Source organism: Agelaius phoeniceus, chromosome 9 (assembly GCF_051311805.1).
Source record: "Agelaius phoeniceus isolate bAgePho1 chromosome 9, bAgePho1.hap1, whole genome shotgun sequence".
Lineage (NCBI taxonomy): Eukaryota > Metazoa > Chordata > Aves > Passeriformes > Icteridae > Agelaius > Agelaius phoeniceus.
This window is the reverse complement of record NC_135273.1, coordinates 254,173-540,431: the sequence shown is the minus strand read 5'-3', so window position 1 is coordinate 540,431 and position 286,259 is coordinate 254,173. Positions and strand designations below refer to the sequence as shown.

At 47.8% G+C, this 286,259-nt stretch overlaps 3 protein-coding genes across 5 annotated transcripts; 2 read left to right on the top strand and 1 right to left on the bottom strand.

Annotated features, from left to right (window-relative positions):
- Positions 1 to 72,611: 72,611 nt before the first annotated feature.
- Positions 72,612 to 258,754, top strand: INPP5A (inositol polyphosphate-5-phosphatase A). Of its 3 annotated transcripts, none has more exons than XM_054637446.2 (16): positions 72,612 to 73,074; positions 117,380 to 117,421; positions 126,586 to 126,686; positions 127,261 to 127,348; positions 169,871 to 169,934; positions 173,366 to 173,469; positions 179,858 to 179,910; positions 183,442 to 183,561; positions 198,873 to 198,957; positions 224,576 to 224,671; positions 225,004 to 225,078; positions 238,548 to 238,621; positions 251,464 to 251,575; positions 255,718 to 255,786; positions 256,982 to 257,018; positions 257,168 to 257,368. In XM_054637446.2, the coding sequence occupies exons 1-16, from the start codon at positions 73,000 to 73,002 to the stop codon at positions 257,215 to 257,217; spliced, it is 1,245 nt and encodes a 414-aa protein (XP_054493421.1). In that variant the 5' UTR covers positions 72,612 to 72,999; the 3' UTR covers positions 257,218 to 257,368. The 3 variants fall into 3 exon arrangements, with proteins under 3 accessions (XP_054493421.1, XP_077038869.1, XP_054493422.1); XM_054637447.2 differs by having other exon boundaries at positions 72,613 to 73,074; positions 256,982 to 257,069; positions 257,168 to 257,305; XM_077182754.1 differs by lacking the exon at positions 256,982 to 257,018 and having other exon boundaries at positions 257,168 to 258,754.
- A 1,888-nt stretch (positions 258,755 to 260,642) lies between these two features.
- NKX6-2 (NK6 homeobox 2) lies at positions 260,643 to 263,399 on the bottom strand. Its single transcript, XM_054637465.2, has 3 exons — positions 262,575 to 263,399; positions 262,137 to 262,309; positions 260,643 to 261,445 (listed from the first exon to the last, which is right to left on the bottom strand). The coding sequence occupies exons 1-3, from the start codon at positions 262,987 to 262,989 to the stop codon at positions 261,197 to 261,199; spliced, it is 837 nt and encodes a 278-aa protein (XP_054493440.1). The 5' UTR covers positions 262,990 to 263,399; the 3' UTR covers positions 260,643 to 261,196.
- Positions 263,400 to 276,539: 13,140 nt separating this feature from the next.
- LOC129123492 (vertebrate ancient opsin-like) lies at positions 276,540 to 284,131 on the top strand. Its single transcript, XM_054637866.2, has 5 exons — positions 276,540 to 276,900; positions 278,380 to 278,590; positions 279,203 to 279,320; positions 282,264 to 282,503; positions 283,567 to 284,131. The coding sequence occupies exons 1-5, from the start codon at positions 276,540 to 276,542 to the stop codon at positions 283,795 to 283,797; spliced, it is 1,161 nt and encodes a 386-aa protein (XP_054493841.2). The 3' UTR covers positions 283,798 to 284,131.
- The last annotated feature ends 2,128 nt before the right edge of the window (positions 284,132 to 286,259 follow it).

Sequence of the window (286,259 nt, the reverse complement as noted above, 5' to 3'; positions counted from 1 at the left end):
AGAGGAGATTTATGGCTGGGCTGGTTAAACCCTTGGCTGCTTGTGAGCACTGCCTGTATTGCAGTGCTGTAAAGCCACCCAGGAGGAGCTGAGGAGCTGCATTCTGTGCAGCTCCAGGGATGCAGTCCAGGGACAAACCATGCACTGACACTCGAGCTCGCTCCTTCTCCACCTGTGAAAGGTGGGGGCTGGCCACCATTCCCAGTACTCACACTCCAGAATCCAGAGGTCAAGAGCAGGCTTTGACATCTCTGTTTGGCCTGGTGGGGACAAGCTTTGTGCTTATCACACGTGTGCACTGCCTGCTGCACAGGCTGTGATTTGTTTCCCATGGAGAGGTGGCTGCTGGGGGGATCCATGGGATCCTCCTGGTGCCTGGCACAGCTCTTGGGGTTGGGGCCAAGGCCCTGCCCCCTGCTCTGCTCTTTGCCCATCTCTGTCCCTGCAGTGATGGGGAGCATGGCCAGGGTGCTCAGCCATGGCTCACCCTCCACTGCAGAACAGGGGCCCTGAAGTCTGAGTCATTCTCTCTGCAAATTCATCAGTTACACACAGAAATGTCTGTTTCAAAATAGGCTGTGGGCACTCAGAAAGGGAAGGGACTGTCTTTTATGTAGTTGTTTGTTTATTCATGCATGGGGTTTATTTGCTCCTGGGTTTATCCCAGGCCATAACCACCCTGTTTGTTGCCATTTGCCATCAGGTGTTATATTTAGCCACTCGTATGTGATGGCAAATACATGTGGCTACTGCTTCCAGCCGTGGCAAGTCCTGTTTCTAAATACCACAGGGCCTGGAGATGTACGAGGGTATTGGAAATGCTGTGGTTTGGGGGAGAGCTGCAGCACTGCCTTTCACTAGTGAGTTTCCATGTCTCCTGTTTGGGGCTCAGTGATCTGCCATAGCAATTCCTGAGCAGCCTGGAACTGGACCTGACGTCACTTGGCTGCTGGGGTTCAAAGGACACACTTTCAAAGGACATCAAAAGAGATATTTTTCTAGCAATAAAAACCAGAGTAACCATCCCTCTCCACAGTACCAGGAATGCGAGAGCGGAGTGTTTGCTTTCCTTGGGATTAGTTTTCCATACTGGTAGGATGTGTAAACAGACACACCAGGCACCTGGGCCAAGTGTGACCGTCCCACTGCTGAGCCCACGTGTGCTCTGCACACTCAGCTTGGCATCTGCTTCATGCCAAGCCACCAGCGTGCATGAAGTTATAGAATAACCCAAAAGGCATGGGAAGCTGGTATTTATGAGCCCTGAGGCTGCTCACCCACGTGTGACACTGGCTGTGCTGCAGAGCTGAGCACCAGACCCTCCTGCCTGGGCAGAGACTCAGGGCTGGGGACCCAGAGCTGGGGCAGAAGCAGCCTGTGCCAGCACAGCCTCCCCATGCTGCACCTCTGTGCTGGTGGGAATGATAATGATAATAATAATAATAATAATAATGATGATGATAATAATAATAATAGCACCCAGCAGTTTTTATTGAAAGGCCACATACAAATGCAAGTGTCAGTATGTTTAGAACTCGTAGAAGAAATGTTCTTCTCATAGAGTATTGTATCCCTTTGGAATTCACGTACGGAGAAGATTTAAGCACATAGCTTTGCTAGAATGAAAATAAAATCTTTGGCAGGATCACTGTGTGTCCATTTATAGCATCTGTGGCTGTGCAGGCTCTGGCCAGTTGTATCTGCATAACCAAAGAGTGCCCACCGGGGCGAACAGGATGGGCAGGGCATGGGAGCAGGGTGGGCAGGGAGCCAGGTCTGGCTGGGGCAGCTCAGGCCACAGGCTCGCTTGAAACACAGCCCATCCTCAGGCAAGCTGTAGGCTAAAGACCAGGGAAATCGTTGGGTCATGGCTTTTTGGTAAGGGTGAAAGGAGAAAAAGGAAAAAACCCAACTGCGTTATTTCCGGTCACTCACCTCCGTGGCATTTACAGCCTGGAAATGGCTGCACGGCCAAGCACACCCCAGAGCAGCCTCTGCCCCCGCCCCATCACCATCCTCATCCTCATCCTTATCATCATCCTCCTCTCCTCCTCCTCCTCTCCTCCTCCTCCTCTCCTCCTCCTCCTTCTCCTCCCCATGAGCCACTCCTGCTGGGCACACCGAGTGCTGTGGAGAAGGAGGGAGTCTGACTGCTCCTTCCCCAAGGAGGGTTGTACTTTCAGTGAAGTCATTGGTTTTGTTACAAAAAAAAAGGAATAATTCTGCTGTTCTGCTTTTGTCCACAGTCCATCCCATAAAAATATCCGACTGATATACAGGAGACTATGGCTAAACATGTCCAGAGTTGTGTGACACATCAAACCCCCCTTTGGGAAAGGACGGACGTTCCGAGGGCTCCCCACAGCCCTGTCAGCTCCTTGGCCTCTCAGGTTCCTTTAGCCCCGTTGTGAGGGGGGACAGACACCCACGAGGCACACAGGAGGCTCCAGCTCGTGTCAAGCTTCAAGAAATTTCAATAAATAAAAAGAAAAGTTTGGGAAATCCACAGGCTTCCCAGGATGTCTGGTGACCAGCTCAGCCCTGGCAAGAGCCCAGCTGAACCCACCAGGACAGGGCACAGTGCTGCCCCTACCCCAGTACATAGCCTGGCACTGGCACTGCTGCAGACTGGGGAGACTGGCATAACATTTCTGAAACTAAACACACTTTGGGCTTCAAACGGTGAAATGCTCCTTGTGCCTCCAGCTGGCAGCTCTGCAGCCCTGGGTGGTGGCAGAGGGGACAGAGCGGGGCCCCCGGTGCTGCCTGTGCCCCACAGCACAGACAGACCCACAGCACAGCCAGACCCACAGCACAGACAGACAGACCCACAGCACAGACAGACCCACAGCACAGACAGACCCACAGCACAGACAGACAGACAGACCCACAGCACAGGCCCACAGCACAGACAGACCGACCGACCCACAGCACAGACAGACCCACAGCACAGCACAGACCCACAGCACAGCACAGACAGACCCACAGCACAGACAGACCCGCAGCACAGCACAGACCCGCAGCACAGCACAGACCCGCAGCACAGACAGACCCACAGCACAGCACAGACAGACCCACGGCACAGCACAGACAGACCCACAGCACAGACAGACCCACAGCACAGACAGACAGACCCACAGCACAGCACAGACAGACCCACAGCACGGACAGACAGACCCACAGCACAGACCCACAGCACAGCACAGACAGACCCACAGCACGGACAGACAGACCCACAGCACAGACAGACAGACCCACAGCACAGACAGACAGACAGACCCACAGCACAGCACAGACCCACAGCACAGACATACAGACCCACAGCACAGACAGACCCACAGCACAGACAGACCGACCGACCCACAGCACAGACAGACCCACAGCACAGACAGACCGACCCGCAGCACAGACAGACAGACCCACAGCACAGACCCACAGCACAGACAGACCCACAGCACGGACAGACCCACAGCACAGACAGACCGACCCGCAGCACAGACAGACCCACAGCACAGACAGACAGACCCACAGCACAGCACAGACCCACAGCACAGCCAGACCCACAGCACAGACAGACCGACCCACAGCACAGACAGACCCACAGCCCTGCAGGAGCCCTGGGGGGCTGAGGTTGTGCTGGGCCTGGTGCTGCTTCCACTGTGCTGCATTTATTGTCCCAGCCGCCCCTTGCGTTCAGCTTGTCTCAGGAGCCATTAACAGAGTGTGATTGATACAGCTGTGCTTTGGGTGTGCAGTAAGCACCCAGCTGAAGGCCTAAACCGGGATTCCTGTGGAACCAGGGAGTCCAAAAACTGCTCACAGGCCACGTGGAAAGGCCAGGGTGGACCCAGAGCCCGGATCAGATTGAGGGGTTGGCTTTGCACTCTTCAGGAGCCCTTTATTTCCTCCTGGCCTCCTGCCTCCTCTTCCCATCCATAACATAAAATGTTTTGAAGAGGGAAAAGGTGATCCAGTTCACCTCATCTCAGTGAAGTTGTTGTTTACAAGTACAGAGACAAGACGGCTGCATGGAAGGGTCCCAAAACTCCAGTTCCTTGCAATAAAAATAGAATTTAGGGGACTTGCTGTGTAAAGTTGTTTTTGATAGCTATAAAAAGAAAATGGAAATGTTTCCCTTTGGTATATCTACATCCTTCCCACTAAATAAGTGATTTCCTTCTCTCCTTGCTGATTAGGAAGCTCTCCTCTGGAGGTTGGCTTTGATGTCTCAGGAAAAGAAAAATCAAATTAGCAAATCTACAGGAAAGAATTAGCATGGCCCCATTCCCTGGGCCTGGAATGAGGGATTAACCCTCTGACTGATTCCTGCTGGCTTCAAGCAGGCCAAGGAAACAGGAGTGCAGTTGGCTTAGAGCTGCCCAAGGCCAGAACACCTTGGGGCAGTCAGGGATACACCACTGCCCCAAGCCATGGCCCATGTGTGCATCCCCCTGCACACCCTGCACACCCTGCACACCTGCACATCCCCCTGCACATCCCCCTGCACATCCCCCTGCACACCTGCACACCTGCACATCCCCCTGCACATCCCCCTGCACACCTGCACACCTGCACATCCCCCTGCTCATCCCCCTGCACACCTGCACACCTGCACATCCCCCTGCACATCCCCCTGCACATCCCCCTGCACACCTGCACACCTGCACATCCCCCTGCTCATCCCCCTGCAGACCCTGCTGAGGGCAGCCCGAGAATCCCCCTGCACACCTGCACACCTGTACATCCCCCTGCACACCCTGTACATCCCCCTGCACACCCTGCACACCCTGCACACCTGCACACCCTGCACATCCCCCTGCACACCCTGCACACCCTGCACACCCTGCACATCCCCCTGCACACCCTGCACACCCTGCACACCTGCACACCCTGCACATCCCCCTGCACACCCTGCACACCCTGCACACCTGCACACCCTGCACATCCCCCTGCACATCCTGCACACCCTGCACACCCTGCACATCCCCCTGCACATCCCCCTGCACACCCTGCACACCCTGCACACCTGCACACCCTGCACATCCCCCTGCACATCCTGCACACCCTGCACACCCTGCACATCCCCCTGCACATCCCCCTGCACACCCTGCACACCCTGCACACCTGCACATCCCCCTGCTCATCCCCCTGCAGACCCTGCTGAGGGCAGCCCGAGAGTCCCCCTGCACACCTGCACATCCCCTGCACATCCCCCTGCACACCTGCACACCTGCACACCCTGCACACCCCCCACATCCCCCTGCACACCTGCACACCCTGCACACCCCCCTGCACATCCCCCTGCACACCCCCCTGCACATCCCCCTGCACACCCTGCACACCTGCACACCTGCACACCTGCACACCCCCCTGCACATCCCCCTGCACACCCTGCACACCTGCACACCCTGCACACCCTGCACACCTGCACACCTGCACACCCCCCTGCACACCTGCACACCCTGCACATCCCCCTGCACACCCTGCACACCCTGCACACCCTGCACACCCTGCACATCCCCCTGCACACCCCCCTGCACATCCCCCTGCACACCCTGCACACCTGCACACCCTGCACATCCCCCTGCACACCTGCACACCCTGCACATCCCCCTGCAGACCCTGCTGAGGGCATCCTGAGCCCCCTGCCCAGGGCACAGCACGCACCCTCTGTGGGCTGGCACAGGGCATCACTCCCCACTCCTGGCTGTGTTTTGGGTCAGAAACAGAATTCCCACTCAGATTTGTGTGAAACCAGGCCTGTCCTTGACAGCCAAGCCCTCACTGAGTGCCCGGGGGGTGGCTGCCCTGCATCCCCTTTGCAGCAGCGCTGCTGGGAGTGACCCCCAGCCCCTCGCCGTGGGCTGGCAGAGACAGCAGGAGCCCGTCAGCCCTCCCGAGCCAGGCAAGGGCAGCACATTCAAGGTCTGTGTGTGAGCACTGTTCTTCCATTCCCTCTCATTAAGCAAAGCCTCTGCCTTGTTTATCTGAGCTATAAATAGTTTTCCCGTGTCTGCATTTGCTCTCGCTGCGGTCACTGACAGGCGGAGTTGGGGTTTGGGGATGGGGTTTTAAACCTGATGGGGTTTTTGCCTATTGCTGGTGTCAGAAGGGAGCGTAAAACCAGATTAAATACACGGAGATTAAACAGAGAGATGCAGAAATGCATCTAAAAATAACTGCAGGGCTGCTCAGGGCAGCAGCAATGCACGGGGCAGAGCCGGGCCGTGACGGTGACGAGTCCGCGATTGCACCGGGGGCAGACGGGACCCGCCCGGTCCCTGCCCCTGGCAGCCCCTCCGGGCACACGGGCTGCTGGCTGGCAGCCCTGCAGTGCTGGGCCAAGCCTGCTCTGACCCCTGCAGCTGGGCGCTGCAAACCCCCCGAGCAGGGGCGCAGCTCGGGTGAGGGCAGGTGCTGTGGGGCTTTGGTGGGTGCGGGCCTGCATCCCCGGCCTTCCCGCCGGCTCTGCTGGGTGCGGGTCTGCATCCCCGGCCTTCCCGCCGGCTCTGCTGGGTGCGGGTCAGCATCCCCGGCCTTCCTGCTGGCTCTGCTGGGTGCGGGCCTGCATCCCCGGCCTTCCCACCGGCTCTGCTGGGTGCGGGTCAGCATCCCCGGCCTTCCCGCCGGCTCTGCTGTGGGGCTCTGCTGGGTGCGGGTCTGCATCCCCGGCCTTCCCGCTGGCTCTGCTGGGTGCGGGTCAGCATCCCCGGCCTTCCCGCTGGCTCTGCTGTGGGGCTCTGCTGGGTGCGGGTCAGCATCCCCGGCCTTCCCACCGGCTCTGCTGGGTGCGGGTCAGCATCCCCGGCCTTCCCGCTGGCTCTGCCCCCAGGCAGGGCTCGGACAGGGCAGAGCCGGCACACTGGGGCTCGCCGGGCAGGAGGTGCCACGAGGAAATGGAAGATCCCAGAGCCGAGGAGGCCGAGGCCGATTCCTGCACAGGGGCCATGCCTGAGTAGGGCAGAGGAATTTTGGCTGATGGCGCTGCTGGGCGGGGGAGCCGCTCGGACAGGCCCGGCACGGAATTAGCGTGTGGGTAATTCCCTGTCAGGGATTAGGAACACGTCAGGGTGGAGTCATGGAAAATGTGGAGAGCGGGCACGCTGCCTCCGAAACCTGCTTGACAAGAAATAACCTTGGGCTGCTGGAGGTGGATCCTTGGGAAGTGTCATTTATGGATGGGGCGGGGGGCACAGGCGGATTAGGGCTCCGTGAACAGAGCCCTTTGTCTGCAGAAATGCCTGTTGATAATGGAGATATTCCCCTCCCTCCTGGGTGTGTGTGTGTAAGCACCCCTGATGTGTTTGCACTGCCTGCTCCCTCCTGGAAACAGACCCACGTTGGGCGTGTGTGTCCTGGCACTGCCAGCCCTTGGGCTGCCTCCCCCCTGCACCTGCACCTGCCCCTGCACCTCCCCTGCACCTGCACCTGGCTGCCATCTCCTGCCATCTCCTGCCCCCTTCCTGCCACCTCCTGACACCTCCTGTCCCCTCCTGCCCCCTTCCTGCCACCTCCTGCCACCTCCTGCCCCTCCTGTCCCCTCCTGCCACCTCCCTGCCACCTCCTGCCCTCTCCCTGTCCCCTCCTGCCACCTCCTGCCCTCTCCCTGTCCCCTCCTGCCACTTCCTGCCACCTCCTGCCCCTCCTGCCACCTCGTGCCCTCTCCCTGTCCCCTCCTGCCACCTCCTGCCCTCTCCCTGTCCCCTCCTGCCACTTCCTGCCACCTCCTGCCCCTCCTGCCACCTCCTGCCCTCTCCCTGTCCCCTCCTGCCACTTCCTGCCACCTCCTGCCCCTCCTGCCACCTCGTGCCCTCTCCCTGTCCCCTCCTGCCACCTCCTGCCACCTCCCTGCCACCTCCCTGCCACCTCCTGCCCTCTCCCTGTCCCCTCCTGTCCCCTCCTGCCACCTCCTGCCACCTCCCTGCCTCTGTGACTCCCGAACCATTTTTGCAAATCGCAGCAGCATGAGGGAGGAGTAAACCCCAGGCCCCACGAGGGGCCCAGCTCTTCATTGCCACAGCTGTCCCTGGACAATCGGTGTCAAACACACCTGCCCAGAGTCACCCTGGAGAGCTTTCCATTCACATTTATTCACAGGAAGAAAGGTGATCAGTTTGGCTGCTCATAAATAAAGGCTTTGCCATTTACTAACATCCAGGAGTTCATTGAGGGACACTATGTGACACATGGGGAAATGGAAACTTTAAATGTCGTGAGTCTTAGGAAAACTAAGGAAGTGTTTCCCAGGGGAATTTCTAAGTTGTTCTGCTGGTCTCTTGGAACCCTTTTAAGCACTAGAAGGAGCTCTAAGGTCTCCCTGGAGCCTTCTCCTCTCCAGGCTGAATAGCCACAGCTCTCTCAGGCTGTCTGGGGTCTGCATTGTCTGGTGATGTCTTGAGTTTTTCTTTAATAATTTAATTTATCCCTTCAGATTTGCCCGGCCAACCCAGGTTTCTGAGGTACCCTGCCCTTGAGAGTGTGAGTTGTCCCTGCCATTGCTCCCTGTGCAGCCATGAGCAGATGAGCTCACACTGAGCACCCTGACTTCCCCTGGCAGCACTGACTCCTCAGAGCTCTGTCACATTTCCACACAGCACAGTGGCAAAATCCACGTTTCTATGCCATGGTTGTTTTTAGTGGCTTGTGATGATGTGAAATTTACCCTCAGAGCACAGCAGGCACTGGTGGAGAGGGGGGCAGCAGCCAGAGCTCCCGAGCCCTGGGGCCACCTGCTCAAATGCTGCTGGGGGCTGGTGGGCACCGGGCTGTCCTGATCCCGTCCTGATCCCATCCCATCCTGATCCCATCCCATCCCAATTCCATCCTGATCCCGTCCCGATCCCATCCCATCCCAATCCCATCCCCATCCCCATCCCCATCCCCATCCCCATCCCCATCCCATCCCAATCCCATCCTGATCCCGTCCTGATCCCATCCCATCCTGATCCCATCCCATCCCAATCCCATCCTGATCCCGTCCCGATCCCATCCCATCCCAATCCCATCCCCATCCCATCCCAATTCCATCCTGATCCCATCCTGATCCCGTCCCATCCTGATCCCATCCCAATTCTATCCTGATCCCGTCCCGATCCCATCCCATCCCAATCCCATCCTGATCCCATCCCAATTCTATCCCGATCCCATCCTGTTCCCATCCCATCCCAATCCCATCCCATCCCAATCCCATCCTCATCCCCATCCCATCCCGATCCCATCCCCATCCCATCCCCATCCCATCCCAATTCCATCCTGATCCCATCCCATCCCAATCCCATCCTCATCCCCCTCCCATCCTCATCCCCATCCCATCCCGATCCCATCCTGATCCCATCCCGATCCTATCCTGATCCCATCCTCATCCCCATCCCATCCCATCCCATCCCAATTCTATCCCGATCCCATCCTGATCCCGTCCCGATCCCATCCCAATTCTATCCCGATCCCATCCTGATCCCATCCCGATCCCATCCCAATTCTATCCCGATCCCATCCTGATCCCATCCCGATCCCATCCCAATCCCATCCTGATCCCATCCCAATTCCCAGTGTGCTGACTGAGGGTGTTGTGACCCACATGTGCAAATACTTACTGTTTAGTTTCAACCTCTTGGATGCATATTTCTTTAAATCTTTATATTCCATCAATCTAAGTCTGAGTGTTACTTTTCCTTGGGTTTAATTTAATTCCTGCTTTTAGCTTTGTGTTTTGTAGTTACTCACTTGCAGGGGAAAGGCTGCAGGAGGACAATGCCTGGAGGAAGCATCCAGCATCCAGCAGCAGGAGCCGCCTCTCTGCCCTGACACAGCACCCCTGCAAGGGCCACTGGCCACCTCCTGGGACAGAGGAGAAAGTCACAGCAAGGCTCAGACTCTTCTGCAAGCTAAAAGGAGACAGATTAACAACATCTTCAGAGAGGGAGGAAAAAAGGAGCTGCATGACGTATAATTCAGGGATGAAGTTCCAAAGTCTGGATGTGAAAAGGAGAGCTGAAGGCTCTGAGGGGCTCATCTGTCACTGAAACCCTGCCGGTGACTAAGGAAAATGTCCAACCCAGAAATGTAAGTCATGAATCATTCCTGAAAGTCAGAAAATGTTTCCTAACTTGCATGACTTCAGAGAGCCCTCAGCATCCTGTTTGCCACTGGCCTTTGTTCCAGGGCTGTGACTCAGGATCCATGGGGAGAGTCACCCCAAGAGTGTGGAGGCACAGAGCTTAGCTTTGAAAAGCTCTCTAGGGGGAGACAGGGTTTTTCCAGAGTGTGTGTGTGTGCTGCTGCTTGCCTGCCACTCGTCTGGGACAGGGAGGAATATCCAGCCCCCTGTTCCCAGGGCCTGGCACGTGGCTGCTGAGCTTGGCACAGCACCAGTGTGGAGCAGCAGGTACTCACTGGGCACTGCCACACCTCAGCATGGTCCCCACTGCCAGACATGGGGTTAGCCTGCTTGTACGTGTATTTTTGTGTGTGTACATACGTATACACACACAGACACAGCTGTGTTTGTGTGCGTGTGCACGCATATCTACATGTATATAGAGCTCACTGTGGTTTTACAGAAAAACTGTGAGAGCTCCTGGCCACAGTGACTTTGCAATTTCAAATATCCCTGTTCAGAGATGGAGGAAATAACTTATGGCTAATTTGATGGGAGCAGAATGGGACTTCAGTTTCCTGCAGGAGTTCTGGGAGTCAGGATTGGCTCAGTGGGTCTGTTCCTCCCCCTGCAATCCACACTGAGGTGGTTCAGACCTGGAAGGAGAAATCAGCAGTGGGAACCTGGGCACCAGCCCAGTGTCTCTGTCCTTCCCAAGGCCACGGGCTGCAGCATCAAATAACCCCTGAAGCAAAGGCACCTCTTCTACTGCTGGTTGTCAGTATTTCTTTCCTCATGCAGAGCCCTAGAAATTCTCCATTGGAGCCAAATGAATTCAGGCTGCCTAGAACACTCCTGCATTTTGTGGGAGCCTTGGACCCACAGGATCTGGGAATCCCAGGGCAAAACCCATGACTGCCCATCCATTGGGGAAAATCCTGTGTATCGTGATGACCCCAGCTGAGGGAACCTCAGGCTGTGCTGGGCTCCCTGTTTCTACACACCCTGACTTTATAAATGCCAAGAATTGATGTTAATTATGGAATTGTGCTTTATAAGAGATGCAAAAGGCGGTGATTCCTGCCTTGTCCTTCAGGTTGAGAAGTAATTGCTTCACATAACAGATCCTCCCCTGGGATTCACTTATGCATTTCCATTTGCTGCAGCTGCAGGAAAACCCAGCAGTTCCACAGCCTGATGGTGCTGCACAGCCCCAGAATCAGCACGTGGGGAATTCTCCCTCGTGGGGCTGGTGGCAGCCCCCAGCACAGCCCACCTGCTGATCCACCTTCTTGCCCTCAAAATGATCATTTTGCTCCTGCTCCCCACCCAGACCCCTGGTTTTGGCTAAGAAAGCCTTGCCCGGGTTCTTAGCTAAAATACTGCAGGGCCCCAGGGTGTTGGCAGGTGATGGACCTGCCAGACCAGGGTGAATGGACAGTAAAGTCCCTGTGTGCAAGGGGGAGCAGCAGGTGATGGACCTGCCAGGTCAGGGTGAGTGGACAGTAAAGGTCCCTGTGTGCAAGGGGGAGCAGCAGGTGATGGACCTGCCAGGCCAGGGTGAGCGGACAGTAAAGGTCCCTGTGTGCAAGGGGGAGCAGTGGGTGATGGACCTGCCAGGTCAGGGTGAGCGGACAGTAAAGGTCCCTGTGTGCAAGGGGGAGCAGGGGGTGATGGACCTGCCAGGCCAGGGTGAATGGAGAGTAAAGTCCCTGTGTGCAAGGGGGAGCAGCAGGTGATGGACCTGCCAGGTCAGGGTGAATGGAGAGTAAAGGTCCCTGTGTGCAAGGGGGAGCAGCAGCTGATGGACCTGCCAGGTCAGGGTGAGTGGACAGTAAAGGTCCCTGTGTGCAAGGGGGAGCAGTGGGTGATGGACCTGCCAGGTCAGGGTGAATGGACAGTAAAGGTCCCTGTGTGCAAGGGGGAGCAGCAGCTGATGGACCTGCCAGGTCAGGGTGAATGGACAGTAAAGGTCCCTGTGTGCAAGGGGGAGCAGTGGGTGATGGACCTGCCAGGTCAGGGTGAGCGGACAGTAAAGGTCCCTGTGTGCAAGGGGGAGCAGGGGGTGATGGACCTGCCAGGTCAGCATGAGCGGACAGTAAAGGTCCCTGTGTGCAAGGGGGAGCAGCACAGAGCCCCAGAGCAGGGCCAGTCGGGGGCTGAGAGGTGCCTGATCCCCCCATCGCCACCCCGGTCCCACAGCCTCGGGCTGGGATAAGCACCAGCAGCACTTGTCACAGGCAGCTGGCAGGGCGGAGTGTCCTCCTGGGGAATGAATTAGAGGGAACGCGGAGGCAGTGACCATGGCATGCAGATGAGGATGAATCAGAGCCGGGAGAGATGAGTTTTGTGCTGTGCAGCGCAGGGAGCAGGGAGCGGGGGCAGAGGCTGCTGGGGTCAGGGCCCAGGCGCTGCAGGGCTGGGCTGGCTGGGATGCACTGGGCCAGGGTCACCCCCAGTGTTCCTCATCCGCTCCATCCTTTGTGTGGGGACTGCGGGGGCTCTTGCCCCCCGCCGCCTTTTACCTGATGGGTTATTGTCATGCAAGGAGCCATTGCTCATTGTGGGTTTCTACATCGAGAAATGCAAATTTCATTTCTTGTGGGAGACAGTTAAAAAATGCTCCTCAACAGTTACCCTTGTTAATAGCTCTTTAATTCTCTAATGAATATTTATGAGTGGTTGCCTGAAAGCAATGAACCTTGGACTGTATAGACTGATATTGATTGTGTTTGAAATTAAAAGAACAGTGATTTTTTTCTCTTTTGGTGGAAAAGCTGAACAAGAGGAAGACAGCCCCATATTCAGAGTGGGGTTTTTAATTATGGCAGGTAATGAATTATTGAAACATCTCTTACCAGAGAAGTGCCTTAAGGACAGTGATTTGGTGGCATACCAGCAGCGTGTGCCCATTTCGGGGACCCAGTTGTGTCCCTGCATCCCCAGGCAGCCCCACTTTTCCCCCACAGAGACCCCTCCCTGTCAGAGCCCTGTCCTGCTGAGCTCCCAGTGCTGCTGCCACCAGGACCTGCAGGGCACCTTGTGACAGGCAATTAAACCTGAGGGTTCAGGCACTGGGGCCCTGCTTTGGCTCATGGGTTGTGACTTCTTACCCAGAGCCCAAGGTTCTCATGGCACTGTGCTCCCAGATGGATTGATTCTTGTCTGACTTCACATCCAGTGGACTGTGGAAATCTCCTTATTAGTGTGACAGGGGCACATCCCCGTGGCTCCTGCCTGCCCTGCCCTGTCCTGGGCTGAGGCTCAGCACCGAACACAGCCCCTGAGCCCAGAACAGTGACCCAGCCCCAGGATCACAGCACCTCAGGAGAGTGACCCAGCCCCAGGAGCACAGCCCCTGAGCTCAGAACAGTGACCCAGCCCCAGCCCCAGAGGCTCAGTGGAACAGGGTTTGTCCATCCCTGCAGAGAGCTCAGGGCTCTGGGCACTGCTGACACCGCGGTGCAGATGGCAGGGATTGGTTTGCCTGGGCACCCTTTTGCTTCAGTTCTCTTGTTTCTGCTGGGTTTGAGCATAAAGAAAGCACATAGCCGTTTTTTGGATGGACCTGAGGAGTGTGGATGTGAGGAGCAAGCATCAAGCACTGGCAGTGCTGTTTCCAGGGGATGCCAGATGAGCTCCTGGCAGGAGCACTCCCGCTCTCGCCCTGCAAACCAGCAGGGTTGGGTGGGAGAGCCAGGCCCCAGCTCGCCCGAGGGGGGCACAGAGCCCCGGGACAGCCTTCCCAAGGCAGGGTCCGTCCCCATGGGCTGGGTCAGCCCCTCAGCCCCACTGCCCCTCAGCCCCTGCACTGCCCCAGCCCCTGGACACCGCCCTGCTCACCCCAGCATGCTCCGGACATTCCCAGCTTCTGTCATGTCCTGGCCACCCTCCGGATGACATGGAGAAGATCCCAAGGCACAGTTTTGTCACCAGAACTTTTACAAAATGGTGGAGAAGCCGATGTGAGGAATTATTGGCTTCCACGCTGGATCAGCTTTAAAAGAACAGCAATTTAAATCACTAGGAAATGTGGGTTTGGTGCTCACTAAGAAACCAAGCCAAGAGGGATGCAGGGAGCCTGTTTGCTCCAGTATTCTATTCCAGAGTATTCTGGAGCATCCATAGATCAGAATTTATTCCCAGATTTTAATTTTTTTTTACCCTTGAGGACATGAAAATCCAGCAGTTTGTAAGTGCAAAGTGGCTGTTTGCAAACAGGAGCAGCACAGTGGGTCTGAAATCCATCTCCACATTCACGATCAATGCAAATTAGGTTGGAATGGGAGTTGATTAAAGGGACAAAGGCAGTGTCCATCTGAGTTTCAGACTGGGTTTCTCTGATAACATCCATCCATATAACCTTTAAATTTACTTTAATCTACATAGGACTTCATGGAAAAGAGATCAGAAATAGCTGCTCTCCCAGTGCAGAACAGCACACACGAGCACAGTCACATTGGTTGTTACATATTAAGCTCCTTCATGTTCAGCATTGAAGTCAGTGGAACATTCCTCCCTGGAATAGTTTCAGTGGGAGGGTGAATCTTTTGCTAAATTGTTCTTCTAAAACGGTAATTTGAAATGAAAGATTTTAAATCACATTTTCATGCTGAGATTTCCGACTGCTGGGACAGTTCTTTTAGCTGTTTTTGAGCTGAAGTCTTGTGAAACTGCTCCGTGTCTCCTCTTCCCACCCTCATTTTGGGTAAAACTGAGTGTCGGAATGGCAGCATTTCCCACAGGAGATTCCCCTCTGGCTGGGTTAATTCCTTGCCACACTGCTGAAGGCCGGTCACCACGTGCCAAAGGAGAAAATGACAGTGACCCTTCCAGCAGTGCAGCTGCAGAGGGAAACTGAGGCAGGAGCAGGGCCCTGGGCACCGTGCAGGCCAACAGCACCCACCTCCAGTCCATCCTCCAGTGCTTCCAGCCCCTCCAGCTGCTCCAGCCCTCCCAGCCCGCTCCCATCCCCAGCCCACGTCAGCGGACACTTGGGTGGCCCTGGGTGTCCCAGCAGGTGACACCTGCTGCCAGCACAGCGTGTAGGACAGCCACCCTCCCTGCCAGAGAGCACCAGGGCACGGCACACACTGACAGCTGCCTTTGCAGAGATAATCAGGAGGGGAAACAACCTCTCCAGGCTGCCTGACCCTGGGGGTGTGAGCACTGCTGAGCCCAATGCCCCTGGCCAGCCCCACGTGGGCCCTCTCCAGCGTGCTCAGGAGCCCATTGCAGCCCAGGGAGGCTGGGGCACGGCTGGGGCACGGCTGGGGCACGGCTGGGCATGGCTGGGGCATGGCTGGGGCATGGCTGGGGCATGGCTGGGGCACGGCTGGGCACGGCTGGGGCACAGTGGGGCATGGCTGGGGCATGGCTGGGGCATGGCTGGGCACGGCTGGGCACGGCTGGGCATGGCTGGGGCATGGCTGGGCACGACTGGGCATGGCTGGGGCATGGCTGGGCATGGTTGGGACACAGCTGGGCACGGCTGGGCATGGCTGGGCACGGCTGGGCACGGCTGGGGCACAGCTGGGCATGGCTGGGGCATGGCTGGGGCATGGCTGGGGCATGGTTGGGGCATGGCTGGGGCACGGCTGGGCACAGCTGGGCATGGCTGGGGCACGGCTGGGCATGGCTGGGGCATGGCTGGGCATGGCTGGGCACGGCTGGGCATGGCTGGGGCACGGCTGGGCATGGCTGGGGCATGGCTGGGGCACGGCTGGGCATGGCTGGGGCATGGCTGGGCATGGCTGGGGCACGGCTGGGGCACAGTGGGGCATGGCTGGGCATGGCTGGGCATGGCTGGGCATGGTTGGGGCACAGCTGGGGCATGGCTGGGCATGGCTGGGGCACAGCTGGGGCACAGCTGGGCACGGCTCACCCCATGGGACTGGCCCTGTGTCCCCAGCAGCCCCTTGGGCGACCTGAGGCCATCCCAAGCAGAGAAAGGTGTCAGGGGGACTGTCCCTCAGCCATGGCCAGTCCCTGTCACTGTGTGTGGGATGGATGGGATGGGAGAGGTGGGATGGATGGGATGGGATGGGATGGGATGGGATGGGATGGGATGGGATGGGATGGGATGGGGCAGTGGGATGAATGGGATGGGATGCAGCAGTGGGATGGGGCAGTGGGATGGATGGGATGGGATGCAGCAGTGGGATGGGGCAGTGGGATGGGGCAGTGGGATGGATGGGATAGGATGCAGCAGTGGGATGCAGCAGTGGGATGGAGCAGTGGGATGGGATGGGATGGGATGGGATGGGATGGGATGGGATGGGATGGGATGGGATGGGATGGGATGGGATGGGATGGGAGAGGATGCAGCAGTGGGATGCAGCAGTGGGATGGAGCAGTGGGATGGGATGGGATGGGATGGGATGGGATGGGATGGGATGGGATGGGATGGGATGGGATGGATGGGATGGGATGCAGCAGTGGGATGCAGCAGTGGGATGCAGCAGTGGGATGCAGCAGGGACAGCCCCTCCACGCCCCCAGCATGCCGGCGCTCCCTGCCCTGCGCACACACACAGCTGGTGCTGCAGCAGCGCTGTGCCTGAAGTGCTGCTGTCTGCATTTCCTTCCTGCCGGAGAATATTCCCAATGTGCTGACGAGCTGGAAAGTGCTGGATCAGGAGCCCTGGCCGTGTCCCAGCAAGAGGCCGTGTGTGACCCGAGGCAGGCAGCGTTCCCCTCAGCTCCCACCCCTGAGCCCTGTCTCCCCTCAACGGGGATGCCTGCTGCACTGTGAAACACTGACAGTGGCCACTGATGGATAAAACAGTCCCTGGACTGCAGGGGGACCTTTCTGAAGCAGAGATTACTGTTTTAAGCACCTGACAATGTTCTGACAATGAATGGAGCTGCTTTTTGGGGTGTTTCAGCTCTCAGGATGGGATGGAGACACATTGGAGGGAGGAAAATAAACAAAGAAACCAAAACACCCCAAAATTTCAGAGCTGCTGTTGGTAGCTTAGTGCTGGTATTTTAACTGCTGGATTCTGCAGAGGGTGCAAGGAAAGCACCCCTTTTTTATGGCATCATGAGGAACCTGTCTCTTCCTTGTGTTTTCTGTGGGTATTCAGCTTTTGCAGATGTCTGAAATCAAGGGACTGTGGCAAAAGCACACGGCTGGTTATTACAGGTTTTTATCACTACCAAAAAGATCTGTAGAGGGAGAACTTGTCTCACTAAATTCATGGTGCTCTTTGGCTGGGAAGGAAGGCCAGCCCTTGGGATTAAAGCCTGGATCAAACTGTGCTCTCTCTCCAATTTGGTACAGTGAAATGCTAAATATACTAAAAGGCTCTTTCTCATGGGATACATGGCAAACCCCTGTCATCCGCTCTGTCACTGTCATCCGCTCTGTCACTGTCACCGTTTCCCAGAGCTCATTTGGGTCAGTCAGAGGTTTCTGGTGCAGGAAAACATCCTGTTTTTCCTTCCAGCTGGATCACTGGAGGGTTTCCAGCCTGTCTGGGAGCTGGATGGGATGTGGTGGGTTTGTGCTGGGCTCTTCCTTGCTGCCGGAGGGACAGGAGGCTGCTCAGCTTCAGATTTGCTTTGGTGTGGCCTGAAGGCACAAATCAGAGTGCTCTGGGTGCCTGGCTGCCAGAGCAGCCCTGCCTGACCCTGCTTTCCCCAGCCCCAGCGAGGAGAGGTGCAAAGCTGCCATCAATGCATTGCAGATCTCACAGCGAGCCTTCAGTGCTCTCTGCAGTCTCAGCTTTGATTCCTTGGCAAGTGCATCCTGCTGGATTTGGGTGGCACCCCATAATGTCTGGGGAACACAGTTCTGCTCCAGTGGTTCATCAGAGGCAACCTGTGAGAGGCTGGTGGGCTGAAACTCTCCCTGTGCTCGGGAATGAGAGCTGGGGCTCCTCACAAAAAGCACTTCAGGCCCACACACCTGCCTGCTCTCAGCAGTGAGGGCAATGCCAAGGACGTTGTTAAAGAGCTGCTCCACCAAAGGTGATGGTTTAGTGCCAGTGCAGAGGGAAGGGATGGGAGAGCAGCACAGCCAGGACAGATTGTCCTGCGCTGCAGGGAGACTGGGATCCACGGAGCAGATCCTGGGATCCGTTCCTGCTGGGAGCTCTGGGATCCACAGAGCAGATCCTGGGGTCTGTTCCTCCTGCTGGGAGCTCTGGGATCCACGGAGCAGATCCTGGGATCCGTTCCTGCTGGGAGCTCTGGGATCCATGGAGCAGATCCTGGGGTCTGTTCCTGCTGGGAGCTCTGGGATCCACGGAGCAGTTCCTGGGGTCTGTTCCTGCTGGGAGCTCTGGGATCCATGGAGCAGATCCTGGGATCCATTCCTGCTGGGAGCTCTGGGATCCACGGAGCAGATCCTGGGATCCGTTCCTGCTGGGAGCTCTGGGATCCACGGAGCAGATCCTGGGATCCGTTCCTGCTGGGAGCTCTGGGATCCATGGAGCAGATCCTGGGATCTGTTCCTGCTGGGAGCTCTGGGATCCATGGAGCAGATCCTGGGGTCTGTTCCTGCTGGGAGCTCTGGGATCAGAGCTGTGTCAGGCAGGGCTTTGCAGTGATGTCAATGTGACCTTGTGTGACACAGCATGGCCTGGGCAGGGGATGGGCCAGAGGCAGAGCCCGGCCCAGCCCAGCCCAGCCTGGGAACACTCCAGGGATGCAGGAATGGGCTCTGCTGATGCTCCACCGGGGCCAGGTTCCCTTGCCCTGTCTTTACTGTGCCCGATGAGTCAGGCCCTTTGTGCTGCAGCACAATTCGGCTGTTCAAAGAACCTTTGTTTAACCCTGCCATTGCTGAGGGTGTTTTGCCTCGGTGCCTCGATCCACACCTCTCCAGCCTGCAGTGCTGCCCCAGCCCAGTGCCTGCAGCATCCCTGGCCATCCTGGGCTGAGAATGGAGCAGGGTGGCCAAGGCTCCCCAGGGTCACCCCTGGCACCCCCAGCACGAGGACATTCTCCCAGGACATCCCCCACAGCCCTGGGGCTTGGTTTGCTGCTGCTGAGTGCGCAGTGCTGAATCCAGCCCAGCAGACACAGCCTGCATTAATTTTGCTGCAGTCTGGTGCATTAATACAGTAATTATTAACCATTGTAAATCATTTTTATGAGATTTTGATCAATAACACCTTGTATCCTAAAAATAGACCAGGAAGATAAGAAGGAACAAAAACATGAGTGCCAAAGAAGCTACATTAATTTCCTAATATATTTCATGCTGTTAATTTACAAGAAAACTGTTGCTGTGGGGATTGAAGGATTAAATTGCAGCTGCAGGATGAAATTTCAAATGAGGTAATGTTTTTCTCCAAATTGTTTGGAGCAGAACCTGTGCTGGCTCTTCTGCAGAATGCATTTCACTTGTAAAATTCAAGTGTGCATGCAAAGGGCAGCACTTCAGTCCTGGCTGTGTCGTTCAGGCACTGAGAATCTGGTTTGTTTTCACTCATGGGCTGAGTGAGCGCAAGGCACAGTCTGGGCAGGGTCTGTGAGCCCTGCTGGGGCTGAGCAGGGATGGAGCAGTGACAGGGGCTCTGCAGCTCCTGGGAGCCACAGGACGAGTGCCTGCAGCACTGCCAAGCACTAACCCGTGTCCCCAGGTGCCACATCCACGTGGCTTTTTAATCCTTTCGGGGATAAGGACTCCACCACTGCCCTGGGCAGCTGTGCCACAGCCAGGCAGCCCTTTCCAAGAAGAAATTTCCCTTAATATCTAACCTAGACCTTCCCTGGCACAGCTTGGGCCATTTCCTCTTGTCCTGTTGCCTGTTCCTCGGTAGAAGAGACCCCAGATATTCCCATGAAATCCACAGCGACCCCAGTGAGCTCTTAAACCAGTGAGAAACCAGGCAGTGATGGAAGCTCAGAGGAGGCTTCTTAAAATCCCTGAACAGAGGTTTCAGGGCTGTTGGACAGGGTTGGTTAGAGCTGTTGGACAAAATCCTCGTTTTCTGCCCAATAATCAAACTTGACTGGGCAAAAGGCTCTTGGGAGCCCCGGGACTGCTGAGGGTGTGGGGCTGCACTCGGGTTGCAGCGGGTAAATCTCAGCAGCTGGAGCACATGCGGCCAGTCCCAGAAACGAGCCGGGAAGCGCTGCCCGTGGCTCGGCTGGAGGGGCGGCTCCGCGTCCCCGGGCTCACGGCTCCGCATCGCGGCCGCGTTCGCGCTGTGCCGAGCATCCCATCTCCTGGCCGCAGCTGGAACAGCAGCAGCGACAGCTCGGCAGGGCAGCGCAGCCTGCGGATGCCAAAGGAAAGCACCGCCACTCTTTTGTTTTATTTGCACAGAATGGTAATCCTTTGGAAAATGACGATTTTTTTTTTTTTGGTTGGTTGGTTGGTTGGTTGGTTAGTTAGTTTTTTGGTTGGGGATTTTTTTTTTTTTTTGGAAGGGTTTTTTTTTGTGTGTTTTGGTTTTTTGTTTGTTTGTGGTTGGTTTTTTGGGGTTTTTTTTGGTTTTTTGGGTTTTTTTGGTAGGGAAGGAAGAGTGGTTTGACTTCCTCCTCCGAGTCACAGATCCCGGAGAAGAGCTCGGGAGGTGTCAGGACGCGTCCCTCGGGCCGTGGGAGCTGCAGAGCTCGGGCAGGGCACGCACAGGGCTCCCTGCCCTGGGGAATTGCTCACAGCCGCAGAACTGCCGCTGGAGCCCGGGCTCTGCTCGTCCCGGCACGGCGGGGATGGGACCCAGACCCAGAACCAAGCATTTCCCACAGAGGTTCCTGAGCAGGACCTGGGCCCTCGGCCTGCTGGGGCTGCGGTGGTGCCAGGTGCCCCCGTGCCAAGTCCCTGCCAGGGTGCCAGGTGCCCCCGTGCTCTCCTTCCCTGCCAGGGTGCCAGGTGCCCCCGTGCTCTCCTTCCCTGCCAGCTCTGCACCCTCGCTGCGCTGATGCCGCAGCTGTGGCCCGGTGGGGACGCTGTCCGCTGGCCATGTGGTACCCGATGTGACACCACCCACCCGGCTGCCCCTGCTCCCACCCGCCCTCAGAAGGTGCCTGGTGGCTGCAGTGCCGCCCCCGTGAGTGGAGGCACATCCTGCTCAAGGAAAATGTTCTGTTTGGGCGAAATGCTGAAAGAACATCTTAACCTTTGGTGAGTTTCCAAGTAGGAAATACGAGCTGCATCTCATCTTGTCCTGAGAGGAAAGGTTCACAGAGCCCCTGCCCTCGTGGCTGTTGGATTTGCTATCCTTGAGTGTCACAGGGCACACTGGCTGTGTCCATGGAACAGTCTGAGACAAATGCTGGAGAGCTTGGGAAGGCCAGAAGAGCACGCACACAAAAGGAAATGGTGCTGTTGAGCTAAGCACACCTTGCCCTGCCGGCAAAGCCGCTGTGCCTGTGCCTGTGGCTGTGTCAGGCAGTGCCAAGGCCCCCAGCCTGGCAGCCCAGGAGCACCTGCCCTCACCATGGGCACAGCAGGGCTTGGGCAGCTGCTCCACAGCCTCCAGAACAGATGTGGCCTCAGGGGGCAGATGGAGCTTCACCCACACACCAGCTGCTTCTGCTAGGACACGGGTGTGAAGGATGGGGCTGGTGCCATGGCACGAGGTGCTGGGACAGAGCTGCTCTCATGGCTGAGCACATCTATCCAGCAGAGAAATGGAGAACACAAGGTATTCTTGGCTTTCAATATTTTAAGGTCTGGTTCCATAGCCCTAAAATAGCAGTTTTCCTTGAAATGAAACACCACAGTAGCTAGGGAGTGCCCAAAATAATCCATTTCCTACTGCACATCTTAGAACTGAGTAAGCAGATGAGCCCCAGAGGGATAAAGCCTGCCGTGAATGGGAGGGTGGGCTTGGGATATTTGGGGTCACCTGAACACTGGGGCACGTGTGCCCCCCTCTAATGAGGGAGGCCCTTGTGGCCTCCCCTGAGTGGCTGTTAAGTGCCTCCAGGGCTCTGCTTCCCAGATGACACCACACAAAAAACAGTTTTGTGAGCAGAAGTGGAGCTCTGGGTCACCCTCAGCAGGGATTGGGGTGGGATGAACTCACAGCATGTGGGAAGAGAAATGCTCAAGGGAGCAGGCCAAGGATAAGCCTGGAGCTGTGGCAGTGGCCCTGGTGGTGATGGCTCTGGTGGCAATGGCTCTGCTGGTGATGGCTCTGGTGGCAATGGCTCCAGGGAGGATGGCTCTGGTGGCAATGGCTCCAGGGAGGATGGCTCTGGTGGCAATGGCTCTGCTGGTGATGGCTCTCGTGCTCACCACCTTGTGGGAAGGGGGAGAGCACGGCACGGATGAGTTCAAGGCCAGGACTTGCCCAGAGCTGCTTTGCTCCACACTGCAGACTGCTCAGCAGCATTCAGGGCGTGCTGAGACTGAAGTGGTGCATCTGCCAAGGCAGCACTTGGTCCCTGCAGTCCCTCTTCTGTGCCTCTGCAGGCTGCAGCTCATCTGGAGCACCCACCCTGGGCTGGGGTAAAACTGGATTGTACGTGTGTGTCTGCGTAGCCACAGCTTTGCTCTGCCCTATGGAGTAGGAGCAGAAATAACTCCCTCAGGAGCCCCCCTTTTCTATTTTTCAGGCACGAGTCTCCAGCCACAGAGCAGAACAGACAGTTAAAAATGAGCTTTGCAGACAAATGAGGTACTGAAACCCACTAATTATGTGTCTCCACCCAGCCCCTCCTCGAGGTCCCGCAGCCAGGGTGCTCTGGGTGGCTCAGGACAGCCTGTGTGGCACCGAGCCCTCCCAGGCACACACCCACAGACAGGGTTACAGCTGCCCAGTCCTTCTGGGAAACCCAAAGAAACAAAGTCACACTTGGAAGCATTTGCAAGCGGAAATGGGGATGTTTGAATCCACAGCAGCCTGGAGAGACACTGGCAATGGCACAGGCACTACCCACACACAGCACTGCACATATTCCCTTGCTTTCTGATCCCAGGGCCTTTGCTGGTAAAAACGAGTGCTGTTCTATGTTCCTCTGACACACAGGACTGAAGAGCTTTAGTGAAATTCCATGTGGCATTTCAAATCAGAACAAGGAGTGCTGCCTTCTTGCACACAAGGTTTGGCAGTCAGCAGAGGACTCGTGGAGCTGTGATAGCAGCTCTGGGTTCACAGAGAGCTTGCTGACCACAGCAGAAGCACAGGCAGAGGCACCAGCAGCTCCCAGGGGCTGGAGATACCCACCCATGCAGCTGGCTGTGCCTCACCAGCCCGTGCAAGCAGGATTCCTGTGATGCCATTAACGTGGCAAAGGAGGGACCTGGGCAATCCTGGCAGCAGGCTGCACCGTGCCCATCAGGGCACAGCCTCCCAGGAAAGTCTCCTTGCACAAAAATGTACTTTATTAGCATGACTGCCCACAGAGACCAAAGCAGCCAGGGAAAATGCAGAGGCTGGCTGGCTCTGGTGCACGTGCTGCCTGCCCACAGGTGGGAACAGCCAACCTGTCCCTCAGTGCCTCTGCCCAACAAAGCCTTGGCCAGGCCAAGGAATGAAGCCCCTGCGGACAATATGAGGAGCTTGTTCCAAGGGCTGCACACACTGTAAGAGAAGCAACAGGAATAAGGGCTCACTTGCATGCCACGGTGCTATTTGCCCAGGGTTCAGGGGCCAGAGTGACTCTGACAATGACAACTTCCTTCCCTGGAGCAGTGCAGAGCTCTGCTCCCATTCCGTGCTCACGTCTCCCCTGGTGGTGCTCTTAGCAGCCACAGCACCGTGCCTGGAGCTAACAGGGCACTGAGGAGCTCTCCCTGCTCCTCTTAATTGTGAATATGGGAAAGGGCTTCTCCTGTGGTGAGACCCATCCTCACAGACATATCCCATCACCTGGGACAAAACTCTGGTTAGACCTCAGGCCGGGCACTCAAACACCTGGGTTTTGCCAAAACCCTTCCCTGTCATTTGCCATGACACTCTTCTGTAATTCCTTCGTTTCTCACATGAGTGGGAAGCAGACAATTTTACCGAAGGGTCAGTGGAGTTCCAGTCAGGAGCTTGGTGGGGCCAGGCCATATTGGCTACACCCTTGTGCAGCAGCCCCTGCCCTCTGGCAGCCCCTGCCCAGCTGGGAGAGCCCGGCCCACAGTGCCTGGGCTCACAGCTCCAGACTGCCCTGGGCACACAGCTCTGGATAGCCCCACAGTGCCTGGGCACACAGCTCTGGACAGCCCCGGGCACACGGCTCTGGACAGCCCTGGGCACACGGCTCTGGACAGCCCTGGGCACATGGCTCTGGTTAGCCCCGGGCACACGGCTCTGGACAGCCCTGGGCACACGGCTCTGGTTAGCCCCGGGCACACGGCTCTGGATAGCCCCAGGCACACGGCTCTGGACAGCCCTGGGCACACGGCTCTGGATAGCCCCAGGCACACAGCTCTGGACAGCCCTGGGCACACAGCTCTGGATAGCCCCACAGTGCCTGGGCACACAGCTCTGGATAGCCCCGGGCACACAGCTCTGGACAGCCCTGGGCACACAGCTCTGGAGAGCCCTGGGCACACAGCTCTGGACAGCCCCGGGCACACAGCTCTGGTTAGCCCCGGGCACACGGCTCTGGACAGCCCCAGGCACACGGCTCTGGACAGCCCTGGGCACACGGCTCTGGATAGCCCCACAGTGCCCGGGCACACAGCTCTGGACAGCCCTGGGCACACGGCTCTGGATAGCCCCAGGCACACAGCTCTGGACAGCCCTGGGCACACAGCTCTGGATAGCCCCACAGTGCCCGGGCACACAGCTCTGGACAGCCCTGGGCTCACAGCTCTGGACAGCCCCACAGTGCCCGGGCACACGGCTCTGGATAGCCCCAGGCACACGGCTCTGGACAGCCCCGGGCACACGGCTCTGGACAGCCCTGGGCACACAGCTCTGGACAGCCCTGGGCACACGGCTCTGGACAGCCCTGGGCACACAGCTCTGGACAGCCCTGGGCACACGGCTCTGGACAGCCCTGGGCACACAGCTCTGGACAGCCCTGGGCACACAGCTCTGGACAGCCCTGGGCACACAGCTCTGGATAGCCCCAGGCACACGGCTCTGGACAGCCCCGGGCACACAGCTCTGGACAGCCCTGGGCACACGGCTCTGGACAGCCCTGACCCTGCCCAGCACAGCGGCCCCTTCCTTGTGTGGCTGGCCTGGCAACTGCTTGCACATCAGAAAACAATTTTGGGATAGAGCTCTGTGCTTTTAAGCTATATTTGCTATAATCAGTGTGCACTTCCCTCTATTTTAGAACATAATTTGTCATGCTGTTGGGTTGACTTTTCCTTTAATGCCTTCCATACCCAGTCCAGTGGAGGGATGGATCTGATTTGAGAAACTGAACTGTCTGAGAAAAACCACCTCCAGCTCCTGTTAGATGTGATCTCTCCATCCGTTATGATGTTATTTCTCACTTACATTATCACATGCAGACGTTTATCAGTAGCACATGGTAAAGCAGATGTGAATCTAAATCTCTCTGTGAAATGTGATCCCACCCAGCCCCAGTTCCTGGGGGCAGAATGATGGCAGAAATGGGGAATGCTCACAAGCCTGTGGAGCACACACACCTCAGGGCCACTGCACTGCCCTGCAACTCCAGCGCACCATGTGCTGAAAGAGCTGGGAATACAGCTGGGAAAATGGGCTCAGCAAGCCAGGGAATAACCAGCAGGGTCAGGAGTGATGGAGCTGCTTCCCCAGCTGGGATGTGGCATCTGTACATTATTTATGTGCACAGTCATACACACAGCACTCAGAGCCCACCACGATTTATCAGCATAGACTAATTAACCCCATTCCTTCAGCCCTGGAGCACGCAGAGTGGTTGGGGCAGCTGTAAAAGGGGCTCCTGTGAAATGAGACCCCATAAAGAACATTTCCTGAGCCAGCACGGGGCCGCCTCCTGACGGAGCAGAGACAGAGAGCCCATGTGGTCACTCAGGCTGCTGTGGTCACTCAGGCTGCTGGACACACCTGGTCACTCAGGCTGCTGGACACGTGTGGTCACTCAGGCTGCTGGCCATGCATGGTCACTCAGGCTGCTGGCCATGTGTGGTCACTCAGGCTGCTGTGGTCACTCAGGCTGCTGGACATGTCTGGTCACTCAGGCTGCTGGCCACACGTGGTCACTCAGGCTGCTGGCCATGTGTGGTCACTCAGGCTGCTGTGGTCACTCAGGCTGCTGGACACATGTGGTCACTCAGGCTGCTGTGGTCACTCAGGCTGCTGTGGTCACTCAGGCTGCTGGCCACACGTGGTCACTCAGGATGCTGGCCATGTGTGTGGTCACTCAGGCTGCTGGCCACTCCGGAGGGTACCAGAGATGGGGTGGAGGAGCAGCCACAGGAGCATGCTCTGGGAAGGGGCAATGGGAGAAGCAGTAGTTCCCTTCTTAAGCACAGAAATAGCACCTTGGAAAACGCCTCTGTTTTGAGATGCAGCTCCAAATGGTGAACATTTAGAATTTTCTTTCCAAGTTTTCTCCTTAATAATGGTTTTCTAAAATCCGTGGGAACATGGGGCTGGTATTCCAGCAGAAACAGGCTCAAATGAATAAGCATTTTAATAAGAATTTTATCCTGTGTCATAAAAAGAATTACATGAAAACCCCACTGCTTTATGTGCAAGAACTGTATTTACTACAGGCAATTGAAGAAGAAATAAAATTCAACTTCAACCTCATTTCGATTTGCAAGTTATGAGAAATGTTTCTAGAAGGAGCTAATAAATGTGATGAATGCACCCAGCAGTAATTGATCATTTATATAAAAAATTCTGGCAAACATTTAATTCCACTATTCATTAAAATGTTGCCCTTGCATGACATAATCCATAAAAATGATCTATCTAATAACCAAGATGTCAGGGAGCTGAGATTGAGGGTGAAGGTAACCTGGGATTGCAGGAGGCAAATTCCAGATGCTGATTCTCGGGTGGGTGAATGTGAGTGGTGCTGTGTCTGCCCAGCCCAGTGTAACAGAGAGGAGCAGCCTCTCTCCCGGGCTCGAGTTCGTGATTTCTGAGCTCTCCTGTTCAACATAAGGTTTGTGGTGTTGGGAAGAGCAAACACAAGTGCTGTACACGTTTTTCCTGGTCAGCTGCTGGGCTGCATTGTGAGCAGTGGCTCATGCTGCTGCAGCCCTCGGCGTGTCCCCAAGCCCCCACTTCAACCCAGTGTCACCTGAGGTCCCCAAATCGCTTGGGTCTTGTCACATCCCCCAAAGGCACATTTGGCTTCCCAAGTGGTGCTTCAGGAGCCTGCCCGAGCTGTGGCTGAGGAGATCCTCCACCAAACCACTTCTGGGGCTTCAGGGCAGTCACAGGGGCACTAATGTGACAAATGGAGGTGTCCTGCAGGTGGGGAAGGAGGGAGGATAAGGTGTGGATGTGTGGATGCTGTGGGTGGGATGGGCAGTAGGGACGGGCTGGGCAGGAGGAGCAGGGTGGCTCTGGGGCATTGCTGGGCTCAGGGCACAGTGTTGGGGCAGCACCAGCTGATATTGGGGCAGAGCTTCTCATCTTGGGCTGTTCCCAGGGGCTCCAGGTGCCCCCAGTGCACCCAGGCCTGGGGGAGCCCCAGGTGTGTCAGACGTGCCCGCCGCCCTTCCCTAAACCAAAATCCTCTGTAAGGTGAGCCAGCACTGCCTGGCAATTCTAATTGGAATGGCAGGAAAAAAATAAAACCAATTAAGGACTAATTGCAGAGTTGCCCTAATTTAGGGAGTGATGATCTGTTTCTGAGCAGATAAACAAAGGCAAAGGGTTTGTCTTCGCTGGGAGCTGCAGTGCCTTGGGGAGGAACAGATCCCATGGCCGAATCGGAGAGGAAATTCAGCATTTCAATGTGAGGTTTTTGGCCTCCTGTTTGTCCTTTTTTCCCAGTTTCTCTTCCTAGTAACCATAAAAGCCATGTGGATGTGGCCTCTGGAGACATGGGTTGCTGGGTCCTTGGCAGTGCTGGGAGCATGGCTGGTCTGGATGGTCTGAGAGGCTTTTCCGACATAAGCCATTCCATTATTTCCTACAGCCAAATGTCATGCCAGGGCCGAATGGTGGGCTTCCCCCTCATGAGACCTGCCCAGGGATGTGTCTGCTCCCTGGCACAGGGCCTGTCTCACCAGGCTCCAGCACTGGCACTGCTGCTCCCTGCTCCAAGGCCCTGTCCCTGCAGGGCTGCCTGGCAGAGCAGGAAGGGTCAGCAGCCCAGGGACCTGGCCTGGGTGCCAGCATGATGCTGGTGCTTTAAACTCCTGTTTAATTGCCACTTAGAAACCACACTGAGAGGGGAGGGGAGCAGGAGCCCAGACACAGGGAGAGAGAGGGTGGTGATGGTAGCACAATTCCAGGCTGCACAGGAGAGGTCATACTGGCATGCAGAAATGTCCTCCAGAGAATGGATTTCAGCAGGCACCCCCCACCCAAAGTCAGAGATGCATCTGGGGCAATGAGCTGAGGAGGCTTGGGACAGATGGGTGGCAGGAGGGAGAGGAGCTCAGAGGCTCTCAGAGGAGCTCAGAGGCTCTCAGAGAAGCTCAGAGGTGCTCAGAGGCTCTCAGAGAAGCTCAGAGGTGCTCAGAGGTTCTCAGAGGTGCTCAGAAGTGCTCAGAGATTCTCAGAGGTTCTCAGAGGTGCTCAGAGGTGCTCAGAGGTTCTCAGAGGAGCTCAGAGGTGCTCAAAGGTTCTCAGAGGTGCTCAAAGGTTCTCAGAGGAGCTCAAAGGTTCTCAGAGGTTCTCAGAGGTGCTCAAAGGTTCTCAGAGGTGCTCAAAGGTTCTCAGAGGAGCTCAAAGGTTCTCAGAGGTTCTCAGAGGTGCTCAAAGGTTCTCAGAGGTTCTCAGAGGAGCTCAGAGGTTCTCAGAGGTTCTCAGAGGTGCTCAGAGGTGCTCAAAGGCTCTCAGCAACAGTAGGCAGAGGAGAGGACACTGCAGGTGTGATGGGACAGAGTCAGCAGGAGCTGCTGCACGGGGTCAGTGGGGATCAGAGAACATTCTGAGCAGGAAGGGGCCCCAGGGATCACTGAGTCCTGGCCCTGCACAGGACACTCTGTGCCCGAGAGCCTTGTCCCAGAACTCCGTGAGCTCTGGCCACATGGGCTCTGACCACGTCAGTCCTCATTTCTCATTAACAAGAGGGTAGGTTTATTTTAACAAAATTGCTTTTTTCTTAGTTAGTTCTGTCATTTCAGAGCTTTATGAAAAGCAAACATTACTGCCCTTTTGAAGCCACCATTTATATCACTATGCAGCCATACTGCAGAGCTCTCTTACAGAGATTTTATGGTTTTCAGGACAAATCCTTCCATACATAGAGACATGCATTCCCGAGAAATGTATTTGTTTGAAGTTAGTGTTTTCTGGAAAACATCAAGTCAGTTTGAGGATTAAGTGGATCATTATCATTTTGAAGTACTATGTGGGATCAAGGGGTGTAAAAGACATTCTCTGACGAGAGCTTATTGCTGGGGCATTTCAGGCCGAGGTTGCAATGAAAGTTGACCTAATTAGACAATTTATAGATATTCAGTTACCTAATTTAAATTGGCTGCAGTGTAAGTGCCAAAAAAATATTCCCTTTTTACCTCCCCTCTGCCAAGTCTTCTCTTTAGAAGTTTATAATGTTTTAAAACACCACTGGAGCAGCATTCCAGGGGGTTTTTTGAGGCTCCTTCATTTTAAAGCCATCACAGTGCACTTCAAACAAGGTGGAATTGCAGTCTCTCAGAGGCATTTCCAGGTAGCAGAGCAGGTCAGGAGATCAGCTGCCACAGCTCACCCTGTGTGCAGTGAAGCACAGCCAGGGGTCCCAGGGGATTCATTGTCTTCAACCTATTTCATTCAAGGATGCTGTGGAATTCCAGAATGGTTTGGGTTGGAAAGGACCTCAAAGACCACCTCGTTCCAAACCCCGGTTCCCTCACCTGCTCCTCATCAGACTCGTGCTCCAGGCCCTTGTGAGCTCTGTTGCCCTCCTTTGGACACAGGTTTGGGATCTGTCAGCCCTGGGCTCCTCCTCCAGCTCTGCAGCTGGTCCATTCAGTCCTTCAGTTCCCCTTTGCAGTGCCTCTTTGTTCATTTGGGTTTAGGGAAGTAGGCTTGTACGTCAGGCTGAAATGGGCATTAGATGTGGAGCAGTGCAATTTGGAGGCCTGACAGATACACTGGATCCTGTGAGCTCGCTGTGGTTTTACCAGCACTGGCACTGTGACTGCTGTAACCTCTTCAGGTAACGTGTGTGCAAAGGGAGCCACTGAGGAGGTGAAGCAGGTTGTGTCACTGGGGAGCAGCCTGCTGCAGATGTAAGTGATGTGCCTCCTTAGTCTGTTCAGTGACCCTGCTTAAAATCAGCCTTTTCTCAGCAGAAGGAGCTGGTGGGGCCATGCAGTCTCTGGCTGCAGGTGCTGTGGGAGCAGCTTCAGCCACAAACACTGCCAGAGACCTTTCTGATAAGCAGCTATTCTGTAACATGATCTCTAACATTTAAATGCTGCAAAAGCAGCAGCTGACAGCGTGGATTAACTCAGCACTGAGGAATGAGCATTATTTCCTCTGCGCTGCTCTGGGGAGAGCCAAGGCCAAGCCCTCCTGTGGGTGTAAGCCTGGGTGCTTGGATCCATGACCAGTTTGACTGGGGGAAGGGGGAGCCAAAAGAAACCCTGGCTGATGTTTTACTCCAGCTCTCCCAGAGTTAGGTGGCTGACAGGACCACAGTGAAAGAGCAAAGGGCAGCTGGGCTGAAATGGGATGGAAGAGCTGCAGCCTTGGAGCAGCAGGAGCCCCTGGCAGAGGCTCCTCTGCAGGAGAACAGGAAGAACAGGAGGAACAGCAGGAACAGGAGATGCCTGCAGTGCCTGGCAGGAGGCTCCAGGGGCTCCCAGCCCCTGCTCCGTGTGCCCAAGGGCTCAAGGCTGGGGCTCAGCAGCACCTTGTGGAGATGGGACTGGTGCTCTGCCTGCTCCCACACCCAGACATCTCAGGGCAGCGTTGGGACAGGGATGCACTGGAGGCAGGAGGATGCTGGCAGCAAGCAGCCAGGCCAGGAGCATTGATTTCCTGGAGCTGCCCAGCTTCCTATGGAATCTGCCTTGCTTGGAGGCATTCTGTAAACAGACAGCTGTAATTTTTCTGATTCTAGTATGACACTTTAAAATTAGATTTTGTATTTTACAGCTGTATGGGTAGTGCAATTTACAGTGGAAATATCTCTTTTGTTCTGGAAAGTGCCTTCCTAGCTTTCATTTGAGGGCTTGGTACACGGCAGCTGCTGTGGAAGACCTAGATTTAGAAAAGACCTGGAAATTTTGCTGTGTCCCTCAGCCCCGAAGGAGGCGCCTGTCTGAGGGAGCTGAGGCCAGTGGGACTGGTACCTGCCCGGCCAGAACCCCAGGACACAGAGAGAGGAAACCAAAAGCAGGCTTAATGCTGAAATACCCCACTGGTGTTTCTAATCTGCAGGGTATTACACTGATCCCCTGAGCAGCGTGTGTGGGGCTGTAATCCCTGTATGTAACCCTCGAGGAGGCAGCTCTTGCTCTTACCCCTGCATGGGGCTCTGCCCCCAGCCAGAGGAAAGGGCCTTATCAGACCCTGCCTGGGTGATGTGGTGGGAGAGAGGCAGAGGTGGCTGGGGAAGGAAACAATTCCCTGTGAGTTTATTGAGGTCCTGAAAGGGTCAGTGGGAGAGAGGGGACGCTGTGTTCGAGAACATGCACCTGCATTTCAAACAGCTTTCAGGGGTTCCAAAGCCTACAGTTGATGTCAGCTGCAGTTCCCAGTGGGAAGAGACAGTAGGTGTTAAAGGAAAAAAAGGCAAAACAAACAAATGAAACTAATCAAACCAAAACAAACTAAAAACCACCAACCTCCCAAAACAAAACGAAAAAAAAACCCCCACAAAAACTGTAGAAGAGTGGGAGTGAGGTGCCACTGCCTGCTGACCGTAACACACTCAATATGGGTACCCAAGCAAAAAAAAATACTGAGAAACTGCTCAAAGTGGGCAAAAAGAGGCAGAGTACAAGAAGATGAGAGAAGGTAGAGGCAGCAATGGGTTGTGGGGTGGCTGTGACCAGCTGTGGAACAGGTGAAAGCTGGTCAGACACCAGCACGATCCTGAGCCATCATTGCAAGGGCAGATGCCAGGGAAACGCTGACTGGGAGGGAGCTGGACTGCTCCTCTTCTGTGCTCCAGGACACCATAGGGTCACAAAGTCATGGTGTTCTAGCCTGGCCATCAAAATGCTGTATTTTATCCCAAGTACCAGGCCTGAGGGCACAGCTTTCTGTGCCCCAGCCAGGGGCTCTGTGCTGTGCACTGATGTTGTCACACGGTGCTGGCACTGAGACTGTCACATGTCCTTTTGTCTGCTGGCCTGGGCCATCTCTACCCCTGTGACTGTGCTGAGCATTTCTGGTAGAATCACTCACATATCCTGCTTGAACATTCGTTTTTGGGCCATTGTTAATAAGTTTGCTCCTCGTGTAATATGCCCCAAGTCTTTCTCTTCCCCAAAGCCTGGAGGACACTGACAATAATGTTGGTGTGATCCCAGCCAAGGCTCGGGCAGCCCGTGGTGCTTTGATTTCGGGAGGTCGCTCCTGGAACACTCTCCAGGGACATCAGTGTGGGTTCTGCAGGGGTCTGGTCCTGCAGCAGCGGGCAGAGCACAGGGAAAGGCTGCGGGGCCGGGATGAGCCTTGCACAGGATCGGGATGAGCCTTGCACAGGATCGGGATGAGCCTTGCACAGGGCCAGGATGAGCCTTGCACAGGGCTGGGATGAGCCTTGCACAGGATCGGGATGAGCCTTGCACAGGATCGGGATGAGCCTTGCACAGGATCGGGATGAGCCTTGCCAGGATCGGGATGAGCCTTGCACAGGGCTGGGATGAGCCTTGGACAGGGCCGGGATGAGCCTTGCACAGGGCTGGGATGAGCCTTGCACAGGGCTGGGATGAGCCTTGCACAGGATCGGGATGAGCCTTGCACAGGATCGGGATGAGCCTTGCCAGGATCGGGATGAGCCTTGCACAGGATCGGGATGAGCCTTGCCAGGATCGGGATGAGCCTTGCACAGGATCGGGATGAGCCTTGCACAGGGCCAGGATGAGCCTTGCACAGGATCGGGATGAGCCTTGCACAGGGCTGGGATGAGCCTTGCACAGGATCGGGATGAGCCTTGCACAGGATCGGGATGAGCCTTGCACAGGATCGGGATGAGCCTTGCACAGGGCCGGGATGAGCCTTGCACAGGGCCGGGATGAACCATCCACAGGGCCGGGATGAGCCTTGCACAGGATCGGGATGAGCCTTGCACAGGATCGGGATGAGCCTTGCACAGGATCGGGATGAACCCTGCACAGGGCCGGGATGAACCTTGCACAGGATCGGGATGAACCTTGCACCAGGATCGGGATGAGCCTTGCACAGGGCCGGGATGAACCTTGCACAGGATCGGGATGAACCTTCCACCAGGATCGGGATGAACCTTGCACAGGATCGGGATGAGCCTTGCACTGGATCGGGATGAGCCTTGCACAGGATCGGGATGAACCTTGCACAGGGCCGGGATGAGCCTTGCACAGGATCGGGATGAACCTTGCACAGGATCCGCTCTGTTTCCGCAGGCAGAGGGAGCCTGAGCCCCGATGGTCGCAGCCTGCTCTGCGCTCGCTCGCTTCGTTGTTCCGCCCCGATTTCCGAAGACCTCTGTAGGAGGAACAGGAGTTTAGGAACACAAACACAGCCGGGGAAAGCCGTGCTGTGCCCGCTGCCGGCGGAGCCCGTGCTGGTCCCGGCTGCGTGCCCTGTGCCAGCCGGGGCTGCCCAACTCCCCTGCCCACCGGGGCTGCCCACCTCCCCTGACCACCTCCCCTGCCCACCTCCCCTGCCCACCTCCCCTGCCCACCTCCCCTGACCACCGGGGCTGCCCAACTCCCCTGCCCACCTCTCTGCCCACCTCTCTGCCCACCTCCCCTGACCACCTCCCCTGACCACCGGGGCTGCCCATCTCCCCTGCCCACCTCCCCTGCCCATCTCCTCTCTGACCACTGCCCTGTCCCTACTTTCCCCTGTCCCCAAAGCCCAGCGGTCGCTGTATCTTTTAGCCTCTTTTGGTGCTGCTTCCTCCCGATGGGAAGGGGACTTGGTAAATCCCCCTGAACCGATGGAAGGTCTGGCTCCACAGCAAATCTCCCTGAACCGGTGGCAGGTCTGACTCCACCCTTCAGCAGAGAAGGAGTTGGGAGTCCTGTCATGTTTGTGGCCAGAGCTGCTGAGAGGATGCTGAGCGATGTCTTTGCAAACAGCACAACCCTTTGCCCTCCCCAGCTCACACCCCCATGGCCAGAGGGAAAACTGCATGCAGGTTTTGTCTCCAAGGATGCCCTCAGATGAAGAGCAGACGCTGCTGAGCTGCCAGGAGCAGGTTTGGGCAGTAAGTGTTGCAGCCTGCCAGGGTGACCTGCGCTGGGATGCTGTTCCCAGCCCTGCTCCAGGCACACACAGCCACGACAGCTGAGACAAACCATGAGGGGTTCATGTGCTACAAACAAGGAATGGGCAAGAAATTGCCAGTCTCAGCAGGCCAGCTGTCACAGCAAAACCTTCTATGACTAGGCTTTTCCTTTTTTTTTTTGAAAGTAACAGCAAATTTTATCTCCAAGGATTTACCTTCCATGCATTAGGGATGTGCAAATCATAAAGGGGAGAAGAGAGGGGGATCACTCAGTCCCACGCTGAGCTCAGTCCTGACCCCTCACACTGCCTGTGAGCTGGGAGTGAGTGCAGAGGGCAAAGAACAACTCCCAGATTTCTTCCCAAATCTGTGGCTGGGCCCAGGCCTTGTGCTCGTATCCTGCAATGTCCCAGCCACTCCAAGAAAGGTGTGACTGTTTTCCTTTCAAACACTTGATTTTTTTTTTTTGTAACTGTAAAATGTAGCAAAAAGCATAAATAACACCATAAACTCTAAGGGTGGGCCATTAGTCATCTGAAAAGTGTTCTCTTCCTTGAAACACAGTGGAGATTGTCTTAGCAGAACATTTTGAAGCAATACAAATAGTAATGCCAATTCTTAGGATACTAACATCAATAAAATACCATTTTTCTCTACATCAATATTGATAAACATGTCTTGAAAAGCTATAGCACTAAAGGTTAAAAAGTAAAATTAACTTGTGCCTATGAAATTCACTTGTTTTAATTTATGTTTATTCTTTAAAAACAGCCCTAAAAAGCTTCTTGCCATAATTTATTCTTGAAATGAGTATTCCTCTGAAGTTTCCATAGTTACAGATGTTTCTGGGTTTGTAATGTTTGCACAATTGACATTTACTGCACAGTGAAAACCCCTGATTGATTTTTCTACCTGGAGAGGAGAACACAAGTGCCCGAGATACACGAGGTGTCCAACTGCCACGTTCTGGGGGCCCGGTGCTGGAACAGCAAAGGGCACCGCACATAAACAACGCACCAGTCACAAGGTCAGAGTGCCAGCAGAGAGCAGCATGGAGGGGACAGCCCCACCCCTCCTGGGAGCCGCGGTGTGCCGGGATTGTCCCATGGCTGCGGCACTCCGGGCACTGCCAGGGGCGTGGCCCTGCACTGGCACCCAGCACTGCACTCTACACCCTGCACTGGCACTCTACACCCTGCACTGGCACCACACACCCAGCACTGGCACCCTGCACCCTGCACTGGCACTCTACACCCTGCACTGGCACCCAGCACTGCACTCTACACCCTGCACTGGCACTCTACACCCTGCACTGGCACCACACACCCAGCACTGGCACCCTGCACCCTGCACTGGCACTCTACACCCAGCACTGGCACTGCACACCCTGCACTGGCACCCCGCACTGGCATTCTACACCCTGCACTGGCACTCTACACCCTGCACTGGCACCCAGCACTGGCACTGCACACCCTGCACTGGCACTGCACACCCAGCACTGGCACCACACACCCAGCACTGGCACCCTGCACCCTGCACTGGCACCCAGCACTGGCACTCTACACCCTGCACTGGCACCCTGCATTGGCACCCTGGACTGGCACCCTGCACCCTGCACTGGCACCCTGCACTGGCACCCTGCACTGGCACTGCACACCCAGCACTGGCACCCTGCACTGGCACCCTGGACTGGCACCCTGCACCCTGCATTGGCACCCAGCACCCTGCATTGGCACCACACACCCTGCACTGGCACTCTACACCCTGCACTGGCACCCTGCATTGGCACCCTGGACTGGCACCCTGCACCCTGCACTGGCACCCTGCACTGGCACCCTGCATTGGCACCCAGCACCCTGCATTGGCACCACACACCCAGCACTGGCACCCTGCACCCTGCACTGGCACCACACACCCAGCACTGGCACCCTGCACCCTGCACTGGCACCCAGCACTAGCACCCTGCACCCTCTACCAGCTGCCATGCTCCAGACACCAGGGTGCCAAGTTTGACTCACATCAAGCATTCCCAAAGTAAGAATCCTCCACCTGAAATAAAGGAAATCGTGCAGGGAGAGAGGAAAGCACAGAGGAGGCACAAAGAAACCCTGGCAGGTGATGCCTGCAGTGATGGCACAATGCATTTAACTCAGCCACAGCTTGAGGGTTCTGGTTCCCCTCCTGCTCGTGCTGCAGACTGGCTGGGAGGGTGGAGAATCCTTTCCAGAGTTTATTCAGCATGGCTGGGTGTTTGTGAGGCTGGTGGGTGAATGGCAGCTCTAAACTAGGGATCCAAAAGCAGCTGGTGCAGCTCTCCTGACAGCCAGCACTGCCCCATCCCTGGCTGTCTCTGTGCTCTCTGTGCCCCACAGCCAAACAGCCATTGCTGCTCACCCTCAGGTGTGCCTTGGAGGGAGTTCAACTGACCAACAACACTAGCAAAGGAAAAACTATTTTCACTATTAATTTTTTAATGCCTTTTTTAAGTGCTGGCCCCAAGTTAGCTATATTGACAGCAATCTCTAAGTCCTAAAAGTGAAGATATGGATATATAGTGCATTAATTTTCTCAGTTGCCTTGTTCTATCTTCAAAATAACAGGAAATGATGACGCATGTTGGGGAGAAACAGCATCAATTTATACTGAGAAAAGTAAATCCATTCTCAGCTGCTGTAACTCATGGGACTTCCGTAAAACATGTGAAATCTTTTTTCAAACGTAATTCCATCTTCTTAAAACGCCTCCACTAGGATGTCCTTTTTCCTTCTTCCCTGGGTGTTTGATTATTTTCAATTACTTCTAATCAGGCAACAATGAGATCAGGAGAGAAGTATCTGAAAGGGAAAACAAGGTGGATTAAAGCATTAGGACTGTAGCAAACCAGAAAATATTAGGAATTCCACTTTATAGTCCCAGAGGCTAATGCTGCTGAGAACTGCAAGAACAGTTTAATGGGCTGATGTGAACACCATCAGGTTAAAGTTCTTGTCTCCCTAAACCCATTTTCCTCATCTCCTGTTGTTACCCAAATACAGCTTGTTTTTTGCTGTTTTGAGGAGATTCAGACCACGAGATAAAAGCATATTATGTAAGGAGACATATGGTGTGGTTTGGGGATAACTGCTGGTGAGAGGCTGCTCAGGGCTGTCCTGGGCTCCAGTGACCAGGGGCTGTCAGGGTTTCCTGTCTGCCAGGGGTGCAGCCCTAAAGGTATCTCAGCCAGCCTTTTCACAGACCTTATTCCTTGTAAAGCTTTCATGATAACAGAAATGCTTAAGAAAACTGAAATTACTTCTAAAAACTATTAAATATGGCTGAAAAGGTGCCCAAACCTGAGCTGGATTCGAGGGTACTTTAATAATTAAAAAACATTTTTCACGGAATGGTGACAGGATCTTTTTTCCTGCATGGAGAGTTTCCTGGCAGCCCACAGGGCTCATAAACTCACTGGGGTTGGATATTAACCATGACCACATAGCCTAACAGAAGGAATGGGGAACAGGAGCCACAGTAAAGGTGTTCCCATAGACAGCCCTGGTGAAAAATGAAAAAAAACCAACACAAAACACAAAAGGTGATGGGAACTGACTTTGTGTGTCAGGCAGTGTGAGAGTTCTGGACAGTGTCAGCAGAGTGAGCAGCACTCGAGTTTGATGTGGGAAAAGAGGGAGAGACACAAAGGGAGGGGCAGGAAACTGCTGTGGTGTGGGTGTCCTGGGAGGCTGCAGCAGGGCTTGGGCCAGGGCCTGGTGCTGGCATCACGCCATGGTTTAGACCCCTCCTCAATCTCCTCATTGTGTATCTCAGAATTCAAGCTCCAGAGTAATCAGCAGCAATATTCCCAATAACAGCGAAGGTTAATTAGGATTTTCCTTTTCCAATAATTTCTATTTTTCAGCTTCTACACTTTAATTATAGCTGGCAATTCCACAGACCAGGGGTCATTGTGTGGGCTGGGAACAAGCCCAGGTGAGCTGAGAGAAGCCACCTGGATGGAAATGGCAGCAGTGGCTGCTGGGGCCGTGCTGGCCCCGTGGCACTCCCTGCTCCAGCTGCTGTCCTCATCCCTCCTCACACAGGGCACGTGGCAAGGACTGTGCTCCAGGCAGGGCTCGGGGCCCCACCGCCCAGCTAACAACTCTGGAGCATCTCCAGGCCCACTTTCCCCACTGTTTCAAGCCTCAGATTTCAACCAGTGTTTATTTAAATTGGTTGGTCATGGCAGAGTTAATTTGTTTGAAGGCTGAGCCAGAAACTCTTGGCAGCTGGACAGGAAAATCTCAAACAAACAAACAAAATCTTAAACTATAGGTATTGCTTAATTCTTCAGTCTTAAGTACAAAACACCTTAGAGAAAGCATCAGTTCTGTAAGAGTAATGAGGCCAGTGCTGTTTCTTTCCAAGGTACAGCCTTTGGAGTTTGGGTGGTTGTTGCTGTGGGCACAGCACCGGGCTGGACCCACTGGCCCCGAGTGCCATAGAGCCTCGGGCACCTTCCCCTGGCACAGGCCACCAGCTGGGCAGCCCAGCAGAAGCACAGAACATCTTTTCTTCTGCATTTATAAGAAGAAAAGAAAATAAAAAGCATGACCAGCACTTTGCTGTCCGTTCTCCAGGGGCACAGCCTCATTTTGGTGATGGATGTTAGTGCATGCACACACAAAATCCAAATGGGAAACAAGCAAGTGAAATTGGCTAGAAGAAAACATTCAGTATTTCCCTTTGGAATGTTTTCTACTCAAATACCCAGCTTGTGGATTTCATGCTGGTTTGGTTGCTGGTGCAGACTGAGATTGGTACCCTCTGATCTTACACTGAGGTACTGAGGAAATGCTACCATAGCCAGTGAGGCAGGGGAGCTTTGCCAGGAATCCCTGCCCATCTCTGCCAGTGCTGGGATAACTCTGCGTGGCACTGGGCACTCTGGGGGGCTCCAGCTGCTGCTGCAGGGTTGGGCACTGCCTTGGTCTCCCAGACTGTGCTTCTGTCCCAGGCCAGGACCAGCTCTGAGGGTTTTACCTGGCATGTGCTAGTTGAATGTGCACCTGGGAATACCCAACAATACGGGCACAGCAGAGTCCCTAGAAAGCTGGTTCTGCCATCAGCTGAACTTACCACTGAGTTCCTCATGCCTAAACCCAACCTTTCCTGTGCCAGGTGAAGCACACAGGGTTTGTTCCCTTTGCTGCAGGAGGCAGCCTGGCCCCTGTCCCTTTCTGACATCTGTGGGAGTGCTCCAGGCTGGCTTTGTCTCCTGGGGTTGGCTCTTCAGCCTCAGCAACCAATTTCACCTCCTTGGTTTGAGGTTATCACCCACCCCTGGGCTGGGCCTTGGAGCCCGGCTGCCCTGCCCTTACCTGCCAGGCCAGTGGCCACCCTGGGCAAGGCCGGCCCTGCTGGACACTGGGCAGATCCCCTCCTGCCCCAGGGCTGGGGGAGCATGATCTGCTACAGGGGCCTGGGGCTTTGCTCTGGGGTGCTACGGCAGAGGGGACATGGGCTGGGAGGGAGAGTCTGGGAAGCACTGCGCAGTCACAGCCTGGTGACACCTGGGTGACAGCCTGGTGACACTGCAGTGAAACCTGGGTGACACCCCAGGGACACCCCAGTGACACCCTGGTGACACTCCAGTGAAACCTGGGTGACACCCCAGGGACACCCCAGGGACACCCTGGTGACACTCCAGTGACACCTGGGTGACACCCCAGGGACACCCCATGACACCCCGGTGACACCCTGGTGACACTCCAGCGACACCTGGGTGACACTCCAGGGAAACCCCGTGACACCCCGGTGACACCCTGGTGACACTCCAGTGACACCTGGGTGACACTCCAGGGACACCCCGTGACACCCCGGTGACACCCTGGTGACACTGCAGCCCTGGACTGCCCGGCCAAGGCCCAAGGCTGGGCAATGCCATCTGCAGGGTGGCAGCAGCCATGGCCACCACACGCTGCCCACGCAGCCCATGGCAGTGCTGCTCCGCAGACGCCTCAGGGGAAATCTGCTGGTGTTGAACAAACCCGGCAGAACTTGGTGATGCAGACAAACTTCTGTCGGGATCCAGACTGAGAATCCCAGTCTGGTTTTACCTCTGCCCCGAGACACTTGAACAAAGTTTTCAGAAGGAGAAGAGCAATAAATCAAGTCCGTAGCGCTGCAGGCCCTTCCCCAGGGAGCGGGTTAAAATTAGCACGGAATGCGGCCCGCGGGAGCCGGCCCTCAGCCGCCGAGGCCGCGGCGCCGCGCCCGGCCCGGCCCGGCCCGGCTCTTCCAAAAAAGGCCAGAACCGCTCTGGGCCCCGGGTCCCCGTGCCCTCCTGGGCCAGGGGCTGCCCTTCCACTGAGAAATGAGCTCCTGCCAGCGTGGGGAGAGCCTGACTCCAACCTAAATACTGGGAAAGGAGTGGGATGAGGCATCCCCGGGTCCTTGTGAGCTTCAGGGCTTTTTCTACACATCACGGAATATTAATGGATCGTTCAGCCCAAACAGTTGAAGGGAGACTGCTGAGATTCCCAGGAGCTCCCTCTGTCCCAGAGAGGAGGGTGACAGAAGGAGCACCTTGGCCATGACAGCAGCCACAGCACGCAGCGAGGTCAAGGAAGTGTCCTCTGGGTGTTCCAGAGCAAGGCCCTACAATCCCAAGCATGCAGTAAAAACCAGGGCAAAACACGTTATTGCAATCCTGATGGACCCAACAGTAGGTTTTGGGAAGGTGGGGACAGGCTAGGTGGCATGGTGCTCAGACAGCCCCAAACACCAGCTCCCAGCACAGGGAGGGCAGGAGGGCCCCAAAGGCCTCCCAGAATTTCCTACTTCTGGCTGTAGGGAACGGAGCATTAGAAAGGATGTCTGGCTGCTGCCTAACTTGCTCTGCAGGCAGCAGCAATGCCCTGGCTGGCACAGCCTCCTCAGCGCACAACAAAGCCACCCTGAGTGCCCATACCTTATGACACAGAAGATCATCTCTGCTGAGCAGATGCCCATTTCAAAACCTGCATGCCAGACTTTCCCGCTTGTTTCCAAGGAACAAATAATCTGTACTTTTAAAAAGAAGCTTTCATTTTTCTTAAGAAAAGACACTGATGGTGGCACATTCACCAGGAGCAGCCTCCAAAGGCAGGTTGGACAGGGCTTGAAGCAGCCTGGTCTTGTGGAAACTGTCCGTGCCCATGACAGCAGGTTGGAATGAGATGAGGTTCAAAGTCCCTTCCAACCCAAACCCATCTGCGATTCTCTGATTAATTCCATGCCAGCCGTCAGTGGCCAGGTGGCAGTGCCAGCTGCTCCCTGTCTGCTCACCACGTCACACAGCTCATGGGACAGGGAAGGAAATCTGGGGCTGACTGAGATCAGGGTCCGCTCCAGTCCTCCGCTGTCCTCTCTGCTGCTCATGCTGCCGGGTTGGGGTGAGCCGTGCAGGAGGTGGCACTGCCGTCCCCTGTCACACCAGTGCAGGAGGTGGCACTGTCCTCCCCTGTCACAGCAGTGCAGGAGGTGGCACTGTCCTTTCCCTGTCACACCATGCAGGAGGTGGCACTGTCCTTTCCCTGTCACAGCAATGCAGGAGGTGGCACTGCCCTGCCCTGTCACACCATGCAGGAGGTGGCACTGCCCTCCCCTGTCACAGCAGTGCAGGAGGTGGCACTGCCCTCCCCTGTCACAGCAGCGCAGGAGGTGGCACTGTCCTTTCCCTGTCACAGCAGTGCAGGAGGTGGCACTGCCCTCCCTGTCACAGCAGTGCAGGAGGTGGCACTGCCCTCCCCTGTCACACCAGTGCAGGAGGTGGCACTGCCCTCCCTGTCACAGCAGTGCAGGAGGTGGCACTGCCCTCCCCTGTCACACCAGTGCAGGAGGTGGCACTGTCCTTTCCCTGTCACAGCAATGCAGGAGGTGGCACTGTCCTTTCCCTGTCACACCATGCAGGAGGTGGCACTGTCCTTTCCCTGTCACAGCAGTGCAGGAGGTGGCACTGCCCTCCCCTGTCACACCATGCAGGAGGTGGCACTGCCCTGCCCTGTCACAGCAGTGCAGGAGGTGGCACTGCCCTGCCCTGTCACAGCAATGCAGGAGGTGGCACTGCTCTCCCCTGTCACACCAGTGCAGGAGGTGGCACTGCCCTCCCCTGTCACACCATGCAGGAGGTGGCACTGCCCTCCCCTGTCACCACAGCACAGCAGGGTGACGTGGCTGTCAGGACACCTCAGGAGCCCACAGGATCCTCTGCTGCCCTTGGGGTTTGCCACAGCCCACATTTGGGCAGGCACTGCCCAGCTGTGAGCAGAACCCAAGGGCTCCCTTCACTATTGCTGGTCTATTTTAAGAACAGCAGATTATTGTTAATGCATTTCTTGTGTTTGGTTTCTATCAGAGTCAGTTTGTTTAACTAGTAGGCAGATTTATTTACTGAAAGGAGGAGGGAAGCAGCAGTTAAAAGGATACAGCAAATCCAGCAAATATTAATCTTCTCCCCAGAAAAACCACTGGCAGCACCTTGGAATTTTTTCAATTTTTCCACGAGGTCTTTAGATTGTAGTCAAAATAATGCCTTAATCTGCACATTCCCAACTCCAAGGTCTGGAGCAGGAAGGGCTTGTGCTGAAGAACAGTCTTTGCTGTAAAATGCAATGGAATTCATTGAGCAACTGTGGAACAGATGCCAAAAACGTAATTCCCATTTATCTCAACAGGAGATTCCTTACTGCTGCTCAGGGCCTACAGTATAGGCACTTTTCCAATTTAAAAGAAAAAATCTCCTCTTTGGAAAAAATCTCCTGGAATTACTGTCCTCCTGCAAGAGACGACAATAATTCCAAATTAATTTTGTCTCCTCTTTTACCAAACAGAGTTCCATTCTGTTTCTTGGACACCATTAATATAATTGTTACTCTGAAGCTAAAATTGACACTGACAAACTTTGACCGTTTTGACAGTCCCACAAAAGTCAGACTGTTGATGTGATAATACACAATTACTGTAGTTTATTTGGGATTAATGATTTATATAAATCATACATTCTCAGAATTTGGGTTTGAAGGGCCTTTGACACATTCCACCCCCTGCCATGGGCAGGGACACCTTCCACAGCCCAGGTTGCTCAGAAGTAGCTGTACAGAGAACCACAGGATGGTTTTCTGCCTTCTGTGGAGCTGTGTGAAGGCAAAGGTTTGAGCACGACTAAAACATCCCTTCCCTCTGGGCTCACATATGGGGTGGGACGCTTTATTAACCATTTCCCTTCAGAGTGCCCCAGGACACAGCTTTGCGTCTGGGTCAGCATCCAAGCAAAGTGAAATTCATTTGTTCAGAACATAAAACAACCATTTCTTTGCTCACAGAATTTGTCAGAGAGCCGCCTTTTTCCTTCATTTGCTTTACAAAATGTTAATTTTGCTTAACCACCAACACACAGCATTTTATGAAAGAGAACCATTTTATTCCCATTACGATGTTTATGTTAAAAGGAAGAATGAGCAGCTTTGTGACAAGAAAACATCTGAGTTTTCCAAAGAAGTGTAGCAAGCTGGCTGTCACGTATTGTTTTGCCATTCTCCTATTTGCATGTCAGCGTGATCTTTGTTAAAGGTTTGCAAATGAAACACTTGAGATCCATTTTTAGGCCCCAGCTGAGGGCAAGAAGCCCTGGCCAGGGACACCACAGAGGCAGGGGGGCACGGTGCCACCCCTGCTCTGGTGCCATGGGCAGTGCCAGGGCTCACCCTGCAGCTGCCAGTGTGCTGCTGGGCTCTGAAGGAGCACGGATTTGCCCTCAGCCCTGTTTTAGATGTAGAGCTCAGCAGCTGTCTGGTGTCACCTGTCACAACCTGTCCCCAGCACCCCTGCTCTGTCTCACCTGAGGTTTTCTGGCTGCTGTGCTGTGGGAGCTGTTCTGCTCCCTCCACAGAGGGACAGTGTTTTCACAAGGTGAAGAGCTCCTCACACTGCTGGCCCCAGGTGTGGGACCATGGCTCAGGATGCAGAGAGCAGCCCGCCTCCTGTGCTGGCCCAGGCTTCACCATTGGGAAAGCAGATGGGAAACATTCCTGCCATCTGCCACCACCGTGGAGCTCAGGGGCTGACCCTGCCCTGCCAGTGGCACCCACCCAACAGAGCTCCAGCACAACACACCAGTGGGGATACTCCCCCTCCTCAGGCCTCAGTGGATTTTGAACATCCACCTCCCCCAGGAAGTCCAAGAACCAGCTTGGAGCTGAGTTCAGTTGAGGTTCAGGCTTTTACTTTTTCAGGGCAATAGTTCATATTTCTTTGGTGCTGCTCTGTGCTCATCTTTTGTATATTCATTTTACCCTCTTCCTGTTTTATATGTTCCCTAAAGCCACCAAATCAGAGACATGATGGATTTGGCTTGCTGAACCCCAGTCTTTCTGTCCATCAAACACTTGCTATCTTCAGAACCCAACTGTTTCTCACCAAAAAGCTGAAAAGATGCTTACACTCAGCCCTTACAGGTCACCCTGTGCTCCCCATCCTCCCAGGATCTCTGCTCCCAAAGGACAAGATTGATGCTTCCTCCTGTCACTTACATCAGGCCTCTCTTCCTATAGCTTCAGGCACACCAGGAAATGTAAAACCCTGGCTGATGAGCCAGGATTAGGCCTTGCTCTTTCTTGAACCAGCTGATCATTAAAGGAGACTTGGTAATCGAGACACGTTAGTGATTTAGAGAGGTGAATCATTTCCTCTTGTAAGTACAGAGCAGCACCTGGGATGACATCCATCTGAAAGATGCACTGATCTTCAGAAACCCAGTAAACTCTCCTGGTAATCCTGATTATGTGCTAATATGAGCTGCATTTTTTCTGCTCTCTTTCACCCTCATTATCTCCTTGCATCCTTTAGTTTCCCTCCCTTCACTGTGTTCCTCTCTCAAGAAGGCTGTGTTGGGAGAACAGATTAAACCTTTACACAGGTACTTGAGAAGAAACATCTTTGAGAATTTGCTACCTTCCAGCAGTTTTAGCACATCTCTTGGAAAGTGCCGTCTTTGTGTGAAATTCAGCAGGCACCATCCCAGCTGATCCAGCAAACTCCATCTATGGAGAAGTCACCTTCTTTTTGTAAGCATATTCAGTCCTCTTGATATTGGTTTTTGTTTGTTTCTTTCGTTATTTCCTGTTTGCACAGGCTGGTTACTCTGAAAACGAGTCCCTGAACTGTGTGGTTACTCTGAAATGAGTCCCTTCCATGGTGGGAAGGCTGGTTGTCTCAGATGGAGCCACAGCACCCAGACACCAACCATGGCTCCACCAGTCACCAGCACTTCTCTGGGGAAAGGCATCTGTCACTCCACTCTGTTTAGTGTCTCTTCCAGCAGAACTAATGCAGGCATGTCTGCAAAGTTTTTTTAGGCCTCTTTCCCAGCAGCTCTTTGAAGGAAAATACTCCAGCAGCTGAGCAGTGGCTGGATGCAGAGGCATGTAAACTAGCCCTGAGAGTGCCAAAACAAACGAGCTCCTACAGTGGGAAAGCTCAGGCTGCATCCCAGGGGTGAGTCCTTCCCTCACAAATCCCTGCCAACAGGCACATGTTTCCTGCAGCACAGTTTGGTTTGCATTCACTTCACTGGAAGCCCTGAAAAGCCAGATTCCCTGACACTCAGGTGCAGGTCACTCCCCTCTTGCTTGTCCCCACCTCCTGAGAGAACACAAAGCTGAACTGAAAGGAATGTGGTAAGGGTAGATATATGTTCATGCATTTAAAAAACACACAGGAAAATGAAACAACATGAGTCAATGGTAAATAGTTGCAGAAAAGAGCACAAAAATTATCTCCATGACAGCGCCAGCATCAAAGGCTGTATGTGACGGAGATGCACAGAGGGCACCATCAGACACAGGTGAAAGCATGCCTGGGAAGGGCACACCAGGGAAAGCAGCAGAGCTTGCTCACAGCAGGTGTGGAGGGGTCTCCTCAGGCACTGAAAAGCCTCATTGCTTGGAGAACAGTCACAAGAGGAGAACGAGCAAGGCTGAACTGCTGCCTCCCTCTGGGAAAGGGGCTGACCACTTGGCTGAGGAGCAAGGCACTCACTGTAAGGTTTTCTTCCCTGCCCCAGCCATGGATGAGCTTTTGGCTCTGGTGGTACATTTTGTGACCTGTCTCCTGTGGAAAACCCAAAGACACAAAGGCAGGAGCGCAGTGTGTGTCTCAGCAAGCCCGTGCTCTGAGGGCACCTCTCTGGGGCTTCCTTTGTCTGAAGCCAGGATTTCAAACCCCATACCTCGTGTACTACACAAGGTAGTGTTGGTGCTCACAGCAACACAGGTTTGGACAGAACAGAATTGTTCAAAGAATATCTGGTTTATATAATTCAGAGTTTAAAAAAAGAATTAAAAGTGCAGAAGTCTGGTTATATTTGTTAACATCAGCAGAGAGGTAATGGTGTATTGGAGGACCCAGGGGAAGGTGGGAGGGCACAACCTAGGAATACGTGGATCTTTTTGCCAGAACCGTGGGTTGAATGTTCCTATTTAAATATGTTGTTAACGTCTTTATATAATTAATTTCTAAGTTGGTCACCATGGCAGCAATGGCAGACTCGCATGAATGAAAATAGACTTCAGCACAGATGAGACCGCAGAATAGCTGGATGTTGTTTTTGCCATCTCTATTGGTCTTGGATCCACTAGTTCCCAAGGGAGTGAGTTTCCCCAGCAAGGGCTGATTCCTCTGCCAAGCTGCTGGGAGCTGGGCACCCTCTGCCTGCCTGGGATCACCTCCCAGGCATGGCACAGAGCTCTTTTTCATCACATTGAGCTTAGGACCCAGACTCAGCTTTATTGCCATCTTCCCAGGTTTCTTTCTGCTGCTAATCAGCAAAGACAAATTTGCTCCCATAGCAAAATACCTGCCTTGTTTGGTAGGCTCTGGAAGCAGAGGGCTGATGGTCCCCAGGGACATCACCCAGCACTCAAAACATCATTCCCAAACCTTCCTGCTAGAGGAGAACAAGGCAGGAAGAAGCTGATGGCAGCACAGGGCTGTGGTGTCAGCTTTGGCACTGGCCTCTGACCCCCTCACCATCCCTCCTCATCAGCTGTGTAAGTCCTGTTTTCAAGAATGGAATATTCACAGCTGGAGAGGGGAGAGCACAGACACCCTCTGGAACAGCTGAGTAGCTGGACATTAATTAAAACAAATCTAGGGATATCAAATTGTCTGTGACTGGTTAATTACCCTGCAGAAAGCTTGCCAGTGAGAGAACTTTAATGTTGCCATGGACTTGTGGCACTGTCAGGACAGCAAGAACAGACATGGATACCAGGATGTTTCTCACACAGAAAGAAAACCCCGAGCTGCTCCTGGAGTCCTGTAGGGAAGTGTCTGCCTGTGATGCTGGGCCCCCTCACAGGGCCAGGGAGGGGACAGCAGCAGCCTCTCTGCTGACACTATCCGAGTGCCTGGGGGGAACGGGGCTTCCTCTCACTCTCTGCCTTGGCTTTCTCCTTGAAGGAAATCTGGTGGAAGATTTACATATGTCCATGTTAACGTAAACAGAGAGTGGAAAAGGAAGTTTACACCAAATGCAAAGAGAAGCGGTTTCCCAAACAGGCTTTTTGCTAAGCCTCATCTAAAGGAACCAGCCATGCTTGGCTATTGGAAGGTCCAGGAGGGAGCTCTTTGCTGGGGGCACAGGATGCTGGGGATTTCAGTGCTGCATTCAGAAAAAGCAGATTGAGATCAGACTCATCAGGGATTAGGTAAATAAACAGCTTTCGTTTTCTGCAGAGAGAGGCTGGACATTTCAGTCATTAGGCAGAAGATAAAAAAACAGCTAAAAAGGAAGGTGGTGTCAGCCCTTCATCCATTCCTAAGCCACAGGTATCAAGTAGCAGCAGCAGCAGCAGTAGCAGCATTTCTGGACTGTCAGGGATGGGTTTTGGGAGAGAGATTGTCTCAGGACAGCTTCCTGCCAGTGTCAGGGCCTTGCTCCTCGGCCGGGTGGGCACCTGGGGATGGAGGAGCAGCTGGCCAATGGAGCACACTGCTGGTCTCAGCTCACGCTGCTGCTCACAGCAGAACCCGGGTGCTGCTGGGGAGGGCACTCAGCCGGGGGACACCAGGCTGTGTCCCCATCCCACCAGCCCACAGAGCCCCTCCTGTGCAGGCTCTGCTCCAGCTCTGGCCTTGTGCTGGTGCTTTCCTCCCTGCTCCGTGCCGTGGCAGTGGAGCACACACCAAGCCCCCGGACAGCCAGTTATGCAGCCAGGCGGGGGGGGGAAACCGATATTTGTTTATTTCCCATTTTATAACTTGTTCCTAGGAAATTAAACAGCTTTTATCAGAGGTATATTTGCTTCCAGGACCATGAAGGTTTCTGCCAGAGGCAAGTGCTGTCTCTCTAGGAAGGGAAGTTCAGCCAAAGGCTCTTCCTGCCTTGGTTTGTTTTCCAGACCCACTACACTAGTTTTTAGTCTTTTGACCAATTTCTGTGTAATTTGATAGGGACTGAAGCATATTAACCAGCCAGCCACAGGTTTCACTGAGGAGAGGAGGCAGGAGGTCTTGCAGAGATGAGCGCAGCCAGCAGGGACCCCAGGCACCCCCAGGTGGACACCGCTCCGAATGGACAGATGGACACTGCTCCAGACAGATGGACAGACAGTGCTCTCCAGCCCAGGCTCAGTCCCTGGGCAAAGCGGCTGCTGGGTTTAGAGCTGCTCTCATTTGGCTGAAGGGCTCGGGATTAACGAGGTGATAACTCGGGCTCCCCAGTACAGGGCTGGGCTGCAGCCCAACCCACTGAAAGTGAAGCACCAAACTATTTATGTTCCAGTTCCTACAGCTATTTTTAATAGAGCTTCAGAGACTTGCTGTATTATCCTGCCTTTTTAGCGTCTGCTTCTTTTCTTAATCTCATTTCCCCTGCCCTTTCTTTATCTTTGGATCAATTTATACCATCCTTTTTATCATGCTCTAATCAGAACACACTTTATGATTTCAGATAAATGTAGTCATGGTAATTTTCCACTCCATTTAGGTCAAGTGAGGATGAAACAATTTTTTAAAATCTTATCTAGTAACCACCAGAAATGGCTCCTTGTTAAACTGTCTGTCCCCTTGCTTTTCTAACTTCATTAGATTTTAATGTCAACTGTCAGTCTCTTTTTTTGGGTTCCTCAGGAGATTGGTCCTGCTCTGAAAGCCAGCCTGTCAACCCTGGAAGAAAGGCAGGGTGGCCCCTTTCCCAGCAGGGGTGCCTGGTGAAGCTCTTCCATCCCTTGGTGACGGGACTGCTGGCATGTCCCGTGACCTTGGCTGGGGCTCCGCTTGCTCTCTGCAGTCAGCTGAAATCTGCCTCACTCTCCTGAAGTATTTGGAGCAGGACTTCGTTGGCTTTGGGTGACACATGCTGTCTGAGCTTTAATAACATCACTGAGAATAATAATATCAGCTTTGCGCAAGCTCACAGAATGTTAACAATAATTTCATTTCATATTGCATGATTTCAGAAGTATTTATGTGCCAAAGTGTCACACAGCTCCTCTGTTCTGTCTGCTGAGGATGGCATTGGCTCCAGCTTTGAAGTGCAAATACCAGCCCCAGAGCTTCCACTTCCTTGCAAAGGTTAAGAACACATTTCTCTGCTGCTCCTGGCTGGCTGGAGAAGGGCAGGAGCTGGGGACTGGGATGGGGGCTCTGGCACAGCTCAGGCTCAGTTTGGCTACAGGGGCCTTTGAGCTCTGCTGATTATATTGTCCCCTCACATTCTGTTCATATTCTGTTTAGAATTGAGAGGCTGTTTAATTAAATATTGCAGCTATTGGCAAAGATAAATTCGAGACTTCTGAGGATGTGTGAAGTGAATACTTCTGAGGACAGAAGTATTTGGGATAAACATTATTTTAAAACCTCAGTGTAATTAGGGTAATTAAACAATTTGACTTTAAAATCACAATTGGACTGTTGGCCAGGGTGCTCTGAGGATGCACAGTGGAGCACGGGATCCTCTGCCGAGGAGGGCTTGGACAGAGTTTGGGGCACCAAGGGAGCTTTGGGCAAGGGACAGCTCCTGTTCCGGGGCACGGGGCAAACCTGGCAGGGGAAGGAGGCTCCGCTGTGCGGGCGGCGCCGAGCGTCCAGGGCGAGCCGGGAGGGTGCGCTGTCCCGGGCAGGATGTGCTGTCCCGGGCAGGATGTGCTGTCCCGGGCGGGATGCGCTGTCCCGGGCGGGATGCGCTGTCCCGGGCGGGATGCAGTGTCCCGGGCGGGATGCGCTGTCCCGGGCGGGATGCAGTGTCCTGGGTGGGATGCAGTGTCCCGGGTGGGATGCAGTGTCCCGGGCGGGATGCAGTGTCCCGGGCGGGATGCGCTACCTTCGCCAGCTACCCCTCCTGCTCTCGCGGCACGCTCAGCTCCTTCCCAGCCTGGCTTACGTGCCCTGCCCACAGCCCCGTGTCACCCTGGCAGCCCTGACTGTCACTGGGCACGGCGGGCACGGCGGGCACGGCGGGCACGGCGGTCCGGACAGCTCCGGGGGGACAGCGGGACACAGCCCGGGGACAGCGGGACACAGTCTGGGGACAGCGGTGCGCAGTGCGGGCCGGACGGGCAGAGCAGGGACAGGAGGGGCAGAGCAGGGACAGGAGGAGCAGAGCAGGGACAGGAGAAGCAGAGCAGGGACCAGAGGGGCAGAGCAGAGGCAGGAGGGGCAGAGCAGGGACAGGAGGGGCAGAGCAGGGACAGGAGGGGCAGAGCAGGGGCAGGAGGAGCAGAGCAGGGTCAGGAGGAGCAGAGCAGGGGCAGGAGGAGCAGAGCAGGGTCAGGAGGAGCAGAGCAGGGGCAGGAGGAGCAGAGCAGGGTCAGGAGGAGCAGAGCAGGGTCAGGAGGGGCAGAGCAGGGACAGGAGGGGCAGAGCAGGGACAGGAGGGGCAGAGCAGGGACAGGAGGGGCAGAGCAGGGACAGGAGGAGCAGAGCAGGGACAGGAGGGGCAGAGCAGAGCCGCACGGGCAGAGCAGGGACAGGAGGGGCAGAGCAGGGACAGGAGGGGCAGAGCAGGGGCAGGAGGAGCAGAGCAGGGTCAGGAGGAGCAGAGCAGGGGCAGGAGGAGCAGAGCAGGGTCAGGAGGAGCAGAGCAGGGGCAGGAGGAGCAGAGCAGGGTCAGGAGGAGCAGAGCAGGGTCAGGAGGGGCAGAGCAGGGACAGGAGGGGCAGAGCAGGGACAGGAGGGGCAGAGCAGGGACAGGAGGGGCAGAGCAGGGACAGGAGGAGCAGAGCAGGGACAGGAGGGGCAGAGCAGAGCCGCACGAGCAGAGCAGGGACAGGAGGGGCAGAGCAGGGACAGGAGGGGCAGAGCAGGGGCAGGAGGAGCAGAGCAGGGTCAGGAGGAGCAGAGCAGGGTCAGGAGGAGCAGAGCAGGGACAGGAGGAGCAGAGCAGGGACAGGAGGGGCAGAGAAGGGACAGGAGGGGCAGAGAAGGGACAGGAGGGGCAGAGCAGAGCCGCACGGGCAGAGCAGGGACAGGAGGGGCAGAGCAGGGACAGGAGGAGCAGAGCAGGGACAGGAGGAGCAGAGCAGGGACCAGAGGGGCAGAGCAGGGGCAGGAGGAGCAGAGCAGAGCCGCAGCGAGCCCGCCGGCCCGCGGTGCCAGAGCCCGGCACTGCCGCTCTCTCCCTGCCCCCGGAGGGACGGCAGCTGCCCCAGAGCTGCCCCGAATGCATCAGACACCAAAATGCTGAGATGGTGTCCAAAGGGCTCATCATATGCAGTGCCATCATCTCTGCTGCTCACATACATGAGCTCCTCTAGAATAAAATAAAATCCGTGCTCCCCAGTAGTTTGCAGAATTTAAATTCTGTGGGTTACGCCACAGATATTGCTGCCTCATAATAGAAAGTAGCAGCACTAGGCCCAAGAGTGCTAAAATCAAAGGGAAGCAAAAGGAAAATTACTTGGTAATGCTTTTATTGGGCTCTAACAGCTGTCAAACCACAGCATAAAAAGGCCTAAACTGTGTAATTTCTACTTTCAAAATGAAACTGGACTGGAAGAGAACAGTCTGCCTCAGCATTAATCTCTTGTCTCTCACTGAGCTACCTGAGGCATCCGGACTCAATGCCACAAACCGCTCTTTCAAGGAGCCACCAGCCCCTACATGACAAGCTCATGTGCCCCAGGAGGGTCCATGAGGTACACTGAGGTCATTCAATCTGAAAAAACTCTCTAAGATCATTGAGTCCAACTGTTCCAACCAGCACTGCCAGTGCCACCACTAAACCCTGTCCCCAGGTGCCACAATCACAGGGCTTTTAAATCCCCCCAGGAATGGTGACTCCACTGCTTCCCTGGGCAGCCTGTGCTCGGCCTTTCCAGATAGGAATTTTCCCTAATATCCAACTTAAAGCTGCCTGGTGCAACTTCAGGGGCTCCCTCTTGTTCTGCTGCTTGTTCCTTGGGTGAAGAGACCAAGCTACAACCAGGTCTTTGCCAACCTGGGGATGGGGGTAGGTTTTTAATTTACAAAGCATCTGTGACTTACCCAGGGAAGGCAGCTGACATAGAAGGGGACTTGATGCATCCAGCCCTTACCAAATTTCACATGTCCTGCTTTACAGAACGAAAAGATAATGTCACACGTCCTTATGGCTCTCAGCTCCTCTTGCCTCGAGGGTGCCACTGACACTTTAAGGTGGAAAAGCCCTGTGCTGAGCCCTCCTGCCCAGCTGTGGTTACAGCAGCAGCAGCTCTATGGAAACAGATCATGAAAACTGGTTTAATAGGTTCAGAGCAATTGGCTGTTTGTTTTGGTCTGTGCTGTGACAGGGGAGAGGTCAGCTCTTCGTTTTGGGGTTTTAAGATTTCTTCTAGGTACAAGTTAGGAAGTAAACAGCCTAAAAGACTTGAAGTGAATGTTATCAGGAGTATGGTGCTCTAATTATAATTGCATAACTCATATTTCAATTTTATGGGAATATTAAAAGGATTCCTGGGAGAATTTTGAACAGTCTAAAAGTGCAACAGCACAAAACCCAATAAACCTTGCCTTCTTTTGGAGGACATTTCCTTAAAGAGCCCAGCTCAGCTGCCAGAGCTGCAGTCTCTGCACAACTGAAATTTCCTCAAACTCGCTAAAAGACAAACTGCTTTCACACTAGAATTTTCTCCCCTCCACCCTATAGAGTAATGATAGCTTTTGCTGTTGTCAGGGCTGGAATCCAGAGGACTGTGTGAGTGGATGCAATGTATAAATATTTTCAGTGCATGCCTGATTTGTATAGAATGCAAGATGTATTTATAGCCCTCATGAACACAAGATGGATGTGAGCTGAGAGGGAGCCCTGTCTGTGTGGGCAGGAGCACTTGCTGACCTACACAGCTAGTTCAGGGGGGTTGAAGGGCAGCAACATCATTAAACTTCTCCCCCGTTGCAGTCCCAGAGCTGCTGGCAGGTCCAGCTACCACGGGCAAAGCCAGGCAGAGCCAGGACCATGAGAAATCATCCTGTGACACTGCCTCTCATTTGGGGTGAACATGGCCCCACTGGCTCACACCCAGCACACACCCCAAGCACTCTGCTGCCTCCTGCCCCAAGCACATGGCTGCTGAGGGCAGGAGGAGAGGGCTCTGAGCTCCTCTGAGGGCACACAGCGGGCTCGGGGCACAGCCCAGAGTGTGTCCTTGTCCGGGGCAGAGGAGCAGGGAAGCTCCTCCTGCACCTCTGTGCCCCATGGCAGCTGCCACAGGAGCTGGGGAGCAGAGCCCGGGCACAGGCGGTCACAGGGGCATGGCCCATGGTGGTGTGGGGGCAAGGGGAGTGTCCAGCAGCTCTGCCCACACCTGAGCCAGGCGAGGGGGCAGCTCTGGAGGAGGTGAGGGAGGGAAGGGAGTTCTAGACGAGGGTGAGGGTGGCCACGGTGGCCTGCAGGGTGGGAATGGGTCCCTGGAGCTCCATAGCTGCTGCAGCCCCTGCAGCACCAAACTCCCAGCACAAACAGGGGTGGGAACAGCCTGGAACGCCTGGCAGCACACCAGGTCTGAGTGCCTGGGCTGGGGTCAGCAGTGCCAGGGGCCAGGGCAGCCTGGGGGGCGCTGGGCTGGGGGTGCCCATGGCCGGGGGGTGCCCATGGCTGGGGGGTGCCCATGGCTGGGGGGTGCCCATGGCTGGGGGTGCCCATGGCTGGGGGGTGCCCATGGCTGGGGGTGCCATGGCTGGGGGGTGCCATGGCCGGGGGGTGCCCATGGCTGGGGGGTGCCCATGGCTGGGGGGTGCCATGGCTGGGGGGTGCCCATGGCTGGGGGGTGCCCATGGCTGGGGGTGCCCATGGCTGGGGGGTGCCCATGGCTGGGGGTGCCATGGCTGGGGGGTGCCATGGCCGGGGGGTGCCCATGGCTGGGGGGTGCCCATGGCTGGGGGGTGCCATGGCTGGGGGGTGCCCATGGCTGGGGGTGCCCATGGCCGGGGGGTGCCCATGGCCAGGGGGTGCTGGGAGCTCTGCTGCTGCCCTCGGGGACCAGAGGGTACAATGAGATTCAGAAGCCTTAAGCAGAGTTTCCCAGCCCTTGTCTCCTCTGGTACCCAAGCACAGCCTGTAGGAAATAGTGCCTGTGCTCCCCCGAGTGCAGAGAGGAATGGAGGGAAGGAGGGAGGGGGGATGAGTCCCAGCCCCTACACCCATGGCCTGGCAGCAAAGGAGCTGCAGCCCCTTGATCCTATCAGGACCCCAGGTCTCCTCAGCCCTAAGATTCCACAGGTGACCCACCCACACCCCTGACTTCTTCAGGCTTAGCAAAGTGAGAAAGACAAAATGTTGAAACTCTCATTCCCTCTAGGAAATAAAAAAATATCCTTAATATGTGGGCTGTCATCATCTTTTAGGTCTTCAGACACTGCCATTTCATGACTTGGGTATTTGTGCTTTAGCAGCTTCACACCCTGAAGCGCTTTCTGGAAGGAATTCATTTGGGAATCCTCCTTCTCACAAGTAGGGTCTGCTGGCATGAGTGTGGGAGGAGACCAAGAAACCTGAGAAAATGCCCTGGCTTTCTTCACAGCTTCCCTACTTTCAGTTTTCAGGGTTAAATGAATTTTCTGAATCTCCAGTTATTGGTCTAATGAAACTGCAACATACTTGCTGTGTTATTCATCTCATTCTCCACGTACCCTCAATCCTGACTCACAGTGACAGTTCCTGCATGGGAATATGAACTCAATCAAAAGTCATGCTCTGAGATTGTAAACCTTTCCAGGAAAGTATTAAGCCTTGCCTACAAGCAAAATTACATGTAATATTATCAGGTGTTCCTTTCATGATAAATTTTAGACAAAATAAAGCTCAATGAATCAATTTCTGTAATACAGTGCAATGCTCAGTTTTATATAGTGAGAGCCAGGGGATTGGCTGGGACCTGGGAACCAATCTGCAATGTGCACTTGTGTGTAAATGCACGCACTAAACATAGGCACAGATTTGGGCACATGAAAAAGTTCCAGTGACCTTTCCTGTTCGGCCAGACACATCCTCCCTGTGTGTGCAGGTGAAAGCACAGCTCAGGGCTGGGGATCCTGCAGGCAGGGGATGAATTTTGGGTGAAGTGGCACCAAGAGAGCTCTCCCTACCAAAATGCTGCTCTCTGGAAAACACGCTGGCCTCATAACAAAGGCCTGCTGGCTACAGAGCAAACGCTCCCACAACTTTCTGCAGCTGTGCCAAGACATCTATGCAAACCCTTTTGTGCAACTTTCCTCTGTTTCTTTCCAGAAATTTTCTGGGCTTGTTCAGCCTATGCTAAGCTCAAAAATGAGGATAAAAACTAACCCTAGAAGATGTTGTTACCCTCGTGAGGAACACAACTGCACTCACACTGGGCCAGAGGAGCTGCCCAGCCCGTGGCAGAGGGAGCACAGCCCTGTGCTGATGCTCACAGGGTGAGGGTGGTTCCTTCTCCCTGCAGGAATGGCCAGGACAGCCTGTGTGACTCAGGAGGTGCAGCAGCCTCAGGCTGAGCCCGTCCCTGCCCTGGCTGCAGCCGCTGCAGTCTGTGCCACGGGGGTCCCTGGGGGTCATACCCCACCCTGGGCCTGTCACAGCTTCAAGAACCAGCTGCCACCTCCCCCAGGTGACACACGGGGACAAAAGGGGGCTTCTCCAGGGCCTGGGTGCCTTCCCCCTACTCCTGCAGGACAGAGGGGCAAATCCTGAGAGCTGAAGAGCACTTCTGCCCGAGAGAATGTGATTTAGATTAACTATTTTTAGCTGGTTCTAGTGGGAGTTGAAGAAGGAGAGTGTCTTCCAGGAGATGCAGAATACCACGCTATATCAGGCGCCAAAATCGGAGCAGATGCTTCCAATTACACTTAATTCACCTCAATTATAGAAAAAGTAAAAAAAAAAAAAAAAAAAAAATTAAAAAAAAAAAATTACAGTTACACTAAGAATATCCTTCCTCTGAAGTTACAGCGTTTGGCACTGCAGACTGTCCGCATTGGAGAGCAGGGACAGTGTGACACAGCCAGCCTGGGAGCAGCTTGGGACCCTCTGCAGACCCCTGCTGCTGCTGCTGATGCTGCTCCTGCCCCTGCTGCTGCTGCTCCTGCTGTTGCTGCAGACCCCTGCTGCTCCTGCCCCTGCTGCTCCTGCCCCTGCTGCTGCCGCCGCCCCAGGGACACGGCACTGGCTGCAGTGGGGTTCACTTCACATTCCTCTTTGGGACAGTTTATCCAGTGGCTGTTTCCTGGCATCAACCAGCTTTGTGGTGTATTAGATGTATTAGTGCATATGGAAAAGGTATTTTGTTAGAGCTCACACAGTAACATGGTCTGGTCTCATGCAGAGCAGATTATGTGACCAGTGACCACACCGTGTCAGCCTGTTCAGGTGACAGAGGTGGGACTAATGGATCTGGAATCATAGCCCAGCTGGGCTCTCCACTGCCACAGCAAACAGGAACAGTCTGCAATTGCTTGAGACTGTGAGATGCTCCAGAGTGCCCATGTTTCACTCATTCATACCCTGCTTGGAGGACAAGAGCTCTCCCAGCTTCCTGGTGGCGCACCCGAGGTGGGCAGAGGAGCTCATGCTGGCACACTGTGCTTGGTCTTGGATGGCACTTCCTCAGGGCCAAGCCATGAGTCACTTTTTCCTCTGGCTTTTCTCTCTGACCAGCTGTTTGCTCCAGTCATGCTGCCCTATTTATCAGCTGGAGGCAGACACCAAAGCCTGGGGTTTGCCCCCGCTCCTCGCTCCTCAGGGAGGGCAGGCAGCTCCAGCCCAGGCACCAGGGTGCCCCCAGTCAGCTCTGGGCTCTGCTGCAGCCAGGGGCTGCCAGCCACAAAGGGTCCCTGGCCCAACCCCGTGTCCCAGCAGACCCCTGTCCCCTGGGCCAGAGTGCCCTGGGCCCCCATCCCTGTGCTGCAGCTGGACAGCTTCTTGACATTTTGTCAGACTTAAGGGGGAGAAAAAGTCATTCAGTCCGTGCTGATTTCCTAATTCAGTGTAACCTTTTCATATGCAGGCTAAGGACAGCTTGACATTTCCTCTGCATCCCAGGGAGAGGCTACAAAGCCTCTCAGCTCTGCTCCTGATGCTGCTGCCCATCTCTGCAACACATTGTGCATTGTCAAACATTTGGGAAATATTAAACTAATTTTTACAGCCTTTGTTCACCCACCTGAGTCACTGTCATGGGAAACCTGCAGGGCATTCCACTCTGCTCTGCCCACTCCTCCCCAAAATCCTCCAATTTACAGCTTCCCTGGCAGGGTGGGCAGCCCTGGCACAGGTGCCCAGAGCAGCTGGGGCTGCCCCTGGATCCCTGGCAGTGCCCAAGGCCAGGCTGGACACTGGGGCTGGGAGCACCTGGGACAGTGGGAGGTGTCCCTGCCATGGCAGGGGTGGCACTGGGGGGGATTTGGGGTCCCTTCCAACCTAAACAGTTCTGGGTTTCTGTGATTTTCTCTAAAACACCAACATAACCAATTCAAGAGAGAAAGCAGGAAAGATATGTGTTACCCTTAGAGGAAGCACCAAAATGAGCTCAGGTCCACTTAGATATCATTGTGCAAGCTCTTCAGAAGGGGAAGGGAAAGCTGTCTTTCAATCATGGAAAAACACCAACCTTGGCTCCCTTTTCCCAGCTTCTCCTGCTGCCTGAGCACCCTCCAGCAGCTTTAACACATGGCCAGTGACTGCTTTGGCCTCACTCTGCTCAAAGGCAACTGTTATTTAACATGGCAGAGAAGCCTTTGAAAATAATAGCTTGGATGAATTAACATTTCATTTCTATGCTTGATTTGTTGTCCCTAGATAATGTAACAGGAACAAGCTTCTGCCAGGCTCCCCCATGTACCCTTTATGGGATTGTGGGAACTTTTAAAGCCTCCCTTCATCTGAATGTTCTGCAGGTGGTGTTGCTCCAAAAAGCAAAGGTATCTGTCATCTTGAACTAAATCACCATGTGGGAGATTAAAGAACTACTTTTTTCCATGTTTCTCACATCCCTTTTTGTTCCAGAATCAGGCTGTGTCCTGTTCCCAATTGAATAAGTAGATCTTTTTCCAAACCTTATAATTTGCAGAAACTTTGCAGGCTGATTGTCCCTCAAACTGGCTGGAGTTGTTTCTTTTTTAATAACCATTTTTCAAGCTGCCAGCAGCTCTTAAAAGTAGTTTTGGATTAAAAAGGAAGGAAGACATCCCAGGACTTCATGTTTCTAATTATGCTCCCAGAGAGCCTTGAAATGACTTTCATGAATCTATACCCAAAGCAGCCAAGTCTCTTGCTGCTCACCATGTTTCTGTCCTGATACAAATCTATTCCCTTTAATGGGACTATTACTGTTTTTAAAGGGCTTACATAAGTGTAAGCCAGTGGGTGGTCTCCAGCTCACACCTCTTCCCTGGTTTCAAACAGCTCCTGAAGAACAAAACCAAGTTAGTTAAAATAAAGCCAAAAACGTTTCTCCACAAGTAGAAAGGAGGGCAGCAGATTGTCCACCCTTGGTCCCCAAGATGAGATGAGCTCCAAAAGTGTTGAGAGCCCTGAGCTTTCCAAAGCCAAACACTCCTGGTGGGCCCAAGATTCCCATTCTCTGCAGGTCCTGAGTCCATCCACTGCCTGGAAAGGGAAGTGAAATCACAGTGGCCATGCCAGGCTGGAGCCCAGTGCTCCTGGGCAAACCCACAGGAGCCAGCTGAGTCAGTTTGGAGAAAAAGTCATTCCTAAATAATTGTCTCTTTACAATTAAGGGATTTGTGTCCTTACAACAACTTTTCTATTAAAGGCTGGATTTTAAAAAGGGCATTTTGCACTTAACCACATCCAGGTCTTGTCCATTCTTGTACTTCTCCATGGCCCTCACCAGTAACAGGGGAAGTACAGTTAGTCCATGTTGAAGACTGATGCCAACTCACCAGGCAGCCTACAAATATGATGTCTTGCAGAATTTTCACATGAAGGGAAGCACTGGATATTATTCTCAGATTCACTTTCCTCTACTAGGCTTCTTGTCAAAAGTAGAAACAGGATCATGAGAATATTTTTTATCTGGTTATCTGTCTCTTGACAGCTACTGAAAAAGAAAAATAAAGCTGTTTCTTTAAAATTGCAAACAATTTTGGCCATGAAAGGGGCATTAAACAATACAGGTTCATAAAGAAATTGAAATACAGCTCTGCAAATGAACTCATGGTGAGGTGTCTCTGTGGATGGCTTCTGGAGAGCGAGGAGGAGAAAGGAAGTGCTCACTGAAAATAACTTGAGTCCTGCCTTGGAGTTACTGCAGTTCCTGTTCCTGGCTTCCTGCTCTCGTGCTCTAGGGCAGAAGAAATGCACGGGTGGAGCCTGCATCCCTGCCCCTGCCCGTTCCTCTTCGGGCAGTCCCTGCACCCGAGCCCTGGGGGCTGCCAGAGCTGGAGCAGCCGTGGGCATCTTGTGAGCAGATGATGTGCTCTGTTCCTGCTTCAGGAGGTGAACCATCTTCCACAAGCATTTACAAGGGTTTGTGTGAGGCAGAGGGCCCTGCTGGCACGGAGCTGCTGCTGCAGCCCCTCAGCCCCGAGCTGTGCTCAGCACCCACTGCAGGGTGAGCAGGGCTGGCTCTGGAGCTGGGCTTTGCCTCAGGACCTGTCTGACAGCGGATCCCCAGTGACCATGCCTGCTCCTGGGGAAAAGCTCTCCTTAAACCTGCTCAGAGCAGGAGACACAGAGGAGGAAAGGTGACTCTTTAGAGGAGTTGGCACTCGTGTGAGATGCTTTTGTTTTGGCACATTCCCTTGCTCCCTATCAATACAACCATACGGAAGGTCCCAGCTGGAAGTGCTGTACCTGACCTGGACTGTGCACCTGGCCAGGAGCTGCCACAGCATGGCAATTCTCAGCTCTCATGCTTGCTTGCTGAAACACAAACCTGTTGCTGTGATGGTGGGGTTGGGCTCAGCTCGGCTTTGAAGAAGCCCAAAATCACAAAGGGAGATGCTGTGGCTGGCACCAGTGCTCCGGGTGCTGCCATCCCACCAGGGCCAGAGGCTCCCACATGGCAGGGACATGGCAGGGACATGGCAGGGACACAGGCACGGAGGAGTCGGTGCAGGTGGTGCCAAAGGAGCAGCCCTGGGGCACCAGTGCAGAGGGAGAGAGCAGAGACTGCCTGAGCAGGGCTGGGAGCCAGGGGCAGCTCTGGCCAGGGCTCTGAGCAGTCACTGCACTGCAGCAAATCCCACCTCTGGGTCAGCTCCAGAGCTCTCCCCAGTGAAGAGTGGCAGCCACTGAGATCCACTAGTGAGGTTTCTGCCCTCTGACGAGTTTCCCTTTGGCTGCAAAAATCTAAGCTATTAAATAGAAAATTTAATTGACACAGGGCTCCAGGATGTGCACAAACAATAACCTTGTGTATGTGTGCAGGTGTAGGGTGAATAAAACCCTCACCTGGTGCTCATGTTTGCACATAGGGAACTGTAAGGAAAACCCCACACTGACTAATGACACAGGGATTCAGGACTAGAGCAAATAGCTGTGCATGCTGACTGAAGCAATCCACTGTCTCCACCATAGGCTGAATAGAAGTTCATCTTTGGCTCACTGTGAACTTTGTACTTTAAATAAAGTGGCACAGTTGAACCCAAACAATTCATTGGCATTTGTTGTCAGGATCCCTGTAATTATCTTCTTTTTAATTTTTTGGGGGATCCTTGCTGTCCAGCTATGGTTCCCAGCACAAGCAAGGTCTGAAATCTGAGGTTTTGGGTCTAAGACAGCAGCTGCCATCTGGGGGTCTCCTCCAGGGCACGTTCTCACTCAGTGCCCTGGCTATGGGGGATCCTCCCATGGCCATTCACAGCTCCTTCCTGGTTCAACAGGTGAGTGTGGCCTCAGCATCATCCTCAGCTTCATCCTCGCCTTCATCCTTGGCTGTGCCTTCCACTCAGTCATCTCTGGAAGACCTGGTTCCTTGTGGCTGCCCAGCTCCCCTCTGTTAACAGGATTTAGCTAATTAGCTGTGAGCAGTGCTGTTCTCCCTCACCAATGTAAAGGGTTTACTATTTTTATCTGACTCTGGATGTTTTTGGTTTCTAGGGGATTAAGGTCACAGGGCACATATTTATTCAGATGCTGGAATTCTTACATCGTTTTTCCATTACTCAGTTGGGAAGGAGGAGCCTCAGCCTTCAACTCCCTCTTCCTCCCCTCTGGCTGCTCGCCCTCCCTGCCTCCCTCCCTGCTCCGCATGGGAAGCCATTTCCTCTGAAGCAGGAACGTTCTCTACTTTCACTAGTGGTGCAGAAACCAAACAGCTTATTTTTAAACACAAGTGGTGTCCAAGGGAGCGGCAGAGCCATGCAGCCACTCCATAAAGTGCCCTGTTGTTTATCTGCAGCAGGAGAGTTTATTCTAAGGCATTTTTGAAGCTATTGCTTCCATATGTTGCTGAAAACCAGGATTCTGCCTTGCAGGACAATGCTGTTTTCCTTCAGGAAAGCTCTCCCTGGGTACAGCCCCAGAAACCCTCCACACCCTGAACTCGCTCTGCTCACGGTATTTCAGCCATTCCAATGCTTCAAAGTACAGAAAACCTCCCTGATCCACACACACCTGGTTCGCTGGGTTCAGCTGCACTGCGGGAAAGGAACTTTCCATCAGCAGTTCCAGCACCAGCGCAATCAGAGCATCATTTCAGGAGCTGCCCCTGCGTGGCTTCAGCCATTCCAGGCTGGCTCCCTGCTGGTGCTTGGTGCAGCTCAGGAGGGGCTGAGTGCTCTGGAGCAGAAATCACACGTGCTCCGAGGCGTTTTCCTCCCGTGTGCAGTATTTAACCATCTGGGGGATAGGACAGTGCCCAGGTGAGGAAGGCTCAGCTTTAGAACTGCATCTACTGCAGAAACACTGGGATTCCTGCTGAGCCTCAGATCCTATAGGAATTTCTGCAGGAATCTCAAGCTGGTCCTCACAGTTTTGCTCTCTGCTCTTAAGTTAAAGCTTTACAGGTTGCCACCTATTTTCCAGATGAGCAAAGCTACTGATCATGACCTTCCCTGCCCATCACTGATCTGCTGCTGTGCAGTGGAGGACCCTGCAAGGAACATGGGGATCCTGGCTTGATAGAGGCTCCCCAAAACTCTGGTGGAGTGAGGGGGCCACGCTCCTGCACCCTGGTCAGACATGCCCTGGAACTCATCCTTAGGTAGAATTCCCCGCAGGCTGATGGCTGTGGGCTCAGGAAAGTTGTGTTGCTGTAGCTCAGGTGGGATGCATGTCTTTTGTAACACATCTCTGGCTGAGGATCCAAACCTCACCAGGTTATGGTTTAGTCCTGATTTTCTGTTCATGCTGAGCTCATCTTTTATGATAAAGTATTTTACAAATTATGGCCCATTTCCTCCCATCTTCCCACATGGTAAAGGCCAGGCTGGACAGGGCTTGGAGCAACCTGGCCTAGTGGAAGGCATCTCTGCCCATGGCAGGAGGACAGAATGAGATGAGCTTCAAGGTCCCTTCCAACTCAAACCATTCTGTGATTCTATGAAATAGAAATGGTTTTTTGAATGCACACAGGTTGTTGGTCTTTAAAGCCAGCATCAGATCTGAGTCTTCTTTCTATCTCCTTCACACTGTAAAATATGCTACAAGATGAAAATGACTGGAAAAAGAAGGCAGAGAAATATGGTACACATTAACAATAATATATCTATATAGAATTCCATAGTGTATTGAATCTATTTAATGAGTTTTCTAGATTAAGTAGAAGTCTGGGGAATTTTTATTATAATGCCATATCCCACAAAAATATCTATGGTCCTGGGAGAACAGACACCATGTTAATCTATTTCTTTAATGTTGGGTGATTAGGTAATAGCCTTTCTGCAGCAATGATATTGACACTGTTACTCCTTGTGTAATTTAGTTTGAAAGTTCTGTTCCTCCAGGCCCTCTCCATCCCAGCCTCAGGGCAGGGTAAAAAGGGTGAAAGTGCAGTGGCTCTGCAACCTACAGGCTATAGGCCAAATTCAGGCATTCCCCATTCCAAACTACACCTGGATATTTATGTTTTTGTGTATTTTGCGTGTGGGCAGCTCACAGAGGGGAGAAGAACCTTCATGGGGCGCAGCTCCTGCTCTGCCAGCGCGGTGCTGTGAGAGGCTGGGGGTCCCTGGCTCTGCCGGGGCTGTGGGCAGGGCACCCCGGGACCCAGCCTCGCTCCAGGGGCTCCCAGAGCCCAGCAGGACCCATCCTGCTGCCCTGCCTCTTCTCAGTGCCCCACCCCTGTGCTTACCCACACAGCCTGAGGCTTCTTAACGGGTTTCAGGAAAATCAAATTTCTAGAAAAAGTTGGGTGCAGAAAAAGAACTGGAGTCATTATGCTGGGTTGTGTCCCTATGGAGACAGCAGGTTTGGTCTAATCACACAGACAGACACCCAAATTATATCATAGCTCTTGCTCAAAAGAAACCAAATTCTGAGAAACTGTAAATGGCTTAAATTATAAATTAGTTGCATCTATGTGCGAAGGATTTGCTTATGAGATTGGGAATTTCCTTGTCATGACCTTGTGAAAGCCTTGGGAAGGAGCCGGGGCAGCTGCACAGATCCCTCAGCAACCACTGCTGCCACCAGCAGCCCCAAACCATGTCCTGGTGTCCCTGTGCAGCACCTGCAGGGACCAATCCCCTGTCCCTGCTCATTGCAATCCCCTGTCCCTGCTCATTGCAATCCCCTGTCCCTGCTCAGTGCAATCCCCTGTCCCTGCAGGTGCAATCCCCTGTCCCTGCTCAGTGCAATCCCCCTGTCCCTGCAGGTGCAATCCCCTGTCCCTGCTCATTGCAATCCCCTGGTCCCTGCAGGGTGCAATCCCCTGGTCCCTGCAGGGAGCAATCCCCTGTCCTTGCTCAGTGCAATCCCCTGTCCCTGCAGGGTGCAATCCCCTGTCCTTGCTCAGTGCAATCCCCTGTCCCTGCAGGGTGCAATCCCCTGTCCCTGCTCATTGCAATCCCCTGTCCCTGCAGGGTGCAATCCCCCTGTCCCTGCAGGTGCAATCCCCTGTCCCTGCAGGGTGCAATCCCCCTGTCCCTGCTCAGTGCAATCCCCCTGTCCCTGCTCAGTGCAATCCCCTGTCCCTGCTCATTGCAATCCCCTGTCCCTGCAGGTGCAATCCCCTGTCCCTGCAGGTGCAATCCCCTGTCCCTGCTCATTGCAATCCCCTGTCCCTGCTCAGTGCAATCCCCCTGTCCCTGCTCATTGCAATCCCCTGTCCCTGCTCAGCAATCCCCTGTCCCTGCTCAGTGCAATCCCCTGTCCCTGCTCAGTGCAATCCCCTGTCCCTACTCATTGCAATCCCCTGTCCCTGCTCAGTGCAATCCCCTGTCCCTGCAGGGTGCAATCCCCTGTCCCTGCAGGGTGCAATCCCCTGTCCCTGCTCATTGCAATCCCCTGTCCCTGCAGGGTGCAATCCCCTGTCCCTGCAGGTGCAATCCCCTGTCCCTGCTCATTGCAATCCCCTGTCCCTGCTCAGTGCAATCCCCCTGTCCCTGCTCATTGCAATCCCCTGTCCCTGCTCATTGCAATCCCCTGTCCCTGCTCAGTGCAATCCCCTGTCCCTGCTCATTGCAATCCCCTGTCCCTGCTCATTGCAATCCCCTGTCCCTGCTCATTGCAATCCCCTGTCCCTGCAGGGAGCAATCCCCTGTCCCTGCTCATAGCCCTGGCCGGACCCTCGGTGGCACCGGGACCCCTCGGTGGCACCGGGACCCCTCAGTGGCACCGGGACCCCTCGGTGGCACCGGGACCCCTCAGTGACACCGGGACCCCTCGGTGGCACCGGGACCCCTCGGTGGCACCGGGACCCCTCGGTGACACCGGGACCCCTCGGTGGCACCGGGACCCCTCAGTGACACTGGGACCCCTGGGTGGCACCGGGACCCCTCGGTGTCACCGTCCCCAGCAGCTCCTGCCCTGGCGCCTCCCTTTGGCACACAGCAGGGTCACTGAGTGGCCAGCCCTGCTGACAGCTGGGCACCAAGATGCCTGAGAGTCCTGCACAGACATCCAAAAACAACTCAGTAATTTAGGATGGCCAAAGGAGGGTTAATTCTTCTTATCACGAAAATCAACGACCTTCTGGGAAGAGGGTTTTAAATTTTTTCATGAGGAAATTGCTCGGCATAAGTCCTTAATTCCCTTAGTGTGCCACCATGCATCTCACAGGCCCCCATGGTTTTCTGGGCTTTTTCTTTATTTTTAGGGACTTGTTTGTTCTACCAGGTATAAATGGACAATATAACAAATCCAGACTTAAAAAAAAATAGTTTATAAATATTGTGATACCTGCTGAGTGAATATATTCATGCTTAATAAGCTCTGCTTTCTCCTGTGACTTTTTTCCACACTAATCCCATGACACTGTGGTCTTGGTGTTTTTTTCTTACTGCTTTATATGAAAGTGAGGAATTGAGCATTTCTTAACATTCCCTGAAGTCCCTCTTTGTTCACTTTCTGGTAGAATCAGCTGAAAGTCCTCAACTTTTCTTGTTACACTGTTTTCAGTCTTTACAAGAGATGGAGGCAATGGTGCAGCTCACACTGTGTCTCACAGGCTGTTACTGGGCTCTGGGAGATGGTTATGCAGGAGAATGACCAATGGTTTGCTATTTAGATATCCCACTTTCTCTAATATTTTCTATATATTTATAAAATTTTCCATTTCACACATTTCTATACATACAGCTTTTTTGCAGCAGAGACTAAACTTTAGCCAAGAGCAAACAGAGACAGCTCATCCCCAGCTGGCAGAGGCCCAAATCCATCTGTAATAAGTTTTGAATGCTCTCAGCAGAAAATCGGGGTCAGCACCTAGTGGCACTCCCCAGCTCAGTGCTGTCCCTGCTGTCACTAGGAAAGCTGAGCTTGAAGCACTCAGGGGAGCTGAAACCCACCATGGCAGCAGCACATTTATTGTTTTGGAATAAATACAATAAATAAACTCAATCCATATTTCCGTTGAACAAATAAATGGTGTTGCAGCTTCCCAGCAGCCCAGGCCCAACCCTTCCCAGTTGCTGCTGCTTGGAACGTGGCTTCCTGCTCCCGAGGGTGAGCAGGGCTGGGAATGGCACCCGTGATTTCCCAGGCACTCTCCTCCTACCTGACTCTGCTTCTGAAGGGTGGTGGCCTGGTGATGAGCTCCCCCAGGAGCAGCTGCACCTCATTCATCAAGGAAACACCCCAAAACAAAACCTATACAATGCTTTAGGATTTCTCAAGAGGTGTTTGCAAGGTGTGACTCTTTATGAGCTGTAAAAAGTAAATATTTGGATAGCATTTAGCAGACCAGACGGATCTATCTGAAGCTAAATCCTCGTAAGGGAAAGAACTGTAAGAAGAGAATAAATACAAGAAACACAAAGAGTTGGAAGAATGTACAAAAAATCTTTTATTCAGCAAAATGTTCAAAAACAGGAGCAGCAAACAGTTTGGGGGCAGGGCTGTTGCTTGGCTTCTGCTATAATACTTCTTCTGGCTGAAGTTTAAAAGCTCAAAACTCTCTGTTAATCTTTATTGGGCAAATGACAAACCCAGAAAGAACCATGTTAAACGTGTAGGTTTCGTTTTGCTGTTAGAGGAATTCCAGTAAGTTTCATTTGGATGTGTGTGCTACAACACTAATCCATCTCAAACGTGTGTAGGTTTTGTTTTGCTGTCAGAGGAATCCTGGAAAGTTTCATTTGTAAATGTGTGTGAGAACACTACAAAGGCAGCCGGAGATTAGGGATGCACCAGAGACTGATGAGAGCCCTGGGATGCTGTGGGAACAGCTGGGATGCCCGAGAGGGACCACAGCAGCACAAAGGCAGAGTTAAGCTCTGAGCAGACCTAAGCTCTCCTGGATGCCACACTTAGTCCAGGCTCAGAGGCCTTAGGGGGGGCTCCAGGAAATGCAGGAACAGCCACACCACTGCCTGTGCCCCAGTCTGGCTCCACTGCGGCCAACCCACTGCACCAGTAACCTCCCAGTGCTCATTGAGTGCCTGCTTGGCTGGAAATACGCTTTAAAGGATGAAAACCACTCACTTATTCACCTCATTGCCCTCCCTGCCCTTGGCTGCTTGCAGAGTCTGCAGAGCCCCCACGTGCCTCGGGGTGCCCGTGCCCAGGGACAGCAGCCAGGGCTGGGCAGGGAGCAATGCCTCACCAGGACAGAGACCTGCTCCACCGCTGGGAGAGCAGCTGGGGCACACAGTGAAATCATCCCTGACTGGCAACGGGCTGGTGGCAACTTCCCTGCAACTGCCCGGACTGAGAGCGAGGAACGTGTGCCATGGCTGCTGGGCAAACCCCACACAGCCCCAGGTACGAGGGGACGCGCCCGCGCTGGCTGCACCGGCGTTATCCCAAAACGCTTGCAAGGCAAGAATGGGGAAGGGTCATTGTCCCTATTGTGCACCAAATCTTTACTGGAAGCGTGGCTGGGCATCAGCAGGGGCTGCCCAGGGAGGGTTGCAGTGCCCATCCCTGCAGGTGTCCCCTGGAGGTGGCACTCAGAGCTCTGGGCTGGGGACAAGGTGGGGATTGGGCACAGCTGGGACTCGATCCTGGGGGGCTTTTCCAGCCTCAGTGATTCTGTTATTCTATGAATACAGCTGACATAGTTGAAGATGATCATCAGTGTGAACTTCTCTTATTGCTCAAGAGACTTTGGGCACAGGTCCTTCAGCAAGCTCTGTGCTGCTCAGAGAAGCCACCCCACTGAGCTGGTGCCAGCAGCACCTCCCTGAGAGCCCCTGGGTTATTGCTGGGTGTCTGGCTCGTCTCTTACATTATATAGAGGTGCCCACAAGCTGTCCAGGCACCACCTTCCTGGGGATTACATTCTGGTTCTCACAGAGTGCTCAGTGGACTGCTGAGATACTGTGGAGGTGCTGCAGAGGCAGGGCAGATTCCTGCTGTTACAGGAGGGGATTTGTGAGTCCTCAGTTTTATTCCTGTGTGTACCACTCCTTTTCCTTAGGATCCCTTTTCCCGTGTACTTTGTCACTGAGGGTGACAAACACTGACACAGCTGCCCAGGGCAGTGAAGGTGCACACTTCACCGTTTGCCCTTTCCCCACCTGCCCCAATGTTGTTTGCAGTGGGCTGAGAGCTGCTCCCCTGGCCTCACCTCACTGCAGGAGCTGCACAAGGCACCCACTGGGCTGCCCCTGCCAAAGAACAGCAGCAGCAGCAGCAGCAGCATCTCACTTCTTGAGTAGCTGGAAGAAATAGAGCCTCACTGAAGACACCAGCCTGTGATGTCCTTTCTGCCTTCATTTACTCCTGTATACTCAGCATAAAGTAAATCACATCCTACCCACTGCAAAAGTCACAGAATGGTCAGAAGGGACCAGCCCTTGCCATGGGCACCTTCACAAGACCAGGCTGTTCAGTGCTCCATCCAGCCTGGCCTTGAACATTTCCAGGGATGGGGCAGCCACAACCTCCTCTTGGGACAACCTATTCCAGTGCCTGACTGCCCTCAAAGTGTGCATCATCCCTCCTGTAAATCACCGTGGCTGTAAACACAGAACAAAACATCCAAATAGTTTCAAGCACACTGGGGAACATTGTGGTGCACCTGGAAATTGTTTTTGAATAACAAATTCAGTATTTTATTTATTTGTTTTAAAGCAGTGTTTTCAGTGCATAGCATGGACTGGTGCTCGTTGGGGTAAGGGACATTCACTCCAGGAAATACAAAGAATCTTCTCATTTGTGTCACAGACCTGATCAAATGCAGCATTTTAAAAAAGAGTTTTAAATAAAAGAAACTGCATTTGTAATGCTTATAGAGAACAGTCCATGTCTGTCAGAAGTTACATTTCCTTGTTGCCTCCCTCATGGCTTGGAGTGTGAGCAGGTCTCTGCCATCCTCCAGAGACAAAACAGGCAGCCTGTATGTGCTGGGCTGTGAACAGCTCCACTGTGCATCACCTCAATTTCCATGTTAAACTCATCAGTTGCAGCTGCCCAGAATCACAGCAAGAGGCTCTTAATACAAATGGCACTGCAGCTGTGGGACACTGAGATGGGAGTTTCACCCTGAGGGGAAATCGCGACAATTCACAGAACCAATCATTAGTGATGGTTAAAGATATTTGGGCTCCATATCTAAGCCAAACCTGCAGAACATTTCCCCCTCATTCTTGCAAAGCTCCTTAGTAAAAACCAACCTGATTCTTGAGCTCTCTTGTTGGATCTTAGCATTCAAGGCAGGCACCAAGACTGGAAACACTCAGACTACACTGTCTGGGTTTTAAGTACTGGGAAACGAGGGACGGGGAACTTGAGGCAGCCTTAGCTAGCAGTGGTGCTTTCCCTACAGCTCCCACCGGCCTTCCAGCCTGGGTGGGGAGGAAGGGAAATATCTGACCTGCATCTGACCCTTGAGCCCATGGGACTCAGTTCAGGGTCAGAGCTGGGAATGCTGGAGCTGGTGCAGCCACAGCCCCTGCTCACTGAGCAGATGCAAAGTGGCATTTTCATCCTACTCCCATTTCCCCACCATTATACTGTGCCATCCCCTCGGAGAGTTATCCTGTGCAGCAGATGAAAGAAAGCATCAACTCTGCAGCACCCACTGAGGTTTAACATTCACGTCAGGACACAGAACTCAGCCCCCACCTTTCATCAGTGCTTTACTCACTGCTCATTTCCCCATTGCCACGGGCAAACTTTCATGTTCAAGCAGATTTTCCCAGTTATTTTGTTCCCACATAGCGCAGGTATGGATCTTGTTCATCCAAATTTAACAAGCACCAAAGTATCAGCCCTGCACAATTTGCCTTGCAAACCACCTCACGTCCCTCTAGCCCTCCCCTGCATCTTCCATCATGTTTGTACTGGCGCCTGTAGCAGCCCAGGCCACACGTCTGGGCTGGTCCTGTCCCCTTGGCTCCTCCGTGGGCATGTGGGATGTTCTGTCTGCCCTGTGCTTCCCCACAGCTGCTGCTCTCAGGTACCACTGCACCTCACTCACTTTAGTGTTCCTTGACTTTGGAAACAGCTTCCATGACAATCCCTGACTGGCCAAAGCAGGCTCTTGGGAACTCATCTGAACATGCTTTGTGTGCGCTGTGATTCTTCATGTTCCTGTTTCTAAGGTTTTACCCACTCCTCTCTGTGCAGAAGGTGTGGGGCTCACAGCCTTCAGTCCGGGCAGGTGGGACACTGCTCTGCTGTGTGCAGCCGTGATGCTCTCACACTGCAGAGCTGCCTCTGCCACAGCAATTGGCAAAGTCCCTGCACATCGCAGCGGCGATTCCTCGCTGGGTTCTTCTCATTCTAGTTTCCTGTTCTGAGCCCTGCCAAACTTTTCACCTGGATGCCATAGGGCTTGGGATGCCTCTCCAGCTGGTGTAACCTGACACGGCTCCCTCCAGCGTAGCCTGGCTTTGATGTAATCGCTGTTGGCCAAACGCTGTAAGACTGTGCCAAAAACACAACAGCAGCAGCAAAAGTTCCTTCCCCGATTTATTTTCTTTTTCCCTGTCTGTGGATATATCAAAGTACACCAGGGTGGTGTATTGGATCAGCTCACTTTCGACAGCTGATAGCTGCATCCGCGTAAGCTCACTGCATCTACAGTGCAACTTTATGCAGCTGTCTCAGGAGCTGCGCGAAACCCTAGAGAAGACTTTCCAGAGAAGTCCAGCACTGTTCTCTGTTTCTGCATTGCATCTATCTGCGTGCATAGATCACTGGAGATCAGCAAGTATCCCATGGATAAAGCAGAATTTCAATATGCTTTTCATTTAATTATATATTTAATTTGCATCTTCTGACAAGGAAGGCCGGTGCTCCGGGTCTGGCAGGGCGTTTGCCATTCCAGCCGCATCCCTGCCTGGTGGTTTGCCACAGAGGAGACTGGGGAGGGTTGTCCCCTCAGCCCAGCGTCACTCGCGCCCTGCCCAGGCTCCCCAGCTCGGGCGCGGGGCTTCCGCGCCTCGTGTCCCTGTCCCCGAGCGGCGAGACACGGACCGCCACGGGGATGTTTCACGCACAGCAGCAGTGGCTGATCTGTCATTTCTCGGGTTTCTTTGGCGAAGTTACCGGGCAGGTTTGTTCCGCAGCGGGGGTTGCCGTGAGCTGCGGAAGACTTTGGGGCAGCCGCGGGCTCTGCACGGACCGCAGCCCTCGGCGGGGTGCTCGCTCCCGGGCCGAGCGCGGGATGCTCCTCCAGCATCACCAACCAGGTCGCCGTCCCCTCGCGACAGAGCCCTGTCGCGACATGCGCCGGGCCCCTCCGGTACCGGTACCGCTTCCCGCGAGCCGCGCTCGGGCGGTGGCACCGCCGGGGCCAACGGCGGCTCATCTCATTCCGTCCCCGGGGACAGACCCCCGTCGCCGAAGGGGCCGCCGGGCCCGGGGAGCCGCTCCCCGCTGGAGGCAGCGCCCGCCCCGCCTCGTTCCGAGCCCCGGTACCGGGCGGGCAGCGCCGTTGCGCGCAGGTGGGGCAGCCCCGGCCCCGCCCGGTCCCCGGGGAGCGGCCCCCGCCGAGCGGCGCCCCCGTGTCCCCCGGGCTGCGCTCCGCGCCGCGGGGACCGCCGGGCCGCGGGACGGCGCCGCCGGGCGTGCGCGCGCCCGCCGCGGGTGGCGTTGCCCTTTTAAGAGCGGCGCGAGGCGGCGGTGACGTCGCGCGCGCAGAGCGCTAGCCCGGCGCGCCCGCCCGCCCGCACAGCCGGGAGCGGCGGCGGCACCGCGGAGCGCCCGGACCCGCCCCGGCACCGGCCCCGCCGAGCCCTGCACGGCCCGCACCGCACCGCCCCGCCGGCACCGCCGCCCTGCCATGCGCCGCGGCCCGGCGCCAGCCTCCGCCGGCGGGAGCCGTCCCGGCAGCAGCAGCAGCAGCAGCAGCGCGGCGGCGGGCGAGCGCTGAGCCGCGGCCCCGCAGGGCGCGGATGTTCGCGGGCTGCCCGCGCCGGGAGCTCTCGCTGCGCTGACGGGGCGGGCCCGGCGCCCCGCTCGCCGCAGCGCCCCGCGCCCGCCCCCGGGCTCCCCGCAGCGCCGCCGCTCCCGGCCGCGCTTCCGCCCGCGCCATGGCGGGGAAGGCGGCCGCGGCCGGCGCCGGGGTGCTCCTGGTCACCGCCAACGTCGGGTCCCTCTTCGACGACGTAAGTACCGCGGGCACCGGGGCGAGCGGGGGTCCGCGGGCCGCCGGTCGCAGCGCCGCCCGCCCCCCGCGCTGCCGCTGCCGCCCCGACCGCGGGTGCCGGTGGCGCTGGGGGCCCGGCGGCCGTCCGGCCGAGCCCCGGCGCCTCCCGGGGGTGGGACGGCTCTGCCCGAGCGCGGGGCGGTGGCACGGCCGCGGCAGCGCCGGGGGAAGGGGGCGCCGCTGCCGCGTCCCGGTCCCCGGGGTGGTCGCCGGGCGGCACCGTCCGCAGCGCCCGGGCCCCTCCGCGGCGCCTTGCCCGCCTCCGGGCGCTCTTCTCCTGCCGCCGGGCACAGTGGGGCACCAAAATGCAGCGTAATTTCTGCTCGGCGTAGTGACAGGGCAGAGCTCCGGAACGCTTCTCGTCCCTGCAGATGAGGCGAGAGCCGCAGCTGGCACGGGCCAGCAGGGCGAGGAACGCTCGGTTCCGCTCGGCTCGGTGCGTGAGTGAAGGTAGATGCTGATGACCATCGCTAGGCTCCCCACCCCGGACGCTGCCCCGAGAGCCGCTGGAGCCGCTAGCAAAGCCTCCCTGTGGCCGAGCAGTGAGGACGCGTCCCACAGAGCGAGGGGAGCATTTCCAGGGCTTTGCTCGTTATAAAGTAGTGCACCTCTGGCAGAGAATTGGGTCCAGGCTTGTGCTGTGTGTTGTTCTTGCTGTGTGTTAGGAGGGGCTTTGCTCTAAGCCTGATGCACAGAGCCCCGAGGTGCACTAACCCAGGGAGTTTTTTTGTCTGGTCTTCAAAGTCCACTTAGCTTTTTCGTCACTTTAAAGCCTTTTCTGGTGTTCAGACTTTGATTGTAACTGCTGTAGACAAAGGATGCAGTTCACCTTCTCTTCAACTTAAATGGACTTTTACTGTTATCACCACAGTTAATTTTACACTTGGGCGTGCCGCTTGGTATTAAAATAACGTTGTGAAATGTTCGTGTCACGGGGATTGCCGTGGCTGTGGCCTTGGGCATACCCAGCCTCTGTGTGTGAGTGATGCTGGAGTGTTCAGCAGGTGGTTCCTGCCTTTTTCCTCCTCCGTGCTGGAGCCGCGGGGTGACAGCTCTGCGCACTATCCATGAGCCCCGTGACTCGCTGTGCTCCTCCTGTGCCTTGGCAGGGGCAGTGCCCCCGCAGGCTCCCCGGCCCTTTCCTGCCTGTTCCTGGTGGGTGTTGGGGCTCCTGAGCGCGCTGGCTGAGCCGCGTTCGCTGCTCCAGAGGGAATGCGCTTCAGCTCCAGCCAGCTGCTGCCTTGCCATCACAAACTGAGCTTTCTGCCATCAGAAACTGAGCTTTCTGCAGCAGCGACACCGGGGTTGTTTGGATCGGTTCCACTGCAGGGTGGGACATGGAAAGATGCTCTGAACGTCTGTGGTTGTGGTCCTGGTGTGTGGCTGTTGGAGTTAGGACTGGGGGCTGCCTGGCCGGGCTTCTGCAGTTACATTAGTGCAGGTTGGGTGCAGAGAAGGTGACATGAGCTGGGTTTGGGGACTTGGCTCTCGAGCTGTGTGTGGGAGCTGTCAGTGGCTGCTTCTGCTTGCTGGGCCCTTCCCGTGCAGTCGAGGAATATGTTTCTCTGCTGTGACCTGGAATGGTTTCAGTCCTGAACAAGGACTTGCTTTGATGAACTGGGCCAGAGCTGGGCTGGAAAACCACTTCCCATTCCTTTAACTCATGTTTTCTATTTCTGATTTCAGTGGGTGATATGTATTTTAGTTTAACGCTGCACTCTTAGTGAGATGTAGCCTGAGCTCCAGGCTGTGTAACAGCGTGTGCTGTCACAGGGCAGTGCAGGGGTGCTGGCAGATGGGGTGGCCAGGCCAGGCACCCTCACTCACACACTGCTGCTGGCCCTGTGCTGGGCTCCTCTCTGCAGTGGCCAGAGCCCCCTTTGGGGGAGCCTTCCCCTGAGCCCTCTGGGGAGCCTTCCCCTGAGCCCTCTGGGGGAGCCATTCCCCCCTCTGGGGGAGCCATTCCCCTCTGGGGAGCATTCCCTGTGGGAAGCGTTCCCTCCGCAGCTCCGGGGCAGGTGCCCGTGTGCGAGGCTGCGGGGCCAGGCTGGGTCTGGGCAGGGGGCTCTGGTGCTGGGGGGCTCCAGCCCCGTCCCACCCAGCAAACCCCTGATGGCTCTGGGCTGCCCTGTGTCCCTCTGTTCCTGAGCGGGGCCGTGTGGCAGCAGCATGGTTTGTGCTTCAGGTGTGTTTTGTGTGAGTGCTGTTTGCTTGTGTGTGCAAATGCTCTTGAGACCAGCATTTCATAGCTCAAAATACCTTTGGTAGGCAGGTTGGCCTGGGTGGACAGTCTTTCCTAGATCAGGAAAAGCCGACCTGCCCGTACTTTTGCAAAGAGGAGAAAGTTGCTTTTTTTGCTCTCCAGTTGCCAGAAGCAAGTCAGGATAACATATGAGTTTGCTCCTGCCAGCCATCCCCATCCACTAATTACCTGTTGCAGTGGTGACCTGGGAGCTCATGAATAAATATGTGAAAGTGAAGAGGGACTGAGCTGGGTTCATTTCATTCCTCTAGTAGCTTTGCTGCTTCATTAAGAATATTAGTGGAATATTAGATTTTCAAATATTCTTCCAAGTTACATGAACATGTGCATTTCATGAATATGAATGTGTATGATTTTTGGTACCTTTGTGTTTAATTAAGCATTTAATGCTTTTCTTGCTGTAGAATAATTTCCTGGTTTTATCACAGTATACACAGTAACAAAAGATGGAGTTCACCCTACCCATGAGTCACTCTTTCTCTTTTCCCCCTCCTCAGATGCCCCTGCCTATGGCAGGGGAATGCAGTTAGATGATCTTTAAAAGTCCCTTCCAACTCAAACCTGTTATCTATCCTCTCTCTCCCTCCCTGATTTCTTGCTTCCTTTGCTTCCTCTGTCTGCATTGACAAAATTTCACATGTACCTTGCAGTGAGCCGAGTGCTGTGGTGGGCACAGAATCCATTTGCCTGGCACTGCACTGCTTTTGCTGTACAGGGGTTTGTGTCCTGTGGTTTTTTCCAATCTGGTATATCCCCTTCACTCTGTTCAGGTGCTTTTAGACAGCTCAGTGCCGCCTTTGCTGCGGCAGACCCTGGAGAGGGCTGTGGGCAGCAGGTGAGTGGAGGAATTGCCCTCAGCACAGGAGCTGTGGCTGCTTCTGCTGCAGGGGCACCTCTGCAGCTGTGCTGTTGTGGCTGCCCCAGGAGTTTGCTTGCTGTGTGCTCTGTGTTTATCTGGTGCAGGCACAAACACTGGGAAACCACCTTGGTGCTCTCACCTGAGAATCATCTCTTGCTCCGGGTCAGTCTCAGGTGACTTTGACCATCTGGGCTGGTTTTCCAACACAGATTGTGTCCCCACACAATTAGACAGACGTTAAGTGTCTCCATGCAGGTCTTTAGGGAAAGGATTTCCAAGATGCCCAGCAGACTTAGCTGTACAGGTTCTGACATTTCTCCCCAGTTGGAAAATAGTTCATTTGTTCCAGTTGTCTTTGAAATTGCAGTGCATGAGCCTAAATCAGGTTGGAGCTTGCAAAACCCTTCCATCTTCATGCACTGGATGTATGTAATCCTTAAATTCTCAGGACAGGTTTAGTCAGAATAGATGTGCAATGATGACAAGGTAGGTAAAAATTAACCAGGACATGTTATTTTATTAGCTTAAAAGAGAAGGAGGGGAGAAGTGTGCCAGGGAATTGCTGTATGGTGCTGATACTCAGAATTCTGAATGACTGACAGCATCACTGCCCTACCTGAGCCCCTGTTTTCTTTGTCTCTGTGGAACACTGGCCTTCATGTGACAGTGCCATGGTAGGGCAGTGAGCTCTGACATTCCAAGGTGGCCTTCACCTAACCACATTTGGGTGAATGTGTCCCTTTCTCTTAAAGTACACAAAGAAAGGCAGGGATGGAACTTCCTGCTTCAAGCCCTTTTAGTAGTATTATTAAATAAACTTATTGTTTAATTCTGAGTATGAACTTGAAGTATTCTTTACTTCTGTTAGAAGCTGAAGTCAATCAATTGAATTTGAAGTAGAAATAGTTCCCATGATAATTTTTTAAAACAGCCTGGCCTTCTGATGGGTGGTGATCACAGTGTAGTCTCTCTTTATCATGTCTGATTCTAATTTTCTGATTCTGAAGCAGTGGGTGTAGGTTTGTTTTGGTATTGGACATCTGTGTATTTAGCTGGTATTAGCTGAAAACTATAAAAGGTTTTTTGGCTTTCATTTTGGTTTTCTTTTTCAATTTCTTTCCCCCATGAATAATTATTTCAATTTTGTGGAATGTTTCAAATTGTGGTAGGATGGGAAATGTATTCCTTTGGTTTTGATTTCTAAATAAGCATTAAGAGCAGCATGTTGCAATTCAAGGCACCCTCTCTTCAACCCACAGCCGTGAAATTGAGTGAAAGGTGGAGTTTGATTCATTGTGACTTTTTAGAAGAAACTCGTTATTCCAGCGCTGACCCTGAGGGCGAGGTCGGGCAGCGTTGGTGCGGGCTGCAGCGGAAGATCAGCCGAAGGCAGCAGGTGAGGGTGGTGTTCTCTGGGATGCCCAGGGTGGGAGCGTTCCCGCAGAGAGCCGGGCTGGCACGGAGGGGCTGGGAGGCTCTCTGCTCCTCCCGGCTCCACAGGGAGCCCGGGCTGCTGCCCTGGCCGGCCGAGGGCAAGAGCAGAGGGAGAGGCTGCTGGGGAGGGCCTGGCCCTGCATGGGTCCGTGCTCCTCGCTGTGCTGCCCCGCCGGGCGGAGCTGGGGCTGTGCCCGGCCGGCTCTGCAGGGCTGCAGCCTGGCTCTGAGCGCTCGGGCTGGCTCACAAGGGCCCCACACCGGGGGGTTCTTGTCTTGCTCTATTTGATGCTGCAAGATTGGGTGCTCACAGCTCAGACTTGCATTTGAGGGCCATGTACTTTCTGAGCAATAACACATAAGGCCAACAGAAAAGTATTGTTCAGTGTTCTCTGCGATGGGAACTGTAGAAATAAGTAATCTCCAGCTTCCCTTTCTCTGACTCTACACTCTGCTTTCTAGTTTCTGATTGTTTTGGTGTCTGCTTTCTGGGTTTTTTTTGTTGTGGGAGTGGCCCTGTTAATTTCTTAAATATTGTTGCTGCCTTCTGTTTGTTTGGTTTTCTGTGGCAGACTCTCAAGTGTTTTTCTTTCAGTTTCTGCCATACTCATGTTTATGTTGTATTTTAGGAGGCTATCTTGTTTCACTCTATTCTGAACTCCCTGTGCAGGAGGTGGAACTTTGAGGTAGACCTGGCTGCGGAACAGCCCTGGCTTTGGGTGCCCTTTAGATGCTGTAGAACGGGATTTTGGTTCGGAAATCCTTCTCTGCTGCTCGTGTTGTGCGCTGGGGCTGAGCTGAGGGTGTGTGGGCTGTAGGGTGCAGCAGCAGCAGTGCCCAGCTGCTGGGCTGTGCTGCACGGGTGCTGTTTCCAGTGTCTGGGCACACGGAGCAGCGGTGGGCTGGCCGGGGGTGGTGGTGTTAGGAACCCCTCCTTTGTGGGTCTTTGGAGGGTGATGCCCTTGCAGCTGTGCAGGGTCACTGTCAGTGCCCCGCTGCCTGCTCGGAGAGGAGCTGAATGCTTCTCCTGATTTCAGCTCCCTGAGTGAGTGCCAGCCCTTGGCATCCCGAGGGCAGGCCAAGGACTGCTGTCCGTGTGCTGGGGTCACTGGTCACCTCTCAGAGCATCCCCAGCTCGTGCCCTGCTCCAGGGCGCGTGTCCTGCTCTCCAGCAGCCCTGGGTGTACTCACAGTGACAGCTGAGCACGAGCTGCACAGAAAAGTCCTCTGTTTAGTAGAAATGAGGAGCAAGACCCAAAGCAGACGTGCAAGAAAGCAGTGACACGTTATCGTGCATCCACAACTTGTAAAATATAAAGCTCTAACTTGCTGAAGATAACTGGAGCAGTAACAGTACAGGCAGCACAGAGGGTGGAGGTTTCTTCCAAGGTGGTGTTTTTCTTTAGCAAAAATCCAGGGCTTTTTTCTTTTTAGCAGATAGTTTTACAATTTTCTGAGCAAAAGAGTTTCCATTAAGAGCTGGTACAGTGTCTAGCCTTCCTTAAGAAAGATGCTCAGAGGTTTATCTTCTAGACTATCTTTTTTTTTCCCTTTTGATTAAGTGTTATCACTGACAACAAGAGCACATGGAGCACCAGGAGGTAATAGTAGGAAAGCACATTATAATTACACCTTTCTCTCAATGTGGTTTTATAGCAGTAGAGTTGGCGTTTTGCAGCTTGTCAGGCTTCCACAAATCATCAGTGTATCAGTGTGAGGTTTTAAAAGGACTTAGTTCCTATTTTATTTCATATTTGAAAATGAAATTATGCAATGTGGGTAGGATACCATAGGAAGAAAGCTTTACACACAGGTCTCATAGTTTTTTAGCTTGGACAAGCACTAGGGCATATTTTAAGGGTTTTGTTCCTCTTTCAAAGTTCTCATCATCAATTTTTCTACCACAAAATTTGACTTCAAAGACACAGAATATGAGTCAAGCCCTCAGATTTTATGATTTACATAAAAAACTGATCTGGTTTTTACTTACTATTTCTCTCTTTCCCCTTTTCTATTATTTATTTAGTCATACTGTTTATATATTCTACCCCCATGAATGTGTTTCCTCTTTTTACCTCAGATGCTTTCTTTCCCTTTCTGGTACCACGTGTACTCACCTCCTTCTGAAAGCTCTTCCCTTACTCCTCGTTTATGATTTCAAGGGAGTCACTTGAAGGAGTGTTTCTGATTTGTAGTTTTGTGGGAAGGTGAGTGTGGCTGCCCTGGGCACACTCTTTTCTTTTCTTTTCTCTGCTGCACAGGGGATCCCACCAGGTTAAACCCAGTTTGCTCTCCACCATGGTCATGCTGTGCCCTGGCATCCCAGTGGGAAGAGGAAATCCAGGAAATCCTTCCTGCCTTGGAAGGCAAACTGGATTTAAGTGTGGCTCTGGGAGGTGTCTCTTCCACCACCCTGCAGAAGATCAGCCACTTTGGCTGCCACTTTGCCTTGTCCTCTGCTCCTAAACTCTTACCTTAAAATGGGAAAAAAAAAAAGGAAAAAGGCAGCCAGGTGTGACTGCAAGCCAGTTGTGTGCTTTTAGAATGTGAAGCTCCCAAAATACATCTGTGTTAGTGCAGGTTAATACTTCATTTGATATTCTCTAACCATCTTTCACTTTCTTTATGGAGAACAGGAGGTGGTCATGGGAAAACAGGGCCTTCTGACTTCAGTGGCTGCTTGAATGGCCTGTCAGAGTCCTTTAGCATCCTTTTGGTATCTTTATTACTGAAGTGGCATCTTCCCTTGCTGAAATTTCCATGGAAATATGCTATTTTTCATAACGTGGAGTAGGTCACATTAAGCACAATAATCATCATTCTGGGGAAGAGTGAGTATTAGAAGTAAAATGTTACTTTGGCCTCTTTTCTTCCAATGGTGTGTAGCAGTTACTCAACATTCTTAGCACTACTATCAGTATTAGTACATACATTTAAAATGTAAATATTTTATTTAATCACTCTAATTTCTAATGCTTTTCCTGTTATTGGCAAAACTTGAAGTTAAAGCATGTATTGAAGCAAACAAAAGTGTTCATTGTTCTTATGATATTTGAAGTCAGCTATAATTGATGGTTTTCATTAATGTCTTCAAGTTGTTAAGCACTCATCTTCATGAGTCAGTCAGCTGTTACAAATGATGTCCTTGAAAGCAGAAGATCAGAGCTAAGGCAAGCAATTAAGCTGTGGCGTTGTGGCGGGTGTTGTTCCCTGGCGGTGGCTTGGGGTGCGTTGCAGCAGCTCTCGGGGTGTGAGTGTCACTGACACCTGGGTGTTCATTACCTGCAGCGCGGCTGAGCCCTCTGGGCTGTGCTTCACGGGCCATGGCTCAGGGGTGTGGTTGCAAGGGCCAGGGTGCGGCATGGAGAGCTTTCCTTTCGCTTGTGGTTGTGACTGGAAGGATTTTCCCTTCAGGTTTTGGTATGTCTGCAGTAAAACAGCTTCTGATCTTTTCTTGTACTGTTTCCCAAGCTGGTGAAAAGCTCTCCCGCCTATATTTCTTGCCTGCTGTCCCTGCCTCTTTTATCTCTTCTTCTCTTCCCTGGTTTCACCTTGGTTTCCTTTCTAATACAGTTCACATCCAGAAGTTTTAGCTGGGAGAGGCTTTAATGTCACACAGAATTGCAGCAGAGCCAGAAAGAAGGTGATGGGTGATTTGGGGTGCCTGCCCTGGGCAGAGCCGGCCAGGGGCTCTGCTCAGCCAGAGCTTTTGGATAACGTGTGGGTAAAGGAGAAGAAATCCTGATCTCTCACACACAAGCTTTTTTCTAAGACAAACACATGTTTTTGCCTCTGCCTGCTCCCTGCATCCATGCTGGAGGCCGCAGTCAGCTGGGCAGCTCTGGGCCACGTGTGCCCTGGGCTTGCCTGCTCCTTGCAGGTCACTGGCAGCTCCAGAACCACTGGACATGTGGCATTTGCTCATATCCTGCTTGTGCTCAGTCTTTGAAAGCCAGAAGGAAAAAGTGTTGATTTGGGCTGATTTGCATCTGGAAGCCATGCACTGTTCCTCTTAGACATGCCCAGGGACAGTCTGGAATGGTGCTGGAATGAGGTGGTTTGGAGGTTTTCCCTTGCAACACAAAATGTCTCGTTAAATTAGGCTCAAATTTGGAACCCATGGCGTTGGACTGCAGCACCCAAGGCTGCAGATCACAGCATGGGAGACCAGTAGCCACCACAGTTCAGACAGTGACTGTGTGCCTGTGTTGTGCAGCAGCTGCCCTGGACTGTCTGACCCTCAAAACAGCCTGGAGAAAGAAATAGCTGCCTTCAGGGCAAAAGGGGTGTTCCAGGAGGAGTGTGGTTAATGGTGGGAATGCTGGGCTAGGCTCTGGAAATCTGGGCTCAGTTTGCATTCAGCCACGAGCATCCTCTGTGACCCAGAGCAGGTGGCAGCAGGTCCCCCGATGGAGGCGTTCCAATCCTGGGACAGGCTGCGGACACGGCGTCTTGGTTTTCCTGCCCAGGAGGGGAGGCTTTTGGAAGGATGCTTTGGAGGGTCTGATGTTGAGCTAGAGCAGTGGAGGGCTGTGATGGCAGTGAGCATGGCTCTGCAGCTGGAGCAGGTGTGCAAACAGGGAGCTGTCAGGGGAGCTGGAGTGTGTGGGCCATGGAGGAGAGCCACAGCAATGGCTTGTTCCTCCAGCTTCAGCTCAGGAAAGGCAGAGGAACACCTCATGTGGACTACAGCGCAGCCTGTGTGGGCATGCACCACCCTGGGTTGCTGGAGAAGCTCCTGGCCAAACAAAGGCTCAGATAATCTGAGCTGTGTGAGCCTTCTGCTTAACCAGAGGTTCTTGGCTTGCACAAGCTGAAAGCAAAACCAGCTCTCTTTAGTTATGGGAGTAAGTACAAGCAGGGAGAGCTGCTCCGTGTGAGTCTGTGCTTTGGTGAGGCTGACAGACACTGTTTACAGGATGTGGAGAACGTCACCTTCTCTAGAACATTCACCCTTGGTGCGAGGCCTCGCTCCGGCACAGGAGCGGCCGGTCACAGGCTCTGGGTACCATGGGAACACGCAGGATCCAAAACCTGTTTGTTGTACTTTGCCTGAGCTGGAGCTGCCTCTACATGTTCACTCCTCACTTCCCATTTTCCACTGCATTCTTGAAAAGAATTTTTTTTTAGTTGTCTTGGAATGCTTGAGTGTGTTGGCAAGGCTCTGCATATTAATGGCTGGGCTCTTTGGAGCACCTCTGTGCGGGGCTGGTGGCACTGCAGCGGGTGAACAGTAGAGCCACACAGGCATTGGGAGCATGACCTAATTCTGAATTCTTTCATTAAAGCTTTCAAAGTGATGTGCTGGGAGCTTGTTTTGAAGCTTTTTGTTTTCCTGGTGTGGCAAACTCTCTAAATTTAGAGGCTTTACTAATCCTTTTGGAAAAGCAAAACTAGTTTTCCTGTAGGAACGGCTCAAAACTGTGTGCTGAACTCTGTGTGTCAAGTGAATATGAAATGGTACAAAAATCACTTGAAAATCTGTACTCATCAAGTACCATCAGCCAGCATTGGCTCTGTTTTAATTACTTCAGAATTTTTATTTAAGGACAGAATTTGTGCTTTTCTCAGACTCTCTGGTCAGAGAAGACCTTTCCGTGCACTCTTGGGCTGACAGCTGTCATTTGGTCTAGCACTGCAGCAGATTTGCATGAAGAAGGTTCCCTTTGACAAAAGCATTGGCTCTCTGTGAGAGACCTGGCCATTCAAAATGTTTTTAAAAACTGTCTGTTCAAAGTGAAAGTTTTGATCTACAATTCCTATTGTGCTTTTTATTGGAGGAAGAAATTGAAAAACTGTTTGGGTATTTATTATATTTATTTTTAACTTCAAATGCTGCCAGGCACATGAAGAAGTCAAGAGCTGGGTGGGACTGTACAATAGGACCAACCCACACGCTTCAGCGAACTGGATGTGACCCAAAAGTCTTCTGCTGAAACAAGTTTATTTTCATGAACTGGCAGTGTTGTTTTTCTGGGCTGGGAGGACAGGCTTGATCCTGGCTCCACTGCTCACCAGACTCTGAAGCCAGTTCTCATTTGTCTTGTGGGACAGCCTTTTAGCAAAAAGGAAAAAAAAACCCTTTTCAGCTGTCCTTCCTAAATATTAAAGTATTTATTTATCACCATTGTGCACCTTTTACTTATCTCAGAAAAGAAAGATCTGTAGTTCCTTTCCCACTTTTTTGTAAATTATATGAATGTTGTATCTGCTTGTCTTTGTGGGCTGTTACTATCATTGTAGTGTCACTGAGGTACGTGAACAGAAAGTTGTCTCCCAGGGTGGAGGAAGACACAACTGTATCAGCCAGGTGAAGGGAGACATCCTTGATAAGTGGGTGAATTTCTGTGCAAGACTTGCTTGTGGCTCTTAAAAGTAATGAACTTCTGTGAACATTCAGTGTTGTATAATGAAAGTGCATATTAAACAGATAAGGGTAGGAACTGCTGCATTGGGAACAGTGCAGGAAAGGTCCATAAGGAAATGGCAGAGAGCTGTGGCACCTCCATCGCTGGAGGTACTTGGGAGCCATCTGGACAGGGCCCTGGGCCCCTGACTCTTGGGACACTGCTGGAGCAGGGAGCGCACCTCCAAAACTCCAGCACGTTCTGGGACTCTCTAGCCAGACATTTTACATTTTTTCCTTGGTTTTGTCTTTGTTGCTGATGCCATTGCCCATTGCCTTCCAGCATTTGCTAGGAGTGACAGCATACTTCTCTGTCCAACATCTTGTGGCAAATCCTCATTCCCTTTTTATCTGCATTTCTGTTATGGATGTAGACCATTTCCAGATGCTTTGTGGAGTGACTGGTCCAGGAACTGGAACGTGTGCATGCTTTCCTAAAAATTGGAGGAAAACCATGCATGTCTGTCAGCTTATAAAGCCTCTAAATATTGGGAAAGCTTCCTCATGCTCTCTTGGTGTGTGGGAACGGGAATCTCCAAGTCAGGCCTGCAGCTCTTGTTTTGTTTGTTTGCTTTTCTGTTGACATTTCAGTAGCAAAATAAATACGCTGTTCCCAGTTACTTCAGAAGTGGGAAAGAGCTGGCAGAAGGTTCCAAGTGCCTGGGACCATCAGGGCAGTGGATCCACAGGGTTTACTGGCAGCTAATGTGGTATTTACCCCAAAATGAAGCTGCAGCCAGCATGTGCTGAGAAGTGATTCAAAAGCAGAGAAACTGTTATGGTTGTATATTTCTTTTTTACCTACTCCTGCGCTTGCAGCATTGCTGGTTTTTACTTGAAGTATGATTGGTCCAAACAACTGTGCTGAGAGCCGGGAAAAGCCGTAATAGGACAGAAAGTAAAAAGAAAGCATTCCTTTCCATGGATTTACGTTTCTGTTGAATGCCCATGTCACGTACGGCACAGAGACCTGCCGTTCACTTTGGAGTGACTCACCTGGCGCGGCCCGAGCTTCTGCCAGCCCTGGGACGCCGTCCGTGGCCTGGCGGCGCGGGGGCTCGGCAGGGCCGGGCCGGAGCCTGCCCGTGCCCGGAGCGCCAGGCCTGGCCCACAGCGTGCTGCCTCCTGCTGGCTCGGCGCTCCTGCCCGAGCCGGCACCGTCCCCTCTGCCCGGGCCCGGGCTCTGCTCTCCCTGCCGGGCTGGCTCCCCCCGGGGCCGGCCAGCTCCGCTGGGCACCGGGCGGCGCGGCCGGGGCTCCGCGGGCAGCGAGCGGGGCACAGCCCGAGGGGACGGCCCCGGCCGAACGGGGACGGCGCACGGACATGGGGCAGGGTCACGGAAGCAGGCGGGGCTGGAGGCGGCTCTTGAGGCCGTGGTTATGGGTTATCGGCAGTGCTGTCTCTCCGTCTCCGCGTCCCCTCTCCGCCAACGCAAGGCAGCTTTGCAGCTGTGTGAGCTCTTTATGGGAGGAGTCTCTGTCTCACCTGCTGCTCCAGGTGGTGGGCATGGGTTTATCCTGAAAGCCTGTGCAGGGTCGTGTCCTGGAAGCGGAGAGCCCCATCTATCTGTGCCACGCACCATAAACACACTGCTGGGTTTTGAATGGTTTGTGACTTAGGTTCGCCTCTGCAGTGGGATCCAGAAACGGGAACAAGGACTGGAGCAGGAGAGGATGGACAGGACTCTTATCCAGAATCACAGCCATCTCCCTGGGATGTCACACAAATACTGAAATATCAATGTATATCCTGCATAAGAGACAGGTGTTTCAAAAAAGTTTTAAAAAACAGCAAACAAAAAAACCCAGCCAAGAAAAAACCCCAAGCACATCCCCAAACCCTCAGACAGTTAAAAGTGAATGTTATGTAGCCTCATACTCGGCAGGAAGGTTGTTACTGTTTTTTCTTTCAAGTACAAGAATAAGCCCATGGTGAATCTCAGCTTCAGTGAAAATCTGGCTTTGCTGAGGAACCTGGAAATGCTTGGGTCATGTTACCGTGTCCCTTAGAGCTCCTCAGAGCTCTCGCTGGGGATTGGAGAGTGTGTTAGACAGCACTTTACTATCTTTGCATGAAATGTGCATCACACTGTTCTAGAGGGACACGCTTGCAGCTGCTCAGCTTTTCCAGACGGTTCAGTAGTATTTTAATTAATTGAAAAATATGAGGTGTTTTCCTGAGATCTTGGCAGAACTGAAATTCTTACTTTGACTTCGCAGTGCTTCTTCCAAAACCTCTTAATTAAATCCATGAACCTAAAAGCTTTAAGAAAATTGAAGTTCTGATTAAATGGCCATATAAAAAAGTTGGGAAACTTACAAAGTTGTTTGTTAAAGTAGAAATTTCCAGTGTTTCTGAAATGTGACATTGACAAAGACCACTTATTAGACTATTTCATGTGTTCTGTTCTGTTTTTCATGCTTTTTCTTGCTTAAAATGGGTATTTTTCCTTTAAGTACATGTTTTAAGGTAAAGAATAGGAGGTGTATGGTGTCAGGGCTTGTAGAGGAAAGGTGCCCACAGCCTTCCAAGGCTGTTTGCCTGATGTTTCAGGGCAGTGTATCCCTTTCTGTTGTATGCCCAACCTGAGGTACATCACTGTAAGTATAATCCTATGTCCTATAAAATATCTGTGGGATTGTGCAAGTGTTTCTTCTGGAGAGCATAAGCAAATCATAATGTGAAAATACAGTCGGTGAATCTGCCAAAACCCCATCTGGAATTGGGGGATTTACTTAATTTGACTGTTCTGTGTGTCTCTAAGCACTAGCTGTGACTTGCCATGGGAGACAAATGGGTGCTTTTTCAAAATAATTTAAGTAACCATGAATTCAAATGGTATTCTTCAATGCATTTTGGAAATAGATGTTAGATCTTTGAGAAGAGAGAGTACAAGCTGCATTCTTCCCAAAGCACTAGTCCACTGTCTCAGGGAGATGCAGGTTTGAGTTCTGTGTGTGCAGTTCTGTGTGTCAGGGCAGATGCAGGTTTGAGTGTTGTGTGTGCAGTTCTGTGTCTCAGGGAGATGCTGTTTGAGTGTTGTGTCTGCAGTTCTCTGTGTGTCAGGGAGATGCAGGTTTGAGTGTTGTGTGTGCAGTTCTGTGTCTCAGGGAGATGCAGGTTTGAGTGTTGTGTGTGCAGTTCTGTGTGTCAGGGAGATGCTGTTTGAGTGTTGTGTGTGCAGTGCTGAGCCCTTTGGTCCAAAGCTCAGCCTGCTCTGGGGTTCCTGGCCTTTTTGTGGAGCAGTGGCCCTTGATGTTCCTGGGGGGTGCTGCCCTGCTGGGCTCACCCCAAAGGCCCAGGGGGAGCTGGCTGGATCTTTGCCCCACTTCTTGTCACATTTTCCCTCTGATCCCTGAACCAAGGACAGGCAAATTGGCCTTTGTAATAAAGTAAGGTTATTGTGAGTAATAAAAAATAGCTGGAAAGGCTGCTCACCTTGTAGCTTGAGGTGATTGACAGAGCTATGGAAACAGTCTGGCTGTTTACTCCAGCGGTCTCTGTTCAGCAAACCCTGGGTTGCAGGGTGTTTGGGGCTGGCACTGCTGTGGGGTGTGCTGCAGTGGCCTGAGGTGTGCAGGAGGAGCCCTGACCCAGCGCTGCTCTCTCCCTCCTCACACCTGTGTCTGTCCATCCGTGCTGTTTGCTAGCCCTGGTGTGCTCCAGCTGCACTGCTCTCCAGGCTTTAGAAATGCAGTTAGTTGGTTGTGTGATGGGCTTTTTTGTTTCTTTGTTTGCTCACTGTTTTTTTTGGAGTTTTTTTGTTTTGGGGTTTTTTTTTGTTTGTTTGTTTTTGTTTGTTTTTTTTTGTGGTGGTGTTTTAATTGTTTTGTTTTGGGGGTTTTGGTTGTGTGACTTTTTTTTTAATGTGTTTTGAAAGTAACTGATTTCTGACAATGAACTTGAAGATAAAGTGATGTGAACAGGTTGCAGTAAATACTGCCCCAATGAACTGTGCTTGAAATGAGTTATTAGAGAGGTAGTAAATCTCCTTGGTCCTTTTAATCCTCTCCTAGGTTTGGAAGGGTAACCCAGGCTCCATGGTAGTGAGTTTTCTTGGAGTTGTGTTCTCCCTTCTGTCTGTCTTGTACCTTTCTTCTCCTTTTGTCATTACCTGTGCCTCAAAGATGGATAAAAATTGAAGATTTTTGTCTAAAGCCATGTTGCATAAATACTTCTGTATGTATATACAGAAGTCTCGTATATAGCAAGATGTATTGGCTGTTTAGGGATCTCAAACAGGAGCAACAGGTGAACTGAGCTCTGGCCGTATTCATGATTAATGAATGTTATGGTGCCTGGAGAGCCCTAAGTACAATTGGCAGTATAAATGCATTGTAAATGATAGTGTGTACTGAGAAGACAAGGTCTCAATATGGGAAAACAAATTGGTTTTAAAACCTCCCTAAAATTCAGTGCCTGATACAGAACCTGGAGTATAGCAAGTATCTTACCTTGTGGAACAAGAGAAAGCAAATGCCAAAGGACATGGCATTAACAGAGATTATTTAAATGCCCGAGGTGCCTGACAAGCAGGGGCTGCTGTGTGAGCAGAGCTGGAGGTGCCTGTTGCTGGCAGTGTGGGCTGGGTTTAGACAGCCTGCTCTACAGCTTTGCTGCTCCCTCTCATCAGAGGCTGTGTTGGCTTAAATATTGTAAGTAGGAATAGAGGTGAGATTACTTCAGGGAATGCTGCACCATCAGCGAAGTGGCTGTGCTCCGCACGTTGTTTGTTTGGCACATTAATTGATTCGTTATTTAATTGGTTCCCCCTTTAGTTCCTGTGCTGTTGGGTAGCTCAGTACCAGAGAGGCTGCTCGGTGCTGGGCACACTCTGCAGAGGAGATCAGCACACAGCTGGGTTTGCTGTGGAAGTGAGGGATGGCAAGAACCATTCTGGAAAAGCCTGTGTTCCTCATGGCACTCTGGAAATGGCTGTGATGGGGGGTTGGCCCAGCAGTGTGCTGAAAATTGAGGGGCGCAGTTTTCTGAAGTGTCCACTCTCCAGACTGCCGGACATTTGCTCCTCTGATAAATTGCAGAGCACAAACCAAGGCAGGGAGCAAAACTGGCCTGCTTTCATTGAGCAGTGCTTCAGACCTTCGCTGGAATTTATCGCTGCATCTTGTTTACTTCTTTGAGTGTTCCTTGCAAACACAGCAGCGTCAGATTTAGCCTTAAAAAAAGGAGGCAATGTGCAATTTCTGTTGTACCTCATTTTGTTTAATTGAATATTTTTTGAAATGTGTCTGCCATCCTTGCTTGCCAAGGCCCCCTGAAATCTCTAGCCACAAGAAGCTCTGCTTGCCATCCATGAACTGGATTTTCTTTTAGTTTTCTTTCTCAAGTTGCTGTTCTTTTTTTAAACTCGGCACAGGCATTCCCAGCATTGGGTTTGTGAAAGCAGCCTCTGTGAGTGGCTGTGCCTGTGAGCAGAGTGTGAGCCCAGAGCTCTGCTGCTCCTTTGGAGCACTGCAGATAACAGGGAAATGAAAACATGCCAGTTCCTGGATTTTTACCAAGTAACTGTGAATTTTGGTAGTTCAACAATGTTTAGGACTAGCATGTCTAGAATAGACCTTTTTTAATTTGTTAAACAGAATATATTATTTTCATGATAAACCAAGTTTAATACTCTGCTAGTTTTTAAACCTGATGAATAGCTAAAAGTAAAAACCCCAAGCACAACTGCTGTATTCTTCCTTTAGAATGATTTTTATTAGTTGGTATGTTGCAGCAATGTGTTTCTCTTGTACTGATGTCAGTCCTTCCTACCTGTCAGGGAGAGGAACCTTCACATCTTTATGTATTAATGAGCAGAAAAGTTGAAGTACACTTCTGAATTGATGGATTTTCCTCATGTGTTGAACCTGGTCTTTGTTGTTTTAGAGCTGCTGAATGTGGCAGCTGAGCCTGAGCTGTGTGCCGGGGCTGGGCCAGAGGCAGGTGATGCAGTGCTCCGTGTTTCTGGCTGCGTTCCCAGCCGTGGGTGGGAGGAAGGAGGGGTGTGCTGCACCCCTGGCACAGCCCTGCCAGTGCCCGTGTGGCGCTGGTGTGCAGGGCTGTGTTTGAGGGGGCTGCCTCAGCTGAGCGTGTCTCCAGACACCGGCCCAGGCGCTCACCTGCTGACACCTGAGAGCACTGGGACTTGGTACTGGGAGTGCTAGACGTGAACTTGTGATGACAGTCCTAATGAAAATGATGTGAAATTATTTATCCGAGTTTTGACCTTGATGTGGCTGCTTCTATTTCTTGCATAAATTAGTGGGTTTTCATTAAATATCGCACAAAAACTGTGATTGTGTACAAGGGAAGACAGGAATGGAAAAATGATGGAACTAGTATCTGTAGTATCTGTTCTTACTGGTTTATCAGCTCTGTTAATTTTTTGGGGTTTTTTTGGATGGGAGATTTCATAGGGTTTATCTATGTAAGTAACTTCATCGACCCCACAAGCCTCTTGGTGCAAAGAAAACAAATAAGATTTTCCACAAATACAAGCAGTGAAGCCAAAATAGCTGTATTCAAAGTGAAACAACTGAGGACTGGGTGGGAGGATAAGGTGTGTATTATTCAGGAAGGAAGTAGGAAGCATTGGAGTGAAGCTGTGTGTGAATTCTCTCACTCTTCTGTATAAGGATAACCCACAAAGGTGATGTTTTCCTATATCTGCAAATATTTATTACATTAGATGGATTGGTGTTTTAAACAAAGTAAAGCTCTTGATGAAATTTAGTTTAAGTTTCCATATGGAAACTATGTCAAATATAATCAAAACAGATAGGCAAACTATTAATAACTGTGCTTAGGAAATCTTGTAAGGTTTTGATGAGACCTTTATGTGTTAGGGATTAATATGCTTTTTTTTTTTTCCAGATACTCACTGAAATTACTTTTTCTTCTTAAATTGTAGTAACTGCTGGAAGAGTGATTGTGTGAAAATGATGTTGCTGCGTCACTGGCTGTAAAGGACTGGCCATGTGTGTTTCAAACTCTGCCATTCCATTCCCACGCTCCTTGGGAGCCTCTCTCATGATGTTCTGTGTTACAGTGCAAATAATGTGGATTTCCAGCTGATCCTCAAGCACGAATGCTGTGACTGCAGTTAACAGCTGCCTGAAAGTGTTACTGGATTTAAATTTTTTTTTCCTGAGCCATGTCCTTGGATAGCTTTTTGAAAATTGATAAACCAAGTTTTACACTCCAGTGCAATATTTTTATTGTATTTTGTTTGCCTTCATCAAGTATTGTGCATGGATATATATAAACTGAGGGCACTGTATCTTCAGGTTAAGGCTGTAATGATAGAAACACATATGTGCCTCTTAGGTAAAACAGAGATGGAAAGAGTAACCAGAAGGCTGGGTTTTGAGTGACAGGGTGCAGTGTTTACTAACTCTTACAGTGGAGCTTTTTTTCCTTCTGTAATGTAATTCAAGAGTTTTCAGTGCAGGGAGATACCTAGCAGGATAAAAACAGCCATTTTGGTGTTTTTTTCATCTTTCATAAAGGTTCTTTTGTGCCAAAGGGCTGAAATTCTGGTAAATCCTTCTTTGGAAAATGGTTTCAGCATCAACATGTGGGACACGCTGCATCTTAAGAGGTGAATTCTGCAGTGAAATTATTCAGAGCCCAAGGTAAAGGCTTTGTGGCCAGGGGTGTATGTTTGGGGCGCACTTGGTGCAGTAGAGTTTTGTTGGGCAGGAGACAGCCTCCTTTGTTCAAAGTTGTCTTCATCCACTCAATTGGGACACCACCTGATTGCTGCTTTTTTCCTCTTCCAGCCTTCCTCTGGCTTCTCCCTTCTCCATGTAGCTTTGCAAACACAGATCAGGGCTGTGCTCTGCAAGTGGATCCTTTTATTTTCCCTTGGCATCACATGTGGTCAAGGCACAACAACCAAGGTGGCACAAACAAAATGGGTGCAGCTGTCTGGACCCATTGCCAAGCTCCGTCCTTAAGATGCAGATTTCCATGGCAGTGAGGGAGGGGATGGGACCAGAGCTTTTTCTGAGGCTCTGGTGAGGGTGTTGGACAGGTGACTGTGCTGTTCCTTTCAAGCACATAGCCCTGGGGAAGCTCCCACTGAGAAGCTTTCTCGTGCTGGTGAGGGGAAGAGCAGATTCCACCTGTCCTACAGGCTGTTCCCAGTGTTCCCGACATGCCTGTCTCTCAGATGCCTGGCCAGCATGTTTTATTCATGTGTTTGGGGGCTAAGCTGGATTTCAGGTGTGCCAGCAGACAGGCTTTGCTCTTCAGTGTTCCCTTGATTTGCAGCACAGCCTGTGGGTTGCTTCATGCATCATCTTCATTCTTATCTCACCTAATTAGCTCCCAGGCATTGCAGGAGCCCTTGGGGTTAATGATGCTTCCAGCTCTCCTGGCATCTGCTTTCTCTCACCAATCTAATCTGCTGAGAATAGAAATATTTAATTTAAAAGTTCTACAGACAGTGTATGGGAATGTAGGTGAAATTTATCAGAAGCCAGCTGTGATGTTGTGGTTCCTTTTGAACTCTGAAAGCTATTGCAGAATGTTTGTATGTACTGACAGGAATGCGAAATGGGCGGGGGGAGGACAGAAAGAGACACAGAGGGGGAGAGACTGCCTGTTTTAAATTATTCAAGAATGAGAACCTCGCAGAAACAGAGCTGCTGGATTTTTAGAATCTACAGAAAACTCCTGTTAGTTGGTATCATGTGTGAGATTAATTTGAAGATTAATTTGAAGATGCCCATTAAGTATGGATTTAATGACTGGTTCTGGCTGTTGAGTTTATGACAACCTTGGCTCTGTATCTGTTGGGAGTGTGGGAACCATTGGGAAACAAAGGGAAGAAATGATACTGGCAGGTGTGCCCTGTGTGAGGGTGTCACCTGTTCTCCTGTGCACAGGGGACAGATCCTGGGGAGCAGCAAGCGGCTGTGACCCTGCTTTACTGTGTCAGACTGACTTGCGCCCTTGTTATTCAGTCAGAGAGTCGCAGGGTGGCTTGGGATGGAAGTGACCTCAAAGCTCATATCCTTCCAGCCCTGCCATGGCAGGGACACCTTCCCCTGTCCCAGGTGCTCCCAGCCCCAGTGTCCAGCCTGGCCTTGGGCACTGCCAGGGATCTAGGGGCAGCCACAGCTGCTCTGGGCACCCTGTGCCGTGGCCTTTCCACTAATTTCTCCTAAATATCCAACCTAAATCTACCCTCTGACAGTGGGAAGCCATTCCCACTGTCCTGACATTCCAGGGCCCTGTCCCTCTCCAGCTCTCTTGGAGCCCCTTTGGTGCCTTTAAGCCCCAACTCTCCCAGTCTGGCTGCAGAGCAGAGGGGCTCCAGCCCTGTGCTCAGCAGAGGAGCCTCCTCTGTTGCTCCAGTGTTTGGCAATGCTGACTTACTAAAGGCAAGGGGAAAGCTACTTTTTTTCCTGTCCATGGAGTATCTCATGTATCTGGTCTTCTCAGAAATTCATAATGCGATTGATTGATTGATTGATTGATTATTTTCCCCCTTTTTCCTTTGGATGAGGAAATGTACAGTAAGCTTTTTAAGCTGGAGAACCTAATTGCAATTATTGCCACTCTTGCTACTGATGTACATCCTTAAAACTGGACTGATTAAGAGTCTTTTGAAATCAATGAGTTTATTGGAACCAGGTCCAGTAAATGGAGGTAATATTCTTTCTTCTCTAGAATTCAGGGCTTGGATGGAGGGTGTCTCTGTCACCAGCTGTGTGAGGACATGTAGAGGGATCTGACCTGGGATATCTAGCACTCAGCTGCTGAGGGCCGTGGGTTTGAGGCGGGTGGTTTCACTTTGTATTCATTTGCTTTTTATACTAAGGATGTTCTTGGGAAATTTGATGGTTTCTTATTTCAAAACCACCCTGTTGCCTGGTCTTTTAATATCTCTTACTGATTGTTGGAATAGCAAGCTTTCTGCAAGGTTGTGCAGAGAATGTATTAATCTGGGATGATTTTTTTGTTAAATCCTCTATGCAGGGATATTTTTTTCCTCTTTTTGTCTAGGTATCTTCTTTCGTACATGTCCTCATTTTTACACTGTACCATCCTTTCTCTTAGCATTCTTCCTGCTGATCACATATCAGTAGAGCAATAGAACTGTAATTTTTCAATGCCTTGTACTAAAAGAGGGTGAATCTTTCTGAAACATACCAATGACATTTTCTTCTTGGACTCTGAAAGATTCAAAGCAGGCTCAGCTTTGCATCTTCAGGAACACCATGGCTTGTTGGATTTGCTGGCAGTGTCAGGGGGGCTGTGTGCCTGCAGTGTTCCTGGCTTTGAAGAATTGCTGTTTGATGGTAAGACAGAAGATGGAACAAGTTCTTAATAGTTGTCCAATCCATCAGGATTAATTGTACATAAGCAAGGTCATGTGTGAATGATTTGGTGCTCAAATGATGCTTTATGGAATGCTGTGCAATGTAAGGCAGTGGTTTCTGTGGGTGTTTGCTCTAAAGAGAGGGAGTCTCCTCCCCTCTGGCTGATAGTCCTGGGTGAGGGTCACCAGCCCCTCTTGGGGCAGCTCTGCTGACCGTGGGGGTGAGCCTGGCTGCAGCGTGATCTCATCCTCATCAGGAGCTTATCTGGGAGCTCCGTGCAGCCACGGTGATGTGGAGTGATCTGTGGGGATTGCGTGGTGCCATCTCTGTGGTAACCACAGCTCCGCCTCACATGAGAAAGGGATTTTTAGAAAGTAAAGTATTTTTAGCTTCCCTGACTGAGCTGCAGCAGCTGGGAAGGTGGAGGGGCCAAACCAGCACAGGCAAAATCTTTTCAGGGTTTACCCACTCTCGATTTGAGCACACTGGATGCCAGCCCTGCCCGTGCCTTCCATCCCTCCCCAGCTCTGGGTGTGCTGGCTCCCAGCAGCACTGCAATGGCTCTGCCTCTGGCCAGTTGTGCAGGACATCAGCTTTGTGCTGGCTCTGGCTGTGGTGGAGCTCAGGTTTGTGTTTAGCAGGATCAGAAGCTGTTGGGACATGAGCTGCCTGCCTGGTGTTGACATCGGAAGGCTGGTTCTCTGCTGTTAATAAGGCTGAGGAGAAGATTTTAACCTTTAGCTCAGATTCTCAATGTAATAATAAACTCCAGATCTGCTTCTGTTACATTTATGTCTTCCTCTTGCTCTTGTACAGAAGATGAGTGAGGGAGATGCTGCTGCACGTACCAGGGAACAAATAAATCATCCTGCCGCGGGTGTAGAGCAGTGCCAGGGGCTGGGGCAGAGCTGAGGGCAGCGTGGGAGGGAATGGCCTCCTCCAGGAGGTGCCCGGGCTCACCTGGCAGCAGCTGGCATTTGGCTGTGCTTTGTGAGGGCTGTGCAGTGCCCGCCTGCAGTGCCAGGGCAGCTGTGTGCCCCTGGAGCCCAGGCCGGGCAGCTCTCGTGGGCCCCGGGCAGCAGCCCTGAGGGACAGCGGGGTGGCTCCGCTCAGCGTGCGGGTGGCCATCTGGTGAGCACCTGGACACACCTGTTCAAAAGTTTCCTGTTTTCACTGCAGGAAGCCCAGACAGATGCTCTCCTGTTTTCCCTGTAGAATTCCTTTAGATACAGTGCACAGGGCACAGGTGGGGATGAGCTGCCTGGTGCTAGCACAGAGAGTGGGATTTGGGACTTAGAGAAAATTTAAGCATTTCATGAGATATGAAGGAAGTGGGGAAGTGTTTGGGGGTTAATCCTCTCTAAGGGGAAACAGAAGCTGTATCTAGGGATGTTCCATGGCTTGCATTTCCCGGTTTTCCTGGATGGAGCAAGCTGGAATTCACTGCACTCTCTCCTGCTGGTCTGCAGCCTGACAGAGCTGTTTGCTTGGGAACAGCAAGCCTGACATTCAGCATCTGTTCCAGCTTTGCCTTGGGCACTGTTGAGGTCTGTGCTAAGTGCGTTCTGTCTCTGTGGGAGATAATGTATCTTGGATAATACAGGCTGAAGTGCAGGTTAAAATGCTTCAGAAGCTCCAAAGTGGACTTGGAGACCAAGTCCTGATTATTTTTATTGATATTTAAAAATTCTTTTAATTGGTATATTTCTTTTCTGTGGTGGAAATGTCTGTTTAATGCATTAAATCACACAAGATATGACACTTCAGTTAAAAACGCTATGTCTTTGCACTTTTATACCATTTGGTAGCAGTGAGAGAATCTGTTGATTTTGAACAGCAGTGTTCAGACTACCTCGAGTTTGATCTTGTGGGCTACATACCTGTCTTAAAAGCTGGAGTGCATCACTCCTGGTGGTTTCCTTCAGAGAAGATTCAGCAGGCTCACTCCGATCAACAGTTAGGGGAAGAAATCAGGATTTTTTTCTTGTTTTGTCAACAAGAAATTGACAGGAAGGAATATTTTGGGATGTGAGAGCCTTCTGAGAGGGAGGTAAAACCACAATGAGATGTTTGCATAGGTACAGAAGACACAAAGGCGTCCTGCTGTTAAGTGTTCTAATGTATTTACAGTAGATGCAAGATTTGGTCAGTGTGAGAACAATGATGCCTTTCTTTCTCGCTGTTCCTTTCTGTTAATAGTTGGTGTGTTCAACAGCCCCACTGAAGAGCTCTGAATAGCAGGCACTTGCCTTCAACAATACACTTCTGTTTTGGAAGCCTAGGTCTGCTTCCAGGATCACCTCTGATGGAATTAGAAGGTATTTCCTGAGTAACCTTGACTCTGAATTTTCAGGCTACTGAGTGAAGTGGTTTTGTCTCTAGTCTTGTGGTTGTGTTGGAACTGCAAATGAAGAACTAAAAAAAAAAGTAATCCAAAATTATCCAAGTTTTCTAGGGAACTCCTTAAAAATACTAATGAAGCTGGGGGTTTTGTAATTAAAAAATGAAAATATTTCCTTTTGTAAATATGGAATGATGCTCTTAGACCCTTCTTGCTCATACTTTAGCTGTATAATAATCCAACCTGAAAAGGCAGATAATTGGAAGTAAAATGGGTTTAATTAACTTTTGACCCTATCATCTTGTTTGGCTTTTAAAAGTCAGTGAAATCTTCCCCTCGATATTGGCAGTGCTAGTTTTAGTGCACACCTGTTTCTGCTGCTGTTCGCTGTAAACTGCACGGTTGTGCTGTCTCCCCACTGTGTAATTAACTCCCAGCACACCGTGGGTTGTCTGGCTGTTATAGCAAGAAGTGTCACTCACAGTTTGCACCTCAAGGACTTGAATTCCTCCTAGCAGAGAGATATATACAGGTGTATATAGGCACAGTGTTGCTTTGGGGTCAGTGAATTTGCAGCCTGTAGCTGGAATCCAGCCTGCTTAGAGCCAGTGGCTGCCCCGAGCACCATTTCTACCAGCCTGCAGCAAAGTACTCGTGGTTAATGTTAAGGGTGTGCTATGGCTCTGTCTGGGGTTTGGGAATCTGCCCATGTACACTCCTGTCATTGGGTTGTAAATGTAATTACAGCTTAAAAGTCACAGCTGACGTGGAGAGCCAAGCTGAGCATGTGCAATCTGGGTCACTTCATTAGCAGCCCATCTGTGTGGGATGGTGCCAGGGAGAAGCCCAGTCTGAGGGATGCTCAGGGAACCCCAGCTGGGGTTTGGCTGTGAATCTGTTGTTTTCATCCTGAGTGTTTTCTGGCTGCTAAGCTGCACAGAAGGGTGTGTGGCAAGATGCTGATGGGGAGCTGTGCTGTCCCCCTGCAAACGGGGCCCCTCAAAGGCCTGCCCTGGCTGCAGCCCCTCGGCCGTGGGCCAGGCCCAGCCCTGCTCTGGGATGAGGATGGCACCAACACACTGCCGTGAGGAAGAGGCTGCAAATGCCCAAGTTACTGCTCCCTGGGGAGAGGCCTTGCTCCACAAGGACCTCCTGGTCCCTTGTCACAGGCCCTAATTCCAGCTGGGGGCTGTGGCTGTGGCTCTGCAGCAGCCCCTGGCAGCTTCAGGCACCAGCCAGATGAGGAGACTCAAGGCCAAGGGAGGCTGCACCCTCAGAGCCCCTCTGAGCCTCAGGAGGGGTCACAGCTTCATCATTTACTGTGGCTTGCACTCTAATCTCCATGAGAACTGTGAAATGATCACCCTGGCTAATATCCTCTTGTTAATTAAAGACTGGAAATTGGAGAATGGGAGGAAAATTCTGGAGTTCTAACATGGTTCAGACATTTGGTGTGCCTTTAAGGATCTCTGACAGGCCAGTTATGGTTGCAAACAAAAGTAGGTCTATTTTGCATGTATTAAGCTGTGCCCTGTCACTTTGAACTATCTGTTCTCAAAATAGAATAAGTGGCAAAGCAGGTGAGCTGACACTGAGTGTACTTGTCACATGAGGACACCTGTGCTGGCAGCTCGGCTGGAAAACTGAGCTCCTGAGCCCCAGAAAAAGAAGTATAAAAAACCTGATGTTTTGCTGTGGAATTTGGGAGGAAGTTTCTGTTCTGATGTGACTCTGGCAACTTCTGAAGTTGGACAATGTACAGGGATGGATGGAGCCAATTCCAGTGTATCAAACCTTTTTAGTTTTGAGTAGAAATATAAACCAGGTATATGACAGCCTGTACATATCAGATACTAACTAAGAGTGCATTAATAAGTAATTCCAGTTAGTTTTATTAACCTGTAACTGCAGTTGAGTAAATTTTGTGTTACTATGGAAAATATCTGTGTGAAAACTTAAGAGTGAAACAAAATCCAGTTGGGCATGTAAGAATGCTATCAGCACAGGGCAGGAAGAGAATTTTCACTTGTGCAGTTGTTTTTTTAAAATACTGAGTGAAGTGCCCTCACTTCACTTCATGAATAAACAAAATATTCCAGCAGTAGAGTACAGGTCTTAGCTTTTCTGAGGGAGGAAATTCCATGTCTCCTGTGGATCTGAAGTCACCATTCAGGTCACCTATTAAAACTCCTCCTTTTGCCTCTGTGTGTCAGAGGGGCCTTTTGGACGCCACTGGGTGCGGCCAGGCTATGACCCGTGTGGTGGGACACTGGTGACCCAGGTGGGGTGACACTGGTGACCTGCAGTGGGGCCGCTGGGGTGGGTGGCTGTGGGTGTGTTGGCAAATAGCAACCCCTGTGCTCCTCCAGGAGGGCTGGAATTGGTGAGAGACCAAGCTTTTAGTGCTGAGCTGCTCTGAAAAATGAAATCCGTTTCAAGGATGGAAATAGTTGCTATTGTTTAAACTAAATTAATGTGATGAATTATTTGCTGTAGGTTTTGACAGTTTCCATAACTCTTTTCCTGTGGAATGGGCTGTAGATTGTGTTGGTGCCACGAGGTGGAGAACAGTTTGTCAATGTAGAAGTGTGGCACACAGAAAAAATCCCAATATAGGGAGTCTGATGCACAGGGTTGCTGGAGGGTTCCTGAGCTGCAGCCTCCCTCCTCCCTGTCGTGCTGCCTGTAGGCTCTCTCTGCTGGGAGGCAGCAGCTCCAGCCTGAGGGCTGTGGGGCAGCTTCCAGCCGAGGGGAATGGCTATTGTCTTGATAATCCCAGTTCTCAATCCTGAATTTAGGGACAGTTTTACCCTTGCTTTTTAAATAAAATTCACATATTTCGGCATAAATATATGTTTCCAGAGCTCTCCTAGAAAGCATGCAAAAACATGTGCAGCTGTCCTTGTGAGTGTGTCCCCAAATCTGCAGCATTGTCCTGAAACACATCCTTGTGCCCTGGTAGCCAGTGATGAGTCTGCAGTTCCATCTCTTTTAGGTGATCAGAGGAAAACTCAAGGTGGCTTTCCCCACTGTAACCCACAACTCATCTGGGATGTTTAAAATATGAAAAAAATTTCATGGAGAAAAAGTCAATAAAGTTATCCTCTCTTTTTGTCAGAGTTTAATTGAAGCCTGAAGCCCATTTTCCTAAACAGGAAAAGAGCCATTCCAGCACCATGAGGAATGTTGATACTAGGTGAAGTGCACTTCCTTGTGACAGAGAAAAATAGAGGTGTTACCTCACTGCAAACAGGATATCTCTGAATAGTTAGGTTTAAATATACAATATTTTCCATAGTGCCTTTGGATTTCTGGAGCCACGGACACAGAATGAGTTTTGGCTGCGGTGGTGGTGCTGCTGGCTGGGTGTTGGGGGGTTTCCACAGGTACTTCACGATGCCACACATTTGGTTTCAGTGTTTGATCAAGCCTGGTTGAATAAATGTGTCCACAACATGTTTGTGGAAATGGGTTTTTGTGCTTGGCTTTTTAATTTCTCATACATAGAATAGGGTTGTGTGACCATGCCAGCTGCAGGATGTGCCAGGGGAGTGCAGGCTGCCCACCAGCGTGGAGTCACCTCCCCTCCTGGGGCCCATCCTTGTGGCAGACTCACCCTTACTTCTAATTACTGAGGGGGTTGGAGATGGAAAGTAAGATTTTCAGTTGAGGATGTCTTCCCTCTGTTCCCTCCAAAGTCTGTCTTGTCAGCAGCAGTGGATGGTGAATGTTGTGTAGCAAAAGAGAGTGATTTTCTCTAAGACACTTTTCCTTCTGATAAGCAGGTCCCAGAGTGCATGCTCTTGTTGTGCTTCACTTGCATTTTAATTTTCAAGCAGGTGCTTATTCAAGTCCAGTGTGCCAGACTGTGTATATGTACAGTAGGTTGGGATGAGTTCAACAGTTCTGGGGAAATGTATGCATCAATTCTCTTGCTGCAGTCTTGTCTCTTATCTGAGCAAGATATGGTTACAAATGAGGAAAAACATTCTGGAGATGTAACTTCTAAATTAGAAGTCTCTATTCCTGGCTGTGCCTTGTGATTAATTTTGTAGAAGAGCAAAGTGCTATTTAATGAGTTGGGGGAAAACACTTCTAGGTGTTTTCCATGTGTATTTTTTTGTTACTTTACCTGTGGGTTTGTATATTGCTACTAAGCCTTGCCATATTGTTCTGCTCTTTTTGTCTGTGATGCTTTCTGCCAGCAGCAACTTCCCCATGAGCTTATTAAGAATCTCTTCAGGAGTCCCACAGGAGTGTTCATCCCAACCCCAGTGTAGACAATGTTTTTCTGGCTCCTCAGGTTCAGGCTCAGTCGTGACCTTGCTAATGCTCTGCCCAGGCCGATGGTCAGCCCTGCTGCCTGCCTTGCTCAGGTTCTTGATTTGCCCCTGGTTACTGTAAAAGGCTTTCCCCACTTTGTGTGTCGCATCTGTCTGGGCTGTGCTCACACACAGATCCTGTCTGGCCTGCCAGATTCAGTCTGTCACACATCCTTTGCTCCTTGTCATGTCTCTTGGTTTAGTTCACATTCCATTATTTTGAGGATAAGCTCCCTAACTTCATGTAAAGCCCTGTGGCTTGCTCAGCCTTGCCAAGACATTTTGTGTCAATAGTGGGAAGCTGACTTCTGGTTGCTTGGTTTGTTTATTTGTGTTTGGCCAAAGCGTCCTGTCTTGATTGCTCTCACACTGGATTTGCCGGGAGATGTTTTTGTTCTATTGCAGGACAAAACCCTGTGGAAATCTACAAAACCTTGAGGGGGACACTAAAAATTTGAGAGGTGTTGAACAGCCCGTGTGCTCGAACAACAGCCTTCGATGCTGGCTTCTAGCCTGCTGAGCTCCCTGTACTCTTACAGCCTTCACAGCTAATATCATTTTAACATATATTTGCATGTATAAAAACCACCTATATGTGTTTATAGTTAAAGAATAAATTGGGGCCTGGGCTGCAGTGCCTGGCACACTGGGTACCACTGTGGGGCTGGCACCCCTCCTTGCTGTAATTTGGGGTGTCACAGGGACGGGGGGCTGAGGTAGCTTGTGCTGCAGTGAAAGCTCTGATGGAAGATGCAAACAGGACGAGCTGCCCGGTGTTTACCTGTGAAATGCACCATGAGAACCTGAGTCACACTGAGGGGGGATGGAGGGTGCCATCAGATGGGGAGCAGATCCCAGCAGCCTTGGAGGAAAGGTGCCCTGGGCTCTAAGCTGGGTGGCAAAACTCGCTGCTCACCCTCTGCCTGAGCAGTGAAGCTTTGCTGAACCAGCCACGGTGGTGCTTCACATTTCTGCCATTATGTATGGAACTTCTGCAATTTATTCTGGTTTGTTCAGCTCACTGCCCTGCTTTACCCTTTGCTTGAGTAAAACTAGTGCTGCTGAATATCAAGCACAGATACAAAAGATGTTTTATAAGGCGTGGCAAATAAATTTGCTTTTGTTTTTTACAAAAAGGACACTTTGAAAAGCAATTTTTCAGCACCTGAGTCCTTTGGAGCTGGTTGCAGCTGTGCAGCCTGTCAGATCACTGCTCATGAAGTGAACAGAATTTTCTTCTCACACCTGGGGCTGGAGTTTGAGGTGTTTCTGCCCTTGACATGGGATGATCAGGGGCAGCATTGGGGGAGCTGCCAATCCCCAGCCTGGTACTAAAACTGTGGCAACAAACCTGAAATCAGGATATTTGAGGTCTTACTCCTTTGCTTCTGATTGTTATACTTTAAAAAATGCTTGATGTTTTCATGTTCATATAGCCACAGAGAGAAATTGTGAGAAGTCACATTTTTCATAGGAACGATATCTGAGGTACTCACCTGGCCATTGGAGTTTTCTTTAAAAATAATCTAAAAAGGTCTAAGTCACAAACACAAAGCACAAGTTTTGAGTGTTGAGGCAGTCGATGCAGCAGTAGGAGCTGACTACACACTGTTCTCCAGTAAATGCCTGGGAAGGGCTGCATGCAGGAGCCTCAGTTCCTGGGATGGTCTCCTGCTTGGCAGGTACTTGGTTACCTTCAGCAGGTGTCCTCTGAAAATGTGCTCTCATTTCTGCTCTTCACTTGCTGCCTGATGTGATCCTTCCCTTTCACCAGTGTTGGGTGAAAATCTGCAGAAAGGTGGTTTGGGCCCTAATTCTGCCACACCTAAGCTTGAGGTTTGCTGTAGGGCAGGAATGCCATTGTTGTTTTGCAGAGTTATACTGAAAATTGTGAAAATAACACAAATTGTCCTTTGTTAACATCTGTCCCTGTTTTCTGTTAGTTTCAAACAAAAAGCCTCTTGCCTGAGCCTGGAAAATTGTGCAGGAAATGCAGATAGGAAGTGATGGAAGCCCAGCCGCTCTTCCAAAGCTTGCTGTGACAGCTTTTCTCTTTGCAAAAGACTTGTAGTAACAACTACCACTTTGGTTTTCAGCAGCCCCTTTGCAGCCAGGAGGGTTTAGATATTAAATACCTTTTGCATCACTACCCACTGATCACAGTGGTTTGACAGTAATTTAATGAATCAATTAGTCTGTTCACAACTGTAAATGCAAATTACAAGTAATAAACCTTTATTCAGGTGGAACTGGGACTGTGTGTGCCTTGAGAGCCATGAGAGCTTTGGTGCTCCCCTCTGGGGGTGGTGACAGCCCCTCTGGCTGTCACATCCACAGTGATGCTGGGGGAAATGATCCTTGGGGAATGTGCTGTCCTGCTGAGTGTAACAGGCTTGGAGGAGCTTGACTGGGAACGAATGGAAATCTGAGAAATATGCATTGACACTTTATGTGACAAAAGGGATAAATGTAGAATAGCTGTCTGTAGGGGCAGGAACAGGTAGCACAGCGTTTGAGCTGTGCTGGGGGTGCTGCTTCTCACCTCAAACTGTCCATGTGTTCCAGAGCACAGGGGCTCCTTTGGCCATACACAACAGGACCAGGGAACAAAGTAAGCTTTGTCTTTTGACCTCTGGCTGTACTTGGATAACCCTTATTGCACTTCTTTTGGGCAAAAGCAAAGACTTTTGGACTGAGTCTTCGATTTGAGTTCGTTGCCGTTTGTTTTACACAAGAAATGTACTCTGTTAGTTTTGTTTTCCTTGTTCAGGGCTCTTGGCACGCACAGCTGAGGTGTGGGAGCTCAGAAGTTGTCTGTGCAGGAGGGGAGGCCGCTGCAGCCGGAGACAGGGTGGTCTGGAGGCAGCAGGGGGGATGGTGCCTGCAGTGGGAGCTGGAGGAGAGCCCAGGCTTGGTACCTGTGGGAAGTCCCAGTGTGGGAGCTGGTGCATTGGCAAGCTCCAGCATCCTCCTTTCCCAGCCAGATGTTTGAGTGGAAATGATCAAAGGGGTGCAGCAGCTCCCAGTCTGGGTTACACTGCTGCTCGCTGGTGCCTTGTGTCGTGGGAACAGCACGATGGTTTGAAGACAGAACTGGAATTAGATGTTCGTGTTGCAGGTTCTCACATGGGGCTGGGCTCACAACCTCCTGAGGTTGTTTGGGGTGTTAGGAATGAGGTTTCACTTTCCCAGGGCAAGCTGTGAGTGGCTGGGCTGAGGAGCTGTGGGGCTGGGGCGATCAGCACAGAAGGGGCACCAGGCAGGGTACGCTGGGTTCTGTGTAGTGTAGGACACCTCCCAAAGTAACACAACGTGTAGGCTTTCAGAGCTGAGCAAATTCCACCTGCTTAAAAGCATAATGGTTGCATTCACTTGAGCATTTTAACACGATGAGGAGCAGTCAGGATCCTGTGAGGCTGGAGTGCTGGCACAGTGTTTTTCTGATCTGTGCATGCTTTTGTTGCTTTAGATATTTTTAAATTTTATTTTCAGCAATGGTGGATGTTTTTTTTCCTCAAACTCAAGAGAAGCTGTGATCTCACTGTTGGTTATTCTGCAGGTTTTGTGTTGGCAGAGCGTGTTCATCCAACACAGCACGCTGACACTCCTCGCTGCAGTTGTCTGCCTGATGTTTCCTTCCTTCAGAGTCTATATTTAGCGTTGAACAGCATTCACTGTGGCACAGGGCTACAGGCAGTTTGCTTTCAAGCCAAAGGAAATGGTTCTCTTTAAGGATAAGAGTGAACAAGGGGCAGGATTTCCTGTGGAAACGCACCCACAGGAGAGTTGACTTTTACTTTGAAGTTAATGGCAAAAAAGGCAAAGTGAAACCCTGAAGAGTTTATATGCACAGAAACGATATTTTTTCTTGCCTGGTGAAGGAAGCCTGAGTGCAGGGAAGGGTCTGAGCAGGGGGCTGCAGGTCTGCATCCTCGGGGATGCTCCAGCCCCTGACACGTCCCTGAGAGCCTGCAGTGGGCACCTGCAGGGTGGGCAGAGACCCCAGCTGCTGCCAGCCTGTTCAGCCCCTTTCAGGTCACACAGAGCACCTGTGGCAGGTGTCACCGAGCCTGCTGGCCGCTGTGTTTGCAGCCCTCATCCTCATCCGGGGCTGGCTGGTGCTGCAGAGGGGCCACGGGGCCCTGCAGGGAGCAGAGCAGACCTGGAACAGGTCCTGGCAGGAGCTGCCCCTGCCCTGCGTGGGCACGGAGGGGCCAGGGCCTGCCTGCCTGGCTGAGGGGCAGAGCTGGGGCCATCACGCACCTGCCTGGACACACAGCTGGGCCCTTCTCCTGCTTTAGCTTTGGGGGCAGCTGGAATTCACAAAAGAAGTGGGGGAAGGAGGGTTGCTCGGGGACTGCAGCGAGTTTGGCTTCTGCCTGTCCCCACAGTGAGGGAAGCTCGGAGCACGCAGATCATTAGCTGGGGAGGCTGGGGATTGACAGCTGCTTGCTGGGGATGTCTCTTTGCAAGGTGAGGTAGGGGTGCTGCCCACCCTGCTCCCGGGCAGCTCTGGACAGGTGTCCTTCACAGGAGTGCTGAGCTGCTGCCCATCAGTGCTCAGTGCAGTGAAGGGTTTCTGGAATTCCAGAACTGCCACCAGTGCCGCCTTTTTGGCACTGTACTAACCTCATATGAATTAATATAATGTTGCACAAATCAGTTTGGAATGTATATTTTGTTTCATCTCATGTGTTTACTCTTTATTTTCTTCTTTCATGAAAGCTGCTAAAATTCCACTTTATACTATAGAATGTGTTTTTGTCTGAGGGGTGGGGAATAGGAAAACATTCTCTTTCAAAACATACTGTGTTTGGGATTTTTGCTTGTTTTCCCACTGTAACAAAAGGATTGAGCGCTGGTGTATTATTGTAATATGTATTCTGACTGAAATCCGAAATACTGACTGTACATCCAATTTTTATGTGACCTTACAACTGTGAATGGATCAATATAAGAACAGGCTCTTTTCTGTAACTGGGGCCCAAACACAACCCCTAAGATTTATATACTTGAATAAATATGTGGTGATGTCATCATTCCAGACATCTAAAAATCACCGTTTCAGTATTGCTTGTTAGTTAGGTTTCCAAATGAATATAATTGTCAGATTTAAAGTACATCTGTTTTAAAAGCAGTAGTAAAGTATCTGTGTATTTCATTTAAGATTTTGCTTCTGCTGAAGCTGGATGAAACACTTCACGAAGGGCTGCACACATCTCTGCCAATTTATTTCTTTCTAAGTTGGCCTCTCTGCCAGATCTCTGATGGCCTTTTGTGGAAACCTAAGGGAATACTGAGGATGGTTATTCCCAGTTGCATATATCAGTTCTGGTGCTTTGGCTTCTTTGAAACTGCATCAGCAATGTCTTGTTAACTGAGCAAAGCTGTTTTCCTTTCAGGACTTTCTCTAAATTGTTTCTTCTGAATTGTCCATGGTTTTGAAGATTCCTATTTCTCCTTGTATGCTTTATTTTTACTGTAAAGAGTGATCTACATAGTTTCTTCATAAATTTTTGCTCTTATAGCAATTGCATGTTAAGTGCAAATGTAGCACCTAAACCTTGTTCTGGGCTCTCCCAAGGGTGTAGGGGGGAAAAGGATTTGGCTCCTGAATAACCAAGATGTCAGTAATAATATATATGGGACCACGGAGGCTTCCTGTGTTCAGTTGGTTTGTTGGTGGGTGCTTTCCCCCATCCTTCCTGTGCAAAGCAAATCAGAAACCTTTCCTTTAGCTCGAGCACACCTGGTTGTGACACACAGCAGTGGAGGAAGCTGCTTCAGCGTCACCTGGCAGGAGAAGTCTTCAGGTCCCTTCACCTGAGCTGAGCAAGCTGGACCACAGTGCTCCTCTGCATGCTGCTGCCCTGGCATCGCGTGTGCAGCCTGCCCTCAGCTCCCCAGAGCTGTGTGCCACCAGCTCCTGCCGGGCAGCACTGGCAGAGACTCCCTGCCCTCTGCCAGGAGCAGTGCAGGGGCACAGCACGTAGTGCCCAGCACTGGGCTGCCATGGCATGGCCAGGTGTGTCCCTCAGGGCTGGGCACCCAGAGCCCTGTGCCATGGCATGGCCAGGTGTGTCCCTCAGGGCTGGGCACTCAGGGCCCTGTGCCATGGCATGGCCAGGTGTGTCCCTCAGGGCTGGGCACCCAGAGCCCTGTGCCATGGCATGGCCAGGTGTGCTCAGCAGGTGTGCTCCCTCAGGGCTGGGCACTCAGGGCCCTGTGCCATGGCATGGCCAGGTGTGTCCCTCAGGGCTGGGCACTCAGGGCCCTGTGCCATGGCATGGCCAGGTGTGTCCCTCAGGGCTGGGCACCCAGAGCCCTGTGCCATGGCATGGCCAGGTGTGTCCCTCAGGGCTGGGCACCCAGAGCCCTGTGCCATGGCATGGCCAGGTGTGTCCCTCAGGGCTGGGCACTCAGGGCCCTGTGCCATGGCATGGCCAGGTGTGTCCCTCAGGGCTGGGCACCCAGGGCCCTGTGCCATGGCATGGCCAGGTGTGCTCAGCAGGTGTGTCCCTCGGGGCTGGGCAGCCAGAGCCCTGTGCCATGGCATGGCCAGGTGTGTCCCTCAGGGCTGGGCACCCAGAGCCCCGTGCCATGGCATGGCCAGGTGTGTCCCTCAGGGCTGGGCACCCAGAGCCCTGTGCCATGGAGCCCCTGGCAGCCCCAGCTGTGCTCACCAGGTGTGTTCCTTGGGGCCTCAGCACCAGGAGCTCTGTGCCATGGAGCCCTTGGCCCTCCATCCTTGCTGGATGCACTGTGTGGCTCACAGACCCCTGACGGGCGGGTTTGGGGCTTTGAGCTCTGGCTGGAGGCTGTGGGACTCCAGGTCACTCCTGATGATTCCAGAGCTCCTTCCCAGCATGAGATGATTTGTCTCAGGGGAGCATTTTGCCGTGTGTTTGTGGGAGCCTTGTTGGCAGAGGATGTTATCCCATAGGAGAATGCCATCAGTTCCAAACCCCTCTGCTGGGCTCACCCTCAGCATCACCAAAACAAGGTTGGTGTTTTCATGTGGCAGCTCTGAATAAAGCTGAAAATAAGCTTTTGTGGACTATTGGGCTATTGGTCAAAGATGCATTTATTACAGAAATTTGCATAGCAGCAAGGAGGAGGAAGAAAACCCTAATCCTGAAAACCTACTCTCTAGATCAAATTGAAATAAATTTCCAAGTATCTCCCTTAGCCCTTTATTTTTTAAATAGCATGTAAACAACTGCATTGTCTGCTCTGCTATCAAATGCATGTATTAAATAGATCACTGTGTGTCCCGGGAGTGTGTTGAACTCCCCCGGGATTCACTTGCTGGTGAATTCACAGCTGTCTTGGGAGTGTGGTGTTTTGGTGTGAGGGCTCTTTTTTTCTAGTAGAATGTAGGGTGTGTTGGAGCTGCCTCACTACAGCTTGCACTCTCCTGGCATGTTCCTCCTGGCACTGATTCTGCAGCCATTCTGAAGGAGGCTAGGACTTTCATCCCTAGCAGAACAGTGCTCCATCACATGGCATTTGGCTCATAAATAAGGATATATATCTTCTTGAGGAAAGAGCATTTATTACTCAGAGGAATTGATAGACACAGCTTCACAGCAGGGCATGCAACTCATGACCTTTAGGTCTTGAGCTTTAGGTCACAGAAGTTACTGTCTACAAACATGAGCACTTAGATAAAATTACATTATTATTTTTATTTTTCTACAGAGCACATTGTACCTTATTGATTTAAGGCAATTTTTTCTACAGGTCTCTGCAGTTACTGCCTGAGCTGCTGGGCTCAGATGCCCAGAGCTGTCGGTGTGTCAGGCTAGGAGCACGCGTGTGTATGGAATGAGTGACTGTGGTGCTCTCACCAGTCTCTTTACTTGTTGTGGAGAAGGCTCTGCGAGTCTGGGGATGTTCTGCTTCATGGTGCCAGCACTGCAGGGCTGTGGAAAGGCCTGCAGCTGACACAGACCACTGGATCAATAAAATACGTGGAATGTTTTCAAGCCTTCATAAAACTCAGCCCACAGGAAGAACCGTTTGGATCACTGGCCTCCGGTTCCCAGGAGAGGCGAGTCCGGATGGTGCTGCTCCCCTGGGTGTGTTTCTGTACCATGCAGATTTAAAAGAACAGTTGTAGATACCCCCCTGTTCAGCCTGGGGGAGTTTTATTAAAGATTTCACTTCAAACAAATATAGAAAGAAACCCCACAAATAGACAGGACAGGCCATGGTGGTGGCTGCGGGTGTGAATTTTGCCAGAGATCTATTTTATCTATCCACATGCGAAAGCAGATTAATTTGATTGCACTCTTTCAGTTTTCCCTGTGTCATTCCAAAATCAGGATACAAACCAGTGGAAAACTTGAGTGTATTAATGTCTTTGATCTTGCTATTTGCTAACAATTAGAGTTTGTGTGGTGTTGGATTAACTCTTGTTAATGCTCTTAACACGTTGGTTATTCAAATATCCAGGAGCTTTTAAGCTTTCAGTAAGATGTCAGTAATAGAAGTTATTAAATTTGAAGTACATGGGCAGTTCACTGGGGTCAGGAGACCCAAGATTCTGGACCTCTCTTATTTCTGGCTTGTGCCTGTCGGGGTTTATCCTGAGTGTGGGCTGTGGAGAGCACTCAGCCCAGAGAGGCTGTGTCCTGGCCCTGCTCTGGTTTTATTGTGTGCCCAGGGACAAACCAGGCTGAGCTCGCCGATGCCCAAGGATAAACGGTGTCTGTGTGCTGCATACCTGCAGAAAACATGCTTAAACAGAGCTCAACTTCGTGTTTTAAGGGTGTGTCTGTGTGTGTTAGACCTGTGTAAGCCTGGTCACGTTGCTGTCAGATCTACTGAATTATTTTCTACACCAGCAATTCTGAAGATCTGGAGCTTCTGTATTGCTCTATCTCAGTATAATCTAATGTAATGCTTAAGAAAATTACCTGCTATGTAAACTCTACTAAAAATGTGTATCTTCAATGAACTGTTCTGTGGGGATGTTACAAGGGAAAATTGAGATCCATTTGTGCTGAGAGAAGTATTTTTCTTTTGTTCTGTGAGGCTGGATTAGCCAAGAAAGGAACAGACTTGGGACAGACATTAATACTTTGCTTGGAATATTGTAGAATCACAGATGGATTGGGTTGGAAGGGACCTTAAAGATAATTTCATTCCACCCATCTGCCATGGGCAGGGACATCTTCCACCAGACCAAGGTGCTCCAAGCCCTGTCCGACCTGGCCTTGGACTCCTGGTGCTGGCTCTAAAGCTCCATAGCCACAGGAGTGCAGTTTCCATCTTTCTACTTGGGAATTATAAATATTGTGTTACAAACTTGGGTATTGTATGTGATTGATGAACTTCCTGAGATTCAGTTGTTCTTATGAATGGCAAATTGCTTTTAGTCACTGCCCTGAATCATCATGTATTAGATGCAACCATTATTTGTGCTGAATTAGGTGACAGTTTCAGGTTTGCCATGTAAATTTCGCTTTTTCCATTGGTGATGAGTAGTTTTCTGTTTTTATTTTCTCCTTTCCTATTTTCTTTGAGGGATATTTTTGAGTTGACCTTGTTCCTTTGTCTGCAGAGTTTAGGTGGGGCTCCCAAATGTCTGCATTGAGAACCTGAGACACAGCAGCTCTTTGGGGCAGCAAAGAAATTGCACGCTCCTGTTGAACAAGCAGCATGTTTGTGGTGTTCCCTCCTCGCTGGCCTGTCCTGCCTGCAGGACTCACCCTCCTGGCACCCTCAGGTCACCCTCTCCTGGCACCTGCGCCCACCGGGCTCTCCACATCCCAGAGACTCTCTACATCCCAGCCACGAAATTAAACTAAATTGGCAATGCTTTTGCTGACACAGATGTTCTTTATTAAAAAGCATTTGTTGTTCTAACTCATTTTTTACTTAGGTGGCCAGAGGAGTTTGTTTTACATGGGTTCAGTAAATGGCCCTGGGCTCATGGGCTCCGTCCCATCCAGGGGCTGCTTTGAGTGCTGTTTCTGCATCGGCCTCATCAGCTGAAGAACTAGAGCTTGTTCCAGCTGCTGCTCATGAGCTGCTTGCTCCCAGCCTTGCTTTTGGGGCCATCTGTGTGATTCTTTGGTTGTTTTAGAGTCTTATAACCTGTAAGATTGGTCAGTGATGTTCTCAAGGGTTTGAAAGATCTTGTCCAGATGGGAGCACTGACAGGACATGCTACCATTATTATGTAGACGGTAAAGACAGGTGGCTCTTTCCCCCTCCCCTATCCTGTGTTGTTTGAGGAGCAACTAATTGCATGGTTGTGGTATGAACTATAATATATATATATGTTTCACACACACCTGCATCTATGTATGCCTTTACATCCAGATTTTTTGAAGAGGTAGGGACTTGCTTCCTCACCCTTGCTTCTGTTACATTATTCCTGACATTTCCCTCAGATGTGGCCGGAATAGTTAATTAACAGGTCACCGTTTGCTGTTCCTGTGTTAGGCTGCATTTCCTGTGCTTCTGTGCTCAGAATTCAGCATCCCTGGCTGGGCAGGGCTGTCTCTTGGTCCTTTACAGACTGGGACAGGTGGTTTCGGTTGTTTCAAGGGCTGCTGGTTTCTCCTGTACGCAGACACCAGTTCATACACAGCTTTGGCTGTTCGGAAGCACAGAGCCTTCGAAACAGGCAGCAGGTGCCGAGTCTGTTTCTCTCAGCGTGTGCTGTGTTGTGCCAGGGAGCTCAGGCCCCGCGGTTCCCCGTCCCTCTGTCCCCGCGGTTCCCCGTCCCTCTGTACCCGCGGTTCCCGTCCCTCTGTCCCCGCGGTTCCCCGTCCCTCTTTCCCCGCCGTTCCCCGTCGCTCTGTCCCCGCGGTTCCCGTCCCTCTGTCCCCGCTGTTCCCGTCGCTCCGTCCCCGCGGTTCCCCGTCCCCTCTGTCCCCGCGGTTCCCGTCCCTCTGTCCCCGCGGTTCCCGTCCCTCTGTCCCCGCGGTTCCCGTCGCTCTGTCCCCGCGGTTCCCCGTCCCTTTTTCCCCGCGGTTCCCGTCCCTCTGTCCCCGCGGTTCCCCGTCCCCTCTGTCCCCGCGGTTCCCCGTCCCCTCTGTCCCCGCGGTTCCCCGCCCCTCTGTCCCCGCTGCCGGCTGAGCCGCTCGGGCCGTGTTCGCTGCCGAACTGCGCCGGAGCCGGCTCCGCTTCGGCTGCTCTTTGTATTCCCAGCGAGCACTGTCTCGGCTGAGAGGCGCTCACGGGAAGGGAGATCAGCCGGCAAGGTCAGCAGCGAGGGTTTGGTGTTTGCGGCAGCTGCGGCCGTGCAGCGCAGGTCGGGGCAGGGGCAGGGGCAGGGAGCTCCTTCCCGGAGCCGCTCCGGACCGCGCCTCGCACGCCAGCAGCGGGCCCGGGCCCGCCCGGCTCTGCCCGAGCCTGTCCTGGTGCTGCCCTGGGCGCTGTCACCCTCCCCGGCAGGGGCTGTCCCTGCGGACACGGGCACTGTTCGGGCACTGTCCGTGCTCCTCCTGCTGTTCCTGGTGATGCCCTGGCGCTGTCACCCTCCCCGGCAGGGGCTGTCCCTGCGGACACGGGCACTGTCCGGCCTCCGGGCACTGTCCGTGCTCCTCCTGCCCGCCCTCGCGGCCGTGCCGGGCAGCTCCTGTCCCCTGTCCCCATCCCCTGTCCCCGTCCCCTGTCCCAGGAGTGGCGGCAGTGCCTTCCCCATCCTCTCCGCTCAGGCTCTGCTTTACCCCGGGTTACCTGCTGGCTTTTTTTCTCCCTTTCTCCTGGTTCGGCGTCCCGCGAGCCACGGCGTTGCTCAGCCTGGGAGTAAATTGGCCTCAGACTCCTGGATGACAGAGGCGCGTGTCCAACCCCTGCTTTTCAGCCTGTGTTAATTAGGCTGTGCTGTGTTTTTTCCCCGCACCTGTTCCTTGATCCTGGTGACTGTCACTGGGCTGTAACAGCACCAGGATGGGACTGTGCTTTTTCTGCTGCTCCTTGGGAAAGTTGCAGGCTTTCAGAAATGCAGAACTAAGGGACACCACTGTTGTGTTTGTAAGTTGTTTGTGCAAATGCATGGAATAAAAACACAGTGTTTAAGTAAAAGTTTGGATTGTGAAAAATCTGCATTTTTCTTTCAATGTTTTTTCTTAAACTCATAATTCTGGTTTTGCTGTTTGGTCCTGGTTGGTTTGCCGACATGGGCTTTGAAATGTTGTGAACTCATGATGTGAACAGAACATGCAGATTATCATCTTTTTGTTTGTCATTTAAGAGTGTAAAGTGGGTACAAAACACCACATTAATAGCACCCAGCTGATGGGGGGTTTTGCCAGTATCATCTGTGTAATCCAAGAGAGCATAGCAACAGCAGTGCTTACAAGTCTATTTGAAAATAAAAAATATTAAAATTCAGTGGATCTTTGAATATAAATGTCTAAAGGGTGCCAGTAAATTTACAAAGGCAATATAAGCGATCAAAAATACTGATCAGAAATTCACGATATAAATAATTCTGTTGGAACAACTGTGATTGTCAGCCACGTTGGTGGACTCCAAAGAAGTTTTTGAGTAAGCCTATTACTGGTCAAACAGAACTTGATCAGAGGTTTTGCTTTTCATTAAATAAGTAGAAAACCAATTATAGTCAAGGCAGGGAAAAATAGCCTGTATTTTATATTTTTCTTTATGTGTCTTGAAGTATAAGATGAACAGGCTCTGGGTCCTGCCTGGGACTGCACCCTTGGAGTCTTTGACTGCAGCAGGGCCCCTGTGGTGCTGTAGGATGCCAGGAGACTTCTGGAACTCAGGGTTCCAGTGACCCCTCAGCCCATGTGGGGCTCTTGGGGCTGTTTCAGTCAGGCATGTAGAAAAGGCGGCTGCTTGTGCCTTGTGTGTTCAGGCAGTGGGCAGAGTCCAAGTGGCCAGTTGTCCTCTGATTCATTTTGGAACCCAGTTTTCACAAAGCAAGTCAAGATTTTTTTTCCTTTTAGCTTAAAATATGAGCCTATTCTTTTCTAAAAATAAACTTCACAAAATAGAACCTGCTTTCTATAATTCATTGGCTTTCTTCCATTTCCCTCTGTACAAAGCTGAAAAGAAATTTTCCAAGCTGTTAATTTAGTTTCATTTAGTTCTTTTCCCTTTTTCCTTTTGAATGAAAGGCTCCTTATCCTGTCTAAATATATATTCTCTTTCTCATTTTTTTGAAAAGACTCCTTCCCCATATGAGTATATTTTTGCAATAGGCTTAAAGCTTTCCTGTTGGCTGTTGAGTGTAAATTTGTAGGAAATAGAAGTACTGGGGAGAAGAGAGACTACTTGTACATTGGATTTGAAAAGCCGCTTGTTTTTGGGCTGTTACCAGCTCATGTGGTGTTCATGTGTTCACAAGCTCACTGGTTTTTCTTATAAACCTCACCATTACAGTGACCAGTGTGACATAAATAGACTCCAAGTGGAAAGTCGTCGTGAAAAGAGATAGTTTGAGTGGGATTTGGAATTCCAGGAAAAGGTCAAAACTGCTTTTAATTGAAGGGAGCAGTGCATGTGGGACGCATGTCCTGGTTTTTTAATATGGCTCCCATGTGGTGTTGCTGTCTGGAAGCGGTGCTTGTTTGAGGGGAAGGGTTTCTATTTGTGGCTCAGTGGAGTCGAAATGTGTGCCTGAAGGGCGGGATGAGAGCAGAGCCGTGCTCCTCCAGGCACAGGGGCATTTGCTGGGCTCCGCCTGCAGAGTCCGGGTGTTTGAGGAGCAGCCTGCGGGGAAATGAGCAATGTGAGCAACCTGTGCTGGCCAGCCTGGTGCTCCTGGGCACAGGGTGGGCACAGGGCTGGGCTCCCTGGAGCCAGAGCTGCAGGGGCCGGGGAGGATGGAGGGACAGGAGAGCCCTGGGCGCTTGGGAGGCACACCTGGAGCACAGACTGCGGCTCCTTTGGGTGGCAGGAGAGCCGGAGAGGGGCTTTGGGCAGGGCATGGAGGGACAGGGCACAGGGAGTGCCTCCCACTGCCAGAGGGCAGAGGCTGATAAAATGGCCTTTGGATTAGTGACCCGGGAGAAATTGGTTCGTTGGTGAATGGGGATGAAGGGATTTAGCATCAAAGAGGACAGGGAAAAGATTAATTTCCATTATGTTACAGAAAGAATGAGATAATTTAATGAAGGACAGAGTGCAGAGAGAAGGGATAGGAAGAAGTCCAAAGTCTGTGGAAGACATGAAATATAATGTGCCTATTTTTAGACAGAAAAATAAGAGGAAGATAAATTGTCTTTCTACTTGATTGTTATCTCCAGTCCTTCAAAAGTTCAAATTGTTTCATTTATGTGAGGTGGCTGGAGAGGAGTCCGAGGTGAGGGCTGGCTTACAGAATTGTACCACAGAGTGGTGAAAGTGGAAAGAAAAGATGTGTTGGTGCCAGAGGAGGGACTGCTGGAGGAGGGCACAGCAGTGGGAGCCAGCAGGGCCCTTCCTGTGCTGCCCATGCCATGGGCACACGGCCAGGGTGAGCCATGGGCCAGAGACAGGGCTGGCACAGGCTGGGCACATAGCCAGGGTGAGGGAGCAGCCAGAGACAGGGCTGGCACAGGCTGGGCACACGGCCAGGGTGAGGGAGCAGCCAGAGACAGGGCTGGCACAGGCTGGGCACACAGCCAGGGTGAGCCATGAGCCAGAGACAGGGCTGGCACAGGCTGGGCACAGGAGTCCAGGGTGAGCCATGGGCCAGAGACAGGGCTGGCACAGGCTGGGCACACAGCCAGAGTGAGCCATGGGCCAGAGACAGGGCTGGCACAGGCTGGGCACACGGCCAGAGTGAGCCATGGGCCAGAGACAGGGCTAGCACAGGCTGGGCACACGGCCAGGGTGAGCCATGGGCCAGAGACAGGGCTGGCACAGGCTGGGCACACGGCCAGGGTGAGCCATGGGCCAGAGACAGGGCTGGCACAGGCTGGGCACACGGCCAGAGTGAGCCATGGGCCAGAGACAGGGCTGGCACAGGCTGGGCACACAGCCAGGGTGAGCCAACAGCCAGAGACAGGGCTGGCACAGGCTGGGCACACAGCCAGGGTGAGGGATGAGCCAGAGACAGGGCTGGCACAGGCTGGGCACACGGCCAGGGTGAGCCATGGGCCAGAGACAGGGCTGGCACAGGCTGGGCACACGGCCAGGGTGAGCCAACAGCCAGAGACAGGGCTGGCACAGGCTGGGCACACAGCCAGGGCAAGGCAGCAGCCAGAGACAGGGCTGGCACAGGCTGGGCACACGGCCAGGGTGAGCCATGAGCCAGAGACAGGGCTGGCACAGGCTGGGCACACGGCCAGGGTGAGCCATGGGCCAGAGACAGGGCTGGCACAGGCTGGGCACATGGCCAGGGTGAGCCATGAGCCAGAGACAGGGCTGGCATGGGCTGGGCACAGGAGTCTGTGCTGGCAGCCCCAGAGACCTCCTCAGCACCCTCTTTCTTGGAGCTGGTTATAAGAACTTAACTTTTGTTTGGAAGTTTTGTCCAGCTCTTTGAAAAGAGCAGAGCAGAAGGCTGGTGCCTGTGCTTGCCTCTGGGCAGTTGGTGTCAGGGCTCTTTGTCAGGGATGGATAAGCTGTCTCTCTGTTTCCACTTTGATACGTTTCTGCTGCTTCCCACCAATTCTGGACGTTCCTGCCACTGCTGTGACAAGGAAGTCTGATTTGTATTGTTATTCCCCATTAGGATGTAAAAATTATCCAGAAGTCTTGTTGTTGAAGATAAAGCTCAACAAATCAATTCTCTCCCTCTGAGATCCCTTCTCAGCCCTCTGAGGCTGGAATCTGTTCCTGAAAAGACAGAACTTAGCACTTAACTGCAGTTTTGCTGTATCAGTTTTTGAATTTCGGGAGCAATCTGAAAATGCCTCTCCCAGTTTGTCCTTGGCAGGAGGTCTGATGGGATGGAGCATCCCCAAAAGCGCTGTCATTCCTCTGAACCAGCTTGTGTGAAGTAGCTCTGGCTCATGGAAGCTCAGGTGGCAGCGGTGGTCTGGGTGTGGGCAGGCTGGTGGGGTTTCTGATCCCCAGGTGATCAATGTGCCCTTCCAACAGCACACAGTTCAGGTGTGCCACTGCCTGATAAACACGTGGGGACGAGTGCTGTGCGCTCACGCACAAAATGCACCAAGGCACCTTTCTGGAGAGAATCAGAGGGGGCTTGGGAATGAAGGGGTGAGGCCTGTCCAGTGGCATCGGGGAGGAGCATCCTCGTGTTTGTACTTTTTGCTTTAATTGTGAAAAAAGCTCCCTTCTTGAACGCACCGAGGAAACCAATAATATCACGGTATTGCTGTAAAAATAGATTTCTCTTACTTGTAATTAATTTTTGCCTTTTGTTTTTCAGCCAGAAAATTTACAGAAGAATTGGCTTCGGGAATTTTATCAGGTAAGGTAAAGTTTTTTTTCTCATGGAGTTTTATGCATCTTTGTTTATGACCTAATTAGTAATGTTGGGATCTTTTGCTCTGTGAAGTGAAATTGCTATTTTATAGTGATTTTATTTTATAGTAAAAGACGGCCCTGAAAATATGTGTCTTCCTGGATTTCTAAGTAATCATTATAAAAATTCAGCATATAAGCACAATTTGTTCTCGTCAACAATTCTCTGCCTAAAAAATAGATTCAGGTTTTATAAAATTGACTTCAGTTTGGCATGAAATGGTCTTTTTAAGTCTACTAAATAAGATATATATTTGAGTACTTAAAAAAATCTGTTGGGAAGTTTAGTTTACCTTAAAATTGAAATACAACAATTTTGTCCTGTCTGCTCTTTCTTAACAGTTTTCTTGTTTGGTAATGTGGAAGTATTGACACTAAACCCATATTATGAAATGTGCTGTAACCCTCTGGTGTGAGGGGGTTTTTAAAAAGCCCCTCTCACACACTGTGTTATTGTAGTAGAGACTTGACTTGCAGTCTTTGTGCGGAAATGTGGTGATAAGAAGCAGGGAATGAGCACTGCTGGGGCATGGAGGTGCCATCCCTGGGCAGCAGCAGCAGCAGCTGAGAGCTCTGTCACTGCTGACAGAGCTTGGGCAGTCTGGAGTCCCACCGTGGGCTGCACTGGGAGGGCCTCAAGGGACCTCAAAGTCCATCTGGATGTCCTGTGCCAGAGGCAGGGACACTTCTCACTAAAACAATCTGTTCCAAGCCCTGCCTGGAACATGGAAAAGCGCACCTGGTACTGAAGGGCCACAGCATTCCTTTATCCAGTCCTACCTCTCTTACAGAAAAATAGCTAAACAGCAGAATGGTGCTGTTCAAATTGTAAAGTGAAACTGTGTGCAGAAAATATGATTAGCAGAATTTCATATTTTCCTTTTGTAATTGAAAGCATCCCACAAGTCTCTACATTCTCAGGTTGCCAGTGCAGCCTGTGACCTTTATTACGTTGATGTAAAATACTGCAATTCACTTTTACTGGCAAATTACTTACTTTACTGGTAAGAGATTTGCAAAAATCCAAGGTGAAGTAACCACTCTTACATTCTTTAGTATCTGCCAACTTCAGATTCATCTCTTTATTTTTCTTCTTCCGCCTTGGTTGATCACTGCTGTATGTACATGGTGCTTGCACGATGCAAGTGTCTCAGCTAGTTCTGAGTCCAACCCTCCACAGCTTCAGGAAAAACTCTTCCTGTGCAGGAAATACAAATAAACATGGAGAACTCTTTATTTTTGGTTGGTTTTTTTTTTTGATGGCTACATACTTTTCATCACCACATGACTGATTTACGTATCTGTATCAAGGAAACTCCTTCTATGTTCATTTGTTTTCTGAAGTGGGATGAGCGCTGCAGAAGCACTTCTGAGCAGTTTGTGGAAAACAGGAAGAGGCGGGGAAGAGAGCGAGCTGCTGGTATCTCAGGGCAGGGACCACTGACACGTGACTGAGCGCAGTCTGTCTCTGGCCCAGTAAATGTTGTGTGTACAGAGCTCCAAAGAGGAGTACAGTTACCCATTAATGCTCCATGGTGCTAGTCTACTGCAGGGCCCAGAGCAGGGACAGTGTTGCTGAGGCCGACCCAAGCCCATCCCTCAGCTGGGGGGTTCTGTTCTGTTCCCTCTCCGTACCTCTGCCCTCTGTCCCTGCAATGTGAGAAGTGTATTTTTAAAAAGAAAAAGAAAGGAAGAATAGACAGAGTTAGCAGTGCTGCCCATGGCTGCTGCTGGCCTTGTCCTGCTTCCCCTCTGGGTCTCACAGCGGGCTGGCTGCTCACGCCACGCTCTCCAGTACAGTAGGAAGTGGAACAAAACCTGACAAAAAGCTCCTTAGGGAAGAGACAAACATGTACCTGCCAAAAGTCACTTAGCACCATTCTGGCTCTGGCTTCAGAGCCACCCAGCAAATGTGCAGCCTCAGAGGGATTATTGTGTTCAATTCCACACGCTCTGTGCGAAACCTCTGTGAACTGAGGTTCAGCAGCAGCACTGGAAAATGACTCTTCGTGCCTCTTTGTAAACTTGAAACCAGATAAACCGCAGACGGCAGTTTTTCCATTCTTCTGAGGAATTCAATTTGCATATGCAGTTGTGTCAGGGCGGTTTGCATAACTTCTGAGGATGAGGGCCTTGTGTAAGCAGTCAAAATGTTCTCCACAGGAAAGGAAGAACCATTACCTCTCTAAGTTTAAAATGTTTCTAGAAATTAAACCTGTAATGTCTTTGAACTGATGTCAAAGAGCATATTGGTTAAAGAGCATTTTGTGGACTTGTTTATAAATGCCAGTAAATTAAAGTAAGGGATTTTATTGACTGTCATGGGTGAATACAAGTCACTTATGTGTTACCATTGGCTTATATGCCATATGCATTTCCAAGGACATGGTAGCATACAGAGGCCTAAAATAAGATTCAAATGTCACGCGTTCAATTTTTGAAACTTCTGCCGTTGATCTACAAATATCCTATCCTACATCATTAACATGAAAAATGTGGCAGATCTAATGCTGGTGAGTGAAACAGTTTCTCCAAGAAATGCAAATGGGAAAGAAGATATCTTCAAAGACCCCTTCCAGGCTGGTTTTAGCAGCAGCTGCTGGCATAGCTCAGAGAGCAGCACGTTGGCACTGTGCTGTGTGACAGTGGGCTCGGGGTGACAGCACCAGGGTGTCCGTGTGCTCTGGCACGGCGCAGCACACGCTGTGCTCTGCTTGGCTTGTTGAGCTGGAGAGAGGGGTCCGGGTTCGGTCAAGGCCAGTGGGACGGTCAGTGACTTGGATGGTCAGTGGGACAGTCAGGGGGATGGGTCAGCAGGATCGGTCAGTGGGACAGGTCAGTGGGACGGTCAGTGGGATGGTCAGTCACTGGGATGGACAGTGGGACGGGTCAGTGGGACGGGTCACTGGGATGGACAGTGGGACGGGTCAGTGGGACGGGTCACTGGGATGGTCAGTGGGATGATCAGTGGGATCAGTCCCTGGGATGGTCACTGGGATGATCAGTCCCTGGGATGGTCAGTCAATGGGATGGTCAGTCACTGGGATGGTCAGTGGGACGGTCAGTGGGATGGTCAGTCAGTGGGATGATCAGTCCCTGGGATGGTCAGTGGGATGAGTCACTGGGATGGTCAGTCTCTGGGATGGTCAGTGGGATCAGTCAATGGGATGGTCAGTGGGATCAGTCCCTGGGATGGTCAGTGGGATCAGTCAGTGGGATCAGTCCCTGGGATGGTCAGTGGGATCAGTCAGTGGGATCAGTCCCTGGGATGGTCAGTGGGATCAGTCAGTGGGATCAGTCAGTGGGATCAGTCCCTGGGATGGTCAGTGGGATCAGTCAGTGGGATCAGTCCCTGGGATGGTGAGCGGTGTCGCGCAGTGGCTCTGGGAGGGCGCCCCGGGCCCTGCTGAGGGCTGCTCCAGGCCCAGAGCGTGCAGCAGCACCAGCCTGCGGGCAGGAGACACATCCACCCCCCGGGGCAGCCGTCTGCCTCGGCCCCGTGCTCAGGACTGCGCTGTCCTGGGCTCTGGGTCACCCTCCACGCCACACGGTGCCGCTTCAGCAGCAAACCTGTGTTCCTGTCAGGAGTGGAAGGGGGAAAGATGCTGTAAATATTAGGGTTTTCAGAGTTGGCTCTGGTTTCTAATGTTCAAAGCAGAAAATTGTGTTTGCAGTTGAAGACAATCTGCTGGAATCAAAACAAAAGAAAAAAGGCTTGTGAGCAGGTATGTCACACTGTGGCCCTGATCATCGGGAATTGCATCAAAGGGTGGAAAAGCCCCCTCGGGGGGAGGCAGGATCCAGTGAAGTCCTGGTGCTGGGGATTGTGCCCCTTCTCCTAACTGCAGATAGGTACTGGTAACTTGGATCTGAAAGAGCTGAATTTGGACTAGTCCTCTTCCCAGTAAAAATTCCCTTACCCCAAAAACCTACACTGGAAATGAGGGGGGAAAGGGGTTGTGGGGAGAGAGTGGAAACAGCCTGAGAGCAGCGTTTTGGAGTGTTTAATGTGTGATAGGGAAGACTTCAGTTCTTACCAAGAAATGGGATGACTGGTGATCGAGATGGTAGTGCTTAACAAGCAGTGGGGTGATTTGGTGAGCTCGCTGCTGTGCAAATGAGAATATGCACATGGGAGTTCTGTCCCACTTGTGCCAAGTGCCCATGCCTGGCTGGCAGCCTCCATGTCAGTCAGTGCACAGGACAAAGACAGCAGGGGAACAAGCTCCTGGAGCATGAATGAAGCTGCTGGCCAGCAAAGGTGTAGGAGCACAGAGGGAGAACTTTTATTGACTTATTTATTTACTTAGGACTCTTTTTCCTTTTCACTCCCTCCTTTCCCCATCCCTTGCCCTTTCTCCATTTGCACTGGGCCTCATGTTTGGGGCAGGAGGAGTTCAGGAGCTGGAGCTAGTGGAAATCTGCACTGATTTTAGTAACTGCCTTTTTGTGTCACATTCGTGGCACATGGTCATTTTAGATGCAAGCTTGGAGCCAGAGGGTTTTTTCCCCTAATGCCATTTTCCATGTTGCCTGATGTGTTTGAGAGTATTTTGAGCTTTTATTTGTAGTAATGCAGAAGTTAAAAGTTTACCTAATAGCTAAAGGTCATCTTGGTATAGCTGCATGGGAACTTCGTGTGTTACCCTTCAGAGAGAAGGAAGAAAAACAAACAAAAAAGGCCCAAACCAACCAAACAAAAATATCGCAAACCCCAAATCACAACAAAACCCCACCCAGCCACTCAAAGGTTGTTTAATTATTCTAGTGGACCTAATGCTGCTTTTTTAACTACAGGGGGTGATTAAGAGTTTTTTTTTTAAACTAGAGGGGGTGAAAAAGCTGTGTTGCAGCTCCTCCAAGCTGAGGTCCTGGCCCTTTCCCAGAGGGTTTTTTCCTCAGGTGGGGGCTGTTTGTGTTGGTTTGAATCCACAGGCTGTACAAGGGTAGGGGGATGTGGGCCTGGGCTGCTGCTGTGTGCAGCCTCAGGGCTCTCCGTGCCTGTCCCCAGCAGGAGCCTCTTCTTCAGGCTTACAGGAATTGAAAATACTTGAAGTGCTTTAGGACCACACATGCTAAATTGTATTTCACAGCTCGTATTTTGCTGTCTTTTTTTAAGCAATCCTATTTGCATGCCATCGAGGCTGGAGCTCCCGTTCAGCTTTGCTTGGGTTGAGGTCTGACCCTGGTGCCCTTGTCCCTGTGCCCCTCTCGGAGGGGCCTGGCCAGCAGCGTGGGGCTGTGTCTGTCTGTCTGTCCTGGCTGCTGCCCCCGTTCCAGCCTGGCTCCCCATCCCCATCCCCTGCCCAAACAGGCAAACACCTGCAGCACTGGGAAGATGTTGGCCTTGTACATTCACCAGTTCTGTGTTCATACTCAGCTGTGCTGCAGCATCTTGCTTTACTTACCCACATCCCCCAAAATAACTCCTGGTTGTGGCTTCCTTTACGCTGTTTTTGCATATCCCGAATTGAAAATAATGCCCAACTTTGTAAATACACTGTGCTGCCGTGGATGCAAATTCATTGTTTATATGGTCTCATGTATGATCTTTAACCTCTGGCAACTGGGAGTTTTCAGCTCTGAAGTATTCATTACTCATTATTATGTGCTGTTTGTTCTTCCATAAGAGTAGAAAACTAGTAAAAGGTAATGAAGCAGAGCCAATTTGCTTTTAGTTGGAGGGTACTTATTATATGAGAGGACATAACTAATATTCAGGTATGTTCTAGTGGTTTAACCTGCAAGAAATGCCACAAGAACCTCACTGTTATTAAGCCAATGCTGTTTCCCCATCAAAAATGACATAATTCTTTTTTTTTTTTAATACCCACTATGATTTCAAGTTCTCAAGGATTTGTATACAAACAAAAAAACCTGTGTCCTGCATCTTCAGAGCCTGGAAGTGTTTTCTGTTGCTGCTTCAGCACAATAGAGTTGTTCTCCAGTGTTGTCTCACTGCAGGACTCCCCATTCAGGGCTCCCTGTGACTGATGGTTCCTAAATCTTACTTGAAATAGTTTATTATGTTTTTGTCTTACCAGTTTATATTTTCATGGGCTGTGTAAGAAGAGCTCTTGCGGAAGCAAACTCTCAACAGTTAAAATGAGTGACACGATGCTCAGCAGGTTCCTGAAACAGTGACAGTGGGTGTGTTGGCTTTACAGGATTAAATAGTTACACTGCTTTCTGATCATGGTGTCTTCATAGGGCTCTCCAAGTAGGTAAGGTCAGGGCTTGGAATCCAGAACCGACTGGGAGCAATGAAGCACATGGAGAATTGGGATGGCCTGATGTTAGGGTCCGCAGATGAGCTCTGTTCAGAGCTCTGCTTCATGGGCTGTGTTTGGTGAGTATTGCTCTCCAGACAGCCAACAAAATGAACCAGCCAGGTAACCTTAGTGTTGATTGTCATTTGCTGCTGCTGGCTCTGATGGCAGCCTGCTACCAGTGGTGCCTTGGGCAGCGCCTTGGGGAGAGAGGAACATCTGTACAGGAACATCTTCTCAGCAACGGTGTCTCAGCTGTTTGTAAATCTATGATAGGAAATATGTATCTGAGGAAAAGCATGTCCCGGTTCAGTATAATTTCTTGCATTTCAGATATGGTTTTAGACATCTGGTCTGTCACCTGCTTTTTTTTTTTCTCCCAATTAAACTTAATATTGGGTCCTGCTCTGGCTCATTCTCCATCCCTACCGATGGTGGCATGCTTTAAAGCAAGTTGCCGATATCCCTGTTGACAGCAACCAGCATTAATAATCTAATGGAAGTGCTCAGTGATCATCAAACACCTAAGTGGGAGTATTTACATTTTCCCTTTATGCAGTAATGCTGCAGCAGCAGCTCCCCTCAGAATGCTTGCCCAAGCAGGTCAGTGCCAAGATGCTCCAATGCCCAGGAAGCTGAGGCACAGAGAAGTGGCTGTTGGAAGTGACTCAGAAGCGCACGGCAGGCAGGACGATCCCTTCCCTCTGCAGGGGTGACCTGGTGAGGGCTGGCAGTGCTGTCTGGAGCTCCCTGTGTGACCTGGCTGTGGCAGCACACCGGGTTCTCCTTGCCTCTGGCGGGGCTCCCAGTGCCCTCTGCTGCTGGGGCCCGCTGGCACGGAGGGGCTGTGCTGGGCACTGATGGAGGGGAGCGGTGTGCCAGGAGCGTCCCTGGGGAGGGAGGGCCGAGCTGCCCGTGCTGCTGAGCCCTGCTGGGCTGGCCCTGCCGTGCCCCAGGAGCCGGGGCAGGGTCCGGCACTGCCTCCTGCGGGCCCTCCCTGCTGCTGCTGCCCCCGAGCCGGGCAGCTCTGCCGCTTCAAAGCAGGGACCCGGGACTGCCTCTGGCTCAATGGAACCTGCTGCACTTCAGATTCTTTAATTCATTGTCTTTGAGCTGAATTGTCTAACGAGGTTATTTGTGCAATCAGGAATGAAGGATTTTGCACTCTGTCATCACATCAAATGGCAGTTTCTCTCCTCTGTTGTTTCAAAGACACATCCGCAACTGTTGTGGTGTCCCCTCCCTGGAAGTGTTCACGGCCAGGCTGGGCAGGGCGGGGAGCAGCCTGCCCGATGGAAGGTTTCCCTGCCGGTGGGGTGAAATGAGATAAGCTTTAAGGTCCCTTTCAACTCAAACCGTTCTGTGATTCCATGATTCCTAAAGACCTTTTAACAGTGATATTAGTCACTGTTGATTTAAGTAACTAAAAGCAGGAGTGCAAAAGTGTTCCATGTCTGTGCCTTTTGAGAGTTGCAGGGCAGAAAGGGGGAGCAGTCCCTTTTGTCTTCCCTCGCTGTGTGTGTTGAGGTTCGAGCCCTGCAGTGCCAGCGGGGCAGACGCTGTGACCCTGAGGGCAGAGCCCCCCCTGAGCCCTGCCCAGGAGCTGCTGCTGCTGCTGCCAGAGCCCCCCGAGCCCTGCCCGGGAGCTGCTGCTGCTGCTGCCAGAGCCCCCCGAGCCCTGCCCAGGAGCTGCTGCTGCTGCTGCCAGAGCCCCCCGAGCCCTGCCCTGCAGGGGTTGCCAGAGCCCCCCGAGCCCTGCCCTGCAGGGGCTGCCAGAGCCCCCCGAGCCCTGCCCTGCAGGGGCTGCCAGAGCCCCCGAGCCCTGCCCTGCAGGGGCTGCCAGAGCCCCCCACCCCTCCTGCCAGGGCTGCACGGGCAGCGTGGCCTCTGTGCCACCCACGAGCAACGAGGGGATCCCATTTGGAGTTTAACTGTTCGCTCCGTGTATACTTGCATGGACACGTTGTTGGTTGTTTTGGACTGTTCCCTTTTAAAATTGGTCTGGAGCTTGTGTCCATTAATTCACAGTAAGACATGGAATACAAGGTATAGACACTCAATATTAAAAGAGACATTTTGGATGTGCTGTTTGCAGTTCTGAATAGAGGCAGAGCAGAGAAAATTCCATAGGACAGAGTAACACTGAATGCTATAAACTATATTTGATTTGAGGTATGAGGAAAGGCAGACATTCTAGGGTTTTGGTATGGTAATTGCATCCTAGTGCTGACTATGTAGTATCTAAGATATTTGCAGTGTTCAAGACTTAACACCTGGAATAGCATGATGGATTTCCATGTCTCCAGTGTTAACAGGTGTGTATGTGCATCTGTTAATTAAATACTTTTGTAAATAAGATACTCCATAAATAAAAATACCAAACACAACTGCATAAGTGCTGCTAAACAGCGCTGAGAAGTTTTGTAAAAGTTGAAAAAAATCCACTCTAGCAAATGAATTGTTTGAACTCTTCTACCTCCCAGACAAGGAAAGGTTTGGCTCATCTTAATCATGTCAAGTCTTCTTTGAGGGGAGATGGAAAAATATATTTACATTTTAAATATAAATACTAAAATATATTTAAAATATATACACAGACCAGGAACTAAATCATAGTTTAAAAAAGGAAATATTAGTTAAGAATATTGGAGATCATAATTGTGTATTATGCATCTTTTATGTGGATAGCAGATGATGCTCCTTGCTGGTTGCTGTGCCCGTGACCTCTCAGGTAGCAGCTGCCAGTCCTCCCTGAGCACCCAGGTCCGTGTGGTTCTTGCTGTGTGCTGAGCTGTGACACAGCCGTGCTGAGCGTTAAAACTCGCTTTTCTCTCTGTTCCAGGTTGTCCATGCACACAAGCCCCATTTCATGGCTTTACACTGTCAAGAATTCGGAGGGAAAAACTATGAAGCTTCAATGTCTCATGTGGACAAGTTTGTGAAGTAAGTGGCGGGGGCTATAGCCTGACCCCCCGAGCCGGGGACAAGGGCAGGAGCGGTCAGTCAGCGGTGGAACGTGCCGGGATTATTTATCCCGGTTTAATTTAATTTATCGTGGTTTAATTGATGCCGGTTTAATTGGTCGGGCTGGGAGGGAACGCGGGCAGCGCCGCGAGCCGCGGCCGCGCGCGCCCTCTGCTGGCGGCGGCGGGAGCCGCGCGCTCGGGGTCGCGCTCGGGGTCGCGCTCGGGGTCGCGCTCGGGCTGCGGCAGCGGCAGCACAAATCCCCCAAATTCCCCCGGTGTTGGCGGCCCCACAGACCCGCGCCCTTCCCAGCCGTGTCCAAATGGCACTGGGAAGCTGACGATCCGCACCGAAGGTGCAGCTGATGAGGGCAGATCTGGAGTGTGCGGGCAGGTGTCGGGGACAGCTGTGTCCCTGAAATTCCCCCCAGAGGACAAGGGAGGCCCTGGGTTCCTTTGGGTGATGCTGGGGATGTCACAGCACAGAGCAGTGCTGAGGCAAGGCAGTACATTTGTCTGCCCTTTACATGCTCAGTCTTTTCTTTCTCTTTCAGAGAACTGTTATCAAGTGATGCAATGAAAGACTACAACAGAGCTCGAGTTTACCTGGATGAGAACTATAAATCACAGGAACATTTCACGGTAAATTTCTTTATTTCATGAGTGTAGTTTAACCGAAGGTGAATTTCTTCTGTTTGGGACTTTTGACCCATGTGGGACTGTGAGCTGTTTCCATCCTGATGATGATTATGTTTTTACTACTACTGCGTTTTACTACTAAGAGTGTTTATTCCGTGGCATGTGTACCTGCTGATTTCACAGAGGTCCATCCATGTGAAATGAGCAGAATATCAGTGTGCAGTGTCTTTTGTTCAGAAGGGTTGTCTGAGGTCTTTTTTCCTCCAACACTAACTTTGGCAGCTCAGAATCACCTTCCATTCCAGAGCCTGTCAGTGTCTGGCAGTGTGAGGTGGCGCCAGCACTGAGTGTGATGAGCTTGGCAAGGGTTCAGGGCTTGTGTACGGATCCCCAGAGCTGGCTCACAGCCTCCCTGGCCTGAGGCATGGTGGCAGCAGCCAGAGCACAAGTTTGCATTAGCACACGAGTGGTGTTCAGGTACATGTGTGCGGGGCTGCCTTTGCTGCAGAGCAGAAAGGCTTCTGTGCTTGCTGCCAGTGCTGTGCATTGTGCCAGCACGTCTGCTGTGTGTCCAAGTGATCACTGTGAGGTTGTACAGGAGAAAACAACCCTTTGGACATCTCCCTTCTTCCCAGGGCAGAAGCTTCCTTCTCCCCCAGTTGCAATGTCCCCAGTTCAAGAGCTAATGTGGTTTCTTGTTTCACATACCAGCATTATTTTCTAGGCACTGTGTTTCTTGCAATATTCCCCAACCACCTTTGTACTTTTCCTTTTCTTTTCATAAATATTACTTTGCATTTTTTTTCCTAATCCTTCATTTACTAAAGCTGGGCCTTCCAGGGGAAAAAAAAGTTCTGTCAACATATTGATTCAATAAAGGGGAAAAGAAAAAAAAGACAGCTAGTGCCAATGTTGTTTTCCATGGAAATTGTGTAACCAAAAACATGTTCTTACTGTTTGGTTAAATTACCCTCTGTTGAAGTGGTGACTGTAAAGATAAAAAATGGGTTTACAGAAGTGTTTGATGTGTACTCCACGTGATAGGCTGTTTGTGACTTTAAGAACCTTTTAGAGCTGAATCTGCTTAGTGTGGAAAAGGCAGAATGCAAAGGTAGAGCAATTATTCAATGATGTTTTGTGTTACTATCACTGGGAGGAAATGCTGCATGCTAGAGGAGTGTTTTATACCTTCATTGTTAGACTGTGGTAGTAGTGGCTTGCAACCAAAGCCCAAAACCCTAGAAAGGAGAGAGGGTGCACTTTCACGTTGAGCTCCTTAATCTTCTGACTTGTTAGAGTCTGTTTCTTGGCACTGAATGCTCCCAGTCTGCATTCACAGATCCTGGCACTGGTGTCAGGAATCAAAGATTCATAGAAATGGTTTTTCACACTTGATTTGAACTGGCAGAGCTCCAGCTCCTCTGCTCCATGTGTGTGTACGTGTGGCTGTGCAAGCAGGGGTTTCACATGTAGTGTGTCCATTTAGGGTAAAGTTTTGCTCTTATCTCCTGTGTGGTTTGCCTGGTACGATGTCACGTGTCTCTGTGTTTCTTGTCAGTTCTATTTGATTGCAAAGTTCTGTAACTTCTGTGGGCTTTTTTCCATCCCTTCTAAGGCACAGACTTGGCACAGATGGTAGCTTTGGCGTTATATTATTACCTCTCTGAAATAGAAATGTTTATCATATATTGCTGTATAATGCTATTTGCTTTAGAAAGGGAGAAGCCCAAGTAGTTACAGTTTGGCTAACCTTTATCCCTGCTGCTCTCACATCCCCTTTTTTACCAGTTTTGGCATCACTTCCTCTGTAAGGCTTTCCTTGGCTTGGCTCCTGCAGAACTAAACCAGATTTTGCTGCCCACAGTTACTCAGCTTGGCCGTGATAGGACTGGCAGCAAGATCTGAGACAGCACTATCAGTGGCCTCTGTCGCCAGCTCACAGCAGCACAGGTGCAAATTGCACATGAGAAATAAGAAACCAGTGTAATAATGAGGTGTCTGTAGTGGAGCCACTTGGTTTTAAAAACTAATAATCCACATTGTATGAAGGATCAAAATGGATGGTTTTGCATCATCCCAGACATAAATCTTAATACCAATTATGGTCACATATACCAAATCTGGTGTACAAGCAGCTGGTTTTAGGTCTGGGGAGTGGGGTAGGTGCTGTGATGAGGGAGAGAGCTGTGGTTCAGTGGATCGTGTTTGTTCTGCTAGCAATGATGGTAGGGTGAGACTGTGTGGGATTTTCTCACAGTCAAAACTTATTAACCACATGCACAGAATGAGCCCCAGAGCAGCGAGTGCAAGGCTGGGGAAGGTGCTGGGGCAGCAGGTCCCTGTCCCAGGGAGGGCTCAGCCCGCAGGGTCAGGCTGGGCGTGCAGCTTGGGGCAGTGACTGCTGGCCCAAGGCGTTCATTAGGGCCAGGCCTTGGGGGCAGCACGGGTGTCACAGGTGCACGGGGATGAAGTGTTCGTGTCACACCTGGGAGAGGCACAGCTCTCTCAGATTTAAAAATGATAAAATGACCTGAAGATGAATCTCTTGGCAGAGAGCTGCTGCATTAGAGCTGATGCCTGTCAGCGCTGGGAAGGGGGCAGTGCTGGAGCTCAGAGCTTCCAGCAGTTATGGATGAGGACGGTGGGTGACAGCCTCTGCAGGGCTGACAATGGCTTCCCAGAAATTTCAGATTAACTAAACTGGCAGCTGTGCTGCTGTCTCAGTTCTGACTGGAAATACCAATAGCAGTCAAGGGTGGATAAACTGGCTCATGTGCTAAATTTCAGAACTCAAATAACTTGGCAAATCCTTGTGAAACAAGGATTTGTAAATCCTGTAAATCCTGTTTGAAAGCATGGTGCTTTCTTTTGTTGTATAAAATGTTATATAGGGGGCAGATCTTGATTGCTGTTGAAGAGTGTACAATTAATGAAAAGACACATATAAGAAGACTGAGATAGGTAAAAATCTGAGAAGCTGAAAAATTCAGTACATTGTGGGTTTTTTTTGTGTCTATACTGAATGGACTTCACTTGTAGCAAAGTAGGTCTTTGCAGTTCCATTGATTTTACCAAACATCCCATTATTTACATTCTCTGTTAATTTTATTGTACTTGGTATATTTCATGTAAGGGGTAAATTATAAATCTTGTCATTTTTCTATGTGAAGAATTACTCAAAAATAGTTGGGTGCGTTGAACTTTTGCATGTCAATACTTCTTGAATAACCCAAGTTAATGGTAAATAAGGTGGTTTTTTTCTGGAATAAGAAAATGTACTAAAGGTAAATATCAGTCAGAAATACATTGATGTTTTCATCAAATCCATAACTATTTTTATATGAAAACACATCAGTATAATCAGTGACATTTTTATTGTAATGAGATCAAGTCTAGTTTTGTTTTGTGCCGTGTATTTATTGATTTCTGGAGTACTCAGTTAAGGTCTTGCATTGCTTAGCAAATCCTTGGCTTCCTTTTCATTGTTCAGAGAAGGCAGAGGAAACTCCTGTGTATCTTAAAGCCTTCTTGCTGCCTTGAACATGTGGTTTCTGTAGGTTGGGAGAGAATCTTTGCTGGAGTACATCAGGCAAACCAGACCTCCAAGGGTGAGCTGACCTGAGCTCTCCTGCCTGGAGTGTTCAGGGAGCATTTTGAGAGCTGTGTGGCTGGCACAGCCCTTAGCTGATGGGCAGAAGCATCTGCACAGTGGGGTAATTGCTCTACTCCCCAGTATAGGCTTATTTTTAAAAAATAAACAGAGTCTTCCATTGTCTGTGTGCCTGCCCAGGCCCACAGGTGACCTTGCAATGAACAAACAGAACAAATAACCACTGGGCTCTATGTGATGTGCTGAAGTTCCAGCCTCCTCCTCCTGGTAACAGCGCAGTGCACTGCAATTAGTTCATTGTATAGCAAGGTTTCATTCAAATTAAAAAAACAGAACAAAACCCATCCTTTCAAAACCAGTGTTTCTGACATTAGAGTGATGTGTTTAAACAACACTGGAGCCTCAAGCTGCAAGCAGAATTTTATTAATACCGATGGATTGAAGGGAGAGAGGATGCTGTGCTTGCACAGCTCCCCGTGTTTGTGAGATAATGGTTGAAATGAAACATCCCTGCAGTAACCTCCTGGGGGGTGGAAAGAGTGAGTTATAAGTGAAGAATCCAGTGGTAGCAGGCATTTTCCTGACCAGCTCTCCTCCCGCAGCCCTGCGGTTCCGTTACTGAGGCAGAGCGGTGTGGGGTGCCGGAGGTGGCAGAGGCAGCAGTCAGCCAGCACCCATGTGGTCTCTGGCCATCGCGCCCCTCTCCATGGGCATGGATCCTGGGGATGTGGGGAGCTGACTGTCCCTCTGGCTGTCCCTCTGGCTGCCCCTGCCATCTGCACTGGTGCTTGGTGGTGCCCCTGCACCCATGGGGCAGGACGGGCTCACTGGTGGCCCCAGGCCATGCAGCACCCGGTGCTCCTCGCCGGGGGTGGCTGGCACCAGACTGTGGGAACACTGCAGATAAAACAAGTCCAGGCATTGCTAGGGCGTGCAGGAAAAGGTTGTGCTTTCTTTTTTCCCCCCGGATTGTTTTTAGTTCACACACTCTGTACCAGTATTTTTTTTAATGTAAAATGGCTCCTACTGCAGGGTGGATAATGCACTGGTAGCCTGCAGCAGCATCCAGGGCAGACCTTTGCTCCAGTCACTATCCTTAAGAGCAATAACCTGAGCCAGCATGACAGGGGGCTCCAGTGGGGGAGCAGTGGTCTTGAGAATACAGATGGGCAACATGTTATTCAAGTGTGTTATTGTACCTTAAAATTATATCTGCTCGTTACTGAGAGAATAGTAAAGTTAATTTTTGTTAGATTAATGATACTTGAGTAATATTTTTGGTTGAGCTGAGTTCAAATAATTGGCCATTAATTGAAAAAGGAAATTGAAATTAATTTATTTTACACATAAATCCTGGCGTAGTTATTAATGCATCTTAGAAAATATCGTCCTGTTCCCAGAAATGGATGGTGTACACTGATTCTCCTGAGCTTATTAGCTCTGTCAATTTAGAGTTTGGTTAAGTAAAAAAGATGATTTAGGAAGAGAGCTGTAATTGAATTGAATATTGAGGGAATTCACATGGTGATGAGTTCTCAGCCCACTTCTTCATTAGCAGTATTACAGGAATGTTGAGGCTCGGCAGAAAGGCAGGATTTCCCCAGGAGATGGAGCTGGAGCTCCAGGCTGCAGTGCCCAGCTGCGGGCGCTGGACACCCTGCAGGAGCCCCGCACTGCGGCTGGGGACACGCTGGGGACACACTGGGGACATGCTGGGGACACACTGCCACCGGGTTGGGAGGGCACACTGGGGACACGCTGGGGACACACTGGGGACACGCTGCCACCGGGCTGGGAGGGCATGCTGGGGACACACTGGGGACACGCTGGGGACACACTGGGGACATGCTGGGGACACACGGCCACCGGGCTGGGAGGGCACACTGGGGACACGCTGGGGACACACTGGGGACACGCTGGGGACACTCTGGGGACACGCTGCCACCAGGCTGGGAGGGCACGCTGGGGACACGCTGGGGACACACTGGGGACACGCTGCCACCGGGCTGGGAGGGCACGCTGGGGACACGCTGGGGACACACTGGGGACACACTGGGGACACACTGCCACCGGGCTGGGAGGGCACGCTGGGGACACGCTGGGGACACGCTGGGGACACACTGGGGACACTCTGGGGACACGCTGCCACCAGGCTGGGAGGGCACGCTGGGGACACACTGGGGACACTCTGGGGACACGCTGCCACCAGGCTGGGAGGGCACACTGGGGACACGCTGGGGACACACTGGGGACATGCTGGGGACACGCTGGGGACACGCTGGGGACACGCTGGGGACACGCTGGGGACACGCTGCCACCGGGCTGGGAGGGCACACTGGGGACACGCTGGGGACACGCTGGGGACACACTGGGGACACACTGCCACCGGGCTGGGAGGGCACACTGGGCACGCACACAGAGGGCGTCTTTCAGGGCCAGTGCTCTGGCCCTGGGGAGGCTGGAGAAGGGGCTCTGCTGCTGCTGCTGCTGCTGCTGGGATGTCGGTCACAGTCCCAGATTTGTCACTGTAGCCCACTGCTGAACAGGAGACTTTAGAGTGTGTTTTCTTGCTTCTCAGTTACTGGAGTCTTGAAGTGAATTTTCTTTTACTATTCACATGAGCCTGTTTCCATCTTATCCTTTCTTCCTCCCTCTCCTTTCTGTAGAAAGATAATTTGTATACCAGTGTTTACTTTTATACTGGTATCTGTAAAAATTATGCCAACCCAGAGAAGTAGGAATTTGTCTGCATGGGTGGCAGCAGCACTGCTTGGCAAAATGTGATGATCTCTGGAGGGAGGGTTGGAGACTGGGCTATTCTGTAAGTGCAGGTGATGCCACAGGAGCCACAAGTGTCATTCAGACTCTCTTCTCAAATTAACTCCTATGAGGTTCATCTTCTGGGATGGAGAAGTCCAGACTTCTTTCTAAGAGGCACATATGAGAAACCTGCAAGTGTTCTGTCATCATCAGTTTTCCACATCACTCCTGAGCAAATGCTCCCCTCTGTCTCACTGTTGTTTTGTTTTCCTTAAGTGATAGGTTAGTATAAATATTTTTAAACAAATCTTACTCTGCCAGTCCTTTGGGATTTTTTTGTTGGTATTTAAGCCCAAGGAAGCAGTGTAAGGCTAGTGGCAGTGAGAGAGTGCCCAGGTGCAGGCTGTCTTGGGCAAGAGCTGGCAGCAGAGCACTGGTTGTGTGCGAATGCTGGCTACTTGGATACTTGTGTGATCTTTACTTTTTCCTAGCTCCACTTACTAGGCAGAATAAAGGGAATAAAACCATTTGAAAAACATGTTAGTATTCCTTATAAAGGGCCTAAAATGCCAGAAGCAAATCTCCAGCCATGTGCTTGCATGCACAGAAGTGCTTCTAGCGAGGTGTGTGTGGTAGAAAAATGGAAATGGAAAAATGAGAATTTAAACCGTCTGTAGGGAAAATGCAAAGCAGGATGGAGCCTCGTGGTGGCAGTGCCTGCCAGGGATCAGGGCTGGTACTGCGCTTGGTGGAGACTGGTTCTGCACATGTTCCAGCAGTTCTTACCTCACTGTATCCATCCTTATCCTGTTCATCGTTTTCATTGTAACTCAGAATCCTTTCCTTTTACAGCCTCCTGCTTTTTCAGGAGTTTTAGTGAAATACACGGTTGGGAGCTTCTTGAAATGTGCGTCACAAAGTTTGACCTCTTCATTAGCGTCTATCTTCTTGTAATTTAACAAAAATGGGTTTGTGAAGAAAGCTGGTGAATGTCAAAGTTAATCCTATAGCTTCTGACAAAATCCTAGAAGAATGGTTGTAGAAGTATTGTCATTCAGTGACGTGGACATTTACTTATTACAACCACCTGAAATGAAACTTCCCACTTAATTTCTTAGGGAACTAAGTTGCCTGTCAGGTAGTATCTTCCAATCTCTTCTGGGTGGGAAATGGAATTTGAAAGGTGTTGCCACAAGCAAGAACCTTCCTTTGGTTTTGAGTTGTCTTTTTTCCCGTGCATTTTTGAAATATATCTCTTAACCCATCCACAGAGTTCTTGTTGGGAGGGCATGGCTCATCTTCCACCTGTTTTCTGACACTTTTATATAATTGTGAGAGGAGGAATAATTATAAAACAGTGAGGGATTTCACAGATCAGTAGCCCAGTAATACAGCCATGTGTGCATCTCTGTTGCTTACAGATGTGCTAGTGCTGAGGAAATCGGTGATAAAGCGGCTTCTTTATCCACAAAATTGTTTTACTGTTTTGTATCAGCTATGGAATTCCTATATATAATTGAATTTTCTATGGCTGTGAATTTTATATTCATCCTGCAGTTGTGTAACAGACGACATGGTTAGGGGAAAAAATTATTTGTAAAGAATAATTGCAACCTGTATTTGTAAGAGTTCATCTATCTAAATAACAGCTGCAATACTTGAAATTAAATGGTAGACTATAGTCTCTGTACACGAGAAGAAATCAACTATTTTAAGCTTTTAAAGGTTAAAAAAGAGACTTTTCTAATTGCTGCTGCAGAGGTGAGGCTAAAGCAAAGCCTAGCTCTCCTTTCCGGCAGAGCCTGCTATGGCTGGCGGTCCTTGGCCGGCGTTCGCCGCACACGGGCAGCCCCGAGCCTGGTGTCCCCGCCGCCGTGTCCCTGCCGCCGTGTCCCCGCCGCGGGTCTGGGGGAGCTGTGCGGGGCTGGGCTGGGAGCGCCCGGCCGACGAGCAGCAGCTGCTGGGCAGCGGCTGAGGGCAGCGAGGCGGCCGCGGCCGCTGTCCCCGCTCCGGAGGGCCCTGTCCCGCTCCGGAGGGCCCTGTCCCCGCTCCGGCTGGGCCCTGTCCCCGCTCCGGAGGGCCCTGTCCCCGCTCCGGCTGGGCCCTGTCCCCGCTCCGGAGGGCCCTGTTCCCGCTCCGGCTGGGCCTGTCCCGCTCCGGCTGGGCCTGTCCCGCTCCGGCGGGCCGCTGTCCACGCTCCGGCGGGCCGCTGTCCACGCTCCGGCGGGCCGCTGTCCACGCTCCGGCTGGGCCTGTCCCCGCTCCGGCTGGGCCTGTCCCGCTCCGGCTGGGCCTGTCCCCGCTCCGGCTGCCCGCTGTCCCCGCTCCGGCGGGCCCTGTCCCCGCTCCGGCGGCCCTGTCCCCGCTCCGGCTGCCCGCTGTCCCCGCTCCGGCTGCCCGCTGTCCCGCTCCGGCTGCCCGCTGTCCCGCTCCGGATGGGCCTGTCCCCGTTTCGGCGGGCCCTGTCCCCGCTCCGGCGGGCCCTGTCCCGCTCCGGATGGGCCTGTCCCCGTTTCGGCGGGCCCTGTCCCCTCTCCGGCTGGCCGCTGTCTCCGCTCCTGCTGGGCCTGTCCCGCTCCGGAGGGCCCTGTCCCCTCTCCGGCGGGCTCTGTCCCGCTCCGGATGGGCCTGTCCCGCTCCGGCGGGCCCTGTCCCCTCTCCGGCTGGGCCTGTCCCCGCTCCGGAGGGCTCTGTCCCCTCTCCGGCGGGCCCTGTCCCCGCTCCGGCGGGCCCTGTCTCCGGCGGGCCCTCCCCGCGGCTGCTGGAGGGAGCCCACGGGCCGGCAGGGTGCCGCAGGCAGGACGGCACCGGGGATGTTTCGGGACGGACAGTGTTTGGGGTTTTGTTCTGCTTGTTTTGTTTGCTGTGTGTTGCGGTAGGAGCAGCAGAAAGCGCTGAGTGCCGGGGCCGTTCCTCGCTCGCCCCGGGCCGCCGGCAGTGGGTCACCTGTGGCACTGCCGTGGGGCCACCTGCTCTTGTTTCAGTGCACGAGCAGCTGGCATTTTTGTTTGCTTCTGCCTTGCTGCATATTTAATTACTGCATGTTCTTAAAGTAATTTGACCAAAGATTTATGGAAAGAGTTATTGGTTGGCTCAACACATACCTCAAACGGTAAATCTTCTCAATCATCTGCCATTTGTTTGACAACTCTGCTTTTGACAGTCCAGTGATATTGCTTACATATTTCCAAGGCTTTGGCTTGGAGTCCATGGCAGCTTAAGACTCGTTGCCTGCTTTTTGCATGAGAGTTCTCCATTTTTACTTAGCTTTTTCCCTTTTGTTGTAGTACATAGTACTTGAAGAACATAGAACTTAAGGAAGTACATGTCTCTTGAAGAATAATTCAGTTTGATAAATTTGTTCTATTCAAACAGTAAAGAATATTGAGCCAAAGCATGACTAGTAGAGATTCTCACTTACTGTGAATGGAATAAAAGTTTTGTTTTCTCGCCTGTTATTTTAATACAGTTTCTTTGCAAAAATACAGCAAATCTTCTGGAAGTGAAAGGAAGGAAATTTCCGCGGCAGGGGAGCCGGGACCAGGCTTTGCAGGGTTAAAGGCTGTCTTGGTACAGGCACAAGGCTCACGGCTTTGTGGCATCCATCCCCTCCCCAGTGCAGGGGCTGACACTGCTGTGCCCTGTGTGTCTCTGCCTGTCCGCAGGACCCTGCTGTGTGGCGCTGGGTGCAGCGGAGCAGCACCAGCCCGGAGACGCTGGAGCTGCCCCGCTCAGTGCAGGCCCGGTGCTCAGTGCAGGCCCGGTGCTCAGTGCGGGCGGGCTCAGTGCAGGCCCGGAGCTCAGTGCGGGCCCGGAGCTCAGTGCGGGCCCGGCTCAGTGCGGGCCCAGTGCTCAGTGCGGGCCCGGGGCTCAGTGCGGGCCCGGCTCAGTGCAGGCCCGGTGCTCAGTGCGGGCCCGGGGCTCAGTGCGGGCCCGGTGCTCAGTGCGGGCCCGGCTCAGTGCGGGCCTGGCTCAGTGCGGGCGGGCTCAGTGCGGGCGGGCTCAGTGCGGGCCCGGCTCAGTGCAGGCCCGGTGCTCAGTGCGGGCGGGCTCAGTGCAGGCCCGGTGCTCAGTGCGGGCGGGCTCAGTGCAGGCCCGGTGCTCAGTGCGGGCCCAGCTCAGTGCGGGCCCGGGGCTCAGTGCGGGCGGGCTCAGTGCGAGCCGGGCTCAGTGCGGGCCCGGTGCTCAGTGCGGGCCCGGTGCTCAGTGCGGGCCCGGTGCTCAGTGCGAGCCTGGCTCCCCAGCGGGCGCTGTGGGCACAGGAGCTGTGATTCCCCACCCGCGTGTTCACTGCGAACATCTCCGGGCCGGACTAGGCTGGGCCACGGGCAAGGGAGCTTCCCCGGAGCGGAGAGGAGAGCAGAGGGTTGCTCGGTGTCCGTGGTCAGCAGCTCATCCCTGAGCAGTCTCTTCCCCCAGCGCTGCCCTGTCGGCAGCGAGTGTTTCGGTTCCTGCTGGGTTCGGCACACTGGGGAGCACGTGTTGGACGCTGAAGTGTCGTGCAGTGTGTCCACTCGGACCTGACTCTTCCCTTCTGCCGCACAGGGATCCCTCCCCGCCTTCCGCTCGGGCTGTGGGGCAGTGCTCAGCAGCCCTGCCCTTGTCCCCGGCCCCTCGCTGCCCACTGCTCCCCTGCTGACCAGGCTCCTGACAAGGGCTGCGGCTTCGGGGGCATTTTCACTAAAGGCTTGGTAAGTGCTCAGGAGAGTGTGGTGTATTTAATAGAACAGAAGGAATGGTAATGGAAAACAGTGTTACCTGCTCAAGTAATTGAGGATCTAACACAAATAATACAGGAAATACTTTAAATTTTTGAAGCCCCACGTTGGGGGTCCTCCTTAGAAATTTGGGCAACTAGTTCCCAAGTTTTGTCTTTTTACAGAAAAAAAAGGCTAAGGTATGGAGCAGTCAGAAATCCTGTTTGCATTTGTGTGTGGTAAGGTGAAGGGCAGGGCCAGTTATACAGAGCCTTCATGTTATTAGCAGCTCTTTTCAGGTAATGCATCTGTGGAATTTGGTTTGTGTGACAAAATGTTTGATGTGGAACAGCTCTGGCTTTTAAGAAAAGATGTGAGATTGGAAAATATGAAAATAATTGCTTGAGAAATTATGAAATGCTGCTTAAGGCACTTGCTAATGTGTTTGTCTGAGGCACTAAATTAATACTTAAATAAGATCAGTGTGACTGTGGAAAAATCAGATGTGTGGTGTTTACTGACAGAAATTAATGGGTTTATTAGTGTTTGAAATAATGTTATAATGCAGCATTTGTAGCCAAAGAGAAAGCAATCCATGAGACTGCTCACACCCTGACTGTGGACATCCCACGGCAGTTGGGTTTCACTGCACTGCTCACCCACCATACCGTGCAGAAAGGCTGGGAACGCAGCTGTTGTTTCACAATGAAATAAAAACTAACGGGAGCAAAAAGATGGAGTTGTGTTATGTCACCAGATGGTATCTCAGGGCATGGCTGTTGCTGTGGAGGACACTGAACATCCAAGGGAAAGGCGGTACGGTTCTGCGCAGCTCTGGGGTGGTGCTGAGCTGAGGTGAAGCCTGCAGGCTGTGCTGGTAAAGGTCGGTGGGTTTCAGCAGTGGGGCCATTCCCAGGGACAGAAGCCAGTGACAAAGGCCCAGCTGACGGCGTGTCGTGCCTTCAGGAGCCTGAGTGCTCAGAGGTTTGGATGGGAGTGTTGAAATACCTCAGACACACTCTCACTGCTCCGTTACATTTAGCAATGTTTGCAGCATACAGACCCAGACCAGAACCCTCTGACACTGAGGAAGTGTTTCCACTTCGTTTTAGAGGGCTTTCCAAGTATCTATTGATCAGTGTTCCCTAACAGCACAGAAATAATGTGTCTAATTTAACTGGCCACATGGAAGAGTATAGAAAAAACATTAGTTATCCCTTGAAAGGCTTGGAACGTCGATAGGAGGACATAACATTAATGACTTTCCTATACACAAGCTTCAAAAATGGCTAAATGAGGAAGAAATTACAAATTTATTTTCCTATAATTTCAGCAGTTGTCTTGTTTTACTGCACCAGTAAAGCATTAAGCAATGAAATGTCAAACAAGGAGTATTTTCCTGATAATTTGTCTGACATGCAAAGTGTGTGAAACAAAAGAGGAAAAGGTAGAAATGTGGGGTTTAGTCATTTTGACAAATTTAGTGATTTTTGCTCATGAATTCTGGCTGAGACACTGCTGCCTCTGTCCAAACAGTTCCAAATATTGCTTTTTACTGAGTGGCTCACTGTACAGGAGTAGCTTTGCGTCTCAGTTCTGGCCTTTACGCTGAACACAGATTGCCATATTGGCAGTAATTTATTAGCATAAATAAATGTAGCAAAACAAAAGCAACTGATCATACTTTTTTTAATTTTTTTTTTTTAATAAAAAGGATAAATACTAGGTCTCCAGAGGTGGAGTTGTAGTTGGGAAGGGTTGTTATCTGTTCCCTTCTTTTAGTTGTGCATACCAAAAGTGTAAAGGAGTTGGGGATTGGTTCCATTCTGTTCCATCTTTTCCAGGCAAAAAATGATGTTGTTGGAGAAAAACATAAAATCTGATTTCTGAATGAAGTAAAGTCACTGTGAACATTGGTTCTGGGAGTGATGGGCATTACTCCTGGGCTACCCACAAAGCCTCCCCAGCTGGTGTGTCCTGTGCAGGGTCCCTCCCTGGCAGGGGTGACGGGGCCCGGTGCCCGTGGCTGGTGGGGAGGGCAGCTTTGCCCGGGGGGTTTGGGTGCGCTTGTGCCGCCCGTGGCTCGGCGTCCTTCCACTCGGACTGCTCAGGGTGTGCATCTTCCGTCTCTTCTTAGGCTTACTGGAGGAGCACTCATCCTAACATTTGGAAAAGGCTCCCATCTCTCACAAGGAGACATGTGTTTCTTTGCTGAACAAGTTGTTGCTGTACCAGGGTTCTGAGACATCCGTGTTATTTTTCCTCACACTAGAAGGTTTCTCTTACACCTGCTTTGTAATAAACATAGGAAAAATTGTGCTATAGACAGGAATTGGCAGCTGAAAAGTGGATTCCGTTTCTTCTAAATAAGAAGGTCAGTAAAAGAGCAGAGTTTTATTTGGAGCGGGAAGGGGAATCAGCCTGTCCAAGTGGGAACAGCAAATAATATAAATACCATGGAAGGTGGAAATCTATCTCGCGCAGTGTTAGAGCTGATCTTTAATGTCTGTGGAAGTCAGCAGATGTGCCAGGGATGAGCCAGTCCATGTCCCTGGAAGCAGGCTGGGACAGCACGTGCCTGTAGGTACAGCTCACGGTCATGGAAATTGTGGGAAATAGGGCTGCCCAGAAACTGGGCCAGAATTCGTGTGGCCCTCATATTAAAATTCATAGTTGATGGTTTGACCACTTAGAGTAGAGCAGTTTGGGGGGTTTGGACCATGGAGTAAGGAATCATGTAAGGAAGGGAAGTCTGCATGGGTGGGTAATGTGTGAGAATGTTGGGAACAAAGTCCTAATGATCATTAAATGCATGTACACTGGGGGGGTAGAAGAAGACAAAGTAAATAATAACTTTATTCTAAAAATCCCAATGAAACCAAAACACACACACACACACAAATACCAAAAACTCACAACAAAACACAAATCCTCTAACTCGTTTTGCAAGAATTTTTGTCTCTCTCAGCTAATTACAGTAATGGCTTACTAAACCTAGGCTTGGAAGGCTGCAGTCTTATATGCCTTGCATTCCTGAAAAGGTCTCCAAAAAAGATGGAGTATTTCTGTACTGCCTCATTTTTTTGTGAAACAAAGAGAGTGCAAATCTCTGCATTGGGACGCTTAGGCTGAACCAGAGCTTATCTGCTGCACACAGTATGGACCTTCACTCGTTGGGTGTGTCCTCTCTCCAGACTCACCCTCTAGGCAGGAGCAGGGACTCCTTTCTGGTGGTACCTCCATTTAGCTTTTGGGCAGCAGTGGGAGAACACTTGCCTGTGGGCCAGAGACACCAGAAGTAAATGGGGAAGGGGGGGATGAAAATATAATTTGGAAGTTGCTGTTTTCTGTGGATGTGCAAAACAGCTTCTTTGCTATAAATTTGTATTGACTGGTTCTCCATGTAGACAAGGGTTATTCTTTGGTATATGGAAATGATTTTTTTGATGGACAAAAAAAAAAGTATCTCCAGTGGTCCTGAAAGAGTGAGAAAAATCTGAGCTAAAAAAATTAGAACACTTGGAAAATACAAACTTAAAAAACTTAGATGAACCAATCCTAAACTAGGCTGTGAAACAAGACAGTAATTTCTTAGGATTTCCAGTGCACCACAGCTCTGCTTCATTTTTGTGCCTTAAATTATAAGCCAACAAAATACCACTTGCACAGAGTTTGTGAGTTTTCTCCAGACATGCAGCAATATTAACAGGCCAGTAAAATGCTGTGTGTCTATACTGGCTGAGCGGGAAGGATGTGTTCCTTAGCAAGGATGGTAGAGTGGACAGGTCTGGGGAGCATTATCCAAGGTATGTGTCTGCATCAAAGCACATCCAGTGATGGATGTTTTTCCAGGGGCCTTGGACATGTCCTCCATTCTCAGCCTTTCTCCCAGGTGAGAGATACAAACTTGTTCCCTGCGAGGCTTCCAAATAGCCCCTGGGAACACCAGGATCCTAGGGCTAGTGTCAGCCAGGTTTTAGTATTTGTTTTCTGATCTCCTACTATTAACATAAAAGTAAAAAATGTCATTTGTCAGCCTGGATTGCCTTGGTTTCTGACTGACAGAGATCAGCAAACCAAGAATTCTTACTGAGTTGCAAGATTTAATTGGGAAATTGGATGCTTTGCAGTGAAATCCAAGGACTGTTCCTTCTAAACAGTGTCACAAAAGCACAGGTGACCCTCCACATGTTTGGGTTATTTGTCAGTCACTGCGGTTCTCCACTTCTTGAATCTAGAAGGACTTATTGACTGGAATTTAGAAGTGGGAATCAGTCCTTCTCCATAGAGAAGAGGCGTATCAGGGACAGTGTGCTTGGGTGCTGTGCATGTCCCTGTGAGCCCGAGGAAGTCTCCTTACCCTGACTTTGCAGTGCTGCTGTCAGTAAGCCAGAAGCTGCTGGCTTTCAGTTAATGTCATTACATAAAGCTGCTCCTTTAATATGACCTTTACCTTGGATACATAATTTGGAGAAATAGTCCTGCATTTACTTTTCAGTTAGTATTCTGGAACACACCCCAGGAGGATGACTGTCATTTATCACTCTTCCAAGCACAGGACTTCATGAAGGCAATTTTTTAAAGAGTGTGAGTTATTAATTATGCCGAGAAAAGAATGTGTTCCTTGGAGCAGCCCATCTTGCAGAGACACATTTCTTCCTTGTCTCTGCTGCTTGTTTTCTAAGACACACTACGAAGAAAGTGTGAGATTTCCTCATAAATGCTTCTTACTGGTAGATGCTTTTCCCATTTTGGTATCCACCTGCTTTCAAGTGAGCTGTGCTTATAAGGAACTGATTACTGCACTAAATAACAAGTAACAGCTATGTTATTGTATCACCAATGACTTCTCAGGGCTGGACATCACCATTTTGTTACAAAATAACTTGGGGTGTCCAATTAGGTGCTTGGGTTTGAGTTGTGGTTCTGTGATCATGGAGACTACTTTGTCCACACAATATAGTCAGCCTGCAGCAGTTACCTGTGCAGTGCATGCATGCCCAGGTAAGCTTGAGTCTTGCAAGCTCTGCCAGCCACAGGTCCCACAGGCCTGTTCTCATGCCACACACATCCCATCCCTGACCTCCATGTCACTGACCTGTGTACAGAAAAACCTGCAGTTAGTGCTCTTCTCAGTATTTAGAAACACTTGTCCTTTTTCTGATGCGCTGTGTTGGTGTTTGTGCAGCATCTTAGTCTTCTAGCCTGGAAGGGTGATGCTGTTGTGGCAGGGAGGTTTGGAGCCCCGAGACCGTGTGTAAAAGGTGCCTCTGCAGCCGCTGTGTCCCAGTGGAGGGCAGGCAGAGCCAGGCCCAGGCCAGAGCGCTCAGGGCTGGCTGTGGCTCCTGGAGCAGGGCAGGAGATGTGGGCAGCGCCTGCTGGCTCTGTGGCTCTCCCCAGCCCTGCAGCACCGATCGATGGAGCCGCCAGAGCCCACGAGCAGCCCCTCGTGCCACAGGGATCCTCCCTCCTGCTTCCCCGGTGCGCTCCACTTCTTCCAGCCACCAGAACAATATTTTGAAATTTATGGAAAATTAATTATCGATTACAGATGTGCCCTGGTTCAAGGAAGGTAAAAACGAATGGATGCATTTACGATGAGGGACGTAATCCGCTTTGTGAAACTGATTGTCTTCAGCTCTGCTCCTGCCCTCCCTCTCTTTCCCTTCTCTCTCATCCTGCCCCCTCCCCCTTCCCGTACACCGGGTAAGAGACAGGCCTGATAAAGTAGGAGAAGCAAGATTGGTTTTCTAAGGGCACCAGGCCCTTCATGACCAGGTAAATCATGGGCTGTCTGGAGCTGGGGCTGGGTGATGACCTGCTCCCCGTGCCGCGGCACTGCACCCCCCTGCGGGACGTGATGATGTGCACCCATGCGGCTGCGGGGGGCTGCAGTGAAGGTGAAACTGTCATATCGATCTTTTTAGCACTAAAATATGAGCCACTTTACTCCACTCCCCGATGCTGTGATGTGAAAAATAATAACTCGGATCCAAATTAAAAATATTGATTTCTGGAAGGTGTTGAAAGTAAATAAACACCTTCCGAAGTTTTCGGGTCAGCCAAGAAATGGTATTCAGCAATAAATGTGTCGGCATGTCAGAATCCAGGGTTCTTGATCTGTTTTTCCTTTCAAATTGATTTTTCATTACTTACTTCCTAAAAGTGTTGGAATTTGGTCCTCTACCGTTAAATCTCAGTGTTTGGGCAAATTATTTCTTTGGGGCTTATGAGGTGCTCCTAATCCACTCGGTCATTGATTGATTGATTTTTGACTCAATAAACTTGCATTACCCTTGCTTTATTTAAGGCTTCCATCATAATTTTTTGTACATTTAGGCTTGACTTTTTTATTTCCTTCTAACAGATGAGCTGACATTGGTCTATCAAACATGTGGGAAAACAATTGCCACAAGGTTAATTTTATTGCTAGCTCCATGCATTTTAAGTAGGTGCCAGGTATTTTCCACTCCAGGCTGATAAATTGCAGTTGAACCACTAAAGCATAAGAATGAACAGAAGCACTGTAGCAACAACAATAGAAACCCCATAGAAATGCATCACAGAGCATAAGCATTAAATGGATTATTTTTGCTTCATTGGTTTAACTTCATTTTACATCCAACCAGCAATAGGTATGCGGCAGTGTAATGAGCTCTTTAAGTGGAACTTGCTCAGGCCCTGGCGCTGCAGCATTGTGTACTCTGGGGGTGGAGGTATTTAGGTCTTCCTGGTTAGTGGAAAGGATAAAATGCAGTCACCTGTATTTTCAAAAAGTCATTTTCTCTTAAAAAGCAGCCAGTTGAGTTTTAGATATCAGAATGTTCTTCTGAACAGGTTTATTGATGTTGCTGTTCGTTGCAGAAACGGCAGAGCACCGGCTCAGTGCTGAAACGTAGCAGGAAAGGAGAGCTGCAGTGGGCATGGGAGGGCCTCTTGCATGAACAGAGAGGAGTTTGGTCAGTGTTTAAAAACACCCTTAAACTGTTGGGTCTGTCCCGCGGAGCCTTCTCTGCACCCAGCAGTCCCCGAGTCACTGTTCACACCTTCATGTGTTTCCATAGGCGCGAGTTCCCATTTTGCAGCGTTCCTTTCCTGGACCCACATCCTGGGTCATGTGCTTATTCTGTTTAATTGAAGGCAACACCATCAACTAAGAGGAATAAAACTGGGTCTCTGTAAATTACTTGTTGGAGCTAATGGCAGTTTTGGTCATTGTCCACTTCCCTCCATAACTGTATTTCTTCAGCCAGGTTATTCATCAGACATTGTTCGTGTGCAGGAGTTCAATTAAAATTCCTGGGGTTCATCCTGTTTGGTTTTTTTTAAACCTGTATCTGTTTTTCTGGTATTCCTGTGACATGGCACATAAGTGTGCTCCCAGGGCTGTAAGGCTTACACACAGGAATCTGTAGGTACCACCAGCTCACAGGTGGGGTTCCCCATGTCCTGGGAAATCTGGCAGTATGTTTTATGTCCTTTCAGATCACTTGTGGTGAGGGCAAAAGGAAATAAAAGAAATTTGATTTTTTACTAATGTGAGTGTTGTAAATGCAGTTTATAAACCTGATACTCTTTTCTTTGTGCTAAATAGCAAAGATCCTGTGTTTATTTTCAGGGACATTTTTTGACTTCAGGTTAATGGATATTCTTAGAGTTTGTTCATAAAAAATCCAGTTCAGTAATCAAAAAAATGGGAAGGGAATAAGTCCTTAAGAGTGTAGGCCAAGCTACCAGTAAAAGAGCAAAAAACCACAGGTTTACATGCAGCAACATAAAGATGGAAAGAAAGAAAGAATTCCTAAGAGTATTTAAATGTTATCTCCCTCCTTCATAGCTTTGCAGTCATTTCCTGTGGGCATCTTTGACAGCTGGCTCTAACACAGCAGCACTAAAACTTTTCTCCTTTCCTGTTTAGGAATATTTCCACGTGGAAAAGCAATATTAGATTCTGTTTTACTTTGGAAATTAAAGAGAATACAGACCCACTATCTATTTGGGTATTTTTCTCTATTTTCAAAAATGTTTCTATTTCACTGGCAAAAAGGAGAACTTTGAACGTCGTTATTGTTCTGACACCTGGAAATACCAGTGCCAAGGTTAAGAGATCACATGGCAGGAGCACCCTCAGCTACTGCAGCACTGTGGCGTTACCCTGGTCATGCCATGTTGTCCTTAGCAACCTTCCCTTGGCTGTGATATAAAAAAAAAGAAGTTAGTAGCTTTAGTTTAGGTCTTGCTGGTTGTGTTTAGTTTGTTGGTTTATGATAAGATCAGTGTTATGCCCAGATTGTCTTTTAATTCAATCACTTGTCATTGGACTTTCCTAAAGAGTACGAAAAATTTGTAACTGACAGGCTGGCAAAGGTTTGACCAAGTGTACTGTGGTTGGACCATATATCAGGGCAAAAGACAAATGTGATTGAGTGCTGTGTCATGGCACCACGTGTGGGAAACAAATATTCCACATGAAATCTATAGGAGCAAACTGAGAATTTGTTAAGCTCTTGAAGAGCTTAAAGGCTTGTTAGCATTTCCTGACAGAAGCCCGCTGAAGCAGTGAACAGAAAGAGCAGAAAGAGTCACGATGGCTGATTCGGAGTTGAGATCTTCAGTTCCGTTCGAGATCCTGCTCCGTACAGGCACTCATGTCTTGTGCTGGGACTGGGACCAGGATGGCACCTGGGAGCATCTTCACTCCATGGTTTGAGACCCCCTAGACTGAACAACTGTCATCTGTGTTCAGGGAATTCATCAAGTTCCTTTTTGTCAAACTGTAGAAAAGTCCTAGTAATTTCTTATAAAATGCTGCTGTCCTTTGTGTGTTTGGATGGTTCTGCTGAAGTGGCTGAACTCACAGTGTTTGGATCTAACATGGCCATCTGCTGCCTCACCAAAAAGGCTTTATTTGGGTTTACTTTGCCCAAGATGGGTACCTGATGTGAATAGCTTCTTGTGGAGCTGCCAGCATACGACAAAGACCCTCCATCAGCCAGGTGGAGCCCCTCACTACTGCAGGTGCTAAATGAACCAAATATGCATAGGAGGAATGAAGATCAAGTTAGATTCGTAATCTGTTAAAGCACTTGGTTTTCCTTATCTTCTCACAGGTTAATAAAGGCCTAGTAGAAAAAAAATCAGCTCATACTAGATATAGTATTAAAAGAAAAGAGTTGTTTTCAAATAGAACAGTGATGAGGATAAGTAAATCTGATGGACTCCCAGTAATGTTTGGTTTGTTTCTACTGACCTGTGTTATTTCTTTAAAAGCCTGCCAGGGCAATTTGAAAAGCAAAGTGAGGTTGAACACTTGTTCTATCTTCAACACCAAAGATTTGTTCAATAATTCTGAATGAATCTGTCACTTGGGGAAAATTTTACCAATGCTTCCTTCATTCTTCAGGCACTGAGATCAGTGATGATTATTAAGCTTTGCAAAGCCAACATGGGTCAACATGTGCATGATAAATGGAGCTATTATTGTACATAGGGAAACAATTAATGTGTTGCTCCATACGGTGGGATGTCCATTAACACGCCCTACCAGTAATGCAAGCCAGAAAAGCTGCAGTAGCGTGTGCCAGGTTTCAGGTGAGGTACAAAGGGAAATATTCTAATCGTCTATTCAGGCACTAATTTGAAAGTTGTATTTTTCTTTTTTTCTTTCTTTCCTTCCAGCCAGCAGGCAATGAACTCTGCTCTGAACAGTGGGGTTAGGCAACTGTCCTCATCTGTACCCTTGGTGAGCCATGCTCCCTCCCTGCTTTGCCTTGTGGGAGCGAGCTGGATGCTTGAGGAGAAGTGCCTTGTTCAGTACTCTTAGCACATTACTCCTTTTTAATATATATTCTATGAATTCAACTAGCTAGTTGTGGAATCCTTATGTGGACTCATGTCTGGATTAATTTTTCCTATGGCATAACGGGAAATATCTCAAGCTGTCAGTGCAGATACTGCATAATATTGTTAGGGGTGATAATTTCACTGTGGTATGAAAACAGTGTTACTTCATATTTCCTAATTTAATTTAAAATCCCTCCAAAAGATGTATGTTTAATTTCCTCTTTTAAGTTTCCTGAAGAAGAGTAACCCCTGCCCAACACATGCATGCTTCCATACGCTATGGCAGCAGCCAGGTCTTTAGGCCTGTCACTGGTGTGAGAAGAGAGAGGGTAAAGCAGAGTTTGAAGGAACTGGGGAATCCCAGAACAATAATGGCCTCACTCATTTGGTGTGCTTTCTGGTCATTTTTTTAAAGATAGCAGTTTGTTCTGTTTTGCTGCAGAAGCTTTAGCATTTAAAGGTTTCATTATCAGAGCAAAATGTAATTAACTCACATTAGTAGCATTCCAGTAGCCTCCCAGATTTGAATCTGCAGCTCTTCCTGCAGGAGACAGATCTTTCTCATTACATCAAACAGCCCTCGGGGCTTGGGTTTGAGCTGTGCCACGGCAGCAGCTGCTGTGTGTAAGGAGCGAGCAAGGGAACACCGAGCCTACTGCAGCTCGACTTCATTGTCATTTCAGAACTCTGTGCTACAGTTAATGAATTTAATTTAAAAACTTAAGCTTGTTTTTAAAGCCCAGTTCTTTCTTTCCATTTTCTTCATCACTATGAAAAATTTTTAATAGCCTTTGGTTACTCTTTCAGGGTTCTTTGTTAGACAGTTCATCTAAGAAAATCTGCGGGTTGATAGATTTTCTGATTAAATACTTGAGACACAGTAGATGTTTTAATTGTCCTGAGATCCATTTTTCTTGAGAGTCTGTGGCAATGTGCAGTCCGCTTTTTAGAAACACTGATTGATGAATTCTGCTGTAATTTAAAGTAAAAGTTAATAAGACAGGCCTACATGGATCTGATGCAAGTTATTAGACCTGTAAGGCACTTTAATATATGCCATTTATTATTCAAAGAAGTGAAAGCCAAAAATGTTTCATGTGCACTAATAAAAATTCAATATAATTATTTCAGAGAACTTCGGGAAATGCAAACGGTCAGATAAACGGAATTTATTAAACAATATCCAGTGACAGGAATGCTGATAGACCTCTCAGGCTGGTGGCACCTTTGCAGTAGGAGTGTGATGCTGTTGAAACTTCCTTTGCATGAGAGGTTTTTGACTTTTCCTTACCAATGAGTTAAAACCATGACATTCAGTGTTTCACTTTTGCTCTCTGCTCCAAAATATAAAATGTTGATGGCCCTGTCCATTGTTTTGCCTAAATTGCTGTGGGTTTCTGTATCCCAAGGTTAAAGAAGAGCTCAGGTAACAATAGCTTGACTGCACTTTCCACTGGTCAGGCCTGAAATCCAAACCCACTCCTATGGCTGTCTCTTAAAGTTTAGGGTTTTCTACTATTAAAATCTTCCTTTGAAATAATAAATGACTACATGCTGTCAAGGTAGGGTCTGGAAAGGCCAGCACGTAGAATGGGCTGAGATTTCATCTGAGTGTAGTTGAGTTTTATAGATCTATTTATGAGATCCAATACTGTAATGATGTAATTTTACTTGTCTAATAAATGTAGCTGTACAACGAAGGATAGCAAACATTTCCATTGTGACCAAAATCCTTTAAACTGCAGCCACTTTGATCTTAGAGCTCATGCTATTTAATAAATGCTGGCCATTCTTCTAACAATCACAATTATTTAAAGGGTTTTCAAAAGGGATAGAGCAAATCAAATAAAACAATTACTGTTGTATCTCATTCTGAAGTTAAGTGTATTTTTTATGTGAGTCTTGTTTAGTGTCTCCTCCCAGTTTTCATCCATTATCACAATAATTGAGTTTGTAGCTGGAATTAAATTTATCAAATTGCGTTATCCTCTTTTGAAATTGGATAGGTATCCTGGCGGTGGGAGCTAGAAGTTAATCTGCTTTGCTAAAGCCTCCAGTGGCACAGCGGCAACAGGATTGAGAAGGCTCAAACATTTTCCTGTCACCCTGGACACGATGTAATTTCTCCTCAATCCCTTGTGCAAATAATGACATTTGAATCGAGCATTAACAGGCTTAATTACTTTAAAATTGTCATTTTAATTTACACTGATATAGTATTGATCATACAAGCAGAGATTAAGCTGTTCAGTGGAGCAGATGATGGGGAATTAAACATTAAAGGGTCCTCGTGGGGCTGAGAGGCCGCCCAGAGAGTGCCAGGAGAGGAATGATATTTCTCCATAATGAACTGGCGGCATGCAGGGACATGAATCTTTGGCCTACTGGAAAAAGGGAAATAATGGGGTTTGGGAAGCATTTGCAGGTTATTCATTCGCTGCCATGCACCAATTCTCCAGTGATTCATCCACCTCACCAACATTTATTTATCTAGCAAATTCAGGAGCTCTGACCTTTCTGCTAAGTACATTTAACATAAGACAGAGTGGAATATTTCAGGTGTAACTTTTTACAAATATTAGTTATTGTTTCTTATTTCTGACTAATATTAAACAGAGTTATTTAATCTGCCATCCATACTTGCACCCATTTGTGTGACTCATGATGAGCAGACAGACTTCATAAAGAGATCCAGGTATTGTGGGACTCGATGAGGTCCTCAAAGTCCTTGACCTCATTTAGTTACAGTCTGATTTTCTTCTTTGGCAAACCTGAATTAAAGTTAATTTAAGGCAAGCTGACATGAGTTTACGTGGGTGATTATACAGCATGTAATAGCAAAAATGATGACTAATCCTTGTAAAACCTCCAAACAAAATATGTCACCACTCTGGTAGGGAGCATGTTTTAAAAGACCAGGCAGGTATATACGCAGTATTTTAAGGCTAAAAACTTAATTTCAGTGATTTGGATTTGTCTAATAATTTATTGAAATGTTGCTAGGAAACGAGTATTTCTGTTTTGATAATTTACAGTTTAAAAATTCAAAACTAAATGTGGGTACTAAATTGCACAAAGTCGATTTTGTGTTTTTATACATGGAAGCAACGTTATTTTTTTCCCTGACCTGAGCTAGTCAGCTACTTTTCCTCATGCCTTACGTTTTATTTTTATCAGGGAAAAGCAGAACCAGTAGTGTAACTGCACAGGATACTGTATGAGTCACTTGCAGTCATTGCAATTCAAAATCAAGAGTCTTCTTTGTGAAAATGGACATTTTTCTTACTTAAGAGAACAGCAGGGCCAGATCACCCCCATTGAGTCCAGGCGGTTTTTTGGTGGTTTTTTTTTTAAATTTGGTAAATATGTAAATTCCCAAGGAAGCCCATTGAAGTCAATAGCATCCATGCAGTTGTTAGTGCAGCTTCCTTAGGAGGTCACTTCTCTTCCTGTAACCAAGGGACTGGTCCTTAAAAATGAGGAAGGTGATGCAATGTAGGAAGCTGAATTTTCTTATGGCTTATATTTTTTGCTTTCACTGGAAAATGCTTTGAATAAAACTGTAATCTGTTGCTATTCAGAAAAAGGGTTCTGAAACACAGCAATGATTTGTGCTTGTTTTTTTAAAATACAACTTCCTTTTGAAAACTAAGGAAATTTGTATTTACCTATTTTTTTATCGGAAAGGATGTTTTGATTGGGATTTGGGGGAAAATCTTTAGGTTTGGGTTTTTTTTTTAATCACAGACTTAGGAACATGCTTGGTTGCTGTCAGTTCTCTGTGGGTTTGGCTGATTTTGTAGGTTTAGTAGTTTTTGCTTTACGATGTTCCTGTTTTCCTTGAATCCCGCGCTGCAAGTGAGGGGAGATGTGCAGGCACAGAGCTGCCCCAGCAGGAGCGGCCACGCGCTCGCTCCCTCCAGGGTGCCTGGCACGAGCTCCCTGCCTGGCGTGTGTCCGTCTGTCTGCATGCCCAAGTGTCCCTGTGTCCGTCTGTCTGCATGCCCAAGTGTCCCTGTGTCTGTGTGTGCCTGTGTCTGAGTGTCCGTGGGTCTGACTGTCCTCATGTCTGTGTGTCCATGTGTCCTCGTGTCCATGCATCCTCGTGTCCATGTGTCCGTGTGTCCTGTGTCCTTGTGGCCTCATGTCCGTGTGTCCATATGTCTGTGTGTCCTCATGTCCGTGTGTCCTGTGTCCGTGTGTTCGCATGTCCCGGTGCCTGCGTGTCCCATGTCCATGTGTCCCGTGTCCTCATGTCCATGTGTCCTCATGTCCCGGTGTCTCGTGTCCCATGTCCGTGTGTCCTGTGTCTGAGTGTCCTGTGTCTGTGTGTCCTGTGTCCGAGTGTCCATGTGTCCTGTGTCCGCATGTCCCGTGTCCATGTGTCCCGTGTCCTGTGTCCCGTGTCCCATGTCCATGTGTACGCATGTCCCGTGTCCCGTGTCCGTGTGTCCCGTGTTCCATGTCCATGTGTACACATGTACGCGTGTCCCGTGTCCGTGTGTCCCGTGTCCCATGTCCATGTGTACGCATGTCTGCGTGTCCCGCGTCCGTGTGTCCCGTGTCCCGGGTCCGTGTGTCCTGTGTCTGTGTGTCTCGTGTCCCATGTCCTGTGTCCCATGTCCTGTGTCCGTGTGTCCCATGTCCGTGTGTCCCGTGTCCGTGTATCCGTGTGCCCCATGTCCGTGTGTCCCGTGTCTGTGTGTCCTGTGTCCCGTGTCCGTGTGTCCGTGTATCCGTGTGTCCCATGTCCGTGTGTCCCGTGTCCGTGTGTCTGTGTGTCCCGTGTCCCGTGTCCGTGTGTCCTGTGTCCCACGTCCCATGTCCGTGTGTCCCGTGTCCGTGTGTCCCATGTCTGTGTGTCCCGTGTCCGTGTGTCCCGTGTCCGTGTGTCCCATGTCCCGTGTCCGTGTGTCCCATGTCCGTGTGTCCCATGTCCTGTGTCCGTGTGTCCTGTGTCCCATGTCCCGTGTCCGTGTGTCCATGTGTCTGTGTGTCCCGTGTCTGTGTGTCCTGTGTCCCGTGTCCGTGTATCCGTGTGTCCCATGTCCGTGTGTCCCATGTCCTGTGTCCGTGTGTCCTGTGTCCCATGTCCTGTGTCCGTGTGTCCCATGTCCGTGTGTCCCGTGTCCGTGTGTCCTGTGTCCGTGTGTCCTGTGTCCCATGTCCCGTGTCCGTGTGTCCCATGTCCCGTGTCCGTGTGTCCCATGTCCGTGTGTCCCATGTCCCGTGTCCGTGTGTCCCGTGTCCGTGTGTCCCATGTCCCGTGTCCGTGTGTCCTGTGTCCCATGTCCCGTGTCCGCGTGTCCCGTGTCCGTGTGTCCCGTGTCCGTGTGTCAGTGTGTCCCGTGTCCGTGTGTCCTGTGTCCCATGTCCCGTGTCCGTGTCTCCCGTGTCCGTGTGTCCGGCGGCGCTGCCCGGGCGCGTGCCGGGGGCTCGGCGGATCTGTGCTGCCGCTGTGCTGCCGCTGTGCAGGGGCCAGTCCACGTGCAGCTGTGTGCAGGCTAACGTATCGCTGCAGACACTGGTATAGACATCTGAAATACAATTAAATGGCAGGAACGCTCTATTTGTCTAAACAAGACAAAGCATGGAATGGGTTCATTTGACTTGAAACATGTAATTAGCATAACCCTTCTGGATGCTTGTTTTATCATTTGCAATATAGTAAATGATTGATTATTGTACTGTACCTTTTGAATGTCATTAACAGAATTGTTTTGTCCACTTGATTAATATGTTGCCTCAACCTCAGAATAATCAGATTAAACTAGGTTGCCTTGTTCCTTCTGACTTGGAACATTCCTATTTCCACGCACCATCTTCTCACAAAGGTCCCATGTCGATTGGTGCATTTTGTTAATTCCAATGTTTCAGAATATATCCAGCTGGGAATTTCTCCTGATGTATGGAATGGGTGTTGCTATAAAAATGTACTTTATAAGTTAGCTAACTACTATCTTCTAAGTTCAGACAGTGGAGGGGGGCTGGAATTGGGTGTTTTCACTATAGTTCCTGTAACAAATCAAACATCTGGTGTCCATACATGTTTTTCACATCAAGGATCTCCAATTTTGAATGTGTGAGCCATAAGCCATTAATGGTTTGGTTTATTTTTTGTCAAATTTTGTAAACCAAACCAATTACACAAAAGCCTGAGCCTTGTTCTTTGCAAGAGTTAGTATTACAGGTTTTCAATTGTGTGATAAATCACATTTGTGATCTGTAAACTGTTGGCTGCATTAAATTGCTGACATCCCAGCAGCTGAACACCTTTTGCTGCAGTGATATTATCTGATCTCAGATTAAGGAATGTTTCTTTTCATTGAACACATGTATACTAACATATTTTTAGGCGTGAAGGTTGTTTATCAGATCTTAGTCCAGAAGACATGGAAATGTGTGAGGACAGGGCCAGTGGGTGCCCAGCAGAGGCCAGGCTGTGGCTGAGCCGTGTGCCCTGGTGCTTGTGCTGGGAGGGCTGCTGGGATCTCCTGAGCTGGCAGAGCCAGGGGGACCCTGACCCCAGGAGTGGCAGCCTCTCTGTGGGTGGAAGTGCTGTGCCCTGCAGGCACAGTTTGTGCACACACACGTGTGCATGAGCAGATGTAAAAACACAGGAAGATTCAAAATGCCTTGACAACAAAATGTGAATGAAGCATAAACTTATGCTCTGGGATTAAGATTTAAGTTTCTGTCTATCTGTGTCAATGTTTGAGGTTACTAAGTGTTTGAGTCATTGAACTTTAAGACTGCATTCATCACAGCTTCCTAGACTAATATAAATTTCTTCCCATTAAGTCAATAAGCGTGGTTACATCAGACAGCAGTTCTGTCTAGAAACTAAGATTAATGTCCATCATAAAAGTGACATGAAGAGACAACTTGCTTGATTTATACAGACTATTTTTATCTTCTCAGTTTTAAAATAAAATTCAAGTTATTACTTCTATTTATATAGAGGTTTTCTTTCTCACTCCCACTATTACTGAAACATTCCTTTCAGATGGTGGCTGATTCGTTATCCAGGTGTGAGCCAGTAGGACAAGAAGCCCTTCTTGTGGGTGTGCTAACAGCAAAACTGGCTGATACCTTGCACTCCTTCAAAAGAGCCATTTCTTTAGGCCTTTTAATTAATCTGTTTTCTGTAAGAAAGCATATTCCAGTTTAAAAGTAGAAATTTGTTTCCATTCAGTTGTGCTCAAATTGATGTGTAAAAGCACAGTAATCCTGGCAGTGCAGCAGCACAGGGTGGCTCCTGAGCCCAGCTGTAATTCCAGGCTGGCTGAGCAGGTGCCTCCCTCTTCAGGGTTGTCAGAGCTGTTGGCACCATCCTGAGCAGGAACAGATCTGCAGTTAGTGCCCTTGCAAACTGTAATAAAGTCAGGCCTCAGCTGCAGGTTTGGAGGCTCCCAGCCCGCATCACCAGAGCTCCCTTTTCTCAACTTCCATGTGATCAAGAAGCACGTTACTGTGAGCCTTATTTGTACAGTGAACTTCCTGTTATTGATGGATCAGCTTCACAAAGTATATTACAAAGCTCTGCTGTCCTTGAAATGCTTAAAATATATTTTCTTTACTGTTTTCTAGCTCAAAGCTAGAAAACAACGGTAATATGGTGATACTAGCAAGGCCAAAAACAGGCAAGTAAAAACCTTGAGCAGGGCAGTGGTGACAGGACTAGTAAATGAAGTAATCTTTACTCACTTTTCATATGGTCTTTAGAGCACTTTGGTTTTGTTTTTCTTTTTGAATTTATTTTTTAGAAGTCAGGAATGCACATTGAAATGCTGCCTTTGTAAGCTGGGCCCCCATCTGAAGCTGGTAAAGCCTTTGGGCACAGTTGTATTGTTTCTAGCTCAACACCTTGAATTCACTTGTTGCAGTTCAACAGCTGAAGTTCATCTGAGACTTCCAAAGGTAAAGCATTAATGGAAATGATGAATTACAAGCAAAACATGGCAAACATTTCTAGCAGGTTCTTCCTAAACTGTTAATGATGTTTGGTTTGTGAAATGAGCTTCTGCAGCAGGGAGAGTGGCATCCTTCCAAGTTCTCCACCTTGAAGCTGGATTTCTGCTTCAGGATAAATCTTAGCTGGCGTGCCTGGGCAGCTGGCAGATATGGGCAGTGCCCTGTTCATCTCCAGGCTCCCAGCAGGACAGGCAAATCAGGAAGAGTGAGCCAGCATTTGCTTTCTGCTCGCTGTTCATTGATGTCTGTTGTACAGGGGCAGCCTCACAGAATGAGTGCGTGCACATTACAAGTGTCCTACGTGCAGCCACAGAATCACTGGAGCTTCTTTTCCTAGCATGATGTAGGTTTTTTGGGGATTTCCAAAGTGAGAAGATGCCTTTGCTTGTTCCTGCTTCTCACAGCTGGTGCTCTGGGACTTGTCAGACCTTCCCACAGAGGAGCAAGGAGGAGGCAGTGGAAACAGGTCATAGCAAGCCTTTCATTCAGACTTTGTAGGATGCTGAGGCAAAAGAGCATTAAGGAGTCCTGTTTGATGTATTAGACGTGAGTCAGAGAGTGACACTTTGTTTGTTTTTGAGCAATTTGGTTGGATTGCCAGAATTTTCAGAGAATAATGTTCTTGTCTGCCATCAGAGCAGTGGAACCTACGTGTCTGTAACAAACTTCAAGGGAGTATGCTAAACGCCTTCTAATTGTAATTATTCAAGAGTGAGTTCCTTTAAAATATTACTATCTTAAAGCATTACACCACACAAACTGGGTGTTTGTTCAAGTTGAGATGCAGGCACGGCTGGTTTGGGGTGCACAAGGCATGTCAGCTTTGATTTGAGCTTTAAATCCGGGCTCTGCTCTGCCCAGGAGTTTGCAGTGTGGTCCCAGCAGTTCCTCTAATGCTAAAAATCACAGCTCAGGCAAAGTACTTATGAATGTACAAAATGCACGGTATTATTGAAATTTTAAAAATCAATTAAAGCTTTTTTGTAATTGCCCACAGATACTGCATGCTCTGGTTGAATGGCAGTGGGTAATTTGTAAACTGGTTAGGTTCATTGTTGGCCATCTCTTAGAATTGATTGTCCTTTAATTAACTTATCTCTATCATGCATGTAATGTGATTCCCAATAAAAATTACAGAATTTTAATTGAAATTGAAAAGTTCTGAAAGGTAGAAATATAAATAATATATATTATATATATACATACTCCAACTTGCATGGACGTTCTGAAGAGACTTTAATAACAAGGCAGGTTTTCCATGTGATTTAATTACCAATAGACTTAACTGAGTATTTAGATTAGAAGAGTATAATCTGGTATATTTAATAAAGAAAGGCTTTACATCTTTATGTCCTTATTGATTTGCCAATACCATTTAATGAGTGTCAGTTCACAAAAGTTACATTAGTTGAAATACATCTTTGGGTTTGTTCCATGTAGCTTTATTTTGGAAATGCAACCACTTGAAGAAAATGCTGAGCATAATTTAAAGTTAATTAGAATAAAATATTGCTCTGAAGTGTACATGAAGAAATGCAAAATGGCAGCATGCATTCAATTATCCTGCATAATCCAGTTATTCTGTATAATTCCAGGAAAATTAATTTCTTTTCAGTAATCCTGGTATTTTCTTATGTTTGCTAAACAAACGTGCTGCACGCGTTTATTTATGCTTTTATTTTTAGTTTACATACATTGAAATTTTTTTTCAGATTGTTCTTAACTCAGTTTTCAGTATTTTTATTGAACTGTGACAGAGTAAGCTTGAATTGTTCTGCTGTTGGTTCTTTGGTTTCTATTGCTATTCCTTTATGGAATCAGTGCAGTAACTGGTACAAAGGGCACAAGGGCTTAAAATATCTAATCACATAAATCACATTGCTCTTCATTTCAGTGAAGTGAAGCCTGTTAGGAAATACCAGGTTTGGCTCTTTGTTAGTAATAATAATAATAATAATAATAATAATAATAATAATAATAATAATATTTTTTGAAGCATATAATCTGCATCTTTGTCTCTAGCTGAACTGGCAGCGTACAGAGCAGGACAGTGCAGTCACTGGGTCAATTTTGTTTGCTCAGTCAGTCCAGTGACATGTACAAGGTTTAACACAAAGTCTCTGTATTAGCAGCATCAAGTAAAAGAAAAAGAAAAGCTGGGAGAGAGACTTTCTGATTTTTACTGTCAAATATTTTGTATTAAATTGGAAAAATTAGAGATTGCTTTTCAAATATGGGCAATTCTCGTTGTATTTGTCACTCAGTATGTAATGATGGTGACACGAGTAAGCACTGAAAGTCTGAGGTTTTGATAGTGTTGTGCAGTGTTTTAGTGGGGTTTGGTGGTGTTTTGGTGGTGTTTGGTAGTATTACATAGTGTTTTGGTGGGGTTTGGTAGTATTATGTGGTGTTTGGTAGTGTTTTGTAGTGTTTAGTTGTGTTTGGTGGTGTTTAGTAGTGTTTGGTGGTGTTTTGGTAGTGTTTTGGTGGTTGGTAGTGTTTTGGTGGTGTTTTGTAGTGTTTAGTAGTGTTTGGTGATGTTTTGGTGGTGTTTTCAGAGGTTTCACACTTCTGCACGCTGCACAGAAGGCTGAGGAGGCAGGTGTGGGGAGGGTGTTCCCAAGGGGTTACAAGCACACCCTCTGGCATGCCCTGTGCTGGGGCACTCCAGGCTTCCCCTGTGCCTGTCAGGTCCCTGGTGCTGCTGTCACCAGCTCAGGTCCCCAGGAGCTGGGGGTGCTGTTCACACCTGAGCCAGCACATCCTGAGCCTGGCTGGAGCTGGAGCTGGAGCTGGAGCTGGAGCTGGAGCTGGAGCTGGAGCTGGCCCTGAGGGGCTGTGCAGGGACAGCCTCTGGCATGGCTGTGCCACCAGGGACAGCCTCTGGCATGGCTGTGTCACCATGGACAGCCTCTGGCATGGCTGTGCCACCAGGGACAGCCTCTGGCATGGCTGTGTCACCATGGACAGCCACTGGCATGGCTGTGCCACCAGGGACAGCCTCTGGCATGGCTGTGCAGGGACAGCCTCTGGCATGGCTGTGCCACCAGGGACAGCCTCTGGCATGGCTGTGCCACCAGGGACAGCCTCTGGCATGGCTGTGCAGGGACAGCCTCTGGCGTGGCTGTGTCACCAGGGTCGCACAGCCAGACCCAGCTCGGGCTCAGCCCTGGAGCAGAGCCAGCCCTGTGCTGCTGGCAGGCGCTCCCAACTCCGGCTCTGGCACCTGGGCAGTGCCAGGTGGGATCACAGCATCCCACAACAGCATCCCACAACAGTCTGTGTTGGAAAGCACCGTCCTGTTCCTGGCCCCTAGCACAGGCAGGCTAGTGCAGGCTGCCCAGAGCAAGGACTGAGGTGAGAAAGACTGGGTCTCCAAGGACATCAGCCTTGGAAGGCACCTTCGTTCTGGATACAGAAAACAGTGTACTGAAACAGGACTTTGTGCAGGGCAGTGTGCTGAGGGGTTCTACTTGACCTCATGGTTGAGTAGAATAATAACCATTGTGGAATCCTAAACCACACACTGCTACAAACCATGTACAAAAATAGTAGAGAGAGTAGAAAAAATGGTAACCTTGTGATTATTTTTTCTCACGTGGCATGTAGGCTTTGTGCTGGTTTCTGGCTTTGGCTCCTGATGGTCAGTGCTGTCCCCAGCAGCATTCCTGGACAGCAGCCTTGCTGCTGTAGGCACTGGATTTGCAGCTGTGTTACACTCCTGGCTCTGTGGCTGCCCAGGACTGTTGCAGAAGTACCAGGGTAACTAAGCCAAAGGCACCAGAGGGGTACAGCTGAAATTATTAATATTCCCAGCTTCTCCAGCAGATTGCCATAGCATTGTGTTTTCCTTCTTCATCTGTGCACGAACGAGAAACGATGATTTCAGTGTCCTCAAGGTTGATGCCCTTGCAAGAAGCTCTTCTGTTACTCAAATCTGTGACCCTCTTTTGAGGCTGCCTTGTTCTTCTGCAGTTCATCTTTGTTATGGTAATTTAAAAATTTAACAGGTTTATTAATCCTGCAGAATTTATTATAGTCAAACATGAGATATTATTAAGTTGCTATTGTACAGAGCATTTACCTTTGCTGTTGGAATGACTTGTCCTCTGCATTGGCAGACACAGAAACATTCATTTTGTTTCCTAATTAGGAGAGCTGCAATCAGGAACCATGACAGGGTTCAGCTCCTCAGTGTACAGCATGCCAGGTTCCATAGTGCAGGCTTTATAAAATTCTCTTTAATTCAAGAACAGAATATCATTAACTTTGTAAGTGGATGAATACAATGGACAAGCAATTTAATTAACTTCTAACATTGGATGTTGGACAGGAGACAAAATGAAATTATGCACATATTTCTTATGCAGGCAGTCAACCTTGAAAGGGGCTTGATTGTGATGGGTCAGACAAGGGGACAGCTTTGTCCAATTATTTGATGTTTAGTCCTAGAATATGAAATTTGAAATTTGGTACTTTGTAAATCAATCATCTCTTATTTTGAAGCAGCTACAAAGGTTCTCTGAGATACAAAACAACCACCAGTGACTGTGACACGCTAAATACAACCTTTTACCACATGGTACTTTCCTATTTGTAGATGACCTGTATAATGCTAAATGAAATGGGCATTTATGCCTCCTCATCAAATTGAATTTGTCATCTTGAGTGTATTATGTAAGAACATATCAATGAAATACTGTATTGATTTAAAGTTCTCAAAATTAAAATTATTTAGCATCAACTCAATGTAGTAGGAGTCACACAGCTTACCAGTTTCCCCCAAAATAATGTGCCTTTTTTTTACTAGAAGAAGCCTGTGGTGAAGTGTTGAACATCCATCCGTGAGCCTTTCCCTGTGCTCAGACTCCGCGCAGGCTGGCTCCCAGCTGCCGCAGCACTGCTGAGGGCACACCCTGTCAGTGTGGCAGTGCCAGCACTGTCCCCTGCACAGCAGCATGGGCTTCTGCTGATGCTGCTCTTCCTGCCAGCTGGCCCTGGCTGCAAAAATAAATGGGAAACAGCACGTACAATACACATGAAAAATAGTATTCTGCACTTGCAGATTACCTTCTGCAACCGGAGATTCAGGCTCTGTTTCTTGAAATTCAAGAACTGTTGCCACTATCCACATGATAAATCTGGATCTTTGGATAATCTTTTGAGCTTGTCAAGAATTTTTAACTTCCTGGGGGACAGTTTTGGTTCTCCATAAGATTCAACACTGAAATAACTGTGAGCATTTACCTGGGTATCTTTTGAGGAGAACTTATGCTTATCCCCTGCTGTGCTCACAGTTAGAAATTAGACTTTCTTTCTGTCCCTTCCCATCCCGAGGAGCTGGTGAATATTCTGAGCATGGCAGGGCGCTTGGCACTGGCTCCGAGGCCCTCGGGGCATCCTCAGCAGAGGTTTTGTCTCTCTGAGCCCTCTCAGCCCCTGCGGATGGCTGGGGCATGCAGAGCACGGCTCTGATCCTGTATTCCGCAGCCTCCCTCCTGCACTGGGGCACCGCCAAGCTGGGAGCCTCTTATCCTGATTGGGGCCTCCAGAGTGCTTGAGTAATAGAAATATTAAATAACAACGTGATTAATGACTTTGTGAAGGCTCTACTTTGCCTTCAGGAATATTGATAAGTGGCGCTTTTTATAAGTGCTCAGCACACATACACTTCCTTTAGCTTGCGTTGGTTCCTTGGGCTGGCACTAATCTCGGTTCTCAGAAAAGAACCTCTGTCTGATTTTTTTTAATTTAATTGATTTGTAATTAAAATATTAAATCTTTTTGTGAAATATGTCAGTATCAAAAGTGACATTAAATAATCTTTGTCCATGCATTAGGTTGCATATAGGTTATTCATTTACTCACTGGACATGTTTATATAAAGCTCAGAGATTTTGTATGTTAATTTTTCTCTTCTTAAATTAACTGGTCCCAAATAATGTTTTTAAATTGAGTATGGCTTTTAATTTGCTGTAACAAAATTATTAAGAGAAGGTAATAGAGGTGGATTATGTTAGCTGAAGATCCCTCATTTTTCTGTTAGTCTTCAGAATAGGAAAATTAAAACTCCTTTGGCTAAGTTTTTGTTCAGAAAATGTGCCATGCTGATTGCTGTTAGCAGAGACCTCTCTGGTATCTGTAATGATCAGGACTGTAAGCAAGTTCTTTTTTATGTTGATCTCTTGATTAAGCATTTAAATGACTTGGGATTTAAATATCTTAGAATTATTAGAATAGTTACTCCAGTCTGTGGTTAGACAAGTCTCAACCTTGAATTATATCTAAATGGATAAACCCATCTGAATATCCCAAAATCTTTGAAAGAGACTAGAAATAAACAGTACAAGATATAAGGCTATGTATGAACATTTATGGATGAGTTCTTTCCTCAATTACATTTAATTTGACTATTATAAAACCAAAACAAAAAAATTAGAATTTTTTTTTCATTATTTGTATTTTTTTAGTGGTAAATTTGTAGTGATTATCCCTCTTGTTGGTTCCACTGTTATTGGCCTCACACTTGCAAGGGCTGCTGTGAAGAAAAGAAGGAAGAGTGAGGAAGCAGTGCTAGATGTTGCAGGTATGTCTGCTGGTGCTCAACGACTGCACAGCAAAGATCGTGGCATTCAAATGAGTCAAGGACATCTGGAAACCACAGCGAGTGTTCTGGCAGCTCACTGGAGCTGGGAGCACGGGCAGTGAGAGGTGATTCACCTGGCACAGAGCAGTCCAGGGTGGAACTTCCCAGCCTCCTGCAGATGTGCAGCTGGACGAGTCGGTCTCAAAAATGGGCAGATCCATTAAATAAATGGGTTACAAATAAATTGAAATTTTTTAAGGCACAAGAACTTCTAAAGACAAAACCAGTATGTGGAAATTATTTTAGAAATGCAGAAGGATATTTGGCAGTATGGATCTAGTACACTTATAGTCAAGAAATTCCCAGGATTTAGAGACTCCTAGAGCTGGACACCCTTTTTATCCCTACCAGCTGCATGTGCTGCTTCTAGAATCTAATACTCCAGCAAAATTGTCTTAACTGGGAAGTGGGCACTGGAGACACTGCTAAAATACAGCTGCAGGTGGCTTCTTCACAACATGGGCATTACAAATAAAATAAATGTATTATTTATTTATGGACATTGTATGTTTAGATTATGATGCATAATACTGGCTTAGGCTTTATGGGGTAAGAGAATCTGCAGTGCCAGTCCTGCCACTGGTTTTATTCCTTCTGAGTGGACAGTTCCATTTGGTTTAATGAAAATATCACATGTAACTGAACACATGAATACAGACCAAGGTCTGTTTCAAGAGAGTTTTTAAAGTTTGTCAGTGAGTGTTTGGAGCCCACTCACTCTGACACTTTATTAAAGGTGTAATTACTCAAAGGCTGTTGAAATGCAGCTGATAGCTGTGTTTGCAGTGCAGAGCTGCAGGAGTGGGGTGTAATTGTTTGGAATGGTCGGATCGGGCTCCGTCTGTCTGCGCTTCAGGTGGAGCAGGGCTGTTCAGGCAGCCTCAATGGCACTTTAATTGTATGTGCTTTAGCTGATAACTCTAATTCAGGAAATGATAAATTGCTGGACACCTAATTTGTTTGCAAATAAGAAGTGATAGAGTATTTTATAATGACTTGATCAGTGTACCCAGCCTGGTTTTTTAACCTTGAATGGGTATTAGACGGTTGGTGTTAATTTGGCTGTAAGTGGGTTGAGTGTGTACAGAACCACAGGCAAAAACTGCACCATCCCTCGTGTGTACTTTGTCATTCACTGTTCAGGTGTGCTGGATCCAGCCTGTACCGCAGCCTGCCCTTCCTTTGTTTTTGGGAAAGTGGCAGTTGTATCAAAACGACGTTTTATGGCAAACTAGGGGCAGGTGATTTTACAAAGTGTTTCCAAACTGCCACAAAAATCCAAGGCAGCCATGGCTCGTTTCCGAGCAGAATTTTGGAGCTGTTTTGCTGTGGCTGTACCCTGTCAGGGTGCCTGCAGACCAGGTGCCCCCTCAGCTGAGGCCATGCTCAGGTACCCCCCAGTCCCTGGGAAGCAGGGTCTGGTCTGGGGCAGGGGAGCACCCACAGCCCAGCCAGGGCAAGCAGCCCCCGGGCTGGCCCAGGCCCCGCTCTCCTTTCTCCCATTCCAGGGTTGTCTGTTTGAAGTCTCTGGAACATCACTGTGCCATGAGTGAGCCCCGACTGGGAGTCTCCGTGGCAGCTGCAGGGTGACACTGCTGTCAGCCTGTCTGGGGTGGCAGCCCCACCAGTGCTGGGCTGGCCCTGAGTGAGAGGTGGCCACTCACAGACTCCATCTCGCTAATGGGAAACCAATGCCTGCGCTTGATGTTCGGGTTTATAAACATGTGAAATACTTTTTTAATTGTTGGTAACAAAGCAGGCACACAATCAATAGAGTCAGGCGTGCCAAACTCACTGTTGACATTCAGCAGAGCCAAAAAGGCTGGTAGGAGATAAGGGCTTCCTGTCAGCAGTGCTCGTGCTAATTCATATTCAGACATTGTCATGTTCCATGATAAATGAATTCCTTGAACTATATTGATATAGGAGGTTAAACATTGAAAAAGTTGGGCTGAACTTTGACTTTAAATATTCATTAAAGCTAATTATGGATTTTATGACTACATGAATTACAGTTTCTGTGTCATCATTGGCAATTTATTTTAAATATATTTAAAGCAATCTTTATATATTAACTGTCACATTTAGTGAGGTAATGCAGTAAATGTTTACTCTGTACAGTAATTAAACTTTTATTCATCTATTTCCTTTTTGCATTAAATATCCACAGTTGAAATGGTCGACTTTAAAAAGAAATTATGCCAATTAACTGTTTAAAAAAACCCTATAGCTATTAAAACCTTCAAATTTTTGTGGCAAAATTACTGTATAATTAAAGGAATAGTGCTTTTAATAATGCTGGATATGGAATCCATCAGAACCAATTGTTTCCCTTGCCATCAGCACTAGTTTTCCCAGATGAGCCTTTCTGTATGGATTAATGAAAGAAATCTCTAATACCATAATGAGTATCATTCTAGAACCTAATTAAATGCAGTGAATGTTCAACTTCAGTGTGCTAACAGGGAGAAGATGCCTGTTTTTTTCTCCACAATACTTTTCTGGGGAGATGTGGAGCTCTTCTAATGAATGTGCTCAGCTTAGATTCAGTGTGCTCTCTGTGTCCCCCGCTGCAGTACAGGTGTGCACGCAGGTGTGGTAGGAATGCTCAGGCACTTCTGTCAGTCCGGAAAAAGCATTCTGTTAACAGCAGCATTGCCTGAGATAAAACGTCTGGCCTTTCCCTGCGTCCTGAGCATTTCCATAAGGGCCATTCTCACAAAAGCCAGGATGTGTTTGCCTGTGTACTCTGCAGTTAGTGACCGTGATATCGAAAGCGGTCCCGCGAGTTTACAAAGGAAATTTTCCCTGCCGTGCGTACAGGATCTTGGGTGCTGGTCTGACTGATTTGAGGGGTGTTAAAGCCAAGCTGTTGGTTGTAGTGAACAGGGGACAGCAGAAGAATCAGTTTTATTGTCTTGTGTGTTTCTTAAGAACTTGGCCAAGCTACAAAGGAGTATTCATGACTGTGCCACCTGACTCTGTTTTGGCACTGAGTTACTGGTGGTGAATGTGTGGTACTTGCTCATGGCCACGGGTATTGCTCTGCAGTGCCCATGTACTTCTGGGCATAACTGGGCACCTCAGACTGTGATGGAGTCCTTTCTGTCTTGTCAGCTCCTGACTTTAGTAGTAAGGTATAAATCAAGGATTCATACAATCATGGTTTGGGTTGGCAGGGACCCCAAACCCCCCCAGTGCCACCCCTGCCATGGCAGGGACACCTCCCACTGTCCCAGGTGCTCCCAGCCCCAGTGTCCAGCCTGGCCTTGGGCACTGCTAGGGATGCAGGGGCAGCCCCAGCTGCTCTGGGCACCTGTGCCAGGGCTGCCCACCCTGCCAGGGAACAATTCCTGCCCAGTGCAGCTGGCTGATCAGTCCTGGCAATAACATGTGCTGTCCCTGTATCCCTGAGGCCAGCAGGCTGGGCAGGTCTAGAAGCTTCTGGTGGTACTGAGTACCATGACCTTGATATGGTTACACCCATGGGCTGCCAGGTTGGCCTGATGAGTTGGGGACTTTCTGACCTGAGCCTAACTGTGAGCCATCCATTCATTGCTTTGCCCTAAGGCTGCTGAAGTAGAACTCACAACTGGTCTGTGTTTGCAGACTGCTTGGAAAATCAAGCAGAGAACCTGTGGCTGCTGCCTGCACTTGATTCCAGTGAGACGTGGTGAGCAGAGCGTGTGCCATCCCCTGGGCAGGCCTTGGAGCTGCAGTGTCACCTGTCCGTCCAGCTGAGAGGTGCTGGGCTGTGTCTGAGCCCTGGCTCAGGAACTGGGCTGCTCTGGGTGCTGGGCATGAGAGCCTGCAGGCTGAGCTGCTCAGGGGCACGGCTGCAGGCGGTGCTTCGTCCCTGACGCCTGGGGAAATCAGCCCCAGTGGCCCCGGGTGTAATGGTCCAGGTTTCTGCTCCAGAGAGGCTGTCCTGGAGAGGGCTGCAATACCCTGGGTCTGCTGTGTGCTGTGGTGCAGCCACTGATGTCCCTGAAAGTGAGGAAGGGAGGACAGTGCACAGCATGGCCGCTGAGCTTCCATTTCAGTACAGGCACCTAATGGCAGGTGCTGTGGAATTTCTGCTAACCGCAGAAGTCATCCATCTCAGCAACCTTTCAAATGGAACAAATAATAGCTTTCTTTCCTTATGTTTGAGATATTTAAAAGTTAGGATGTTTGGGTGGTTTATAATCTGTAATGTGTTCCTGTGTTGTATCACTTAGATATTTTATGTGCTGCTGCACATAAAGTATTTTATGCACCAGGTCTGCTTTTTCCAAAGGATACTGAAATTGTAAATAAGAAAATAAAGCAAAGCTCTTCAACTTTAAATTAATCTCATTTACCTTTATTGTTAAACTGACATTTATGAGGAACAAATTGAATTAACATAATTGCCTCAACAAAAGGGCCTAAGCAGTAGGCCCTGGAAAGTTTTTTTAATATATTTCATTGTGTTAGGGCACAGAATTATAAGTGCACTCCATCATTTTTGCAAGTTTACATTTATGTACCTAAGCCTGATTAAGTCTATAATAATGCAGAAAATGGTGATAGCTGTAATTTCCACTCCATTATAGGTTTGATTCTTTTTAGTGGGGTGTTTGGAATTGCACAGTCCAGGCCAGTCTGAATGTTAGTGGTATCAGCTCCTGAAACTTGACAGAGTTACTTCATCACTGTCACAGATTCATTGTGCACGAGTAGTTGATACTCAGTGCCACAAGTGTACACTATCAAACTAAACTTCTGCTGCATAAGTCTTAAAAATTAGTTTTTAAAAATGAGATTAAAACTGTACAAAGTCAAGCAATGAACAAATTGTGACACTCAGAAATGAAGTTGTGGCTTAAGCATGAATGGCAGTACTGTTTTTAATAGAGTTATGACACCCTGAGTGAAAGGGGGTTTAGAGCATCTGGTTTTTTCTTGGTTTACTTTTTGTTATGCGATGTAGAGAAGCTTTGGAGTTCACAATCCTGTCACCTAGATTTAAATGGTCACCTGTTTTTAGTATTATTCATACCTGAATTCGATCGGTCACTATTTCCAATTACTTTTTTTCACTCAGTCATAAATTTCCGTCTCAGCTGAGGCATGGGGAATTCCAATGAAAATGAAGGGAAAAGGTTTCCAAGAGGGTGGTCAGAGACAGGAGCAGTAGCTCAGAAGGGAAGGCAGGACCTCTCCACCTCAGGAGAGTTCTGAGTCTCCTGTCAGTGCCCTGAGCAACCACACTGACAGGGCTTGCCCTGCACACCTCAGAGGTCCCTTCTCACAGGGTTCTGCTCTCCTGCATTGTGGGGAAAAAGGAAAAGCTCACTTAAAAACATCCCTTAGATGTTACAGGTAGGCTGGATTGCCATGTGTTACTCACATAGCCTAGGATTTCCCATTCCAGGATCCCTTTTTCATTTGCTTTTAAAATTTTCAGACAGGATGCATTTGGGATTATACTTTCCAGATGCTTGCCAAGGCTCTTTTCTTTTTCTTTTGAAGGCCATGTAAGAAAAAAAGCTTTATCCGTATACTGAGTTCTTAAAGAGTATTATTATATAGTAAATGTTACCTTTATGTATGTCAGATTATGCCCTACGCATTGAAGAAAGAGATGGGCCAGAAGGGAATATCAGCTGGCAATGTTTTTGCCTTGTACGAGGATTTATTTTCACCTGGCAAGGTGTCCTTGTTGCAGCACACTTAACCTTGAGTCCTTCCCAGGGATGTCTCCTGCAGTTCCTTGTTCACCTCCTCTGTGTTATAAAATAGACACCCAAAGGCCTGAAGGAATGTGCCTGGGTCGCAGGGACATGTACTCATCAATTAAACATGTGGCACTGCTTTCTGTTGGATGGACTAATATGCCAAGGAGATGGGCAGGACCTCCTGTTTGTGCTTTAGACAAACCAGAGAATGTCTAATGTCTGGATGTGCAGCATCTCATAAATAATGCAGCAGTCACCAGACCAAGCGCTGCTGTGCTGGGAGGGGCTTTGTTGTTGGAGAGGAAAAGATGTAATGAAACCAAATCATCCTTTTTGGTTAATGTGTTGCTTCTTTTATTCTTCTTAGTAAGAGTTTATCCAGTAACAGGCTGGGGTTTTTTCAGTTTCTTTTGGGTGCATCAGATGTATCTAAATGCTCATCAAGTTGTCCTTTTAATTTTTGTTGTTGTTTTGGTTTTTTTTTAAATATTCCAGCATAAAATCTATTTGCTCTGGTTTGGTTTTTTTCTTACTTGATTTTCATTTGCTCTCTTCTAATATGTAATTTTCCTCTCATTAACTGGGCAAAAGCAGTAAATGGCCTGTCTGTGGAGAAGACACAGCAAGCAGCCAGCTCACAGTCTGTGTGTGTGTCCCATGGCAAAGCTCCCATGAGAGCAGGGGAGGGACTGTGAGCCCACGGGTGGAGAAGGGCACGGGAGAAGGGGCCTGGGGCAGGAAGGCAAAGGGGGGCTGTCCCTGTTGAGGAACTATTTAACTTTCAGGGTAGGGAAAAACCACATCAGGCTGCGCTGGGAGGTCGTGGAGCTTCTTCTGCACAGGCTTTAGGTGCAAGTTAGAAAACTTCAAAATTGCCCTCGTTTCCTGTACCACATGCTCTAAAAGCTTTGGTTTTGCTTTGAAAGTGAAGAAGAAATGGTGAGGTTTTTATAACAGAATTGAGGGTCTGTTCTGGGGGCTCAGAAAGGCATCTGTCTGTGTCACCTACCACATCCATCTGGTGCTTCAGTGTACACCTGGCAGTGCCTTACCACAGTCAGTCAGCTGCTAGAGGTCATCTTTATAATGACTCATGAAATCTCAGAGAAGCAACAAAAGAAATTAAAATTTTTATAGATCTTAGAAAATGTAAACATTGGTTTATTTATTAGTATTTAATTTCTTGAGTTTGGGTTTTTTTGTGGTTGTAAAGCCTGATGCTCTTTTGGGTTTTGTTAGCCAAAGTACATATTATTATAATTCCATGTTTTATTGGGTTTTTTTTTTTTACAGGCTCTAGGAAGTTTTTACTTTCTTCATGAATCTTTGAAAAACATCTACCAGTTTGATTTTAAAGGTAAGCAAAGGCATTAAATGTTTTAATGGTTAGTTGGCTTTATACATCAAGGCAGCTTTTCCATCCTCTTTTCTGGTGGTGGTACCTGGCAATGTTTTCGTGTTATGCAGGCTCCTGTAAAATGCAGGCAGGTCCCTTGGTGACAGGTGTTGTAAAATGCAGGCAGGTCCCTTGGTGACAGGTGTTGCTTTTCTTACCTTTTATAGACCTTTTAGAAGAAGTCAATGGACCAGCCACAGGCTGCAAGCCAGAGCATTAATCATTCCCATGCACCTTTAGGTCCATAGTGATCCCTGGGGATTTCAGAAGAACTGTGAATGGCCACAAGGTTCTTCCATGTAGATCAGATACAGGACCAAGACCTTAACTGTCCAGCAGTGATGGCCATTTTGCAAAGCAGCTGAGGTAGATTTATGGCTTAAATTACTTGGGAGCAGAGCAGGTCAGTAGGAGGGTGGCACTGTTTAACCCACAATGATCCCTCAGGTTGGAGGTCTTGCTGTGTCTCACAAGTTTGAAAGTATAGCTGGGCTATATACATTAAATATTAGAAATATCATAGAAAATTATTGAATGCTTCCTGAGGTGAATATAGAAAAGATTATATAGAATTTATGTTCTTTCAGTTGAGAACTGTATCTCTTTAATACAAAAATATCCTGAGCTTCATTTAGCTTACTGAGCTGACTCACATTAATACTATGTCTAGCATCCCATTAATGTGAGACACTGTTGAAATGGTAGTGACTATGGACTGAACTAATTGTCATCATTATATGGATTAATTATTTTTGTTCTCAGCAGATTCTCTCTGCTCACATAATTGAGGGTATAGGATCTTCCTGCCCTGAAATATTTGGACAGTAGTTCTGTGTGTACAATTCAAGACTTAGCCTCCATAAGTCCTCCTGTTAGCACTGGTTTCAGTGCTGAAGGAACATTTTTGCTGCAATATCACCAACAGAGTGATTTTATTTCTGACAAACCGTGTGGGAGCAGTGCACAGCGGAGCTGGCGCTCCTGAGAGCTCGCGCCTGGGCTCTGTCCCTGAGGAGAGCAGTTCTGCAGTGCTCAGGAATGGAGAGTGCACATGGGGGGGAGGCTGGGGGCAGCCCCCAGGCCCTGGGCGGGACCCTTTGCTGTCCTCTGCGAGGCTGTTTGTTCATTCTGCCCTGCAAATGGCTTTGTGTGCCAGTGATTTGGGAGCTGCCTCAGCACGCCTGAGCCCTCAGCTCCATCCCATCAGCCCCAGAGGAGCAGCAGCAGTTTCGCCCCAAGCTCCACCTGTAGGTCCCTCCCAGTGGTCACAGACGGGCGGTGTCCTGCTCCTGTGACAGGGAAATGACAGCTGCTTTAGCAAAAGAGGAGGTTTCTGCATTTATTAGTCCTTTGTTGGCACCTTATTTGCTACTGTACAGCTTTTAAAGAAAGTGTAAGAATTTTTAAAAAGTGAGAAAACAGAAGAAAAAACTATAGAGGAAAACAATTAATAGCAAAACAATAAACAGATGCTTGTTTCAGAAAAGAAATGCTTTAAATGGTTGCTGCTTTGTTTTGCATGGTAAAACCGTAGCAGAGCCAACTTACCAGTGTGAACCATGCTCATAAAGATGGGTGTGGCCCAAACATCATTTAGAAGGAAAAAACTCTTAATAAAAATCAAGGAAATGGGTGAATGAGTGTTGTAAGTCACACGCTGTTCTTGTCAGAGCAGAATCCATCTCCCAGCATAGGGTTTGTAAAGTATGACCCCAAAGGCTCCCATCTTTCAGGGGAAATGTAAAACTTGCCTCTTCTCTCATGACTACTGACGTTTTCACAGTGTATTAAGCTCTTAAATCAGAAGAAAAATCCAGATGGATACAAACATTCTCTGCACAAAAATCATTTTGAAATTCTGGTTCTACTCGAAAGTGTGCAAAAAATAGATGTTAATACACGATTCAGTATTCCTGGAACATCACTGTTGCTTTTCAAAATTCACTGCACAGTTGGATGTGACTGAATACAGACTGGAAAAAAAAGATTGTTGCTGTTTTTCAGATCTTAGGAAGACATATCTCCATTTTGAAAAAGGAATAGTTTTCTCTTGCAACCTCACATATTATATGCTATAGTGTAGGTCTGTTGAGCTGTTTTCACAGTGGTCAGAGGCCCAAAAATTTGCTTACAATTCAAACTAGTGCCAAGCTGACTGTTCTGAAGGGATGTCCTCTAAGAGAGGGGGTTTAGGCCAAGTTGACACTTGTATTTACAGAACGAATCTTGTTCGCAGTGGAGCGGGTGTTGGCTGCAGGCAGGCTGCGCTGCCCCGCACGCTCTGCTCGGCAGCGCTGTCACAGCGAGCCTCTGGCTCACGGGGGATGCAGAGCTGCCTCCTGTGCCAGCTGCTGCCTGTCCCTCAAGTTCTCCCAGCAGGTGCCTTCGGTCCTTGCACTTCTGCCAGGTCTTTTCTGTAACTCAGAAGGCATCAGGATCTCTTTGCTGACACTGTTAAACTTGCTGAAAGAGTCACATCCATCCACAGTTTACTTAGAATGATGCCAGTTTATCAGGATATTTGTTCAGTTGTCCCATGGGAGCCAGGCCTCAGAGGGGTTGGCACATAAAGAATGAAACTTTTTTTTTTCCCCAAAGACATTGGGCTGCATTACAGTAAATGCTTCCTCAGATATCCAGTAGGATTGAACAGTTTAGGAATCTTGATAATGCTTGGAGTTTTTCTCTTACACATTCCCAGCTGAAACTGACTCCAGCTGAGCAGGTCCAGGATAATGGCAGGGGAACATTAGCTGCCCGAGCTCCTGTGTCAGAGGAGTTAAACAAGTCAGGTTCTCACCCTAGATATGCCAGTACATTGTTCTCATCAGGTGAGAAACCAAGTATAAAGTGGATCAAGAAGGAGAACCTCTCATTCATGAGCTGAGTAGATCCATAGGAGCCATAGGAGTCTGTGTTGTTTCTGCCTATGATGAAATTGTTCATTAGAGACCTGGAAAGTGATGTGCATCACCACTGAATCTCTTGTACTAGTCCAACACCCATTCCAGGTGTAAAAATCCATGCCTCATGTGCTGATGGCCAGAAAGGGTTGTGATCAGATGGAGCCTGGGGGCTGCAGGGTCTCCGAGCAGCTGAGATGGGATTTGAGTGCAGGGGTGTACAGAGATCAGGCTCATGATTAGAGCTCCAACACTTCATGGGGCTCTGGGTCGTAGAAATGACAATATCATAACTGTGCAACTTCAAGGTGTCTGATATAAACAGGGTGTTTATTTTCCCCCAGAACAGTTCAGTGCTTGCACATTTTTTGTACGATCCTGTTGATTTACCAGCTGTTTTTCCAATGCTGCTGCTTTGCCAATAAGTGTGAGAAGATGCTCGTAATGTTGAAGTTATGTGTGCTAATTTTGGTTTATCTCTCTTCCTAGCTAAGAAGTATAAAAAGGTTACTGGGAAAGAAATCTACTCTGACACTTTAGAAAGCACACCCATGCTGGAAAAAGAGAAGTTTCCACAGGATTATTTCCCTGAGGTATGTACAGAACTGTGAAGCATTCCCAAATACCAGGTTTGATTCTGATTTCCTCTGACTACTCTTGGGCAGCTCCTCTCAGTGATAAGGGCGGAATGGAATCTTGGAATTTTGTCTGTTTCTTGACACCTGTAATCCATGTTTTAAGCCATGGCATGATGTACCAAAATCCAGTAAGAAATCCTCGTGAAGGGTGAGGACAGTGATGCAAAGACTGCTGTGTGCAGTGGAGCCCAGGCGCTGTGGCAGTGTGCCATGGCAGGGCTGTGGATCCTGCCAGCCCAGCCAGCACAGGGAGCCTGCCCTGCTGCAGGGACCCGAGCACACACTGACACTGTCCTCCAAGGCTGCCCTCACACCCCTTTGCACTTGCTCTCAGAAGAACTGGGGGTGCTCCACGTTTGAGATTGCTGGTCTTGTCAAAACAAGCAGAGCTGAGGGGTTTCTTGCACTGCACCTGAAAGTGCAGACTCTCTCTTCTTTGGTGTTTTCTTTAGTTTTCTCAATTTTAATTTCTTGAGAATATCTAGAACATGGGTGTTTAATGGTTAATGTTCTCCTCAAACCGAGTGAATAAATTGGTTGAACTGCTGTAACATTTGGGGATCAAACAGGCATGTCACTACTTCAATAAAAGGAAGAACTAAATAAACCCCTAAAATTAATTTAGAATTTGTAAATATACACACTTAGAGATATTTACACAGTGCTTGTGTGCTTGGCAGAGCATTGCATAAATAGTTATGGGATTGATAGGATGAAGGTTTTTCTTTTTCTTGACTTGGATACTAAATTATTTATTTTTATATCTCAGTACTGGAAGGAAAAGTGCCTTTGACATAATTTTGCAAAGCATTCAGTTCCTGTGAATAAACATGTCAGATAGTTTGAAGCTAAGTGTTAGATCACTCTGAGGGAGCTGGAGCCATTCCTCAGGTGTTTGTTTTCCCCTCTGTGGCAGTGAGCTGCAGCAGTGCTGTGCCAGGGCTGAGAGCTCTGCACAGCAGCTGAGTTCCTCACAGCCCCAGGACAAGCTGTGCCTTGCTCACTGACACCCGGGAGAACTATTTCCTCCTTTATTTACTTCACTGCTCTTGCTTCATTGTGATGCTGGCAAATCTGTAACTTGTTCAGCATTGTTTATTACCCCTCTTGCATCAATAATTCTTCACAGTCTCTTGGAGCAGCGGTCGAGTCTTAGGGCTCTCCCACACGGTTTTGTGGGGCAGGCATGGTGCTGAGGGATCAGGTGTTCTCCCTTCATTAGCAGCTGCAGCTCCTCCTCAATAACCCTCCTGTGCTGCTTTAGGGACAGGACCACGGGGGCTGCGGGGAACCCGAGGAGCTGCCTTTGGAGGCTGTGACACCCTCAAACTGCTCCCATGGGTTCCAGTGCCTTAAACAACTGTTCTGAGCAGAAACCTCTGTGGCTTGGTTGGCAGGGATAGTGTTTACCTGGAGGAGGAAAAGACAGGAAAAGAGAAAATCTGCAAATATATGCAATTAAGTAATGAACTAATCTCTGAAGCTCCTTGAAAGCTCAGTTCTGTTCCTGCCCCCAGCACAATTCCTGGGAATGCTGTTGCAGCCAGACCCATGGAGCAGGCTGGGGCCGTGCTGCTGCAGAGCTTTGCACAGAAGGAGAGGAAAGGGACACGGGCTCTGCAGGTCTGCAGGGACGTGAGGAACAGCAGCATCCTGAATTACTGCAGCTCTGGAGCCTCTCTGCTCCCCTGGCCTGCACCCTGGCATGTGCCAGCCCAGTATATTTTCATCTGACTTGAAAAGTTAGAAAGTAATTGCAATGGTTCTTAGACCATGCTGTTTTTCTGTGGAACTGGAGACCAAGAAGTGTCTGAAACACAGAGATGCAGCAAGAGCAAAAATCAACAGGGAGATATTTTGGTTCTCAGATGCATGTTTCTATATGTAAAGCTAAAATTAATTTGCTATCACGTTTTCTCTCTGGACAAATGTTAGTAATAGCAATTAAAAGGCCACAAAATAATATGTATTTTGGAAATTTGGGTTTACCCAGCAGAAAGCATGAGCAGCATATTTACCCAAACATTGCATTAACATGCTCTTGTGTGTTTTAGCCAGACCTTTCATATCACATCTGCAATTTTTTGTGTGGGAAATGGTTTAAGACTGATTTCTTTTATTGCAGCTGTTTAAGGATGATCTAAAAGTAATTACAGTGATTGAGGCATAATGCAATTCAAAATAATTACGGCCCACTGCATATAAAACTAACAAAACTTTCTGCTTTGATTTATGGGTCCTCTTGGCAAGGCATAAACCTCAAATGATGCCTCTGGGAGCAACACTCTAGATAATGTTAGGCCATTTTAAAAAAAGCAGATTTGTGTAGTCTATCAGGCCTGAGTAATTTTTTTTTCTCATAGTGAGAAATTGGTTGTTATCATAGATCACAGATACTGCTCAAAGCTCTTATGAAAGATGAATTAATTTCACTAATGCTTTAATGCAAACCTTTCATGGAGGAGGCTGTATGGTGATAACCTTACTGCGGTCTCTCCTTTCTCAATTATGATTTATGTTGTCTTTTAGTAGATGAAACTGCCTGTATTCACAATCCATCTGCTGGCTAAAGGAATCCTATTAACAGAGGATCTGAGAAGAGACTTAATAATATAAGGTGAAAGATGTGGTATCCCCTTTCTGGGACATGAAGTAGGATTTTTTTTTTCCTATTTTAAAATGTAGATCACTCTCTGAGAGCATAAGATGACCTATGTCATCTCCACCTGGTTTTATGTGGGCTTACAGATGGTATACCAGAGTGACTATTTGTTAAAGTAAAAATAAAGATTGTTGCTTTGGAATCTGCAATAAAAACAAATTTTTCTTTCCTCCTTCCCAAGCTATAACTCTTTTTTACATTCTGTTTCCAAACCTTTCTGCATTCCAAATACTTCATTTAGAAATACTAAAGCATATGCATGATCCAAAAGTACATGAGGCATGTTGTTCAGCTGCAGTGTGTACCCAAGGCTGAGGATGACTCTTCATGTCAGAGCTTTGAGCTCCAGCTCCTGGGCTGCACTAGGAGGCCTGAAGCCTGCTAACTTCTCTGTTCCTAATGTTAAATAGACAAGCTATTGATATGTGAATTATTTACTGAAGTGAAAGGAATTAAGTGTGTTCAAGTTATGAGTAGTTTGCAGGTTGGGATATATGCCAGTTGCACAATGAAACCAGTGTTATTTTACAGTTCAGAGTTCCTGCTTTATTCAGCCTCAGCTGTATGACCTTTTCCACTGTGGGCTTAAGCTCCTCCCTGGTCTCCTGGCTTCTCTCTGGGCCAGGTAAAAGGCCCAAACCCTCATGGCTCTGTCCACCAGTTGCTGCTTTTTGGCAGTGACTCAGTCTGGAGCGTCATGGAGCTGCTGACTTCAAGTAGTTGCTGAAGCAAGTGATCTAAGGGAAGAAAGGCAGTATTTTGAAGTAGGAACTACATTCTACATTGTTTTCATGGCAAGCTGCCATAATCCAGCTCTGTTTCCTGTGTAGAGAAACCCTGAGTGTGTCATGAGCAGGGGATGTGGAATCCTCTGTGAGGCTCTGAGGAGGAGGAGGAGGAGGAGGAGGAGTTCTCACCAGGGCAAGGAAGCCTTGTCAGTGCTGGGCATTGCTGCCAGTATTTGGCTGATTCCTGTTTCAGGTTTCCCTCTGAGCTGTGGTGTTCCTTTAAGGAGCTGCAATTACACTGCAGTCATCACCACTTTAATATGTCTTTCCTTCATGCCCTGCTTTGTATGGTTGAATAAACCCTTTCTGGGTCACTATTTAATTTGATATGGTCCCCCTCAGTAAAATGATGGAGAAAAGATGAATTAAGGCTCTGTGCTGGTCATTATCAATCATGGTTTGTGTGCATTACTTATTGCTCACAGTGCTTTTTGACATTAGCCCTCTCTAACCTCTCTCTTCATGTTAATGCTGCCTGGAGGTCCTTTCCCCCGATGTAGCAGGGGTTATTTATGTAGGTGGTGGTTCTGGGGGGTTTTAAAAGGTCAGCACAATCTCTTCAGGGACTCTATTCACAAAGGAAAAGCTGGCAGAATGTAACTGCCAGTTTTCAAATTGTGATTTTAAAAACAGTATTTTTTTGGTGAGGACTTCTGCTAGCGAGGTGTCAGAGCTCCAGGTGTGGGGCTGGCCCAGAGCTGTGGCAGGACACAGCAGAGAGCCAGTCTGTGCCCCAGGAGAGGGAAGGGACAGGCTCAGAGGACAGCTGCCCTGGGGCTCTGCAGGAGCAGGGACAGCAGAGGCAGCAAGGGAAAATCTGATTTAATCTGGAAAAAGCTTTCACCATCAGGTTAAACAGCAGGAGATGGGCCCAGACAGGTTGTGGAATGGCTGTTCCTGGAGATGCTCAAAACCCAGCTGAGTATGACTCTAAGCAAGATGATCTGGTTGGGCCTGTTTTGGTGTTGCATCTTTTGAAGTACTTTTGCTATTTTGCCAGAGAGGAAAATAGCAAATGAGGATTGGCAGCCTGATTGAAAACATTATCTTGGACCACATCATAGGCTTGGACTACTTGATTTTAAGTTCTGTGTAGTTGTTTTTAAGAAGGAAATGACAAAGCTCCCTTTTTTAATCAAGATGAAATTCAAGCCAATTTTGAATGCTTCTAGCTTTCAATTTTTTTCATTGATTTCCTTTTGAATAAGTGTTGACATCTCTACTTGTAACTGTGTCCCCATGAGCATCACAGAAGAGACCTAACTGTGTAGGGGGATACATTATAAGAAAATAAAGGTGGTATAGAAAGTAATCTTACCCCTTAAGGAGCTGCAGCTGAGCCAATTAGTAGAGATTGGGAGCAGGCCTGACTTGAACAGGCTGCAGCTGTAGCCAATGAGAAGAGTGTTATAAAAGAGTGGATTGGTTGGCTGAGGGGAACTAGGGGCCCTTGGCTGCTGCAAGAAGAAGGAAGAGTCAGTGCTTAGAGGAGCTGCCTATCAGAAACATCAAGGAGGTATGACACTCTGGCAATATGGAACCTTTGCAATATAATAACAACATTACTGGACTGTGGGGTTTGTGCTCCAGCTGTGGATCCTGTTAGGAAGGGGTAGAGTGTTTGCTTTCCAGCCAGCCATCCCCTGAGTGCTTGCTGGACCTGCAGAAGAGGCTAATCTTTCACTGTTAAAAAAATGGCAATAAAGTAAATTGTTATTTGAAATACGATTATTATGGTGTTGTTTCTGGTTGGTCTTGGCTGCTGTCACTGTGCTTGTGCCTGAGGAGAAGGGGAGGGAGATGGGTCCCTTTTCCCTCAGGGATGCTCAGAAGATGCAGACTAGGTTGGACAGGGTTGGAGCAACATTGTCTACTGGAAGGTGTCCCTGACCAAGCAGGGAAGCTGCAACAAGGTGAACGTGCCTTGCAACCCAAACCAGTCTGTAATTCATTTTAAGTTAGCCTGGTTTGGTTTGTGGAGGCCCTTCACTATCTCAGCAGAGTTTAGGATTGAGAACTGTCTGTTTTTAGAGAGGATAAATACACCTGGCCAGTGCCTCAAGAGAGGTGTGGGGGAGTGGTACCTCTGGGGATGCTCTGCTGGGACTGGCAATTTATTCACAATAAGGACTCACATTCTTTAGCTACAAAATCATTGGCATCATTATTTAGGCCTGTATGGTGCAATATTCATTCCCAGAGCAGATTAGCCCAGACACACATGCATTGTTAACAAGGAATAAATAGGATGCAGAATCATGTATTTTTATGGGAGGTTGTGGATTGTGGCAGTGGCTTGGAAGTGGTGCTGAACAGCCCCTTCTTGTATGTGAATGACATGTATGGGCCCGAGCTGAATTGTGGCTTTCTAACCAATGGTGTGGCTGTGATGAATGGAATCTTTTACCACTATTTAAATTCTTACCTTTTGTAGACATATTGGGTGGCTTGGCTCAGCAAGAGAAATAGCTTTCTAGCAGATCTCATTCATTTTAATTTGATGTAAATCTCTGATGACATTTTACAGTTCAGGTAAAATTACAAAAAAAATTAGAAAACATTGCATAGGCAATAAGAATTTGCTGGTTTAAGCTAAGCATAAATATAGCTGGAAAGCTTTCCTATCTGGTTATCTTTGATTTGTAAACAGCTGCCAGGGCTTTTATTAATTTTACATGTAATTTTGTAACTGCTGCAGGATCAAAAATGTAATTAATTCTAGGATTTATAAAAGACACAATATCTGTTTTAAAGGTACCTCAGTTTGTGTTCAGTGCTTCTTGGTTATAATGTATGGATGAGCTCTGCTTCATTTTGTCCTTTGTGTCGGTACATTTCACTTTCACAGTATTCTTTACCTAAGATGATTGGTTCTTATTCATTTATTTTTCAGTGCAAGTGGTCCAGAAAAGGTTTCATTCGAACAAGGTGGTGTATTACTGATTGGTAAGTTGCATCTTAAAGTTGTTTCTGCTTACGTTTGTTTTATGTGCGTTTGTTAACAGCAATTTCAGGCAGGTGTTTCCATGTGTAGACTGGTCTGTTGATAGAGCAGGGGGTTCCAGGCCTGCTCCTGTCTGTTGGACGTGGGGTGCTCAGTGGATTGTGGTGGTGTTGGTGTGGCCCTGCGCGGTCAGAGGGGGCTCAGGCCAGGCACAGCGTGGGGCTGGCGCTGTCCCCCTGCTGCTGCACCACCCTGGGGCTTGCCAGCATCTCACCTGGCTCTGTGCAGCCCTCACCTCCGGGGCCCCTGCAGGGAGAGCATGTTCCATGGAAATCTGAAGAATCTTCTTCAGATTTCTCTAAGCCTACCTGGAAATCTGGCCTTGCTTTTTTACCGTGTACTCACAGCTTTGGTCTTTACTGCTTACTTATATTGTAGTCATGTACATGAACATTCAGCACTTTTCCCTTCCTCATGTGGTTGTTTCACATTTACAATTGAAAGCTTGATTTTGAAATCTCGTGAATGTTCGCATAGGTTGACTTCTGAGTACTGAACAGTGTTCTGGCTTTGTTGGTATAAGCATGTTTATTTAATTAGACAGCTTGTGAAAACAGAAAAGGTGCCAGGTTTATTCCTTTTATGGGCTTCTGACCCAGAAATTGGGCAGGCAGTTGTGTGATACTGTAGGTTCATGTTAATTTTTCCAGATCTATATGCTTGGGGTGTGATTCCAGCACTAGATAATTGCAGAAGTGGGCGTTAACATCAGATGCTAATCTGGACTTTGCTCTTGCATCATAACTTCCCTAGGTTCTGTCTCTTCTGTCCTCTGGGATTTCCTCTCTGCTGAAAAAACAACATGAATTTCTTTTTAGGCCTTTCCAAGAAAAAAAGGTTCTTCAGAGACAGATTTAAATGTAATGTTTTCTTGTGGGGGCATTAAAAAAAGACAGTCCTTGGCTGTAGGGGATGTTTGGGTGTGCTGGGCAGTGAGGATGAGGAAGCTCACAGCTTCTCCTAGTCTGTAATGAGCTGAGCCATGGTAGTTCTGTCTGGTGTAATTTGCAATTATGATCCACATGATCTAGCAAGGTCTCAGATTTTCTAATGGGAGATTGAAGGGGTGAGTTACTATGTACAATTTCTGAAGAATGAAAGTGAAATACTGTGGGAAATGCAGGTTGTTATAAAATCCACCTGAGGAGGTCTGAGTGCATAATGTGACTTTTCAGGGTGCGATGAGTGCTCGCACCCAGTCTCTGTGCATATGAACAAAGTTCTGCCCATAGTCATGAAAACCAGTTCCATAAATCATGACTTTTGGTCAATGCATTTCTATAGTCTAATAGGTCAATAAAAATAGAGCCCAGGCACTTGTTAGTACTTCTGTGTGAGACCTTGACGGGAACTATTCATTTTCCCTACCTAGGAACACATTATTACAGAATGTATCTCATGCCAAAAACAAGGGACTCCCAAAAAACCAGAAAAGTGACCTTAACAGACTTCAGAGAACTGTCCTTTTTCTTCCTCTGTGATCAGTGGTCTGCCCCAGTTGAGTTTCTCTGTGAATCCAGATTTTTCAAATCCATTATTCTTCATTAACTTACCTTTAGTGTGGACAAAGAACTAAAGAATCCTGGGGCACTCATGATTTTTCACATTATGCAAAAATGAAAGAGAACTTTATAATTCATGCACTTTAATTTTGTGGGGGTTTTTTAGTATCTTGACTATAAGGTGAAGGTGTTTGTTTCTATTCAAATAGTTCTCAGTGTTTTAGCAGGTGCAAGATAGTCCACTGAATGCATTACAGTCTTAAATATAGTTTACATACGTAGTTCATATTTGCTACTGAGAATAGAGTAGAGAATGTGCTTAGAGCATTTAGGCAGGGCACCAAGCTTGGGGATGTTTGCAAGTGTATCAGTGGTCAGAATCAGCAACCAGAATAATTTTGATATTCTCAATGAAATAATATTGGAAGATGACAGTCAGGGAAATGCAGAGCATTGCACTTTGAGAGGAGAATTTAAAAGCACCAATACTATTTTTGGGAATAACTGACTCATTACCCCTGCTGTAGAAAAGGATCAAGGGAGAAGGAATTGAATATGGATCATTATTATCTTCCTGAGATGTGTTAATAGGTAGGTGCTGTGAAGGACACGAGGGGAGAAGGCACAGTAATTATTTGAGTGCTGCCAAGGCCTGTGATAGAGTGTTCTGTTTGGCTTTCAGTGCTGTGCTCTAGGTATGCTGGGAAGAGTCAGGAATGGTGGAAGGGTTTGGCCAGGGGGTGAGAAACTTGGGCTGACCACAGCAGGGAAGCTAGTTGCTGTCAGCCCTGCAGAAGGGGCAGAAATCAGTTTAATTTGCAGGAAGATAGGTAATATGATGAAACGCTGAGTTTAAGGACAAGAAGGTTGCAGGTGGAAGGCCCATCATCAGTAAATTTTAAGAGCAAGCATGTTTTAGACACTTGAGGGTGGGTTATAGGTAACTTTACACATCGGGTGAGCTGGTGACTTGGGACCCTCCCTGTCCCACAGGGATTCTTTCTGTCTGTCCTTCAGACAGACAGGACTGGATGTCTCAAGGTGTCGTGTTTTGTAGTTCTGTGGTCGTTATCTCTTTATAAGAAGGTTAGTGGGACTGCTCTCCATCAGTGTGGGTTCTCTGGACAGGATGAGCTGCTCCCTGGAGCCAGAGATTTTCACCAGGATCTCTGGCAGAGCCCTTTGTGCTGTGTGACCTGTGTGTCTGACCGTGCTCTCACTGTTCTCACTGCCATTATTGCTGTGTCCTGGTCCATTCCCATCTCTGCCATGGTCTGGGAAACCTCCCTGAGCAGAGCTTGGGTTTCTGCTTGGTGTCTGTCTCAGCCAGAGCCTGTCCATGCACTCACTGGCAGGCTCAGGGGGCCTTTCTGGCCTAAACAAGTCTGTGCTTCTGTGGCCTCACAGGCATGGACCGAGAGAAGCAGCAGGTGTCCTCTTCCCAGCTGGACGTGGTGTGTGTATTGACTGCTGCTGTCTCAGCATTCTCTGCACAGGGACAGATAAGGAGTCACAGTGATATGATTTAGTCCTTAATGGCAGTAACATTTTCCTCTCAGTAGCTTTTTGTGTTGTTTATTGCAGAGCCACAGTTCTACTTGACACTTAGCTGCAGCTTTGAAACTGGAAGTTGTTTGTTTACACATTTAATTTTGTTTTAAAAATATTTTAGTGAAAGGGTACTGCCTGATTTCTGGAATTGTAACTGGCAAATAGCTTTTCATTTTCATGTTATACATCCTTTATGCAAAAGGCTTGATGGAGTCTTACCTGTGGATGAGCTGTAAGTTTGGTGGCAGTCTGACAATTTTCTGATTATGATAGCTTATTCTGCACAGTTCTTGTGAGTAAATATTAAGGTAACATAAGAGTGAATACAGTAAGTGCTGTGTTGAATACTTTGCTGATGCAACAAATGTTTTTTTTTCTTTTATCCTGAATCATTTTATTTTTTTCCTTTTTTTGTCATAGTGCCTTTGACTTGGTAAACATTCATCTTTTCCATGATGCTTCCAATTTAATTGCTTGGGAAACAAGCCCATCGGTTTACTCAGGAATACGGCATAAGGCTCTTGGCTATGTACTTGATAGGTATGTATTAGCCTTTCCTGGCCTCTTTCAATCTCTGTCTTCATAAGCAGCGAATGAAGGATGTTTCAAATGGCACACTCAGAAATGTAGAGGGTTTTATTCTGTCACCTGAAAGTGGTTACTGCTTGCCAGAGTTTTCTAGACAGTGCAGGTTACAGATCACTTTATGACATTTATTCTTTAAAGCCAAATAACTGAACTCAGGGAACCACTCTGAAGTCACCAGAATTGCAGAGTAGGAACCACACTTATTTTCTAAATGTGTTAGGTAGATTAGCTTATTTTTAGACTATGTGAGCTCTAGTGAAGTGCATTCAAGTGCATTTTCAATTACAGAATAACAGAATAATTCCAGTTGGAAGTGCCCTCTGGAAGTCCCTTACTCATCCCTCTGTTCAGAGCAGGGCTGATTTCAACAGCTTGTCCAGCTGAGCTTTGAGCAGCTCCAGCATGGTGGTTTGTAGCTCTTCTGGGCCACACATTGCTGTGTTCTACTACCCTCACTGTGAAGCTTTCTGTCCCTATTTTCCAGACAGAATTTTCCTTAAAGTGGTTTGTGTCCATCACCTGGATCTTTTGGCATGCCCTGCTGAGCAAAGTCTGGCTTTTTCCTCTCTGTAACTACCAAACAGGTAAAGCCAGCAACAACAGAGTCCTCATGTAGACAGCTCTTCTGCAACCTGAGCAAGCCCAAGTCTTTCAGCCTCTCCTTGTGAGTCCCTGCACACAGAGCTGGTGTGCTTTAATCTCCACACCAGCTGGGTACAGCAGGCAGCTCATCTCTGCAGCAACACAGCGCTTGTGTATAGTTGCTGCTGGTGTTAGTGGCCACATGGGTTCTGGTGGTATTACAGAGCTGGTTCATCTGATGAGTGGTACAATACAGAGGAGTCCCAAAAATACCCAGAAATTTACAGCTGCCCTAATTATAAAGCCAGGAAGAAGACAGCTTTCTCTTGAGTAAGAAAACAATGTTTCTGTGTGGGCATCGGTGTGTTGGCAGAGTAAACAGGTATTTCTACTAGCAGGTGCCAGCCAGCTTCATGTTGGCCTGAGAAACAGAGCTTTAACGTGTCCCTTCAGAGCAGCGTGGCACACACTGCAGGCCATGGCCTAATGGGGGGCTTCAAACCAACTGCTGAGCCTGGAAGGAGTACAGAGCCAGAGCACTTTGTTATATACAGAGCGTGGCACACACTGCAGGCCATGGCCTAATGGGGGGCTTCAAACCAACTGCTGAGCCTGGAAGGAGTACAGAGCCAGAGCACTTTGTTATATACAGAGTGTGGCACACACTGCAGGCCATGGCCTAATGGGGGGCTTCAAACAAACTGCTGAGCCTGGAAGGAGTACAGAGCCAGAGCACTTTGTGTGCTGCTCCTGCCCCCAGCCCTGCTGCCCAGCAGCCCATGGCCATGAGCCTCTTCACCAGGCCCCCCAATGAGCACGGCACCACTGCTGCTGTCACCTGGCCAGTGTCACCTGGCCAGTGTCACCTCTGTCCTTCCCCAGGGCGAGGAATGGGGGGCCCAGCCCGGCAGGGCTGCTGAGCCCCATCCTGCTGCCCCACTCAGGCTTTTGGCTGAGCCACACCACTGGCCAGGGCCAGCCCTTGCTGGCTGAGAGCAGCACCTGCCTGGCCCCATGGGCAGCCTCCGCTCCTCTGCTGCCTGGCACAGCCATAAGGCATCCCTGTCCACAGCCTGCTCTTCTGCCTCTCTCTGGCAGCAGCCTGCAAGTTACAGACACTCCTGAACAAAGCAATTTATGTGTTGGAAAATATCTTGTTCCCATTTTTCCCTATGTAGCTTTTCATTGAAAATGTTTCGAAATGTTGCAGTGGTGTGTAAATGCCTTTCCCGTCGTGTTCTTTCTCAAATTTCCTTCCTCTCTGTGGGTTTTCTGTCCTGTAGGGCTGGTAGGTGGGATAGTAGAGACTGCCTTTCCCCCAGCAGGGGGCTAATCAGGAATTTCTCCAAACAGGAATTTACCATCACCTTTGGGATGACCCAGGGGTGAACAGGAAAAAGCCAGTATTGCCTTTCTCTTGTATCACTTGCAAAACCTGCTCAAACCACTTGAAAATGCTGGAGGCAATTGGAAGGTTTGCATAGATAGCATATATATAAAAGATCCCTAATTTACAGAACAGGGGCTCAGGAAGATTAGGATCTCGGTGCAGTCTGGGTGCATATTCTTGAGTTCTGCTGCATAGAGCAGTATGGTTTGTTTATTTTTTTTTTTTTTTTCATTTTGCTTGGCTCCACTGGTATCTTTTCCTTTTCTAATGCTTTGCATGAGGGAAACCTGTGCGAACCTTTTGCATTATTTATTGCACGCTTGTTTGCAGCATACAGTGTGCTTCATTAGCTAATTTTGGCTTTGGACCTCCCACGATGCCCTGGCAAGGGTAAGGTAATAAGACTGTAGTATTAGTGTCAGCCGTGGGTCAGGGATGTCACGATGGTATATCATTAAAATGTGACACTGCCAAAAACTGCCCCGACTCCGCTGTCCTTAGAAAAGGAGCCCTTGGATTTCGGGTTGCACAGTGGCACAGCAAGCTCGCCGTGGATGAATTGTCCATTTTGAGGGAGCAGCCAGCCGCAGATCCGGACCTCCACAGTGCGGTGAGGGGCTGGCGGGCACAAAGGGGGAGTTCTGTAGCCAGTGAATAATGGGAAGCCCCTTTCATCGGCAGGACTAACCTTTTGGCAGCCACCAGCACACTCTATTCTGATCTGCTGATTGGGGAGGACAATACACTGAAGCTTACTTTGAATGAATGCTGCCACCAACAGTGTCCCCATTCAGGGGCTTTGGGAACCATCTTTGGCCATTGTCCCCCAGCACTCCCTCAGACAGCAGGAAAAGGGAAAGTGAGAGCAGCTATAGGGGGAAAAGTACTTCTTTTCTTGGCTTTAATCTCTCTTTAAAGCTTCATAGATCTACATTTCCAGCTGAGCTACTGGAACTATGCAGTGTCAGATAAATACAGAAAGAGAGAGGTTTCAAGCTGAGCTTTCAAATCCCCTTATCTGCATGAACTAATAATGCAGATTTAGTGCTGTTAAAAACAGAGACTGATAAGTCTTTTCCTTTAAAGCCTTTAAACTGCTAAAGAGCATTTAACAGCGATGCAGTTCAAACCCGATGAACAATGCTGAGAAGGAAAACAGTTTATTGAGCTAAACCTTCACTGAATGAAACTGAAACACCTTCTCACAGTTGATTTAGGTCACTGTGGGAGTCAGTGAAAGCTCAGTTGTGTTCACGCTGCATCTTCATAAACATGAGTTATGTACAGCCTTTTATCTGGGCAACAGCTACCACAGGAGTTGGGGATGCAAACGAGAAGAGGGTTTGCAAATAAAGCTAAAATGGATCAGTTTAACTGTTCAGATTGCCAGGGAAGTTGCTGTCTCTAAAGTTATTTTAGCCACCAAGTTTTAACACATAAGAAAAACACTGTGCAACATCACAGCATTGGTGAGCAGGGGGAGGCTGGGGGGAAACCAAGGAAAAAGCATTGGGGGAATGGTACAAAGTTATGCTAAAAGTTTTCTCCTGGGGAAATCTGTTAGTAATCTTAATAGCATGTTTGAGGAGTAGAAGGGTTTGTTCTTCTAGCTTTAATAAAGCTTCTGCTTTAATAAAGTTAATCCTGAAGTGATTTAGCTTTAATAGCATTAGAATTAGTTAAATAGAAAGAACACTTTTAAAGGCAGCTCACTGGTATGTGCTGAGCCAGATTGCATTTAATATTTGCCATTTTGCAAGGGAGATGTGGTGTCAGATTGTTGCTTTAAAGACCAAGAGGATTGGAATCACGCTGTTGTTGAACAAATATTTGCTTGTAACTTTACAAATACACATACAGTGTGTATGTAGAAAATTGAGGTGTGCAATGAGTCTCTGTCAGCACCAGTGTAAACCCAAACTGAGCCCCCCAGAAGTCAGTTATGTTGTTCCAGGTAGGCACAGGTCTACAGTCAAAACTGAATTTGCTTTAAAATGAGATACGAACATCTGCTTTATACTTTGTGGAGGGAAAAAAATTTCTTCAAAGCCCGTTTTGGATAATTGCCATGTACAGTTAGCCCTATTTGCATGATACTTGGTTTTTGGTATTTTCTGAAGTTGGAGGGTGTAAACTACGCATGCGAGTAAGAGAGGAAAATAGTTTACATTTTGGTTTAATTTTTCATGCAGCTGTTATAACTAATGCTTGTGCATATTTCATATTAATTAACTATATTGACATATTAGTCATGTCCTGTAGCCACCTGATGGGCAAAAGTGTAAGAATGCAATACCCAGGCTGGGGAATGAGGAAAAAGCTGCAGGATGGGGCCCTTCAAGAGTGGGAAGGAGAGTTTGGGAAGGACAGGACGTGAGGTGTTAGCCTGATCCCTGGCTCTTGGGATGTGCCAGCCATCTAAACTTCCTGAAGTTATCTCAAGCATTGAGATCCATAAAATGAGTGTGGTTTTTTTTTAATGAAAGTGACAGTGCTCTTCTGTTTTCCTATTGAAATGTTCCCTGGCCTAGTTCAACAGAAACATTTTTACATTACAACTGTGAAATCTTAGCATAAAGCTTCCCTTTGTGCCCTTCATTATTTTCTCACAAATATAGTCCATTGTCACATAGCTGAAGTTAATTTGATCAACATTGGGACATTTAACTTTTATGTCCGGTCAAAGGAGCTGTTTCATGCTGATTTTGAGTATTGAAAAGAAATGATTGCCAGAAAAATAATGTTACTATTAACAATTCAGAGCAATTAGTTTCCCAGGGAGAGGCGATGTGATGCACCGGCTCCACACAACTATTCTTTGTCATTTTATGGATGCTCATCAGTCAACTGTCACCTCTTCTCAAAGACCCCTCCAATCTAAATGTTTCTCTTTGGGCTTTTCCCAGAACTAGCAGCTGAATGAGCAAAAGAAAAGCCACTTAGTTTCTAGGCAAAGGAAAACTTTGCTCTAAAGATCTGGGTCATTTGGGAAGATCCTCAAAGCTGCTTGCTTTAGGAGGGCTTGGGATTTTTTTTGTCTTGGTTTGGTTTTGTTTTTACTTTATTTGTTTTTTGCAGCAGTGATTTTAACATGAGCCTTCAAATGCATAGTGAAATTTCTGTGTATTCAGATAAAAAGCACTCTCAAGGCAAATAAACCTTCCAGCCAAATGTCTTCTAACAAAGGTTTAAACCCCTGGATCACATTCAAATCGACAGCTTTTCATTAAACACCCGAAGCTCAGCTCATTAATATTCAGTCATTCTCCCCCTTAGAGGAAGGTTAAGTGCTCTCAAAATTAGCGTGTTTGGATAATATGCTCTTTAAAGAGTAAATCCAGCAAAATTGTCTTGTTACTTTCAGCCTGTCAAATACAGCCAAAGTCACTTTTCCCTGCTCCTTGTTTTTCTGCTGGCTTGAGCTTTGGCGTCTTTGATGCAGTTGTCAAAAATTCAACTCGTGTGTCCTTCCTCTCTGTACAGACACATTGTGAATTTTACTTGGATTGTATTTTTAGCAGGAAAATATTTTTGTACTGGTATGCATTGTAATGGAAAGCATACACTAGTATAATTTGAAGGGCACACAATAATTGCAGTTCCATGTTAAGTGAATGATAATTTTTGGTCATCCTAATCACTAATTTTGTCCTTATTCTGTTGTTTTCAGCATTTGGAGCTTTTTTTTTTTTCTTCTTTTCTTTTTGGCATTACAAACTGAACAGGTTATAATAAATTTTCAGTATTCATTATTCAAATGGTAAATATCTAATGTTTCTTTTGTGATAAATCTGTGTGAACAGTACCAGGTTTGGAAGCGAAGATCTGAAATCCTAAATCCAGAACTTTAGATACTTGCAGGTATCACAGAGAAAGGTGTCATTTAAAGAAAAATTGGAGTAGATGCACTAAGCCAGATTTTGCTGTACCTGGCCAGTGTGAATAGTATTGTGGCTCTCTCAGAAGAAATGCTGCAGTTCAAGCTCTGAGGATTCCTGGAGATGTTTTAGTGAGTTGTTTGCCCACACAGTCCCTGTCCAGCCGTGGGGATGTGGATCATGGCAGTCTGGTGGCACTCGGGGCCTCCACCTCATCTTCCCTAAAGGCTTTACTCCTTTTGCCTGCTTTCCATTACCAGGATCTCCTGGAGCTGCCCTGTTGGCTGCTGATTCTTTCTGGTAGAATGTAAGCGCTGTAAGCACAGGCAAGGTTGGGTTTACTGCAACAGTCCCTCTCCCAGGAGAGCATGTGTAATTAAACATGTGATGCAAGAAAACAGAACGCCTCTTAAAAAAGAAATTACTGCAAGTAACTTGCTGCCTGCTCGATTTTGCTCAGAAAGTGGCTTTCTATGAGAACGTGCAGAGTGTCACATTCCCATTGAGTTATATTTCTCTCTTTACTGTAATTTGTTCCTTAGAGAGCCTGGAGCGGGAAGAAGATAAGTCATTAGTGTCCAGCTAAAGGTGACACTGACATCAGCATCCATTGTGGTCTGTGCCTTTTCAAATCTCCTATCCTATGGCCATATCTTCTAGAATAGCTGTAATTCAATTAAGGAGAATCTATATGGGCTGTTGATCCAATTTTTACTCATTTGCAGAGAAATGAAAATAAATTGCTATTGTGATTTTATTTACAATGAGCTGATAAAATGGAGAATGGTTGAAAGAGCCCCATTCTGCTCCCATTGGAGCCTGTGGGCACCAGGCCAAATAGCCACCTTGGAGATTTTGACTCCCATAAGGTGGGAGCACTGTGGGAGGAGGTTGTGGGCTCTGCCTCCTGTGTTCCGTGTCCTGGAAAGATTCGGATCCTCCCCAACAGGAGGATGCTCAGGTGGAGGGACAGCGTTTCCAGCCACTGGTCTGCCTGTGCAGGGGCTGGAGAGGATGTAGCTGGCTGGGCAGAGCCTGCTCAGGGCTGGATTGGTCAGTTGATGCAGCTGCCTCGACTGTTGTGGAGCTTCTTTATCTTCATTTCATCTGTGCTGGGTTTAAGATGCAACCAAGATGAGTCAGTTCTCGCTCCAACAAGGAAATGGGTCCTGCTGTTGTAATATCCACTAGAATTTTCATTGTTCAAACCTAATGTTGACAGTTCTTAACTTTCTTGATCACCGTGCTCTTTGGAAAATGGGTTGTTCCCTTCTCTTTAGCACTTCAAACGTTTCTGTCCTCACCCTTTTTTTGTTCCCTCTCTTAGCTCCTGGTGCTCCACTGTAGGGTGATTGTCAAAGGGATAATGTAAAATTGGTTGCTCATGAGCTGTTCTCAGCATCGAGCATTGTTTCATCCTTTGTTAGTGAATTCTTTCTGGGTCTGAGCCATTTGCATTGCCCTTTTCTAGAAACATTTGGGTTTATTTTAAATTCACAGTTGCCCTGAGCCCAGCTGTCACCCAGTCCCGATGGTGATGGTGGAGCCTGCAGGTCCCCATCGCCTCGCTGTGGCTGAGGTGGCTCTGCTGCCCACACAGCCATCACAGGAGATGGAGCTGGAAAAGATGCTTCTTGTAGGTCTGGCAAGACCCAAATCTGACAAAATTCCTTAACCCTTGCACTGTCGTTCCTATCAATGAGCTGTTTAGGACAGACAGTGTCTTTAGTCTGAGTTGCTCTAAATATGTCACAAAAAATACTTTTATAAGCTTAACAATAAGCAGTATCCTGTTGCCACATATCCTGGTTATTTCTGTCTCACTGTTTGTGCTTTTGACACTAAGTGGCTGCAGGATTTTGGCTTTGCTCCCCACATTTAAGCCCTGCAGAAGAAAAAGCAAGAATTGGGATGTCTTGGGCTTCATGCAGAAAGATTGGGCAGTTACCTGCTGTCTGCTGAGCACCAAGTGTCACCAGCACTAAAGAGCTCAGAAACTGTGTGGGAGGATGTTAATAGTCCATGATAAAGCAAAGATCCAAAAAGACATCCCATCTCTCTGGTTTCTTCTTGTAGTTTTCTCTTGTATCAGCTGAAGAGCATGAAAATTTCTTTGCATGGTAATGCCAGTGTTGTAGTGCTGTGCTGTCCTGGAGCAGAATTGACAAGTCCTTACATCATTATCCAGGGCTGCTATTTCATTAGGCGAATGTCAGTGTCAGGTAAGATCATGGGTTTGTCAATATAATGAAAATACCAGTCAAGTGAGGAAAAAGTCACAATTTTCCAGCTCTAAAAATTGATTTTTATTGCTCTTCTTGTATTCCTTTCTTTGGATTAAGTATTTATTATTGATGTGGTCTTTCTTTTAATCTTAATAGCTGCTGACATTGTAATTAATTAAAAAATACAACATTTTTGCCCAAATGGCACTATATTGAAATTAAAAGTGAACATCACATATTAGTTAAACAGCCCTGGCAAATGTCTTGAGTGCTAAGATGATTGCCTAAGCTTCTTGACAATTCCCTTCATCTTGCTGTATGGTGCTTGACCTTTTGAGATATTTTGGTGTTATTAATAGGTTTTAGCCATTATATCAGAAAGAACAAGGCACAAAAATATTATAAACTTTATCTTTTTAATGACAGCACTACACCACCTTGGGCATGCCAATGAAGGCACTTCCGTTATGGCTTTTGAGGCATACTTAAACTATCAGTCAGCAGGTAACTTGCACTTGGAATTGATGGGGATTTTTTTTTTTTAATTTGCCCCCAAATGTGTATTTGAAATTGCAAAAGTGTGCAAGCTGAGCACTGTCAGAGCTGAAGGGAGGTGGTATACAGGAGAAGACAGGGTTCTCTTTCAAAGCTGTCTCTGAAACCTCTGCTGGGGAGGGGACCAGTTCTCAAGGTGCAGGTGTTTGGGCTGATCTCTGCTTTTTCTTTTTAAAAGTTTTCATCAACGCAGATAGGAGCAACAGAAATCTGAATGGTCTGGGTTGTTGTGAGCCAAAACCTAGTGTTTCCATCCTCTCGATCTTCAGCGTTGTCGTTCCCCAACTTTCCACCAGAAGTCAGTGCAGGAGCTGTCACTGCCTCTGGCACTACAGATCCGTGGAGATGAAGGTGTTGTATAACCTTGTTATCCATAGGTCACCTGCCACCTCCCAGCCAGCTCTTGGCTTCTGCCAACACGATGGCCAAGCCACTTTTCTAAACATTCCCTGTTGGGGTGAGACCCTGCCTGGCCAGGGAAGGTGAGTTGATGATGCCTTTGGCACAGGCAGGGTTGAGGGTCTGGGCGCCTGTGCTGTGCACAGCAAGTGCCCCACGGGTGCCCTGAAGGCTTCACCCAGTGGGAGAGAGGATTTTCAGAGCCCCTCTGGGGACACAGCCCAGCACTGCTTCTGCTGCATCAACTCCACACACAACCTGTGGCTCCAAGCTGCAGGTCAGCAGTAAACAGAGTGAGCAGTTTGTCCTGAGAAATGATGGTCGCACCAGGAGTGAGCTGATCCTCTTGTCTCAGTGTGTTAGTTGTGATCTTCGTATTCCTTCACTTAGGAGAGGACATTTTATATAGGCAGTCATATGTTAAGGTCCCTTCCAACCCAAACCATTCTGTGGTTCTCTGTCCTTTATAAAAAGCTTTTGTGTCTGTAGCTCCCATGTGCAGATAACGCACAGAAATAAAGAGATTGTGGAGAGATAGTATCTTACCCCAGAGGTTGTGTGAGGAAGATGGAATGGCTCATATTAGCTGGTATTTATCTTAAATACATTTAGTTATTAGAAAAATTTGCTCACCGAATAAAATATGGCTTGACCTTTGGATTGTTTCTTCCCAAGAAATGTGACAGTGTCCCTCCTTCTCCCCCATTCAGCCTGCTTGGCAGAGCTGCACGGTTTTTGTTTTGTTTTGTTATGTTATTGTTGTGTTTAAAAAAAACCAAAACCCTCAAGCCCCTCTTTTCAGCAGTGTCAAGTTAGGATGAATTGGCCAGGGAGGCATGTTTATAGACTGTGTGAAGAACTTTGTCTTTGTGTGGGAATGCTGGTGACACTGGTATGGCTTGCCTGAATGAACTGCGATGACGCGGCTAATAAGGTGTCCTGCTGAGCCTCGCTGCAGCCTTTCTCAGACCTCCCACCTAATGCCATTCAGCTCCAGCTCAGTGTAGCTAATTTTTCCCATTCCCTCAATTCTTTAGGCCTCCTTACAAACAGAAAAGTCAACTTTCACACCGAGGAGAAGATAAGTGCTTTAGGAAATAATCATGTAAACAGAATGTTACCTTCTGACCTGATGCTGATACCTTGGTCTGGGACAAAACCCAGCTGGCTATTGCATTCGACATGGCTATTAAAGGAATAATGCTGCTGATCCTCCTTACAAAGTGCCCTGAGAAATGGTTTAGCCAAATCACAGTGCCTCTTGTCACACTGAATCATGTTCAGCTGCTCTCTTCCATGACCAGATTGCTGATATTTAACTGCTTCCCTGTCTTCTCCATTCTGTGAAGGGGGCACAGTGTAGGAGAGGGAAAATATGAAAGCAAGGGGAAGCTGATTCTCTAATTTTCTGGCTGAATTTCAGTGCTTTGAAGTATGTATACAGTGCCCCATACAGCATTTATAAAAAGAGGTGCATTTAATCAAGTAACTTTATTTTTAGCTGCTACAAGGAGCACTTTAAAATATATTGCAAAAGGATTTCAGGGATTCTAATAACACAGAATTGTTCACTTTAGGACTGCACTGAACCCTGCTGTGTGTAGCAACTGAAATTAATAAATAGGCCCAGATTTCAAGTAGTATTGAGAAGATGAACCGCTCTCTCTTCCTTGTTTTAGTCTTGGTAGGGATCGGACATTTCCTAAGTGGCTTTGAGGAAACTTTGCCTTCGCAGTCAGCAAAGCTGGCACTGCCACCCCAGCTGAGAGGTGTGTCCTTATGGCAGAGGAGCTGGGGGCAGCCAGAGCAGCCCCGAGCACCGGCTCCTGCCATGGCATCTGAGTGACCTCTCCCTCGAGCCCCGCTCCCATCCCAGCCGGGCTGGGCAGCCCAGGCTGAAGCTGTTCAGCAGCACAGCTTGGGGAGGTCAGAGGTTCCTCATAATTCACCTGATGCCCCCAGAATAACAGATGGTTTTGTCACGGGACAGTGTGTCAGGGTCTGCCAGGCCAAAGGCTCTGCTGAGGGAACGAGGTTTGCTCAAAGCCTGACTGACACAGCAGAGCATGGATGTCTCCAGTGCCACACAGGAGCTTCTTTGTGGGCCTGTAAAGCTCTTGCTGATACCCAGAGTGAGCCAAATTGCAGTTATTAGACCAAAACAAGAATTACATGTATTTATTTTGCAGCAAATAAGCTGTAATTTAGTGTTAATTTGCGGTGACAGTCAAATTTACTCCTTAAAAAAAAAGTACAAATCATGTATTTAACTCATCAAAACATTTCAGCATGGGGATAATTTGGACTGTAAACTCCACTTGAAAGTAACAATTGCTTGAATGTTTCTTCTCTTACTCCCCTGTCGTGGCTAAAACAGTCTTCTGCTCATTCACCCAACTTGTCTGCTACTTCTCAAAATAAAACAAGGTGTGAAGACAAACAGACACTAACTCATTCAGTGCAGAAAACTTTCTGTGTAGTGCCATCAATTAAAAATGTATAATGTGTTTGAAACTGGCGGAATAATTCAAGAAATGTGTTCCAGGTATGAAGAGTCTGTTATCAAGGACTCTGTGCAATTACAAATTCTGTGGTTTTGGAAGAGGTGAAATCATCTTTGGTGTTTATTGTTGTGTGCTCTAAAGTTTACCAGGGACAGCAGGAAGCCCAGATAGGAGCATGCTTTTTTCCCAGTGCAGCTGATTTTTCCAGTTCATTATATTGATTGATTTGCCAATTTGTTATATTGATTTCCAAAACGTGCAGAAGTAAACATCTTTCTTTGGTATGTTTTAAAATGTTTAAAAATTCTTTTCCTGTAAGTGATTCCTTCTGGAGCAAGAGCAGAGGATGAGGAGGGTGAATGTGTTCTTCCACCCTTTTCAAAATGAAGACTTCTCTTTCTGGAGTGGAAGGGCTGCCTGTCATCTGTTGGAAAAGTTTTCTGTTTCGTTTGCATTTGAGTTTTGGATCCACTCTGAACCCCTGTCCCCTCCTGGTGGCCTTGCCCAGGTCACAAGAAGCAGCATGGCCAGTGAAGGCATTGATGACTTGTGTGGCTGGCATGTAGAATTGTGCAAGGGAAATACCTGTGCCTTCTCTACAGTCATGAATAACTGAGTCACCTGTTTTGTCATAAGCTATCTGAAGTTGTACAGGAATAGAGCCTTCAGACGTGCTGAAACCCTTTGGGATGAGCTGGTAAAAGTTGTTAAAGGAAATGTCACTGGGTCCTCCCACTAAAACCATGGATTTATACTGGTGACATGGGCTGGCTGCTTTCTTTTTATATGGTTCAGATTTATCACTTCATTGAGTGATTCATGGTGGCGGTTTTAAAGGACTATTTGATTCGTAGTTAAAGGAAGGATATTTTTTAGAAACAAAAAGCAAAGGAGAATGACATAGATTTGGAAGCCTTCCTAGTTTTTCTGCAAGCACTCATTCTTTTTTTAAAAAATTGTCTTCTGAATTCTCAGTTGCCTGCACACGTGTTGATCTGTACATTTTTATGGCTTAGAACATGGAAACACAAGGAACAGAGGACTTGTGTTGAGCTCTCACTCCAGTCCTAACACCTTCCCTGTGTCCCTGGCCAGACTGGCTGTGTTTGCAGTGCCCCATTTCTGTCCCAGTGCCCTCAGGCAGCTTTTCTGCACGTTCCCAGGGGAGGGGACATTGCTGTACTCCTCTTTATTGCCATCTCCTTTGCACACTTGAGGTCTGCCTCTGAAAGCACAGTCAGGAAAACTGGTTCTTGTGCCATTGATTTGGGGCAGTTTTAGGTACCAGGAGGCATTTCAGCACAAAGCTATCAGAGTTCCAAACTGCTGAAAGAGGTCTAAGATTTGGGAACTCTTGAACTAACAGTAAATTCCACTTATTAATAGTAAGTAATGGCAAGGACATTAGGTTACGTACACGTATTAAGTTGAGTCGCTTAAAGGAATTTTCATTGTTAGGTACCCCACATCACTTAGTAAGTACATAAATGTGTGCATCCTTTGCTGTGCCACCATTGTGAATTTTCTTGTACACCTGAATTAATTTCACCACCTGTGAAAAGAGATGTGTCAGAAGCCACTTGGAGAATCATTCTGAAGTAACATTTGGACTCTAACCTATCATGAGACACTCTTTCTAAAATGTCCAACAAGATAAGCTACTAGGAGAGAAAATGGACAAAAGTTATTAGTTGTAGAGCTGACAATGATTTGTATGCAAATCACATTTTAATCAGGTAACGTGCAGGACTACGAAATGGCTGAGTTTTCATTAATTGATCAGAAGAAGATTAATTAGCTGTTTCAGTCATCAGTTTGGAAACATTTTCACAGACTATTTTTTTAATAGTCTGTTTATTTGGAAAATCTGTCTTTGCATAATTCAATCACAGGCATGGTACTCATAATCCAAATTTGTTTCAAGAGGCCTTCAGTGGACCTTGATGTCATTCCTGCAATATCTGTCATTCCTCTGTCAGCAGTAAATGGCAGTGAGCAGAGCCAAAGCTGATCCTTGAATCAGGACAGTTGGCAAAGCAAAGTCTTGTTCTGATGTGTAAGTTGATGTGATTTTGCAATGATAGTGTTAGCAAACTGTAGCAATGTAAATAGTTTAACTTTTAGCAAACTGTGGCAATGTAAATGGTTTAGCTTTTAAGTTCTCATTTTCCTTCAATTTTCCGTGAGGGCACTAATCAAACTAATGTTTTGTGCAGGTCAGGAGTGACAGGTTTTTCTCAGGGCTCGCTGGGAGCTGACAGTGGGCAGTATTTATTAACAGTGCCTGCAATAATCTGTCAGCTAAATGGAGGATTGGAGATTTTCATAGCGGAAACAGATAAGTCTTTGCAAGAGCTTTTCCTCAAATGATCAGTGTCTTAGGCCCAATGCACATAATTTTTTTCCATAGAATAATATTCCTTATGTAATAGATTACTGTTGACGAAAACTGTGAGATGTTTTTAGAGGAGAAGCAGTATCTCATTGCAGATCCAGTGTTACATCTTTCCTTATAGCTTTGAGAATGAATGGGTGCAATGCATTAGAGCTGGTAAAGCCATCTGAACAATTGGCTCCTGATGGGGCAGCAGTGCCTCCTGAGCAGCGCTGCAGGATGGTGCTTCACCTGCCCATGTGGCCCTGCCAGGCTCACCTGGAGTTTCTGACAGTAATGCTTAAACGTTGATGTATTCCCAGAATGTTCACAGGGCATTGCCTGCATTCGTTCCTTAGCTCTCTCATCTTGCACACCCGGGGGGTTCTGTGTGCTGTGCATTTTGTCTGTATAAGTTCTTGGTGGCTGTGGCAGTTGAGTTTTGGGTGTTTCATGCCTTCCTCAGCCACTGATAGGAGATGAATTACATTGGTTCCTGGCTTGAAAATAAGCGTGACTTGGTGGATTTCTAAATGCCAAGATCTCTAGAAGCTGTAAAATTGTGTATTGTTGAGAGTACCTTACAACTGTTGCTAATAATAGATCAGCTAATAATATGACAGCTTTTAATAATATGAGATTTGAAAGATGGATAGTAATGCCATATCTCCCTGGGTAAGACTGAGCAAAGGCTTGAGGAAAAGTCAGTCTTCACAGCTGGAGCAATTACTTGTTAGGTGTTAGCTACAGCCTCAGCAGAAATCTGCTGTGAACAACACAGAGCTGCCTTGAGAGAGCTGCAGCTGTTCTGGGAACCTCAGGGATGCTCAGTCTGTCAGATGGGATGATTGATGTCCAGCCCAACCCTGTCACTTCTGTTGTGGTTCACAAAGTACCCCAAAACACAGGTGACGTTGCTTATATATCAGTGAACTCAAACGTACTCTGAACTCACTGCTAATTCAGCAGTCCTAATTCTTACCTGCCCAGACCAAAGCTATATCCTTAAACTTTCCAAGGTGTGAAGGACCTCCATGATACCCTCAAGATTTCCATGGTTCCCAAATGCCACTTCTGCAAGATTTGTATGAACTGTTGCTTTCCCCAGCTTGCTCTGTCAGCCAGGCATGGGAAATTAGATGCCCTGTTGTACAGGGACTGGAGATAAAATTGCCTAAGCAAAGAAAATCAACTGAAAAATATGGTTAATATATTGGTCCAGTACAAACTGGTAGTTTTGATGGTTCCAATAATTATTTCTGAGACTGTGCTAAAGGATAACATGTGTGTCCTTTTATATTCTTGCATGTTTGTAAAGCCAAATGACAGGTTTGTTCTGTTTTCACTTTTTTCCAGAATTATCGATCAGCGATTTGAGAAAGTTTCGTATTTTGTCTTTGGAGATTTCAACTTCAGACTGGATGCCAAAGCAGTAGTAGAGGTAAGACTTCTCTTTTTCTTCTGTTGTAGACCCTACCAGGTTGGAATTTTTTTTTTTTTTTTCTGAAGAAAACCTAAAGGTGACTTGACAAAGTAATGTTAATATTGACATCAGACTTGCCCAACAGACTTGCTTCTAACAGGAACATCCAACAAGTAACTAACATTGTGTGATTGTGACTCTTGCCATCTCCTTATAGCTCACAGTGAATCAGAATAATTGCCTGCAAACAGAGGAAGTGTTGCATTACCTTCCTACTCTGAGGAAAAACAAGAGGCATTTCCTCAATGTCTGTGGTAGAACTCCACACTTTAAAAGTACAGGCAGTCATCAGTACAGACCTTTGTGCCTGTAGCATCTTGATGTGGAGGGGTGGCTAGGAGATTTGCATGAAGCCAAAATAATGTGCTAAATTTTTTCATTATAAGTTGAGATAACCTTGACCTGAATGCTGAAGCTTCAGGTAAGGTGGTGTCAGAAATAATACCCAGATTGAAATGGGTATTTAATCTTATGGCTTTCACACTTTATTTCTCTGAGGTGCTGCAATGTCTTTTTGGTGTCCTTGAGGGTAGGCATGCATCTTTTGAGCCAAAAGTTTTTATTCTGTAAATCTGTGGGAAATGTCCTGTGTGCCAAAGGCTGGCAGCCCCCCATTCAGGTGCAGTGCTGTTCTCCTTCCTTACATGATCAGTAGTCCATCCATTGAAAAACTGGAGTTTGATGTTACAACATTTCATATGGAACTAATAACTTCTTCTTGGAATCCTTTCTGTAGTGCAGTCAGTCAGCCAAGAAGCTTAAAGCATAGTTGAAATGGAAGTCAAGTCACTAATTCAGAATATGCAGCTTCGTACTGCATATGCTAAGGGTCAAAACCTGCTCTGCTCCCCTGTGGCTGCCATAGTTCTCATCAATGTTCAGAGGTCACTTGATGGTGATCACTTCAAAGAACTGTTATGCTTTTTCTCTTCACTAGTGGTGTGGTGGTGTTACTGAGGGTGTTGCTGTCTGAGAGCCCCTGTCAGTCACACTGCAGCAGTTACCCCCTGCACTCAGTACTGATGAGGGTGCTCCAAGCTCTTCCTGACCCACATACTGCCAGCAGTCTGCAGCACTGACTCTGCACAGGGTGTTTGCTTTAGTACCAGTACATCAAGGTTTCTATGTTTATATCTGTCAGTTTGAAAATCATCCCCATCAAACAAAATAGCATCACTAGCCCCAAATGATGGAAACTGAGTGAGCTGCAGAGCAAGTAGGGTGAGCCCATAGGTTTCTGAGCCTGACACAGTACTCTGCATCTTGAGAGTGTTTTACCCCTACTGGTTTACGTTGCTGCATGTGAGCACAAAAAGTGTAATTGTAAGATGAATCAAATTCATTTTCGCATTCTTCCTACCTAAGATGCAAGCCTGTGTGAGTCTACAAAGCACTAGAATTATATTTTCTATTGGGTTTTTTTTTGAGAAGTAGCATACCCCAGTAATCAGAACTTCACCCAGCTACTCTGCAATGTTAATTAAGCATAATTGAAACTGATTCAGAAACTTCCAGTTTATACATGGACAGCTAAAGTCACGGTAAGTTTGTTTTGTAGTGTTTTGTACTTGGTGTAGTTTATAAATCTGTATGTCAGCAGACCCAGAGCTGTAAGAAACAGTTGTCTGATGTGTCTGGGACTGCCTCTGGACAGTGCTGAGGGAGTTAATAGTCAGCATGCAGCACTGGCAGTAAGGGCTGGCTCCTAGGACAGATCCATTCCTAAAGTACCATTTGGAAGGACAGAGCTATAGGACACCTCTAGAGGGAATAGCACTAGAGAGGACTCGGTGTCTGATTGTGTTTAAGATCCAGGCCCAAATCGCCTCACGAAGTAGCTTGTGAAGGGTGTGACTCAAAGGTGCAGCTCAAACAGGGCCAGCCGTGTACAGCTGGCAGTGGCACAACAGGAGAGGCAGGGCTGCTTCTGTCCCACATGCTCAGTGCCAGCCCCAGGGAGAGCCTGTGCTCAGCTGGGAACCTCCCACTAAAGGCTGTCCCAGTCCCTTCTGGTTCTTAAACGTGTGCCCATGCAAATGGATATTAACCACTCTTTGGACTATTCAGCAGCAGAGTTAATACTGGGAATTGTAAGGGTTAATCCATTGACCTGTCATCTTTGTGTATGTTACTAAATTTATCTCTGCTTTTCTTGCTGACCTTTTGAATTCCCTCTTGAGACCACAGCTGCTGAACGTTTGAACACTGAGATGCTACAAGCAATACTTGTGTAAATGCAGACTGTGCTTACATCAAACATAAAGAATAAAGCGTGTTTGTAAATAACTTCCCAATTAAGCCATTTAAAGGGAGAATCTGAGAGCTGTTCAGAATGTAGAGTCCAGACCCTGATGTGCAGTGTCCTAAATCAGATGCAAAAAATGTTGTGTATATTAATTCATAATTAATAGACTATAAATCATTAATATGTAATTTATTGAACACTTATGGGAGCCTTAATTTAAAGTCACATTGATTTCCTTGCTAGGAAAATCTGCTTTCCTGTTGTTGTAGCCGTGCAGGGGGAGGCTGTTACTGGCACATGGGCAATGCCAGGTGCTGTTGCTGAGGCAGCACCAGTGAATTTTCCAGGTGTGTTTGCTGGTTGGTTCCTGGCCTGCCTGGGCAGCCTCACCGGGGCCAGGTCCCAGCACATCCTGCTCGGGCTGTGCAGCCGAGGCTCTCGCTTTGAGGAGGGTGAGTGCCAGGGCTTTATCACCGCACAACATCCAGAAAATCTTCTGTTAGAGTCCAGCCTTTTGAAGGACACCACCCTGCTCCAGCCAGCAAAAATAACCCTTGTAGTTACAAAGGGTGTTTAGTAAGGCAGTAACTGCAGGAGAAAGATCTACATTTCCTTGGGTTTTGGTCACTCTAAGATGTGCTGTAAGACCCGAATCTTCTGTCTGACAGCCTGACAGCCAGGTAAATTCACTTAATCTTATATTGGCAAAGCTGGCTGAGGATTTGCTGCTGTTTAAATTCAAAGTTTTGCCTACTGATTTTTTTTTTTTTAAATCCTAGACTTTTTTGGCTGTTACAGCATTCTGATTATTTGCCCACTGCTTTCAGATACCTTCCAGCACCTCTATTCCCAGCACATATGGAAGTGTTTGCAACATAATATAAAAAAAAATATTAAAAATATTAACATATTAAAAATTCACGAATTCAAGCCTGCCCAGGCACTGTGCTGGAACTTGGAGCTGCTTCTCTCCTGTACCCTGCCCCAGCCCAAAGCATCTCAGCTCCCAGCTGTGGCTGTGCTTATCCAGAGGAGTATTTCTCCTTCTGTCTGTGGGCCAGTTCACCACTCTTGCTCTGTTTTAGTTACCATTCAAGTGTTTTAGGTGGGTCTAGACCAAGGAAGAGTATATTTTCAGTCAGCTGGCCATAGTAACAATCTGTATTAATCTCTGAGAATTACTTTATTTTAATATTTAAAGAAGTTATTAGTTGAATCTCCATACTAGAAGTCTTCCTCATGCAATATGTCCATTTTAGGAAGGTATAAACAGGCTTAAGAAACTGAGCTTATTTTGACTGCTTTGGGAGTAAACCCTCTTTCTGAGACTGCTGATTCAGGACTCTCTTAGAAAAGTACCTTGTAGTTCCAAGAATTTAAAATTGTGTGCTCCTCAGTCCCAAGAATGGCAGCTCAGTAACGAGTTCAGTTTGTCAGGCTTTAGGAGAAAGTCACATTAATCACAAAATCCATTTGCTCAAGGTAAACCATAGCCTTGCCTTGTATCCAGGAAAAAATGGAAAAAAACCTTTTTTTTCATTACTAAAGTCTTGTTAGGGTTGGATGCAGCTTGCTTGGTAAGCTGAAGGGGGATTAAGTGTTTCATATATGAAAATTTATAAAGATAACAACAGAAGTGGTGTTTCAGAATTCCAGACATTTTGGTCTACAAAAAGCTTTCAAGCTCTACCTGCAGAAAAAAAAAAGTTACGTCCTCATCTTAGAATTAACTGTGTCCACTCACTCTGTGTGCTCTGTGGGTTACAGTCAACCAGAATATTTCCTTTCTAGACTTCTGCCAAGCAGCCCTTTGATAAGCCAGGACTGGAATTGCTGATTGAATGTTTTTTAAAAGCTAATAACTGCTCATAAGAATTTACATGTCTGACTCCATCATTCACTTGCAGCGTGCCTCTCTGCCACCTCTGACCATGTGATTTTATATTATCTGATAAAACAGGAACGACTTCCTTCTGGCATGACTTTTTAGCTGCCACTGTATTGCTGATGCTGCAGTGAATCACATAATTTCCATTTGATCACGCTGTCTTGGCACAATGTGGTCTTTAATTCTGAGCAAGCCAGGGGGGGCATGGTATCCCTTTATCCAGCGTGCTCGTGCCAGCAGAACTTGGAGGAGCACTCCTGGCACTGCCACAGGGTGTGCCTGCAAAACGGGGACCTCTTCCTCCGAGACATCACTCGCTCTCTTTTGAACAAACATCTCTTGTTCAAAATAAAAGCTGATTAACATCTTTTCACCTCTGAATAATTGATTTAGATCTTACTCAAATCTGGGGAAATATTTTAAGTTGAAATTGTTTCATCCCATGCATTGGACACTAACAAAGATCCTTGCAAACTCCAGCCAACAAATGACCCATTAGTAATTGTCATGAAAAAGATTAATAGTTAATTAGACAATTATCACTGATTTGAAAAGCTGATTCAAGTGAGATAGTCAGGTGATGGATGGATGTGGAGACTTAATTATCTCCTCCTTGGTACAGATGTGCTTCCCTGGACAGAAACAGGTCACCTGTCAGGATGAGGCTCTTGCTCTCCTCGTGCATTCAGGAGACACCAGCAACCACCTGGCTGTCTTGTCAGGTGCAAATATTTGTGTGTGTGTGTGTATATTTTTTAATCTAAGTAATATCTGCAGAAGATGTTTTGAATGCATCAGGAAAAGGGCATGAAAGAATTGCACAGTCTTGTTGTTACAAAGACAGCAATTTTTTTTTTTTTTAATTCTGACTAATTTTGCTTTGAGAAACCAGTAAAGTTCCTTTGCATTAAAAATACTGACATGGCATATAAAGCAAGTGTATGTAGTTGTGGGCATAGTCAATTGTGCCTCCCTATTCCAAACCAGAGTGTTACCTTTCCTGGGCAGTGATAATGTGCAGGTGCCCATTTGGGATATCGGGTGCAACCATTGAATTCATGACCAGGTGCTGAGCTCCGGGAGGTCCTGCTCCATAGTGGCTGGTAGTTAAAAACTGTGACAGGGTCCCTTCCTCCTGCAGTAAAGTGATACTAAACCATTCTTGTAAGAGAAAAAACACATTGCTTTATTTCTGAGATAAACCAGCGCATCATGGAATAAATCAATAGCTTACAATTTTCACATCATGTTTTCATTCCAGTTAGGAAAGCATGTAAAATCCTGGATTGGTTTTATAATCTCAAACAGTTTGCTGTAAATACCTTCTTCTCGTAAAGATTTTAACTTTTTTACAAGCTCAAATGTTTCTAGGAAATGCTGGAAACAGCATCCTTTGTAAAAGGAAAGTGTAATAAAGATTTGTTAAATTAAAATGCATACAACTTCAGTTCTAATAAGGAGAGCTTTATTAATGTAGGTAAATTGCAGCAACACATCTGAGGCACCTGCTAAATGTTCATTATAAATTACTCTCATAGACATTGTGATGAGTTTTATATTGTAGGCAGACTTAGAAAGGCATGCAGATTACTTCCCTGAGGGATTGGATATATTTACTTAACAGTGTAGTTAATTGCAATTATTTATTTTCCAGTGATTGCAAATGGCCTCTGCGTTAAAGGTACATGTGGCTACTAGGAATTATTCAATTACCTCTCTTCTTAGTAGTCTAAGGCAAACCCGAGCATGGATTCCCAGAGGCCAGGCAGCAGTGTATTAACTCAATCTGCTCCGCAGCTTTCTGCTGGGGCCAAGCTCTATAGCCACGAGTCCTCTCAGCAGAGCAAGCTTGAGAGATGCTCATTACCCTGCAGCTGATTTTTTGACATCTTTCATCCCATACTGATGCTGCCACACGTATTGGCAAGATTCATAGGAGGTTAATTAAATCCATCTTCAAAACAACGAGGGGCCAATGAGCCATATCCCCGTTGCAACAGTAAATTAAATGATGCAATTGTTTCTACTTCCATCATAGATAAGGGGAGAGATGAGTGAATGGATTGTTCTCTGGCTGCCTCCTGCAGGGCCCCAGAGGGTCTCGGAGCATGTGGTCATAAACCTGCTTTTAATTTGTGGCTGCAGGAAGGGATGGCCCTGCTATCAGCAGGCAGAGGTCCCGCACGGCGTCATCCTGTGAAGGATGACACGGTAAAAACGGGGCCTCTTGGCAGCAGCGCCGTCAGCTCCTCCAGCCTCAGATGCAAATTAACACAAACGCGGTGACAGAGCAGAACGGAGAAGATGATACGTTCATCAAACTTGGCACTGCCTGCTCCGTAATTAAAACGTACACAAATTAAATACAATTATCTCGTGCTTTCTGATAGGGCTGGGCGTCATTAAGCTAATGAAGCCCGCGGCCTGTGCCGCGGCCCCGCTCGCTGCGGCGGCAGCTGTGCCCTCAGCTGGCGGGGACAGCGGGGACAGCAGCGCCCGCCCCGCACCTGCCGCCCGTCGCCGTCACCTGCCGGCAGCGCGGGGCCGCCGCACGGGCATCCTCGGATCGGCAGGGGACGGAGCCGGCAGGCCGCCTCGGGGGAGCCGCTGGCACCGGGCCTGGGGTGCCCGTGAGCTTCGGCACCGGGATGTGCGGGCACCGGGCCTGGGGTGCCCGTGAGCTCCTGTCCCGGGATGTGCGGGGCTCGGGCCTGGGGTGCCCGTGAGCCCCCGCACCGGGATCTGCGGGGCTTGAGCCTGGAGTGCCCGTGAGCTCCGGCACCGGGATCTGCGGGGCACCGGGCCTGGGGTGCCCGTGAGCCCCCGCACCGGGATCTGCGGGCACCGGGCCTGGGGTGCCCGTGAGCTCCTGCCCCGGGATGTGCGGGGCACCGGGCAGCTTTCCCCACGGCTCCTGCACCGGGATGTGCGGGGCACCGGGCCTGGGGTGCCCGTGAGCTTCGGCACCGGGATGTGCGGGCACCGGGCCTGGGGTGCCCGTGAGCTCCTGCACCGGGATCTGCGGGCACCGGGCCTGGGGTGCCCGTGAGCTCCTGCACCGGGATGTGCGGGCACCGGGCAGCTTTCCCCGCGGTTCCTGGCACCGGGATGTGCGGGCACCGGGCAGCTTTCCCCGCGGTTCCTGGCACCGGGATGTGCGGGCACCGGGCAGCTTTCCCCACGGCTCCTGGCACCGGGCAGCTTTCCCCGCGGCTCCTGCACCGGGCTCTGCGGGCACCGGGCGGCTCTCCCCGCGCTGGCGGTTCGTGCACGGGGGAAAGCGGGCTCAGCAGTGGCTCGCAGGTGGTGCGGTCCTAGTGCCAGGCGCAGGCAGCGCTGCAGCCTGCCCGGCTGTGACAGTGCCCGTGTGTCTGCAGGAGGCAGGCCGGTGTCTGCTGGACACGCACCGAGGTGTGTCTGTCACTTCTTGACATGGCCCAGGTTTTGCCACTGGGGTTGGAGTCACAATGTGGGAAGCAGTTCATGCTTCGAGCACCGGCAGCCAGCCCTTCTCAGGCAGGGCAAGGGGGTGCAGCAGGGACTGGGGCTGGAAAAACACACATGTAACCAACCAGTAGTAATATCTGGACTTTAAAGTTGTAGTCTGAACAATTTAGTGGAGTATTGCAATGCATAATGCAAATCTGTAATAAGTACTTTAATAAAGCCACCTGTTAATTGTTTTTTTTTGTTTATTTCTAGACTAGAAACTTAGCTCAACCGGGGCAGAATATCACCTGGAAGATGCTATAAAATCCTTCTTTTTAAGAATTATTTCATTTTATAAGGAATAAATGTACCTACAAAAAGTGCATTCTTTCTACATTTCAGTTTATTCCTGCGTGTTACTGCAATACAAATTTTTCACATCTGTGTGTGAATCGTGCACTAGTATTTAGATCACCCAATGATGATCTAAAGCAAAGGGCAGGGGGAAGGAAAGGTTTACATTCTGCATATTTGCGGTGTATTAAAAGCCTATGAATACCTATTTTCATTGCCATAAATGGAAGCCTGGAGGGAGTTTTTTTCCAAAAAATTACACTGTGTATTAAAGAACAATATTTTGCTTGCTTATCAGAAACAAAATTGGGTAGAAAGAATTTGGTAGCTATCTGAAAATCAAGGAACAGGATCGTATTTACCTTTATCATCAGCAACTCCTGTTGTGATGGCAAATTTTATTCTTGAGTAGGAGTCAGAAATACAGTGAGAGCTGGTGAACTGAATGCACAAAATCTCTGGATGTGTGTGCAGCTATGTTAAAACATTAAAAAATTTCTTTATTTTACCTGAAAATAGTAAGTCTCAAAAGTTGTAGAAAGGAGCACTAAGAAATCAAGATGGATATTTTGTTAAAAAAACCCTTCATTTTTATTTAGGTTTGACCAGTGGTAAATGTGGTCAGCCTCAGGGAGAATGGACAAAGGTGATGCCTAAAGTATGTAAAGCTTATTTGTGGTAGGATACTGCATGGGCCAGGCAGCAAATGATGGTGGTGAGAGACACCAGTTGCTGCTGCATTAGATCATCTGGCTTGTAATTGAAATCTTGATCACATCTGTTCATTGCAGTGCAAGCCACCTTACCCAGAGTGCGATTATCTGAACTGTCCTGGCAGGTAGAGCCCCTCAGCTCCAGCTGGGGCTTGTGCCTGTCACAGTGGCACAGACCCCCTGAAGGACAGCACTGCTGTCCTTCCCCGAGGCACAGGCAGTGGATCTCTGCCGTGAAGCTGGCAGGACAAAGGTGTGCAGAATGTTGGGTTGTACCTTACAATGCAGGCATACACGTGCATACATCTGTTCCTCTTTGGCAGACAGATTTTCTATTTGTTTCTCTTTCTCTTCCAGCTTCTCCAGCCCTCTCTGCCCTTTCACTATAAATTAGCATAGATAGATATCAGTATGAATTTTAAGAAAGTTCAGGAAACACACCCCGAACTGCTTAGCACCATGGAATAAGCACTTGCAGCCTGTTACTTTTCTCTCTTTCATGGTTCTTCCTCTCACTGTAGCAGAGAGGTAAAAGAAGCAGGACAGCAGGTTCTGTTCCTCAGCCCCTCTGAGGAGAGCTCACGCAGTGGTAATTTTGAAAAAAATTATATTGGCTGCTGGTCTCCACTGCATTCTGTCATGTGCATTATTCAAGGAAGCTTTGACTTTCTGATCTACATGATGTGTCCACAAATCTGACTTTATTAGTATTGATAATTCAGACAGCAATTTTACCTTTGTCAGAATAGGATTTCCCATAATGTATCATTTTTTCCCGGTCCCAATTTGAGATGAGAATTTGACATTTCAAAGCAAAATATGCAAAGTGGCAATCTAGGAATCTCAAATCAGCTGTAGTAATTGCTGTAACATTTAGGTTGCTCCTCCTCCAAGGAAAGAAAGATAAAGCTTCCTGGCCCTTTATGTAGTCATGCAGAAATGGGTCACCTTTGCCTGGTACACATGGCAAGAGAGGTTCTCTATGCCCTGCACTGCATGAAATACCTCTTCAATCGGAGATCAAACTCCTTTCTTCTCACACAGAGGTCAAAAGAGTGGGAAGGGGGCAGGACGCAAGTTCTAGCAGTGACTGAGACATTACCTCCTGTGAAAATTTTATCTCCTATCTCCACCTTATTAAAATCTAATCCTGAATTCTCTCATTACTGCTTACAGAAGAAGTGTGTTAGGATGTAATTTACAGCTCTTTCAAGCTTTCACAAGGGTCATCAATGCGTAATATTTTAATATGTAAAGCTGCTAAAGGGTTAAAACCAATTGTATGAAAAGAGATTATAGGATCTTTATCACATGTTGTTTATCTGATCAACAGTTAACAATTTAAGACAGTATTATCCTAGTAAAAAGAAGATTTGTTTCAGATACTGACATAAACATCCCCTCATAATAGTGGCTTTTCATTTACTGCGTTGCAATGTACCATAAGCTTAAAGGCACAACAGCTTCTTTGTGTGTCTCAATAATGCCTGTCCAGAGTGATGTCAGTCAATTTTTGACCTATACAGCCTGATGTTATTCTCAACGATCATGGAATAGATTTTTTTTTTTTTTAATGAGTGAAGAGTATGCCAATAAAATCCTTTAAAATTATCATATTTTCTTCATGGCATCTTCCTCTGGAAGAACAAGGTATATTACCACATAGGCCTTTCTGTGAAGTCATGTTTCCTCTGGCTTCTGCTGGTTTTTATTGTTTTCTTTGCTGCTGACTTTCCACACTTTCATGCAAATAAACGCTAACAATTAATAGCACTTTCTGGTAGAGGTATGAAAAGAAACAGTATATGTGAAACAGCCCCCTGGTAGGAGCAGATTCTGAGTTCAGCCTGTGTGGTGGCACTCGTGGGTCCCATATCAAAAGTGTTTGACAAGTCAGCTTCCTCGTGCTCCTTGGAAACAGCTCCTGCAAGGTGGGGAAAAGGCTGTGGAGTGGGCCAGGGTTCATTTAGGGTGCACAGAATGCCTCAGGGGATTCCTCTCCTGGCACAGCTCGGGGGGCACTCCCCATCCCCAGCCCAGGCAGTGGGAAGAGACATGCTCATCCTCTGCTGCTTTCCTGTCATAAAAGGGAGGAAATCAGCTTCCTGGGGGAAACATCTTCCTGAGCTCTTAGTGAAGCTCATCTGCCCAGCCCTTGCCAGGCAGGAGCACTGACTGAGGGCCCCACACTGAGTTCTGCCTCATGGTTCAGTGCAGGGGGCTGTTCAGCAGCTGTAGATGATTCCCATCATCTCCTGTCCAGCCCTGAGCACAGCAGACAGCTCTCTGACAGGCAGAGGCTGCTCATTTGCTCTCCAGCCTCAAGAAGTCTGGGCTGGATTAGGGTGCCCTGCTGCTCGTTGCATCCAGCTCTGGTCCTCATGGAGTTCTGGCAAGCCTGCTGCGTGGCACTCAGATCCCCTTGCTCCCTAGAGACAGGAAAGAAATGCATATACTGTGGAACTCCTTATGGAGATCATGTTGTGCTTCTGAAATGCTGCTTCTAGATTATTTTTATTCATATAACCGTAATGGTTCCCTGAAGATTAAACCAGATGTAATTTTTTGTTTGTTCTCAGCTGAATGCAGTGTAACTATAGTACTACCATTAAGCTTGCAGAACACAAACATAAGCTGAATTGAGTTGGATTTTAGTGTGGGTCCTGTGTTTCCCCGTCAGTGTCATCTGGGGCTTTTTGAGTCATGGAGGCTGCAGTGCAGCCCCTGAGCTGCTCTTGGAGAAGCATCTCCAGACTCCAGCTGCACTGCTGTCTGACTCTTCCCTTCAGGGGGAGCCGGGGGAGTGTCACAGGAGGTGGCACTGTGCCACCCCGTCATCACCTGCTCTGACTAGAGTGTGCTAAATGCCTGAGTGACAACAGCTGAACTTAAGCAAGCCCAAAGTCCAGAGTATACAAGAGATTTAAATTAAGATTGCCAAAGGGGGATGGAAATTTGTTTTTCTTCTGTCTGCTGGGTATTTTACATTATGTAAAATGAATACTAGATGATAATTGCCAGTGCAGTATCTTGTATTGATTTAATTCAATAAGCAACTTCACCTCCACCTTTTGCATGCACTTGCCTTAAAATATATGCATTATGAAGGCAGTGATTCAAACTCTTTAGGAAATCAATACCCAGACAGGATTCTGTTCTTCAAATATTGACAGCAGAATAACTCTAAGAAACAATGACAAACAATAAAAGCAGGGTTAGACAAAATGAAGGCTGCAATTCTTTTGTTGTTAGGCTGTGCAGAGGGCCCAAGCTGCTGCCTGACGCTGCATGTTATACGTGCTTCAGCAAACAGCTGACACTGGCCCTTTGCTGTCAGAATTTCTGGTGAAACCGTGACCACTGAAATAAAAGCTAGTTTCTGCCTATGATTCCTATACAGATGGCTGTTTCACCTGATGTTTTTCCAATAACTCACACAGATTTCCTTCAGCCATGTGTGTGCACTGGGGAGATACAGAAGGGTATATATCGACTGTTAGCATTAACATTGTTCCCACCTTTGATAATTTCTCTAGAACCAAATGGAATTTGCACTGAAGCTGGTGAATTACAGATTTTTAACTGATCAGATCTGTGTACTAGTTCACAGTGGGTTTTTGTAATGGTAATTTTAAAATCCTGTAATATGGGCAGCTCAATTTCCTGCACACTGAGTATAGCTTTCAGAAGTTAAAGTCCTTGATGGAGTAAAACGTGCCAAGTTAGTGCAAACTGCACTGGTTGCTCAGTTGATAGCAGTTCTGAAATCACACTGCTGTAGATCGTTCAGCACTGCAACTGTAAGTAATACTACATTATTAGCACTCATGCAGAAATCTCTGATGACAGTCCAAAAATTCAGATGAATATAAATTCTCTCTCCCTTAGAGGTGGAAGGCTTATGAAGGGTAGCTCTTTACAGTATTACCCGACTTGTAGATGTCATAGAAAGAGTTAGCAAAACTTATTTTCATTTCTATCCTTTATTTTTGCAGTTTTAACAAGTGCTGAATTTCACAAGGATGTCAGTATTGTAGCCATAAAAGGTTCAAAAGCTCTGTTCACATCTGGAAGTAAAAAAATCATTAGGCTTTTCCCTGAATGTACTGGAAATTTCCTAAACTTGACATATTTATGTATAATTTAAAAATGAAGGAAAGCTTTGAGCCACCAGTGCCTGAGTGATGTTTCCTGACAGATCAGTCAGGAGGAACTGGAATTCCTGGGAGTCAGGAATTTAAAGAGTAGGAATGGCCGTTTGTAATTGCCCATCTGTAACCAACATGTTCGAAAGTTGAAAGTTGGTTTGGAACAAATGGGTGTACCTGGGAAAATGGGTGTACCTGGGACATTGCAGAATTTTAGAAGAATGAATTTGTTCCTGTAGTTAAGGGGAAGAAAGGAGAGAGACACCAGGCAAGGTTGTCAATAGCTGAAGGTTCATTAGCTTGACACTCATTTCAGGCAACCTAATGCAAGAGTTGGTAATGAGAAGAAAATTGAGAGAGAAAATGCAGTCACAAAACATGCTTGAACAAGGCAGTTTATCCTGAGATTAACAAGTGATCCTATAGCAAGAGGAGTTTGTTGGAAACATCAGTGTTTAACTTTGCATTTGTCTGTGTTGCACATGCAGGAGCACCAAGGGGTCAGTGGCAGAGCGATGGGAGACACCAAAGGCAAACCCCTGCCAGCAGCTGAACCCCAGCTCCCACAGCAATACCATGGCATAATCATTCAGGCATCTTTAGATAAATTTATTGTAATTGCATATTTGGCTTCACATGTGGCTGCTGAGCCTGTGTGTTGAAATCCATCGCACAGCTCCACTCCAGGTATTGCAAAGTCACAGTCTGGTGTGAGAGGAGAGCCGGCCCTCCATCTCTTACCCAGACACTGGGCCAGATCTGAGTGCCAAGGAGGAGTTGTTTTCAGAGCTTGTAGGGCCAGCTTTGCTGAGCCAAGCTTCCTTAGAGGTCCCCTCCAGTTAACCCCTTGCCAGTAGGTCAGAGGGTTTCCCAGGAGTTTGCAGTCAGAAGGCTGCAGTTTCAAACTTTGCTGTGTTCACAGCAGTGTCCCCCTTCCTTTTGGGTCTAAGTGATGTTTAGAAGCTGCTAACAGACAATTTAAAATGAAAAATCATATGCGGGAAATCAGCCATAAGAGTGATCAGTAAGCAGTTCTGTTCCTGGAGTGGCTGCCAGAGGAATTAGTGAGTGTCCTGTGTGTTATCAAGAGGTCATGCCTTTCTGAAGGTTTGTTTTAGTCAAAGAGGTGCCATTTGCTTCAGTTGAGATTAAATCAGTGCCACGTAGGATCCGGTATGCATGATTAGAGTAGACAAATGCACAGTCACTTCTGGATGGAGTTTCAAGCTGTAATTTCTTAAGCTTCCTAAGCAGGCTCAGATACCTTCAGTCTCAGCTTTGTTTGTCATTAAAATAATTCCTACTGATTGTGATGCTGGTGGAAAAAGATTCCACTTCTTTATTTCTTTACTGTGTGAGTCTCATTGATGCTAATAACTATCACATTAAATCTGCACCTGACCGCAAGCAGCTGATGGAACATTCCTTTTAGCCATCCACTGTATCCCTGATAGAGACAATCAATAGGTAAAATCTATGCAAATGAGAAGAGTTCAAGTGAGGGCTACCCTAAACAGGACTTAAGCTATGCACCCGCCTTTGTGCCAAATTTTTCAGGGTTTTTCTCCTGTAATGAATACATGTATTTTGTGCATTGGAGCATGGCACAGGGCCTTTTGGACGGCAGGCTCTTCAAGAGAGAGGAAGAGAGTTTTAATCACAAAAGCAGAAACTTCAGTCAGAGGAATGATTCCACACTTTGTTTCATTTGTAAATGCTGCGTTTTGGCTTTTGTGAAACACAGCCCAAGTCCAATTCAGGACAGCGCTTCAAGGATTCTTTCCATGGGGCTTTTTGAGTCTGAAATAGTGCGCATGAAAAGAACAGGAGATTGAACATAATTTGTTCCAACAGCTAGTCTAAGATTTTTTCCAATCAAGATTCTTTCAGCATATTCCTCTTTGTTGAGCTGTAAGCAGCTTTTAAAATAATGGCATTAGCCTATATTTCAGGGCTTCGCTGGGTGTTTCCAGCTCTGGTGATTAGTTACAAGAAATAGAAATGCCTGTATTGTAACCTTTTAATGGCTGTGGGAGACTTGTAAACTAAGTTGAGATTTAAGCAATTTGTAGATTTCAAAATGAGCTGTAGAGTTCATTGAGAAAGAAAAATGCATCATTGAAATTCATGGTGCCACTTTGGTTTTCTTAGCTGAGATTTATCAGTGAAAGCCATATTGCTTTCCCTTTGCCTTTATTTTAAAGCTCTTCAATACATTGTTTTTAAGGTCCATTTCTTTTACAAGCTTTTCCTTTCAGCTTGCTCAGGGTATTGGGCCCTATGAACATCTGTTTGTGCCTAAAATCAGCCAGGACCTGGACTGTACCCTGCCTCCCTCCTCCCCTTTGTTTCCAGAGGCTATTGTTTCCGATTTCATGCTATCAGAGGGGCTGCATGTTTTCCTGTGTGAAGTTGTCAGAGAGATAAAAGCACAGGAGCAGGGTCACATTTCGAGGGATGGGCATGAAAAATTGGTAAAATGTATCTTGAGGGCCACCCACAAGATTGCCTGGAGAAATTCAGAAGTAGAGAGTAGAATTGTAATTTAGTGCAAATTCCAGGGTGGAATAAGCAGTAATGAAGTAAGTGTTTAACTGGCAGAAATCTCTTAGTCAGATTTACACTTGGTTGACTTATTCCTGTTAGGTGGCTTGAGAGCCTCTGGTTGGACTTAGTTACAAAGAAAATACCATCATCTTCACTGCAGTGCTGCCCACATCCCCTCAGTATGACAGGGAGAGGCCAGAGGATTTAAAGCCAGTGAGTTACACCTTTCAGCATCAGAGTACACGGGGGAAATGAGAGGCACTACTGGAGGTTCTGCCTGTCCAAAATTTTCAGTACAGAATCATTAGCTTGTATGATACAAGACCTGCAAGAAGTACAGTAAGGATGATGATGATGAAAGAAAGATAAATTGTGCATCTTAATTAACCTAATGAAACACATCTTCTGGTAAGGAAGCAGGCTACTGTCCTTGTACCTGTGGCTGTGGTTTATAATGCAGCAAACCATGGTCAACCAAAACACACTCTGACATGAGTTCCAGAAGTGGCACCCTGCTTTGGGAAAATGCAGAGTGGTTCATGTGGTGGCAGGAGGGCAGAGGAGCTGCAGTCACACACAGTGAGCCCCTTCACACCAGCAGTAACCCAGCAGGAAGAGCTTGCAGGTGTCTTACAGGTGCTCCTCTGAAAGCACTGAACAGCCAGGAAAGAGTTGTGCCTGTCCCTAGCTTAGTGCCAGCAGAACTAAAGCAGTGCCTTGCTAGTTTGTTTGGTTTATGATTTCAACTCTTCACTTAGGTCTCTACCAGGTATGAATTGAAGAAAATGGTTTAACAGTACTGGTTTAGGTCAGGGATTCACTAAGATAGTTACTTTTGTTTTAGAAGCTTGTAATGAGGATTTTGTTAAAGCACATGATGAGAAAACAAATTAAATATGTAAGTTGTATTTTTTCCACAACAACTGATAGATAAGGGTTGCCAAGCAAGGTGTTATCTTGTTGCCATATGGCTTCTGAATTACTAAATGATAAATGTGATACAAATCAGCCCAATACTGGAATTTCAAGGAGATTTATTTTTTCTATAATTTTTTTCCAAAGAGAAGTTAATTATTTTTTCTTAAATGCACAAATTATTTGCAACTTAATATGACAAAGTAAATATACATTCTGAGTTCTGCTGAATTTAGTAGCATTTTTGGCTGTGGAAATTCAGCAGGAAAACACTAATACGCCGACTCTTTTCCGCTTTGCTAATATAGTAGAAAAAAGTACTAAATATGCTTTGATTATTGTTGAAGTTATATCCTTTATGGTAGTACTTTTGGATATTAATTTGTTCATAAATAGACATGGAGGAAAGCAGCAACATTCCAAAGTGTGTAACAGTTGTGTAGGTGAGTTTAAAGAAGACCACTCAGTGAGTGTTTTTCACTTATTAGCCCTTGTATTGTAGCTTGCAGTGGCTGTGGTCAGGGCTCTGGGTCCCCCAGCAGGAAGGGCTGTGGAGGTGACATCCCCTGCTGGCACAGAGGGATCTGCCCCCGTGAGTGCCGGTCAGGGTCCTGACAGGTTCCTGAGTGGCCGGGGCTCCCCAGGGCCCTGCCAGCCCCAGCCCCGCCGTGCCCTGCCTGTGTGCCCCTGTTCAGGCAGGCAGCAGAGCATGCACATCCTCGGACCAGGTGTGCACCCCCAGCTGTGAGAGACATCTTGGCAGGAAGTGTCACCAGCACGATTCCGGTTTTGAGGGGAAAAGGATAATCTGTTCCTTTCTCAGCATGCTGACCACCACTTCAAGTACTTAGACTTGAAGAATTTAAACAGTGCTGTTAGCATCCATTGCTGGTATTAATGGGTATAAATTCTTTTTAAAATCACAACTTTCTTATACCAGCAGTTTTCTTTGACATACTAGTCTAATTTTGGATGGGTTAAAGAATTTACATTGTTTAGCTTTGTCTCAAAAGGGAAAAGAAGAAAGGCTAGAGTAAAAATTAATAGCACATCTTAAAATCTGTTACAACATCTCCCTTTTTTCTGACTAAAAGTGAGTGAAAAAGGCCTCTCTAGAGGAAATAAAGAAGTTATTACATCTTCTACTATTTTGTAGAGTATGAAAAAGCTTTCTGTATGTTAAACAGTCTTGTGGACATCTGGCATGATTGGTTTTAATCTGCTGACTAAAAAGTCAGGATTAAATCTTGCTTTACACCTCTTTGTATTGCGGTCAGTAAAGTGACAGAGCTGCCCTGAAACAATGGCACTACTTATTCCACCCAATATGCCATGTGGTAGATCACCCCCTTTTTCAGCACCACTTCTCTGCAAAGACAATGAAGCATCTGGTGGGGTTTTCCTGTGTCCAGGATATTTTTTGTCAGTAATTTCACTCAGCCGCTCTGCTTAGCTCTCCCTCGGTGCTACTTTTTGAGATGGGGTTTGCCAAATCCAGTGGCAAGAGGTCAGTAGGCCAAAGTGATGAATTTTTATGTGCCTGTTCCTTGTGTTTCTGCTCAGTCATGATTCTTTGCGCGCTGCGCTGCCTCTGAAAGGGAGCCACAGTGAGCAATTTGTCCTCCCGGGCTGGGGAGAATGGGGAGGCAGATGAGTTAAAGTAGCGTGTATGACTGCGGACAGAGCTGCGCACAAATGTTTTCTGATGGCAGAACAGAATCCTCCTGTCACTATTCAGCGCGAGAGGGGCTTGGGAGATTTGTAGCCTGTTGGCTTTCGATCAAGTGACAAATGAATTTAACAGCACTTAAAGATACAGCGGAAAGAATAGCACTTCACAAGCCAGCCCCAGCTGCGAGCTCTAAAATGATGCTGCATTAACTCTTCTGTACTCACGTGTCTCACATATTTGAATCTTGGTTTGCGTAACAAACATAATTTCATTTCTGTTTCAGGAACTCTGAAGAATACACTTTTGGTTGTTTGATGCAGTCAGGTCCCATCCCCTCTGGGGGGGTCTTTGGTTGTTACAAGCAGGAGGACCCTGCTTGTCTCATTTCTTGCAGAGCTTTCTGTCCTCACTCAGTGGTGCCCTCAGTGATGGGGTCAAATGAGCCAGGGATCAGCATTCACTGCGGGGTTAAATCCCATTGAATCCCCAGCCAGTGCTGTGAAGTTGCCGTTCCTCCAAGTTGTTCTCTCTCAGATCAGCTTGCCCCTAGTTGGCCAAGGGCTTTTGGTCCTGAGCCTTGAACCTGCCAGTGGAGACCATGTCCCAGGGGTCCTGAACATTGCTGTACTGCACAACACTTGACTCTCCCACCATCACAGACCAAGCCAGAAGGAGCTCAGAGCTGCATTACCAGGGTGGTGAATAGAGGCAGTACATAGAACGTGCCACCCTGTTTCCTCTCTCCACACTGACTGTTCTACCCCTCAGCTGTTTTTATGTGATGCCAGTCTTCTTTGGGTGTGTACACATGCTGATCTGTCAGTCCATCTTAGCTTTCATCAAGGAGAATAGTGCTCTGAAGGTTTCCAACAAGGAATTTCTCAAGCTGGCATTACTGCACAGCCAAAGCAGAAAAAAAATGGAAGATAAGTAACAGAACATCTGACTAGGTCTGAAGAGGATCACGCCTTATGGAACAAGACATATATATTATATTTATGCAGAGAATTTCCTTAGGAACAGTTGGACTGTCCCAGTTTCTGTAATTAAGAAAAAGCAAATATTTCTCTTAGAATACTCCCTCAGGACTACTTGACATCAAGTGGTAATACAAAATTATTTAGAAGGGTGGACAGGAGGAGGGAAGGGATTTTTCTGGCAGATTGCTTCCAAGTTCCGATCTTGTGGTGCTGTGGACTTACCTGGATCTGATCAAAGTCCTGAATCCATATTATTGATGTCTGATGTCAGCAAGTGAATTTAAACTGAGGCCTAAGAAAGTGAATAGGGGAGCCCTTTACCTTTGTCTACAGAGACCCTGCGCAGTTCCGTGTCCTGATTCACACAGGTGCCGGACAGCTCCAGGTAAATTGTTTGTGAATCACCATGTAGATGCTTTGCTGAACTCAGGCTTGAGCTCATAGTCAGGAAAATGAAACAGGAGAGTACAAAAAGATGTGTAACCTGAGCAGAGAGACAGAGAGAGAAAATAAGAAGGTAAACAGCGTGCAGGGGAATATGGAAAAGGAGTTCTAGCCTGATCTATAAACTTGGAGAATCTGAGAGGCAGAGGCCTTTTGCAATTAATTCAGATTCTTTTCTGAAGAAGAGAATTTAAAAGAGCCATAATTGCCACCAGCTGTTGGCACAGAGCAAAGCTGCTGAGGCAGAGGCCACAGTCAGGGACCTCGGGGCTCTCTCCAGACCTGGAGAAGGGCAGGCTGTGCCCCTGACACATGGCATTGAGCCGGCCACTTTGGCACGGGGCCAGCTGTTCCAGCTGTGCGCCGGCCATTCCAGTGGCCATCCCTGCCCGGGCCAGGGTCTGCAGCAGCATGCTGTGCTAAGCAATGCAAACACGCACAGGAACCACAGGGCTGCCAGGGATGACTCTGTAGGAGCTGGGTGGTGCTTTGGGCAGCAGCGCCAGGGCAGGGGAGCCACCCTGCCCGCAGGCGGGTGCGCTGTGCCGCCGGACAGCGGCCGGGCTGTCCCTGGACTCTCAGGTCACTCAGCACAGTGCCTGAAAAGTAAACAGGAAGGGTATAGCATTGCCTGGTGACATGCTGTGGTAACCTTGTCATGAATTATCTCGGTTTCTGGACAACAAGATACATTTTATAATTAACCTTGTGTTGCTGTGAAATAGAGACCAAAGTAAGGCAGGTGTTGTTTCCAGCAGGGATCATCTGTTTTAGGGAGGCAGGAGATCTATGGGACAATGGGAGCATGAGGATAATGTTTTGGTGCTGACTTTTTGGTCACAGACACCAGCCAAAGAAGCATTTTAAAATATCCCAGAATATCCCTGTGCCACAGTTCAGTAGGGGAGTTGCATGGAAGGGACCAGAGCTCCCATAGGTCCCGGACAGCTCCTGAGCCAGGCGCTCACAGGGGTGAGATTGGTGCTTCTTTAGCCTGCCCGTGAGGTTAAGTCAGTCTCTACATGGGCACAGGCAGCAGGGCCGTGTCGGTGGTAGTGCTGTGCCCTCGGGAGAGGGGCCGTACACAGGGCACGTGAGCAGTGCCACCAGCCAGGGCAGGGCAGGGCCCCGCTCTGCGGGCACCCGGCTCAGCTGCCACTGCCTCCCCTGGACATCATGAGCTGTCCCCGCTGGGAACATCCAGAGAGAATGTAATTTTATTGGTACTTCACGTGGATTCTCATTAATACTTGTTTGTGTTTGTTCTTTATTCAGCTAACACTTACGTCACTGCTGAGTTCAGTTCCTGCTGCTGGAAAGTGTAGTAGCTGTTCTGGGATATTATTGCTATTTGCACACAGTTAAAGTTAACACAAGGTAATATATAGTCTAAAGGATATTTTTTTCAATAGAAGTGTATGTCCTCTCAGACAGGGGTTGGTTGCTGTACCCTGGAGATTGAGCCCTGGGATGCCCTTGTTTTTTGCAGCAGCTGTGAAGCCAAAAACCTCTGTGGCTGTGAAAAATTGGCTATAATAAGCCTCCATTTCAATGGGAAGGTGCAGTTTAAAAAGCACGGTGTTATCTGTCCCATAGCTAAATGCACAACTCTCATTGATTCAGAAAGTTATGTGTAACTTTGTTTTTCTCACTTATAAATTTTAATTCTCTGACATCACTTGACTTGAGGAATTTGCTGCTATTATATTCTCAATATCCAGGGAATCATGTCATCTCCTCAAAGGTAAGGAGGAGCCCAAACAAGACAGATGCTTCTGTTATTCCCAAAGTAGCAAATTTTTTACCTTGCTGATTATTTCAAATACAATTTGCATCCAGATTATAATAATTTTTTTAAAATTATCCTAGTTTAATAAGTGTCAGATTGATTTTGGGTCTTGAGCAGCATTTCAGTAGTATTTCACTTTCATAATTAGATGATACATGTATGTCTGTCTTTTCTGTCATTTCAGAATCCACAGAGTATTTAACTGAAAAAAAGTTAAATATCTTAAATCTAGTTGATTTGGTTGCTCATGTGCTCAAGACTTTATTTCAATTAGCTCCTGTCAGGAATCTTCACTCTGAACTTCTCTGCTAGCATTCACAGCCATGAGCACATCTGTGTCAATCTATGCAGTTTGCTGCAAATTCCAGTGGCAGCTACTGCTGAACTTTTTTATTGTAAAGGAACAGTGTATATATTCTGTTTTCTCTTCTGTTTTTTAGAAGAATTCAAAGTGATACTAAGTCCTGAGTATTCAAATAATAGAGAACAATAATGCGCATCTTTAGCATCAGTGGACAGATGCAGTAGGACAGGTTGAGTCTGTAGGTCTTTAAATGCCCCCTTTTGGGGGGTTTCCCTCCCACCCCCCAAAAATTATTGAGGGACTTACAAGCATGTAATAGCTCACACATCAGGAGGTGGACTCCGAGTCTGAAGTGTGGAATCAGTGAAAAATCAGTTGCAGTTTCCAGCCAAGCAGGAGGCAGCAGTGCAGCCCACAGCTGCTCACAGTGCTCCTCTGTACACACGATATAAAGTGTATGTTATAGGCTGTTGTGTGTTTTATGTATATAACAGTTGTTTTAATGCTTGGATCCCATTTACTCTATGAAGAAATGCAGTCTTACACACTATGATTTGTGGTGTATATGGGGGAGCAGAAGGTGTGTTATGCTGTAAATCAGCAGTGTAACCAGTGTAACTCTGAGAGTTGCTGAGTTTAGAAGGTTTCAGATTTGTCACTTGTAAATATAAAAACCATTTCCTCCTAGCTTTGTGTAACAGGATGTTGTTATTACATTCCAAGGCCGTTGTCAGGAAAGTTGTTACTATGTTTTGCAATTCGGTACACATAAGTTATCGCAAAGGGCTATTTCAGAAGTGCTACAAAGCATCTACCTGTGTATAGTATGGGAAAACAGGAATAAGATATGGCTGTGTTTGCTAGGGAAAGGCTGGCTACTGAGCTCTCTCTCAGCTCTGAATACAGCCCTCCTGCAAGCTTTTTAACCAAATCTTGTTTCCAAAGAAAAAAATATGTTTTTTTTAAAAAGAAGTTATGTCAAGTTATGATATCTGATTTCAACTTTTCTGCCCTTGTAAAAATATACCTTTGAGGCAATACCCAGCAAGGAACAGTGAGTTTTCATAGCATTTTGATTTTCTTTGCTAGCAACAAAAAATCCCTTCATAAGCAGGCTTGCCTAAAAAGGCACATGATCCTGAAAGTTTTCTGCTTGGGTGACTACGACTGTGCAGAAATTGAAAGGAGGAGGAAAAAAGGAGTGCCTCCAGCTTGTATAAGAAATGAACCTTTGCCCAATCACTTTTGTCTGTGAATAAGGTAACTTTTTGTGTGTGTGAAATTTGAAAGCAATAAGGTATGTGGGTCCTTTCTCTGTATTGGTTCTCAAGAGTCGATCGCAGGGTTTTTCTTTTGGAGCCAGCCTGACGTTGTGAGATAAAGCAGCTCAGGGAAAAAAATGTTCTCAAGCAGATGCCTTTAAGAGACAGAAATCATGAATTTGTTGAATTGCAACCACTCTGGGGGTGGCTACAATGACTTTTTGACAGTGACAGTAACTCTGCCGTGTCTTTTCGAGCCCTTCTTTGGCCCATTCACTCTGGAAAGCTGCTTAAGCGCACTTAAGCGCATTAGCATTTGGATGCTCGGGGACCGTATTGACCCTCATTTGGAAAGTTTAAATGAGTGAAAGATGGAGCGATTTGTTAGAGCTTTTGAAACCAGCTTTAGAGAGCTGCGGGTTTTCCGCTCTGGTTTGTTCGGGTGCTTGTTCTAATCTGGTGTGCTGTTTGAAGGGACCAGACTGATTTGTGACACATGAGCCCAAAGCCTCTTTTTTTGGGCTTGACCCGATTATCTGATCTGTGCTCTGAATTTCAATCACCCGCGTGGAGGGAGCGAGGTTGGGAATGGCTCGCTGCTGGATTACCTCACTAGCTCCTACGGGCACAGATGGCAAAACGGCCGCTGCGTGTCTGAGCAGACAAAGGGATCATCCCCCTGCTTGGCTGCGAGGGAACAGGTAGGAGGTCTGTGCTAAAAAGTAAAAGGTCCCGGAGGTGCAGCTCCCACAAGGAGTCCAGCATGCCTCTCCTCCTGCAGGCAGGGTGGCGTTGAACCAGCGCGTTACCTCTCTTCTCCCAAGGCTTCAGAAAACCGCCCTAAAGTCCTGCAGATCACATGAAGCACTCGCAGAGCAGCCCGTGCCTGTGCCTGTGGGACCAGTGCTCCTTGTGCCAGTGAAACCCGTGATTGCACACACCTTGCAGCTGTTCTGGTACTTGAGTGTGCTGTGTTCTAGAGTAAACCCAGAGTCAGATGCACGTGGCACTGCTTTTGGGGACGGAGGAAACAGTCAGGAAAAGTTCGTCAGAAATGGACATCATTTTTTCAGTGAGATGGGGAATCAACACCTGTTTAATTCACAAACTTGTAAGAAAAACAACAAGATTTGTGGGTTTTTACCAAACCCCATTCAAGTTACTTGTTAAAAATGAAAGCACCCAGTTTGCTGCTTTTTATTTGTACTGTGCCAATAGGCAAGGGCCTTCATCAAGGATCAAATTTTTATCAAATGGGAGCAAAATGTCCATTGGCAGATTGTTCCCATTCTGGCACTGAGATCCTCAGCTGAGATCTTAATTATTTGGAAGCAGATGGATTTCTGTTTAAATACATGTTTGGCATGAATTCCTGCCTTCAGGAGAAGGCGAGAATGGGGAAAGGAGAAGTGAGCTGTAGTCCATGGTGTTGTGTCTGGTACACACTGCACCTCTGATAATGAATCCAAATATAAGTATTTCTGTCTGTGAGAGATAGAAGCATGTAGTAGGATGTGAAAGTCTGTACCACAGAACATAAAGTCTATACCACAGAACGTATTTATTTTACAAATTAACATTATGCAAAATGAAAACCTTTTGTCTGGTTATTCTGAAAAGGAATGGGGTGAGCACCTCATTCCTTGTTACCTCTTTACCTCGCTACTTCTCCTTGACTCAGTTACTTTCTTTAACAGAAAACGCTTTTCTTAACAACCTCTAGCAAAATAATTCAGGAAGGTCTTTCCCAGTATCCGTATCCACGTCTGTGCACAGATCCTGTCAGCAGCACGTGCCTCAGCAGCAGCCATGGATGCTGAGTTGCCTCCCAGATGTGGGGACACATTTGTCTTTGAACAGCGCCCAGTTTGAACAATTTCCTCAGTTCTGCTTTCTGACTTTCCTTGTGGTTCCCAGCAGCCAGGCAGAGGGGCACGGGTGGCTCTGCACAACAGCCAGCAGTTTTGCCCAGGCAGGGAGGCTGCAGAGCACTTCACAAAATGTGCCTGGTTAAGATGGAGATGCCTCCGTTTCAAAGCACTTAACATACTTAGAGTTTCGCTAGCTGCTGTGCTAAAAGCTCTAGATTTTTACCTGTTGCCATGCGGTGGAGCCAACGCTTTGAGCAGCCCATTTCATGTTATTCCCCACTACCTGTGGGTCCCAGCCAGGCCAGTGGCCAATGGATCAAGGCCCAACACTTTTGTGGAAGTTCATACTATGCCTGATATAAAGTTGTTCATCTGTGTTCATCTATGTTCATCTGTGCCTGATAAAATGTTGGTTCATAACATGTTTTAGGCACCCAGTCCTCAAAATATCTAGGGACATGATGTCTCTTATTTAAAAGAGGGAAATTGCAATGCAAAGTAAATTGTGAAAATTGCTGTCAGATTTGTGTAAGCATTTCTCGGACTTGCAAAGTGTACTTGTAACATGAATTTATAGGCAGATGTTTTTGCAAACAAGGGTTAACTCACAGAAGTGTAGTGTCAATGTCATTATCAGCTCTTAAGAATCAGCACAAAATCTGGTCATTATCTGTAAGCAGTGGTTTGGAGGATGTTTGCAAGTAATGTGTGATACAGCATACAGTGATACCTGTGAAAGAACCTGTCTACATGGTACAAGCTGAATGACTATTTGCCTTTCCTGATTGATATTTTCTTCATATTGCCTGTTTCTCTTCAAGTGGTAATTCAGTTTATTGTTTCAAGTCCATCATAAGTGGAAGTGACTTAAATTAGCAATGCTTTGTATTTTGACCTACAGCAAATTATATTTGATGGGGGGCATTGAAGATACATCTCTTGATAATGTTTGGTTAAATCTGGTCTTCTGTTGCATATAAGCTCGTTTCCCTTTCTCCCCTTATGTTTTTCTTAGACACTGTGTGCAAAGGCCACAATGCAGACCATCCGGGCAGCTGACACAAATGAAGTAGTCAAGCTAATATTTCGTGAATCTGATAATGACCGAAAGGTAAACAACTTAATGCCCTTGGCACCCCTGTGTAAATAGAAACGGTGTTGAATGTTCATTTTCTTTTCTGCAAAGCATGAATATAGTTGTTCCAAACTGATAATGTAAAGGGAGGGGAGGATATAGATTGTCACACCTAATGCTCAGTTAATTGGATCTGTTTAAGTGATTGCAAGCCAAGCAAATGGGCAAGCTGACAAGGGGCTTTGGACATGTGGAAATGTGTGGTTTTAAAGGGCTGCGTGTCTCTGAAAGGGTCACTGCCAGCAGCTGGGTGTTGAGTTGCTGAGTCCAAGAGCTTTGCTGACCTTTCTCCCTATTTTTTTATTTAGGTTATGCTGCAATTAGAAAAGAAGCTCTTTGACTATTTCAATCAAGACGTATTTAGAGACAACAATGGCACTGCGGTAAGTTCATTGCTAAACTCATTCAAAGGAGTAAGTTGGGAGCTCACATACAAATTGCATTTCTCTAACCAGCCCTTTATCCTTATCACCCCTCCTGTCTGCAGAATGAGAAGAGATAATTCAGCCACACAATAACTGCTCCAGATTTCCTCACCACTTAGCCAGTTATTTTGTGTACAGATTCCTAACTTTGGCATGTTTACCTTCTTTTTTATACAAATATATTGTAAATTAAATGTACACAATTCACTTTTCTTGTCTGTCCTCTAGTCTGCATTTCTTCAAGCATCCTGTTTTTCTTCCTAGCTCCTCATTGTACATCACACAGTAACTTAGGAAAAGCCCTTAAATGCAAAGCCCATCTGAAAATACCTGGGTCTTCTAAGTCTGCAAAAATATACTAGAAACACAAGAGTAAGTAGAATAGCAATCTCAAGCTCTGCAGCAGACTGTCACTATTTGGACAAGCATGCAGGGCTTCCCAAGAGGATTAGAGGACACTAACCCTCTGATTTGTAATAAGGAATCTGATTTTTATGTGGAGAGGGGCATCGTAGTTTCTTTAATGTGATTTTGTTTCAAATGGTAGCCACTTCATTTTGGAAAAGCTGTGTATCACTGCTTGCAGCTTTCTCCATTTCATCCAGGGTTCCTAAGGGTTACGTATCCAAGGGAAGACAGAGAGGGCCCTCGTCCCCAGCTCCCAGTTTAGCTGCACTCTGAACCAGTCACGCACTGTGCCCACTCACAGGGCACATTGCTGCTTGGTGCCCAGGGATGGGTTGAGCAGAGGATCCCTGCTTCTCCACCTCTCTCCTCTTTTCCCCTGCCTACAGCTCATTCTCTCACTGCTCACAGAGAGCCAGGCTGTTGGAGGGCTGCCTGCAGGGCTCTAGGATATGGAGGGCAGCTGAAGCCCTGATGCCCTCTCTGATTTTAAGTTGGCTTCACCTGAGAGATTGATTCCATGTGAGAATCTGAGATTTCACTCATTTGTTGAGGTCAGAAGAGTTTGGTGAGTGAGACCCATGAGGGGTGAAGATCTGATTCCCCTTCTGGTCTTTGCTGCTGTCCCACAGCGTGGCTCGTGTGGCCTGTGTGCTCACTCCGAGAGGTACCTCTGTGGTACCTTCAAATGCAGTTTGGGCTTCTTTGGTTTCAATTTACAAGGTGAATGCATCCTTGGGAAATGCCTAATGTTTCTTTCACTGATGTTTTGCAGTTTTGGGGACATTTAATTCAAAGCAGTAAGTCTCCTCCCAGTTCCTTTTCCCATATTAATCACATTCCTGTCTCAAATTTTTCCTCTGTGTATATAATTATTATAACTTTTCCAGATTTTTTTAAACAACTCAAGTATTTGTCATTTGTGTTTTCCCCCAGTGCATTCCTGAAGCTGTGTAAAGCTGTTCTTGGTGCTTGTTTGGGTTGTCCTGTGGTATTTTGGATGGCTGCTGCTTGATTTGCATACAGGGCTGTGGGGTGTGAAGGTACAGGCAGAATCCCACTTAAACATATTCCATTTCAAAATCAGTAGTCATTTCTTTCATGCATCAAGAAGTGGGAAATCTTCCAGATCAAACATGGAAGAAAGAGATAAACGATATAATGAGCCATTGGAGATAATCTAATCTTCATGGTCTAGTTAAACACGCAGCACCATGATCACTAAAAACAAACTACCTATCTAAAACGATAAATGTCTCTGTGCCGAATTCAACCCAAAAAATCCATCGCATCCTTCATCAACCGCCGGTCTTGTACCAGCCTGACAGAAATTTAATTCAAGCTGGCTCCTGAAAATAATTATTGTATTTTAAGAGTAGTAATCATTGGTCGGGACATGATTGAATGTGTCCATGCCTATTGACTTTTTCTATGATTTATAGCTTTGTGCAGTCGATATTCCCATCGAAATTGTATAATTAATTATAAGTGGGGCTGTCAGGTCTGCAGGATGGAGTGCCCTGATGAGTATTTGGGAAGATTAAATTTTCCTTAGCTGTACCAATGCAAGGCTTGGGAATTTTCACAGCACTGGGGCTGTTGGATAAAGATGTTTTCTGTGTGTTTAGCAACTGCTTTAGCTCAAAATCCATTGATTTTTCAGAGGGTATTTTTTTATCAGTGCTGTGTCTCTTCAGTAACATTGGAATGTATATGGATGTGACAAGGCCTGACAAATATTTATTATCAACAGGCTACTTTTTCATTGTCCATACACAGTTATTCTTTCCTTTTTACGTTGTAATCAACAAAAAGAATCATAATATATATTTATAAAAATGATTATTTTTTATGAAAAATCTGATACAGATACAAATCACCTATTTAACAGAAATTCAGTTTGAAATGCATACTGTAATCTGTCGCGTCTAATTTTCCCAAACTAATCTGTAGCTTATTCAGACTTAGCTGTAGCTTATTCCAAAGTTGGCTTAGCAATTACCTATATTGATTACCCCAGAGTACAATGATTGTTCTGTATCGTTGTGTTTCAGAAAGAAACACCCAGATTTAACCAGTTGTGTGGTGATAGGAAAAAAGATAAAGCCTATTTGCAAACGAACTGTTTTATTATTTAATTCTTATGTTCTGAATTGTCCGTTGGAGTTGTGGTCCATCCAACAGACCAGGGTATGAGTCCTGTGGGTGTGTGGGGAGGGTGTTGCAGGGAGCACTGAGAGACGTGGGCAGGAGGAGCTGCAGCGTGCAGAGTTCCACTTTGGCATCACACAGGTCACAGTTAGGTTTTGTTTTTCAGTTAGCAAAAGCTCAGCATTTCTGACCTGGGTGGTAGGACACAGCCAGGCTGTGCTGATTGCTTCCATGGTGTCATCCTGCTCTGGGGGCTTGTCCATGAGTGATGGAAAAGCACAAATGAGGCTTCCCATTTTGGAGTGGTGGACAATGAGGGTTCTCACACCTTCCCAGAGGCAGCAGCCCCTGACCAGGAGCCACCACCATGCCCCCATCACTCCTCTGTGCCCTGCTCCTCTTCTGCCCAGCAGGTGCAGAGAGTGCCCTGGAGCCCTGCACGGATTTCCTGTGGGCTCTGAGATCACTCTGGCTCACCAGCATGTCACTCACACAAAACACAGTTGTACCTTTGGATTTTCAGCCCTTAAGTGATAAAAATCAGCCGTGCTGGTGCTTCCAGAAGAGGAGCAGGGGGTTCTTGAATAAGCCTACACTTTTACCAGATATTTGGAGATGCTTTAATTGTTTGTGATAGATCAGGCTATAAGTGAGTCTTTTTTCAAAAGTAGTTCTCTGTTAATTTCAAAACAATCAAAAGAAAAGAAAGCCAAGAGTAATTATGTAATGAAAAAATATAATCAGGTTATTGACTTATACCAAAGAACCACAAACTAAATTGTATTTCTTCAGTAGTCAATTAAATAAATCTGTAGTAAGAATGTAAAAACCTGTAATGACTACAGAGGAACGATTTAATCATCAGGAATCATTTTATAATCTTTAACTGCAATTAGAAGTGAGGAATGGTACCTACATCCCTGTCTTTCCTATGATCTGTATTAAAGAATCAATCCAGGTAGAAGCTAATGCACTGTCCTTAGGATTTGGACCACAACTGTGTAGCAAAATGATCAGTGAATTAATTGTCTTTAGAGTGGAACCTGATGATATTCCTGCTAAAATCACGATCTCTTTTTTCTGTTGATCTTTGTGGAAGCTGGTGGCTAGTAGTGAAGCTGTGCTTGCTCTGGTGGTCCTGCATCCTGCATCCCGCTGCCCCTGGGTCCTGCTGCCCCAGGCCCACAGAAACAGAGCCCCTGTCCCTCTGTCATACCTGAGGGTATGGTGTCATAAGCATCATACCTGATGATATTCCTGCTGAAATCATGATCTCTTTTTTCTCTGATCTCCTGATCTCTGCCCCAGGCCCACAGAAACAGAGCCTGTGTCCCTCTGTGGTTTGGGCTGCTTGGGGGGCAGAAGGATTAGCCCAAGGGTGCTGCTGCATTCAGCTCCAGGATCACCAGAGGGTTCAGAGGGCCCTGGTGGGGCACCAGCGTTCGTTCCAAACCAGAGCCAGGAGTGTTATGCTGAAAAGCCCAGTGATTCCAAGCCTGGATTTTTATGGAATGGAAGTGATTCTATTTCTTATTTTAATTGTGCAGCAGCTCTCCTGGTGCAGAGGACAAACAGTGAACCTTATGGAGATTATGTTCTGACTCGGTTTCCCTTCACAGAATAAATTTCCTTTATTCTGTGTCTGTTCAGCCTTAAGAGAAAATTATAATGTGCTCTAAGTGCAGATTGAGTTAAAGGTCTTGTTTTCCCTCTGAGAAGTAGTGATTTAAGGTGATGTGTTATCATGCTAGTTAACTTAGAGATGTTATTGCAAACAGTACAGGCAAACATACTTTTAAATTTTAAGCAATATATTTTGGGGGGGGGTATTGCGTGTATTCCCAGGAAATCCTGAAATGATACACAAATTGAGCAGAAATATATAGTCCACAAGGGACCTCTATTAAGATTTTTGTGAGAATATGTATGCTTATGAAGATTAAGGATCTGGCGTCACTGAAAATGTATTAATCAACAGACAAGATATAGCACAATGCACTCTTCCCAATGGCCTTGGCTCTGACCCTTTTAAAGATAATGGGAATACTGTCCACTAGGAACTAGATTAGGACGATCAAGTGCATTTCATCAGGGTATGACTTGAACCATGATCCCAGGGGTGAAAAGGCAGAGGTTTATCCACTGAGCCAACCAGCCCCTGTCCAGATAAAATCTTGAATATGATGTATAAGGGCAAATTAGGATAGAGAAAGGAAATTGATTGCTTAGGACCATTGCTTCCTCAGACTAGTCATAAGGAAATCCTGCCTATCCTGAAACTGCTTCTTTTATTTAACATCATCTTCTGAGATGCCTGATTTTCATAAAATATAAATAGGAAAATGGCCTCATGCTCTGTATCTTTATTCAAAAGCAGCATTCTTGTGTTTAGAATTGCATTTGCTAAAAATTAGTGATTAGTTGATATGCCACTGGATAAATTGCAAAATGAGAAATGACAGAGATAGGAAATATTACAAATAAGTTCTCACAAGCAAAACATAAATGCAAATCCAGATTTCACAAAGAAGTCAATCCAGAGGTGTTGGGTTAGCTGTTTACTGCAAGCTTCAAATAGATTAATTATTCTGGTGTAAAATTTGTCCATAGCACAAAGTTATAAATATTATTTCATGACCTTTTCCCCCACCCTGTTCTATACAGCTGCTGGATAATTCAAGTGTACTGTGATATATTTATTTTTTAGGCATTGGCTCTTGTTTAAGTCTGGCCCTAAGAGTAGGTTCAGCATCTGTATTTGCACTCTGTAATCCAGCATGTAGTATGATCTGCTAATGTGTTTTGGCCCTTTTTAACCTGTGTAACATGGAAGAGAATATCCAGGGAGGCAACATTTGCACCTGCATTCCAGTCCCCAAGTTTATGGATCTCACCATCATCCCTACAGTTAATATTTGTGCACACAAGCATCATACCAAAACTACCACATCTTGCCTGAGGTCTGTGGCAAGCCAAATAAGAATAGAAAGGTGCTTAATTGTTTTTTCACCATCTCTGTACAGTAGCTCAGTCCTCTTGTGCTGTCCAGGTACCCCTCATAACCTCCCAGATGAATGTCTGCATGCACAAAAGATTGCACAGAGAAAAGCAAATACTAAGTTTAACATGAAAAGTTATGCTTGAGGACACTCATCCAAAAGGCACAGCTAGAGATGGGAGTGGGGTACCCAGCTGCAAGGATGGAGATGGGAGTGGGGTACCCAGCTGTGAGGATGGAGAGATGGGAGTGGGGTACCCAGCTGCAAGGATGGAGATGGGAGTGGGGTACCCAGCTGTGAGGATGGAGAGATGGGAGTGGGGTACCCAGCTGCAAGGATAGAGAGATGGGAGTGGGGTACCCAGCTGTGAGGATGGAGAGATGGTAGTGGGGTACCCAGCTGCAAGGATGGAGAGATGGGAGTGGGGTACCCAGCTGCAAGGATGGAGAGATGGGAGTGGGGTACCCAGCTGTGAGGATGGAGAGATGGTAGTGGGGTACCCAGCTGCAAGGATGGAGAGATGGGAGTGGGGTACCCAGCTGCAAGGATGGAGAGATGGGAGTGGGGTACCCAGCTGCAAGGATGGAGATGGGAGTGGGGTACCCAGCTGTGAGGATGGAGAGATGGGAGTGGGGTACCCAGCTGTGAGGATGGAGATGGGAGTGGGGTACCCAGCTGTGAGGATGGAGAGATGGGAGTGGGGTACCCAGCTGTGAGGATGGAGATGGGAGTGGGGTACCCAGCTGCGAGGATGGAGAGATGGGAGTGGGGTACCCAGCTGCAAGGATGGAGATGGGAGTGGGGTACCCAGCTGCAAGGATGGAGAGATGGGAGTGGGGTACCCAGCTGCAAGGATAGAGAGATGGGAGTGGGGTACCCAGCTGCAAGGATGGAGAGATGGGAGTGGGGTACCCAGCTGCAAGGATGGAGATGGGAGTGGGGTACCCAGCTGTGAGGATGGAGAGATGGGAGGGGGGTACCCAGCTGTGAGGATGGAGATGGGAGTGGGGTACCCAGCTGCAAGGATGGAGAGATGGGAGTGGGGTACCCAGCTGTGAGGATGGAGAGATGGGAGTGGGGTACCCAGCTGCGAGGATGGAGAGATGGGAGTGGGGTACCCAGCTGCAAGGATGGAGATGGGAGTGGGGTACCCAGCTGTGAGGATGGAGAGATGGGTTCTGGCCCCTGCTCTGGGGCCTGTCTGTGTATTCTTGTTACACAGGTGTGGGAGGCACGGGCTGCAGTCCTTCTCTCTGCTGCTCCCAGAGCAGCCTCCAGCAGCCCACACGAGGACGGGATGAATTTGAATCCCTGCTGGAAGAGCAGCACCCCAGTGTTAGGTGTCTGGAAGCTCCCAGTGACCCTGGGAGATTCCTGACTCTCTGCGAGGGTGGCAGAGGGATCGATTGGAGCTCCCCACAGCCCTCTGGGGCACACCCAGCATTGATAGGCCTCTGTGGTCCTGCTGTTCCCCAAAACACTCATGCCAGCCAAGCCTCAGGGAATCTTCAATCCACAGTGGGAGTTTTGCCCGAGTAAGAAAAATTTCATAGTCGTTCCTCAAGAAAATTCCATTTTTAACCACTCTACAAGTAATACTAAAACTGTATTCTCCATATTTCATGCTTTTGCCAAATTGCAGCTCACAAGTAACTGTGTAACAGGATGGTGCATGGGGGTTTGGACTCCCAAGTGGGACAAACTAATGTTTCACAGTAACAGATATATTAAGTTTAATGAAATGATCCATGGAGTGTGTCATATTTGCAAGTAGGATATTGTCACAAACATCTTTTGTGAAAAAACTTTTCTTGGGATTTTTCTCCCTTCTGAGAAGCTGGGGCCTCAGAAACAACATGTAAACAATGGTTACCTGCTGCTGTGGAATGCAACAGGTGGATTTTTGATTGGCCCATCTTGAATGTTTATAATTAATGGCCAATCAAGACGGAGCTATCTCGGACAGAGTCTGAGTGAGCTGTCTTTTGCTTTCATTCTTCTTTTTCTATTCTTAGCTTAGCAAGCTTCTGAGGAAACCTGTCCTTCTATTTCTTTTTAGTATAGCTATAATGTAATATATATATATCATAAAATAATAAATCAAGCCTTCTGAACATGGAGTCAACATTCTCGTCTCTTCCCTCATCCAAGAACCCTTGTGACCACTGTCACAGGATATTCCTAATTAAAGTCTTTCAGTTTTAAAGACAGCATCCACTCAGTCATTCCTGACGTTTTGAAGGAGCTTTGTCACAAGCTGTTATGCACAGTATATGAATTACTGCAATAATATTTAGTGTCTGTCCCAGAAAAGTTGTGAAAAGTCAGTTTGCATGAATACATTTTTCCAGAGTCAACTTTCTTTTAATTTGACGTAAGCACTGGAATCCCAGGAGAGTAAGCAGCAAAATCCGGTTTTCCCATCAGAAAAGGGGAAGCGTGTGTTCAGCTGTGACCAGCTGGCAGTCAGGGCACAGCCCCTGCCTGTGCCACACCAGGCTGTGTACGGGCCAGCAGAGCCCGTCTGCTGGGGGAGTTGGCTGCGCACAGGGTGAGGGGGCTCTGGGCTCTGTGCTCCAGGCCCTGCTGGGCTCAGGGCAGCTGAGGGATGGATGGGATGCAGTTCACTGCTGCAGGGCAGCGTTTGGGCAGGGAGCCCTTGGGGTGTGGAAGGAGCTTCTGTGGTCAGCAGAAAGTTCACTGCTGCTGCACGAGTGGAAGCCCAGGCTTAACCTCTGTCAGTGCTTTTGGCTTCTTCACTAGTTTATCCTTTACATATACTCCAATCTTCTCACTGAGAGCTAATTCCTAAGTAGCACAACAGGTTCTGATTTCTGATGTGGTTTTTTCAAGTAACAAAAGTCTCACAGGATGAGATCTGGATTCTCTGCTGCATGTTGCAGAGCAGAGGGGTGGCTGAGCCCTTGGAACTGTTAGCAGGGCGTTTGACAGCTTATCCATACCAGTCATGTCAGCCCTCAGTGCCACTAGCACTGTGCCTCACCCCCCTAAAGGTGAGAACAATCTCTTTGGTGCCATTTCTGTGGCCATAGGACCACATTTCTCTGTGTGCCATAGATCCACATTTATGTGGGTGTTTGTGATTTGACAACGCTGCCATTCAGGATACATAGATATCTGCAGAAATATAATATTATACAAAAACAGCAAAATGGTAAATTTGTATTCAGTGATTTGGGTTTATTTCTGTGAAACATGATTTTAAAAACTGTCAATGAGAGAAAGAAGATTCAGATTCAAAATATGTAGTAATATAGATAACTTTACATAGTCTTTGTTAGAGAAAGAAGTAGCTTTATATCAGGCAGAGTTATGTACAGCATTTTCATGGGTAAGGGGGAAGGATCAGCATTTCCACAGGCTTTTACCTGAAGTCGGTAGACTGCTGAATCAGTTTCTAAATAATTTGCTTGGACTGGAAAGATGGATAAAATTACTGTCTTTCCAAAGTCTCTTGGAAAAAAATGTGTGCTCCACAGGACTGGCAAAGGAGGTTACAGTGACCAGGGTCCACATGTTTTAATTCTCTGAGGTCACTTCTGTATACTCATCTCCTCTTTTTGGTCTGAAACTTCATTTCCCTTTCACAGCTGTGAATTCTCTTGTGGGCCCTGCGGATGGATTTGATAAATGCTGCTAATATCACCTCCTGATCTACCAGTGCTCTGACTTTGGTCTGTAGGTCTTGATGAGTAATTGCCGTTGTTCTACTCCAATGACTGAATTAAGTTGCCCTGTTTGAAGGGGTTCATACGTGTATGATTTTAGCCAAGGTGGCCCATTGCATTGTACCCAATAGATGCTGACCTTTTACCAGTGCTTTAAATTGAAGCAAGCAGAACCTCGGTTTCTGCAACTGCCTAGACTCTCTTATAACCCTTTGATTACTATGAAGCTGCATAATGTAGGAATTTAGAATTTTGTGCATTGCTTTCTCTTCCACCCCAGCACATAAATGCATGTTACAGCATTGCCAAGAAAAAGGGAACAAAGAGTGAGACTCCCTTCAGCAGGTTTTGCAGAATATACAGCACCCTGGAAAACCTGCAGTTCTGATAATCCCCCTAGGAGGTGATGGGCACTGCAGCTGACACAGCCATCAGTCCTGAAAGCTTTTAATTCTCCTCAAAATAAATAGGAAATATCCTTTACTGCAAATGCAGTCATTCCTACAGATACTGCGTGGCTGCATTCCCAGCAGCGAGGGTCACAGTGGCTCACAGGTAGTAGCTAACTATTGATACAGGTAGTAGCTAACTATTGATACACTACCTGGATGGATGGATGGATGGATGGATGGATGGTATGTTCATTCAGGTGCTCATCAAACATTCCTGTTGGGCTGGTCACTGGACATTGTAGAGCAAACATCTTGATGTAATATCATCAACTTGGTGTTGAAAAAGATAAAACGTAGACCCTGCATCATCTTCACTGTTATTTAGGTATAAATACATTGGTGAAACTGAGTTTGGAGAAAAAAAACAGTCTTCTGAAAAATGCCTATGACATATAATTCTGGAATGGTCTGCCAGTCACGGCATTTTAAAATGCCTGTGTAATTGCCCAAATTACCACAGCATGTCATGTAACACCTTAAAGATTTGGTTCCTAAAGAGGATCTTATTATGAGTAAATTAAATATTACAATATATTGATTTCTGGCATTTGAACTTACTTTTTTTGTCATTTTTAAGGCATTTAGAGTGACAGACATACTCATGTTTCCTGTTCCAGCAATGACATTATTCACAGTGCTGATTGGTGTACAGTATGGAAATGAGTGAGCAGCTTGTGGTGAAATTGCCATGAAAGGAATCTGTTCCAGGTGGGGTTTTTTAGAGACAATGTTAGATGCTTTAAAAGTAAAGGCATTACCCTATGAAATTCTGACTGCTCCTCAGTATCATCTTGCCCATGTTAATTTTCATTCATTTTCTGTCATGCCAGGTTGCTCCAGGCACCCATGTACCTGTAAAGCAGATGGAATTGACTGATGCCCATGTCAGGCCCAACTTTTAACTAAAGTTGCTTTTAGGGCAAATGGCATTTGTAATTCATTGTGACAAGGCCTAGTGAACAAATTGCATTTGCATCAAAAAATCTTGCATTTTGAGATTACAGTCTTAAATGAGAATGCAGGTGCTTTTCACACCAAAAAATAATATTTAAAACATGGTCTTCTGCTGAAAAGAATAACTGCAATTTTCTCAAAATGCACTGTTCAGGTTTTCATCATCTCTTCTGTTCCTCTCCTCGCTGCCTGCAGTGCTGCCAGGTAAACACAGAGAGGTTGTAGGGGGGTTCCCTGCTCAGCCCTGAGCACACAGATAACCTGTCCTTGCCTTGCAAGAGCGAGCAGGTGTCTGTCTGCACACTCGGTGGACGTGTCTGGACAGAGGGTTACAGGTGCTGTAACACAGTCACTTAATAACTAGGAAAAAATAATTTATAAAAGTGCACTATTATTTAATATATTGCAGGAAGTAACAGCTTTTGCAAATAATCCAGTAAAAATATTTGGTTGTTTTACATGGCAGGATGAATTCTTCACCATGAGCATTCCCTAAATCCTTCTAGGCACCTAGCTGGGCTTTGGCTTCAGGTTGAAGCTGCCCCTTTACCTGGGGAAACTTGGGAAACTGGCAGCACAGTACACAATGCTGTCTTGTTCCTGTTATCTGCCACCAGTGTCAGCAGCTCATCTGCATAGCACAGACACTGCATACACAACTGCAGCAAACAAACACAGCAGAAACTTCTCTGGGTGATAATGCACATCCCAATGCTTAGTCCTTTGAACCCCAGGCCTCATTGAGTTTGCAAATATCATCATAGCTAGAACAATCTGAATGTATAAAATTTTGAAAATGTGAATTGGTGTGAGAGGACAATGCATCTATTGAACTTTGCCAACCCTTGGGATGCCCATGAGTAATTTATACCATTGTGTTCTGTGGAGCATTGTTCTTTCATTCAGTCCTCACAGTTTAACACTTCAGAAACAGCCTTTGTCCTGACACCTCCCCTTCCCTACTCTGAGCAGTTTAATTGGAATAGTAGGAAAAATGTATAGACATACATTTCAATTAATAGTTTTAACTGGGGATGGCAACTTGTTTTCCTATCCCAGATTCACATAGGATGGCTGATAGCTCTAAAATGAAGACACACGGAGCAGGAAAAGGATGGTAACATTTGTTTTCATAGCCAGTGTCTATGTATTGTGGCTACCAATCTGTTCTGCTTACTGAAATACAGAATCAGAGCCTGGAAACATTCATGGTGATGGAAACATCCATTTATTCTTCAAGTGCATTGAGATTGCTTCAGTTAGACTAGTGAGTGCTGGACCAGCCCAACAGTTTTAGTATTGAGTATATTATTAGATACATACTGTAAGTTCCCACATAGATATTTCAAAATATTTATCTAGGCATATTGAATTCTCAGGCTTTCAATCAGATGTTAAAACAAGCACAATTTGTCACAGTTATTGGTACTGCAGAGTCTTTCCAGCATACTGTCTCACAGAGTTTGGTGTCGAATGAAATAAAGCAGGGAAAGCTGCCCATCACCTGGCATCCTCATGTAAAGATACCTACATATGGCAGGAGAGCCTGGAGAGAGCTGGGTGAGCCATGGAGAGGGAGCTAATCAGCAGTGCAGGTGGTTCAGGTAGCTGCTTTTCACACAGATAATTAATGTGTACAAGTAGCTGCTAATTGCACATTTCAGGAATGATTTATGAGGTGACAGAGGGGAAAGGGGGACACGATCTAATTTCTTTGGGAACCTCTGCCATTCATACAATGGTATCAGCACAGCTGTGAGATGGGACATGATTAATGAACGGTGGGCAAACAGCGCCGTGGCGCAGGACAGTGCCGGGACGCTCGTCACAACAGCAAGTGGCCCTCAGAGCCAGGGCCGGCAGCGTGGGCACCATGAGCTCTTGTCTTGAGCTTGCAGTGCCCTGGGACATCGTGGGCATGATGAGCTTTTGTCTTGAGCTTGCAGTGCCCTGGGACATCGTGGGCACGATGAGCTTTTGTCTTTAGCTTGCAGTGCCCTGGGACATCGGCTGCACCCCAGCCGGGTTCTGGAGTAAGATCCTTTGTGTCCATCAGCACAGTTACAGGTTTAATGGGGACAATTATCATTGAGTTGTGTGGGTTTGTGTTTATGAACAAAGACTCTGGATATTTATTCTTTCTGTAGAGGTCATGGAGAAAACAAATGTGGCTGGGACTAATATTTATACAGGACATTAAATCTGTTAAACACCTGCTTCTGGTGCTCTGCCTGGGAGCAGCCTTTACCTACTGTCACATTTCCCTCTGTCTGCTGTCTGCCATGCACCATCCAGAGCAGGTGTACAGGAACTCGGCTTTGCTTGGGAAGAGTGATGTGCACATTGGGATTGTTGTACCTGCTTATCTGCACTAAAGATAATACAGACTAATATGATGCATTTCACTGACATTCTCACGGGCTGGTTAGCATATCAGTTTGGTGTTTTTTTTAATGCTAGTCTAGTTTTTCTCTGAAGAGATTACTAACAAAATTTCAAGAAATGCAGCCTTCCTGTGGTGTAAGTGCACTTACAGGGCAGTGCTGTGAAGAGCCAGTGTTCAACTTTCACTGTGGAAAATGAATGTTTTCAACACTTTTCTCAAGGCACTGTTTATGTATCAAAATAGTCCAGACAGTTTTGCACTTCTACGAAGGCTATACCTTAAGCTGTGTGTGATCATAGTTTTCTTTTATTTCCTTTTGTATAATGTAGTATTTTTAAATTGCTGCAGTTCAACATTTAAGAGTGAAAGCATTTATTTCTATCTTTTATAGCTTTTAGAATTTGACAGAGAGCTGTCAGTCTTTAAAGACAGATTGTATGAACTGGACATCTCATTTCCTCCCAGGTAAGATTCATATATAATCCATTTATTTAACTAGCTACAACATAATTATTACTTGCACTGTTGGTAAAATGTGAATGTTCCCATATTTATTGCAGAAATTATAATGATGTCTGTTCCTTTTATGATTGTTTATTCTCCCCACATCCCCTCCATCACTAATAAACCACATGCCAGTAGTGCTCCATAGCTCATCATGTGGGTTCCGCTGATCCTGTCTTTTATAGCTGCTCTTAAAACAGACCTGGCAGGAATGTGTGCTCAGAGATGTGGAAGGACTTCTAAGCACTGGGCCCAGACCACCTGTTAAATCGCATTATTGCAACCATAAAGACAGTCTTTGCCTCAAGCTGTTTGATGCCTGCCAGCAGTGGCGCTCAGCAGGAGTGCAGTCAGCTGGGGCTGTGGAGCTACTGCCATCACTCAGGGAAATCCAAGAGGGCTATCAGGAAGGAGGGCAGGAACTTAGATTCTGCTTTTTCAGTTATATAGCTACTTAAGACTGTTAGAATAAATTGGCTGGTTTAATACACATGCATGGTTTTAGTCAGCAGTATCCCTGAGGTGTTTTAGCCATGAATGGACAACTATTGCTATCATACAAAACCAAGCATTTTGCAAATGGCAGTTCTGTTTGGGAGAAATGCGTGGAAGATTTGGTGCCATTCTGTACAGGTATGGTCCCTTTCCAAGACTGAGGAAGTCAAATCTCACAGTTGCTTTCAAGGGAAAGAAATACTGCATTCACAAAGAAAAAGTTCAAAAAGTAGTAGAAAAAAGGCAGATAAAACTATGCTTTTTATATACTTTCTTGTTAATAGATTTAATATGTTTAAATACTACTATTTTATGCTTCATGGATAGATAGGAAAGCATGATGTTTTGGCATGCACTAAAAAAAATTTGGGAAGCTTGCCTTTTGTGATGATAATCTCATTGCTTCTTACCAGCCAGCTGCGATGCTGATTTGTATTGATCCCCTGGGACACTGGAAGTATGCACGGAGTTACCACCACTCTAAATTGTCCCTATTGATTGAGTATGATAACAGTAGACCAGCAGGGTGTGTACATCCCTAAGTGTGTCTCACTCGTCATGTATCTGGGCAGGGCAGATGAAGGTGAGGGGAAGGGATACAATTTTTATGCCGTACATACTCTTCTACTTCATTTCTCCAACACTAGTGCTTTCAGCCAGAGCAAGGCTTACCAAAAATACATTGTTCCATGAATAGTTTTCAGCTTCTTCAGACTCTGTGAGAGCTTTTCAGTGTCATGCTCCCCTCAAGCAGAGATCAGCAATTAGGTGTAAGTAGTCTCTGTGTGTTTTAGTTCTACTCACTCTGTTTCCTTCTCAACAACTAGCTAACAGTAATAATAATAATAAATGGTAAAAAAAAAAATTATATACTGAGAGATGGCATCTATATATAAAGAGCAAACTGGCTTTTTATTAGGATGTTTTTTCACCCATCCCTCCTTGCTTTCTGTGTCATAAGGCTGGACATTCTATTGCCTATCCTGTGGTCCTTGCATGGCCACAGGCTCAGTAATGTATCTTTAACAGAAATACGTTACTATTTTCAGTCATACATAATTTTTAGTGTGTATAAATAATTACTTATATAATACTTATATGAGATTTATAGTTACAAATTGAATTTGTATCTGTAAATGGAATGGTATTAAGGCAGCACAGCAAATTATTGTTTCTGCACATACAAAGGAGTTTCCTTGGAGTCTTGACAGACTCTGTGTTACTGCACATTAGCTTCAGGCCTTTTTAGTTAACTTTGAACGTGGGAAGGATTGGAGAGCCACTTCTGAGCTCTCCTACAGCCACATCTAAACCTAGCATTTCTGCAGGCATACTCAGGGAACTCAAAACTAATCTATTGTTCTTCCCCAGTGCAGTACTGTAATTTAAGATCAAATGTCTGCTTGATCTGCTGTGAATTCCTCTTCCTGATGTGGGTGACCATCATGATGCAGTGCAGAGGGAGGGGTTCTCAGGTAGTCATCCCTTAGAACCATCTAGAACAAAACCTTGACTGAGCTCAAGGGTTCCTCCAACCCAACCATTCCTTCATTTTGTGATTTTATAGCACTGACAGCATCTGCAGGCCTGTCAGTTATCTCCTCTCTGTTCAGCATCCCTAAAGCATTTTCCAAACTCATCTTCAATTCTGAGTTCCTTTGAGTTCTTTAATGTATGTGCATAAACCATGTCAGCTCACCACCCTGTATGCCTATGCCCAGAGGAGCATGCCAGGGATGCAGTGAATGAACTTCCAGGGGAAAGAGGCTCATCCCACCTGTTCTGGACCTGGATCTGCTGATGCTGTGTCCACAGGGCCTCCCACACCTTCTCTCCAGGGTCCTTGGAGCCTGCAGGGCAGTGGCAGGAGGACAGCCAGGGCCAGGCATTCCTCTGGCCCTGTCCAGAGCCCACCCTTCCCTCGCAAACCCTCCCTGTGTCCTGCTGAGATGTGCCAAAGGTGAAGGCAGCCTGGGAGGGTAGCCACAGTTTAACAAGAGACCACGTGGCAGGTCTGCTGTGTTAGACAACCTGTAAAAATCATTCCAACAGAATATTCCTCAGACATTATTCACCCACTCCTATATTTTGCAGTCTTTTATTTTATATAGTGAATGTTCATGTTTTCATCTTGTTATCCTCTGTGATCTAGTGTAGCATATAGCAACCCAAGCCACTGGAGACTAAATACAAGTTAGAATTTTAAACTCTGTAAGCTCTGTCACTCACAGGCTGAAGAGTCTGGCCATGAGCAAACAGCCCAGTGCGAGGCTGCAAAGGGCTTCGTGGTAGTCAACAATCACTGCAAAAGGCAGGAGGTGTGAAAAAAAGAAGTAAAAACATTGTAGTGTGTCAATATACAGGTGGGCAATTGTTACCTTTATCACTGCTCTCCATTAATTATTATAATTATTCTTGTAGCTGTTGTATAACAAAGATAGGAGCTGACTTTAGCAAGAGTTCACACCCACATACAAGGTTTGCTCTCAGATAAGGCTGCATGCACAGCAATCTCATGTATTAATCATTCTCTTAAAGTGACCTATTCTTGTTTGTTGTTGAATTAGGCTGTCATGTAATTTACTGGTTGGACATATGTTTGTGTCTTAGATACCCTCTGTGTGATATTTGTCTCAAGCAGACCCTCTGCGCTGGCAGTGTCTTGGCTTTTGACGCCTCTGAGCAGGAGAGACAGGTTGAATCTCATTTACTCTCAGTGCAGTGTTCCTCCTTTGGAATTCTCTCTAACACTGGCTCATTGTTCTGCAAAATTCTTATTTATTCTATAAAATATTTTTTCTCTACCTTGTATTTTGTCCCATGACCCTTCTCCGTTCTGAGAGGTTGCCCAACGACACATGTATTTTGTGTTCTGATTTACACTGAGCCAGCCAGCTCTGCATGAAGCAATGCCCAGAGTGCTCCCTTGTTCCTGCTCTTCTGCAGAGACTATGCAGAGTAGAACCTCTGGGTGCCAGTGCACAGAGCCCCAGTGTCACCCTTGGGTATGATATGGAAGGACAAGATGATGGTTTAGGTGTCAGCTCTTCCTTTCCAGTGTTCTCACTGCCTCTCTGCATGTTCTCAGATCATACAGACTGCCTGCAGATGGGGCAGGACAGCACTCCTGAAGCAAATGGGATTCTCATTTCCTAGAACTTCTCCTCGGTAATGCTGCTGGTCCTGTTGTCTCACAAAAGGGGACTTAGGCACTCAGATGAAAAAGCCCCAGGTTATTTTTATGCTTGCATTATCAGTTACTTTTATAACACTATTTTTTTTTTTGCCAACTAAGAAGTATTTTCTACTGAACAGAAATACTTCAGACTCACTCATGCACTGTAAGACTCCTTCCAGGTATTAGTGAGGTATCTGAAATCATCCATGGATCTCTCAGCCCTCCGAGAAACAAATTCCCACCTGACATGATGCAGTTGTCTGGGTGCTTCCAGCATCTAAGGCTGAAGCACAGCAACAATTTCCCAGCTGGAAACAGAGAGACAGCCGTCATTTCCTCCAAAACAATTTGAATTTAATTATTACAATGATTTTTCAGACAGATCTTGCCTCCATGTTTCCACTCACATTAAACCAGTGCCACTATCACCAATTCTCAATTTTCAAATTGAAACAGGGTGTTTCTTTAATTTGTGAGGAACTTGACAGCATTACCTAAAGTCTGGTTTAAGGAATTGTGGCAAAGGGGAAAAGAAAGGACCACAAATGAATTTAAAAAGTTTCAAAGAATTACTCTACACCATGTGTAAGGTAAGGACTACAGACCACACTGCCATCAGAAAATAAAGTGTATTCAAAAGAGCTTATGGTCCTTGCTGCCAGCCAGGCTGTCCCATCTGAATGTACTGCTGAAAAGCCCAGTAGTTTGGAGCTTGAATCCTGATCCATTTCTTCCCTCAGGTTCCCAGTTTTTGGTGTTTTTTTTCAATATGAGGCTTTGTAAAATTTAGCCCCAGAGTAAGGTACTTTTGAGAAGTACAGGTAGGCATATTACCAGAAAAGACATCAAGCTCAATCACAGTCATAGATAGTAACATCAGGCTTTTCTGGTACAACAAGTCAGCACTGGGTCCTTCCCAACAAGCCAACATTATTCATAATTCCATATATCCACTTGTAATAGTAGCAGTATTGCATACATTGCGTGAGGTACAGCATTACTGTTACTAATGCAATAGAGTTCATCACTCAGTGTTCACTTGCTGAGGCACTGGTATTGCCAAATAATCAATTTTTGCCAGCTGGGCCTCCCCATGGCTCTGGGGCCAGAGCAGAGCACAGTGTGCCCCTTGCCATCAGCCATGTGCCAGCCTCTGGTCCTGGGCAGGTCCTGGCACCGGAGCCAGTGCCAGCACGTGTCCTCCTGTCACCAGGGTTTGGCCACAGGGTGGTTTTCAGCAGCACTATGGACACCATAGTGCTGGGTGAGTGTTCTTCACAGAAAGTGAAGGGTTGCACTGTGCTTTCTGGAAAAAAAAAAAGGGCTCTGGGTTTATTTATATTTTAAACTGAAAAAGGTCCTGCAATACTGGTGATACAGGAATGCTCACTCTGAGGCATATTACAGACCAGTATTTTCTAAAGAAGACTGTTAAGCCAAAAAGCAATATGCCCAGCATAAATCTATCAAAAAGGTTCTGATAAAAATACCATGTCATTAACCCTCCTGTTTTGTGTTGTGCCCAGACTCAGGGCTCAAGTCTTGTTTACCCATCCTGCCCTTTGCTGCTGGTTTGCCCGGGTGACCCCCTGTCCCACTGTCACCTTTGACTCCAATTGTTGGTACTATCACCATGGTGTTAGCGTAGCCTGTGCAAGTAGCAGCTGTTTAACACATTGCTCCATAACTACTGTGTTTGCAGGCTCTGTTTGCCCTCCTGATTTGGCTGAAGTGAGACACGTATCATGGCCAGTTGGCTCGCAGAGCATCACCGAGGCTTATTAGTGTTTTGGTACCTATGAAGCAGATAATCTAATTCAAACACCAGTGTGTCTTACAGCTTAGCTTAGATCTGCTGCCTAAGATGTGCATATGAAGATAAATTACATGGGGTCATTTGTTAGGAAGAGATCTAGGGAATCCAACTCTCCCTCTCAGGTTCAGGGAAATAAAAAGTGTTAATTCAAATTTGAGGAAGAAACACTCTGGTAGCTGACAAAAATTAGATGTCACCCTTTGATTTGTTGAATGGCATTTTGTTGAAATCACACTTACGTACCAGCTCACACTACTGCTGAATATAAATTAAAAATATCAAAATATTTTTATTTATATATTTGGCCTTAAAACTTTCAGAACACCCAAAGGTTGTATTGGCAGTCCATGTTCACCATCCTTTCTTCAGGTAAAAGTATCTTAGACAATCTGAGAGCACATCAGAGCTGAAGGTAAATTGATCCAACATTTTCTCAGAATATATGAAAATAGTAAATAATTTCCTGATGAAGAGTGGTTGGGATTTTTCCCCTTTTGGAGTTAAAAGTGAGAAAAGGTTTAGTAAATGTGAGGACTCATACCTAAGTTCAAAAATATCTGAACCAAATCAAAATTGTCTCAGTTCTTCCCATAAAGAGCTCAGTTTTCAGTGATGCTTTATAGTTCCATCCCATCTCAAATACTTTGTATTATAAAAAAATTGGTGATATAAAAAGTGGGGACAATTGACAGATGAGCGAGCACAAGGGGTTTTTGAACAGGAGGCATTTCCACTCCCTGAAACGTGATAAAGTTTGCTAAATGATCTGCATTTGAACCTAGATGTAGGCTGCAGTTGTTCAGAATGACCTTTACTGGAATAAAAAAGATTAAATAGCTGAATTTTCCCCACTGTTGCCTGGTGAGTCCTGCCACACTTCCCAGGGCAGCACTGGCAGCATGGTCTGTAGAAGGCAGGGTCCCAGAGCAGCACCAGGTGTCCCCAGCACTGGATGTCCCAGCACGGGGTGTCCCCAGTACTGGATGTCCCAGCACAGGGTGTCCCAGCACAGGGTGTCCCAGCACGGGGTGTCCCCAGCACAGGGTGTCCCAGCACAGGGTGTCCCAGCACAGGGTGTCCCAGCACAGGGTGTCCCCAGCACGGCGTGTCCCCAGTACTGGATGTCCCAGCACAGGGTGTCCCAGCACAGGGTGTCCCAGCACTGGATGTCCCAGCACTGGATGTCCCAGCACGGGGTGTCCCCAGCACAGGGTGTCCCCAGCACGGGGTGTCCCCAGCACGGGGTGTCCCCAGCACGGGGTGTCCCAGCACAGGATGTCCCCAGCACTGGATGTCCCAGCACGGGGTGTCCCCAGCACAGGATGTCCCCAGCACGGGGTGTCCCAGCACGGGGTGTCCCAGCACGGGATGTCCCCAGCACGGGGTGTCCCCAGCAATGGATGTCCCCAGCACGGGGTGTCCCAGCACAGGGTGTCCCCAGCCCGGGGTGTCCCAGCACAGGGTGTCCCCAGCCCGGGGTGTCCCAGCACGGGATGTCCCCAGCACTGGATGTCCCCAGCCATGGATGTCCCAGCACGGGGTGTCCCCAGCACTGGATGTCCCCAGCACTGGATGTCCCCAGCCATGGATGTCCCAGCACGGGGTGTCCCCAGCACGGGGTGTCCCCAGCACTGGATGTCCCAGCATGGGGTGTCCCCAGCCATGGATGTCCCAGCACGGGGTGTCCCCAGCACGGGGTGTCCCCAGCAATGGACGTCCCAGAACTGGGTGTCCCCAGCAATGGATGTCCCCAGCACTGGATGTCCCCAGCAATGGATGTCCCCAGCATTGGATGTCCCAACACGGGGTGTCCCAGCACATCCCACGCTGGGCTCGGCGTGAGCCAGAGGACACTGCCTGTGGCAGCTACAGGTAGCAGCCCTCCAGAGGGAATGAATTGTTTCCTGTTAGAAAGTACATTTCACCCATCTCACTAACAGATTTTATCCATGCTTGCACACGAGAAGAGTTCATTAGGAGCGTTTTTCCTAACTGGAAATGGCAGTTAAGGAGACATTTATATACACAGCATTGTTGGCTTGTGTTTTGAGTTAAGGCACTGCTGACAGGATGGTTTATGATGTCGGACAACTTTTCACCCTGCAGTAAGCATTTTTGTAAAGGTGTCTAATCATCTCTGACAATACCTGTCAACAGTAGTAGTGCTCTGATATTACTGACCCTCTTAATGGTTTATTTTCCCCAAACAATTGCCAAGTAGTTCTCATCCTTATTGACTGTGACAACAGTAGTTCATTGGACGGCCTGCTCCTTATTAACAGAGTAAGTCAGCAATTCATCAAAGTGTTTGGTTAAATTTCAACAGTATTGAACATTATATTAATGATGTTGCTGGAAGTTTTATTCAGAAAACCCACCTGACAGTAATCCTGATTAAATGAGTGCAACTGAAACAGAAGTTTGTGAAACAGGATGGAAAAGCAGCTAGAAGCTGCATCTTCAGAAGGAGTAAGTCCTAAACAAGTGGAAATAAATTGTGCAAGCTTTTCATGTGGATGCTCCAGAACTACCTGTCTGCATGTCCAGGGGCATGCAGAGTCAAAGTGTATTTTTTATAATTCTGCTGGCTGGAATACACAGAGAATAACAGTCTCTTTTTGCTATTTATTACCCTGCTAACATGAGTGGCTAAGGTCCTAAATTCCTAGAACTTTGCCACTGTTTTAAATAGGGCATCGAATTTGTTCCACAGGGAATTCCCCATTTCCCCATTGTATTTTTAAATAGACGTGATATAGTGTGTGTAGAAAAGTGTGTAACTGTGCAGAATACTATGGAAGTGTGTACACCCTTACCTTACCTCTAGCACCTGTATGTGTTAGCATTATATCTATCTCTCACTTATGTTTCAGTGGTACCTAGAGGCCTTTATCTGTTATGTCATCATTTTTACATGAGCACTCCCTATTCATTCTCAAGATCACTGTTTTCTGTGTATTACACAAGGTAGATTGTGATTGAGGCAGAATTCTAATGAAAGGAAAAAATAATACATTCTTTCCTGTCTAATTATTGGGATAGGGAGAGCTGGTTTTCCCTTTTTGTCTGCCACAGTCATTGTCTTGGTAGTCAAGACTAATGATGGAAGCACAGAAGGATGGCACAATACTCCCCCAACAGCAGATTGATATTGGAATTTCAAACTTATGATTATTTGGTATAGAGTCCTTGACTTTCTTTTTATCAGACCTGCAGTTGTTTTAATCAAATATGTAATTATTTCTACCATTCACAAATCAGAAGATCTGTTGACTAGAATTACTAAGCAAGTTTTCAGTTAAGAACTGATAGTTCCTTACGTGCCTGGAGTAAATGTGTTAAAAGAGGCTGGACATGTCAGCAAAACAAATCTAACTTATTGCCCTTTTTCACAGACAGTCTTATTCCTAATGTCTTTTGGAAGATGGGTATTACAAGAATAGTTCTGCTTTTTTGCATGTACACAACCTTAAATTTACAGCAATTTTTAAGAGATTATTTATGCCTAAAGGCAAAGAAGCAGTCAAGAAGTGAGATTGAGAGGAAGGAAAAGAGAAGGGAAACCATGAAGCCAGCTTAGAAAGAAGAAAAAGTGAACAGTCAAGTAGAAGTGTGTATTGGCATACTCGTGTCTCTTGTTCCCCACTGCAGCAAGTGGAAGTATTTTCCAGTTTCCTGAGTGCCACCTGGGATGGGTTGGTGCTCTCAGGCAGTGGCTGTGGGATAGGTTGGGTTGGTGCTCTCAGGCAGTGCCTGTGGGATGGGATGGGTTGGGATGGGATGGGATGGGATGGGATGGGATGGGATGGGATGGGATGGGATGGGATGGGATGGGATGGGATGGTGCCCTCAGCAGTGCCTGTGGGATGGGATGGGATGGGTTGGTGCTCTCAGCAGTGCCTGTGGGATAGGTTAGGATGGTGCTCTCAGGCAGTGGCTGTGGGATGGGTTGGTGCTCTCAGCAGTGCCTGTGGGATAGGTTGGGATGGTGCTCTCAGCAGTGCCTGTGGGATGGGATGGGATGGGATGGGATGGGATGGGATGGGATGGGATGGGATGGGATGGGTTGGGTTGGTGCTCTCAGGCAGTGCCTGTGGGATGGGATGGGTTGGTGCTCTCAGCAGTGCCTGTGGGATGGGATGGGTTGGTGCTCTCAGCAGTGCCTGTGGGATGGGTTGGGTTGGTGCTCTCAGCAGTGCCTGTGGGATGGGATGGGTTGGTGCTCTCAGCAGTGCCTGTGGGATGGGTTGGGTTGGTGCTCTCAGCAGTGCCTGTGGGATGGGATGGGTTGGTGCTCTCAGGCAGTGGCTGTGGGATGGGATGGGTTGGTGCTCTAAGGCAGTGCCTGTGGGATGGGATGGGTTGGTGCTCTCAGCAGTGCCTGTGGGATGGGATGGGTTGGTGCTCTCAGCAGTGCCTGTGGGATGGGATGGGATGGGATGGGATGGGTTGGTGCTCTCAGCAGTGCCTGTGGGATGGGATGGGATGGGATGGGATGGGATGGGATGGGATGGGATGGGTTGGTGCTCTCAGGCAGTGGCTGTGGGATGGGTTGGTGCTCTCAGCAGTGCCTGTGGGATGGGAGTCCTTGGGGACAGGACTCTTAAAAACACACCAAACAAGCAAAAGCTTCAGAGTTCACATGCAGATGATTCTGGAAGCAGTCACACTATTTTCATGCCACTGTTCACTTAGCTATGGAACAGGATGATGGCGACAACTTCTGAGGCGCATGGTATTTGAAAAGTTTTGTTCTGGAATAGTATACATTTGGCAGCATGTTTAACAAAATCTTCTTCAGTGACAGTTATATTCCAGAAACCTCTAATAGAACTTCTATTTGCTAAAATCTATTTTAGATCAATGGCGTATAATAAACTAAAATAGCCCTACAACCCCAGAAGTCACAAAAAGAATCCCTCATGGGAATTTTGAGTCATATTTAGCTATGGCCACTATTTGAGCCCATCTACAAAAGAATTTTGCTTATTCCAAAGTGTTTGTGACCCCTCTAGAGCATGAAGGAGTGCTAATAGTTCTCCCAGTTTTGGGGGCATCTTATGATATTTTATTATGTTAGTGTCAGTATTTCACTGAGATTAGGACTTCCACATGGCAGAGTGGATGCAGGGAGGGAGCTTTATTCATTGGAGTGCAGTGAGACACAACACTCCATGCTTCTTGCTTCCTTTGAAGGATTCTTTCTTATAAAAATAAGAGTTTGCCTCTCTTTATTATATTAAACTATTACCTACAGGCCATTTTGTCTGGACAATTTTGCAGCATTTATTTTCATCTCTGTCCCAGCCATTAGAAATCTGATTTGTCAAAGATACTTGTAAACTACAGTAACTTTTTGACTGGGTGATCAGTGCTAAGGACCTTGAAAAATTGGCAGAACTTTTCATCCTGTGAAAACATTAAGATACATAAAGCAAATTGATAAATACCATTTAATAGAATATAGGCTCTAGGATTTAATGCTTTAACACATAGCAGTAACAGATCATTCCAGGTATGGAACATCATATTTCAAAAGCCATACAGTTAATGCTGTAAAAGGAAGGATTATATGAAATGTGATTGATTCTTATACTTTTATGTCATAGAAAGTAGCTTCAGTTATGTGGGGTTCTGGAATAAGTAAAGTAAGAGGTTATGAGAAAAAGTCAACCCTTAAGTTGCAGACAAAGAGCTTCTACTACCAATATAGTATTACATCATCAAAATATTTCACAGACACTCAGAAATAAGCTGTACTTCTGTATGTCAGTGAAGCAGCAAATTGAATTCTCATAATATGTTTTGAAAATGAGTCTTGTTAGGTTTGATGAGGTGGAAAACGTACTGAGATCACTGGTTTGTTCCAATACATTCAGTACGCTTTTCTTGGATGTTTGCCATGGCTAATCTTTTTAATGGCAGTGTAGCTTGTAAACCCATTTGGTAGAGAGCTGTATGTCTCCGTTTCAGAGTATCACACCAAAACAGGATGGTAAATAAGTTTCTCTTCAAGCATGCAAACCCTATTTTTACAATACTAGAAATTTTATTTTAAGACACATATCAGAAAAACCTCAGTGTTTCCTTTATCAATTCAGTGAGGAGCAGAATAAAATGCAAATGTCATTTCAAATACTCTCACACATACATATGTAAATGTTTGGGGGTTTTAAGAGTTTTATCAAGGGCAGACTTCAGTTAATTCAGGCCCAGTATTCAAGAAGTTGAGCCTGTCACAAACCCTCTGGATTTCTCCAAAACCCCTTCTTAGCTACTCCCACATGCCATTTTGGAAATGGTCTAAGAAAACAGTGGGCCTTACAGTGTTGTGAGCCATCATTGAATGCAAAGTTCTGTCTTAGTAAAATGATGATAAGATTTGGATGAGACATGAAAAATTCTGGCCTCAGCTTATTGAGGTTGAGCCAGAGGTTGCCGTTCAGGTGCTTCAGATGATCTCAGCCCATGGGCTCACACTGGTATGTTGCCTTTAGTTATATTCTGTAGATTAAAATAAACACTTTCTGTTGCCCTTTAAAGCTAAGTTAGGATGCACTGGCAGTGTCATAGCATGTTTATGACGGCCCCAGAGTGTAACTACCATTTCATCTGCTTCTATTCGAGATGTCTTTACAAAATAATATACTTTTCCTTAACACAGTTTCATAGGTATGGGATCTTATGTAGTCAGCATCGCTTTCTTTAAACCACATTCCTGATTCCTTGGTTCTGAAGAAATCTCCTGCAAACCCTGCTATCTTGTCCTGTCTTCCTTTCTGTCACCCTTAAAGAATCCACACAGGAGAGGTTTGTGTACTGCTGCAGCAGTCCCAGCACTCTGAACTCTTGTTTTCTGTTAAAATATTCATGGAAACTCCCCTTGAGAGAATCCTGTGAAGAAATCACATAAGATGAACGTTTTTTCCCCTAGGTTTCATTTTTCAACTTCTGCATGTACATTTTCCGTAGTCTCTTGTCTAATTTCAAGTTGTTGTTGAGCTGATTTTTTGTACTTCACACAGATAAACAGTTTGCTGCCTTTAAACACTCTCACAAAAGCACAAGGTAGGAGGTGAGAGTTTTTAAACTGTGTATGTCTTAACTTCTTAACCATACAGTAGAGTTGTAGACGTGAGAAGAGATGTAGAAAAAGAGCACACGAAAAGGAAAGAGGGAGGAGAAAAAAAAAAAGTGTCTGGAAGAGCTGCTTTTTAACAGTGACATTTTGTAAGTAATATGGCCCTTTGAGCCAGAGGTTTCAGACTGCTTTGCCAAGAGTCACTGATGGTTGTGGATGGGATTTGTTTGCAGTTATCCCTACAGCGAGGACTCTAGCCAGGGAAGGCAGTACATGAACACGAGATGTCCAGCCTGGTGCGACAGAATCCTGATGTCCCACTCAGCCAAGGAGCTCATTCTGAAAGTAAGTACAGACCTGCAGCCCCCTGATGCCTCCACACTGCATTATCTGCACCAAAGGCAGGTATGGCTGGAAGACTCTGCCCTTGAGTTTGCCAAACTGGAGACAGCACACCATGGTAGTAAATGGAGGGGTGTGCCTCCAGTGCTTTGCACCCAACAAGGGGGATTTGTCCCCATAAACCTGCTGACAGTGACTAAAAGATGAGCTTTCACAAGCACTTCTTTTGGTATCTGAGCTGCCAATGATGACTGACTGTCTTCTGTCCTGTGCCTCTTCTGTGCAAGGATGCACAGCGCTGGGAGACTGACTGCTTGCTTTAAAGAGAGTAACAGAAAATAAAAAAGCCCCTATAAAAACCCTATGAAAAGTCTCCATTAGTCCCCCAGCCCAGTCCACCCTACAGTGACATAAGCAGCAATATTGCCCCTTCCAAGGATTCAGCAGGGATGCAAACAGGAGCAGGTACAAGTGGCTACTGGCTGAGGAGGCACAATTGAGAGAAAGCCTGTACTGCAACAGCTGCAGGCGCCTGACTTACCAGAGTGGTAGATTTCCTAAGGTACTCCCAGGAATATGTCAAATCCTACGTAGGCCACATTATCTCTGTCCCCTGAATGAGGATGGTCTCCAGCAGGTAGGCTCCCAACTTTGGTACACCAGCTAGGTGCCTAAATTTAGACATTCCATTGAGGCTTTAGAGATAAGCTTGTGCAATTATTTTAGAACATACAATTCCTCTTGGGATTTAGTGTTTGTAGATAGGGTTAGGGTTGGTTGGTGATGTTCTGTCCAAGGTTAAATGATCTAAATATGGTTCAGGAGCCTTGCAGTTTTCTTTCCTGTCATTTGCTCTCTCCTTCTTGTTCCACTCTGCCCTCCTTGTTTTCTTGGGAGCACTGGACTAGGTCAGCTGGTTACCTGTGCCAGCTTCCAGTGCCCCTGTCCCTGTGTGTGTGCTCCTGGCTGACGCTGGTTGCCAGCTGCCCTAGAGGGCCAGGACCAGGAAATGGGGATGTGGTAGGAGATCTCTGCCACTTCTCTGTTCCGAGCTGGCCAGCTGGCAGCGGCCATGGGTGGCTGCATAAATGGGTGTGTTGCAGTGAGGGCGTCTTGGCTGACCAGACTGGATGACTCTAACAGGCTTACTGAACCTAAAATTGCCAAAAGTCATGTGTCTGTCTGTGTGCTCCCATATAATTAATGCAGTTTAGTGGGAGTGAATTACAGAAAATAATCTTCTAAGTAAATCAATGTTCTATAGCTTCTTAGCTTTTTTTTTCCAGTTTAAATTAATTACACCCTTGAAACTTGCTCTCCTGAAGTTTATAACCTTCTTTTTCTCTCTCATTGGGGTTATTTATCTCGTGATTAGACTGTTTGCTTTGCAGTATATAACTCACTGAAAGGCTGGGAACGTGTTTTCCACAGCTGCTCGAATTCCAAGTCAATGCACTTCCTCACATGTTTTCATGTGTAAAAAGTGTCTACGTGACATCATGAAATTTCACCCAAAATTTTAGACAATGCATGTACTGCAGTATTCAGTAAAAAAATGTGAAGCCAAAGGGCAATACAGGCTTTATAGTCAAATAGTAATGTCAAAATCAGTGTTATTTATTTTCATTACACAAAAATGTCATGTGAAAAAGTGAGACTTTACCCCAAATGTTACCGATAGTGCTTGGCGACCATGAAATTCCTAAAGAACAAAGGATTAAAACCATGAAAAGAGTGGCCAATGAGGGAGGATTTTTTTTAAAGCTATGAATAAGGAGATAAATGTGTACACAAAAGCTTGAAGAGTGTAAACAGTACAGAGGGAAAGGAATTCTTTCTGATTATCTAGAGTGCTATAACTTGGATATAATGGGAGAAAATTCAACAAGGGAAAGCAAAGTTACAGTGCTGACGAAGTTTGTAACTGTGAGGTCAGTTACAATTTCCAGTCTCCGTGTAACAGAAACTTCATCAGTTGGATCCTTCAGAGCTCACCTTTAAAAGTGCACACAGCTCTGGAGCTTTGCATTTGCAAATTGTGGTCGGGCAGTTTGGGACTTCTCCTGAAGCTCGTATGCAAAGTGATGGGTGCTGCTGAGGCCACACTGGGCTTTGGCTCAGTGAGTCTGTAACCAACATAGGAGTTTGCTTATCCAGCCCAAAGCCAAACCAGCATTCTGGCCCATAAAACCTAGTGAAATAGCTACTAGAAAATAATGCCAAACTGATAGAGGAAAGGGCAAAACCACAGGTTTCTGTGGTTCTACACAAGAAGCAGTGTTGGCCTTGACTGAGAATTTACTCCACTGCAGAGACCTATTCCTTAAAGCTTTAAAAGGAACTCTGTAGAAAGTAAAAGCAAATTTTAATTAACTGATTAACAAATCCTTAAAATAAAAATGTATATGAACTTTTAAAGAATTTTTTCAATCATGACTATCTATTGAATATTCTTATTCGGCTAATTATTTTGCTGTATTACCTTTTCTTATAGGCAATTAAAGAGTTTATTTTTCTGCCTAGGCAATTCTGTATTTTATTTTAAACAAAAATTGTAGCTAATCTGCATTTAAATCCTAGGTAAAGAAAGGATAGGGTGCACAAATTGCCACTGTACAGTGTGTTCAGCTACACAGTAGGCATTACAGATTGTACTGACATGGGGCTGTAAACAGCTTTCATGCAACATCATCTATCATGCCATGGTCGGTTACCTCACCATCATGTTATTTTATGCTTCCTGAGCCCTAAACCACCAAAGGTTGCCCACTGCTCAGGAGCTGCGCTGATGCCTGATCGCATGAAGTAATGAATGCTCAGCCAAGTGTATATTGTTTCTGCTTGTGCACTGCTGTAATTTGTTTATCTGTCTAAAGATTATGCAGTTGAAAATCCACAATTTTATGCTGCCTTTGTAAATTATCAAGTCGCTTTTGATGAATGTATCTCCACTTCCGATGCTGGTGGCATTATGATCTTGAAATATTGGAAAGTGCTCATGCATACAATGCAGAAGGTTATGTTTTTATATTTTTGGCAGACAGCCGTGCTGTAAAGTAAATCTGACCTTAAGCTTCCTTACTGCATTAAAGATAATTCAGTTTTAACTTTATAGTCCTAAATGCTACTGTTTATATAAAGTTATTGCCCAGTCAAACTTGACTGATTACAGATGAAAAAGTCTTGGCTGTTTCCTACAAAATAAATTAGTATCGCGAACTAGTTTAAAGCACATCTACGATTGCATTAGAGACTGGAGAGTGTGCAGATTACAGATTTAATTAGCTTATAGAAATTGTTTAGCACAATAAGAAATCATTTTGTATGGCAATGTATTTGTATTTATTCCTGAAGTACTGTGCTAAAGAATCAAAATAGCTCCTCCAAATCACGTTTATTGCAAACAGCAGAAAGATGAGTACATTTTATTATTCATTAAGATAAAAATGCTAAGAAGTCAGTGTATAAGGGTAAAGTTCAACACGGAACAAAATGAAAGCAATTCATAATGGAGACCAGAGGAATGTCATCCGTCATTTGCTGCTTTTCTTAAAATCCCTGAGTGCTTTTTTTCAGATGAAGAAATTTTTCTCAGAGAAATGGTTAAAGATTATGCTCATAACCTGAAAATAATCATTCATCTCTCTGAACATTTAAAATCCCCTATATGATGAAATCAAATGCTGTTATAAGGCAACATGGATTGCATTTAATTCAAAGAACATTTGTCTCACCTAATTCAATAAAAATTGTGTTGTTCTTAAAAAAGGACTGGCCAAATGTGCTTGCTGCATTTTGCAGCAGAAGCCTGGCATGCAACTACAACGAGTCACTCATTTCACTTAGTGCAGCGTTAGCCACAAATATTTCCCTAGGTCCCATCAGCAGGGAAGAGGCATAGAGATCTCAGGGGGTTTTTATGCAGGCAAAATGCACAAATTACTGCAAGCAGTACTGGGCATAAAAGTTCATTTTACACATTCTTTCTCTGGAGAAGCCAAGCCAAGATGTGTTAATATCACCTCATTCAGAAATTGGTTTCACCTATTTGCACAATATTTCCAGTGTTCCTTTCTGTGTGTGTAATCTGGAGAATTCTTGGACTGACTAGTGTTTTGTTGTTTTTTGTTTTTTCTTTAAACTAGTCAGAAAATGATGAGAAGATAGTAATATATGACCACATTGGGCCAAATGTCTGCATGGGGGATCACAAGGTAATTAAATTAAACATTTTAGTCTTTTATCTTCTAATTTTTTCATTAGGAATGAGAATGTATGCACTAGGTTCTACTAATTGTAAGTCAGCTACGTCTCTGTCCTGTTTTTAAGTAATACCTTGAAAATATTTCAAAGTTGAATTCAGCTGCAGTCAGTCTGTCTGTCAGTCAGTCTGTCTATCAGAATGGCTGCTTGTATGAAATCAACAGGATGGGTGCTAGAATGAAAGCAGGATACGATGCAGCGAAGAGGAGCAGCCATCTGTACACTTAAAGCTCTTCTAGCAGAACACAAGTGATTTCATGGGGTTATCAACGATGCTTTCAAAGCATAGCTTCAACTAGGTTGATGCATAGGTGCTTGATAGTAAAAGAATATATTGGCAGTTCCATATTCAAACAAGTGATAAAAAGAATATAGAAAAAGGATAAAGAATTATAAATAAATAAATACCAGTAGTTTAAATTAGTAAAATACCTGAATTCTGTGGTCTTCTTTGCTGAACATACCAGATGGAAACCTAAGTTTGAAATACAATAAAACAGAGTATTTGCTTTCTCTGAAAAAAGCCAATTGAGGAGTAGGAGGTAACCTCTGAAAGCCTATCTAAAACCAGCACTGAGGCTCTTGAATGATAATTCAGAGGGATAGGGGGTAATTGTATGTGTGGATGGATGTGTACTTGCAAATCTGAACTCACAAATGCATACCCCTATTTAATTCCATGGTCAGAGTTCTTGTGAGACAGAGAATTGTTTTCTAAGGAAAAATGCACTTAGGGCATTTGGTCCAGAATCATCCAAGGTTTTAAAACAGAGCAACTTACTAATTTATCCAGTAAACAAAAAGCTCTGGGTCAGCCAGTTCAGAAACAGCAGTTTTTGTTTCCTTCATCACGAAAGTGGTGCAGCACCGTTACTAAAGGGAGTTGTGTATGGGACCTGAACTTCTTCTCACAGAAATCTGTGGAAAGTTTTCCTTTAGGTTTCAGTGGGAGCAGAAATCTGTGAGGAGATTATGTTGTTCCTTTATGCATTTTGTAATTAGATTAATTCAAAAACTTGTTGCAATATTTTGTTTCCAGTCATAGAGATTTTTTTGTTGTATTTACTACTGACTGTAAAGAAAAAAAAAAAACAAAACACATATGTTTCAAACATGTAACTTCTATTTTTCCCTAACTTGCTGCAGCCTGTGTTCCTGTCCTTTCGAATAGCTGCTGGGGCAGGTAAACCTATTGCAAATGTGCACAAGTGTTGTGTCGTGCAGTGATGTGGTGGTAAATATCATCTTTTTTCTTTACGTTTCTATTACATTTTCTACATCATTTCCCCTGTGTTTATCTTTCTTTTTAAAAAAATGCCAATTCTGCAACAGGAAAAAGATGCCTACGAAGTGAGAAGATTTTCCGTGAAACCACACTGTAGCCAGGAGGGAAGGCAGCACACTGAAATCTGTAATCCTAACAGCTGTATTGATAAATCCAGTCCTGAGTGCCACATTTTTAGACTGCTGATCGTACACTATGCTTCAGCATCTGGACTCTGTTCAAGAGACGCCTCACATACCTCACTGTCTTGTATGTTCATGTGACATCAAGTAGAAATGTGGAATTATTTTTTATATATATGTCACAGTTCTGTTGCCAAAACTCTAAATAGACAGCAGAGATGTTATGTATTCTAGATTTCACAACTTTCAACTTTTAATAAGTGTTTGTCAATGTGGAAAAGCTATTTCAGCATATTATAAAGTTTTAAAGGTATCATACCCATTATATATCTTTACCACTTTGGGATTTTGTACATTGGATTGTATAGATAGAGATATTGATGGTTTTAAATGGTATTTTCTTTTTTGACCAAGGCTTATGGTTTGTGTTTTAGTTTTAGTATTTTGGTTTTCATTTTTTAATTTTTTTTCTCATTTTATTTACTATACTGCCATGTTACATGGTTTTTGAATCACACAGCAGCTGCTTTCTATACATACATATATATGTGTGTATATATATGTATGTATGTGTATATATACACAGATATATAAATAATTTATAAACCTGACCAAAACTTATGCTAAATATACTTTCCAATATGAATGCTTGAGAGTGCCATATCAGCAGTAAGTATTGGAGTCTTAGCAGGTTTAGTTAAGTGTACATCAACAACCAACATTTATATAATAAATAATATATAGCAGTGCCATCCTTGATACAGATATATAGCATACTATATAGCACATATATTAGCAGTTTCACTTTGTTACTCCTATAATCTCTTCTTTCTATGTAATATTAAGGATTGAATGTGAAGTTCTTAGCTAGGTTTGGGTGTAACTTTCCAGAATTTTGTAAACTGTTTTTGTCCGTCTTTTGTTACTGTTTTATGGTGCCATATTCTATATTGAAACAATAACAACACGGGAGAAGAAAATAATAGTCTGCTTCAAGTAGCAACGGTATTGGACACAGACTGTATTTATACAGTATTAAAGAAAAAAAAACTAAACACAACCATCAACCCAACTGTAAATTTTCCTGGTTAGTAGCTCAGTGCAGCCTACAATATAGTCTTGTTACAGACATTTTCCTCCCACCACTAAATACAACATTAAAAGGTGATTAGGGAGTCTGTTGATGAAACACAAATGTATGTTTTATTGATTTAATTTAGAACACTACAGAGTTCATGGACTGCACGATGGCATTAGATTGATGCTTGATTTTGGTATAAATCACTACCATTGGAAATGATTTGATGTCTGCTTGCAGAGTTTTCTCAACAGTACAGCCCAGTTTATAGCAAGTATTGTTGCCCAGAGGGTGTCTGCAGCTCTGTATTGTTACTGTGCCATGTTGCATTATAACCACACAGTAATTCTATTTAAGCGAACTCAACTCATAACTCTGAAGGCCTTTAGAAATGAGTACTCTGGTTCTCAAGCAATAAAACTAATCATGGTGAACATGGCTGTGTCTGCCCCTTTAATTTGGTAATTACAGGGAAATTACTAAATTGTTACATTTCTTATTGAGATACGTTTGACTCCACCAAGCAACAAGGGTATTTTTCACATTAAAACTTCTACGATAGGATGCAGTTCTGGTGTTAATCAAAACACAATACAAACCGAGTAAAAGCCACTGAGGAGCTGGTACGGGAGCCCTGATGAGAGGAGGGTGATGCAGCTTTACGAGCCGTTCACAGGATGCTAGTCCTCAGCAGGTCAGTAAATGTGCCACCATAAACTCCTTCGTGATTATCCCAAGTTTCAGAAGAAACCTGTCCAGCCGTTTCCAGAGGGGCCGGGGCCCCGAGTGCAGACGAACTCGCTGCAGCCTCCAGCCGCGGGCCGTGCGGGGCCCGAGCCTCCTCGGGGTGCATGCAGGGCGCACCGCTCACCTGCCGGGGTTGGCTACTGAGAATGCCCCGGAACTGAACCCTCCGAAATTCATGAAACGCAGCTTTGGCATTTTAACAGCCCCGGAGGCGAATCCGGAGGCGCGGGGTGAGCCGAGCCGCTCCGATGCCAGCGGACGCCCCGCCGCAGCCCCGGGACAGCCGAGGAGCGACGGGCTCTGGCCCAGCATGGGGACGGGTCCTGTCAGCTCGCCCTCTGCCCGGGGCCGTGTCCCCGGGCTGTCAGTCCTGCGGTGTCGGAGCCCCCTTCTCCCATAACGTCCCCTCGTTTCGTTTAAGAACTTGGGTGGGAATGGCTAGGCCCGAGCGCAGGTGCTTTTATCCAAACACTTCCCCTCAGGAGCCCGAACACCGGCCGGTCTCAGCGTGCTCACAGCCGGGCGAAGACTAGACCCTAAATTCGATTTATTCCCTCTGTAATCGCGGCTTAACTGGGCGCGGCCCCGCTCGGTGAGTAGGGACCTGCGGGACTCCACACCCTCCCCCGGGACGCGGAGCTGCCCCGGCAGGAGCGAAGGGAATCGGTCACGGTGCGCGGGGACACCGAGGGGGGCTCCAGGGGGAGAGGTCCGGGCCCCTTTCCGCAGCAGACCCGCGCCGTGCCGTGCCGTGCCGCGGTGGGTGACGGCGCCGTGCGGGGCTCGGCACCGGGAGAGGCCCGGGCGCTGCGGAAGGTGGCTGTAGAACCGTGCGCTGCTGGGTCCCGCACCGGCCGCTGGCTGCTAGTCACGGGCAGCAGGAGCGACTGCGGTGCAGCCGCTCCCGGCCTTTGCTCGGGCTGCGAAGCCATAGCTGAGACACTGGGAAAAGAGACGCTCTCGTTCCTTTAAAAAAAAAAATAAACAAAAGCAGAAAAAAAAAAAAAAAAAAAAAAAAAAAAAAAAAAAAAAACAACACCTCGCGTGTGCCGAGGGGGAAATGTGGAGTCTCGGGCGGCTGGGAGCGCCTTGGCGGCCGCGGAACCACACGGAGCCCGGTTCGGGCACGGCCGCAGGTGTGGGGCCGAAGCACGGCGGGAAGGCACGGGAGGGTGGTGGAGCTCGCAGGCCGCCGCGACGGATCTCAACAACCTCGCCCCCGGGTTTTTACAGAGGCCAGTACTCAGGCAGCGCAATGGGCTGTGTCCGGCCCCCATCTCCCCTCTCCGGAGCGGACCCTATCACCCGCCCGAAGCCGACGAGACGCTGCATGGGCAGTTGGGGCTGCACGCTCAGCGCCGGCTCTCTCTGCTCTCCGGGGCTGACGGGCAGTCCCACAGCGCGGGCCCGCACGCCGCAGTGACCGCGGCCCCGGCCCTGCCAGGGGGGCCGGGGCTCTCCCGGCTCAGCCCGCCGGACGCAGCGGCTCCTTTTCCCCTGAGGAGCAGCATCGGGCACCCTGCAGAAGCTCTGGTGTCCCCGGCCCCTGGCACAGAAATGCGGGAAGAAACTCACTAAAGGAGGTTGTTAAATAATTTATTGATTTATACAAAGTCTTTCCAACACGTGTGGAGACATTCTAATGTAAAATCGTGTCCATTTTCCTCTCGTGCTTTTTTGGGCATTGGTTTGGTTTTTTGGTATTATTAAGCATAAAATCCAGAGGCAGGAGAAATGCAACTGCCAAAACACTGAGGGACGGAGTGAAAGAAAACTGCCGTTTTTACACTAGAAATATACATCACAAAATCTGAAATTTACTATATACAAAGTGGCTGAGCTCGGACTTGGGACCCATAGAAAACATAACAAAACCTGATTGTTAGGAGCAGGAAATTAACAGGAAGACTAAAGGAAAGAGCGGGAAACCTTACAGGGGCACAAAACCCAAAAAGTTGAAAAATTTTCTCTGAAATTTACATCAATGGGAAAGAAAATAAATTCATAACTTATTCTGTAAAAAATATATACATTTCACATACATTTTAGGCTGTACAACACACCACTTCAAACACCCAGTTACACTCACCCCTGCCGCGCTGCCCGGTGCGGCCGTCGGCCCCGCGCCCTCACAGCGTATCCGAGCTGGTGCTGCAGGGGCTGACGAGGGACAGGTTTGTGGATTTGTGCTTTTTCAATAGCCTCGTGATTTTTTCATCGTCTGAGTTGGGGTCCAGGGGCTTGTTGTATTCGTCATCGTCCTCATTGTCCGAGCTCTCCTTCAGCTTCTCCGTCTCCGAGTCGTGCTTCTTCTTTGCCGAGGCCATTTCTGCCGCGTGTCTCTTCCGCCACTTGGTCCGTCTGTTCTGGAACCAAACCTGGGCACCGGCACCGGGCACAGCTCAGCCACGGCCTCGGCCCCGCCGCCGCGTCCGCCCCCGCCGCCCCCGTCCCATCCGCAACGCGGGGCTGCGGGCACTCGGAGCAGAGCCCGCCTCAGGCAGAGCCTCGGACGGCTCCTGAAAAGGGGGCGCCCCGTTGGGGACACCTGCCCGGCTCTACGGGGCTGCACGACGCTTAAATCAGCAGCTTCCCGGAACAGTCGTTTGTTGAAAACAGAATACAATAGCCAGGAAAAATATGTATTTTTGGCTTACAGTGCACCCCAGCATTCAGATGCACCTGTAGGCTTTGCTAAAAAATTTGCGGGATTACACCAGGTAAAGTTGTACCACTGGACATGATCATCGTGAAAAAGTGGCCCTTTAAAAAAATTACCTGCGGGGGGCTTTTTGTCGTTGTTGTGATGGGGGTTTATATTAAATATAATATGTCTATTTATTTTAAACCGTTTGCAGCACAGAGAGCTCTAAGCACAAAATAGGTAGAAATTACCCTAAAATCCATCCAAAATCGAAATGCAACTTAAATTCTAACTGACTCCCAGAAAAAAAAAATAAAAATCCCGGCATAATTGCGCGGTGTTCGTGGCTGCTAGTAATTACGGACATGGCAGAAAGCGGCCGCGGCAGGGAGCGGGAGAGGAGGGAGCCCGCAGGACGGACCTACCTTCACCTGGCTCTCAGTCATCCCCAGGGAGTAGGCGAGCCGGGCGCGCTCCGGTCCTGCCAAGTATTTCGTCTGTTCGAAGGTTTTCTCTAAAGCGAATATTTGCTGCCCAGAGAAAGTCGGTCGAGAGTGTTTCTTCTTGCCGTCCTTGTCTAAAACCATCCCCGTCTGAGCTGGAAGCGGAGAAAGAGCTGCGTCAGAGATAAACTCTGCACTGCCCCCGGCCCGTAGCCGGGCCCCGCCAGGCCCTGCGGAGCCGCTTCGGGTGTCCGCCGGCTCTAAAGCAAGGCTCGGTTCGGGACAGAGCCGGGACCGTGGAGACCAAGTGACCCGCACCGGGCCTTCCTGCCGCCCGCCCCGTCCGCCGGCTGGGGCCGCCCCGGCTCTGGATCCCAGGCCGCCTGCTCCCCGCGCCCTGCAAGCATCGGCCGCACTTACCGGGACAGGCGAGCCGAGGATCTCTCCAGGGAGAGCCTTGCACCACTCCCGGCCAGAAAATGGGCGGCCGTCCCGGCAGCTCCGCCAGAGGCTTCGGGTAGCGGGAGACGGCAGCGGGGCTGAAGTACATCCCGGCCGAGGCTGCCAGCCCGTTGATGCGGGGCAGCCCGCCCAGAAGGTTGCTGGCACTGCCCACGGGCCGCCCCAGGATGTCGCTTATTCCGTGCGGTGTCCCCAAGGGGAGCTGCGTGTTGAGTCCGCCCAGGGCCGGTGCCTTGAAACCGGAGGGGTTCTGCAGGGCGTAGGGGAACAGGGAGGTCTTCATCTCGGCCATGTTGTGCAGCGCGGCTAGCGGCGCACTGCTAAGGACGAATGCGCTCTGGCGATTAGCATCCATCTGTCCCACCGCTAACATCTGCGGGCATCAGCGAGCGTAGGTCCTCCCCAACCGCGCCGCGGCCGCTCCGCTGGGGACCCTCGCCGGGACCGCGGCCGCGGGCGGGACGGGCTCCTCGCCGCTCGCGGGATCTCAGCGACAGCAAGTGCCGAACTTTGCTGGGAACAGGAAAATCCCGGCGCTTGCCCGCCCGCTCCCGCGGCGTGCACCTCCGAAGTCCGGGCTGAAGAGCAGCGAAAGCCGAGCCGGGACAGAGCGGCGAAACAACAGACTGGGAGTCCCGAGAGAAGGAGCCCCCACCGGCGGCGCGTCCCGGCGGACTACGGGCAATGCGCTCCACGCGCGATCCGGCGGGAAGGGGATGCGGGACCGGCAGCTCCACGCGTCGCCCCGGCCGCGTGTCCGGCGGCCGCGGGGACGCTCCGCGCCGCGCCCCGCGCGCAGATAACCGCGCGGGCACCTGCGCGCCCCGCGCCCATTGGGCGGCCACCGCCCCGCGCCGCCAACACCGCCCAATCGGCGGGCGGCGCGCGCCTCCACCCCGATACGTCACAGCCGGACCGAGCCGTGGGAGCGCGCGGGGCTGCACGTGGCCGCGCCGCGCCCGACGGGACCCCCGCCCCACCGCCCCGGGCCCGCCCGCCCGGCCCCACCGCCCCGGGTCCCACTGCCCCAGCCCCGCCCGCCGGGTCCGCCCCACCGCCCCGGGCCCGCCCGCCCGGCCCCACCGCCCCGGGTCCCACTGCCCCGGCCCCCGGCCCCACCGCCCCGGCCCCACTGCCCCGGGTCCCACTACCCTGGCCCCAGGCCCCACCGCCCTGGGCCCGCCTGCCCGGCCCCACCGCCCCGGCCCCACCGCCCCGGGCCCGTCCGCCCGGCCCCACTGCCCCGGCCCCAGGCCCCACCGCCCCGGGCCCGCCTGCCCGGCACCACCGCCGGGTCTCACTACCTCGGCCCTGCCCGCCGGGTCCGCTCCACCGCCCCGGGCCCCACCGCAGCTCCCGCCGGCAGCCAGCGGCTACCCCGGAGGCGGCGGCGCCCCCCCCCCCCCCCCCCGCACTCGCCGCGTCGGGCCCCTCCCGCCGGGCGGGGTCCCGGTACGGAGACCGCTGGCGCCTCATCGAACAACCGGGCAATGACCGCGGGGCCCCGGCGGCTGCGCTGCCCCGGAGCACTGAGCGGTAATGCCCGCCCCGATCGCTGTTCTTTCGGGTAATCGGCTCCGTCTTCCGCTGCTCAGCGACCGTTCCCTCGCGTTAGAGCCCAACGTTTTTAAAGCTGTTGTAAAAAATTACCTTACGCCCTGTGAAGAACTGTTTAGCTCAACTTTGTTGACTATTCTGAAACCCACTGGCGTTGCAAAGGCTTCCTTCATTCCTCCCTCCCTCCCTTCCTTCCTTCCTTCCTCCTTTCCTCCCTCCCGACCCGACGTAGGGGTAGAGCCCCTGGTCTTTAAAGGGAGAAAAACTGCTGTTGGATCACCGCGGAACCAAGCTCGTTCGAATAAATAAAATGACCAGAGATATTCCTAATCGAAAGCACAATTCACTGACAAGAAAAGAAGAATTTGGATTTGAGGCTTATACAGAAAATAATTCCGGAAACAGGGTTTATAGCATGTTTTCCGCTTTGCAGCTGCTTTCTCCTACGGGTTTGATACATTGCTATCCAAGGAAAATATAAACCACAACAAGCGGGGAACTAAATATTTTCAAAGTGTTCATAAAGTAAACATGAATCAACTTGATTATATCGTAACAATTACTAAAAGCGTGGTCCTTGGCATGTGGTCATGTCAGTCGTCAGAATCGTTTGCAGGTGAACAGGATTTCGTTTAATCTGTAACAAGACCGTAATGTCAATGTAGGTCAACTTTGGGAAGTAATTATTTGGGCTCGTCCATGGTCTTTGTTTTCAATGGCTGGAGTTACGGGATGTAATAGTCCGTGCGTCTCGTTTCGCGCATCCTTGTAAAAAGCTTTACGTACAAACGTGAGATTTAAAACGACGCTGCGCTAAAGGTTTAATAAACGACTTCGTTGCTTTTCCCTCTGTCTATTGCAAACATCAGCAGCGGAGGGAACAGTCACGGTGTATCGGGCTTTGTGAGGAGAGCCTCATCAGCTCTGTGCAGGCTCGTTCCCGCGACGCCTGCGTGCGTTGGGAAGGGGCTGGCAATGCCACCTGCTCCCTCCGCCTCCGGCGCGGCCCGGGCTCACGGCGGCTTTGAAAGCTGCTCCAGGTGGCCGCAGACGGGGCTGAGCGGCCCTTCCGGAGAGTCGTGGCTTCAGCCGGCGATCGGGGACCGGGCAGGCAGGTGCCGGCGCGCAGCCAGCTCGCGGCTCGGCTCGGCCTCTGCCAGCCCGTGTCCCCCCGGGCGCGGACCGCCGGGTTTGCTCGCGTCCCGCCGGTCTGCCCGCCCCAGAGCGGAGCTGGGGCCAGCAGCGCCTCTGCCCGCCGGGCCCGCAGATCTTGCGACTGTGAATACCGACCCCGCGGCGCTGAGCGGCTCGGTTCGGCTCGGCTCACGAGAGGGACACCTCCCGCCCCGCCCGGCCGGGGATCAGACACAGGCAGCCGGCAGCCGCTCACCGCGGAGCGGCCGCGCCGAGACGCTGCTTTCTTGCGTGGGACCGATGGAGCAAGGTAAGCGTGCGGCCTCCGCCATCCACGCTGCGGCCGGGCGACACCGACCCCCGTCCGCCCTTGACGGGTACGCTCGCCGCTGGGCTGTCGTGCCGCCGGTAGCCGAGGGCCGTGGCGGAGCGCAGTGAACTCCCGTGCGCCTGCCGCCTGCTCCCGGGCACATCCGAGGGTGTCCGTGTCCGTGTCCCGCCGCCGCCAGGAGCGCGCCGAACTCGCGGCCTCAAGACCGCGGTGGACGGTGGCCCTGCGGGGGCCGCTACCTCGGGACCCTCGCCCATCGGCGTACGGGTCCCGGGGGCAGAGCCAAAGCCTCCCGCTCCATCTAAAGCCGCCCTCGGAGTCCTGTTGTCAGTTTGTATGTTATCAGTGACACTTGTTGCACATTAGTGGTGCGTTTGTCCATTTCACTGACTTTCCTGAAATCTCATACTCTCGTTTTTCCACGAGGAAATATGTGGGGTTTATTTCTGTAGACCCCGGGGAGTGATAAATCTGCTTTTGCGCCTGTTCTTCCCATGAGGTGTGGCACCGAAAGAGGAGACCGCGGGCAGGCATCCCTTGGTGTTTCCGCTCCCCACTCGCGGGCTGCTGGCGAATCCTCTTTCCGCCCCGCCGCTCCCTCTCCCCGATGCTGTTGGGTCCCAGGCGCTGCCAGGCTGCTCCGGGGCCAAGGACTCCCCCTTAAGCAAACCCCGTTCCGGGTGTAAAGCTCGTTCCCCTCGGAGACATCGCAGTGGCCGGGCAGTCCTCGGGGAGACTGCACCGGCCGCTACGCGCGCCCTGGCCCCGGCCCGGGCCCCGGACATCTGACTGCTCGCCCCCGGGCCCGCAATCACGCCCGGCAGCCTCTCGGAGTGGTGGTCTCGGTAAAATAATCGGGGATACCGTTCCGAAGAGTCAGCGGCTCATCGGCTGCCGGAGCACTCGCTTTCTCTGGTGCTTCCTGTGGCCGAGCAGAAGTTACTGATGGAGGGCTTACCCGAGCAGATATAAACCAGCTCGAGGCGTTTCTGACGGCCAGTGCGGGCGCGTTGTAGCGCGTAGTCCGGCAGCGCTGCAGCTCGTCCCGTCGGGCGGACACGCCACCGGCACTGCTCGTGTCGCCGCTTTCGGAACGCTCATTTCGGCGGAGGAGAGCAGGGCCGGGCCGCGGGCAGCGCGGTCACCTGCCGGGCCCCCCGCGCCCTGCCCGCGCCCCGCCGGCCGGCCCGGCCTCCGCCGCGCCCCGCCGGCGCCCCCTGCCGGCACCGGGCCGCTGCACCGAGCGGGGCCGGGCCCGCTGCCGCCGCTTCCCTCCGAGCCGGGTGTGCTGGGCCCGGACGGACACCGGCGCCGGGGCTCCGCGGGACTCGCGCGGGTGCCCTGGCGCTGTCCCTGCGCAGTCCCGGAGCCGTGACGCGCCCGCGCTCGGCGCGCGTAGCTCCAGGCAGGGCACAGCACGAATTCCCACCGTCTGAAGTTAATGATCGTTTTGCTTTGCCCGACATCAGTAGCATTTCTTGCAAACGACATAGAAACAAAACTGATATCAGTAACATCAAATTCGTCTGGGACTTAACGCATTCCAGCATACGAAAAGAGGAGCATTGCAGGAAGTGAACCAGAATTAAATACTACGGTACAAATAACTTCAGACAAGTTTTGTTTAACCTGCTTTTTTTTTGTGTGTGTGTTTGTTTTTTTGTTTTTGTTCTTATGCATACAGCCAATGTGCCTTTTCTTGTAGCTTCTGTGCAGCTGAAAATGTCTGAGAGCTTGTGGACTAGAAGAAAATAAGTCACTAATAGATCCCCCCACTGTATTATACATTATTCCAAAGTGTAGCTGTAAAGTCCATGTAGAAACAGAATGTTTGAGGAAGCCAGAGCTCAGAGCAGCTCGCATCACAGGTTTCCTTTCCTGGGTTATTCTGTGGCTAATGGAGGTGCCAGTGGAGGAACAAGGGAAATTTTACTGTTGCATGGAGTTACACACAGCAATAGTAGGAACAAGAGGAAAATCCATGTACTGGCCCTGTGATGATGCTGTCTGCTTGTGTTCCTGGCAGTATGGATGCTGCTTCTTCACAGCTTATCCAAAGAGATCCTTGTGTTTAAAAATAAGGGGTATTTTTGTCTAATAATGTAGTCATTAGAAAACAAAGTCATTTTAGACTAAATGATCTTTGTTGAAACATCTGCATAGGATGATGTATGTTCTGAGAAAGGCCATATTTAATATTTTCCATTATGATCCTTGGCACAAAAGGTAGGAATCTGCTAATGGTGCAGAGCTGAGTGTTCATAGTCTAGAGCAGGAGCAAGAGAAACTGGGTGACCTTGAGAACAGCGTGACAGAAATGTGAAAAAATGTAAAAAATCTATTTCTAACTGATGTCTTCTTGGGAAGCCAGTTAACTTCAGCTACCAAGCACAAGGATGAGACCGCTTTTTGGTTCTTTCTAGAAAGAACAAAAACAAAAGGCTCAGTATGTGTTGTATCTTGTGACTCTCCAAGGTTTTAATCTCTTTATTGGGGTGGAGGGAAAGCTATATGTATACATCCTTTCAAAATAACTTATTCCTGCTGAAGACTAGAGTGAGATTTTAGAAGTATCATGAGGAAGTTTTCAGTGCCTCTGTGTGAATTGGTACGCTTTGGATTTTAAGCCACAAGTTTTGAAGCTCTGGCAAACATGAATTAGGTTTAAGGAAAGCTTCTGATGCTATTATCATCAATCATTACTGTAAATATTGATGGAAAGTAGCATGAATACAGTTTTATACATATTTTTAGGGCAAAAAATTAAACAGTATTTTTGTAGGTGAAACTTCTGAGAGATTTAAGATAAGCAGTTACTAGCATTAGTTTTGTTCTCTTTTGTGTATCTTGACAGGCACACTTGACAAGGATATGGTGGGCAGGGGGGGGGATGATTTTTTGGCTTAATGTCCTTATCAAAATGAAGGGCTTTTCTTACCCTAGTTGATCTAGGAGTCAGTTTATGGTGGACTGAATTTTTGGTGCAGTTTTCAGTTGATCACTGGTATTACTGAGATTCCCCGGACTTTGATTTTTTCCCCCTCTTTCTGGGGAAACCCTCATTTACCTGTCCCTTTTCTTCTGCCAGTGGCTTAGATGGTTGTTAGCATTAAGAGCATTGAGCTTTTAGATTGTGTTAAACTTAGTGTCCACCAACCAACCCTTTCCCACTTCACTTGTTCCTCCAATGCTGTTCTTTTCCTACTTGTCTCCACTCTAATGGTTTGTCCTTTTAATGAGAGAAGGCTACAAATTATTCTTGCTGAGTAAGATAAGCCCTTGTGAGCTCTATTTTATCTAACCAATACTGGGAAGTCATTTGCCCTTATTTGTATTAAACAGATGTATATACTTTACCACAAGTCATTAGTGCTATAAAGAGTTGCCTTCCTATTGATAGCCTGGATGGGGGAACTCAGAAGTAAGTTGCCAACAAATAAAGAGTGTGCTTATAAGCACTATTGATTCTCTATGAGCCAAAGAGAATTGTTTTGTTAGTAAAATTCTTCCTGAATATGTGAGAATAAGAAAAAAGACAAGGATTACTGAAAGCAGAGAGGACTGGGGTATGACTTGGGATGAGAACCTTATGTTGTTTTTCTTTGAAGGGTACAGTCTGTAAAGACAGGTGACCAAAATGTGACAGCAATTTTTCTGGCCATCCTCAGCAGTCTCAAAGGCAATCCTTAGAAAACTGAAGGGCTTCATATGGCACACGATTTCAGAGTGATCAGAGTTCCCCAAATCATCATGAAAGAAAATGAAAGTATCATTTGCATAGGAAATGAAAGACTGGTGCGATTCAAGTTCCTTTTGTCCTGTCTGGGTTTTGCAACAGTTTGAAAATGCTTCTCTGAGCTGTTTGGGGAATATTTCAACCTATGCTGTTAGGCAGCTATTAGGAGCCAATTCAGGAGCAAGTAAGAAGAGGAGCAGCGTGGTTCTGAGCTGTAGGACAGCAGAGTCCATTTACTGGGAGTTGGAAAACCTGTGGATTACTCAGATTTATGATGCTTGTACTGTCTTGTATGTTCTTCCATATTCACACAGCTTGCTAAAAATAAATATTATTTACATAGCTGTTTTCCAAGACAGATAATAGGACAGAACTGGATGGACAGCAGGATGAAGCTACAGTACAGTGGTGTTCTCTGTGGAGCCACGTTCAGTGGTAGGATTTCCATCATCTTCAGTGCACATATCCTAAGATGTAATTTATATTTTTAAGCTCACAGGCTATTCCTTTCAGAGTATCTCAAAAGAATAACAAATTAAATTTTTACTTCAGCTTTGACAAATCTTTTAAATGTGGTAAGTTAGAAGATTCTCCTGGTGATGTCCTGATCTTCCTCACATTTTTTTTAAGAAGACATAAAACAGTGATAAATGGTGGGCATACATCAAGCATTTGGTTATACAAGACAAAATATTGGAATTACCCTGACTGTGGAGCAGTAGATCAGCTAAATAATATCCAATTTTTATTGTTACTCTTAGTAACAACAAAAAAGTATTATTAGACCGATGCACATTAAAGATATACTGTGTATTCAGGAAGATGATTTCTTCAGACTAAAATGACAGTATGAATTCAGAAAGTTCCAGGTTATATTACAAATGCATCATATACTGCTTTCTTTATGCAATTTTCCTCATCATTAAGACATACATGAATATATCTAAGAAAATTCTATGGTATCTGTGGGGGGTTTGGTTGGTTGATTGATTGTGGTTTGGACTCTGTTTTGGTTTTTAAACACCTACCTCACGTTTTGTTCCAAAAAGCTCTTACAGAATTCATTACGTCTTCTCTTAGGTTTTACCTTCTTTTTTAGATCTCTTTCCCTCTATTGTTTTTTGCTCTTACATTCAATGATGATGTTATTTAAGGGTTTTTCTGGAGATTTGTTACAGGTATTCCACTGTATTTAAAAATTAAAGAATGCTTTTTAAATATCAGGGGTTGTCAAAACACTCAAGAAAATAACCTTTCTTGGGAACAGAACTGCTTATGCTGTGATTTGCCTTCCATATTCACCCAGTCTGCTAAAATTAGTATTATTTAGAGCTGTCTTTCTAGGGAAGAACAATAGGACAGAATTGAATTTGCACCACCTGAGGGCACTGTAATACTATTTACTTTAATTTACAGGGCAAATATTAAAAGAGTAGTGTTTGAAATAGTCCCAATTTCTCTTCCTCTTATGATTACTATCAACTTCTAGAACAAGCATACCACTGAAATGAATCAATATCATTAATAAAGAAAAGATGTGTTGTTGAAGGCAGGTATCTTGGAAAGAAGATCAACCTTTTCTCATGTCATTAACATTTTTTCCTTGTACCCACTGTAGAATGATGGTAATTTTAAATACAATGCTATTATTATTTTAAATGATGTGTTACTAGTGTGGCGGTGATTGCTGTATAAAATCATGGAATCAGTTGGATTTAGGTTGGAAAAGTCTTGCAAGATCAGGGAGTCCAAATGCTAATTTGGACTGCAAGTCCAAGCACCCCTGCATTCTCCACTGAACTGCACTCCTGGGCTGCAGTTCTGGCTGTTTACATTTGCTGCCTCTCGTCCGTGTGCAGGGAAGTGCAGAGCTGAAGTAAAAGCACCCAATGATTTTGTTGTGTCCATGTACTTACACTGCTTATTCTACTTAGCTGGAATCAGAGTCACTGACTGGTTTGGGTTGGAAGGGATCTCAAAGATCATCGAGTTCTAATGGCAGGGAGTGCCATGGGCAGGGACACCTTCCACTAGACAGGGTTTTTTTGAGAAGATAAGAAGGTGAGAAATAGGAGCAGTAAAAACTCCCTACATGGGCACTCGTGATGTGGCTCATTTTCTCTGTCTTGCCAAGTTTACGTGCTCTTTCAGCACTTTCTAAACTGCCATCTCTCTCTTTTCTTTGTTCTTTACTGTTATTCTGTCTGGTCTCTAGTAATTTGATTTCACCATCTTGTTATTTTCCCTGCTGGTGCAGGAAGAGGGTCTCCAAGCATCGTTTAAATAAGAAGGGCCCTGTGCAGGTCAGGAGCTTCTCTGCAGGAAGATGTGCTGCCAGAGGTCACAGCTTTTAGCACTGGGCACTCCTCCCTTCTTACACACAAGAGGCTGAACTCTGCCAGTGTATATTCACTTGAAATCACATCCTGGAGCCTTTTTGTTCCCTTTATACAGCATGAAACACAGTGAAACCTTCATGTCAGAAACTAGATAGTATTTAGAATTTTGTTAGAATAATAACCAAGTGCGTTTCCACCAGAAAAATGCCTCAAAACTGTACTTTTTCAGTTTGGTCATTTCACCAATCCAGGAGTATGTTCAGGATTAGTTATATAGATAATACATTCTATAATGACCAATTTGACAGACATAAATAATACTTTTAATTTGTGTATGCTAATTGGATTGACAAGGGAATGATACTGTTTCTTTTGCAGTTGAGAACAGAAGGGAATGAGCTCAACTGTGCTTGGCATAACAGGATTTCTTAGAACACATAGTAGAAAACAGAAAGTTGTGTCAGATAATGTAGTTTAAAAATACACTGGAATAACTCACAGAGAAATTATCCCATATTAAAGAAAAATGAAAGTAGAAAAAGGATTTAAAAAGCTTCATTTAAAGACAACTCTACCTTTAAAAGGCATGGTATGTACCCTGTATTGGAGACAGGAACACATATATAGTGATTTAAGAGATCTTAGCTCTTCCAATAAAGCAATTCCAATAAAACAGAAAAAGACAAGGACATTCTCTGTAACTAGTCCTGTTGGTTTGTATGTCTTAACTTGTCTTTATAGATACTTAAGTATCTTGAAGCAGTGAGATTTTCCTTCCTTGAAATCTGACCAGTCTAATACATTACTTTATTACATTAAGGTCATCAATATCAAATATGTTTGAAATATATTCCTGAAATCTGACCAGGAAGTTAGTTTTTGCTCTAGTGAGAGAATGAATTACTCTGGAGAGTATACGTGCTGTGTTTCACAGCAAGTGTTTATGAATGAAGCAGATGTTTAGGCAGTTTTATTTCTAGCAGATTTTTTTTATATGTGATATTAGCAAACACTTTCTAGTGATATTCTATCAGCATGGAATGTAACTTTTTTTTCTATATGTACACTCTGTATGTGAAATCATGAGGCTTAACTTTACTTTCACAAATTCTAATGTGCACTTTCTATCCTCTCACATGCCAAATGACCAATACCTCTTTTTTTCCTTTCTGGCATTAATTTTTGCTTATTTGACATCCAATTTGCCAAATGAATTATGACAGTAATCCTTTCTTCTGTGCTGTTGCTTCACTTTATGCCACACTATGTATTCAGGTTTTCTGAGGTCATTCTTCTCCTCTACTGCCCCTTGTTTTGGTAATGAAAGACAGGATTTTTTTATACTGATTAAAATAATTCTGAATGGTTTAACATTCATTTTAGCTCAGATAATCTGAATTGCAAAAAGTAAATGTATCTTGTAACCACTTATGCAGAATGTAAGGACTTTTTATTTGTTGATGATATAGAAAAACTCTGTATGAACTCACATTTGGAAGGAAAAAAACTACTAACAAGACCTGTTACTGGAACAGGGGTTAAAAGACTGAGAAGCAGTACTTACAAGATGTCATGGAAAGAAGGGTTCGAAATTACCTTTTCAAAGGGAGAAAAAATCGTGGAAAGATAGTATAGTTGTTTCTTTCCAAAAACAAACATTTAGAAAATGTCTACTTCAATAGGAAAGATAATTAGAATGGCAAATTAGACATCTGTAAATGTGAAGGAGGCAGAAAACATAATGCATTTTGAAGATTAAACCCTTTTTTTTCTGTACATACAATATTTCTCTTGAAGTACATATATCTTAATTTATCCACAGAATAGTAAGGCAGAGGGAGATGTGCTTAGTGCTTGCTGTTAGCGCAGTTAATGCAGAAATATCTTACTCAGTGTATGCACAACCAGCAGATTGGAGGGGAGAGCCCTGTGCTGTCAAAGGTTCCTCTTATCAAGGGTTGCAAGCCCGCCTGTGCACCCTGGCCAGCTTCTAGCCAGAGTCCCATGGCTGTGTTAATGCCAAATCAGAGCTGTGAGAGCTGCTTGCTGGTCATTTATCAGGTTGCAGAAGTGGTGAATTTTTTCCTTGCATAAAGAAGCTTACTTTGTGCTGGATCTCAGTGTTACCCTGACTGTTCTGACTCTTCTTCTCAGCCTGTGCTTTTTGCATTTCCCTGTGATTATATAAGAAAACTGTCTACTGGGGTGTAATACTTCTGGTAGAGAAGTCAGCAAGATCAGGACAGCTATCTTTGTGCCCTGCCTTTCACTATGGCAAATTCATAGTCACTCCGCCCTGCCTCCTTGCCTGAGAAAGCCTCATTCCCTCTCTCAACACCTTTCCTTTGCTTTTCTCTCCAGAGCACTGAGTAGCAGAGGTGATGCGGAATTTCTCACACAGGATGTCTCAGGCAGTCTGAGTCTATCTGCAAGTTCTCTGCCTGTGCTCTGAAGCAGCCTGAGCAGTTTCTGCTGTTTTGGAGCTGAAGGACAGCTCAGCAAGCCTCTGCCTGATGTGACCCTGGCTCTCCAGGCCGGTGAGCAGCTCTGGCGGTGCCTCCCCGGGCTGACCCCTCTGCTGGGCCAGAAGGGAGCGAGCGCTCAAGGGCAGCGTCCCCACAGCACGAGGAAAAGGTGCTGGCACGGGTCCTTCTGTGTATCCTCACCTCTTCACCCCCTCTTTGCCCTGATTTAACTGGACTCACTTTTGCTGATAGAATTTAATGGCATTTGGATCAGTATAAGCCTTCATTTAATGGGCTGCAAGATATGCAAACTCTTTATTTAGGGCTGCAATAGATACTCTTGTTTAAAAAATTAACCCTGAACAATCTGAAGCATACAGGGACAAAAATCTGTGACATTTGAGCTAGAAATAAGAGAGTCACTGAACTGAGAAGTGATTGCTCTTTTTTCATGGAGCTTTGTCTATGATGAAGTGACATATGGCTTGATTTATACAGGACCTAAAACTCTCTTAAAGTAGTATCTCAGAACATTTTATTTTCTTCCCATAAATTCTCAGCAATAAATGTTCCATTTCAGTACAAATACAAAAATAAAATTTATTTCGTAAAACCTAATTCAGATGGGCAAGAAAATAGATAAAAGATGTTATGCCATCAGAAAAATCCAATCACAGGCAATTATGAACTCCATTGACACTGGAGGAAAGAAGATACGTGGATGATAACTTCTGGTGCATTTCAAAAGGAAGTACTCAGGAATTATTTCGATGTTCATTAAAGCACCTGCAAGTGTATTCAGTTTGCAGAAATGGAACTTATGTTCAGATCAGCCCTACTTGGGGAAACCATCTGCAGAGATACTGAAAGAAATTATTTACTGATAGGGCAAAAGAAATAAAAAAGCCCCTTTAATTTTTCAAATTTAAGGTTGTTTTTTTTCAAAGAGAGCAGAAAGAGATAGGAATGTTTTATGTAGGATCTTGAATACTCTTAATAATATCCAAAATTGCTATTTAGAGCAGAAGCACATATTAAGTCATGTAGAATCAAGTCAGGATCAGCTCTTAAAATCCATATTTGCAATTAACTTTCAGTAATGCCTCTATTCTTACTATTCCGTTAAATTCCATCAATTTAATCAGAGGTTGGATGACGTTAAGCAACAAACTGACAAATTCTGCCAGCAAAATGATACAGCACGCACAGTTCTTCCTGTCAGCAATGTGCAGTCATGTCTTTTTACCGGCTACCTGCCTAGGCTACAGGAAATGTTTTGGGTAAAGATAGATTCAGTCGTTGGTATGAAGCAAAACCTTGGCTGCTTTTGTTTCTGTTGATGCTGAATTTCAGTTTTTAGTATTGTAATTATATTTAGAAGGCTTTCAGAACATTTTTCAATCACCAGCTGATCTAAGAAAACAGGACTACTCAGAAGATGAGCTAAAAGTAATGCATTTTGGGGCTAGAAATTAGCAGCAGAACTTCTCTGAATATGACATGTATATAATGAGAACCCATGTGTATTGCACATATCACTACAGCCAGATGTATGTTATCTTTACATCAGTCATTATAAAGGCCTCTGAGCAAGTGAAATATTTAGAACATTTATTTTCATTTATTGATTATCTGAGATCGTTAGGTTGATTAAGAAAAAAATAACTGCTTTGCAAAGAGACAGTGGGATCTAATCTTGTGCAGCTAGAGGAAAGAAGTCCCTAGGTCAGGTTTTGCTCCCTGTTGGTTCCATGTGTGGCCTTATCTGTTGGTTTCTGAAGGTCTGTAGAGAAAAGTTCATCCATGGAGAATTCTTTGGGAACCACCCGATGAAAAGGGTCAGTACAATGTCAAACATCCCATTATTTTGATTCTATCACTTACAGTCGGCTTTCCCGAATTCCTGTAAGCTCTCTGGCTCACCAAGGACAACTCTCTCTCACCGGGTAGCCTTTCTTTTTAAAGTGATGGAAGTGTGGGAGGCTTCCAAGCAAACACTGATGTTTTTCCCAGCGGAGCAGGGCTGGGCTGAGGGGTATTTCAGCACTGCTGGCTGCTGCAGGAGGAGGAACCTTACTACAGATAAAGGCACAGCTGCAGTGAGAGAGAGGCAGTGGGCAGAGAGGGACAGAAGTTGCTCTAAGAGATATTCTTGCTAATCCCTCTTCCCACTTTCATTCTGCAGCACTAAACTTTCCTCCAGCTGAAACATTTTTTCCTCAGTTATTATAGGAGAGCAGAAGGAGGGGGAGTTTGTTCACACTTCTTTTGGAGAGAGCAAACATCTCCTTTTAATCCTGAATATTATTTACAGGTTTGAAACTCCAATATTATATATTATTTTTGCTGCTGAACGAAGTAATGGATGCATTCAGAGCATTTGAAAATGGGTCGCTCTTGCCCAGTTACTTTGCTCCTGCCAGATGGGATCCCTTCCGTCGTCCCTTGGACTCCATCCAGGCCTGGCAATTCAGGCTTCTGGCAGCAGTAATGTTGTTGGTGACCTCCCTGTCACTTGCTGAGAACCTGGCTGTAATCCTGGTAACTTTTAAGTTCAAGCAATTGAGACAACCTGTCAATTATATTATAGTCAATTTGTCTGTGGCTGATTTCCTGGTCTCACTGACTGGTGGTACTATCAGCTTTTTAACAAATCTAAAAGGTTATTTTTTTATGGGATACTGGACTTGCGTATTGGAAGGATTTGCTGTCACATTTTTTGGTAAGCTTGCTTTTGTTTGTAGTTGTATGTTCTTTTTTTCAACTTCCTTAAATGTATTCTACTGTAGCTTCCCAAGTCACTGACTTTGCATGCCTTTGAATTCACTGGTATTTTCCCCTGTTACATGTATTCTGTAGTGGAGAGTGAAAAATACATCTCTCTATCCCTGTCATATACATGGCCTGTTGCATGTGTAGTGATTATTGAATATGTTTCACAGAATGAGGAAAAGCTTTCCAATAGAATAGCAGTGTTGTGGGGCTTATGGTAAAACAATTTCAGGAAAAAAGTCCTTATGTATAGCTATTTTCAATATTTGTATTTCGGTGTGTGCATATATGGATAAATAAGAGAGAGAAAAAAAGAGTGAGTGGCTGCCCATAAACTGTGGAAAATCTCAGGGCACAGAACATCTTGTGTTCTCTGTCCTCCAGGGGCTCTGAGGAGCAGGGACACACCTGTAACAGTCAGTCTGCACACCAACATCTTTTTGTGATTATTTTTCATGGCTTTGTTCACTTACTACAAAAAAAAATATTAGAAGTACTCTAAGAGGAAAAATCCTCACCACACCGTACCCCGTGTAAATACATCTCTGCCGAGTAAACAGATATTAGTTTGGAACGGGGCATCTACTCACTTGAGACAGACACTCATTCCTGTGTCCTGTCCCTGTCTCTGAAGCTGCATGGAGACAGCCAGTAATGCTTGTCCCTGCTCTAAATCACACAGTGCTGATCCTCAGCCTGTAAGGAGTCCCACAGCTGCTCTCTGCCTGTTTAAGCTAGACAGGGGGAATGTCACTGAGGGACAATGCTTCTACATCACTTTGTGGCATGTAAGCTCTGTCCTATGGAGAAAGATCAGGCTATTTCAAGATTTTGGTGTCCCACCAGGTAATATGTGCCTAAATTGATAATTTGACGTTGTGGGCACCTGTCTGCAGGTTTGAGTTTTCTGATAGCCTGAAATAATTTTTGCAAAGATAATATTTTGAAGATTTTAGTTAATTAATTTGGATGCTACACATAATTTGCAGCTTTTCAGTGTAGAACTAAAAGTGCAAGTCCTAATCACTTAACTGGCTTGATTAGCTGCTTGGTTTTGTAGCCCTTATACTGTAGATTGGCAAACTGGACAAACATGAAATGCTCCTCATTAGTATTAGAATAATGCACATGAATTGCTCATCCTTTCATAACTTGTGTTGATAGAAAAGGTGTCTGATGTTGTGGGTAGTCAAAGAGTGTAACTGGTTGCCCAGAGTTGTTGCAGAGTCTTCATCTCCAAAGATACTCAAAACCGAGCTGGACTTGGTCCTGAACAACCTACTAGATGGACAGTGCTTGAGGGGGAGCGATGACTGACCTGCAGAGATGCTTTTCAAAATAAACAGTTCAGGGATTCTGTAATTTGGGATGGTGTTTGCTGTTCAGGGATCCACCCAGATTTGATGCTGACTGTGTTCTCTTGCTACAGGCATTGTGGCTCTCTGGTCTCTTGCTCTGCTGGCTTTTGAGCGGTACGTTGTGATCTGCCGCCCCCTGAGAAATGCGCGCTTGAGGGGGAAGCATGCAGCTCTAGGAATTGTCTTTGTGTGGAGTTTTTCCTTCATTTGGACCATTCCACCAACAGCTGGTTGGAGCAGTTACACCCCCAGTAAGATTGGAACTACTTGTGAGCCTAACTGGTAAGGCCACTCTCACAGAGTATGGTAAAAAAATGAAACTTGCAGTTCAGGATGCCTCAGGGCCAGGAAGTTAAAGGAAAGGGTTAAAGATTATGTAAATCTCCGAAAAAAACCCCAGATATAAAGAAAGTTATAATAAACCTGATCACAATTTTCTGTGATCAGTTTCTAAAACAAAAATTTCTAAAGGATGGAGCATCCATCTCTAATGAAAACAATCACTCTAGACCTTATGTTTTTTGTCAGGAGTCAAAGGACAAAGAGATAGATTTTTTTTTCAGAAGACTGGACAAAGCTCTGAGCCAGCTAGTCTGACCCCATGGCTGGCTCTGCTTGGAGCAGGATGTTGGACTACGTGTCCCTTCCCATGTAATCAGCCCCACAGCTCTTTCAGAGTGTACCAATAGTTGTAGGACCCCCTCCAAGCCCCTGGGCAGGGAGATGGCCCAGGGCTCCATCTGGGGATATGACTAGAGCTGCAAAGGGGCCTGTTGAATAAAAACATTTGACAAAAATACTAGTGACATCTTTGAAAAGAAAGATTAATATTCCAAGAAAATAATAAGAACACGTAGTAGTAATACATACAAAGGTTTTTTGTATTTTATACAGGTACTCAGGAGCTTATGCTGACCGTACATACATTATTACGTTCTTCACCACCTGTTTTATAATACCCTTATTGGTGATTTTGGGATCCTATGGAAAATTGGTGCAGAAGTTAAAAAAGGTAAGAAGAAGCACCCATAAGTAAACTTTTAAAATGTGTGTGCATGCAAAAGTTTGGAATTACTGTGTTTGATTTTCTATAAAGATCAGACATAAGCAGGTCAGATTTGCAGGCAGCAAACATAGTCAATTACATCCCTTGTTATATAATTACCTTTACACACAGAAATTCATGCTATGGACAGAAGTGATGTTTTAAAGTGTGGAATTCACATCACTTATCAGTACATCTCATTAGTCAAACATCATACAAGTGAAAGAATGTCTACCTCATAAATAAATAGAATGATCCAGTACTGCTTTATTCCCAATTATGCTTCCATTCAGTGATATTTCATAAGACTCAAACCAGGCAAATTAGAATGCTGCTTTAAATGACTGCAGTTGTAAATTTTAAGACTGCTGCCTACTACTTAGTAACGTGCTCAAAATAAGATGTAGCCTTTGCAAATAATGCAATGCTGTTTAATAAACAAAATATTAGATTGTCCAGGAATATTTAAAAGACTTGAGAAATGCTTTCGAATTTTCTTTAATGGTTGTGTTTACCTGATCCAAAGGAGAAGCTGCAAAAAGTGACAAAGAAGACAATACAACAGGAAAATTCCTATTTGGTCCAGGATTTGGGGACAAGATTTTGGGACAATATTGGTATTTCTGTTTACTGCAAAGCTCTGAAAAGCCAGTACCTGCAGCTCATTCTGTAACTCTATACTGAATTGACATATGATTAGATCTCACGACTAAGGTCATTTCAAAGATCTGACTACAGTGAACAGAGAGGGATCCAAGCACCAGGACTGGTGTCTTGATGTTCCCAACCATCCCTCTTCATGCACTTTTTTCCACACTTGTCACAGTGCAGGCTTGTTCCTGAGTGGAATCATCTGCCCTCAGTCCCAGTGACCCCAGCTTTACAATTCTAATTGTAGCTTTCACTTCAACATCAAAGTTGATGAAATAAATTAATCTTTGGGAAAATAACAAATTAGCAATTTACAATGGAAGTAAATTATTATGGCAGTGTTCCTTTGTATGGAAGATAAAGCACCAGTATGTTTTTCCTTATCAGTATTTAGAGAGAAAGGAAAAGCTATATGTGAAAAAAAGACCAGGCTGATACGAGACAAAGATGAAACCTTTGCAAGTGCAGTACAGGAGTATTGAAATATGAAATTGATATATGAAATATGAAATTGAAATATGATCCCAATATTACCGGGTGGGACGTGCCTGGGCTCTTCTGGCCCTTGCTGCTTGACCAAAGGCAGCAGCTGTGGTGTTTTCACCTCAGAGACACCTTTGGCTGGCTGGGTGCTGCAGCAGGCACTTGGAACAAGTCCAGGCAAGCAGGAACTCAGTTTTTACCTCTAATGGAAAGGCTTTAGGCGACAGTGAAGAGGAAAAGGAGACAGATTCTGCCAGAGGGTTAATCCAGAGTTTTATTCCATGGTCACAGATCTCCAAATCTTGGTACCAGCTCCAACAGGATCCTGACTGCATGGCCCTGAGTCTTTTTAAGCCCGGGGGAGGGAGAGGGGAAGGGGCAGGTGAGCCACCAACCAGGGTGGGAGGGGGGGAGTCTCAGGGGACAATGACACCCAGGCTGGCCAATGACCCCAGGGCTGAGGGGCATCTTTTGAACTGCACCAACCAGACCAGGGCCTCGCTGGAATGTTGATATTGATGGACAGCACCTAGCAAGGGGGCAAGGGGGAGGGGAAGGGGGAGGTTGGCACACCTGAGGAACTGGGAAAAGTGAAACAGGAAATTGCTTCACACTGCAAAACAGGAGATTGGGCTCCTTTTCCAGGGGACTGCAATTCTGCTGAAAGGGAGGCTGGGCTGCTCTCTGTGTAAGAACAGCATACATTAAAAAATGCTACAGAAATCTCATATATTGGCAGAGTCTATCTTATGAGTACCAAACAGAGCCTTTGTTGATGCCTAATAACTTGTAGTTATTGTAACAATTCATTGTTGTTGTCTTTGTTGCTGTTGCTGTTGTTGTTATGTTTATATTTGGTAAAAACTGACGTGAATTGCAATTTTCTACAGAGGTGAGGACATTGCCCTTCCTAGGAGGTGCATCTATACCTCTTTAAGCACAAACATTGAATTGTCCGAGTGCAGTTCAAAAGTATTAGGGAAAATGTCTCCATAGAGTTCTAACATTACTGCAGGAAGTTAAAAGGCCATGTTATGCAAACGAATCTTATTTTATTAGAATGTAATATTGCAAGACCTGGCATCAGGTTTTTCTGGAGCCATAGAGACTTAGTAATTATTTCTCTTGTAAAATAACATTTCATAACAGCGCCTTGTTTCACTAAGTCATCAGAAACCAAACAAGGATGTTTCCAGAAAGACACTGTTTTACATCAGCTAATTTCTGTATGGACCTCTGTGCTTAAGCTTCTTGCATGATCGCTGAGGAAAAGAGGGAGGGCATTCCTATTAAATGCCCCAATCCCACTTTAATTCAGATATCATTAGATCATAAATGCTCTTCTGGGGAAGGCCATCAAACACCACTGAGCCAGACAAACTCCCCTGGTGTGACTCTGCCCCTCAGTGAGGAGGTTGCACAGCCTCAGCAGTGTGCTGTCTGTAATAATGCCAGACACCCAGCTGTCTGCAAAAGCTACATGGAATAGAAAGTGCTTGAATTCAGCTCACTCTCTGCTTATGACTCACCATGATGTCCTTCTTTTTCACTTTGACAATAAAAATATAAAGATACTTAAGCAAAGGAAAATTTACTAATGCTGGTAGATGGTAATTGGTGTGCCTCAGCAGTAACATGGGCACCCGTCCCTGTGTGCTGCTGCACTAGGGCAGAGCAGGTCTTTCCTTCTAGCGCGGCAACTGGGCAGCTTACTAAAGTCCCTGGTTGGACACCTTGTTGGCTTTTTTTCTAGAATCTTTTCTCTTTTCTTAAAAGGTGTCAGATGCACAAGGCAGGCTGGGAACTACCAGGAGACCTGAAAGACAAGTGACTAGAATGGTTGTTTTTATGATCATCGCCTTTCTAATCTGCTGGATGCCATACGCTACCTTTTCTATCCTAGTCACTGCATATCCCTCCATTGAGCTGGATCCTCGTCTGGCAGCAATTCCGGCCTTCTTTTCCAAAACAGCCACCGTTTATAATCCAATTATTTATGTCTTTATGAACAAACAGGTACTGTATGCTCTCAGAGTGTCTCTATCTTGATTTATAATTAATTATTTCTACCTACCTATGTGTTACCTAACAAGCATTACAATATCCAGCATTTAGAATGAAAAAAATAATCTGCCTGGTGGAAGATAGTGTAAACCTCTGAGCATTATTGAAATATAAATGTTAGTAATTATTAGGTTTTGATACTATAAAGGAAAATCAGCCCATAGGGAACATGAGTTAGCTTCCTGTATGAAAATTATGTTCTCAGGACTGTCCCAATATATTTCAATAATTCTTTAAGAATGCAACATCATTAAGTTGATCTGAAGTGGGGTGCACATTTTCAAAGCTTGACTTTGTCTCGGGAAAATGAGGCATTTGTGGTTCATGTACAGGGGGAGAAGCATTGCACATGCCCATTTAACAGGGAGCTTTTTTCTCTGGAATGAGGGCGGAGGATTGGATGCAGAAAAAAGGAATTGACATGGGGATGAACCAGAGTGCTGTGTGCTTACAGTGATAACAGGCATGATAAAAAACACGGGCAGATTTCTGCAACGAATGCAGCAGCTGAGAGTGGTGGCATTAAGCTCATAAATTAAATAAAGAAAAATAGTCAAGTGACTGTTGAATAAGAAATGTTGAATTAATTTATCCAGTCCTGCAGAGAGAGGTATTGCTTATCTCGCATCCTGTGGGCAGCACTCTGATCTCCCAAACCCTGTTTGTGGATGAGAACAACAAAAACCCATCTTTGAGTAGCCAGGAATTTAGTATATGAAAGCATGAGTCTAGAGAAATGACCAATCATGCCCATTAGATATGATTACCGAGAAGCAGAAAAGGAAAATTGTTTTCTAGGTTAAGATTGGCTCTTTTCAGAACATAGTTAATTTTTAGGTTTAGAGTTCTTTGTGGTGGCATAGGCAAATCTATTTTATAGGGTTATTTCTTCATATTCCCAACTGATTCATGAGAGAAATTCCAAGACTTTTAGCTAATATGCAGATTGATTTATAGAATTGTATTTACATTTCTTATGTGTTTTGACTGATCTCCTGTTTTTTCACCTTTTTAGTTCAGACAGTGTCTGATTCAATTGTTCAGTTGCAGTGCCATAGGAACTGCAGAGTCCAACATGAACCTGACTTCAGAGAGAGCAGTGCTAAGCCAGGACAGAAGAGGCAGCGAGATGGCCCCCATGGCAGCTCATAGCACCATTTCTAAGAGGAAAACCGGAGACAAACACAGAAGCCAACAACCTTTGTCTCTGTTGACAGCTTCAGAAAACAAAACCTGTCCCACGTAGAGTGGGAGATAAGGTCATTAATGCAATGCTACAGTGTATTTAATCGTTACAATCGCCTAATATAAAGATATGTTGTCACTGGGGACACCGTGCTCCTGTGGACACAAGCTCTCGAGGTCCCAGGCTCCTCAGTGCATGTAAGAGCTGCTTGGTCTATGGCTGCAGTCAAACATCAGCCATAAGGTGAGTCCCTTCCTGCACTGCATTTCTCTTCCCAATTCACAGCCAGCTTGCAGCAGGTAGTGGCACCACACCTGCACTCCTTAAGTGCCTGTTTCTGCTTAAGTCACATCCTCACTGCTTTAATTGGGCTGCTGATTCCAGAATAAATTCTTAACTTGTTACTACACCTCCGCTTTCAGAAGCACGGACTATAACACAAATACTGCTTCTGTAAACAATGAAAACTAATGGAAGTTGCTAGCTTTCCATGTCTGTATTCCATCTCATATTTAATTCACACAATGAAGTGCAGCAATATATTTAGCTTTAGTGGAATGTCACTTGCACATGAAAAGCCAAACCAGGTTATGAGTGTAAGGAAGACAGACTTCTGTTTTACAAAGTGTTTGGGATCATTGTATGAAATGTTGCTAAGAAATAAGCTTGTGCTAAGGCACATTGGAATTTTAATCCTTTATACAATCCATCTTTAATTGAATGCATTTTAGGAGAAAAGGCAAAGGCTGACTGTATTTAAATGCTTTAGAATGGAAAACCATTACTTCTAGAGAAGACATTATAACAATGCCAGCTGGAACAAATGTTGTTCCACAATGGTATAGAGAAGCTACACTAGCTCCACCCTGTACGGGCCTTAGCTAAAGAAATATGATATGGAATGAATCATCCATGGTTCAGTTTTACTTCCAAAAATTAGAATTATTTTACACAGAATAAGTAAATTTTGTTTCTATCAGATTTTTTTCCTGCTTTCCCTTAAGTTAATGTTTGAAAAACTATATTGCCTTGAAAGAGTGGGACTACCTGAGATACCTGTGGTCAAAGCTAGTCCCTGAGCAGTACCTTGCTGACTTAGAAGTCAAGCACCATTCTTGCAGCAACTGGAGATGCTGAAGGGTCAGGAAAAGGTGATACAGGCATCCAGCACAAAGCGTATCCTGAAGCCCTGGTTTCTGTATGACTCCCCTGCTTGTGAGGAGAGCTGTAGCTGCCGCTGGCTGGGGCACAGGGACAGGCACGGGAGCGTTCCCCTGAGCCACTCTGGCCTTGGCATGCCCAGGGAACTGCTTGGCCATCTATTCCTGCCCTCACAGCACTCACACCCATCGACAGCCATGCTCTTTGTTTTGCATCTTACAAAAGCCCTCTGGACCTTTTCTACAAGATGTCCTTTGCAGAAGAGGAGGAGAGGTTAGGAAGCATCAGATTCTTTTTTGTTTTCTGATTAGAAGGATGTTCAGATTCCGTTGCCCTGATTTCATTTTGGGATGGTAAGACCAAAGAGAGTAGTTAGTCTATGAATAAAATCACGAGCTGAACATGTGAGAACTCACTGCACAAGACTGTACAGTCTTCCTATTCATCTCACAAAATTTCATGAGGTGACTGCCTTTTAGAGTGTAATTTTGGTTTGAACTTTTGCAGGCCTCAATCTTAAAGACAAATGTTGATCCTTATTCTGACAGGCACATTCTTTAATCCTGTGTTATCTGTAGCAGAGCAATGAACAGATGTATATGTCTTTTTAAAATGTTTTGGAAATACGGCGAGATAGGAAGAATATGGTATTCAGTTATTAATTCTCTGCACCTTTTTGTGCTCATTAGCCTGTTAAAACAGCCAGATATGATTTGAAAATGAGAATTCTTGCATTTAAGACTCAGATTTTCTCTTTCAAGGATATATTGACCTAGGTTAATCACAAGTTAATGGTATTACATATATTAAATCATGAAGAATTGGCAGAAGTGCTAGTGTTTAATTAAAAGCAACAGAATTATTTTATCTTTGGAGAAGGTGAGGATATGTAAAGTATAGCTCTGTAGTACAAAATAAAGCAACAAAAATTAAGTAATTGCAAAGAAAAAAGAAATGTAGAAATGCATGGAAATGATGTAAAAATGTATGGAAAGCAGTAGAAAACAGCAAGCTGTCTCTATGAGATGTAGCTATCTCTGATAGAAGCAAGGAATAATAGAAACAATGGGTATTTTCATCATAAAATGTTTTCAGTAATGCTTTTCAGGAGGAGGAGGAGGATACCTTTTTCCCTACTTACTGGTCAGAAAGTACATTTTAAAAAGTGTGAACACCTTGACACACTGTCATGGTGGGCCAACCAGAACAGTATCAGCCTGTGAGCAAAATATTACAGGGCTCCCAGGAACTGGTTGTTGTCTTTCAATGTAACATAATAAAAAAATTTTTAGAACTACAAACAAAACCAGGGGTTCAGAGTTGTGCACAGTGATTAAAGGGACACATTTTTGCAGTATGTG

Coding starts and splice junctions, on each gene's coding strand:
- INPP5A (XM_077182754.1), top strand. CDS start 73,000: ATGGCGGGGAAGGCGGCCGCGGCCGGCGCCGGGGTGCTCCTGGTCACC. Junction 126,687..127,260: donor CATGTGGACAAGTTTGTGAA/GTAAGTGGCGGG, acceptor TTTCTCTTTCAG/AGAACTGTTATCAAGTGATG. Junction 179,911..183,441: donor AGGTGGTGTATTACTGATTG/GTAAGTTGCATC, acceptor TTTTTGTCATAG/TGCCTTTGACTTGGTAAACA.
- NKX6-2 (XM_054637465.2), bottom strand. CDS start 262,989: ATGTTAGCGGTGGGACAGATGGATGCTAATCGCCAGAGCGCATTCGTC. Junction 262,310..262,574: donor TCCTCGGCTCGCCTGTCCCG/GTAAGTGCGGCC, acceptor CTCCGCTTCCAG/CTCAGACGGGGATGGTTTTA. Junction 261,446..262,136: donor TGACTGAGAGCCAGGTGAAG/GTAGGTCCGTCC, acceptor GCCGGTGCCCAG/GTTTGGTTCCAGAACAGACG.
- LOC129123492 (XM_054637866.2), top strand. CDS start 276,540: ATGGATGCATTCAGAGCATTTGAAAATGGGTCGCTCTTGCCCAGTTAC. Junction 278,591..279,202: donor ACTACTTGTGAGCCTAACTG/GTAAGGCCACTC, acceptor TATTTTATACAG/GTACTCAGGAGCTTATGCTG. Junction 279,321..282,263: donor TGGTGCAGAAGTTAAAAAAG/GTAAGAAGAAGC, acceptor TTTTCTTAAAAG/GTGTCAGATGCACAAGGCAG.